The sequence below is a fragment of the Chionomys nivalis genome, chromosome 10 (assembly GCF_950005125.1).
Source record: "Chionomys nivalis chromosome 10, mChiNiv1.1, whole genome shotgun sequence".
NCBI lineage: Eukaryota > Metazoa > Chordata > Mammalia > Rodentia > Cricetidae > Chionomys > Chionomys nivalis.
The window spans coordinates 18,581,752-18,843,590 of record NC_080095.1 but is presented as its reverse complement, the minus strand read 5'-3'; the positions used below and the strand labels follow the sequence as shown (position 1 = coordinate 18,843,590).

General features: G+C 49.2%; 5 protein-coding genes and 1 non-coding gene across 16 annotated transcripts; 2 read left to right on the top strand and 4 right to left on the bottom strand.

Annotated features, from left to right (window-relative positions):
* Positions 1-10,121: 10,121 nt before the first annotated feature.
* On the bottom strand, positions 10,122-19,956 carry Slc25a29 (solute carrier family 25 member 29). 2 transcript variants are annotated; one of them, XM_057782875.1, is made up of 4 exons: positions 19,774-19,956; positions 15,719-15,762; positions 12,597-12,680; positions 10,122-12,318 (listed from the first exon to the last, which is right to left on the bottom strand). In XM_057782875.1, exons 1-4 carry the CDS (start codon positions 19,805-19,807, stop codon positions 11,560-11,562), a joined length of 921 nt encoding a protein of 306 aa, XP_057638858.1. In that variant the 5' UTR covers positions 19,808-19,956; the 3' UTR covers positions 10,122-11,559. The 2 variants fall into 2 exon arrangements, with proteins under 2 accessions (XP_057638858.1, XP_057638859.1); XM_057782876.1 differs by lacking the exon at positions 15,719-15,762.
* A 15,134-nt stretch (positions 19,957-35,090) lies between these two features.
* Slc25a47 (solute carrier family 25 member 47) lies at positions 35,091-40,619 on the top strand. The gene is made up of 6 exons (XM_057783115.1): positions 35,091-35,203; positions 37,249-37,292; positions 37,592-37,663; positions 38,154-38,336; positions 39,262-39,586; positions 39,855-40,619. The coding sequence occupies exons 1-6, from the start codon at positions 35,176-35,178 to the stop codon at positions 40,133-40,135; spliced, it is 933 nt and encodes a 310-aa protein (XP_057639098.1). The 5' UTR covers positions 35,091-35,175; the 3' UTR covers positions 40,136-40,619.
* Positions 40,620-43,825: 3,206 nt separating this feature from the next.
* On the bottom strand, positions 43,826-75,079 carry Wars1 (tryptophanyl-tRNA synthetase 1). 6 transcript variants are annotated; one of them, XM_057783301.1, is made up of 12 exons: positions 75,004-75,079; positions 74,526-74,592; positions 69,519-69,687; positions 62,765-62,978; positions 60,633-60,741; positions 55,580-55,699; positions 54,947-55,129; positions 52,467-52,567; positions 50,943-51,055; positions 50,545-50,718; positions 47,612-47,752; positions 43,826-45,253 (listed from the first exon to the last, which is right to left on the bottom strand). In XM_057783301.1, the coding sequence occupies exons 3-12, from the start codon at positions 69,627-69,629 to the stop codon at positions 45,092-45,094; spliced, it is 1,428 nt and encodes a 475-aa protein (XP_057639284.1). In that variant the 5' UTR covers positions 69,630-69,687; positions 74,526-74,592; positions 75,004-75,079; the 3' UTR covers positions 43,826-45,091. The 6 variants fall into 6 exon arrangements, with proteins under 6 accessions (XP_057639284.1, XP_057639286.1, XP_057639287.1 ...); XM_057783303.1 differs by having other exon boundaries at positions 74,561-74,592; positions 75,004-75,073; XM_057783304.1 differs by lacking the exon at positions 74,526-74,592 and having other exon boundaries at positions 75,004-75,073.
* On the bottom strand, positions 47,282-47,387 carry LOC130883273 (U6 spliceosomal RNA). Its single transcript, XR_009057957.1, has one exon. It is a non-coding gene; the product is annotated as a U6 spliceosomal RNA (small nuclear RNA).
* A 136-nt stretch (positions 75,080-75,215) lies between the features above and the next one.
* On the top strand, positions 75,216-211,957 carry Wdr25 (WD repeat domain 25). The gene is made up of 7 exons (XM_057782854.1): positions 75,216-75,253; positions 78,605-79,427; positions 155,450-155,597; positions 167,558-167,688; positions 208,018-208,188; positions 210,257-210,397; positions 211,111-211,957. The coding sequence occupies exons 2-7, from the start codon at positions 78,633-78,635 to the stop codon at positions 211,330-211,332; spliced, it is 1,608 nt and encodes a 535-aa protein (XP_057638837.1). The 5' UTR covers positions 75,216-75,253; positions 78,605-78,632; the 3' UTR covers positions 211,333-211,957.
* Positions 211,958-216,706: 4,749 nt separating this feature from the next.
* On the bottom strand, positions 216,707-250,599 carry Begain (brain enriched guanylate kinase associated). 5 transcript variants are annotated; one of them, XM_057782780.1, is made up of 7 exons: positions 250,473-250,599; positions 237,169-237,197; positions 223,216-223,377; positions 222,017-222,083; positions 221,386-221,493; positions 219,743-219,937; positions 216,707-218,838 (listed from the first exon to the last, which is right to left on the bottom strand). In XM_057782780.1, exons 1-7 carry the CDS (start codon positions 250,512-250,514, stop codon positions 217,474-217,476), a joined length of 1,968 nt encoding a protein of 655 aa, XP_057638763.1. In that variant the 5' UTR covers positions 250,515-250,599; the 3' UTR covers positions 216,707-217,473. The 5 variants fall into 5 exon arrangements, with proteins under 5 accessions (XP_057638763.1, XP_057638767.1, XP_057638766.1 ...); XM_057782784.1 differs by having other exon boundaries at positions 219,854-219,937; XM_057782783.1 differs by lacking the exon at positions 250,473-250,599 and adding an exon at positions 238,498-238,607.
* Between the last annotated feature and the right edge of the window lie 11,240 nt (positions 250,600-261,839).

Here is a 261,839-nt window from a genome sequence, read left to right as displayed (position 1 = left end):
GATTTACTTACCAGCCTGCTTCTCTGAGTGAATGACTGACAGATGAATATACCTTTTCATCTCCAAACCACTGGAGGAACTGGGAACATTCATATTACACTAAGAGTGAAAAAAACGGACCTTTTAGCTTTTTATTCTGTGGTCCCTTGGCCTATCTCTTCCAACCTCCTTTTAGAGAAGCCCTGGCTACCCTTTACAAATACAGTACATGGGGCTTTCTGTCTCAGCTGGGCCTTTCTAAGCCAGAATAGTAAGCTGCTGTGGACAGACGAGAAGGCTGTGCCAGCTGTCCCCACTTGAGCCTTGCTGGCCTTGCTAGACTGCACTGTCAGCAACCAGGGACTCAGCACCAGATCTGTAGTAGCTCCCCATTTCCTACTGGAAAATGTCCTATTCCCATGTAGCACTCAATTCAGCCTCAACCCAGGCCTATGCCTCAACCTCCAGAGGAATCACTGTACACTGACTTGCCTTGCTGGGATTGCCAGGTTTGTGTCTGTCTAATGTTTTCACATGCATATCCTGTTTAAGGAAATCATGGCCCTACGTCATTGGCACTTGTACCTTACCTAGTAGAAGGAGACAAACAGTAAATGTCATGCTATGAAAAGTGCAGTGTTAGCTGCGAGTAGTGATACATGCTTGTAACCCCAGCACTTTGTGAAGCGGAGACAGGTGGATCTTTTCATTTCCAGGACAGCCGGGGCTACACAGAACAAGAAGGAAGAAAGAAAAAGTATAGGTTTGGGGAGAATGAGTGAGGAGGCAGAACAGTAGGCACATACGAACTTGGGGATTTTCCAGTTCCTGCCACAGGTTATATACTAGGTAGGGGCCACTAGTACTTGTCCCCATTGTCCTTCACCTTTTGCACATGTTGGGCCTACCCTCCTGTACCAGGAAACATTCCCGGCTCTGGCCTTGGTCCACTCAGAATCTTAGACATTTCCTCTACTCCTTGCCATTCAGTTGCCCTCCCATCTTCAGCTGTAGGAGGACCCTGGGCCATCGTGCATTCAGCAACGGAAGAAGCTATAAATGAGCAAGGTGCAGGCCTGCCGGTTCAAGACTTGGGTATGTGTGGTACAGGGAGGCTAGTGGGAGGGGTAGGAGATTGGGCAAATGGGGACCTAGTTCCTCTCACCCCTAAGTGGGTGAGCCAGTCTCATCTAAGAAGCAGAAGCCAGGTGACCTGGGGTGGATTGGAACCATGTGCACCCCTAGAGCACAATTGAATGCTGTCCCTGTTGAGTTGGGAGAGCCTGCTGTCCTAGAGATAGGTTAAGAACTGGTGAGGGTGAGGAACGATCTGAGGGATGGGTCAAGTGATCTGGGTTCTGAGGCCCTCTGAACCAAGCTGACTTTCTTCCTCACTGCTGTGTCTCGAAGAAATGGGTTCCTTTAGGTCATGGGGATACTGCCCTTGGAAGAAAGGGTTGATCGTGTGGAATCCCAGTTCTGTCTACCATAGGTGAATATGAACTGAGCACCCTTCTGCCATGTCAGGAAGCCTAGGTGGGTACCGCGAGGTCTGAGGTCAGTAAGCAATAGGAAACAACTAAGCATGCAGTAGGTCTTGGCTTCTCACAAAGTCTACTGGTGGTTGAACCACCTACCACTCCAGGTTACTGTTACCTCTGGCCACAGCTTGGCCATGTATTTGAGAAGGTGGCAGAATCTTCCTTCTGTTAGCTTCGCATCTGTAAGTAGAATCCTGATCTGAAGCCGGGTGTAACGGCATGTGTATAAGCCCAGAGCTTGGAAGACTGAGGAAGGCCAGAAAGACCCAAGTTTCTGGGCAGTTTAGGCTACGTGGCAAGACCGCGTCTCAAAGTAACCACCACAGAGGCAGGTGGATTTCTGAGTTTGAGACTAGCCCTGTCTACATAGTGAGTTCCAGGCAAGCCAAGGCTACATAAATTCTGTCTCAGAACAACAAAGGGGTAGGGAGAGGAGCTAGAGAGATGGCTTAGTGGTTAGAAGCACTTTTTGCCCTTAAAGAGGATCCAGGTTTGATTCTTAGTACCCACATGGGGCTCACACCTGTCTGTAACCCCAGTCCCTCTTCTGGTCTCTTCAGGTACCAGGCATTGCACATAGTACACACACATACTTCCAGGCCAAATGTATGGACACGAAAATAACAAAAAGACTCATTGTGCCAGTTTCCCTGCAGCCCTGTGGACATGAGTCCCCAAGGTAGCCTAGTGGTGGACTGAAGTTAATGGCTGGGACATGAGGAAGCTTTGTCAGTCAGATGTGCACCCTGCATTTCATTTCTGGCCTCCAACCTTGCTCTTGACCTTGCAATTTGACAGAAACCCCAGAGAGCAGAGAGACTGGCCTGGTAGGCCTGTGAGAGAGCTGTCAGTCATCTCTTTGGCACTGCCCCTTGGTTTCTCTATTGCATGCTGCCAGATGCATCCAAGCTTCAAGGCAGAGCTAGGTGTTTATCTTGTCACATCTGGAAGCCACAGATGGGTTTTATCTAGGGAAGTGATAGGATCCTGGTCTATGCTTTAAAAACCAGAGTAGTGGGCCCAGTGAACGTAGGAGCAGATCAGGGTGCGGGCTGAGGCTTGGGGTATCTGAGCAGGCGTACATAAAGGCCTAGAATACTTCAGGGCAGACAGTGTTCCCAGCATCCAGGAATGAAATGCTCCAGGGCAGGAAAATGCTTCGAATGTTAAAGAAGCAGCAGCCCTGGAAGTGTTGGGTGCAGTCAAAGAAAGGAAGCAAAACTGGCAGAATCTGGAAACTTCTGTGCAGTTTTTTCCTTGGTCCTATGAGTTAAAGAGCCATGAAAGGGTAAGGCTGTAGCCCAGATCTCTTGGAGAAATGATTTGAGAGACAAAGTCTGGAGAGCAGAGAGCAAGACGGCTAGGCCAAGGAAAGACCGGAGCATCCTGCCCTATGTATCCCTGCCTTGGCTCAGGGAGCACTGGAGCCGCCTGCCATGTGCCTTGGCCCACAATGAGTAGTTTCTCATGAAAAGCAATCATAAACTCCTTGTGCCATGCAAGCAAGCTTTTCATAGGACCCCACACTAGCAAGTTCTGGATGGTAGCTTGGCATGTGACATTCTCTCAACAGCTTTACAAGGTCAGTGCCACAGTCTGGTTTTGCAGGAAGGTCCTATGTGTGTGTGTGGGGGGTTATCTGGGGCTCCCAGGCCTTACAGCAACCCACCATCCTTCACAGGACAGCAGAAAAACCCAACAGCCAGGAATAGCCCAGGCAGAAACATTAGAGGACACATTGTGTCTCCCCATGTCAGAATTTATTAAATTGCAATAAATTACTAGTTGGGCACACACCTCTGATCCCGGCATGGCATCAGCAAGGAGTTCAAAGGCAATCTTGACTATAGTGAGTTTCAAGCTAGCCAAGGCTACCTGAGACCGTGTTTGAAACAAAAGAAATTTACAAGTATTTGTCGAGTAAATCTCAACTTTGTTTGATAGCCACCAATCTTTTCAGTTTTTTTTAAGCTCTACTTATTTTAAGTATATGAGTGTTTTGCCTACATTTATGTCTTAAACCATGCACCTGATGCCTGCAGAGGTCAGAAGAAGGTGTCAGATCTGGAAGTGGAGTTACAGATGGTGGGAATTAAACCAAGTTCCTCTGCAAGAGCAGAAAATGCTCTTACTTAACCCGGACTGCCTCTCCAGCCCTTATTTCTGTTTTATATTAACTTGTGGAATATTATTTTAAGACGTGTTGCATTTGTTCATGCTGTGGAATATTTAATGATGCAAAGATGTGTTGCATTCTTTTATGTTTCATTTGTTTAACTCTGAGAAGCTGTGTTCTTGTGCTTGTCTGAAACACCTGATTGGTCTAATAAAGAGCTGAACAGTAAATAGCAAGGCAAGAGAGAGAAATAGGCAGGGCTGGTGGGCAGAGAAGATAAATAGGAGAAGGCTGGGAAGAAAAGGAAAGAGGAGCAGAAGAGGAGGAGGAGACATTGGGAGCCAGTCAGCTACACAGCTGGCCACGGAGAAAGAGCGAAAGTAAAATATGCAGAAATAGAGAAAAGTAAAAGCCCAGAGGCAAAGGTAAAAGTCAAGAGGCAAAAGGTAGAGGGGATAATTTAAGTTGCAGAAAGCTGGTAAGAAATAAGCCAAGCTAAGGCCGGGCATTTATAAGTAATAATAAGCATCTGTGTGTTTATTTGGGAGCTGGGTAGCGGGCCCCCAAAAGACAACAACAGAAAACAACCACCTACATTTCACTCTCATTACACTTCACACATCACACAACTATACATTTATGGCAGAACCCAAGAGGGCTAAAGAGGATTCTAGTTTAAGCAAGGCTGTACAGAAGGCAGAGAACTGACACAGGAAGAGGCTATTGGGGACCACGTGAATCTTAGGAACCACAAGTGCAGGCCTGTGCGGTGGCTTTTGAGGTGGCCTGTGAGTTGGGTGGGTTCGAGTGGAGGTCAGAGAAAAAGTTGAAGGAATTGACTCCTTCCTCTCTGTGGGTTCCAGGGTTTGAACTCAGGCTGATAGTTTGGCAACAAGCACCTTTCCTCACTGAGCCATCTCATTAGCCGAGTGCTCATTTTACAGTCCCAGGTAAGCTGGTTCCATCCAGTGTGATTCATGTCTGGTGCTTCTATTATGACTTGATATTGTACCCTTCTGATATGCTGGCCGATGGTGTTGACTTGTGGTACCAAAATGTGGAGTCATTCTCATCATTCTCAGCATGTACACTCAAAACTGAGTAATTTAGGTCAAGGCTGTGGTGTTTATAAGATGAAGTAGCTGAAAGACTGCAGACTGTGAGGCCAGCCCTCTGATGGTCCAGGCTGATCTCTAGGACACACTACCCTCCTCCTACTTTTTCCACCTCTAGGTGTGGACTGTATCTTCTCACTTAGCTGTTGGCTAATATACTCCTAGGTCCCCTTCAGCTACTGCTCTTCCTCCCTAACAGACGGTTCCTAATGACTCTGAGACCCAGGTAGGTGTATCAGTCTAAGAACATTCCAAACTAGTAGTGTGTGCTTTTAATCACAGCACCAGGGAGCATCTGTGGATAGCAGTCATCACCTTAAGTGGGAAGTCAAGGAACAGTGTCTTTCAGAGCTGTGGGCTGGAAGCCTCTAAGGGGAATCTGGGAATTGAGGGAAGAACCTTAGCCACAGCCTGAGGGACAAAAACAAAGAACAGAATGTGTGTGGGGTTGCTGGCACCAGCCTGTCCCTCCACCATCTCTGGAGGCTGAAGCAGGAGGATCACAAGCTCACAGCCTGCCTGGGATACAGACTAAGTTTGAAATAAAAGTATAAGAGGGGCAGAAGGTGTGGGTGCATGCAGAAGACCCCAGGTTCAACCCCTAGTACTAAAAATAACCAGAACAAAACAGTAAGTGTTTATGCCACACTTGACAGGGTGGAGCCGTGCAGAGACAGGACATGCCCTGAGACTGCAGGTGGCCCAGGAACTAGAGGATGATCTGAGTCAGGCCCAGCTTAAGGAAGCTGTTCCCTTCACACCCTCAGTCTGGGTTCTTCGCACACCACCTCCCTCCCCTCATAAAAGTTGGCTGTGGTGACACAGGAGTCTGACCCATTTGAGGCCTGCCTGGGCAGCATAACAAGACACCATCTCGAGCACAACAAATAACTCCCATATAGTACTTACTAGATTAAGTTCAAGTCAAGGAGAAAAGAATGTAAAACACGTTTGCGCTTGCAAGATTGGATCAGCAGGCCGGGCGGTGGTGGCGCACACCTTTTATCCCAGCACTTGGGAGGCAGAGGCGCGGATCTCTGTGAGTTCGAGACCAGCCTGGTCTACAAGAGCTAGTTCCAGGACAGGCTCCAAAACCACAGAGAAACCCTGTCTCGAAAAACCAAAAAAAAAATAAGGGTGCCTTCCTCCAAGCTTGGTGACCTGAGTTCAGTCCCTGGAACTCATATGGTTGAAGACAGCTCCCACAGTTGGCTTCTAACTCAGACCCGTGCACCATGGCACACGTGTGCTCCCAGCACTAACCACCACCACTCCTCCTAACCCAGATTTATTGTTGAGCTCATCAGTCAGCTCTCGTGGTGGAAGTGGGGACCGGGCTCCATGTGATCTTACCAGTTTCTACTGTCTTGAGTTACTATTGAGGTTACCAATTCAGAGGAAGCCACAGCGCAGCCTCGAGTGGGTGGCTCCTGTCCATCACTCAAGCAAGGGGATTATCTGTATCTGTATCTCTGTCTTGTGGCCCTAGCACTGAAGGGAGGCGGCTAACTTAGTACCAACAGACGTGCTTGGTCATGGTAGGACCTTTCTGGAAATGCAGGTGTGTGGAGTTGAGGATGAAAGGGACCTTGAGTGCCCTGTGGCCCAAGCCCTATCTAGATTGCCCTTGGGACGCACAGCCACTAGACTGAGAGAGGACCAGAGATAGTCTGCTGTACATCTGCCCAGAGAGTATAATTTGTTTTCTTTTACAGTAAAGAGAGGAGGAAGGGCAGGGCAACCAGACACCCCTTTCTTTCCTCCTGTCCTTAGAAGCTGAATAAGTTTGATTTCACATTATTGGAGTTAGGTACTAAGGAGACATGAGCAGAGCTGGGACGTAAGAATACTCTATACTGGGCTGGAGAGATAGCTCAGAGGTTAAGAGCATTGCCTGCTCTTCCAAAGGTCCTGAGTTTAATTCCCAGCAACCACATGGTGGCTCACAACCATCTGTAATGAGGTCTGGTGCCCTCTTCTGGCCTGCAGGCATACACACAGACAGAATATTGTATACATAATAAATAAATAAATATTTAAAAAAAAAGAATTACTCTATACTAAGGAGGCTTTGGGTCTCAGCCTGAGAAGAGCCTTAGGTGGCTATAGGAACTTCATGTGGCAGGCTAGGGAGGCCTCTTCCAGGAAGTTGTCCCTGTTGCTGAGCTGGGCACTGTAGTGAGATATTTGTCTACACTGTATAAAGATATGATTTTGTGATTTGTTTAATAAAATGCTAAATGTCCAATAGCTAGGCAGGAGGTGTGGACGGGACTTCTGGACAGAAGAAGAAAAGCAGCGTCACCAGCTGGAGGCGAAGGAAGCAGGACACGCAGGAGGAGAGGTAAAAGTCACGAGCCATGTAGCAACACATAGATTAATAGGAATGGGTTAGTTCAAGTTGTAAGAGCTAGTTAGAAACAAACCTAAGCTTGAGCCAAGCTTTCATAATTAATAAGTCTCTGTGCCATTATGCGGGTGCTGGCAGGATAGAGAAAGACTCATTACACTTGGCGCTTCAACACATGGCTCAACCATACCCGACAGAGAAGTCCCGCCAGCCTGTGCTGCTACAGTCACCACGTGGGCCTCTCTGCGAGCATTCAAGAGTCGACTGCCACTCGCAGAGACTTCGCAAAGGAGGCTCAGCAACTTCCAAGAACTGGGCAGCACCGGCATGAGGCTAGGTACTCAGGGAACCAAGGAGGGTGGAGTGGATAGAGCAGCTGCCGCCTAGTCCTTTAGGTTTTGGCTCACAGGGTCAGAGACTGCTGTGCGCACTTAGTAAAGCCAAGTCCGGGCCTAAAAAAAACCTCTATAGGGGGCTGGAGAGATGGCTCAGAGGTTAAGAGCATTGCCTGCTCTTCCAAAGGTCCTGAGTTCAATTCCCAGCCACATGGTGGCTCACAACCATCTGTATAGGGGTCTGGTGCCCTCTTCTGGCCTGCAGGCATACACAGACAGAATATTGTATACATAATAAATAAATATTAAAAAAACCTCTATAAATAGGTACAGAATGCTTTAAAATGTGCTCAAATGCTAAAGGGAGGGGGGAGAAAATGGGTATAGACAATCAGAGGGAAAAAAAACAGTTAAAAATAAAGTCTTTAAAGAAAGAGTAATTTAAAGAACACATAAGGATGGGAAATACACAAGGCATCTGGATCCTGTATGGTGCTTTGTTGACTTAACTTTTGAATGCTGATGAGTGAATGACAGCCGCTGAGAGACACTGGATTATGGGAGCGACTGCGGGAGTAAACCAGCCTAGTTACTTTTGACATGTCTTGGCTTCAGAATGAAAGTTGAAAAATGTGTTGTTGCATTGGGGGAGAGGTTGTGCTGTGGGTTCCTTCAAAGTTAATTGAGATGAGATTTGACTGGGGAAGTCCTCCTGATAATCTTGACTACAAACACACACAAAAAAAAGGAACAAAAGAAAAACTACAAGACAGTTGATGTATCGCTGATCCTTCAACCTGGAAACGGCTCTGAGACTGGAAGAGACTGATAAATCCTGTTGGCTACAGAGTCCTCATGACTCATTATTATATGCCATCCTTTCATAAGGCATAGATAGAGATTTATAATACAGTTTGGTTATATACACTAAACATAAAATTAACAAATGACTTTTACCTGCTCAAACAAAAAACCAACAACAACAAAATACCATCTTTAACTGACTTGTGCACACTGCACATTCCATATTGTATTAATGCAGATATACATGTTACCTTTAAAAGTTTGTGTATTTTCAAAAAATAAAAAAATAAAAGGACCAGGTATCAATAAAGACAAGTAGCCTGGGTGATCCAGCCTCTCAAAGTGCCTCTGATGTGGTTTCCTCAGAGTTCTGCATCCAGAACAGCTTCAAGGCTGCTGTCTGAGATGGTCCAACCTCACAGACTATTCTAGCCAGGACTGCAGATAAGCCTTGTGTCTGTCCATTCCATAGACTGGAGAACGAATGTTACAGCTAGTTTTCTGAGGAACTGACCATTATCTCAGTTTCCTCAGGTTCCCTGGATGTGATCTCTCACAGACAACAGGAAGCAGTCTAGAGAACACAATGCACACCGGGCGGTGATGGCACACGCCTTTAATCCCAGCACTTGGGAGGCAGATGCACGTGGATCTTAGTGAGTTTGAGGCCAGCTTGGTCTACAGAACAAGTTACAGGACAGCCAGGACCGTTACACAAAGAAACCCTGTTTCAAAAGAAAAAAATTACAGATTAGTCAGTCATCCATAATAAGCAAACCTGTAGTTACATTAGGTTTTCAAGGTTAAACAGATATATTTTAGATAGATAGCTAATCTTCAAACACTTCCAAAACCTACAGAATATGACATTTAAAATGTTTTAATAACATCAGGCTTTTCATGACAGTGAGACATATCTGCTCCTGGCAACACCAATTTACTTCAAAAGAAGATGGGCATCAAAGAACCTCCATCTGGACTTTGCTTTTATTATGGAAAAGTTAACCAATGAGTAAAGAAATTGCCCTTGCCTCAACTCTTGGCAGTACATTGTCCGAACTGGACAAGCATGACACAAAAGAAAGCAACTGCCTCACTTTGTCAAGACAAGGTAAGAAAGTTGTTCAAAATTCCTGCTTGACCAAAGAGTCTGCCAGATATTCTAGGACTGCAGGCCCCAGACGGATGCCCCAGTGTTGCAGAGGAAACCTAGGTGACTGTTCAGGCAGCTGGCTGTTTCTGCCATTTCTATAGTTTGGGAAGTTGTTTGCTGTGTACTTCCTGCTTACTCAGGTAATATTATGTCCTTCTTGGGTCTCTGATGGAGTTGAAGACCAGATAGTTGTAGTTTTCTTTGCCATCAAATTCAGAAAAGAAATTCACAAAAGTATAAAGCATATAAAATTGAAAGACATAAAAGCTTAAATTGTTTATCTAAGAAAATGTTTTGAGGTCTAAATAGATAGTTTTGGGTTGGTAATACAGGTTATGATAAAACATGGTTTAGGGGCTGGAGAGATGGCTCAGAGGTTAAGAGCATTGCCTGCTCTTCCAAAGGTCCTGAGTTCAATTCCCAGCAACCACATGGTGGTTCACAACCATCTGTAATGGGGTCTGGTGCCCTCTTCTGGCCTGCAGACGTACACACAGACAAAATATTGTATACATAATAAATAAATAAATATTTAAAAAAAAAACATGGTTTAGGTATAAAACTTTGAACTCACCAAGATAGATAATAGAGTAATTTATCCAAATTTGCCAAATACAAATGGACTGGATATTGTAAGTATAATTTTTATCTTATAATTATTCTTACTGTGTATAGTTTTACTGTTAGAGTTAAAACCCTTTCCTTTTTATTTAGACAAAAAAGGGGGAAATGGTACAAGATATTTGATTACACTGTGTAAAGATATGTCACTGTGATTGGTTTAATACAAAGCCAAATGGCCAATGGCTGTGCAGGATGTATAGGCGGGACTTCCAGACAGAGAGAGCTCCGGGAAAGAAGGGGGCATCACCAGCCAGATGCAGAGGAAGCAGGACATGCAGGAGGAGAGGTAAAGGCCATGAACAACATGGTAACGTTAATAGAAATGGGCTGAGTTAATGATTTAAGTTATAAGAGCTAGTTAGAAACAAGCCTAAGCTAAGGCTGAGCTTGCATAATTAATGTCTCCACATCAAAATTTGGGAGCTGGCAGGATAGAGAAAGACATGTTACAAGGCACATACTACTTGCCCAGGTCATCAGATAGCTCCCCTTATACCTTTCCTCTACCAGGGGACCTATGTCCCCACCACAGGCCTCCAGTTCCTGGAATGACAGCCAATACTTGCTAAAGGACATGCTTGTGATTTACTTAAGTAATCCTCGTGCCTCTATTCACCACCATGTGGACCAGGAACTCTTGGATGTGCCCTTGACCTGCCCAAGGCATGTGTTCAGATCCAAGTGCATGCATAGACCATAGATAGCCACTGAATCCAGGATATAAGGAATGAAATGAAGTCCCTGCACCATGCAGAGAGGAGCTTCACACACTTAGAAAACAAGGCTTTATTCCTTTAGAGGGTCCTGTCCAACAGTGACAGGCAGCTGGAGAGATACCCAAACTGGCTCTACTGTACCGCTGCCAAGACCAGGGACAGGGGCAACCCACACTGTGTTCTCCTGGGCCCTCTGCCTACCCATTCTTGGGAATCCTGGCTGGCAGTAGTGAGGCAGACATGGCTGACCCATGTCCCCATTTTGCAGACAGGTAACTAGAAGCCCAGGGATGAGAAGATCTCCTGCCACAGCTGCCACAGTTTCACTGTAGAGACACTGAGGCAGCAGCCTGCCTGCTCCCCATGCAGACCGTGCATGAGCAGGATCCTCAACAGGTTTGCTGCCAGAACCCCAGACCCCATCTGCAGTTCAAGGGCAGCAGCCGAGAAGCACGAGGAGCACTCTACACTGTCCTACCAGTGAGATCTGGCCAAGTATCTTCCTGGGACTTTGGATGGAGTCCAGGATCTGGGGAATGGGTGGGTCCTTGGCCAGCTTGTTATAGTCGGCTCAGGAGAGAGCCCAGGAGTGTAGGGTTTGAGAAATTCTCACTGGCAGTGCTGTCTGCAGTGTAGACTTAACCAGGCTTGACCTTCTCGAACGTACCATGTATGAAGAGTCCCCATTTTACAGCTAAGAAAATTGAAGGTCAGCTGGTATAGGCTGGCGATACTAGGAGCAAGGAGACTGACTGGCTGAGGAGCCACATTATCTGTGTCAGGTTTCAGCCAAGTGGCGCTGGGGAAGTTGGTAGGAGAGACAGCATCACAGTCTGGAAGGCTGGGCCACAGCAGACCCAGCAGGGGTGGCAGAGGTGCCCGAAACTGCCTCACTGTCTAGCTGGGCCTCCTCACCCCGGGTATATGTAAGCACCACAGTGACTGTGGCAAAGGTGGCAGCATTGACGGGGAAAGCACGTAACAGCGTGGAGGCCAGTCCTCGTGTGAAGACTCGCCAGCCCTCAGCCTGGTAGCTCTGCCGCATACAGTCCACGATGCCATGGTAGCGAGGGGCTCCTTGCAGCCCATCGGCTTGCAGTCGCGACTTAACCACGTCCATAGGATAGGTGGAGAGCCAGGAGGTAATGCCTGATGTGCCCCCTGCCAGCAGCAGCTTGGGCACCAGCAGGTGGTCATCTGGCTCGCAGCCCATGGCACGCGTCAGTACGTCGTAGGTGAGAAAGTAGACGCCAAAGCTAGGTGTCTCGCGCAGAAGTGTGGACACCATGCCTCGATTGATGCCACGCAGGCCCTCGTGCCGGTAAATCTGTACCAGGCAGTCCACGGAGCCCTTGTAGGTTCGAGCGGGGCCCACATCCTGCAGCTGCAGCCTTGTCTTGGCCAGTTCCATGGGGCAACAGATGACACACTGAATGGCGCCTGCTGCTGCACCAGCCAGGAACTGATTGAGTGGTGAGTCTTGGCCCAGGGCCCTAAGGGTGTTGCCTTGCACCCCAAACACCAGTGCATTGATAAAGGTGAGCCCCATTAGTGGTGAGCCCAGACCTTTATACAGGCCCAGCACCTGCAGAGACAGAAATGCCATCAGGATGAAGGGTGCCACCCTGCTTGCATTGCCCAGCCATTCTCCTCAGGCCCTCCATACACAAGTGGCAGCCCTAACCACCCGGCTGCACATAGGAAGCATGCAGAATTCTGTTAGATGCAAAGTCCTCAATCCAAGACGCCCCAGTAATCAACTCACACCCCCATGGGCCCTCGTGGGTACCCCGATGACCTTTCCTGGGCCTCTGACCCAGCCTTGCACCCCACCCCCACAGTTGCCCCGCCCCGGGCACTTACACTCTCCTGCTTGATGATGGACTGGAAGCAGTGCAGTGTCCCTCGATACTGAGGCTTCTCCGTGTTCTGTACCTGCAGCCGCACCTGCAGAGGCAGAGCCAGTGAGCAGGGACAGGCAGAGCCACTGCAGCAATTCCCCTGACCTGCAGTGCACAAGGCGGGCAGCCAAGTAACTTTTTGTGAATCTGGGATCCCAGGGCGCGCCCAGGTTGGGGTGTTTGAGAGATACCAGCTACAAGGATAGCCAGCTGCAGATGGGTTGGGAGTCCCCAAGACAAGTGGAGGGGAGGTCTGTCGTGTGCACTACCACCAGACCAGCTCTAAGGGCTGAGGCCGAAGGGGAATCCCAGCCTGTGTCACAATTCTAACCTCCATCAGGGTGGGATGCTGGGCCTCCATTCTGCTCCTGCTCAGTTCCTGCTAGCAGCCCTTTGACAACCATAGCCATGAGGCACGGGTGGTGGCAGACAGCTGACAGCTCCCCTACGTACCCATAGCAATAACTCCAGGAGCTGGGAACACTGCCAGGCCCAGTGGCCCAGAACCATGTCCACCTCAATGCACTCTTTGTTGCCTGAGAGCTTATCTGCTCTTGAAACACTGACGTCATGGCGGCATGGAGGGAGCATACTGAACTTGGAATCCATGTTTGTGCTGGGGGGGGAAGCTAGGTTACATCATGGTTTCAAGAGCTAGGAAGCTCCCTAGATCTGATTCAGAAAGGGTCAGCCGTGGGCTGGGTTGTAGCTCAGCGATAGAGCTACACTGGTTTACCTAGCACATGCAAGAGGCTGGAGAGAGAACTCAGTGGTTAAAAGCACTGGCTGCTCTATGAGAGGACCCAGGTTCAATTCTCAGCACCCACTCTGTGGCTCAACTGGAACTCCAGTTCCAGAGGATCCAATGTTGGCCTCCATGGGGATCAGGCACACGCCTGGTACACATAGACAGACAGATAAAATACCCATACACAACAAAAACGAACAAATAGCTTTCTTATGGCCAGTTTGCTTGAATGCCAATGGCCCAACCACAGTTGGGGGTTGGGGGAATATACCAGTTGATTTTCTGAAAGACCACTTTCCAGGTATCCACAAGCAGGGGAGTGACTCCTATGGCATCTCAGAGGAGTTGGGACTACCAGGACAAAAGTGTTCTCTCTTTTTTTTTTTTTTTAAATATTTATTTATTTATTATGTATACAATGTTCTGTCTGTGTGTATGCCTGCAGGCCAGAAGAGGGCACCAGACCTCATTACAGATGGTTGTGAGCCACCATGTGGTTGCTGGGAATTGAACTCAGGACCTTTGGAAGAGGAGGCAATGCTCTTAACCACTGAGCCATCTCTCCAGCCCCCAAAAGTGTTCTCTTGCCTGAGGGGCCTGCTTTAGGAGCGAGTACCTGTCAAGTCAGCAGCCTCTGCAATGGCGGGCTGAGGAAGTGGATCCTTGTTCTTACTAGCTGGACACAGCTGTGGGAGGTGTTTGAGACATTTGACCTCAAGGTAGAAACACGATGATATATGATTATGGCCAGCCTCATTGTGGGTGGAAGAAGGCATCCAGGCAGAATGTGGGCATGGTGGGTCGTCTTGTGGACAGGGTGTACCAGAGCATTGCTCTTGCAAGCCTATGAATGGAATTCATGGACCACTGCTTGCCAGGAGTGTGCTCTCCAGCCTTCTCCCCAGGGTTACCAGGTGATGGGGCAAGGCTGTCTAGAGCCTGCATTAACCCATTAACGTGGCACAGGTCATCCTGGTGCACAGTAAACAACGGACCTTAGTAAGCTTATCCACTCGCTCACCTCACAGATTCCTGGACCAAGGATAGCTTTGTAAGGTCAAAGCCAGTGCACAAGGCAGGCTCTTACATCCACACTGGAAGAAATCCCACCTCTGAATTAATGAGCTACTTTCTTTGCCAACAAACACCTGGTTCACTGAAGAAAAAAAAAGGAAGAACCAGGAAGTGAGGCTCAGCCCAATGCAGGATAGTGTGTTTGTGTTCTGCCTCCAGCTTTTTCTTCACACGAGTGGGAAAGGAGCCTGGCTTAGGGCCTGAACCAAATACAAGTCTGGTCTAGGGCCCTTCCGCTCACAGGCCACTGGGAGCCGGCAGAACAGCCGAGGCAGGGTCCTGATGTGACTAGCTTGAACACTTACAACTCCAGCCACAGGGGAAACTTCCACAGGAGTTTTCCACCACAGGATGTGGATCTGTCTCCTTGATTAACCTGGAGCTCCAGTTAATCAAGGTTATTCAGGATGTACCCACCCCAAGGAGTCCATGTCCAGAGCCCTGGTCATTTGAAAGTGGTGGTCCTTAGGACCTTGCTGGGTGACACTGCCTTGCAGGGACATGCCAGCACTCAAGACAGTCATGACAAGCACCGGGCCAGAAGGACCAGGAGAGAAATACCCTCAAGTTTATTTCAGGTGTGTGTTTGTGAGGCTGGCCTCAAACTTGTGGTCCTCCTGCCTTAGCCTCCCAATGCCACTACTTTAGTGTCTGCTACCACATCCAGCTGATGAGGTAGATTTTCCAAACACAAGCTGGTCCCAAATTCTCAGTTTTCCCCAGGGCTGGAATTCCAGGTGTGCTACCCACCACACCTGGCTCAGTAGGGTTTGGTTCCTTATATTTCTGTCTTTTCCCACCTCTTATTTTCTTTCAGGAAGATGTTAGGGGTGGGGCTAAAGAGATAGCATTACTCACGAGGCCCAACAACAGCAATTTACAGCACTGGCTGATTTCCCCCAGAAGATCTGGGTTTAATTCCCAGCACCTACACAGCTGCTCACAACCCACCTGAAACTCCTGTTCCACCAGGCACACACATGACACACAGACATACGTGCAGGCAAAACACAAAATACGATAATAATTAAAGAAGATGCCAGAGAAATTATACATCAGAACAGAGTAGGCTTTCTCTCTCTGACAGATAAGAAACCTGCTCATCAACACCTCAGCCTCCGCTGGCCAAGTAAGGCAGTTCAGCCTCTGTGGGAGATGCCCAGGAGGGAGGCACTGTCGCTTTGTTCTGTGAAAGCTGAGGTCCTGGGGCAGAAACCCTGCAGGCCTGACCCAACCTGTCTGTACCTCCACAGGAGACTTACCTTGACTGTGTCAAAAGGGTGTCCCACAAGCACACCTGCCACACCTGGAAGAAAAACGTGCCCATGACCAAGTGCCTCAGAACTTTGAGGAATCCTGTGTGTGTGTGTGTGTGTGTGTGTGTGTGTGTGTGTGTGTACCCTGGGCCTATCCCAGGAATCCTTGCAACCGTCCCTCTGGTAACAGGGGGCAATCAGCACCCCCTTAACTCAAAGCTGTGTCCCTTGCCTTCCCCTGCAGCTCCCTGAGGTGTTGTGTCCCCTGGGGAACTGCACTGCAGGGCACCACAGGAGGCTCAGGGAAGTTGAAGTTGGAAGTTGGCCTGCCACCATCAGGATTTGAATTTTCCTTTTGTTACTTCTTACCTTCAGGGACCGCTCACAAAAGGATTCATTGTCTTGACCCTACTCAGCTCACCTGAAAGGTACTTAGCATCCTCCTTGCCCTACCCCACCACAGTCCTGGATGGAGATTAGGAACTCCTAGGAAATACTGCCTGAGGACCTGCTGCCTGCTGGCAAGTACCTCCCAAATGCTGCTCTACTCTGAGTCACGCTGGGTATATTTATCACTTAAGGGCCTGCCAGAGACCCCACCCACAAGAGCAAGGTTCACCTCTCCCCTAAGAACATTCCTCAGAGTGGCCTGCGGGTAGTGAACAGCTGTGTGACTCCCCTGTACCCCCACCCACAGCCCAATGACCCCATTTTTTTCCAGAAGAAACAGAAGTCAGTGAGGTTTCCTTCTCTAGGAAGCATCTGCCGAAGAGCCTCTTTGGGGCTGGCCGGTGGCCAATGGTAGAGTGCTTGCTCACAGTGCTTTAGCAATGCAGAAAGAAAGAAGTCCCCTTTGGTTGCTAGTACTTTATGTGTAACTACAGTGGTTAATATTGGGCAATGAACAATAACATCACCAACTTCGGGTCACTGCCCTTGGTTCACACCGATCTTAATCCTCCCACCCCAGAGCCGATTAACTCATCCTACAGATGAGGAAACCAGAACCGAAATGTTCATAGCAGTACATCTGTGGTGTGTGGCCAGTTAAGTGTTACAATGGGAACTTTAGCCCTGCTCTGGTCCTAGCCAGACAGGACTGGTCACAGAACCTGCTGGGAGACACTAACGGGTGACGTCTGTGCCCAGACTATGCTTTGCACCCTTCAGTAATGTCCACCATGTTTCATGCTTCTGTTCTTAAGAAAAAAAAATGTTTTTCTTTTTGGGACAAGGTCTCACTATGTGACCCTGGGTGGCCTGGATGTCCCTATTTAGACCAGGCTGGTTTCAAATTCTCAGAGAGCCCGTCTCTGAAAGTGTGCTACCACATCTAGATTCCCTTAGATCTGCTCTCTCAGTGTTCAGCACTTTTAGTTCAGTAAAACACAGTCTAGTAACACTCCAATCTTTGCATAGGAGAAAAGGTGAGCAAGCCCTGAGCCCCATCCACCCCAGCCCCCATCACTGCCACTTTCCCACGAGTCCTCTCCCCTCGGAGTCTGCTAGCCACATCCAGTGCTGGGGCTGGGAAGCCTGCTAACCCTTTCCTCGTTGTTTTATGAGAACACCTTGGGGACTTCACGAGTGGATTTTAGGAATGTCGCCAGGGGATGCCAAGGGTGTGCCTGTTTCTTTAAAGCAACCGGTTTGGCACTCCACCAACCCTCGAGCTGCAGATTCATTCAGTTCCAAGCCGGGGAAATTTCCACTATAATCTCTTGCCCCTCGCCACCATTTCCAGGCAGGCTCTTTTCTCCTGGAGACCCTCACATCCTATTTCTAGGGGTGGGACCTTGTTTCCTCCCTTTGGACACCAGCTCTCACCTGCTTTTAACTTCCTGGTTAGTGGTTGCTGGGGCAAAACCAGGACTCACAGAGTCCAGTGGTCCACCGCCTGTTTACCATGCTTTGTATTTGCAAATCCTACTTCCGGACTTATTTTCTCAGGCTAATCTGAATCTCTTAGGGCTTCGGAAGGCCTAGCACTCACGGCTGGTATGCTGGGCATCTGGGATACCCTGTTAGCCTTCCTCCCTCTTCCTCCAAGGGTCCTCTGGTGCCAGCAGAAAGCCCAGCTGTGGGCAGCTGCTCACAGGTGCCAAAAACAGTCTTTGCCACTTCCAAGATATTGCAGAGACTATGAAGCCTCTTACCTACCCCTTCCGCTGGGAAGCCCCAGGAGAGTCCCAAGCTGGCAGGTCTTGGCACCCCCACTCCCTACCCATATCCTTTTGACCACACAGTTCCTTTGAGAGTCAGGGAGCCCTGCCTGACCACCTCCAAGAGGATACCCCAAATCCAAAGCCAGGGCAAATCTGATACCACGAGCTTCCGAGGACAGGATGGACACCTGGCAGCACAGTTCTGGCAGAGATGACAGGTCTCTTCCCGCCACACAGACACTGCCTGCTGACCTGGTACTTCTCTGTCACACTGGTCCATGCCCTATCCAGAACCCAGGGGCCACTGTGTCCTCAAGATTTGAGACCCATCCTTACACAGGAGGGAATGGGTAGAAGCCAACCATTAGTCAAGATATTTGCCCTGTCTCCCACAGAGACTGAAGGCAGGATAGGATTTGTGCTGGGTCACTCAGGCACACCCACATGCGGGTCTTCCTCGGGAAGAGAGGCCACATCATCACCCGTTCCAGGCAGGCACTTTAGAAGGTCAGATCCCCTGCTTTAGAAGGTCAGAGCCTCTACCAGAGCATCTATGCTGGGAATCTGGAAGGCACGCCTAGGACACAATCAGACCATTGTCTGCCCCCTCCTCCAGCAGCCTGAGGCTACAACCCCGACATTTCTTCCCTTACTGGATGGGTCCAGAAGAGGTTCTGCAGGTGACCTCCATCTCAGCCCTACCCTGTATTACTTCCCTTTAGTTGGGCACTCTCTATGCACCCTGGGTGGGAATGCAGACTGGGGCTGGACGTAGGGCACATGATACCCTTGAGATAGGCTGGGTGAAGATGGATGGGCATCACAGGTAAGAAAAGCCTTCTTGAGCCAAAGTCCAAGGGAAGGGGTGGCTGAATCACGGGGGTGGTCTGGGTCTCTAAGCAGGCCTGGCCAAGGGGTGACTAGATGCTCCCTGGGACAACTGTACTGACTAGGGTGCAACCACAGAGGGAACCCTGGCCCTGGGAAGACTGCAACAACATAAGGGGGCCTTGGCCATAAAAGGGGGTCTCCCCCCCACAGGTAGGGGCTAAGATGGGACCCCTTCTGGGCCTCTAATTCCTCACCAACTTTTAGAAATCCCTGGGCTTCATCCTCCTCCCACGGCTCACAAAGGAAAGACTGGGTAACACTCTCAAGCACTTTGTGGGCACATCACTGCCCTGGGAAGGTATCCTGACAGACCAGCCTTCTCCACCCAGGGAGGGAGACACAAGCACGGATTAAGCACCTAAGGCCAAGGGCAGTCAATCACTGTTCCAGGTGAGACCTTTCCGGGTAGGGCTGTGACGGTAGCTGATGAAGGCAGTAGGACAGGTGGGTGAGCCAGGCCCGGGCCTCAGGGCTGAACTCAGCCTTGACATAACCAGCCAGACCACTGCCATCTCGGAAATTTTACCTGGAATCCCAATGGATCCAGACTCTGTACTTAATACTTACTAAATAAACTACGCCTCTAGGTACAAGAAAAGGCACTAAGGGTTCAACAGGTTCGCACCATCGCGTCATGGGCAAACCTAATCTGCTCTCCGCCTCAAGCATTCCTGAGTCAGGCTGACCTGACCACCCAGTGGATGACCTCCTCCTCTTCTGCGCCCTCCAGCAGCTCAAAGCACCACCTGGGAAGAACTGGGCGCCTAGGGTCAGGCCAGCCCTCTAGGAGGTCGCTCGGTGTCACCACCGAGCTTGGACAGCTGCTAGGAGGGAAGAATCCTTAGGCTGCGTGCCCGCATCCTCCGATCTGTCCCTGCCTCTGGCCAAGTCGCGGTGTCACCGGGATACCTAGCACCCAGTGCACACCACACGGAGAGCCGAGAAGACACCTGTCCTCGCGCACCAGGCAGGCTGCGAAGCCTGGCATGCCTGGAGACTCCTTACCTCCAGCGCATCCAGCCAGGAAGTCGAGCGCCATGGCCCGGCCCCGCGAGCCGCCTGAGTCCTACTACTCTTATGGCCCCCGGGCCGTCGGGGCTCTGACTGTCTGGCAAGCCTGGTCCGGGTGGCGGCTGGGTGATCTGGGTGATGACTCTTAGGAAAGCTCTCCCCCAGCGTCCAGCACGCGGGGTATCACCTCTAGCCGTGCGCCCCGCCCTGCCGGCCGCAGCCCCCCCCACCTCCGTGCAGAACGCAACCAATGGGTACACCAGGCGCGGACAACACCCCGTGCTCTGGGTGTCGCCGCCAAATGTTATTGGTTGGGAGCTCCTGGAGGGTGTGGCCTCGGACACAGTGGGCGGGGGCATCATGGGGCACAGCAGACAAAGACTGTGCTTCTCGGGCCCGCCCGCGCGGCCCAGGGCAGGGGCATTGCAGTGGGTACACTGCGCCCTGGAGCAGGTAACCTTCCAACTGCACTCCGCGAGGAGCGGCACTCGCCTTGCTTCGGCCCTGGGGCCCCTCACGGTGTTTGGATGCGACTCAGCTGCTCAACCTCTTCGTCCTTGCCAATGTCATGGGGACACTGTGGCGAGCCCACGGGGAACGTCTTGACTCTCTAAGGCCTGCGGGATTGGACGCCGCTAGTTATGAAAGTTCGAGAATGGCTCCCCACCTGGAGAGGCCTCCAAGACCCCCGGGTCTCCTTAAGCGGACGAGCTGAGAGTCTGGAGTTCCGAGCATGCCCCGGTAGGGCCAGAGACTTGAATTTGGATGACGCCGAGACGAACTTTTCAAACACAAGGGACCCAAGGATGGAAGGGTGCCGCCAAGCCCTGAGGTGTTCCTGGGAGCCACTGAAGGTTGTGGAGAGAGGGATGCTGCCGGACAGGGCTGGGAGCCGGCAGCAGACTAGATGGGGGCAAACCCCATGCAGCGCTGGGCCTTGGGACAGGGTGAGCTTGCTGAAGAGCAAGGAGCGCGCAGGTGCCGCTGGCTTGGAGAGCACTAAGGGTAAGGTAGGGTAAGAACCCTACGTGTAGCTGCCCCTAATATTTACAACAGCAAGGAATCTTGAAGCAGGTCCCAGTGATGGACACAATTACAACTCCCAGGGCCTCTGTTAGTCGTGACTCTCCTGAGCCGAAAGCCCTGTAACAGCCTCCTGTGGTCACCAGCACACTGCTCTTACCTATACCCTCTCGGAACTGGGTAGGAGTTGATGGGTGGCAGGTCCAATGGAGTGACAGGTCTTAAAAAGTTCCAGTGAAGCCTGGAGCAGGGACCTTGGGGGGTGGTGTTTATCCTTGAATGGACCCTTCCTGAAGCCGACATCCAAGTCCAGGCCTGCTGACTCCTAGTCCAGTGCTTGTGGTGGCTACTGGGCCCTGAACTTAGGGGTCTGGAGGCCTGGGTTTGATTTCCACAGCCCCTGAGCCATCTGGGTGCCTTTGGGAGGCAGGCAGTGAGAGGGAGAAGGAAGTCCACACTGGAACTGGAGTGAATATAGGGCCCCTCCTGAGGCCCATGCTGTTAAACCCAACAGTCCTCATACAGGGACATAGTCCCAAGAATGCCCTGGGGGCCCAGGCGGTAAAGCTCATATGTCTATACCTTCACCTCTGACTTTGGGTTCTAGGAGACTAGAGGGCAGCCGATGAGACAAGAAGAGCCCATTCTGCTTGTGGCTTTTTTCTTTTTGAGACGGGATCTTGCTATGTAGCCCAGGTTGGTCTAGAACCTGCCCCCTTCCTGCCCCAGCCTCCTGAGCACCCAGGCTACTGATGTGCAATATGACATCTTGTTTCTTTTTCTTTCTCTGGAGGTGAAACTCAGGGCCTCACACATGCTTGACAGGCAGGTGTGCAACTTGCTGAGCCTCGTTTCTCTACCGCTGTTGTTTTGTTTTTAAGAGAACATGCATCAAAAAGCCAGAGGACAGGTAGGAACTCGGGAGAGCCTGCCTTTACATGGATGTCATTCCTGGCCTTGGTTGTGTGGTGCTCTGACCCTCTGAGAGTGCTGGGGAAGGGCCCAGAAGCCTGGTACACATCAGGTACTCCATAGTTGAGCTTCAGAACCATTGGAGGGAGAGTTCAGGGACAGCCCCTGTAGGAATCCAGTGGGACTCTGTGTGCTGTCCTCTAGGTACGTTGTAGGCAAAGCATGGGTAGGCCAGTTGAGGGGGGGGGGCTGGTATTATATCTGGAACTATTAGGCTTGGGGACAAAATGTGTGAGGGAATGGAAGGCTAAGCTGAGGTTTCATGCTGCCCTAGGTAGGTGAGGATCTGTCCTGTGGGGCCGAGTGTGTCCTCAAGGCCCACTGGTCTGTACCTTAAAGGGCAGGCACTGATAGGGGAGACAGCAATCTTGCTGAGAGCCCTTTGCATAGGCCTTTGGTGATCTGGGTCAGAAGACAAGATGGGTCCAAATACTTGACCTTGGTAGTTAGCTGGGAAGAGACCAGAAAGAGCACCAGGGCGCCCACATCTTGGGGCTGTATTGTTTTATTATTTTCTCACATTTTACCAGGGTAAAATGACAGCAGGGAGGTATCTACTTCTTCAAACTCTGCTCCAGAGGGACTGGGGTCCGTTTAGCTCTGAGGATTCCAGCCAAAGGGCACACAGTAGCAGAGAGGCAGTGTGGCGAAGGAACCGTCACTGCCCACAGTGACATGTTTTGTTTGGAAATGTCTTTCCTGAGTTTTACATAAGACAGGTCCAGTGTAGAAACAGAACAGACAGTGGACAAAAAGAAGCATCATGTCCTTTGATCTCCCTACACTGGAACCTGTACACCGAGTGACAAAAGGGGCTGTCTTACTTGATATGAAATCCACGTTCAATGCCAAGGACACAGGAGCACCATGATGACATGGCTGCACCCACTCAACTTCCAGCCTTCTGCTCAGCTCAGGTTTCACACGCCAAACTTGTTCCTGCCTCAGGGCCTTCGTGCAGGCTGCTCCTTCTGGGGAGTCCTTCCCCTAACCTAACTCTGCGACTTGGGCTCTCCCCAGTTCTCTCTTAAGGTGCTGATTGGCACACCACTGTGGTCTGAATGTCCTCTCTCTGCGGTTCCAGGTAGAAATCCTATCCCCCAGGTGATGACATTTGGAAGTAGGGCCTTACTGGCTAACAGTGTCTCCCTTCTCTAGGGACTCATGTCTTGTGAAAGGCAAGGGTGGCTCCCCTTGTTTGAAATGGACTTTTTAGAATTAAAAAAAAAAAATTCCCGGCCGGGCAGTGGTGGCGCACGCCTTTAATCCCAGCACTCGGGAGGCAGAGGCAGGCGGATCTCTGTGAGTTTGAGGCCAGCCTGGTCTACAAGAGCTAGTTCCAGGACAGGAACCAAAAAGCTACGGAGAAACCCTGTCTCGAAAATCAAAAAAAAAAAAAAAAAAAAAAAAAAAAAAAAAAAATTCCTAGGGGCAGAGAAATGGTTCAGCAGTTAAGAGTGCTCCCTACTCTTTCAGAAGACCCAAGTTTGGATCCCAGTACCCGTGTCTGGAAGCTCATGACCACCTGTATCTCCAGCTCCAGGATCCAGTGCCCTCTTCTATCTTACACACACACACACACACACACACACACACACACACACCACACACACACTCTAAAATGTTTTTAATCCTGTAAAGCTGGATGGGATATATCTTGCATCTTTAATTCCAGTACTCAGGAGGCAGAGGCAAACTGGTTTCTTACAAGTTCAAGTCCAACCTGGTCTACATAGTGAGTTCTAAACTAGCCAAGATTACTGTATCAGGATTCTCTAGATGAATAGAACTTATAGAATGAATGTCTTTCTATATAGAAAGGGGATCTATTAGAATGACTTACAGGCTGTGGTCCAGTTAATCCAACAATGGCTGTCTATGAAGGGAAGTCCAAGAATCCAGTAGTTGCTCAGTCCATGGGGCTGGATGTCTCAGCTGGTCACACTGTAAGCGGGAGTCCTGACGTTGTAGGCTCTAGTGCCAGTGAAAGAATGGATTTGCTAGCAAGGTTGACAGCAAGCTGGCAAAGAGTAAAAGCTTCCTTCTTCCATTTCTTTATATAGAGTGCCAGCGGAAGGTGTGACCCAGATTAGAGGTGGCTCTTCCCACATGAAAAGATCTGAATTGAAGTTGTGTGGGGTTTTTTTGTTTGTTTGTTTGTTTTGTTTGCTTGTTTGTTTGTTTTTTGAGATAGGGTTTCCTCTCTGTAGCTTTGGAGCCAGTCCTGGAACTAGCTCTTGTAGACCAGGCTAAACTCGAACTCACAGAGATCTGCCTGCCTCTGCCTCCCGAGTGCTGGAATTAAACGCGTGTGCCACCACCACCCGACTGAAGTTGTGTTTTTCTACCTCAAAGATCTGGATTAGAAGTAGACCTTCCTGGGGCTGGAGAGATGGCTCAGAGGTTAAGAGCACTGACTGTTCTTCCAGAGCTTCTGAGTTCAATTCCCAGCAACCACATGGTGGCTCCCAACCATCTGTAATGAGATCTGGCGCCCTCTTCTGCCCTGCGGGGACACATGCAGGCAGAATGCCGTATACATAATTAATAAATAAATCTTTTTTTTTTTTAAATAAGTAGACCTTCCCATGTCCAAATAAGCAAAAAGCCCTCATAGATGTGCCTCTTCATTTTTGGGTTTTAGTTAATTCCAGATATAGTCAACCAAGACCTTGACAGCCACCAACAGTCTGTACAGCTACGTAGTGAGAAAAACTCTCTGCAGCAACAGAATCCTGTATGGAGGGGCCAGTTAGATGCAGTAGAAAGTACCTGGTACCCGAGTCTGGTTCTTGGGACCCGTGTGGTAAAAAAAAAGAGAACCAGCTACCGCTCCCTGTCCTCTGACCTTCACACTTGTGCTGTGGCATGCAGGCCCCACCCACACAAAAGAAATAAAACATATATAAAAATAAAAAATCCAGTGAGAGGTTGAGGATATATATGGTTTAGTTGGTAAAGTGCAGGCACAAGGGGACCTGAGTTTGGGTCTCCAGCAGGGTCTTCCACTCAGGAGGCTGAAGCAAGAGGATCATCCATGGTTCAAGGCCAGCCTGTGTTACACAGTGAGATCTCTTCTCAGTTAGTCAGCAGGCCACCCTGAGGAGCCAGGGAAGTGCTGGAAGGGGCAGCTTTGCAGGAGTGGGAACAACTCGGAACCAAGAGTGGCTCCCTCAGCCTGGCAGGCAGCCACAAAGGAGGCTGGGACTGGTTTGTCTGGCTGGTGTGACTTGATGTGATGCCCCCTTCAGACTTCCCAGAGGGAGGTCAAGCATAGAGTTCCTGCAGAGATAAATCAGATTCCCAGCCCCTGAGCAGGAGAGGTTGACTGCCTCGAAGCCAGCCTCCTCAGCACACCCTCAGGGTTTTGGGGACTGTGTTTCAGAGTTCTCAGGTGCTTTGGCTGGTTTTGCTTGACTGTCCTGGCTGGCACCACATGGGCCTTTGTTTCAGATCACGTTCCTTCCAGGGCTGGGGCAGGAGCCAGGGAGCAGACAGTACCAACTCTGCTGTTGTCCTGCTCCCCACGATCCTCTGGTTCCAGGAAAAAGAAGATGAGGATTAATTTAATAATTTGCTTCCTAGCCCTGGGTGTGTGTGTGGGGGAGTCCTATATTTCCAGCGGTTCCCCTGGGGTCAGCTTTTGGTTGACTAGAGACTTCCTTGGCCTACTTCAGAACCCACTTGACCTTCAGGAGTCAGTGGATACCGGAAACTCAAGATGGGACTTGGTATAAATAGCTACATGGCAATGACTTGATATATACAAGTAGGCTGCAGGGGCCCTGCTGCTGGGGGTGCCCCAGAACTGGAAGGTCGTGGGGGTCCCTCATGGGTGTCTGGCCACATGTAGCCTAGTCTGCATGCCCTCTGGGCTCCCACTGGCACATTGGCAGTCTGTTCCCAGCCCACAGTAAGCATCCACGGGTCCTGGAGGGCAGTGTGCCCTGCACAGTGGTGATTTGAGATGTGGTAGAACTAGCTGGAGTTGGTACCATAGGATACAGCAGAGGGAGAAACAGCTGGCAGGGAGGATTCTGTGTCCTGAGCCCAGGCTGGTCATTGTCATAGCAGGCGTGTCACTCAGTGAATATCAGATGTGGCCAAAGGGTTGCTCCAGAGACTGAGGGAGAAGGCTGGAGAACAAGATTCAGTGCCTTGGAACCAGGAGGTCCATGAACTTTGCAGGGTTTTAGGCAGTTTCCACAGCTTCCCCAGCTTTCCTGCCCAGCCTTAGGGGCAGCGCTAGGCAGAGAGGTCAGCTTCTACCTATCCTCTGTACAAGCCCTTTTGTGTACAGCTCTGTTGGCGCCAATTTGTTGTAGGAGGTCACTTGTTCGTTCTCAGCTGCCCACACTGCTGAAATAATCACTCAGAAACCATATCATTTAAATCACTGCTTGGCCTATTAGCTCTAGCTTCTTATTGGCTAACTCTTACATCTTAAGTTAACCCATTTCTCTTAATCTGTGTTTCGTCACATGGCTGTGCATGGCTGTGGCTTATCGGCAAGGTTCCAGCGGCATCTGTCTCTGGAGGGGCTGCATGGCTTCTTCCTGTTTCCGCCTTATTTCCCCCAGCGTTCAGTTTAGTTTTCCCCACCTAGCTCTACTCTTCCCTATCACAGGCCAAGACAGCTTCTTTATTCATTAACCAATAAAAGCAACACACACACACACACACACACACACACACACACACACACACACACACACACACGGAAGGACTTCCCACACCAGGGTGCTGTCTGCTCCGCCAGGCTTTTGTGTCAGGCAGGGTAGAGAGAGAACAAAGGGTATGGTTCACCTCTGAGGCATGACCCCATTAAGGTCTTCCTGACCCCATGAGAGGAAGGATGTCTTGCAGCTAGCAGGTGGCCTGTAAGCCTGGATCATTACCTCCTTGTTGGCCTTTTGTCCCATTTTCCCTTCCCAAACTGCTGCCACCCCTCTGGTCATGCTTCTGTTCCTGGCCTGGCTGTGCCTGCACCTAGAAAAATGTATCCCAAACTACAGTGACCCTTCAGCTCACCCCAATGGTTCCCTGGAGCCCATGCTGGAACATACTTGTGCTTGCTGCCTGCGAAGAAGGCCCCTCCCAGATGGTTCCGCTAGCTCCTCTTGGGCCTCCAGGATAGCCCAGCAGGCAACAGCCTGTTGCACTTGCCAGCTTTGGTTCTTGGCTCTTCATGATTTGGAAGTGGGTCTCCACAGGGCTGGAGAGATGATTGAAAATGCTCGCTGTTCTTCCAGAGGACCTGCGTTTGTTTCCCAGAACTCGTGTTAGATGGTTCACGACTGCCTGTATTTCCAGTTTCAGGTGATCCAACACCTTCTCTGATCTCAATGTGACACACACACATTTTTAAAAAGTATGTCTACAAAATCTTGGGCACTCTGTCCTTAAAAGGTAGAGCCTAGGAACTAGGAACTGGTAGCTCAGCGGTATGGTGCTTGCCCAGCATGCATGAGGTTCCAGGTTCCATCCCCAGCACTGGAACTGGAGGGTGGGGAATTGAAACCTAACCTTGTTGTAGGAGCTGCGGCAGGCTGCGTTCCTGCATAGCTCCGCAGGGCTAGCTTTACCCAAAATAATTACACGGAAACTGTATTCTTTTAAACACTGCCTGGCCCAATATATCTAGCCTCTTCTTGGCTAATTCTCATGTATTAATTTAGCCCATTTCTAATAATCTGTGTAGCACCAGTCTTACCGGGAAAGATTCAGCATGTCTGACCTGGCGGCTTGCTTCATCGTGTCTGCCCTGGAGAAGAGCAGCATCGCGTCTGTCTGAGGCATCTTACCTCACTTCCTCTTCCTCCCAGCATTCTGTTCTGTTTACTCCACCCACCTATGTTCTAACCTATCAGGGCCAAGGAGTTTCTTTATTAATTAACCAATGACCTTCCTCCATCATAACCTCCTCCTACCCTTACTGAAGTTTCTACTTTCCTTCCTTCCTCCCTCCCTTCCTTCCTTCCTTCCTTCCTTCCTTCCTTCCTTCCTTCCTTCCTTCCTTCATTTCTTTCTCTTTTTCAAGAAAATGTTTCTCTGTAGTTTTAGTGCCTGTCCTGGAACTAACTCTTGTAGACCATTCTGGCCTCAAACTCAGAGATCCTCCTGCCTCTGCCTCCCAAGTGCTGGGATTAAAGCTGTGCACCACCACCGCCCAGCTCAGTTTCTACTTTCTAGGTAAGGAAAGTGAAGCCTGGATAGGCTGCAGGATTTGTCCAGGTCGTGCAGCAGAATAGGGCCGATGTATCCCAAGTTATCTGGCTCAGAGCCTCTGGCTCTGGGTCATTCTTCTGGATGCTATGGACATGTACCACACGTGCATCCCTAGGCACTTGAGTGAAGACACGTGGACAGGAAGGGGAAGGAAATAAGCTGGAACCCAGTGTTAGCAACATTTCAGACTGGGGAGATTGCTCAGCCATTATGAGCGCTTCCTGCTCTTGAAGAGGATCCAGGTTTTGGTTCCCAGCACCTGTGTCGGGTGGCACACAACCATCAGTAACTCCAGTTCAGGTGACCTCTGAAGGCACATGCATGTTGTGGTGCACACACATACACTCACACACATACACGTAAAATAAATTTAAAATCCTTTTAAAAAATCCAAAGCCCGTCGTGCTGGATGGGTGGCTCATGTCTGTGCTCCCAACACTGGAGAAGCTGAGGAAGAATTACTTTTGAGACAGTGTCCCAAGTAGCCTAGGCTGGCCTCAAATGTTCCCTGTAGCTGCGAGTTTCCCATCCTCCTGCCTCCAGCTTCCAAATGCTGGGGTTACAGGTATGTGTCAGCATGCCCAGCAGGAGAGAGTTTGCAGACTCCCTTTGGACAGCAGGTCCCTGAGGCCTGGGTTGTATGTCCTGCACTTACTATCTGTTGGGTACAACTCATTAAGTAAGAAGGTGAGTAGAATGTGCCCCATCCCCTGTGGTATGTCAGAAAGCTTGTGTCCTCCCAAGAGCCCTCTCTGGTAGCCCCAGGCATGGGTTGTGATAGCCAGTGAAGGAGGCCTAAAGCTGGCCTAGCCCGTGGCAGGATGTGGCCCCATCAGACACCCCTTGGGCTTTTTCTGTTGTCCATGAGATCCACTGCCTACTAGGAAAGTCAAGACTAGTGAGTTTACGTCACTGACCCAAGGTCCTCAGCTGGGAAAGGCAGCTCTCTACAACAAAATTAGGGCAAGGGTCCCCACACCTCCCCAGCACACATAGAGGGACACCCTGGCAGAGGCCTCTTCCTTCCTTGACATATCTATCAGTTCCAGAAAAGAGGGGGAGGTGACCCCAATATTTTGCAGTCCCTCTCATAACTACAGCCACTCCAGAAGGAGGCAAGGCCGGCACAGACAGCTCCATTCTTCTGTCCATTCTCCCGCTGCTTTATCGTGGACTGCAACAAACCTTCCATTCCCATGGCCTGAGCCAGCCTTTATCCACTAACCTCTTGCTCCTTCCCCCTATCATTACTTCCCTTGTTCCTCATCTGTCTCTTCATCTCTCCACACGCCATCTCTGCCTCCATCCATCTATCTCTTATGTATCTGTCCTCTATTTGTGTCTTTCCCTTGCTTATCTATTCATCCGTTTCCCCATCTTTGAGTCCACCCACCCACCTATCCACCCACCTACCTTTTTGTTGTTCCATCTATCCATCCACCCATCCATCTTCCCCTTGCTTACTTGTTCTGATATCTGTCTATCTTTCATCTATTTTTATCCATCCATCCACCCTCATATCCATCCATCTATCCATCCCTCCCTCCCTCTCTCATTCATCAATCCACTCACCCCTGTATCCATCTACCCATCCATCCAGTCATCCATCCATCCAGGCACGTCACACACCCACCTACCCCTCCATCCATCCATCTATCCCTCCCTCTGTCATCCATCCATCCTTTCATCATCCATCCAGTCACACACCCACCCACCCCTCCATTCATCTATATATCCCTCCCTCCCTCTGTCATCCATCAATCCACTCATCCATCCATCCATCCACCCACCCATCCATCATCCATTCATCTGTCTTTATCTATCCATCCATTATCTATAGATCCATCCATCATCCATTTATCTGTCATCCATCCATCCATCCATCCATCCATCATACATCCACCTATCCATCCAGTCACACACCCACCCACCCCTCCATTCATCTATATATCCCTCCCTCCCTCTGTCATCTATCAATCCACTCATCCATCCATCCATCCATCCATCCATCCATCCATCCATCCACCCACCCACCCATCCATCATCCATTCATCTGTCTTTATCTATCCATCCATTATCTATAGATCCATCCATCATCCATTTATCTGTCATCCATCCATCCATCCATCCATCCATCCATCCATCCATCATACATCCACCTATCCATCCAGTCACACATACACCCACCCACCCATCCACCCATCCATCCATCCATCCATCCATCCATCCATCCATCCACCTTCACCCACCCATTCACCCATCTATCCATCCATCCATCTATCCACCCACCCATCCATCATCCATCCATCCATCCCTCTTCACCCTGCCTGTTATTCGTCTGATCCATCCATCTGTCCCTTCATCTGCTCACTGATCTGTTTTCAGCTACCTTCACTTAATTACCCAAGCAGTAGCCCACCCTGAACTGTATACTGTGGGTGTAGAGGAAGGCCAGTGTAAACCATCCATGTCTGTGAGAAGTTTACAGCCAATGAGGAACCATTACAAGACACGGGGGGTAGTTGTAGTTTTGGTGAGTCAGAAGACAAAGGGCAGGAGAAATTAAGCTATGGTGACAGAGAACATCATTGTCCCAGTGTCGCCTTCCCTTTCATACTCTCTCACCTCAGCTCCCCTACCTCCTATTCTCCTCTCTCCCTGTTATTCTGGATGTCATGAAACTCTCCCCCAGGTAATATAAAGAATGCCCCCTCATTCCCAATAGAGACAGGCCCAACAGACCAAAGAAAGAATTCTACCCAGGTCCAGATTGGGGAACCAATGGATTTATTATTTGTAAGACAGTCAAAGGCATTTATGTTGCTGGGAAGTCTCACCCTATTCATCTGTATCTTTAAGAAAAATTATATCGGGCTGGAGAGATGGCTCAGTGGTTAAGAGCATTGCCTGCTCTTCCAAAGGTCCTGAGTTCAATTCCCGGCAACCACATGGTGGCTCACAACCATCTGTAATGAGGTCTGGTGCCCTCTTCTGGTCTGCAGACATACACACAGACAGAATATTGTATGCATAATAAATATAATTTAAAAAATAATTATATTTGGGGCTGGAGAGATAGCTCAGCAGGTAAGGGCACTAGCTGCTCTTCTGGAGGACCCAGGTTCAATAACTAGCACCCACATGGCAGCTTACATCTGTCTGTAACTCCAGTTTCAGGGGATCTGATACCCTCACACAGAGAATATACAGGCAAAACACTGGAATGTGGTGATATTTTGTTTGTGATCTAACAAAGCTTACCTGAAGATCAGAGTGTGGAGCTAAGCCACAAGTTAGCCATAGAGGCCAGGCAGTGGTGGCACACACCTCTAATCCCAACACTCAGGAGGCAGAGACAGATGGATCTCTGTGAGTTCAAGACACCCTGGGCTACACAGATTGAATCAGTCTAAAAGAGAAACAGAGCCAAGTGGTGGTGACTCACACCTTTAATCCCAGCACTAGGGATTAAACACAGACACAGGACACTCCACTTGTCAGAGGATTTCGTAGAGGTAAGAACTAGTGGCTGGCTGCTGTTTTTCTGATCTTTCAGCTTTTACCTCTTACTATCTGACTCTGGGTTTTTATTATTAAGACCAATTAGAATTTGTGCCACACCAGTGCACATTAAATAGTAAATAAATCTTTAAATAATTAATCTTTAATAATCTTTAAATAAATCTTTAAATAATCTTTAAATAAATAAATCTTTAAAAAACATTTATTTGGTGCATTTATTTATTTGTGTATGTGTGTGTGTGTGTGTGCGTGTGTGTGTAAGTGCACATGCATATGTGCATACAGTGCACATATGGAGGTTAGAGGACAACTTGAGGAGCAGCTTTTCCTTCCTCTAACATGTGGGTCCCTGGGATCGAACTCGGATTGTTAGGCTTGGTAGCAGGCAGGCATCTGTATCCATTGAGCCATCTATCAGGCCAGCTATTTTTCTCTTGAAGTAACTGTTATGAGCTACTCCATGTCTTAGTCACTGCTCTATTGCTGTGAAGACACACCAAGACCAAGGCAACTCTTTTTTTCTTTTTTCTTCGAGATTAGGTTTCTCTGTGTATAGCTTTGGAGTCTATCCTGGAACTCGCTCTGTAGACCTTATAAAAGAAAGCATTTAACTGGGAGCTTGCTTACAATTTCAGAGGTTTAGTCCGTTATCATCAATGGCAGGGAGCATGGAAGTACACAGACAGATGTGGTGATGGAAAAGTAGCTGAGAGCTTCATCATGAGCCATAGGCAGGCAGACAGACAGACAGACAGACACACACACACACAGACAGAGACAGAGAGACAGACTCTGGGCTTGTCATGGACTTTTGAAACCTCAGAGACCCCACTTCCCCCAGTGACACACTTCCTCTCTAAGGCTATCCATCCTAATTCTTCTAATCCTTTCAAATAGTGCCACTCCCTGGTGATCAAGCATTCAAATATATAAACCTATGGAGACCATTCTCATTCAAACCACCACATTCCATTTTGAGTGTAAGTGCCAAGAAAGAATGATTCTTACAGCATGTTTACACGGGTAAAACACCACCTGCCAGCACACCAGGAGGCACAAACAATTTCTTTGGGATGTTAAATAGTGACGCTTGTGAATACAACATCACTCCAGGAGCACCAGACTCATGAGTTTATCATTGAAGAAGATGGAACTCCTCCCCTGGATCTTGAAAAGAACCAGGGCAGGTGCACTGAGTGGCCTGTCAGTCACAGCCCTGTCCCGGCATTTTGCCACAGTGAAGACGGAACCTGTCCCTTGCTTCAGCTCAAGTGCAGTGTTCTCTGCCCATGACACAGCCCATTTCAGGCTGACTCTTCAGTGATTGCACCCGACATCCCTGTGCTTGCAGCTCCAAAGACCTGCCTGATCTCCACAGCCTTCCGCGTGTCCTGATCAGCTCTCCGCTGCTGATAACCTGGATGCCTCTTTATAACCTCTCCTTAGCACTTTTGTTTTCTGAGATGGTTTCTCTGTGTAGCCCTGGTTGCTTGCTCTGTACAACAGGCTGGCCTCAAAGGTACAGAGATCTATCTGCTTCTGCCTCCCGAGTGCTAGGATTAAAGGTGTGTGCCACCACCACCTGGTGAGTCCATTATTAATCAGTGTGCGTGTGTGTTACTGTGTAACATGTGACCTGAGAACTAATATTAATAACTAAGATTGGAATAGAAGAATCTGATTGCCGCTGGCCGCACCATCAGGTAAAATCTGGGTTACTTGGCAAGTCACAGTCACTGCTACTGAAATGTGTGTTGTGGAAACATGCCATCTGTGTTTCTTACACTGTGTGCTCACGGCTCTTTTTTTATTTTTTATTTATTTTGGTTTTTCGAGACAGGGCTTCTTTGTAGCTTTTGGTGCCTGTCCTGGAACTAGCTCTTGTAGACCAGGCTGGCCTCGAACTCCCAGAGACCCGCCTGCCTCTGCCTCCCAAGTGCTGGGATTAAAGGCGTGCGCCACCACCGCCCGGCATCACGGCTCTTTTTTAAGTAACCTTGCGGGTGGAGAGAGGCTTCAAGAGACCCAGGAGCCTCCTACATCACGAGAGACATCACTAGGCTCGCTCTCTTGAGAGTGTCCTGTGGGTTGTCACAGCCGCTCTGTTTCACAGTAAGGGTCGTGCCCAGCTGGAAGCTGCAGCTGACTCCATCAGCCCTCGCCATTGTCTCTGGACTTTCCCTGTCTGTCTAGGGCTCTCCGTGTCATTGCCAGCACATCAGGTGTCCAGGGCAGGGATGAGGTTATTGTGTTTACCAGGGTGTCTCACACTGTTTGACACCTGGCATGTGTTGGTTGCACGCACCAGGAGCCTGGACAGGTGGGCTGCTGTCCAGGGTTAATGACACAGTTAGGGCAGTGCAGGCAGACAGCGATAGTGGAGGAGAGACGGCAAGACTGTCTGGATGTGGGCCAGAGAGAGAAAGGTATCCAGACAACTGTGGGGCCTTGGAGTCCTACTCTGCTGGCAATGTGGGACTGAAGGGTCCCTGTCCTCTCAGGTGGAAAGTGTGTTTTAGGCTCCCTCGTTAGCCCAGGTCCTAGCGTCTTGAATGTAACATCTGGCCCAGCTGCCTCTCCAGAGCAGATGCATCCCTCCTTCTAGACCTTCTGCTTCTATTAATGAATTTGGCTGGCAGTTCTACAGGAACATAGCTGGAGTTTGCTCTGCGTGATCACAGATTTTGTGGGTGCAAAAGTGGGGGCAGAGGAAGGCCAAAGGCCTTGTCTCAAAGTCAGGCGGCAGAGTTGGGATCTGAAGGCAGGTAGGTCAACTTCTAAGCGGATGCTGAGCCACGGTCCCACTACAAGGAAGGACATCAAGATTGACCTTGGCCAGGCTACTTCCAGTCTCCCTCTGTCCCCCACTCTGCCCTCTGCCCTCTGCCTTCTGCCGTGGCAGCTAGCTAGCACCGCCTACTTGCCTAAAAGCAGACAAACTGTTGGGGTGAGGGGTCATCCCTAGTTTGAAACTAGCCTGTTCAAGGACAGTGTACAAATAATAGGAAAACAGGTGGACACGTGGCTTCCGGCTGCCCTACCCTGAGGGCCATCCAGATAGAGCTGCCTAACGTTCATCAACACGCCCCTTCTTGCCACTCTGCGACTCTCTGGCCCTGAGGGTGTCCTCCAGGTCACTCTGTAGGGCTGCAGCCTGGGTCACTGAGTCTCTGAAGGAAACTAGCTGTGCTGTTCAATACAGACAAGGTTGCATTCCCTTCAAGGGCTGGCTATCAGATAGGATGGCTCTAAGATAGTGACTGCCTCAGGCAAGTCCCCCTTGGGGTCTTGGTGGCCCCATGATTAGGCATTTACTTCCCTTCCAGGACTGGAGGTAAACTGTAAATTGGGGTACACACACGAGGGATCACTGTTTATACAGTCACTCTAAGCAGTCAGAAGTCAGGCATAGTCTGAATTCGGAAATAGAGGCAGGCCTGTGGGGTTGTTCACCTCCCATGACCTCTCACACGCTTTCCTGATGCTGAGGTCATTGACACCACGATCCTTGTGGGGGGTGTGAATGTGGCATCAAAATAGCCATGTCTCCGCCTCCACTCACAGGTATTTAAGATCTGCAGAATTGGTAGGAGCTGGCCATTGTGGCATTAGACCGAGAGACCAGAACTCTTCCCATTTTCCACGCTGTCCATGGATTTTGTTGCTGGGGCCATTGGAGGTACGAGCCAGGGATGGAGGGGTGCAGGGGTTGGGAATAGCTGGGGATGGTGCTTTTGTGTGTGTGGTAAGTGGGAGGGAGCCTTAGGCAGTTGGTATTCAAGCAGACCCCTGGCATGGACTATGGGTGCTGAAGCGGGAAGGCCTTGAAGCTCAGGCAGGATGCTGAGGCAGGCTAGGAATCCCTGGCTTGGGAACAGGAATGTCCCTGTGGGGTTAGGAGATGGCTGGGGTCCTTGGTGTGGGCGACTGAACCATGGGGGAGGGCTGAAGGCTCCAGGGAAGAGCAATGTACCCAGGAGTTCTGCTGCAGGCAGCGGGAACGAGGCATAGAGCAAGCCCGGTTGGATAGTTTCTCTGATCCCCTGGGGCCTACCAACGTCTAGCCCATCTGTGGATGAAACTGTTTCTTTCCTGGGGCGAGATGACAGAGGGGAGAGGTGGCTTCCCATGGGCCATTGATCCTCAGGCTGTGCAGCTATTTCGAGTGAGGCACTCTTGGCCCCGCAGCTCTTGTGAAATAGCCATGTTCTCACTGCTGGGAACAGCCTGGGGCCTGAGAGGATAGTCAGCACCAGCCTCGGGGAGGACTGAGTCCTGGCCCTGTCTGGGCTGCCTGGGGTCTTGACCTATGGCTCTACCAAGGCTGGCTGCTCCTCTGAACATTAGCATCACAGGTCATGCCCTCCTCATAGCCACAGGACAGGCCCTAGTGAGGGGTCCTTGCTCTGTGCTGGGTCCTGGGTCCCAGGAACTCAGACCCAAGCCCTTCCTTTAAGAACTCTAGATGTAGAGGTGGCCATGACATGTGAGGTATAGCAGCAAGGCCATGGGACACAGGTTCTGATCAACATGCTTCCAGGCAGAAGCAACCAAAAGCACAGTAGGAAGGTGTAAGAGAGGAGGGCTTTGAGGGATTGATAGGAGTTGGAGAGGGCTTTGAGAGACATAGAAGGCTATTCTGAGTGTCCTGGTAGGCAGTTGCTTTATACCTCCCTGCCCCCTCCCAGGCATCCATTCTTCATTCTAATGCACCCAGGACACAACCCCATGGACCTTGCCATCCTTCATGGTGTTCTTAGCATCCTTGCTTGGGGTTAGAAAGCCCAAGGCCCTGATTGGCTCCTCAACTTCTTTAAGGCTCTGCTGGCCTTCAAGGCTGTGGAGGCCCCAGAGCTGGAGTGGCAGGGCCAGGAGGGCAGTGTGGCTCTCTTGGTCCAAAGCCAGGGTGGGTACTACAGGCCCCTCTGCAAGGTGGGCTGGCAGCTGTCCGCTGTCTTCAGTTAATCCACTCAGGCAGAGGAGTGGTTCCTCAGTGGGCAGTTCCCAAAGCTGTGACCACCAGGTGGCCTCATTGCTTGGGCCTCCGTATGGGTGTTAGAGGACAATGGCAGGGAGTTCTCTTGGTCAGGAAGTCGAAAAGCAAGGGGTTACAATTTCATAGTCCCCTCCAAAACGTGACCACAGTGACTTAAAGACAACCTATGGGCTCTGCCACTCTCACACGTGGGCCTCTGGGGGAGTCTGTCCAGACCACAGCAGCGGTGCACATTCTGTCCCATGCACACCTGTGGTTCAGGGACCCGGGTGGGGGTCAGGGCTGCTCAGCCGGCCTTTTCTCAGAACGTGCCCCTCCCTCACCCCTGTAAAGTGTGGCTGTCCACCTGGCTCCCACACAAACCCTGCACAGGCAGAAGCTTGAGGGCAAAGTTTTTCTGGCTTAGAGACAGGGTCAGCCAGAGTGGAACCAGGCGTTCTCCTGAAAGGTGATGTCAGAGGGGAGGCTGAGGAATGTCCTTGGCCTGGGCAATGGGGATAGGCACTGTTGGGCCAGGAGAGGGATTGGGAGATATCTAGCAGGCTTGGCAGGTGCACACAGAGCCTCGGTTTCTCACCTGGCTGCGGAGAGGCAGAGCCCAGGTAGGGTCAGCTGGAGGTGGGAGAGGGGGACTTGAGGCCACCTTCTCCCATCCCCAGGGTGGGTGGGCTCTCACTGCTGACAGGGCATCTCCTACTGCCTCACTAGGTCCTCTGATTGCCTTGCAGGAGTCTGCGGTGTTGCTGTGGGCTACCCTCTGGATACAGTGAAGGTACAGCAGGCCCTACCTTGGTTTAGATTACTTAGTATCTCTGTACCTAGCTCGGGCCTGCAATTAGAATGCTAGCAGGACCTAGTCCTCTCCCACTCTAGTAGCCAGTGCTTCCCTAGGGCCCTTGGGACTGTCGGTCTCCCACCCTGTGCCCCAGAGGTCTCATTCTAAAAGGTGTTCACTGTCCCTACTCAGTCTACAGCAGCATGCCTGACAGACAAGGGGCTGAACCTAGTCTTCTACTGGCTTTGCCCCGGCCTAGAGCCAGCCCTTCCTGAAGCCTTCTCCCTTTCCCATAGGTCAGGATCCAGACTGAGGCCAAGTATACCAGCATTTGGCACTGCATCCGGGACACGTACTGTCAAGAGCGGGTAGGACTGGGGCCCGATGGTAGGGTGGTATCAGGGACTGGGACTTGCTAGTGATATCCTTCCCCTAACCCCTTGGCCCTCCAAACAGGTATGGCTGTGCCCAGCCCTGGGATCCCCTCTGAGTCCCAAAATCAAAGCACTGGGAACCCTATTTGGTACAGAACTAAGTCCCTTGTCTTTCAGGGAAGGGACACAGGGGAACCTGAGATTCTGAAGGTCAGGGAGGAGCCCATCCAGGGGAATGTCTTGCAGACACTTATGCAAGTGATGTGGGACTTGGTGCAGGCAGGGGTTAGCTAAGCATCATGTTGGTTCCACCATCATTGCCAGGCAGCTGTCTTCAACCCCTCAAAGATCAAGTCAAGTACTGAGATCCCAAGGGTGATGTCTGGAGGCATTGGTGGCAAGGGAGGTGGTGGTCAGTCCCAGATGTCCCAGTCCCAGGGCATTCTCTCTTGGGTCCTGTCCTTACTTGGTCCCTATCCACCAGGTGTGGGGCTTCTACCGGGGCCTCTCACTGCCCGTGTGCACCGTGTCCCTGGTGTCGTCTGTTTCTTTTGGCACTTACCACCACTGCCTGGCTCACATTTGCCGCTTCCGGTACGGCAGCATTGACGCCAAGCCCACCAAGGCTGATATCACACTCTCAGGAGGCGCCTCTGGCCTTGTCCGGGTGAGTAGAGGCAGTTGAGGGTGGAAGGGCACCAGAGATAACCAGGGCGTTTGAATCTTACCTCCTAGCAGGTGTCAAGACTGAGGCCCTGGGAAGTTAGAACCTACAGGGCATGGGGACTGTGGTGAGGAACTAGTATCCTGCCTGGGATGGGCTAGGCTCCTTTTGGTGTCTAGAATGTTCCAGTGGAGAGGAGGAAATGACCATAAGGAACCTCCCTGTCAGGGTGTGGGGAGCCACAGACATAGCACTCAGGTGCTTGTGACTTCCCAGCTGGGAGGGCTCCATCTTCAGGGTACCCAACAAATGCCTGAACACCATCTAGTGTTACCATGGACACCTGGCATCCTTCATCTTCAGTGGAGATGGAGCATCAGGCACCACGGATGGGAACAAGGGCTGCAAATGCAGCTGAGGTTCTTCATAGGTCAGGATGGAGCATGGGCAAACCACTCAATCCTTACTTAGAGTTTCCACAGGCTGAGGGGCTAAGTGTTGGCTCCAGTACGTAGTGCAGACACCAAAGGCCAATGAGCCTAGTCAGCCTCTGAGCTGCCATCTGATCTGCAAGAGGTGTGAGGAGAATTAGGGCAGACCAGAGGTATGAAGACCCCAGTCCATCTGAGTCCTGCAGCGGCCACCATGCCCTGCTTTTAGCAACATGACTACAGCACAAACAAGTGTGTCAACTGTGCTCTTGAACTAGTCACATTCACTTAGCACCAGATATGTGTCAAGCCAGGACTCTCCGATGCAGGAGACCTTGGTTTCAGCCTTCATCGGGCTGAGCTGGCTTTCAACTCAGCACTATCAAAACCCTGGGACCAGCTTGCAGCTTCTTTGGGATCTGGACTCTCAGCACTGGGTCTAAGAGCCAACGGTTAGGCTGTAGGCATGTCCTAACCTTGCTTCCTCTCTGTCCCAGGTGTTCTTGACATCACCCACAGAGGTGGCCAAGGTCCGCCTGCAGACACAGGCCCAAGCTCAGACACAGCAGCGGCGGCCCTCAGCCTCCTGGACATCAGTGGCTCCTGCTTTGTGTCCTGCACCCAATGCATGTCTGGAACCAAGGCCCAAGTACCGTGGGCCGCTGCACTGTTTAGTCACAGTGGCCCGCGACGAGGGGCTTCGGGGGCTCTACAAGGGCAGCTCAGCTCTGCTCCTTCGTGACGGTCACTCTTTTGCCACCTACTTCCTCTCTTATGCCATGCTCTGTGAGTGGCTCACCCCTGCTGGCCATAGCCAGCCAGGTGAGTGACAGGCAGAAACGGTAGAGTTGGGCCAGTGGGATGGGGGCTGGGAGAAGAATCTGCACAGTGCAGCAAGCTCACCAACACTGAATCAAGCTAAGCTTCTTTGCCTTATTTTTCAATGGTTTCTGAGGTGTGTGTCTGTCTAAGGCCACACAGTGACTTTGTGACAGAGGGGTGTATCCTGACTCAGTGTTAGTGAGCTGTCCTGGCTGGGTCCTGTCTCTGAGAAGCTTGCAATAAGGCATGTTCACGGTGTCTCTTGCAGATGTCCTAGGTGTGCTGGTGGCTGGAGGATGTGCTGGCGTCCTGGCCTGGGCCGTGGCCACCCCCATGGATGTGATCAAGTCACGCCTGCAGGCAGACGGGCAGGGCCAGCAGCGCTACCGGGGCCTCCTGCACTGTGTGGTGACCAGTGTGCGGGAGGAGGGCCCCAGGGTGCTCTTCAAAGGGCTGACGCTCAACTGCTGCCGTGCCTTTCCTGTCAATATGGTGGTCTTCGTGGCCTATGAGGCTGTGCTGCGGCTCACTCGGAGACTGTTCACATAGGGCCACCGGTCGGTAGCAGCCAGCTCACAGCCGCTGGAGGCCAAGGGGAGCATGGACAGGTTCAGGACCCCACAGGGCTGTCACTGGAACAGTAGAGGGCCTTCTGTGCAATGACTTAGGTGAGGCCTGAGCTTGGCCTGCCCAGCTGCTGCTCACCAAGTCAGGGGGTCGAACTGCTTGGGGGTCACGAGTCAAGGCTGTGTGGGTCTCCTTGATGAGGATGCGCCACTTGGAGTCATTTGTCACCGAGCAACTGTCCATTCCTGAGTGTCCTCCCTTGTCCACACCCATGACCTCAGAGCATTTTCTCACCAGCCCCAGTTCCACTCATCTTCCGATTCATACTCTTCCCTTAAGAGACAATTGAGGGACCAGACAGCAAGCTGAGCCATCTGGCTACAGGCTGGGCTTGTTCCCTGTCCCAGGCTGTCCAAGAGGGCCCAGAGTCCTCACTGGTCCACAAGCTGGTGTGGTGCTTCACTGAGTACGCATTTACACTGCTTGCCACATGAAGACCCTGGAGCCTGGGTCAATAAATGTTTCTGAGGTTGCTCAGTGGTGTTGCTGTGATCTGTGCGGTGCTGGCCCTCCAACCTTGTGTTCACCCGGGGTGCCGAGAAACCTGTCAGCTCATGGTGGGAGAGACTGTGTGAAGCCCTGGCTAAGATGGTCTAGAGTTCTTACGTGGGTAGCCAGGTGCCCATTAGGTAGGGGTCCCTGGGGAAACCTGCACAGTCTTTACTTTTGGGCTGTGTACTTTGTTATCTGTGTCATTACCAGGCCAAACTCCTGGAGCACTGTGACAGGGTGGGAAAGTCCGGGGCCCCTTACAAAGGTTTTATGGGCCAGTGTCTGGGAGGGGAGGGGAGGAGAGGCTAGTGTCTGCCTCTTAGGCACACGTGGGATTCGCTCGTGCTTCAGGCCTCCCTTTCCGGAGACCCTGTGGCTTCCGGTGTTAGGGGTCACTGGGAGTGGAGCTGGCAGCACAGTGTGACCCCACTGGGTCTTCACAGAACAGCCCTGTGGTAAAGCAGGCTGATACCCGCCTCAGCCGGGCAGGTTCAGATACCAAGCCTGGCCATGCATGCACCAAATGGTCTCCAGTTTTTCTCGTCCAATAAAACTTCAGTTTCTAGAAGGTATGGAATCTGTTTCTGGGTCTGCCCTTGTCACATAGGCCCTTCAGCACCAGATCTTACACCCAGGGCCCTTGCCTGCAAGACCTCCCACTGCCTGATGTCATCTCTTGGGCCTCCCCTCCTCCTGGAAGAAATACTCTGGGCTCCTCCCATGGAGCCTAGCCAGCTGGCTGGTTGCTTATCGGTCCCATCTTAAAACTGGGAGCTGCCCAGGACTTCTCAGCCTCTGACGAACAGGGGAACTAGCTTTGCAGTAAGGCCCTGGTTATGATGAAAGCCAGAGCGTCCAGGTGGGGCTGGGAGGCTTCTGGAGGGACAGGACTGCAGCATGTCTCCAGCTGCAGGGCGAGGGAGAGCTGGGCCAGACACACCCTGCAGGCAGCTAGGAGGGGCGTGAGCGCGCGCGCACACACACACACACTGCTGTGAACTTTTCAAATGTCCTCTTCCCCTCATTTGCAACACGTAGTCCTCCAGCCTTGGGGTTCTCTTCCACTTTCAGGTATAGATTCTTCAAACCATTTCAGTTACTTTGTGCAGATTTAGGAGCTGTTTGTGGGCTTGCTCCCACTCTGCTCCCATTCTTCAACACTGACTTATGTTGACTTATGCACTCCATATGCCTCTTCAATTGCAATCCTCAAGTCCTTTTTGTTTTAGTTCCTGAACTTGAAAGTTCACCTAGTTTAGAGAGGTCAAGATGCTGGGACATTCTGGGCCAGCGCCTGGAAAAGGACAACCAATGAAGGGGCCTAATAATTTACCAACTCTGTCAGGAGCCACCGGTACCTCTCTCTCTGTTTCTTTCTTTCTTTCTTTCTTTCTTTCTTTCTTTCTTTCTTTCTTTCTTTCTTTCTTTCTTTCTTTCTTTCTTCCTTCCTTCCTTCCTTCCTTCCTTCCTTCCTTCCTTCCTTCCTTCCTTCCTTCCTTCCTTCCTTCCTTTCTTCTCTCTCTCTCTCTCTCTCTCTCTCTCTCTCTCTCTCTCTCTCTCTCTCTCTCTCTAAAAGTTTTTTCGAGACAGGGTCTCACTATGTTGTCTTGACTGGCCTGGAACTTGCTATGTAGATCATGCTGGCCTCAAACTCTGCCTTCTTCTGCCTCCCAAAAGCTGGGGTTAAAGGTGTGAAGTTCCACGTTCACGTGGTTCAGGGCAGGTAGATGCTCTGGGTCCAAATGATCTGTTGTCCCAGCCCAGTGTCCAGGCTGCCATTGGTGAGGGAAGTGACTTAGCAGGAAGAGCTTGGAACTCATTACACAGCCCTGGCTGGCCTCAAATTCTCATTGTCTACCTGCTTGGCCTCCCCAGTGCAGGGAATCTAGGCAGAAGTCACCATCACTGGCCTCACTCCTGCTGCCAGAAGTAAAGATCAGAGGGACGGTGCTGGCTGCTCCCGATCTCACACTGGGGAAGAGCTGGTCTCCCACAGGACTACTTCCAGAAAATTCAAGGCTGTAGCTGAGCGTTTCAGGGAGAGCTAAAAGCTGCCCCTTGAAGCTCCCACAGATTGTGCTGGCTACAGACCCATGCGCCCAGAAGAAGGGCTAACAGTGCAGATCTGGAGAGTTTCACCAAGGCCTGCTCACCTCTGCACATGCTGCTCTAGATGGGAGCTGTCACCTGCATCTGTGTGCTGAGGACACCGTTCAGAGTGAAGGCTGTTCTTCCTGGGAAGGCTCTGGACCATTTGTATTGGACACCATCCCAGGCTGCCCCTTCTCTCAGGGAACTTCAAGAATGCCCTGGTTTTCAGCAAAAGTGGCAGCTATTCTACCCTCACCATGACTAGCAGCAGCCTTGGCTATCACTTCTGTGGGAGATGGAGTTCCCAAGAGGTCAAGTGACTCTCTCAAAGTTGTGGTCAGTGGGAGGGGGCTGGCCTGGGTGCTCACTCGTCTCTGGCACCAGGATCCTAGCTAAGCTGTCAGATGCTCTGGCTGGGTAGACAACGACAGCAACATCTCTCCCTCGTCTGCAGCTCTGTCCCGGGAGCAATGGCATCACAAGTGACACTAGTCACTGTGGATCAGAGAGCGCGCAAGGCAGTGCTCTGCATCTGCTTCACCAACTCTGGCCACAAAGTGTCCCGACAGGGCCTCGAGAGGAGCCGGCACGGACTTCATGCCATACTCTGACTCTCACATGGGCTGACACTAAAATGGCCCCTGGCCTTGGCCTCCCAGGGTATGAATCTTAGTGCTCTCAATACTAAGTCAGAACAGACTGCTCAGTAACAAATTCACTGTGTGGCCTTAGGCGAGTCACACTTCCCTCCTCAGTCCCCGCCTGAGCACCCAGGCCTCTGCAGACAGGACAGCAGAAACACATGCTCTCTTCAGGCTGTTAGAACGTCAAACAAGGTGGGAAAGCAGTCGCAGGGACAGGGTGGCTTCTCAGGACAAGTGGCTGACACAAAAACAGTCCCTGGGAGCCTGTCTCTAAGCACCATGGGCCCCTCTCCCTGCTCCCCCAACAAGGGGGATGACCCCAAGGGGCAGTAAGTGCAGGGACCTCTGAAGCCTGCTTGCACAGATGGTGACAAAGGCAGGAGCACAAACGAAGTTTATTTTTGCAAGGACAGAACATTCCAGAGAGGCCTTTGTGCCTTCAGAGAGGACAGACACGTCCAACCAGGGCTTTCCCTGAGATACGGCTTCGGCTTTGCCAAGACTCTGAGTGGTGGCTCAAACAGGGCCAGCCTGGAAGGAGAATGCCAGAGCCTAAGACGGCTGTTGTTCTTTCCTGTCTAGCTATGGTCCACCGGCCCAGGGCACAGCCAGCACTGTTCCGTGCTGCCCTCCACTTCAGTCAAGTGTCAAAACAAAAGCATCTGCAAAGGCAACAGACTGTCCTTAGAGTCTGATGGTCGGGAGAAGTCACCGCTGGGTTTTAAAAAGTAGAGGCTGGGCCATTTGTAGAAAAGTTAGTACACTAAGGGCAACAGGCATGATTCTGGAGTGGACAACACGTGTGATCTGGAGTTTAGTTACCTCAGCCTCAAGTTTCACCCAAAAGACTCAGGTTAATAGAAATGGTCCAGCCTGGTCCATAATCAGTGTTAAAAGCAGCTTTAGAGCTGAATGACGCCCCAGCCTCCACTGTGGTGTTGAAGACTGAACCTAGGGCATCATGCACGCTAGGTGAGTGCTCTACTACTGAGCTACATCTACAGGACAAAGGTGACCACTGCCTAGTCAGTACCAGCAAAGCTTATATATATTATATGCAAATGTATAAATATATCTATATAGTTGGTATGGGCTCAAGCACAGCATCTTTTGCCCACTAAAAGTCTCCTCATTGGTTTTTCACAGCAGTTTTTAGTTTTACAATAATGACATTCTGACTCCATAGACTCAGAATCAAACACAAATTATGACAGGCTCTTGCTGGGTAGCCCCAGCTGGCCCAGAACTTGTGCCTTTGCCTCCTGAATACAGAGATTATAAGGCGTGCACCACCATGCATAGCACATACACTTAAAAAGAAAATCAATAGATTTTGGGAATTTATCTGGAACCCTAGGGTGCTAGATGGACAGTCCTGTGGGGCACAGAGGTGCCACACCTGGGCTCTCTGTGGGGGAGATTCTCGGCTGGGTTTCTATGTGACCACACAACATTAGCAGCACCTGACCATCCTCAACAGACAACAGGCGGAGAGACATCACAGAAGAAACAGCATCCAGAATGCACAAGGGTGTAGAGACCCAGGTCCAGGAATTACCACGTGACAGAAACCTACTGGGAGTGTGACTTGATTGGAGGGGCTGGGATTATTGATAGATTTTTGTCTTTATGTGCACACAGAAGAGAAGCATTACTGAAAGTGGAAGGACAGCTGCCGGGGAGTCATGAACTCCTTCACCATTTCCTCGGTGACCGCCTTGCGTCGGGCCTGGTGCTCGGCCACCAGAGGCTGAAGGACGTCTATGAGTGTCTTCTTGAGCTCCCCAGTGAGCATGGCTCCGCTGGTGTAATCCTGCCAGGAATGGGATGCTGTGAGCAGTGGCTTAGTGTCCGAGCCCTCCCCACCTGAGCTCTAGTTCAGCTTATGTCCCTTTAGGAGCTATGCCTAAAGTGTCACAGTAACCTGGGTCTTACAGGACATTAAAATGTCTGTTTCTTGTGCCTTTTCCTTTGGTTGTTGTGCTAATTCTGATGTGTTACTTTTTATTTTACCTTATAATAGCTCATATTGTCTGAAGATGCCTGTTTGTTTCCTAATGAGACACAGAAAGGGAGTGGCTACAGGTGGGAGGAGCAGGAGTAGAGACCATACTCAGAATCTATTTTGTCACTCACAAGAGAAAAGAGAGCTGACTTGGCTCCCAGCGATGGCTCCACGCACCCTGACACCTTCCTTCCCGACTGTGCCACTTTTCAAGCAGACAAAACAGACCCATAACCTAGGTGGCGCAAGTAGGGGAAAAATCTCCTTCAGTTCCACACCACAGGCACCAGCCACTAACAGTGACTGGCATATTTCCTCCGAGAACTTTCTGGTGACTGTCATGTAGCTCTCTTCTCACTGCCCTCCTTTCACTGTCCTTGGCAGTGGTTCCGGTGTCACTGAAACCCTTTATTACCTATTTCTATAGCCCTGCACTCAGGTGGCTGAGGCAGGAGGATTGTCCTGAGTTTAGTGTAAGCCTGGTCTATATAGGGAGTTCCAGGGCTACATAGTGAGGTTCTGTCTTAAACAGTAACAACCAAAGACACCCACACAAAGTGAAGTGTGCCCTCAACAGTTCTCACCTGGCCTCCTGGCTGCATGTGCATACTTGTAACTTTTTATTTTTATTCTTTTTTAATTAAAATTTCCACCTGCTCCCCGTTTCCCATTTCCCTCCCCCTCCTCCCACATATTGCCCCCTCCCCTCCCCCTATCCCACTCCTTTTCTCCTCCCCCACTCCATTCCCCCTCCCTCTCGATACTGAAGAGCAGTCCAAATTCCCTGCCCTGCGGAAAGACCAAGGTCCTCCCACTTCTATCTAGGTCCAGGAAGGTGAGCATTCAAACAGGCTAAGCTCCCACAAAGCCAGTTCATGTATTAGGATCGAAACCTAGTGCCATTGTCCTTGGCTTCTCATCAGCCTTCATTGTCCGCCATGTTCAGAGAGTCCAGTTTTAACCCATGCTTATTCAGTCCCAGTCCAGCTGGCCTTGGTGGGATACTTGTAACTTTTTACTGCTAGTATTTTTGTTATTTTTATATGAAAAGCTGTTTCCTATTCTGCTGTGGGACAATGGTTTTGTCACTTGCTTGTATTAATTTAATAAAATGCTGATTGGCCAGTAGCCAGGCAGGAAGTACAGGTGGGACAACCAGAACAGGAGAATTCTGGGAAGAGGAAAGTCTCAGTCTGCAGTCTTTACCCAGGCACAGAGGACGCAAGATGAGAGTGCCTCACTGATAAAAGGTTCCAAGCCATGTGGCTGACACAGATAAGAATTATGGGTTAATGTAGGATGTAAGAGTTAATAAGGAGCCTGAGCTAATAGGCCAACCAGTTTATAACTAATGTAGGCCTCTGTGTGTTTTTTTGGGACTGAAGGCTGGGACCGGGTGTGACAAAAACCTCTGTCAACACTATTCTATAGTATTTCCTTGGAAAAGACTCCAAGGCCAAGGTTCTGCTTGTCCTTACCAGCTCACTGATGGGCTGTCCTGGAACCAGAGACACCTAAACAATCTACTGGCATGTGGTTCACCTACATTTCTCCCCTGACAAGAAAGACAAATCTTCTTTATGCTCTTACTTTTGTTTTTTGTTTTTTTTTTTTTTTTTGTTTTTTTTTCGAGACAGGGTTTCTCTGTGGTTTTGGAGCCTGTCCTGGAACTAGCTCTTGTAGACCAGGCTGGTCTCGAACTCACAGAGATCCGCCTGCCTCTGCCTCCCGAGTGCTGGGATTAAAGGCGTGCGCCATATGCTCTTACTTTTGTGAACTATTCAAGGATTTTTCCCATGTGGTTAAAAATCTGAGTGATCTTACCCAGTTTTTGTTTTACATATGGAATGTTTCATGGATTTTGTGCCATCCTTGAGTTGGGGCCATGCTCAACTTCTCTGTATTGTTCCTGTTTTGGTATATGTGCTGCTGAAGCAAGCACCTGTTCTGTTTTAAAATACAGCATCTTGTATAGCCCAGGCTGGCCTAGAATTTGTAATTTGCCTGCTTCAGTTTCCTGAGTAGTTAGGTCTAAGTACGTAGGAACTTACTTGTAAGAACTGAGCCTGGTTCAGCCTAGGCCACCAAGGATGCTCTAGCAACACACAAGGTCTGGCTGGGCTGTCAGGCTCATGAGGGTGGGTGGCAGGGCTGGGGTGGACTCACCTTTCTGATCTGTTCCAGCCTGTCATCATCTTCAAGGAAGAAGGTCAGGTACATGAAGGACACATCCACTTCACAGTTGCCCCCAAACTGCCTATGCTCCTCCACGGTGTCTCTTCCACCAGAAAATGCGTGCTTGTTGACCTGCACCAGCACAGAAGCCAGTCAGAGTGCTGCCCTCTCCCTGGACACAGGTCAGGGCCTATGGGGTAGCAGTCACACTAGTGACTCATGGCGAAGGGCAGGGAGGCTGGAGAGCAGGTCTTTGAAAACCTCACTGCTTGAGTTACAGAACAGTCTGGAAACCAAAGCAGGCTGGGCTTAAAACTGAGGGTGAGCCCAAGCCCTCTTCAGAGTAGGTGGCCAGCAGAAAGGATGACAGCAGTGCTGCCCCACCCCATGTACACATAAGCCATGAGGTCAGGGGAGCACAGCTGAAGGAAGCTCCACTTTCAGTATGTGGTGGCAGGAAAGGCCTGTAGGGAGGTTTCCACCCAGACAGGCGATGTGTCAGACGGACTAGAGTGATGGCTCAGTGACTGATCACTGGCTGCTCTTCCAGAGGACCAGAGTTCAATCCCCAGCACCCACATGGCACTTCAAAACTGTCTGTTACTCCGGATGCCCTTGTCTGGCCCCCCATAGATACCAGGCACTCATGTGAAGCACAGACATACACACAAGCAAAATACTAATACACATAAAAACAAGCAAACAAACCCCAGAAACTAACATAATGGAGCTCAGCTCAGTGGTGGACAGTTAGTATACAGGAGGCTGAGGCAGGAGGATTGCCTGTGTTCAAGAGTTCCAGGCCAGTCTCAGCAACACAGAGAAACACCATCTTTAAACAAACAAAAGAACAGTGTAAACCTTTAACCCAGCATATAGATCTGTGAGTGAGGTTAGTCTGGGGTACATAGTGAGCTCCAGGCCAGCCAGTGGTACACAGTAAGAGCCTGTCTCAGAAACGTAAGTAAGTAAATAAAAACAAGTGAAAGCTAGGGGTAAAGGTCACCAGGTCTTCGCACCTCACAAAAGCTGCCAGCCTGCAAAGATCCTCTTCATAGTTGATAGGGTCATGTTTGGTCAGAATATTTTGTCCTAGGACAAATCTCCCAAATCCTCTCAGGGAACTGCTCGGCTTCAGGCTGCTGACTCACAAGAACAAACGCGCCCAGACATGGGTGGCTGTTCCTGCTTTATAATAAAGAGATGGTGTTTTCCTGAGTTCTGTGAGCTGTTCCAGCAAATGAGTGAAGCCTTGGTAGGGGCTGTGGGACCCTGGCGCAGAACTGGTTAATCACAAGTCAGGATGCCTTGGGCTGGCAGAGCTGTGAGTGCTGCACTCTCCAGGGAGAAAGCATCAGGACTGATCTGACCATAGGACACCAGCCAGTTGGTGTCTGCTGGAAAACCACTTGGCAGGCACAGAGGTGGAGGGAAAAGTCCCCTTGCCTTGTTAACTTATAGGCCAAGCTAATCAGGCCCCAGACTGTTGGCAGCTGTGTGAATGAGCAGCGAGACTTCCTCATTGTAAGACTGACCCTGCTGCTGGCAGGGTCTCAGCCCAGCTCTGAGCTGTGGAGAGGACCTGACTATGACCCTGGCCTCTGTAGGCCCTTGTAGTTTGATCTTGTGCACAACACTCACCGAGGCCTTGGGTCTCTGCTGGCTTTTGCAAATGAAAAATACTCCAGAGTCATAAGCTGCTTCTAAAAACCGACTTCTCAAACTTGAGCAGAACATGCTTCCCCACACACCTCACTCCTCCCCTCCCCCTGCATTCTGGAAGTTTCAGATAAAAACAAAAGAGAAAGAAAGATTTCCCCCAAATCCCCAATCCTATTAGCTCTCATGTTAGCCAGGGTTGGCCAAAGCCATTTCTGGACGAAGGCCTGGATATGAAAAGTCCCCATTGTTAACCAGAACCTGTTTGGGACTTTCCGAGAGCTTGTGGACCTGGCAGGGACTCTGACTATTGTATAACCCCCCTGCCCCAGATATGTTCCTCTTCTCTTAGACCATCCAGGCCACAAACAGTCGGGTCCAAAGGAAACATCAGTGACTTCCTGTAACTATCAAGGGCTCACACTCACTGGCAGCTGAGTTCTGAGCAACAGCAGTGGGCTCTGAACCACGTGGATGCGCAAACTCCTTTCTAGTTCCAGTTTCCAACTAACTTGCAAATATTTCCCAAGCACCCACAGCCTGCCAGACAGGGCACAACTAGACATGGAATCCTACTGGAGGGTACTTCTCAATTCTTCCCAGGAGAGCATCCTAGAGAATAGCAGCCTACCATGCTACCTTCACTCTGGAGCAGTGTGTCAGGGAGGAGCTTTAACACTGAGTGATCATCCTCTCTGTCCCATGACTCTCAGCTCCAAACAGACAGAGTAACTGGGCATGGTGGCTGGGCAGAGTGGCGCACGCCTTTAATCCCAGCACCCTGGAGGCAGAGGCAGGCGGATCTCTGTGACAGCCTGGTCTACACTGACACTTTGTCCCAATTAACAAACTATTTATTGAGGGACTGGCAGAGACTGAGGGAGAAGGAAACTCAGAAAGCATCAGCATGGTAACTGGCCCAGCCCGGTCTGATTTTTCAGAACACAGGCCCATCTTTTCCACTATCTGACAACAGCTTCATTGATTATGCTTTAAAGCAAACCACCAAGATCCTGCTTCTGCACTGACATGCTGGTAATCAAGAAAAGAGGAAAATGGAAAAGTCCCCAGGATCTTACCTATACGAAGGGACTTAATAAATTCCCTAACACCAAAAACCAAAGTCCCAAACCCCCAGTCCACCCAAACCCAAGCTCCCCTGCTGTGGTTAGTGGGCTCCTATGGAATTCAGCACTGCTAAGAGTCTGAGTTGTAAGAAATGGTAGGTTAAGGGAACTCGTGTTTCCTGCTTCTCTCAGGCTCACCTTGCTCTTGATTTGCTTGGCTGTGTCAGTGAGGAAGATGGAAGAGTTGGGGTCACTGGCGCTCATCTTGGTCTGAGCACCCTGCAAGGCAGGGAAGAAGGTGGAATGCAGCAGGGCAGGTTTAGGGTGGCCGATCCTGGGGGCCACGTCCCTTGTCATTCTGAAGTATGGATCCTGGGTGGAGAAGGCTTGGGTGAAGACAACGGAACACACGTCTAGGCTCTCGCCAATGGGCCACCACAAAGGAGCCCCCCTCGTGGGAGGCTGTGAAGCCTGCAGTCAGTTTCAGACTGGCTTCTCTTCTCTAAACACGTATAGCCCACCTCCACCCTCCTCAGGAGAGTCCCAAAACCACAGGCAGTCCCATTTCACTTCCCACAGCCAGTTCTGTCTCCAACCTGGTCAATAGCACACGGGATGAGGCACTGGATGTCCGTCCGGTCTCGGAAGATCTTTGGGAAAGAGTTGCTGAATGATGGTGCAGCCTGGACAGCAGGAAAACTGATCTTCCCTGAAAGAAGGGAGACACTCCTGTGTGTGGGGCTGACCACTGCTCTGGGTAATCGATCCAGTTACAGGAATCAACAGTGGGTTTCTTCCCGACTGAAAACAAACTAAACACAGCCTAACAATGCAGAGAGGGAGCTAAATAAAAGTCGAGCCCCAGCCCAGGTGTCTCATCAGATGTTTCTTGTCTGCATTTCTCAGTGTGCTACTCTTCAAACCCCACGGCAAGGCACCTCCTGCCATCTTACAAACATGCAGGCTCAGGGTGTTTATGTGGTTGGCCACAGCTGCACATAGCAAGTGACTGGCTGAACAAGGACTGAACACGGGGTGTCAGGGAATGACGGGGCTGGATTTGTTTTAAGATGCTGCTCATCACTTCCACCGTGGAATTATCCTGGATGCTGTTACCCCAATGCCAAGTGCCTCTCAAAATCAAGAAGACTATGCTCCAATTGCTGGGAATGAATCTGACTGAACCATCAAAGAGGGGGGGTCAGGGGACTGGACACAGGGGACAGAAGGCGCAGACAAGTCTCAAGATGATGGCCTACAAAGGCCAGTACATTACAGAGACATGTGGAGGACATAACTATGTGTATACACTTGGCATATACAGTGTGTATCAGTGGAAAGTCACGGGGAGGAGAGTAAGGAGCCTGTAGCTAGTTAAACCCCTTTTCTTTATATGTATTTAATTATTTATTAAGGTTGCACTATGTGGCCCCTGACTAACCTGAAACTCACTATATAGATTAGGCTGGCCTCAAAATCTGAGATTTGCCTGCCTTGGCCTTTGAGTGCTGGGATTAAAGGAATGTGCCACTATATTCAGCTAAAACTTCTTATCTTGTAAGTGGGGAGACTGGGGCCCAGGGAAGGCTCCTATAAGAGAGCGGAAGATCCACCTGTCCTCTGTAACCCTCCTGGGTGCTACCAAGCTCTACAGTGATTGGGGTCACACCAGCACGTTGGAGAACTCCAGCCAGTCTTGTCTGTCTGCGTCTGGTGGAACACCCACCTCTGAATGTTTTAAATGAAGTACTAACATCTCAGGTCTCTAGGCAGATGCTTTGAAGACCAGATACTCAGGGTGGCGTGGGGCTCAGTGGTAGCATTTCTTACAAGTATGAATCTATCTCTTGGAACAGACACACACATCCCAGGTACGTTAGCTCAGGCTTTGGTGTTGCTGTTCTGTATTTTATTTATTTATTTTTTAATATTGGCTGATTGATTAATTTAGTTTTTTCAAGTGGGTCTGCCTCCTGAGTGCTGGAATTAAAGGCATGCACCACCACCACCCAGCACTGCTGCTCTGTGATTCTTATGAACACTGGCTAGTCTCCTTTGAGCTTGCCTGTCCCACAGAGAGAGTTAGAGGGGTCCCCAGGCAGCAACAGCCCCTTCCTTACCAATGCAGTCACTGTCTGTGAAGCCAAAAATGCCCTTCACTTGATTGAAAGTGACATGCTTCTGAATCTTCACCACGTTCTTGTAGAAGCCTGGGCTCTGCCTGCGGAGATGAGCAGAGTCACACTTGAGCTGGAGGGCAGCTTCCATGGGCAACAGAGTAGCAGTGCCTAATACCTGGTATCAGTAAGTGGCGTGCCAGACACACACTGGGTATCACATGTGTTTAGCTCATACGTAACAAGAATGTTTAGAGAAGTCATCTGCAGGTAGACAACTATAGCAGTCACATCTGTACCTAGCTCTGGGAGGAAGACTTGCTTTGGTTATGGCGTTTCATCGCAGTAATAGAAACCCTAACTAATACAGACACTGACATTTGAGTCTAGGCAGGACAGAGTGAGCCAAATCCCTGCTATGTTCAGAGGGCCAGAAAGGTACTTTCTCCCCCAGAGTGCAGATGAAGGAGCTATGTGTTTGATGCCCATCAAGGGTCTCCCTGTATCAGATCGGTAGTTGTGTAGCAGGGAGCAGAGAAGGGCATCTCCTCAGGAAAAGGGGTCTTGACATTCATTTGGAGGAAAAGTAAAAGAGTTAGCCACACAGGGATGAAGGTTTCAGAGGATAACATTTTGTTTGCAAAGAGGAGGAATATGAACTGTAAACTGTCCATCTGATTGGAAATGGCAGTGTTGCTGAAGAAAACATAGGGCCAAAACACAAGGGTCTGTGTGCTAAGAGCAAGGTGAGCTCTTGCTGTCCCATGCTGGGAACCAGGCAAGGCAGAAGCGTGGAAGACAAGAGCGGAGGAGTTGCAGTGGTTAAGGATGCTGCACAGAGCAGAAGCTGGATTGAGACTCCTGCCGCAGCTCCTGGAGAGGTAAGGAAGGAGTTCAAGGACAGCCTAAGAAACACACAGAGAGTGACTCACAAACAAAAGCCGCCAGTCACTGTGCCCCGTCAACAGCCTGGCCGTAAGAGGAGGAGCAGAATCCATGGCGTCTGTGCTGAGGCTATTTTAGGGAGTAAGGTGAAAACAACGGCACGGGTGTGACTAGTCTGATGACACCTATGTTACCACAAGACCACTGAAGACCCATTTAAATCCCTCTGTGCTCACATGGAATAATTGAAGAACAGTCTGACAGGTGAAACTCAAAAAATTAATCTGTTGGGGCAGGGCAGGCAAAAAGGCTCAGCTGTTAAAAGTGGAAGTAGAGAACTGTCCCATAAAATGTCCCCTTCAACCCCCACTCAATAAATTAAAATGTAATTAAAAAAATATGTTTTTTTGAGACAGAGTCTAATGTAGTCAGGTTGGCCTCAAACCTAGAGAGAGTCTTTTTGCCTTGTCTCCCTAGTGCTGGGATTAAAGGCATGTGCTATCACACCCAGCATAATAAAAATATTTTAAAATCTTAAGGATTTTCTCATTTGGTAAAAGGTCAGATTTCCTGTCAGGGTACTTGTGGTTCCTGGTAGACACACTCCCACTTGGCTCCAAGAACTTACAAAGGCAGCTGGGGAACAGCAACAGTCCCCGTGTGCTTCCTCACACTGCCTAGCCTAATCATCGGCTGGAACACTACACAAGAGGGCCAGCCCACCTGCTGAACTGACTCCCTGGAGTGAAGGTCCATACCTCCAGTGCTCAAGACTCGATGCCTCCAAGTCCTCCCATGGTGGGGAAACAGACCCAGCCTCACACACGCTAGGTACGTCACACTCCAGCCCTCAAAAATATTCGTGGCTAAACAGTATTCACCGTTTTATGTACTTTTGAGACAGGAAATAACTAAGTAGCCTATTCTATCAGCAGCTTGAGTGCTGGGATTAGAGGTATGTGCACAGGGCTTTAATGTCATTCTTATGGCTGACTAGGAGCCACCTCCACCCACTTTGTTTCTTCTGGTGGGGCCTTGTTCTGTAGCCCTGAGGTAGCCTTGAGGCCCCTGAGTAATGGGACTGATTGTAGGTGCAGGCCACAACATACCTGCTTCAAAGTTTGATTTTCCCACACTTTGTAATCATTGGGGATGAAGTTCAAGAATGAAGTGTGCTGACTTAAATAAGGGCAGTTTAAGAAATGGGATGGTATAGAACGTATCTAACAAGTGACACTTTTTTCTGAGGAAAAAGCCACATTGAAAGTGAGAAGGCTACCAAGCTCAGACCAGCTGTCCTTGGACGCTACAGTACAAAATACTTCACTGTGACAGCTGAGGGTGATACCATGACTATGCTGGGAAATGTTTATGACTTCTGTAGAGAAGACTATGAAGGCAATCTTATGAAGATTATGAAGAAGTAATTCTGATATTACTTCTTTTTACGCACAGTTTCCACCTTAAAAATTATGGCTAAATGACACCAACATTCCAGATCACAACAGAAGAAAGACCAGCCCATCACCCATCTCCAGTGTTTCAGCTTGGTCATCATGTCTGTACCCATTGCTCAGAAGGCAGCCAAATGTCCTTACCCCATAAACTCAAGGTCAGAGAAGATGAAAGTTTTGTTGATGTCAAAGCCACAGGCAATGATGTCCTTCGCATTTTCCACAGTGTAGCTGTAAGCCTGCTCCAGAGTCAGGTCCTTCCACAGGTACTTCTCATCATCAGACATCTGGATGACCAGAGGCACATTGAACACATCTTGCAGCCACCTACAAAACACGAAAGGTATTTGTAGGCATGAACATGCCCTGTAGCCGAGTCTAGGGACATGGAGGATGGAGATCCTGAGGAAGAATGCCACTTTTGCATGTGAACACAGTTCCTACCTCTTCTGTAACTGTAGACCTACACTATCAATGCCAAACATTTCACTAATGATTTCTTCCTATAAGAGAGAAATTCCTGTCCCTTGGTAGACATGGACATGAGGTTTGGACTAGAGTGGGCTTAGGTGGCAAGGACAAGGAGCAGGAAGAGGAGTGGAGCAGGCACGGTGGTGGTCTCCCATCACACCTGGCTCTTCTGGAGCGAGCCTAGGTGCAAAGGCAATGAAGAGGTAGCCTGTAGCTCAGCCAGCAGGAGCAGCCTTGTCTTTTAAGATGTTCTATAAATTCCACTCTTACCACTGGGGAGTGACAAGTCACATGAGCAATACTTACTTTGTGAAAATAAATGGAACGAGATGGCCCAGATGCATTGCTTCAGAGGAGGGGCCCCTGCCTGTGTATAGATAAAATGGCTTCTTATTTTCATAGGCATCAAGAACTTGATTCATATCTCTAAAGGAAGAGAGAAAAAAAAGAAATAGTGTCATTTTCTGGAAAAAGTACCAAAACACCAATGCTCATTTGGAAGAGAAAAGTAAAGACAGATCAATAACATAGGTGATAGTCAGAATGTGGTCTCTTTGGAGCTGGGAAACACGATGACGGGCAACTACCTCAGAGAGCACTCCCGTGAATAATTCTTTTGGAAGCCAAGACACGCGAGTTAGGAATAAAAGGTTTAAAATCTGGGCCAGATGTGACGGCCCACACCTTAAATCCCAGCATTCAGGGGGCGGAGGCAGGCAGATCTCTGTGAATTTGAGGACAGTCTGGTCTACAGGGTGAGACCCTGTCTCTGGACAACACTTTAAAGGAAGAGCATGAACATGCCACTGGTACTTCTTGGAATGCTCCAACGACCAAAGTGAATGCACTCAGTGCTTTCTACAACCTCTGAGGATGGGACACTGGGCCAGTACCACACACACTTCCCTTTAGAACCCACCAGTCCTGCAATCACAGAGACCGAGCCTAGGAAAACCTCAGGGTGCCTAGCTTGGGGAGGACAGAAAGGTAGGTCCTGGCAGTCCAGTGTGAAGTCCCCAGCTGAAGAGCTGACATAGTAACCCAGGCCAGCTTGGGGGCCTTGGGTCTTTCACTGGGATCCATTCCAGAGTCAGCCCTCCTTCCTTCCCCAGGATGGGGGCACCATCAGTGCTGTGGGGGCCCTCCTTGCTGGCTGTGATCAGCACCAGCTGGTAGTCCTCTTCTGCCTGTAAGTGCCTAAGATCTGAGCAGTATCTGGGACTTGTGTGGGTGTGGTGGGGAGGGAGTCAGGATAACTTCAGGTATGGTTTCTCAGGAACTACTTTTGAAACAAGGTCTCTCACAGGTATCTGGAGCTCACCAAGTAGGCTAGGCTGGGTGACAAGTGAGCCCCAGGAACCTGCCTCTCCCAAGCTCTGGTTTACAAGCATGTCGATATCATGCCTGGTTTGTGATGTGGCTCAGGAGACTGACCTCAGGTCCTTAAGCTTACACGGCAACATTTCCTTCCTTCTTCGCTTTCCTTCTTCCTTTCTTAAAGACAGGGTCTCACTATGTAACTCTGGCTGTCCTGGAACTCACTATGTAGACCAGGATGGCCTCAAACTCAGAGATCTTCCTACTTCCCAGAGCTGGGATTAAAGGTCTGTGCCACTATGCTCAGCCTCTTTCTTTTTTAAAATGTGTTTTGGTTTAAGTGTATGTGTTTGTTTCTGTGTCTGAAACCAGCTAAAGGCTAGGCATCCTGTTTCTGGGCAGAAGTGCTGCAGATAAAGAATAAGAACCCCCCTTCGCCAGGGGCCTGGACAGAAGAGTCTAGACAACAGTGTGCTATAGCCAGCAGCGGTAGCACAGGACTGCAATATTAGTACTTTGGAGGTAGAGGCAGGAGGGTCAGGAGCTCAGGGAGAGCCTCAGCTACATAATGAATTAGAGATCAGCCTGGGCTATTATTGGAGACCCCGCCTCGAAAAAGAAACAGTCAAAAAGAAACATTCTAGTGGCACTTTCTTTTATGATCTAAGGCAAGGCACAATGCTGGTTCCGGCTTGTGCACACTTATTTACACTCTGTATTTTGTACATAGTGGTTTTTGTTGCTGTTTTTAAATAGGGAGGGTCTCATTTAGCTCAGGTTGGCCTTAAATGCAATGTGTAGTGGAAGGTGACCTTGAACCCCTAATTTGCCTGGGTTCTACCTTTTAAGTGCCAGGATTAGAGGTGTGCACCACTACCTTGGTTCCCATTTCTCTGACACAGGTTCTTGCTATGTAGCCAAGAACAGCCTGGGAATCCCACCTGCCGCACACCACAGGGTTTGTGCTGCACTGATGAAGCTGCTTCCCTGTTCCTCTGTGAAGAGTTCTCTGCTTCTCTAACTTACCTGAGTAACTGATTTTTTGTTGCTGTTTGTTTTTGAGACTGGGTCTCACTGTGTAGCCCTGGCTGTCCTGGAACATGTTATGTAAACCAGGCTGGCCTCATCTGCCAGCCTTTGAGGACTCTTGAGTGCTTGAATTAGAGGCCACCATACCCTGCTTCACCCAAATGACTTTTAATGGGCACATGGAAGAGAGAAAACCCATCCCATGAGTTGCTCTTCATGTGGTCACAGCTCTTATCTGAGAGCTCACTAGGCCAGGCCCTGGCCAAGGCCCATCTACCTTATGCATACCCTTCCAAAAGGGCCTTGTTAGAGATGAGCTTATAGATGTCATTTCACCCTCAGGTTCATGGTATCATTAGGTAGTGCGTTCTGCCAAACTCCAGAATGTGTAAACGCCTTTCTGAGGGCAGTGAGGGCCGTAGGATGTTAGGAGCTTTAAGATCAACAACACGGTAAGATAGCTCAGTGGGCAAAGACGCTTGCTCCCAAGCTTCGTGACTAGAGTTCCGTTCTTGGGACCGTTCTTGGTAGAGGAGAGAACCGAATTCTTCCTGTGGGCTGTCCTATGACGTCCACGTGCAATGTCTACATTTTCACACACACCCACACAATAAAAAATTAAATAAAAAAACAAAGCAGAACATGTGAATGGGCTTTCACAACAATCTGAGCACTCCCACGAAGGAGAGTTTGGGAATCTGGGTACGATGGTATGTCCTGCACTCCTAGCCCTCGGAGCCCGATACAGGACTGTGAGCTCCAGGCCAGCCTAGGAAACTTAAGACTCTGCCTTAGAATAAACAACAGTTTCCAGACCTGCTAGGGCAAAACAGTGAGATCCTGTCTCAAAAAACAAACCAAACCCTAAACTTAAGACAGTATTTTAAGCTCACAGTGTTCCCCAAACTGATCTGGAATAGTGTGTACACTCAAGTCCCAGGAGAAAGCTCCACCTGTGCTCAAGACTCTGCGGGTAGACCAGGCACGGGGTGCACACGGGCGGACCAGAACATTATGGGGTTGCACCATGTTAGCTTTCCCAATAGCCAGTCACTGCTCACCTTAGTGTGTGACCGGACAGCCTAGTGACCATCAGGTAATGTTTTGGAATGTACTACAGTTGCCACCAACTCAAAAGCTAGGAATGTCACCAGATAGCACCTCAGGCCTACTGCACATACTGACCTGCTGTCTTCGTTAACGCATGTGAAGAGTGCCCCGATTGATTCATGCCTTTCTTTTGTTCTGAACAGAACTGTTCTGTTAAGCTGTTTCCACACTGGACATGGTATTTGGGGAATAATCTGTCCTGAGCTCTGGTCACACCCATATTTGGCTCGAGAATATACTACCCCTTATTCCCTGACGGGTGAGAGCTATGTTTCTGCATTGACAACCCTCTACTAAAATCCCAGATGCCTTTCCTGTAAAAAGAAAAGGCTGATTTTAAAACTCACAACGAAGTGAGCTAAGAATATAAAAGTATTCTTGAAAAAGAATGGAGTTGGAAGACTCATATTTTTAATTCAGAATTTGTTGGATTTGCTTTCTTTCTATTTTGGAGATAGAATCTTCAAGTTTCCCAGGCTAGCCTTGAATTGGCTATGCAGCCAAGGATGACCCTGAACGTCTCCTTCTCTTGCTTCCGCCTCCTTAGTGCTGCAACTACAGGTATGTCCCATCAGCCAGTTCTGGGAGTGACTGCTGACAGGGACGTTTCTCTGCTGGGTGGTAAAAAGCTCTGTAATTAGATTGTTGCAGGGCTTATGCAGCTAAACCACTGAATAGCACAGTTTAAAGAGCTGAACTCTACGATACGTCAATTAAATTTTCTCACAATAACTTTTAATTCTTTTTTTGTGTGTGTGTTGTATGTATGTGAACATGAATGTGTGTTCTTGTGTGTGTGGAGGTCAAAAACAACTTTTGGGAATTAATTCTTCCTTCATACCATATGGACCTGGGTACTGAACTCAAGTTAAGTTTAGAAGCAGGTGCCTTTCCCTGCTGAGCCATCTAACCAGCCCTCAATCCCCCTCCAACCCCTCGGCTCCCACAGGGTTTCTCTATGTAGCCCCAGCTATCCTGAAACTCTACATAGATCAGGCTGGCCTCAAACTCTGAGAGAACCCCTGCTTCTGCCTCCCAAGTGCTGTATTTAAGGGTGTGCGCCACCATACTTGGCCTCAACTGTTTAAATTATATTTTATTGACTTATTTGTGTCTTTCTGTGAGTGTACTCATGCTATGGAGTGTATGTGAAATGTCATAGCACACTCTGTGGAAATCTGTTCTTCTCTCCTTCCACCATATGGATCCTGGAAATGGAACTCAGGTTGTTGGGCTTGGCAGTGGGCACCTTTACCCACTGACCCATATCACTGGCCCAGAATCCAATTTCAATTAAGAAAAATACTGATTATATTTGCCCAGAATGTGGGCTGAGCAGGGCCCAGAGCTCTCTGTAGACATGATGTGAAATGTTAGGATAGAAATGTTCTTTCCTGGGTGTTCTTTCAAGTGTAAGTAGAACAGAACACCCTAACCCCAGGTCATTGGTTCCACGAAGAGGAAAAGCAATCTGGGGATGGGAGAGGCAAGAAGTCTTCTGGAGCTTGCCATTCTCGATGTTATCTACATGGAATTTATGGCCCGTGGCAGGGATACTCTGTACCATGGGTTCCGCTGTAAATGTCTCTTGATGTCATTCATGAGTGGGTGGAAGAGTGCAGGGAACTTCAGGAAGCCTACAGCTCACAGTGTGGGAAGGACTAAAGCTGGACCTGATATTCTCTTGCTTTCATGCTCTTTCATGATTTACAGCATGTAATATGGCTGGCTGTACTTCACCTGCAAAGAACTGACTTCCCCTTGTGAAGTGGGGAGTTTACAAAGAACAAGCTGAGGACTTGCAGCGGAAGGGATCAGGTAATTCCACAGTGACTTACCGTAGCACCAGGCCTCCCTAGTACCTCCCAACTCTATGAACCCAGAGCAGAGGAAGGGCCCTGACCTGTGGGAGAAGAAGATGCCTCTGCGCAGGAAGCGGTGTGGTCTCTGGCCAGTTGCCTTTTCTATTCGGTTTATCAGTTCTTTGTCAATTTTGCTGCTTCCAAACTGAACTGCAAAAAACACAGGAGATGACTTTCTTAGATGCCAGTGGACTTAGTGACCTGTCCCAATGACCCAAATCTCTTTAGGCTCTGGGCTGTGATCCTTTTCCTCACACAACGTGAAAAGACCTTTGTATCAAAACAGCTGAGACCCCAATCAGCAAAACAGGGACACACCATACGCTACAGTATGCCTGATGTAGACAGTGATGGGAACATACCCAGAACACAGCCAGTTCTGAGGCACACACACCCACCGACAACAACCACAATTTCCCCATTTCTCAAACTGCTGACCTAGGTTCACGCTGGTCCTGAAGAGACTCCCCCCAGCGAGTCTGTTTTAAGTCATAGAGTAGCTTTGATGTAGATGTAAACATATCGGGTGGGCAGGAAGTGCCTTAGAGGAGGGGTGTGATGGTGAGACCTCGCTAGCAAACATGCCTATTGCAATAGAACTTTCTAAAGTTCCAAAGTATCCCAAGACAGGTAAACCTACCAGGTCGATTGCTTTAGATCATAAATTTGACATGTCATTTCATATAAACTTTGGTCTCTTGAGGCACAATCTATGTGTCCCTGGCTGTTACTGAACTTACTGTGTGGCTGAGGATGACTTCAAATCTCTGATCCTTTTGTCTCCACTCCTAATTGCAGGGTAACAAGTATGAGCCACCATGCCTGGTTAATTATTATCTAATTTTAAAATAATCCTTTGGGACTATAATATACAACCAAAGGGTTTTAGGATATGCCTGTTTCTTGATATCAAACCTTTTTACTTAGGAATAATTCGAAACTTAAAAATATCATATATGTCCAAAGATACTGAAATCAGTATGTTTAAAGCATATTTGAATTTTTGTTGACTGCAGCACAATTCACAAGATGGAATCTCCCTTTGTGTTTATGAATGGACAAAAAAATGTGACATTCATACACACACACACAGACACAGACACACACACCCAGAGTACAACCCCACAGCTATGAAAGGAAACGGAATTCTGTTATTTACAACAATAGAGATGAGCTCTAAGGACAAGCCAGATCAGCAACGCATAGAAGATCAAATACTGCAGCATCTCATCCTATGTGAGATTAGAGGAGTAAGTTCTGGCGGACATCAACAGGGTGCTGTAATCAACAATAATGTATTGCATATTTCATAACAGCTACTAGAAAGGACTTTGAATGCTTCCGCCACAAAGAAAGAAAAATGCCGTTGGTTATAAACATGTTTTATATCCCAATTTTGTCATTACCCAGGGTATGCATGTATGGATGATGGAGGTGGGTCTTATATTAATCTGTTGCTTTCATTGGTTAATTAATAAAGAAACTGCCTAGGTCCATTTGATAGGCCAACCATTAGGTGGGTGGAGTAAACAGAACAGAATGCTGGGAGAAAGAAGCCGAGTCAGTGAGTCGCCATGATTCTCCCACTCCAGACTGACGCAGGTTAAGATCTTTCCTGGTAAGCCAGCTCATGGTACTACACAGAATATTAGAAATGGGTTAGATCAATATGTAAGAGCTAGCCAATAAGAGGCTGGAACTAATGGGCCAGGCAGTGATTAAAAGAATACAGTTTCCGTGTAATTATTTCGGGGCATAAAGCTAGCCATGCGGGCGGCCGGGTGCCTGAGACGCAGCCCCGCCGCTCCATATTACAACATATGGACAATCATTTTATCCTAAGAATATACATAGGGCCGGGCGGTGGTGGCGCACGCCTTTAATCCCAGCACTTGGGAGGCAGAGGCAGGCGGATCTCTGTGAGTTCGAGACCAGCCTGGTCTACAAGAGCTAGTTCCAGGACAGGCTCCAAAACCACAGAGAAACCCTGTCTCGAAAAAAAAAAAAAAAAAAAAAAAAAAAAAAAAAAAAAGAATATACACAATTACTGTGCAGATTAAAAATGTACAAAAGTGCTTGTACGAATACACACATTTAGAAACACCACAGGGATTGACACAGTGGTCACCACTGGGCAGTGTGGATGCTGTGAGGGAAGAAGCTGAGGACTCACCAATGAGCTTGTCATAGTCGATGCCTTTTGCACTGCTTGTCCGCACTGTCCATGGGTCCACGAAATCCTCACTGGCTTTTGTGGCATCTGAATCGCTCTTACTCCCAGCTGTTGAGTTCCCTGGAGGGCAGTCAGCCTTGTAATCCTCACCCATGGCAGTTTTATAGCTCATTTTTAACGATAACAGCATCTTTACTGCAGAATCTATCTCATCCTAAAGAGAAAAAGGTGAATGCTCAACATGCTGACAAAGCTAACGTCTGCAGAACACCAGTCAGGTGTTAGGCACTGTGCCAAGGACTTTCACACGTCACCTTGTATAGATCTACAGCCTTGACAAGTGGGCATTGCTGAAGTTGTCTAGGCCTGCTGAGGACTGCCAGAGCCAGGGATCTGTCCTGAACAGAAAAAAAGCTGGGCTCAGCCATATTTTACCTTTATTTGATACTCCAGTGCTACAGATATGGGCTAGTAGCACTGACACGGAATGCACTACTGTCTACTGTCTACGACGGTTAATACACTAACCGTCTTGAAACCCTGTCTCGAAAAATCAAAAAAAAAAAACCACCAGATGATGCAATCTTTCTTTCGTTTTTTTTTTTTTTTTTTGAAGATAGGATTTCTCTGTGTAACAGCTCTTGCTGTCCTGGAACTCGCTTTGTAGACCAGACTGGTCTTGAACTCATAGAGATCTGCCTGCCTCTGCATTCCAAGTGCTGGGATTAAAGGTGTGTGCGACCACCACCAGGCTCCTTTTTTTCTTTATTACTGCCAGATTAATTATTATTTTAATTATTTTTGATTGTGTAGGGAGGCCAGAGGCTTTGTATTCTCTGGAGTGGGCAGACATAACAAATAAATAAAAAAAGAATGATAGATAGATAGACTAAAGGTGTGTGCCACCACCATCTGCCTAGATGATGCAATCTTATGATGCTATTTCTTTTTTTATTTTCATTTGATGTGTATGATTATTTGCCTCTATATATGTATGCATACCCTACGTGCCTGGAGGTAAGAAGACGGCACTGCGTCTCCTAGCACTGGAGTTACCTTTCTGAGTTGCCATGTGGGTGTTGAGAACCAAACCCAGATAGCTCCTTTGCAAGAGCAGCAAATGCTCTTAATTGCTGAGCCATCTTTTTAGCCACTTACCAAGCTATTTCTAGTGTCTACATACCTATTATCTCTGCAATTCCAGCACTTGGAAGGTGAAGGCATAACAATTAAAAGTTCTAGGCCATTCCTGGCTATATAGAAAGTTGGAGGTCAGTTTCGGTACACAAGACTTTATTTTAAAAATAATAATAAAAAAAGATAAGGAAACAGCAGCAGCAGCAAATGCAAGCTGTACCCTTGTTTACTCTGAAAACTTATTGAAGACCCCCTTCTTCTAGTAGCTCACAATGGCCACCCCAGAAGCTTAAAAGAGCAGGCCTAATACGGTGATCAAATCATTCTTTGCCCCAAAGCTCTAGACTGGTAATTGGCACAGCTGGATTAGACCACAAAGGCTACACAGTCTAATTTGTTTGCCTAGGGAAACACAAATATTTTTACTCAGAATTTATGCAGCATGTACTGGGTTTCCTGGCAAAGAACTACCATGACCCAACCTCACTTAGGCAGCTGCTCAAAGGGCACAGCACCCTGGCCAAAGAGGACCAGGATTCTGCAGTGGTCAGTGCTTCAAACAAAATTATCTGGAATTTGTTATCAAAATGAGTTTGCCTCATGCAATGACTAACCCCATGTCTACAGCTCACAAAAGTGAGAACAATCCTTCCCTGGGTAGCTGCCTTGATGTCTCTGCAGCCCTAGGCTCAGCTCTGGAAATAAAAAGCAATGTTTAACAAGTGTAATCTGCAGAATTACCTGTGGGCAGACCTGCCTTGCCCTGAAGTGCCCTACAGTCAGCATCTTTCAATCACCGACTGGTGACAGTTTATACTCTATCTGGTCTGACTACCTGCTACTAGAAGGCTCTGCAAAGAGGAAACATTTAACTCTGTCCACTGCCAGGGAGCTTCTGTAGCCTGGAAAAACAGTGACGAATAGACCCTCCTGGCTTCCTACTTCTGTGTAGTATAGGCCAGACAGAGACTCAACTTACAAGCCAGTGTTCTGCTGGTGCCACACTCAGGAGACAGAGGCAGGTGACTGAGTTCCAGACTGGCCAGGGTTACATAGTGAGGCTATGAGGGCGGGGGAAAAAACAGTAATAATTAAAAACATTACTAAATGCGTTATTCAAATTTAAGGTAAAACTGACAAATATACCACCGCTAACCTTCCAAAGTAGGTTCACAGAAGAAATGATCAATACTTGGGTTTTTTTTAATTTATTTTAGGTTTTTGCCTCAAGACCAATTCATTGAGCCCACCTAGTGAGTAAATGTCTTTCTAGATAATCAGGTTTTTGGAAATTTGGAAATCATTTTCTTTCTATTACTCCCCCCCCCCCTTTTTTGGTTTTTCGAGACAGGGTTTCTCTGTAGTTTTGGAGGCTGTCCTGGAACTAGCTCTTGTAAACCAGGCTGGCCTTGAACTCACAGAGATCTGCCTGTATCTGCCTCTGGAGTGCTAGGATTAAAGCGTGCGCCACCACCACCACCTGGCTTTTTTTTTTTTTTGTACTGTAATGATTTACTTTTCATAGGATCAACAATCTACTAAGGCCACTGGGCTGAAAGTGTGGTGATGGCTGATGGCACCGTCTGGTGAAAGTGCGGTGATGGCACCGTCTGGTGAAAGTGCGGTGATGGCACCGTCTGGTGAAAGTGCGGTGATGGCACCGTCTGGTGAAAGTGCGGTGATGGGTGATGGCACCGTCTGGTGAAAGTGCGGTGATGGCACCGTCTGGTGAAAGTGCGGTGATGGCACCGTCTGGTGAAAGTGCGGTGATGGGTGATGGCACCGTCTGGCGACACAAACACAGGAGTTTGAGAAGAAGTCAGCTGAATGGAAAGTGGCAGAGGAGAAGAAAGTCATGGAGGCATCAAAGATCGTGAAATGCAAACTGACTACGCTCCTGAGACCTACACTATGCCATCAAGATCCTTAAAGAAAGCATAATTCCAAGGGACAAAGAAAACAGGAGGAGCGTGGCAGCAACAAGACCCAGAAGGTGCAATTTCAGGGGCAACTGACAGACTGAGCACATGAGAAAAGCAAATGCTGAGAACTGCTGGTGGACGGGTGGCCCCACTTCACACTGTGGACTACTAGAGAGACCCACGCATCGTGAAGGAGTGGGCAGTGGGCTAGGCCTGTTTAGGCAGCAGTTGTCCAGCTTATGCCCAGGGCCCCACTCTATCCAGGTTTCCATGGGAAGACAGCGGCATACAGATTAGAGACTGCTGTATACAGCAGTGGCCAGTGAAACACACCAGGAACAGCCCAAGACAACCACACAGAGACTTGTGTTCCACTTAGGGGAGGATGTGGCAGTCACTCACACTCCCCAGACAGCAGATCAGAGAATCTGGTTTCTAAGGAAAGAGGTTAAGACCCTGAGCCCAAAGATTCCTTAACCAAACCAAGCCTGATGCTATCCAGGAAAAGGGCCATGCACAGATGTCTCCTCACATTGTGACCGACCGACAGTTGTCCTCAAGGCCTTGAGTGGACGGGCAAGAGATAGCTCATATCTGAGATGCGTGTGATATAAAAGGAAGGGGGAGAAACTCACATGGGGATACCGGGATCCTAAGGAGAGCAGAGAACACTGTGAAAACTACCACAAGCAGCTTAGTGAACTAAGGAACATGACTACAGGGGTGCCTGGGAGTTTAACAGGACAGGAGAAATGGAAGACAGCAGGAGCTGAGGTGAGGAAATAGCCAGGAAAGAACAGAAAGAAATGGAAAGCAGGGTGGTGGCAGCGTACTCCTTAAATCTCAGCACTCAGGAGGCAGAAAGGCAGGCCAATCTCTGTGAGTTGGAGGCCAGCCAGGCTACAAAGCTCCACAGAAAAACCCTGTCTCAAAAAAAGAAAAAAAGAAAAAAGGAAATGGAAAGTAGCAGGCAAAAATTAAGAAAACAAGATGAGAGTTTTCTGACTTAAAATCAGAAAAGACTGAGCACCAAAGAGATCAAAGAAATGATAGGACATCTGAGAATTAAAGCTTGCAAAGAGCATTCATTGGTCCTGTCCCAGGAATGTCAAAGCATTGGAACAAAAAGGGTCCTGATGCCCACTGAGCCCAGACAAAAGGCACTGACAAACAATGGTGACTTAGGCACAGTGAAAGCATTCCAAGGGAGGCTGGGTATGATTCCCATCCCATCCCTGTCAGCAACCAGGAGGCAGAGGCAGGAAGATGAGAAGTCCAAGGTTATCCTTGCCTATAGCAGGCTGAGGCCAGGCTGGGCTACAGGAGACAGTGGTCAGACAAAATGAAACAAATAACAGAATTCTAAGGAAAAATTGCTTCCATCTCAGAACTCCATACCCAGCTTAGCTATCAATCAAACGTTAGGGAAGGTAAATATATTTTCAGGCACACACAGCTTAAGGCTGTTTCCTCTGCAGGACTTTTAATGAGAAGATTATTCTACCCAAAGAGAGTAAAGCAGAGAAGGAAGCTAACAACAGATGAAGAACCACCAATCCAAAGGGAACTTGGCAGAGGTCTTGCAAAATGCCCAAGAAATTACCTTTATATAGCTGCTGCTGTGTGTTGAATTCAACAACCAGGGCAGAGACATGATAGCCCTATACTGCTTGATGGTGGGGATAGAGTCTGGGGAATGTGTCATTAAATATCAACACCGTTAGTGCACTAACCTAGATGGTACAGGACCACTACTCGATGTGATCTGGAGTAAACATGCAGTATAGGGAGTTTCCGCCAAGATAATATGGCACAAATCCTGCTGTTATTTAGTAATTAGGCATAAAAGTTTAAGGATAAAGTGTATATGAAATGCATAAACCAGGCCTGGACGTCTGGTCTTGAGGTTGTGATGGTTAATCCTCATCATCACATGGACTGGATTTGGAATCAACCAGATGACACCTCTGAGTGTGTTTGGGAAGATGTTTTCACAGTGGTTTAACGGATGAGAGAAGACCCATCTAGAATGCAGGCAGGTATCATCCCATGGGCTGGAGTCTCAGATAGAAGAAAGAGGATAATGTAAGTAGAGACTCAGCCTTCATCTCTCTCTGCTCCCTGACTGTAGTATTACATGACCAGCTGCCAGGCACATCTGCTGCAGTGTCTTCCCCACGAGAGAATGAACCCTCAAACAGTAAGCTAAAATAACTCTTCCTTTTTGATGTGGATGTTGTGGGTCAGCTATTTGGCTACAGCAATGAAAAAAGCAGCTAAGACGGTGGGAGCATGCTTCCTTAGCACGTGCCATGTCCCACTGTCCAAAAACAAACAAAGTCCCCAAACAGGAAACGAAAGCAACAACTATACAAAATTAATTCACCATAAATAGACTGTTGTCTTTGACTGGACGGTATTATGTGGCACCCAACTGCATTATGAACAGCACAGAAAAGGCCAGGCAAACAGAAATTAAGGCAATCATTAACTCCAGAGAAAACAGATGGTGGGAAGGAAAGGAGAAGTACTCATGCTATACTTGATGGTTCAGCTGTCTATGTGTTTACGTAGTGTAATAACGCCTGTACTAATAATGACCTAACTAGAACTTCAACACATCCTGGGAGACTGGGAAGTATGTGTGAAAGCAGGAATCTTTTCTAGCCACAGCCAAAGCCCTAGTTTGGAATTAAAAAGGAAGGAGATAGTAGGCAAGTCGCTTAGAGGTGCAGAGGTACAAACCTGTACAAGAACTGAAATCACCTATCTGTGTATGAGCAGAACTGGGGAGAACAGGCTGGAAGGCATGGGGGCTGTTGGGATTCAATTAACACAGGACAGAAAACACAAGCACACAAAACAATTCTTCACCTGTACTGAGTGTGTGCAGATTTTCATTCTGTCACCTTATTCACTGTCAACCTGACAGGACCTAGAAGTGCCCAGGAAAAGCACCTCCGGGTATGTCTGTGAGGAGTTTCTAGGTAGGGCTGATTAAGGTGGGAAAATACACCCTAAATGCAGGTGGCATCGTTCCACGGAGAAAGAGAGCTGAGCACAGAAATTCACCTCCATTTCCTGACAGTGCTTCAGGGTAACCAGCTGCTTCACATTCCTGATGACTTTCCTGCCATGATGAACTATAACATCAAACTGTGAGCCAAAAACAAGCTCTCTTCCTTAAATTGCCTTTGTTCCACATTTTGTCATAGCAGCAGACAAAAATGTAACTAACACATCCTCTAAAGAGAACAGTGTAAGCAGCCGGGTGGTGGTGGTGAATGTCTTTAATCCTAGCCCTTGGGAGGCACTGACAGGCAGATCTTGTGAGTTTGAGACCAGCCTGGTCTACAGAGCAAGTTCCAGGATAGTCAGGGCAACACAGAGAAACTGTCTCAAAAAAACCAAAAAAATACAGTATAGCAAAAGAAAAGAAAGAAAAAATACATAGAATATAACAACTATTTACACAGAACCCATACAATACTAAGATGAAAGTGTATGACAGATTATATGTGAATCCTGTGCTGCTGTATGTGAGAGTCTTGGGCATCATGGATGTCTGAGGATCTGGGACCAATTCCCTACAATACAAAGGGTCTTAAAGCACAGGTACAACAAGGGCACTGAATGTAACAGATGTTATAACCAGACAATGGTGCAGGTATCGGCGAGCCCAACAAATCACCTACTTTTGGTGCATTTCCTGCTTTGAGGGACCTCACGAGCTCCCCTTGAGCTGCTATGCTGTTGAACAGCTCCAGTGGAGAGGTACAGGACTCGCCACTGGGCATGTCCGCCATCTTCTAGGACCTAGGCCTGTGGTAGTGAGCAGATGTGTTCAGCAGTTCAGACAAGACTCTGTGAAGAAAAAAATGAAATGGGTTTGAGGGTGGAGAGCCATGAACAGATTACTGCAGCTGTATTTCCTTCCCAGAACTGTCTTTCTTCCAGAAAAATGTGGAAACTGTTAACTGTAACAGAAACTGGGTAACAGAATATTAATGTAAAGAGACAAATAGAAATTTGGGCTCATGAAAAGAAGCATCAATGCTGACATTAAGAACTAAATGCATTACTGGAGGTGACAACTTGAGGTCAGCAAAGGGCCCCCTTGGTAAACAGTAAGTTGGCCCATAGTGATATCTGATCACACTGAGTGCCCAGGAGAGGAAGTAGTGTTTGCTCAGAATACTAATGCACTTTAGTAAGGCTGTGTTCACCAGAGAGAAAGACATGTTGTAAAGTATCGTTTGTTCTTTATCTTTACTGCCTTGAGAACAAACTTGCAGGCCTTTGTAGACATAAACATAGTCATGTTCCACAAGGCTTTTGGTGGACCCGCTGCTGTGTTCTCACAGCAAGGTCCAGGTGAGGACAAGAGCTCTAGACCAGCAAGGATCCTGACCCTAGCCATCCCAGCTGTCTTACTGAAGGCTGGAAAGGTGTGCCTGTGACATCTTGCTAGCAGTCATTACTTTTATTGACACTGGAAAGGGTGGAGATTGGGCCATTTGGAGCCCCTTTTGGGTTTCTATAGATAAGAAAGATAGTCACTTTCTTATCTATAAAATGGTAACTCTATGAACTTTTAACTTATCGATAGGGCTTTTATAGAAATTAAAGTTTAAAAAAAAACTGATGCAGGAACACACTGTAAATTGTAAGCAAGATATCTGGTCTTGGTATTCCTGGGTTTGGGAGTGAGGGCTCTGGAGATCTACCCAACTCAGGTTTACCTGGCTTACCTTAACCTTAGAGGAGCCGCGGGCTGTGCTGGACCACTAATCCAAGTGCCTGACTGTCACGATACCCTGGTTTAAGTTCTTCTATGTACCAAGTCACCTGAACCTCACCAGAGTCTTGTGACAGATCTATCCTCCCAGCTCATGGATACAGAAGTTCATGACTACTGAGGAGTGCCCTGTGTGACAACATTATTGAGGACACACAAACAAATGTCTCTTCATCTCTGAGAAGGGACCTGAGTAAGGACACTACTAAAGTGGTGAACCAGTGAGTTCCCCTGGGTGATGACTCAACTACAGCTATATCACCAAGACCCACCCAGTGCAGCATGGGGGATGGCTCGAAGAAACCAGTCACTTGGTGTGCTCTGAACAGCCAGCAGGCAGCCCCGGTGCTCAGAGCCTCTTCTAGGCCACAGAGCTCCTCCCAGAGCCTCTCAGCAGTCCTTACTTGAATGATTGAGGGAGGGGAGGGTCCTAGGGAATCTGGTTCGAGTCAGGGATTTCCTGAAGCTATTAAGTTGTTTACTGTGCTTCCCTTAACCTTAAACTGCAGGACAGGACCTTCCCCGCTCTTAGAACACACTGTTGTTTCATCACCCTGTCAACATCCAGTGTTACAACAAGCTTCCCTGCAGGATGAAGATTTCTTCTGGAGGAAACAGCTACAGAAGGTACGTGTCTGAGACAAGCTAGGGTGGTCTCAGCCATTGTCCTCCACCTACTCACCTCTCAGAGTCAGATTACAGTGGAGATGTTTGTATTTGTCTACTTGTTATCTTCATACAAGTTCATCAACTCATAATACCAAAGCCATGATGGGACAAGGACCATTGAGAATCATCTCACCTGATTCCTAAGGGAAGTTTGGTCAGAGACTGACTTGGATAGCAAGGTCCGGTAGCCCAGGGAGGAGAGGCATGTAGAAGCCAGGGAATAAGAAGAAACTCCTCGACCCTGCTTTTCTCTGGGTATATTTGCCTGGGTCAGATAATAATGAATGCAATAAAAATAACTTCTAGACACAAAGGGTCAAGTGATATCCCGTTTGCAATTTCCCAGTGTACTAGAAGAGCAAGCTGTAACTGTACATCCTGTTAGCTTAGGGAAGCCACAAGAATCCGCCTGAGGTTCAAATCCAGAGCCCATCCCGGTCATAGGCCCTGAGTCCCCACCGCTCCCCCAGTCTAGGATGTCTCTTCCTCCCTGGTTTGGTCTCTGCTATCTTTGAGACTCAACCTCAGTTTTTCATAGCCTTTCCCAACTCCTGAAGCCTTGGGCCGTTCTCACCCCATGTCCCTGGAACATTCTCTCGTTCTACCTTTATTATATCACTTCCTCTGCTGTTGAGTTGCTGAATCTTCAGTACAGTGAGGGTGTGCACCAGCTTCATGATCATATATTTCTAGTATCTGCTATGAATGACCCTCCAAAACGGGTAAGTTCAACCTTTTCCTCTAGACTCTTCTTTTACATCATCTTTGTTAAGTGTGGCTTCTAGCTGGGCATGGGAGTATATACCTCCAATTCTAGCTGAGTAGGGGGACTGTGATAAATTTTAGACTAGCCTGGGTTATATAAATAACACCCTGTTGCAACCCATCCCCCAAATCCTCCAAAACCAGCAAACAAAGATATCAGTGTTCGTTCTCGTTGATGGCTGAGTTAGTCAGAAACTAACACTAGTTTAGTGTTCTGGCACTGAGCCCTGTCTTCTGAGCTCCGGGGAGAGCCAGGCAGACCACCTGGGGTCTCCTCCAGGTCTTAGGCTTGTAGAAGCCTCTCTGCCCACTGTAAAATCTGCCCTGTCCTGGTTATCCCTGGACTTCTCTCTGCTTAGCCTGCTCCTCCACAAAATGAGGGGCTCTGCAAAGACTACAGTCAATCATAGTCACAACTCCATTCAAGCCCTAGAAAAAAGAGAACGAGTGAGTGAGCCTGGGACAGCTAGCCTCCTCCCACTAGTGCAATCAGTTAGGGGAACTAGACCTGCATTCAGGCTCCATGTTGTATGGGACACCTAAATATTAGAATTCTGACCTGGAAGAGGCACATAAACTAAATCTGATGGAGGGAATAACAGGTAAGATCTCTGCTCCCCTGACCACAGGCATTCGCTCATGCATGGTCACTTTTAAATCTTGTGTGTAAGTACATGTGGGAAAGAGTGAGGGAGAGATCAAGAGGCAATTTCTTGAGTGACTGCTCTAGGACAAAGGAAACAGCTACCCTTTTCCTTACTACACACAGTTACGCACTCTCCTGTGTATTGTGTGAAGAGCTCTTGCCATCCCTTATTTCTATTTTTATCAACTTTTAGAATCAAGCTTAACTTTTTAGCCTGGAGTTCTCGAACCTTGAAGTATATCAACATTTGCATATTCATTGATGTACACAGGTTTAAGCAGTGTTCAACACTTTATGAAGTTGAACACAGGTTCAATGACTTTATGAAGGAGTCGAGATACCCCAAAGGCTAATGATCACTGCTTCGAGGGCTTACCATATCAACTGCAGATGAGAAGTTGTGTCTCTCTTAAGGATATGCTCTTTTATCTAACTACTAACCCAATATGGAAGAAAGAAAAGGCGTTACAATCAGGAAGTGATCTATTATCCCCTGTAAAAAAGTACCAGGATTGTAAAAGGTCCAACTGCCCAACCCAGAGGAACCTCAAGCAAGCCTTTGATGAGAAACCCACAAAGGCTCCTCCACCCTGACTTCCCCCTTTTAGGAATTAAATCTACCGCTCATTTGGAAAGATGTCATTGTTCTGCATGAATGCTGTGGGCTCTTAAAGAAAGTGGGCACGGTATAGTGTAAGCATACAGAATGAGAAGAACTTGGACAGTCGCAAAACCCACACAGGTAGGATCCACAGAATCTGCAGCCTGGGGGAAGAGGGCAGCAAGATTTTAGGGGCAGCTTGTAAAAGGGGATAGCCTATGAACGTTTCTAGATAGCTTAGGACTGTGACCTCAAACAGTAGGTAACAATAGCTTCCGATTGACACGATCCCAGAGGACTCTTTAGAGCAAGCAGTTTTTTACACTCTTAAACTTGAGGTAGATGATGGTCTAGTCAATGAAAGGTTATTTCCCCATACAAAGGCACTAGGGATAGATCCCAGAGCCAGGAACATGCCAAGCAGCCTCCTAACAACCGAAATACATGCCTAGCCCCATGAATACTCCTTTGAAAGAAAAAGACCCTTATTTACAAAGGCTTGCCACAATGAGACTGCCAATGTATTCCGACACTGACCACTGAAGAAGGCCAAATCAGACAAAAGCTCTGAAGTTGCTGAAGGGCAAGCTCTGACTGCAAAGAGGCCACTGGGTACCCACTGCATCAATTCCTCAAAAACAGGGAGTCACCTGAAATAAACATGCAACATCCCAATCAATCCTGACACGGGCCCTTCTCAAGTCTTTAGTGCTTTCATATAAAGCAGGCGGAAAACAAAACAAAACCCCATTAGAACAGAAAAGAAGCTCCAAGCCTAGCCAAGATGGTAATACATACCCTGGCTGTGGAGTCAGTGGCCCCTGGACACAAGGGACAGCGGAGCAGATGAGAACTAGCAGGCAGGGTGGACGTCTTTAATACTCTCCCTCTCTTTCCTTTCAGTTTCTGTTTTTAGAAGGGTCTATTGTCTTTCTTTCCTGCTTGCCCCACCCTTTCAGTTTCACTTACTTAGGGGTTTCTCAGAAATCACTCAGGTTCTCAGAACATTTTAGCCATTCGATCACCTTTCTTAATGAGCAAGTCCAGCCAGTGGCTGGTTGGGCTGGGGAAGGAGGAGGTGGGGACCAATCAAACTCTCAATAACCCCGAGTTACTTGCAATTGCATCAGCTGTCCCGTCTTCAAGTTGACCGCCATGTGACCTCCCCACCCCTCTTTCTCCCCGCCCCCCCACGCCTACAGCATCATTGTTATTGTGTGTACCGTAGAGACAATGGGGAGGGCAGGTCAGCCTGTACCTTCTGAGGCAGTCCTGTTCTGAAGTGGTGCGCTGCAGCGGAAAGATAGGAAGGAAAGATAGGTCAGAGAGAGCAGGCTTTTGATGTTGAGCATAAGATTGTTTTCAAACCGTGGGCAAGTAGTGTTACTTCTCTGCTTCTCCCTTGGGTTCTTGGTCTGTGAAATGCGTACCAGGAACCTTCCTAATACTTTGTGGAGGGGACTGATGGCGACCCTACAGGGCAAAGCCCCAGGCGGTGGAAAACGATGACAGCATGCACCCGTGGTGGGCGGCGCCGCCGCAGACTCCCCGCCCCTCGCGGTGCCGGTGCCCAGAGAACAGTGTGCCCGATTCGGAGCTGGGTCCTCAGGGCTCAGTGCTCGGGCGGTAGCCCGAGACCCCGGCGCCACCTCGGCGTCCCTCCCTCACTCCCAAAGCGGCGGCTGCCCTCTTCTCACTTACCGGCCCCTATTGGGACCCACCAGTCAGCGCCGCTGGTTCAGCCACCGGTACATTCAGGGCGTCCGTGGAAACCCCATCCGGCCGGAACAACTTCCGGTCCTGGCATGCCACCATTGGCTGTCCATCCAGGGGCGGGGCAGGACCCATCTCTGATTGGCTGAGGTCCCTGGCGTCGTGGTGGAACGCGACTGGGCGGCCCGAGTGCAGGCCGGACCGCTGTAGAGGTGGACCGAGTGCTTCCGTGTGTGTGGTGAGCCGCGGGCCCGGGCGGGAGGGGACCGGGACCTGGTGGCCGCGTGCTTCCTGCCTCATAGTGCCAGGTCCAGAGTGCCGCACGCTTTCCTTTTCTTCCCATTTCTTTCTAGAATGCTCTGAACTCTACCCTTTCCTGTTGACAGCTTGGCTAACTTCTCTTCATCCTTCAAAACCCGTATCTGGGTATCTTTTTGTTTCCCCTCTGGATCTGTGGCCACCGGGGCAAGATCCGAGCTTAATTTCCGTCCACATCAAATCCAGCGTAGAGCTAAACACAGAGTAGGTAACAAGGAAGTGCTTATTGAGCGGGAAAATCCCGCCTGTCTTTAACTTCTTCAGCACCCTGGCCCACCGGCTTTCAGTCTACAAATCCATCTAGGTCGAGGTTTCTTGGACAGTGAACAAAACTCACAGGACACCCTGCCCCACATGTCTGTGCTCCCTTTAGCTTTTAAATTTTTTTTCCGTCCTCATTATCCCCGCCCCCCGCATTTATCCTTTTCCTCTTGGTTTTCAACAACCCTCCTTTCCCATGACATCCTTTGAACTTGGGTACAAAATAGCAGCCATCACCTTCTAAACTGTGCATTTCCCTCAGCTTTCAGCCTTCTCCCTTCACGCGTGTTTTCTTGACCCACCCTTGACTCCTCTAGATCGTTATTGGTTCTGTTGTTTAGACTCAAGTACTGTGATCCCTGGTTCTCAGCTTCTCCAGAGTGTCACCGCACAGGTGTACTCTCTCTGAGGTTCGTCTAGGGTCCATAAGAACATGCAGTCCTGGGCCCAGCTGCTCTGCTCTTCTCTTCCGTTTCTCCTTTTGAGTTCACATACCATGGCCTCTGGCTCCCACATGGAGTGGGGGATGTGCTTGTCTCTCTTCCTCTGGCTTGTGGGTGTGCTGAGTGAAGGTCATGTACTGTTTTGCCTATTGTTGCAGCTGTTGAATGAGTGAGAGAGATCTACCTGTGATGAAAGGGCCTCGGGAGTCCAGCCTCTTGCCATTCAGACATTTTCCATGCCCTGTGGAGCTGATGGGCTACTCTGTCCTCTGATCTGCCATATGCCTCTCTGTGAGTCAACTCTGCAAATAACTGTGTGGCTCGAAATCCAGGCTTGTGACTGAGCTCTATTTAGTCTGGTGGTAGGAATCTGATGGGTTTCATTTGACAGGTAGGGACAAGGAGCTTGGCCTCAGATCCCTGCTGAATATGTAGAAATTAAATTATTTGCAGAGCATGGTTTCATCTGTGTGTAATTAGTCCCCAGTGTGTTCTTGGTTCAGTTGGGGACTGGCTGACTGCTTTTAGAAGTCCTTTTTAGAAGACGACTTTAAATGTGGACATTGCTACTGGCCTGGATTCAGCTACTGGTGGGAACAATAACCACAGGAGTTAGCCGATGAACAGACTTGTGTGGCAGTGGAGTTCTTGGATAAATAATGCCATTAGAGGGATAGATGTGGAAGGGTTTGAGTGGGGTATTGAAACCTAGTGTATGACCTGACATTGTGATGTATGCCTGTTATTCCATCACTCAGAAGGCTGAGGCAGGAGGATTATGAGACTAAGACCAGACTGGCTTATGTAGTGAAAGTGTGTCTTAACAGTTTGGGGTTAGAGAGGCTCAGCTGTTAAGAGCATTTACTTTGAAATCATGAGGACCAAAGTTTGGATCCCAGCACCCATGTTAACAAGCTAGGCATTACACACTTGCCTGTAACCCAACCTCTAAGAGGTCAGAGACAGGAGGACCATGCCTCAGAAGAATAGATGGAAAGCAATAGAGGGGACACGGATGCCTTGTTCTGGCCTTCTCGTGTGCAGAAGCACAGGTTTGCACACTTCCATAGTTATGCACAAATGCACAGATGCACAAACATGAGGCTAGCTGGGTTTTCTTTCATCAGGGAAGTTGGTCCACGGCCCAGGCTTGCACCCTGTTCCACCATGCCCTCTGCTGGCTATGATATGTTTAGCACCCTTATTTTCTTACTGTCTGTTCTTGCTGTTCTCTTCATGATATTGAAGTATTGAATTAAAATACCAAACCACCTCTTACTGAGAACTAGCCAATAACAATTTGTGATGGCTCAGAATTCCATGAAGAATTTTTAAAAGGAAATTCATTATTGTATGAATCTATGCATTTGGAGTGAGACACAGTTTTGAATGCCATGACCACTTGGGGAGGTAGCCTGGTGCCTTAGGATCCAGCCCTTGGCTTTGGCATGCCAGGTAGGTGCTCTTCCTATTGCTCTGCATCTCCAAAAGCTTATTTTCTCTCATTTTTTCCTTTGATTGTTTTTAAAAGACAGGGTCTTGCTATATATTCTAGGATAGCCTTGAAATTATAATCCCCCTGCCTCAGCTTCATGAGTGCTGGGCTCACCATACCAAGATCATTGTTGTTGTCTTCTTCTTTCTTTACTTTCTTCTCCTCTTCTGCTTTGCAGTGCTAAGAGGCAAACCCAGAACCTTGCATGTGTTAGCAAGTATTCTGTTAGCAAGCTTCATCCCCAGCCCTACATAGGTTCCCATTAAAAAATTGTGTGTTCTAAGTATGTCTATTGGAGACTGGAAATCCATTTATTTTTAAAAATTACTTAGGTTTTTAAAAATGTGTTATGTTTAAATTAGGGCGAACATACCATCTCCCCATGCCATCTCCCTAACATCCATCCATATTTCCTCCCTCCCTCCCTCCTTCCCTCCCTCCCTCCCTCCCTCCCTCCCTCCCTCCCTCCTCCCTCCCTCCTTTTCTTCTTGCCTTCCTTCTTTTTTACATTAATTTAGTTATAAGGTTCGGCAATGACATGCACATCAAGGCACACATGTTGAGGTCAGAGGACAACTTTCATGAGTTGATTTTTCTCTTTCTGCCATGTAGGTTCCAGGAATCAAACTCAGGTCTTTAAGCTTGGCAGCAAGCACATTTAACCCACTTTAGTCATCTTGCTGGCCCAAAGCATCACTTATTTTTAATTTTTCCTTTTTTTAAAAAAAGGTATGCTTTCTATTTTTAATTGTGTGTATGTTTGCATATATGTTGGTGTGTGAGTATGTACATGAGTGTGGGTAGTCGTGGAGATCAGAGCAGGGTGTTGGGTCCTTAGGAACTGGGGCTTCCCGTGGAACTGTGTTTGATCCTCTGGAAGAGCCTCAGAATCATGTCTTTATGTTGGAGTATCTGAAATCCTTTCTTTTAGCTCTTTTGAAAGTGCAGCCTTTGTTTTTTTATGTGTTCGTGTTAGTGGAGTTTGAAGTCTTAGGTTTTCAAAGTGACATTCCTGCTCTGAAGTACAGAACTGTTTTCCCGTTCACAGTTGCTGACTCTTGACCTTTTTTAGTTCTAGGAAGTCACCTTTGTGTGTCTACATGGCCTCGCTGGTGGCATATGATGATTCTGACTCAGAGACTGAGACCGAGCCTGCTAGAACTGTGAACCCTGAAGGTCAGATGGATGATGCCTCTGATGTGACCAGACCTTCTGGAACTGGTTTTGTCTCTGGTACAGTGGATGTGACAAAAGAGGGGGTACAACCCACAGGGCACAGTCCTTATAAAGACCCGGGGGACCAACGTCTGCCACTGGCTCGGATCTGGAGAAGTCACCCAGGATCTTGTCCCAGCCAGAGGCTACAGTGGCCCTCAAAGGACCCTGATACCACCTTCCCCACCAGTGAGCCTCCTCGTCCTTTGTGGATGAGCCGAGCTCCAGCCAGCCATGTGCCCTTGGCAGCTGCCTGCTTAAAGCCAGTAAAACCTGCTTGGGATGCCCTCCATTCACCTTCTCAGACTCAAAGCAAAGTTGAAAGCACCGCTAAAAATGCCATCTCTTTTCAGAGGAAAAGGGGTGAGGACTGTGTGGTTCCCTATACTCCCAAGAGACTGAGGCAGCTGCAGGCACTGAATCCAGAAGCTGGTGGGGGCAAAGATCTAGAGCCTCCAGGACCCCCTGCAGGATATGCCCCAGCCCCCCTCTGTGTGGCTCCCACTGTGTCTGAGTTCATCCAGCCATATTTGAACAGTCAGTACAGAGAGACTAAGGTCCCCAAGAAAATGCTTTTCCACCTACGAGGCCACAGGGGCCCTGTCAACAGTATTCAGTGGTGTCCAGTCTTTTGTAAAAGCCACATGCTTCTCTCTACTTCCATGGATAAAACCTTCAAGGTAAGGTGAGGGAAAATAGCCCACAGTGGCTCTCTTCCTGGGACGTTGTTGTGATTAGAGCCAGGTGGTGGTTGGGACAGTGGCTTTGGAAATTTCTGTAGTTCACTCTGGTGTATTTGAGAGAGGGTTCTCTGTGCTTTGCCTCAGATCTTTGGTTTTTCCTGCCCCAGTCTTTTCCTTTCCAAGGTTGCTTTGCCATAGCACCACAGTGTTAAATAAATTACAATATGCTCAGATGATAAATATCTTACTTCATTTTATAATAACCCATTATTTTAGCCCAAGTATGCCATAGTTTATTCCTTTTCTGTTTGGGTCATTCCCATGGACCATGCTGCTGTAAGCATGCTGCTGCTTACGTACCCCCCTGCCAGACCCTGGCCTGCATAGCAGCAGGCCAGGCTCAACCTGAAGACAGGCAACCCCTACTCAGGAGTAGCTGAAGTAGAAGGAGCACATTTTCCGATGTGCTCACAGCCCTGGATATTGTTCCTTTTAATCTTTCACTCATAAACTGTGATGCTTCGTTTTGTTTCACCTTGAACCCTGGTACGGAATTATCAGCACTTGAGTTTTGATAATCTAACTTTGGAGACTTATTTATTCTCCTGCCTCTGTCTCCTAAGAGCTGGGATTTATGGCATGTGCCTCCCCCCGCCCCCCAGCTTATTATTGATACAGGGTCTCTCTAGTAGCTCTGGCCGTCTTGGAACTAGCTATACAGACAAGGCTGGCCTTGAGCTCACAGAGGTGTCTGCTTCTGCCTCCCCCGCCCCCACCATCATGCTGTGTTTAAAAGGCATGCATCACCACACCCAGCTAGCTTTGGAGATCTTTAAATCAAACAGCAACTAACAAGTCTGGGAAAATGGCTTGGTCAGTAAAATGCTTGCCTTGTAAGTATGAAGATTTGAGTTTGAATCCCCAGAATCCAAGTAAAAAGTTTGGCAGGGTGACATGGACCAGGTGGAGCCTTGGAAGTTAAGGGGCTAGAGAGTCTGGTCTATATGGCAAAGTTCCAGGTCAGTCGAGAGACCCTATCTGAAACACAAGGTGGAAGACACCTGAGGATTGACAGGTAAGGGGCTGTCCTCTTACCTTCACATGTGTGCTGAGCATGTACACACACACACACACAGAGAGAGAGAGAGGCATAAACCCAGATACACTCACATAGACACACAGACAGACACACAGATACACACACACACACACACAGAAACACAGGTAGAAAAGAAGATAGATGGTCTATTGTTTGTGATGTCAGAGAAATTAGACATCTGTTTTCAGGGGATGCAGGGTGTACCGTGTAAGTTTTTTGTTTTTTTTTTTTTTTTTTTTTTTTTTTTTTTTTTTTTTTTTTTTTTTTTTTGAGACAGGTTCTCACTGTGTGGCTAGCTCTGGCTGGCCTGGGATGTTCTATGTAGACCAGATTGGCCTCAAAGGCAAAGAGATATGCCTGCCTCTACTTTCCAAGTACTGGAATGAAAAGCCTGTGCCACCATGCCAACCATGAGATATATTTAACTCCAGCCTATAATTCCAATTTCTGGCCAGCAGAACAAATAAGCTATAGGGGCCAAATACTGATGTTTACTGAGAGACCCCGGTGACCCCCTAGCTAGCTGAACTACAAGCTTCCTGGGAAGAACATGACTTCCAACAGCTCGCAAAGAGTAGCTGGTTTCTGGGCCAAGTGGGTCTCCCTCAGAGTCTGCACAAGAGAGACACTTATACCTCTGTTATGTGATCGCTTGAGAAATGTGTTTTAAAAAGCACATCATGTAGGCTGGGGGAGTGGCTTAATTAGTAAAGTGCTCGCAAATACAAGAGCCTGAACTTGATTCCCAGAATTCACATAAAAAAGTGAGTGCATACTTATCATCCCAGTGCGAGGTAGGTAAAGACAGGTGGGTCTGTGGGGTTCTCTGGCCAGCCAGCTTAGTTTATATAGTGAGTTCCAGACTGGCGAGAGACCCAATCTTAATAAACAAGGGTGGTGCATGTCCTGGTCTAGGTCGCTATTACTGTGAGGAAACATCATGACCAAAAGCAAGTTGGGGAGGAAAGGGTTTATCTGGCTTACACTTCCACATTGTAGCCCATCACTGAAGGCAGTCAGGACAGGAACTCAACAGGGCGGGAACCTGGAGGCAGGACCTAATTCAGAGGCCATGAAGGGATACTACTTACTGGCATGCTCATCGTGACTTGCTCAGTCTGCTTTTTTATAGAACCCAGGACCACCAGGCCAGAGATGGCCTTACCCACAATGGACTGGGCCCTCCCCCATCAATCACTAATTAAGAAAATTCCCTACAAGCTTGTGTTAAGTTGACATAAAACTAGCCAGCACAGTCCCTGAAGAGCAACAGCTGAAGTTATCCTCTGACCTTTATATGTTTGCCCACACAAATATATGTGCACCTGCATCTACACGTACACACACCTTCATACACACACAACTATGAAGAAAATAAGCATTTATTGCAGAGCTAGATTCCACAGAAGCTCAGTAAATGCGGCCTTAGCCCACTCTGTCCTCAGCATTCTCAAAACCACTTCTCTGAGTCCTTTTGTCTGAGATTTTGATTTGAGCCCAACCCACCAACCCAGGATGCATTTTCTCAAGTGAAGAGAGGGGGACCCAAGTGTTTAGAAGTGAGCTATGTCTGTGTGTGGTAGTTTTAGGTAGACATGTACAGGTCATGCTGAAACTCTTGTAGCTGGCTCTGGCAAGGCTGATGTCTTCAGTCCAGTCTTCAGCTGGAGTCCTGGCGTCTTTGAGTCAGGTTTTAGTGCTTCTGCAGCGTTTGCCTATGTAATCTGTGTGAGGGGTGTTCAGTGTTCCTGGAGTGGCTCATGACATCTTGGACCCACCCAGAGTCCTGGCCTCTCAGTTCTCCATCCTGATGCACAGAGGCCAGCAGGGCCTGGGACCTATCTAAGGATTTCAGTGTCTGGCTGGCTCTGGAGCACACGGGACACTCCTTGACTTTGAGCTCACCTGATGGCTGAACTTTTTTCCTCTTTTGTCCTTCTTTCTCTAGGGTTCTTCTGCTTTGCTTTTTGCTTGGCCAGTTTCTACTGAACAGTCAAGACCCAGCTCAGAAAGGGACCAATGAACAGTGTTCTTGGGTTGGGCGGTGTGCCAGGAGCAGGAGCTGCATCAAGCCAGATGGGTCATGCTCTTCCTGTTGGGACCAGACAGTCGGCAAGCTGTTTTTGTATCTAGCCTTCTGTCTTCTTACACTTAACTGGGCACTGTCCACTGTTTGAATGTAGAGGTCCTTCCCTTAGATGAGCCTGGAAGCAGGCTGGGCTCCTTCCCCAATCCCTCAGTACTAAGGGTGAGGTAGCACTCATAGGGTGGAGGAGGTTGCATTACAGTGGACTGGCTCACCTGCTGCTTTATGCCCTTGGCAAGGCTTGAGGGTTCTCTAGTGGCATAAATACCTACATGTGCTGTGTCCACAGTATCTAGTGTGCTCTTAGCTTCTGGTGGGAACTTACCTGTGGTTCTAAAGTGGTTGCTATAGTCATATCTGTCTCCAGGCCACTAGAGGGAGGAGAGTACAGTTTGGTAGATGTGGGGAGCTCAAGCCAGCAAGAAGGTGGAGAGGGTTACCATGACTGTCGCGCCTTGAACCTATGATGCTGCTTCATGGAGAGGTCAGGTGTGTCCTCATGGATGCCCACCTGCCAACTACCTGTGCACTGATGGGAAGAGGAAGACCTGAGCCCTGTGGAGTTGGTCTTTACCTGAAGCCCCCACTGAACATTTGACTACCCTGGGTTATTACTGACAATAAATTTTAGTTTTCTGAACAGACACTGTAGGTATCCCTGTTTTTGTTTGTTTGTTTGCTTTCTTTTGAGGTTTTGGGTGCTGGGGGCTTGAGGCTAGGACCTTGCGCATGCAGGCAAATACTCTGAGCTATACTCCCACTCCCCATGATTATTTTGTGTATGTGTGTCTGTGTGGGCATGTGTAGGACAGGGTAACCTTGGATGTTGTTCTTCAGGTGCCCTTTTTGAGATAGGGGTTTTCCTTGGCTTGGAACTTGCTGTGGAGGCTAGGTTGGCCAGCTGGTATATCCCAGGGATCTGCCTGTTTCCCTAAAGCTGGGATTGCAAGACTGTATGACTGTGCCTGGCTTTTTGTTGTTGTTGTTAATATAAGTTCTGGAGCTTGAACTCCAGTTCTTTTGCTTGTAAAGCAAGCACTTTACAGGTTTAGGCATCTCTACTCCCTACCTCCTGACTATGAAGACTTTAGTTTTTAAATTGTTTGCTTATTTATTATATGTGTGTTTGTGTGTGTGGCCACATGCATGCTATGGTACATGTGTAAAGGTCAGAGGATAACTTTGGGGAGCCAGTTCTCCTTTTACTGTGCCATTTCTGGGGATTGGGCTTCTGCCTTGTAACTCATTGTATAGGCCAGTCTGGCCACAAACTCATAAAGATCTTCCTGTCTCAGCCTCCAGAGTGCTAGGACTAAAGGCATGTTTCACCATGCTCCATGGTGGTTTTTAAAGGAGTCTATGTGTTGGAGCCTTGACTCTGGGCTTGGTGAAGATGTATGTGCCAGGATTGGTCCAGGAGAAGTCACAGTTGCCTTGTTTGGAATGACAAGAAGCCTGAGTTTAGGGCCGTGTTTAGGATGCTGTTCTGTGGCCTGTTCCCAGGAGGCAAGTGGGCTGGAATTGATGATGCTAGCTTGAGGCTCCTTGGCTGGTAGGAAGCTTCAGGGGGTGCCCCACCCTCCTGTCTAGTCCTCCAAATACATCCCAGGGATGACCTTTGAGGCAAAGCACTTGCCATAGTTGATTTGGGTCGATACTGACTGTGGCTGCTAGGATCAGTGTCTCCTGTTCTCACTGAGAGGTCTTGAAAACGAGGCTTTTAGAAGCTGGAGGTGAATGTTGAATTGGAACCTGAGTGAGCAGAGACTTTCATAAGATGTTGGACAGTTTAGTGATTGAGGTTGTATAAGTGGGACTTTGAGTAAGTTTAGGATGCAGAATGGGGAGTAGAAACCAGGGAGCTGTGATGGGCAGAAGGATTAGGGCATGGAGGAGGGTTCAGGTGGGCACGTGGGGATGGAAGTCCTGCCCTAGATGAGGTTGGTATGTGGTCTGCCTAGCAGTAACTGCTCCTTCTTCGTGTCAGAGATGTTGTCCACAGCTGTAAACCAAGCTCAGCTGAGTGTGAAGTGCACGCGATTATCTGCGTTTGCGTGCTCTTTCTGAACAGTAGATGAAGTTGGATGTGAGCACCTGGGCTGGGACCTGGCATGCACTGCTGGCACTCAGAATGCTGGGGTCTTGCTATCTAAGGGATTTACCCGCTTCCCTGCCAGGTGGTGGTACCTCTCTGGGATCTGAGCTGATAGAAAGGATGTAAGCTTTGCGGGGGCATCAGCCACGCCAGACCCACTTTTATATTCTCTGTAGCATCTGGCATGAAATTTGGTACATGTTAAGTGATCAATGAAGATTTAAAGACATTTTCTGGAATTTACTGCCTTGCTTTAGGAAGATTTTTTTTTTGTGAGTGCAGAAATCCTACTCGCCTCTAGGGGGCACAGTAAGACTTACTAAATCTTTGGCCCAGCTAAGCTTCTAGAATGTGGTAGAATCTTTGACTCACCAGAACATTTGCTTGAAAGGATTTTTCTCTGATCCGGAGCAGAACAACGCCGCCCATCTGACTGGCGTAGAGTGCCGCATGCCAGTCTTTCATAGCCTTAGAGCCCAGCGTTGCAGTCAGACCTTTCAACTAGGCACACTGCAGTGGAAAGATGTATTTTAATATGTTCTAAATGTTCTGTGAGCTGTAAAATATGCTTATATTAGTTTTGAAAAATTTACAGCCAGAGCAATTAAGTAAAATAAAACAATGAGTCACAGTCTCTGCACCGCTGCTCTGTTGTCACAAGCAGTGATCCTTCCTGCCTTCTGCCCTGAGCTTCAGGCTTTCATGGCTATAATCCCAGCACAGAGACCCTTTTAGACTCTCTCTCATTTCCCGGTAAACTCGCTCGGCTCTACATGTTTGAACACCCACTGCACGTCAAGATAGAATTCAGCCTTTGATGGCTTTTCTGAGGGAAAAAACCAAACACAGCTAGCCCTGTCTTTCTGTCCATACAGGGGCTGTACCAGCCCTCTCCCCAAGGGGACTCCCTGCTGCTTCAGCGAGCTTCCCGCTGTGGGGGGGGCTTCCCACTGTGGGGGGACCTGAGTTCTTACACAGGCAGATCCACACATAAAGCATCCGAGTTAGGTGCTATTTACTTGCTTTATTTGTTTTAGATTTTTTTCAATAACAAATTTCCTTAATATGTTAATAAAAAAGCAACATTGATGCTTATTTGGAAAACTTTGCAGATGAAGATAAAGGGGGTACAAAGGTGAAACTACTCCAGCCCGCACTCATCAGTGGTCCATCCTGGCCTGCCCGCAGCATCCCACGTGTTGACACAATCCAGCTGGTTGTGTGCTATCTCGTCTGCCACCATACTGTCTTCTGTATTGTTGTGGGGCTCGGGTATAGCTCAGAGGTGGAATGCTGTCTAGCAGGCACTAGGCCTGGGTTCTGCCCTCTTTCCCCCAACCAAAACCCCCGCTGAAAAACTGTCCTCAAACATCTTGTGATGGTATCATTCCTCACACTTGCCCTTGTCTCTGTGTTGTTCCCTGTAGCGTCTGGAGTCCATTTGAAAGCAAGGAGTCCCGCAGCGATCACACTGTGCATAAATGCCATCTTTTCTGCTGCTTAATGTAGTGAAGATGGGCTTTGCACTATCGGGCTTCAGCAGAAGGCCTGTGTGTGGTAAATGGAACCTGAACGTTGGCGGGCTTTCAGCGCTGCGCTCTACCGCTGCTCAGTACCAGTGTGACTTTTCTTAAGGTCACTTAGTCTCTATGGTCCGTGGGTATCACTGGTAAAGTAGAGAGAATGCCTATTGACGGGGACTGTTGCTGTAAATATGAAAAGAAATGATCTAGCCCAGTGCCTGGCATAAGCAAGAATTTCCCCCCTGGACCTGTATTGATTGGTTAGAACGTAACGTGCAGAAAAACACCTCACCTAGGGTCTTCTGACTTAATATAGCTTCTGCCTTTGTGAATCTCTTCATAGTTTGTTTTTGTGCATATGGATTTTAGAGAGTTTCATTCTCTGTGTTCCTGAGATAAATACCTTTAAAATTTATGGGGCTTCTGTGATCGTCGACACCAAGCCACTTATGCAGTCTTTTGCAGTGCTGTGCACCTGCCAGGCCCTGCTGAGAGCTGGTCCACTTGCCAGGTGCTCACTCTGACCACCAGGTGATAGATAGTTGCTTGACTCCAAAAGTTGAGCCTCAGGCAGTACTGGGGAGGCAACCTCACACTTTAGGAAACCTGGGAGGGAGCTGTGTTGTCTCCCTCAGGCAAACTGCATTTAGGAATAGCTGAAAGCTCTGTGTTGGAAGTTGGTGACCCCAGCTGGAGCCTTCTCATGTAGATCACCAGCTCTATGTTGACCAGGAACACATGAGAGAACGGGGAGTCAGCAACTGCACTGGGCCTGTCACATGCTGCTAGGCACAGTTTGTAGCACACTTTACCACAGGGGTTGAGGGACTTATTCTTAGCTACACAGCAAGCATATAGTAGAGGCAATATGGGGAGCTGGTAGGTTATAGAGACTGAGCAAAGACAGCGAGCTGTTGCTTCCTTCCTCTTTCACCTCTGGAAGTGCCCAGTTGAAGAGCAAGCCCCTCTACCAGATGGAGCCAGAATCTCTTGGGCTTCACTCCTTGGGTTCTGTTAAGGGGCAGGAGGAGCATAGATGATTTCTATGGTGGCTTAGATTTGCATTTTTATATATTACAGGATCTTGCTGATTTATCATTGTTAGTGGATCTGGTTATATTAGGGTATCTTGGATGTGCTTTGTAAAAAGTGATATATTTCACATTCAAAGACAAGGAATTTATGGATCCAAGTGCCAGAGCGAGGGTTTAGTTCAGTTTTGAAAGAATTATTCTTGATGGATTTTTACGAAATGAGATTGAGAAGTGATTTGATGCGTGGAGTAAGGAGTCGTGGAGCATTATGCAGATGATTGGCAATTTATTCCGAGCACGAGGCAAATCTGTTGGAAATGAGAGGCGCAGCTGGGGAGGAGGTGCGGGTTGTGGTGGTGGGCGTTTGGTATTTGGGGAGTGAATGATTAACAGTGCATTGAGGGTAATTAGGTGAAGGCAAGGAGAGAATGTGTGTGTGTGTTAGCACGCACACACACCAGCACTCGCAGAGATCATCTGGTCCTTCTTTATTTGACAGAGACCAAGGGACGGGTAGGCAGACACCCCGGGCTGTACATTTCTGGGCCCTGATTCCTCCTCTCTTTTCCTTCCCACCTTCCCGAGAAGGTTGACTATCCTCCGGGCTGCCCCGAGGTGGCTCCGGTGGTTGACAGCCAGGCTGTAGCGCCTCTAGAAAGTTGTAAGCTTCTGGGCTGGAATTTTCTTTTCGTGGGAGGCGAAATGTTTCTGACACTCTCTTTCCTCAAGTGAAAACCGCGATGAATTTGAGGCCAATACATGAGAACTTCCCGTTCCCTTTGCTTTCTGAGCATGTGGCTCTCGGAACAAACTGAGCTGACTGAGAGCAGCGCTGTGCTGACCCTGTGCTTTCTGCTCTCTGGGAACCTTTGTTGTTGAACTTGACTCGTTCCATGCACCAAGAGCAGCCCATGTGCAAGTGCTGCCGGAGAAACCAGGGTGCACGGAGGTGCTGGCTCTTCCTCGGGGAGCAAGTCTCATCCAATCTCATCCTGTGTCATCAAGGGGAGAATAGAGCAATTTGGAAAAATGGTTTTAATGTAATTGAAAAATGCAGATTGCAAAATTGGCACACTTAGGAGTTGAGACAGTCTAGTGAATTATTTCTTGTTGCTTTTAAAAACTTGGACACGGAAGACCGTTAAAGGAGCCCGTCTAGTGCTCAGTGAGAGCAAGGTCTTTTTACTTCTTAAAAATGGGAGTTGCTTTATATTTGATTTAGCTTTATTGTGAAAATGGTCAAACTCTGAGAAGAAAATGGCAGAAATGAAAAAAAAAAGCCTTAGTGCCCCTACTTGTGCATGCTGGCCACAAGCATCTCGTGACCAGCGTCCCCTCTGCTGTCTCTTTCTGCAAGCACCATCAGGTTCTCATCACACCACTGGCAGTTTTTGTAACCCACACTACAAAATATTTAGATGATTTTTTTTGATAGCTAGGTGTGTTGGTATATGCGTATAATCTCAGCATTTGAATGCCTGGGGCAGGGAAGAGTTTGAGGCTAGCCTGGGTTACATCTCCCGCAAAGCAAAACTCCCCCACAAAAATAGCTTTTCAAAGTAGTGATTTCTTGTCAGTATTACCAGGACTTTCCCAGTAAGAGAGGAGATTAGGGCAGCGTCACTCTTCACTGTCTTCCGCTGCTGCCTTTTGTCTGTTTAGTTTTGCGTCAGGGTCTCACTCTGTAGACTGGTCTGGAACTCATCCAGTGGCCCAAGTTGACCAGGTTGGCATCGAACTTATGGCATTCATGTCACAGCTTACTGAGTGCTGGGGTTTACAGATGTGTGTCACCTTGCACAGCTGCCGTATCTCTCTCTTGTCCTTTTCCCTTAATGGACAGACATCAAGCAGGTGCAGGTGTCTCCGATGTTGCCTTCCTATGTGGACTGAGAACATCAAGGTGTGGTGGCAATGTGGGGATACCCTGCTGTCAGCCAGGATCCCCACACTCCCCTCTAGCAAGCTTCCTGAAGTGTGCATAGGTCAGTTGGACGTGGAAGAACTTGTCTACGGTGAGCTTGCCTGAGGGTTATGAGGTGGTATGCTGAGTCCCCTGAGTGTGTGTGTGTGTGTGAGAGAGAGCTCCTTTTCGTGTGGGCAGTTTCTCTCAGACTGGTGTCTCTTATGTCCTGGGTGGACTCTCTGCTTGCTGTAGCCTCTTGTCATGAGTGCTCTGGAGAAGGAAGGGTCTCCGTGGTTTGTCATTGCCCCCCCCCCCCTTGTCAGTCACCAGTGCATCACTTCTGGGCAGGCAGACTCACAGCAATCATTTCTGTGGTGGTTCATACCAATGCCTGTGTGCATAGTGACCATGTCTCCTTGTCCTTTGTAGAGACAGAAATATCACCCCCCCCCCACACACACATCTGCTAACTTAATGGCATCTTGTTTGAGGACAAGATGAGTTCATTTATGGACAGGACAGCATGGTTAGACTCAGGTCTGGCACCTTGTGAATGCTAAATAAGTGGTTTGTCATTGGGGTTCCTGTCCATTAATCTCCTGTGGTCTTAGTGTTCCCCTTCTCCAGGTAATTTACATGCTAACAATATTGACTCTCATCATATCCTACTTCTCCTTCCCCCAGGTGATATTTGAGTTCTGGTATTTCATTATCAATTTTTTTTAAGCAAGGAAAACCTAACATCTTTTGTAGTCAAGTGTGTGGACTTCCCCCTTTGTACGTGTCCAGCAGCTTTAGGCAGTGGCATGTCCGCTCATACCCTGATAGCTGATATATAGTCACCTATATTTGACCTTCATCTAGCAGTGATTAGCTTGAGCCAGTTTCAATTCTCGTCATTGGGTCCCAGGCAGGCCACATGGCATCATGATGAATGTGTGCTGGGTGCCAGGGATCGATCAGCATATTAAGGAGCAACGCTGCCATCCCCACCAGCCCTGCTTCGTGACGCTCCCTCCCCCACACCAACACTGGCTACTAATGATTTCAAATGACCTTCCCATCCAGTTCATTCTGCAGGGCGTGAGTACACCATGACTTTCCAACCTTGCCTCAAAAAATGTTTTTTGACCCTAAAACAAATATACACCCACTATAGAGAAGCCTGAAAGGTTAAAGGAGTAAAAAGGCCACTATTGCCTCTGGAGGCCATAAGTGTAGACTTTTGGATATATTTCCATCTAGTGTTAGAAATAATTCAGTGTGGTTGCACTCCAACTATGAACTACCCCACTGCCCTGTAGCTGTAGCTCGGTATGCTGTAATTTATTGCAGTGGTTTTCAGTGTGATCTGAAAACCCCAGGGGTCCTCAAGACCCTTCCAGAGGGTCAAAACTATTTTCATAATCATACCTAGAAGTTATTTGCCTTTTCTACTCTCATTCTCTCAGGAGTGTAAATGGACTTTTCCAGAGGCTGCATGATGGGCGCTGTTGCCATAGATTAAATATCGAAGCAGATATGAAAGCCCAGCTGTCTTGTATTAAGCCAGGCAATAATGAGACCCATAAAATGTAAACAATGCCTTCTCACTAATTTTCTTTATGTTGTGAAGAATCTAGTTATTTTTATAAGATATACATTATTTATATTAACAAGTGATGGGTTTACTATTGCTAATTCTACACGAGTTAATAAATATTTTCCAATGTCCTGTTTTCAGCGGATGTGCTAACCAGCAGTAGCTGTCATGTACATAATCAACAGCTCTCTGGGGCCCATAGTCATTCTAGACAGTGTGGGAGAGACCAAGAGGTTTGACAAGTGTAGTTTTAAGTAACTTGCAATCTCATTTGGAGATGTAACTGACTTAGTAGAAATGACATCTTGTCCCAGCTCTGGGGTAAGTGTGTTCTGTTCTAGCTGTGTCCCTGTTTTTTACTTGAATAGATTCCAGACTGAGTGACAGGACCATGATGGGGGTGGTCCCGAGCCACCATTTGCTCTCAGGTGCTGAGCAGTATTACAAGGGTAACTCCTCCATCTTTAGTGAGTGCCAAAGCCCTGCTTACCCTGGTGCCACCCCCCTGTCCCATTCTGATCCACACAGGCTTGGGCTTTTCTCAGCGTGCACACACAGTTCTAACAGCCTGCATTTGCCACTTAACATTCTCCCAGAGCCCTGCCTGCCACTGCACCACCAGCCGCTCTGTGTCTTTGGAGGGCCGTCAATTTTCACTGGTTCTGCGACGCTCTATCGAGTTGATTAACTGTAATTTACTTAGCCGCCCTTGGACACCGAGGTGGTTTCTAATTTTTGCTGTTACAGATAATACTGAAGTGGTTATCTTCATGCATGAAACCCTTTTCTGTTGGATTATTTCTTTCAGATTGATTCCCAGAAGTGGGACTGCTGGGTCAAAGGGCTGTACATTTCCATGGGTCCAGATTCGTCTCCTGTCAGATTGCTTTCCAGGAGGATTATACCAATTTGCACTGCCACCGCAAAGCCTCCATAATAACCAACTATTTTGCTTGACTATCATGCCTAGAATTTTCCCTGGAGCCCCGAGGGGGCAAAGGCCCTTATCTAAGTGAGCACCATCTATAATTATTTAGACTAACACCAAAATTACTTTCAGAATGGTTTTAACCTGCTGGATTTGGAATTCTGACTCTCATACATGCTAGTATTAAAAGTTTCACAAGCAGTTATTTCTCCCCTCCTCCTCTAAGTGTGTTTACACGGCCCAACCACTGTAGGGAAATGTGAGAGCTTTTTATAAACACAAGTGATCTCTTCCTACACTTGTTGAAGTGTTATTCCAAAAGGTTCAAAACCACAAATTAAATCACATTTTCATTGTAACCTTTGGCTAGGAAAGTTGTTTGCTTTCATCTGTGCCTTTTTTCCCATTCCTTCACTCTAAATGTGTTCTGAAACGTGTTGGCACCTTGTGATGACCTTTCTGTGTCATCACTTCTCTGGGGGCATGACACCTGTCATCAGGCTAGGGCTATTAGAAAGGGGAACTTGTATGCATTCACGTTGGTCCTGAGCGCAGCAGTTCCCATGTGGAAGATGCACTGAGAATTTTCCAGCACTCTGACTTGGGGAGTGGACTGTTGGAAAGGGAGCTAGAACACCAGTCTGGCAGGGCTCTGTTCCATTGTTGGCAGAAGAAGATGCTTTTGCTGGGTGGGGTTGGGGGCTTAGGTGGCTTTTGAGGCCTCTTTGGGAGTTGTATGACCCTGCATTCTGTGCTGGTCCGTCAGCAGTGGGCAGTTCTGGAGAGAGCTTGAGTGTGGCCCTGAAGCACTGGCCAGCCTGGCTCAGCCTAGTGCAGAGATTCATGCTGTGCATATGCCACCGACAGTTGGGCCCACTGTGCTCTCATCGCTCTGAGTTTCAGCCTGCGTTTCTGTGAACTAATTACCTCCTAGGGCTGGAAGGATCGGGAGGTTAGATGTGTGAAGCAACTTTGTAAACTATGAAGCCCTTACAAATGGAAGGTATTATCCGGTGCTCCAAATGGGGTTATTCTGTAATTGCCTCCTAAGCCTCACTGCTGAGCAGGTGAGGCTTGCCATCTAATTTGCCTGCACTTGTAGGCCTGGCTGATTAGCGTGCTCCATTGTACATACCGACTCCAGGAGGTCTCTCCGGGGCCTTGGCTCCTCCTGGCATGGCTGACTGTTTTCTAGCTTTGTAACATGGTGTCAGCCGTGGTGGGGAGGGAGCAGGGGTGGAGATGGCTCAGGTCATGGGTTTCTGAAAGTGTCTGCCAGCCAGAGTTCTGGGATGTTGCTGCATGGCCTGTGAGTTCCTCTAGCTTTGCCTGGGACGGTGTGTCTGTCTGTCTGTCTGTCTGTCTGAAATATAGGCAACAAGGGCCCCAGCAACTGACTGGGAGATGGCCCTTGATTGCAGTATCAGAAGGTATGTCTTTTCCATTTCCTCCTTCATGTGGTCATCTGTCTGTTCATCCAGTAATGGAGGAAATTCTGGATCGACACAGGACTCTAGGTTTGAGGGAAGTAGGCATACACTGGCCATCAAGAAGGCTGGCTGGGGACGGACGTCAGCATGAAAATGTGTGTCAGCTCTGAGGGACCGCCAGTATTGGGACAGTGTGTGTCAGCTCTGTAGGACCGCCAGTATTGGGACAGTGTGTGTCAGCTCTGAGGGACCGCCAGTATTGGGACAGCGCAGTCTAAACGAGAGCTGCATGGATCTGTTAGCTTTAGAGGAAGGGAAGGTGAGATTGAGCTGGACTGGATAACAGAGAAGAGCAGGTTAGGGAGGGTGGCGCTGTGAGTGGGTCAGATGCGGAGCTGGCCTGGTTATTGACCTTGGGCCTGAATGGTCATCACAACAGCTTCCTGTGTGTCTGGAGGACTGGGTTTCTTCAGGGCTTCCAGGCTATTTTTCCACAACGGGGGCACAGGGAAGTCAACGAACTCACAAATCTTATCTTGGGGTTCTACCTTACATCCCATTCTTCCTAACTGGGTTCAACTCTTGGTTTTAGTTTGCCTGTTAGTAAGCAAAGGAGTGTGACGACATCCACCCGAGCCTCCCGAGGCTGCAACAAGAGAATACTGGAAGGACTCTTAGGTGAGTTCCAGGCCCGTGATGGACACTCCTTAATGCCAACTGTCTTTGGCGACTTCCTTCTGCCCATTTGACAGGAGAACACTAAGGACCAGAGGGGCCTCTGAAGGCTCTGTGAGCGCAGAGCTGGCTTCTGCACTAGCCCTTCCTTTTCTATTTTGGCGCTGTTTTAGACACTCCCTCCTTAGAGTGGCGAAGGCAGTCGTGTGTCTCTGCTGAGGCCCTCCATCCTTTTGAGCCTTGTTGAGCTAAGTCATCTGTCGTGAATGGGCTCTACTGTAGGTTCCATGATCACAGGACTCTGTTCTTTTTCATGTAGTTCCAGTCCTAGAGGAGGGCAGGACATGTAGTCAGTGCTAGGAAGACATTTGTGATGAAGCCCTTGAGCCACAGCATCTGGGAGACCCCCCAGAGTCGCCGCTGCCCTCCCTCACTGGTCCTGTACTGTGCTCCAGAGCATGCAGGAAGCGTCCCTGCAGAGGGTGATGTGTTAGCTGTGTTCAGGTTTCTTCAATGGCCTTCGAAGCTGCTGGGAGCTAAATCAAAATGATGATTGGGCCACATCTGCTGAGATGTTTGTATTCATGCTCCCAGGTAATAGTCTTGGGCCGCCGCTTGCAGCTTGTGTGTTTATTTATTACTTATTTATAAATCATAAATCCAGAGGGGATTTGAGGAAGCTTACAATAAAAGACACGAACACAGTAAAGCTGTTAAAACAAATAGAACATTAGAGCCATCTGAAAAAAGAGGGTGCACATAGATCAGGGACAGGGCCAACCTAACTTCGTGGCTTTGTGTGCCCTTGCTCTGTAGGAGGCACATGGTTCCCCAGGTCCTGCCATGTGAAGCAGCCAGCATGAATGTCTCTCCATGGGGATCAGAGTGCAGAGGACAGGAAGTGAGTCCCTTCTAGGGGTGGCCATCTCTGAAGTCAGCCTGAGGAGAGGCTGTATATAGGTCCCTGGCCATACAGCCTGAGTTGTTCTTTTTTCTGTCCCTCAGTTTCTTTCCAACGCATGATGTTAATGAGAGTTAGTTCAAGGAACTGACTTTCTGTGTCTGCCTGGAATTTGGTCCTTGGGAAGTATTGTTCTTAATCTGACTTAGAATTCTTGTGGTCACTGTTGTACTGGGCTAATGAATCTGGTCCTTTTCTCAGGCCCCTACGTGCAGAGGAAGTGTGGAGGGGATAGGGGATGACAGGATGGGGTATTCCCGTGTGCCCTTGGCTCTGTCCACACTGATCTCACCCAGAATGGCCTGTTTCTTGTTGCTTAAACACTTAGGGCGTTTGGAGCAAAGGGAACATACTTTTTAATTATTTCCCTGCTTGTCTACAGCAATGCTGTTGTCAAGGAAACCAAAGCCTCTGAAAAGCTTTTCAGCTTCCCTATCAGAAGAGGACTCTTGTGCCACACTCACATTGTCTGTGGGAATGGACCTGTCATTCTGTAGCAAAATCTGTTTCTTCTGGGGGTCTTGTTTCCTTTCCTCTAGCAGATAGAATCTTCCCGACCTTTTCACAGAAGGGGGCCAGGTTGTTACTGCTATCTTCTTTGAAAGAGTTGGGAAGAATTGCCTGCATTCCTCACTCTGTCATTCATCCCACATCTGTTGCAAGAGTTGGGTGGTTGGACAGAGTGGGGGACAGATGAATGCATGGCATGGTCTTCCCTGAGAGGAAGCCACACAGGGGGTTAGGGTGTTGAGGAGGATGTGTAGACACACAGCAAAGCTGTGGAAGGGCATTGTGAGCAGACTGCAAAGGTCTAGCCATGTGGCAGAGTGTCCCGCCATCAGCAAACTGTGGTAACCCAAGGAAAATGGCTCTTTGGATACCTGAGGCCCAGGATGGAGATGGTCCAGAGTGACCTGTGCAGTCAGAGCTGAGGAGCAGGGAGGGCAAAGAGATTCTAACAGTCTTCAAAGTGTGTCTACTTTTCATGGTCTGAGTTGCAACTCCTTGATGCATGGAGGCATGTCACTTCTGTGTTCCAGCTTCAGAGAGAAGGACGCTGCCAGAACACTCAGGGTTTAATAATTCACTCTGGCTGTGGGAGTGCAGCTTTGCGGTAATGCTTCAGCCAGCACGCCAATAAAACTTTATGGCGGTTAAGCCTGTCAAGGGTGCTGGTTTATATGAAAGAGATGAATCACTGTGAGAAAAACGGGACTCTTAGTTTCTAGCAGCCCTTCTTATTTTCCTTGTAAAACTTTAAAAAATACTTTAGATTTATAGACAAGTTGTAAAACAGCACAGAGCACCCAACCCTTCCCAACCTTCCTAGGGCTGACCCTTTACCTAGCCCCAGTGCATCAGACCCACTAAGAAGGCAGCATCAGACAGCTCTGGTAACTGTGGACTGAACTGAAGTTTATTAATTTTCTGTTAATGACTTTTTCTGTTTCAGGATCCAATTCAGGGCACCATGCTGCATTTAGATGGCTTTTGAAACTTGGCAGGTGATGTCTTTTGGGGTATCAGAAGAATGGCTGGGACTTGTCCTGACCACTTACTCTGAGTTTCCTGTACTGCAGCAGCTCCTACCTGCCCTTCACCAGGGGCCGAGCGTGATGATGCTTAGCTGAGTCTAGATTTTCATGCCTTGTTAAATCATGAGCGTGAGTGAGGGCTTGCTCCTCGGCGAGGCCGCCTGTAAGGGCAGCTGTTTCCCACTACAGGTGCCTCATGCCCTCGCCTCCTTCTCCTCTCCTCCTTCTAGGTTTGACCCAGCCAGCCTTTTGTGCTCGTGCTGACATTAGCGAGAGTTTGTGTTTAGGCATTTCCACCACATCGATGTTTTCACAGTTTTCCTGTGGTTTATCGGATAATTGAGTGTGTCTTGAGGCAGCTACTGAGAGTTGAAATACGTTGCCTTTAATGAGTGAGACAAGCTGTCTTTGCATACAGATAGCCGCACATCTGTGGGCACTCCCATCTCGTCCTGCTCCTCCCTGTCCCTTCCATCCTTCTTCTCATGTCTTGTTTTTACTTTCCCCTTCTGCTTGGCCCTAGTCCTCCATCATCTCTGTCCGCCTCCGCTTGCCTTTCTCCACTCCCTCTCCAATTCCCTTCTTGCATTCCTTTCCCAGCAACAGGCCAGTGAAGCTGTTGCCACGGTAACAGAAGCCTAGCAGAGGCTCTGCTCTGCTTTCCCTATGCGTCTAACAGGATGACGCAGATTGTGTTGACTTCTAGAAGCGTCTGAGCTCTGGCCTGTGGCCTCTGGAGGCCCTTCATCTTCCAAAGGCCAAATCAGCGCCACAGCTCATAGTTCTGTTTAGCTGATGCTCATTTTTCATTTGGAAACTTCAAAATTTGAGAAATCTGCTTTTCTGCCACTCCAAAATCCTGGTTGCACCTGTGTGGCAGAGCGTCCCCTGAACTCACCTACATAGAGATGTCAGGGAGAGAGAGGGCTTTAGGAACAAGTCACACGCAGTCTTTGCTGAACTGCTGGGATAAACGAATGGTTGCTTTAGGAGGGGGACTTCAGGTCTAGTTGGAGTTTTAAAACTTTGGATCTTAGTTCTGTTCAGCAGGTGTTTGAGAAAAGCTTGCTGGTTCTAAGACTGATGCCTTGGGTCAGGAGTGTGCAGAGCCCTGTGCCACCTCAGGAGCTGTCCTGTAGTAGCAGGGCTGCTGTACTGATGGTACATGGGGGTTTGTCACAGAAGTTCAGTGAGTCCAGCTGCTGCCTGTTTTGCCTGCACATTAACTGGGCTTTGTGGTCCCCTTGAAGGAACCACAAAGCACTTGGCTCCTGGTCCGCCATGGAGCTGGTTGACAGCGGTGGCAGCCACACTCCATCTGGGTTTGACTCAGGCCCAGCTTGTTGGTATTAGTGAGGATTTGGAATCCTGCCATTCAGCCAACACCAGCTAATAGCCCAGCAGGGAAGAGTTAGTCCATGGATTATATTTAAGTTAGTCCTTATTCCCAAAGGTAACTTTGTTTAATAAAAACCTTAAGCCTCTATTACTGTGCTTATGGGTATCCTGGCTCCAGGGTGTACAAATACGACTTACAAAACTCAAATATTATTTGTGGCGGTGCACAAACATGTTCATTAGTAGAGGGTGTGCTAGCAGCACAGGCGAGCTCCGTGTGCCTGAACGGGCCCTCTGCACTTGGGTCTTTTATTTTCATAATCACTTGGAGCTTAGTTAAATACTGCCCTTTCATTAGTGAATTTTCAAGGGAGGGCGCTGTGTTGCGTGGGTAACTTCACGGCTACCCACAGCATTGCCAGTCGGTTGCTGTGACTTAAATTGATAATGGACCACACACAGCAGTTGCTAATGGGTGATGATCTGGGAGTGTTTTGTTATTGTTTTTATTTTAGAAGAAAGGTTTGAAATTAGCATAGTAAATCTCTGTGGGATCTTTGCAAATAAAAGAATATCCACGTTAAAAACAACTTTCAGGAAAGATGTATGGTAATGAATAAAACATCAGTGAGTGAAAATAAGCGTGTTTAATTATTCAAGTAGAAGTAGTAATTTAAACTAATTATTGCTTGCGGATTTCATAATTCAGTTTTTGTCTTGCAATAATATTTCCTCTGAGCCTCTGGGGCGCGTCAGTGGCTGCCCCCCCCCAATTCCTGGGGCAGAGAGGCCTCCTGCCTCCCTTGAGACTCAGCGATTGAGTGTGGGGTTGCTCAGGTTCCTGCTTCTGCCCTGCTCCTTCTGCCTTCAGTCCACAGCAGTCCCCTGTGCATTGCCTAATTAAGCACTTCCTTATTAATCACCTCTGGGTTGGCTCAGGGACTTAGAACAGTCCTGCACATTGATTTCCAAGTATTGTGGGAGCTGGCATCTCCACTCAGGGTCATAGGCTTCCCTGGCATGCATGACCCTGAGTGTTCTGCCTATGCCCCCACCAGGTAGGTTCCTGCCCTATGGCTGCTTCAAGTTGGGTCTCTTCTTGGAGGCATCCCTTCACTCCATGAGAATCCATACTCTTCCTATAGCTTTGTGCTATCAGATTGTGGTCTTTTTGTTTGTTTAAAATTTTCATATTGGGCTTCTTTATACTTTGCTTCTGTTTCTGGGGGAAACATGATCACCCAGAGGAATGGAAAAATACTGGAGGAAACAGGAAGCAGGCTGATCTATCATTACCTGCAGCTTGCAGCTATGGCCTTCTCTGGCCCCTGGGCTTCTGCTAGCAGTCTTGGTGGGTATTCTCTGTAGTTGAGCTTCTGTTGGCCTCCCCAGGCTCCATGGCTTAGGCGTCTTTTGTACTATAAGTGTTAGGAGGGGCTGGATCGCACTCTCCTCAGCTCACTTCCTGAGGTGTTACTGCCATCAGTTGGTACTGATGAAGGAGGAGTAAGTGCTTGAAAGTACTTTTGCTCAATCGCAAGAGGCTTTTAAAACCCAGTTATTACTGTGCTCCTATGAATGCCCATAATGGCATGGGAGCATTTCTGAACCTCTCTTTATTGCGCAAATGCTGCCTGGATCAGATCCCGACAATTCAGGTGAATTATTATTCTGCCCCTCAGAAGGGAAAGGGAAAGCTTTCTATTTGTGACTTCTTCTTCCCAAGTGCCCTCTGTCAAAAGGTAGTGACATGTGACAGCCGTTATTACTTTGGTGTAATCATGTGCCATTCCATCTCGTGCCCGAAAGCTTTCCATCTGTCGTGTAGGAAGGACAACCTTTATTTAAGACACTTCCCCCTTCCTTTGTTATTACCTTCTCTGGAAAAGAAAAAGAAAAAAGAAAAAAAAAAAAAACCACACACACAACCTCCTGACTTTACAGGCATGATCTGTAGGAGGAGTGACTCATTTCTTTATGAGGTTATTGCCATGGACAGGGGTGAGACAGGTGGGACACAAGGGATGGATGGAGTGATGAAGCTGGTTGCCAGGGGCCAGAGGTTCATACTGAGTCACCAGCTGAGGCCCCGGGCAGGTCAGGCAACCTCTGGGTGTTGGCTTCCTCATTTGGGAGAACAGGGAGGTGTGACGGATCTCTGATGCCCTTTCTCGCAGTAGTCCTGTGGTCTCCAGAATAGTGGCAGATAGCGCGGTAATGAAAGGCTTGCAGGTGGCAACTCTTCCTGCAGAGCCATTGCAGTGAGCATTTGCTATTCTCCATTGATTTTCTCTCCATGTGGCCTCCAGAGGAGGTCATTAAGCAAAGAGAGACGTTCCTAACAGTTTCTAGCCACTCGGGTAGAGCCATAAGCCTGCCATATGTCATGTGGGTTGGGGAAAAAGAACATGGTGCTGGAGGCTTTACTGTGGCCAGGCCATCCAGGACCTGTCAGTGTCCTTACCTCCCTTAAATGCCAACTATGCAACTGCGTTTGTTCATCTGTGCAAATTTGCTTTCACCATTTATTTTTATACCATTTGATTCTTTGTGTATGTGTGCTCACATGCATGTGGGGGCTGGATGTCAGCATCGAGAGTCGTCTTCTATCGCTCTCCACTCTCACTGAATCTGGAACTTGATATTTCAGCCAGGCTGCCTGGCCAGCAAGCCCCTGGGGTTTGCCTGTCTACTACTAATGCAATGCTGAGATTACAGAATGTGCTGCTGGACCTGACTTTGCTGTGGCTGCCAGGGATCGGAATTTAAGGCCTCATGCTTGCGCAGTGTGCTGGGTAGTTTTATGTCAGCTTGACACAAGCTGGGCCATCTGAGAGGAGGGAGCCTCAGTTACGAAAATGCCTCTATGAGATCAGGTTATGGGCAGCCCTTGTAAATCATTTTCTTAATTAATGATTGACAGAGGAGGGCCCACTCCACTTCAGGTGGTACCATCCCTGGACCTGTGTTCCTGGGTTCTGTAGGAAAGCAGACTGAGCAAGTTATGGGGAACAAGCCAGTAGGCATTACTCCATCCATGGCCTCTGCATCAGCTCCTGCCTCCAGGTTCCTACTTCTTTGAGTTCCTGCCCTGATGTCCTTCAGTGATTAACTGTGGTATGGAAGCGTAAGCCAAATAAACCTTTTCCTCCTCAACTTGCTTTGGTCATGGTATTTCATCGCATCGATAGAAACCCCTATCTAAGACATGCAGTAAGCACTTTACCCACCGAGCAGTCTCCCTAAGCACCTTTCGATCCTTTAAACACCTGCTCTAACATTGATGTCATGAATAATATTTATTGTAAAAACTTTATTTATTTAGTTATTTATTTGTGTGTGTGTGTAGGGGAGGGTTGCTTGTGCCTCAGCACTCTTTTGGAGGTCAGAGGATAATTTTTGGGAGTCGGTTCTCTTTTTCTACTATGTAGATCCAAGGAATCAAACACAAGTTGTCAGATTTGTTGACAACCAAACTATCTGCTGAGCCATCTGTCTGGCCCATGAATAATTTTTGTTGCTTTTGTTTTTTATAAAAGGTCTCTCTATGAGCTCTGGCTGTCCTGGAACTCACTATGTAGGCCGGACTGGCCTCGAACTCAGAGATTCTCCTACCTTTGCCTCCCTAGTGCTGGGATTAAAGGTGTACACCATTATGCCTGGCCTCCCATGAATATATTTATTTTTAAAAGTTTTGTTAATTTTTTGTTTTATGTGTATAAGTGTTTTGCCTGTGTGTGTGTGTGTGTGTGTGTGTGATGTGTGTGCCTGGTGTCTGTGGAGGCCATTAAGAGGGTGCTAGATTCCTGGAAGTAGAGTTACATATAGATGGTTGTGAGCTGCCATGAAGTACTGGGAGCTTAAGCCAGGTCCTCTGCAAGAGCAGTCAGTGCTCCTAACCACTCAACCATCTCAGCCTCCAGTATCACATGAGCCTGTGTGTTTTGTTTTCCTGGATGATTGACCAGTTCTTGCTAGTCCTGTCTCTTATACGTTTGTATAAGAAATGCCACTTGGGTGAGAATAGCACAGACAGCCGGCATTCTAGAGGCTTGCTAAGTGGATGCTGCTCAGGTTGCTCTCTGAGGAACTGGCAGCTGCGTCTCATTACATTTGTGACCCTGTCTTGCCTTTCTTCTGTATCAGAGGTGCCCAATAAATTGTTGTCGGGATGAATTAAAGTTTCTTGTATAGATTGCACCTGAGTCCTTGTTGTAAGCTTCTGCAGGGGTGAGAAAATATTCTTATTTCTTTTAAGAATAGGAATACATGAATTCAGTACAAAATTCAAAAGAGATAGAAAAGATGTAGAGAGAAAAATGCCTTCTTCCCTTTCCTGCCTGGTTCTCGGAGAGTCCACATTCACCTCATCTCCATACCTAGGGGCACTCTGCTTACTGTGGGATGCAGGGCTGACTTGGGCCATGTTGCCTGGCTACCTTTCCTACCAAAGCATGTCTGGTCATGTGACAGGGAACAGACTAGAGGTGAAGGACTTCTGGAAGGAATGTGGCCTTGGATTGGAGGTATGGCTATAGTCTAGGCCTGGGAGACCCCTGCCTCATGCACAGTCAGGTTGGTGTGTTCAGCTTGCAGGACCACGTGCATGGTCAGCTAGGTGACTGCGCTGAGCGACTCCCAGAGCTTGGCATAGGCACTGTAGCTGCTGCTCCTTTTCTCTTCTTAAAATTGAGGATGGAAATGAATATGTATCATTTTGAAATGATAATATAAAATCAATGCAGAGGTGTGATTCCATTAATAGATGGCTGATTAACTGAATTTTTTAGGAGCCCATTTGTTGCCCAGAATGAAGCTGGCTGGAATGAAGCAGAATTCAGATGGCAAACCTTCTTTTCTAATTGAAACACACATAAAGTGCTCGGTCCTCAGACTTCCATTGAGATGATTGCAGCGATCAATATTCCGGTTTGCTTGGCTGGCAGCTTGCAGGGAGTCGGGATGGATGATGGACCCAGAAAGGCACTACCAAGCAGAGCATTAAGTTATTCCCATTTGCCGGTTTCTGGCTTGCCTGATGGAGTGCCTAGACTAGAGCTAGGCCATGCTGGCGCAAGCTCTATCAGGGTCTCTGTCTGGTGTCGTAAGAACCCCACATGGCCAGTTCCCTGAGGTTCACTTTTGTTAACATTGGAAACTCCACGTTTTCCAAACTTCCATCATGCACTTAGCATAGAGTATCACAGGCAAATGATTCATCATTCTAGAACCTCTGAGTTGTCTGTCATACACATAAGGTTTAGGGACATGGTGGCAGGACTAGAACTAGAGTCTTGGATAGCTGGTTTCCAAAACCTGTGTCCTCTCTGTCCATGCTTCCTAGGAATATACCAGAAGTTTGAAGCCTAGGTTCTTGTTTTCCTGGGGAAGCTGTGGACAGTGAGTGCTGGTCTACAGAAGCCAAGTGTTTCACCTCTGTTTCCTCCTTGAGATTTTCATGCGAGGCAGCTACTGCTCGGGTAAGCCAAGCTTAGATGTACCTTGACTTTGGACACTTTTTCTGAAGGACTGATGGCAGTGCTCAAGAGAAGCTGCCAACGAGGGAATTCACCTGGATGTGGCACCCTGGAAGTAGGGCCTGGCCATATGTAGGCTTCTGGGTTTCTTAGGTGCTTAGATGGGGCCCAAAGAGATTATGCAGTGCTTCCTGACTGGTTAGCCAAGGACAGCTAGTTCATGACTATGTGCTTGCTGAGTAGATAGCAATGGACTTGCCTTTAGAGAGGATGCAAGGGAAGGATTCGTGGGCCAGCCTCTTCCAGGACATAGATGCTTCAGCCCATACGTGATAGGTGGGGCCCATGTCCATAGCATAGGCTAGAGAAAGAGGCTTGAACTCCGCCCCCCCATCAAAACAAGTGCTCCAGTGCCGACTTAGAGTGAGTGACCTTGGAGGTCAGGTGGACTGTTGGCATCAAGGATGTGGGCTTGATTCAGGACCACAAGCAAGTGTATTTTCTCTTCTTGGCACACTCTGAGTGTATGTGTGCAGCAGCTGGAAAGTGGAGGAAGAGCAATCGCAGCAGCTGCTCTTCACTGAGCATCTGCTACGTGCAGGATCTCTCCGTGCATTGCCACAGCCGCATAGGAGTCCCTTCCAGGCATCCTCGCGTCATTCTGTAATTGAAGAAATCGGAGACTTAAGCTCGTGATGCCTGTGTTTCATGTGAAGAGCTGAAGTCTAATGGGAATATCCTGGTGGGAGTGGGTGACCCATGCCCCTCACAGGTGGCTTACAAGGATCAGAGTGCAAGCTCACACCACCTAGTGACACAGTCGAGTGCATCCTTTGGAGTCTTAGAGCTGTGCCTGTCCTACCTGGCTCATCAAGGTCAGAGCAGGTCCTGTACCTGTGCTGCCTGTCTTCCACAGAGCAAGTGCTGGATAGACACCTAGGCTGTGAAGGGATGAGAACGAGGGATACTCTAGCTGGCTAGAGAAAGAAGGAACATGGGAAGAGAGGTGTGGGGGTGGGGATCCACCAGCTAAATCAACCTCTTACCTTGGCCAGCATGACATAATGGTGTGGAGTGGAGGAGGGTGAGCAGGGATAAGCAGAGTCAATATGCTTCTTGGGGATGATGGATGCTTCACTGAGCCCTGTAGTAAACATCTTAGTAGTAATCAGGAAGTTTCTGAAAGATCAACTGATAGCTTATATTCAGTGCTCAGTCATTTGTTTGTATGGTTTTCAGGTTCTTACTGTTGTGCATACATACAATTTGGGGCAGTTGTCCCGTGGCATTAGTAACCCTTTTCACTCCTAGGTTTATCACCTCTGAGAGTCCGGGAGGCAGTATGGAAAGGCTCTTAACTTAGCTTGCCCATGTCCTTGGCTCAGGTCAGGGGGATCTGAAGGGGCCTGATGAGATGATTGAAGCCGGCACTCTGGGCAGTGGTGATCTGGCCCTAGATGGAGCTGGAGTGGTGGACAGGGCAGGCTTTAGGTTCTCATGTCCTTGTTGGAAGCTGGTTAATTCCCAGGGCAGTTGCTGCTGGTGGCTGCATCTTGCATACAAATTGAAGAAAACTTTTGGACCATAAATACCCCAAGAATGGTGGTGTATTCTTTCTGCAGACTTTGGAGATAGTTCTTCCAGAAACTAAAACTTTTTAAGATCAGGTACCAAAGCTTCACACATTGGTGCCTCAGTAGGACCCTACTTCCAGTTTTGCTAATCTGGATCTGGGGAAGAGAGATGGCAGTTTCTCTGTGGGAGCTTGTGGTACCAAGTGTGAGGGGCAGTCTCAACAGATAAGCAAAGATGGAACACGGGAAGGACCCTGGGTGCAGTTGCTGACCAGTAGGAAAGGGCATTAAGCTAGCTCTGGGCATAAGGGGCCTATGGGCAGGCTGTGCGATGATCAGGGTAGAGATCGGTGAGTGTCTGCCATGAGGATGGAGCTTTTTTGAGGCATGAGGTGAATGTGGAGGTTTGACTGTATAGCTGGGAGCTATCAACAGTTTGTGAAGTAGGATTCCTAGGGAGACCTGCTACGAGCTTCCTTTGGTGCTCTGGGCCTGAGGACAGTGGGGTTGTATTGATCCTGACTTCAGGTAGCTCTGCCATGATTCCCCTTCTTTCTCATGGAGCCTCAGGATATGAGGGTAATGTGATTAAATTTTCAGTGCTTAGGAACTCCTTTGTTTATAGAAAACCTATGTGTTTTGCATAAGAATATTGAATTTCTCAGCCCTGAGTGCCTATGTGGAAGAAAGTTGAGATTTGAAAAGGTCACATTCTTATGGAAAGATCCCTGGCACGTTAGGTCTGGACTGGAGCCCCCACCCTGCGGTGCTGTCTTTTGCCTGCAGTTCCCCCGTGCCACCCCCGCACCTGTCTCTGAAGCCCGAGGTGAACTGGAGGGTTATGAATATTTACGCAGGCAGCACAGGACTCAGTGACGCAGCTGAGCGCTGCAGCGTTCGGCAGCTCATCAGACCTTTTCCAAACACTTGTGATATTTTCCTCGTCTGGAGGGATGAAAGTAATTACCAGTACGGTAGCAGATGACGCCAACAGTACGCAGACCTGCCCAGCTGCTCTTTTTTTGGGCCTAGGGTATTTTGTTTTCTTCTCAAAATCTATGTGAATGATTTTCTTTTTAATAATGTTTGTTTTCTTCTGATTATTGAACTAATGTATGCTCATTGTGGAAAACACATGAATGCATTAACTAGGAAATAAAATGCATGAATTATTTTTCCATTACAGTCTTATTAAGGATGTTTTGCTTATGCAAAGAAAATTTGGAGCACCAGACTTATTTGAGGGATTTGTTGAGGTAATGAGATAAGCAGTTTTCAGGCCATGCTTCAGGGTCTCCACAGGCTCCATGAAAGTCTTTAGGGGTTCCTCAGGAAAGGAACCTAGTTGTATTGACTTCATCCTCGGAGTTCTCAAACAGTCTTGTCTGGCTGACCTTTCTATGGCTGCCTTTGAATGATGGTTGTGGGTTTATCAAGTTGAAAACCTTGGGATCTAGCCTAGCCTCTCATTTGACAAGTGAGAAAGTCCAGGCCACTAAAATATGGCTGGCCCCAGGTGACTTGGTGGCTTGGGCTATTCTTCATGGCTTCTGACTCACTGTTGCCTTTTAGAAAGAGTCAGCTAAGAAATATTGGCACTTTAGCTTGAGTCATTGTCATAGGCTATGGCACTGTGTGGAGACCCTCCCCCTGGGAAGCTGATAGAGGGTCCCCAAAGGGCTTGCTTTTTAAGGCAGGGAGACCCCAGAGCAGCTGGTACTTGAAAAGATAGAAAGTAAAAGCCCATCATTGTTGTTAGGTGTATAAAGGAGGAGAAATTGCTCTGGGTGATCCTTGGTTGTATGAATAATGAGAAGAAATTAAGTAAAGACCATGTTTCCTGACACTGATGTATTAGAACACGGAGTAACTTTCTACAGGAAATTGGAACAGGGATTCCTTGAAATTGAATTTGTGGCTGTGAATAGCAAACCTGCATCGGCCCTGTGTGTCCTAATGCAAGTCAGGTAAGCAGCTTCCTGGGTAAGAGTTAAGTACGTGAGGGGGACAGGTTAATGTTGAGGCCGATGTGGCGCAAGTTAATAAATTGCCTCTCCCACATATTGTCTGTAAAGATGCCGGAGAGTAATTTGCTTCCTGTGGAGCTGCTGCAGAATCTGCATACTTATTTTATTAGATTTTGGCCCAATACATTTGTTCCTTCTCATTGGTTTTGCCGGTAATAATTACCCTCCCCCTTCCATCTCTCCATGGCTCTCTCTCAATTTTAATTGTTTGCAGTAGCCGCAAAAGCTTACCATTTTAGAAAACAAGTATTTTAAAAGTAAGAACACTCTGGGCCAGAGCCCATCTGAATTTCAGGAGGGGAGATAATCAAGCGGTGTTAGGACCAGCAGCCGCAGAGGCTAGGGCAAGGCAAGGGTGCCCTTCATCGTGTATGCTAGTGGGTGCCTGCCTCTGGGGCCTTGGGAACATCCATTCTGGGGTTTGGCCATACCCACAGAGCTGGAGTGAGGGTATGTACCATGCTTTGTGGTGAAGTTAGAGAGGCCAACGAGAAGAGAGAACACAGATAAGGCAGCCACTTCTTAATGATGCCCTGCCATTGGCCAGGCACTACTAGAGGGGTAGGCATAACCTGATAAATTCGTTCCTCATTTAGGTGATTTTTAATTGTGAAGTTGCTTTTATTGGGAAACATGAAATGACTGGGCAGGTTGGGGAGAACTGTGGAATCTCACAGAAACCTATAATGGACTGGAAGAGATTTGGGGGAGCAGGGAACTCCTCTAGAAGGAACAGCATAGCTTCATAGTCCTGACCACCAAAGACAACCAACGTGTGTGATAATCATGACCCTGCTATCTTCTATCTATGGGTTCAAGGCTACCTCTCTTCCTGTTTCCAGCTATTCTCACCCGATAGCCAGAGCCCAGCTTTGCAGAGAAGTGATGTCCTCCAAAGAGGCAATATCCAAGGAGATGGAGAGAGATTAGATGTCAAAATCAAGGTTGCAGCCTTGACACACCATTGAGCAGATGTTGCTGTGTTTCTCTTAAACAATTAAAATAGCCCACTGGGCACCCCTGGGAATTGCTGTGACAGTGCGCAGGTAACTTATTTTTATTTATTTATTTTTAATGATTCAGTGAAAAGATCCTTGCTAGGATCTGGGCAGTGCTTGGAATGAGATGCACAGTGATGGCTGCCCCCCAGCCCTGGGGTGCCTTTTGCTGGTCTAAACACCATCTCCTAGAAATAACAACTACTGCTCTTGATGCCTTGGGAGAGGAGCACACCTAGCGTGAGATGGCCTTGAAATATTCAGTGGTTCTGGCAATGGGTGACTTAATATATTTGTGTTTGTTGGTTACTAGGTTAGATGTAAGCACAGACCTTCAGTTATTTCTTCCACGTCTCTACAAGTGTAACCATCTGAGTTAGGAGTCAGGAGATGACATGAGCGCATGTTGGGACCCATGTGTCCTAACTTCTTAGATGTGGTTATTATCTTCTCGGGAAAACTGGGTCTCTGTGTTTGCCTCATACTGAAATACCCAAGTGGGGCGCTCCCAAAGGGTTGAACCTTAGAAAATTAACTCTGTAAGGATTTGTTTACATACAGAAAAATATATCCACTCTCAGAATACTCTGGGCTGAGTTTGACAGTCTATACATTGTGTAACTGTCATCCCCATCTGTTCTGGTCCAGAGTGTTGCTGGGGCTCTTTGTCAGTCAGTCTCCCTTTCAGCCCCAGCCCCAGGAAACACATAGCTGTTGTGTATGTTCCATAAATGGAATCACACAACATGCAGTTCCTCCCTCCCTCCCTCTCTCCCTCCCTCCCTCCCTCCCTCCCTCCCTCCCTCCCTCCCTCCCTCTCCTTTTTTTCCCTTCTCCCATTTTATGCCCTTCTTCTAGACAGAATATAGCTGTTAGCCCACACTGGTGTGGAATGCACAGGTAGCCTTGAGTTCATGGCAGTCTTCCTGATGCATCTCTCTGGTCCTGGGATTATGCGCATAAGCCACCATGCCCAGCTCAGGTTTCTTTCATATAACAAAATATTTCTGATATTTATCTATAATGTTCATCATATATTCCTTTAATTTTTAATTTCATTTTGTTTACTCATCTGTTTATTTATTCACCCATACATGTGTGGTGTGTTTTGCACATGCATGTGATTGTGGTCATAGGACAGCTTTCAGCTTTCTACAGTTGGCTCTCTTCTTCTACCGTGTGGGTTCTAGGTGTCAACTTGGGCTGTAAGGTCTATAAGGCAGCAGGCACCCTTATCTGTTGAGCCATCACACTGGCCCGAAATTCCTTTTTATTGCTGAGTAGTGTTCCATTGCATGAAAATATTGTGATTTGCCCTCCATTCTTTTGTTGGTAGGCATCTTCTTTGTTTCCAGTTTGGGTAGTCAAAAGGTCATACTTTTTTTTGTTGTTTGTTTTGTTTTTAGAGACAGGGTTTCTCTGTAGCTTAAGAGCATGTTCTAGAACTTGCTGTGTAGCCCAGGCTGGCCACAAACTCACAGAGATCTGCCTGTCTCTGCCTCCCAAGTGTTGGGATTAAAGGCGTGCTCTACCCCCACCTGGCCAGAGATCATACTTTAATGACCATTTATATGGACAAATTCCATTTTTCTCAGGCGCACATCTAGGAGTGGAGCCACAGGTTGTGCGGTGGTTATCTGCTCTACTTTATAGATGAGGGGCTCCAGTGATGGATCGGGGGATAATGTTCTGGCTCCAGTAACTGGATAGGGTATGATGTGTCAAGATTCATATCCCACCCATAGTACATGGCATATCCTTCTCAGTTACTAGAGCCAGATCATTCTCCTCCAAACCATCACCAACTACCTGCAATCCTGTGCCCAAACCACCCTTTGAAGTAAGCCCCTTTCACCATTTCCTGGTCAAAGGCAAGAACAGCCAGTTTGCTCAGGCATGCTTTCAAGAATGTTTGTATAGCAAGCAGCTTAGACAATGAAGACAGCGTGGAGCCTCTTTATTTACATCCTAGGTTAATAAAAGATGGTGACTTCTCCAGATCAGAGGTTGTACAACCTCTCCTTCCCAGTGTTAGAACCCTTCTCTGGGGTGCATCCTAAGGTGTTTTTAGGTACTGCTTGGCCTTCATCCCATCACCCGTGTACTCTGGAGGTGTTCTCTGACTGCTGGCCTTGCTTTTCTCTCAGTCTCAAGAGCCTTGTTTTTTCTGCAGTGTTTGAGACTCTCTGGCAGTCTAGTCTGTCAGTTTGCTAGCAGGGTTAGTTCAGATGTCGCATGGTTCTTGACAGTGCCTGTGAGCTACCATGCACAGCTGGCTGTGTTACCTCCTCCCCACTACCCTGCTGCTCTGGATGAGCATTCTACCAGATGGCAGGCCCAGGGGCAGGAGATGGAGAAGTGGGGGTTGTGTTCCAGCCCTCATAGAGCAGGCACATGCTGTGTAGCCTTTGCTGTCGTCACCACTAGGCTGCGACTCATTGACTTGCACAGTCTTCCTGAGTGTGTCCCGTTTCCCACTACGGTTTGTTTCCCTGTGTAGGAAGTACATTTTCAGATGGTCAGAGTGAGCACTCTGAAGTGCTTTGTGTGCCCCAGGCAAGCAGCAGGTGCCACATGGTGATTGTGTGGCCACTATTTCCCATTATCAGTCATGGTAAGTCCTGGTTGTCTCCTGTGCCGAGTCTTGTGCCCACACCAGCTTAGGGTGGAAGTAGGAGTCAGTAGCTGAACCCGACGTGTGTCTTGGTGGGCTGTTATTGTGTGCATGTGTGCACAGATGACTTGCTAGTCATCTGTCAGATTGGTGATAAGTGTTTCAGCCTGCAGAAGTCTGGTAATGCCCAGTTGTAGGGCCAGGTGATTTCCCATGATCCAGGGAACCTCTTTGAAGGTCCTGAACTGTTGGCTGACCCTCCTGGTTGACTCCCCATTGGTGAGCCGGCTCAGCTAAGCCTCCCTCATCTCCTTTGTGGACAACTGCTGGAGTGATTCCTCCTCTCATGGATAGGTGCTAGAGACTGAACTCTTTGGTAGCTGTGGCTGGGAGAGCCAGGAGCAGGCCTGTGCAGATGAGTTTGCCTTCACCCTCTTGCTGCTTCATGGGGCTGAGGCATGCGCAGAGGCAAGAGTATGGCTTGTGCTGACTTTTGACTCTTGTTTGTCCTTCTGCCATCTACCTTCCACCATCTCTTCATGGACAGGCTTGCCATGGGACTCAGCCCTGTCCTGCTCCTAGCATGAACCTATAGATTTACTCGAAGGTCACTTTGGTTTCTTGTTTCTTTCTTTTTGTTGCCTGAAGCTTTGTGCCTCACACATTGGTATCCTAGAGATGTCTTTGCAACTATTAAAAGTGAAAAATTTGAGTGATGTCTCAACTGCCAGAGCAATAGGCATACACAGTCAGTGCTAAGGTGAGTTTGTGGGGCAGCCTGGGAGGTGGAAGTCACACTCAGCTGTACTTGTTCCAAGATGGACCTAGCACTGGGCCCGTGGTCCTGGGCCCTCATACCCACGACTCATGGGAGTTTCATTGCTTCCCCCTCTGTTTTCTCTCTTAGGATCCTGCCTTGAGATGCTGACCCTAAGAGCATCCTGTTTCCTCTCCTTCATGCCTCACTCCCTTCTGTTACTGCCTGCCCTGTAATGTGATAGCCTTCTTGGGGAGTCTTCAAATGAAGCTTTTAGAATTGTTGAGGCCTCTGTTGGAAAACAAAAAGGCTATTTCATGGGAAGATGATGACCTTATTAACTATAATTAGGCAATTCACAGAGGTTTCCAATATAGTTCAGCATCTCTCCATGTTTAAAAGGGTGGGGGCTATGGTAATGTCTTTGGAGATGTAATAGTCTTTACCACATTAACAATCTTGTATCTGCTGGAAGGTTTGGCAGCCTGGTGTTTTCATTTAGAGGCGAGGTATAGTTCTGTAGTCATTCGCATTAATGTAATAACTTTGATAAGTACCTTCAGACAACAATGTCAAGAGCTGTCTGTAGCTGGAAGAAGATTGTGGATAGGGGCATGAACATGTTAACATCTCACAAGTGGGCCTGTGCTGTGTCCCTCGGCAGCCCATGTCCCCTGGTTTAGGCTTAGTGCTGAAAGCCAGGGCACTAGACGCTTAGCCGTTCTTTTTGTGCTAATTACCTAGGGATGTGCATATTTGAAACACTGGGAAGCTGAAGGTCTTAGCATACATCAGCCCATGCTCTGGAGTCTCTTCTGGGATCTGTCTTTCCTCCTGGATTGTGGGATGGGACCTAGGAACAAACTGTGCCACAGGGTCTGCCTGATATCAGTCTCTAACCGTGCCTATAACAGCACCTGGAAGAACCTTCCAATCCTAGACCTGCCAAGAGGCACCCAGGGGCCTGAAGCTGCTGCTTCCATAGCCGTGTTTGTATATGGCACTGGCCCCAGCTGCCTACCTCCTCACCTCCCTCTGCTGGCTGGGCCATCCAAGCCCACAGCAAATAACTTCTGTTTTGTGTCTTTCACTTGTGAACATATTGTTTAGTTCTGTAGGGATTTTTTTCATGTGTCATTTGGGTTGTGTTTTCAAAACTAATTAGTAAATTGGCTCATGTTTATAAGCTCTGACAGTCACCCTCCGTGCTGTGGCTGCACCAGGGTTAGTAGAATTGTACCTCTTGTGCTGAGTGCTGGAGCTTTTGTTCCACTCGTTTTTACCATGGTTTTGTAACTAGTGCTGCAACAATCTCCTTAGGTATGTAATATTTAGCTTCCATGCAGTGACTTTCCTAGGCTTGATTCCATGTCTGGAACTAACCAGCCAAGACTAAGAACAGCTTTTCTTTTTTAATTAAAAATTTTTTATAGTTTTGGAAAATAGAAATAAAGATGATCCATGGGCTACCAGAAGTGTGCCAGCCAGGATCTCAAAGGGCTGTAAACGGCAGGAACCGTAGGAGCCAGGGAGGACTGGGCTGGTCTCAGTGATCATGGCCACGCCACTGGAGAGCCTGGCCACAGGGCGCCTCCTGTCCTGTGCCCTTCCCTCTTCAGCGTGGTTGTTCCTCTGCTGATGTTGCTCCCTTGACAGCTCCTGGCTGCCTTTAATGGGCCTCTCCCGCTTCAGCTGAGTCATTTCTGTTCATCTTTGATACTCAGAGCTGTACTGCATGTGGGCCATTGCAGGATACTTACTTTTCCTGTGTTCCTTCACTCTTCAGCTGCCTGTCTGATGGCATTTCATCTGGCCAGAGCAGAAACTTGCCTGAGTCCTGATGGAGCAGTGAAGAGCCCGCCTTGGGCCCAGGAAGAGCTCTTTCTTTTTAATAGGACTGCCTTTCTTTTCTCATTTCAAGTTAGAAAACGCCTTTTGCTCCCCACGTGGTGGAGTCAGGAAGAGAACAGAGGCTTCCAGCCTCAGTCGTGCCCCCCCCCCCAGACTGGAGGGTAAGTTTGTTGAGCTCCCACTGGGGTGGTGGGTAGTTGGGAGCTGCAGTCACAGCCCTTGGGGAGCTCGCAGAAGAGGGGAGGAAACTGGAGCTTTCGAAACTGCCACATTGCTGCTGTGCAAACCAAACCGAGGTGGCCGAGTAGGTGAAAAGCAGCCCTCTCACATGACCACCGCAGGCTTTACAGTTGTGAGCATTTGCCATATTTATCTTGGACCCTCTTTTTGTTTTGTAAGGAATAAGATAGGGATAAGGTAGCTGAAGTTCTTCCTCCTCCTCTCTCCGGATACAACACTATCCTTCCTTTGGTGGGTATGTGAATGTTTCCTGTATGTGTCTATCCATAAGCAACGTACGATATTGTTTTTGTATTTTTTAATTAAAAAATTGTATTATTTTATTATTTATTTTATTTTTATTATATGTTTGTTTGTTTGTATCTGTGGAGTCGTCTCTGCGTCTACAGTGCAGGTCCCAGAGCTGGCCCTCGAGCCGTCAGGTTGGCAGCTGCCGCCTTCACCTGCTGAGTCATCCTGCTGGCCATGTTTTTGCATTTAAAAATTTTTAAGATTTACTTTTATCCCATGCTTTTTCAGTCACAGTCCAGCTGGCCTTGGTGAGCTCCCAATAGATCAGACCCACTGTCTCAGTGGGTGGGTGCACCCCTCGTGGTCCTGACTTCTTTGCTCATGTTCTCCCTCCTTCTGCTCCTCGTTAGGACCTTGGGAGCTCAGTCCGGTGCTCCAGTGTGGGTCTCTGTCTCTATCTCCATCCATCGCTAGATGAAGGTTCTATGGTGATATGCAAGATATTCATCACTATGGCTATAGGATAGGGTCATTTCAGGTTCCCTATCCTCAGCTGCCCAAGGAACTAACTGGGGACATTGCCCTGGGCACCTGGTAGCCACTCCAGGTTCAAGTTTCTTGCCAACCCTTAGGTGGCTCCCTTAACTAAGATATGAGTTTCCCTGCTCCCCTATCCAACCTTCTTTTATCCCCAATCATCCCATTTCCCCAAGTTCCCCCCATCCTCTCCTTCACACTTTTCTCTCCCCATCTCCCCTTACCCCCATCCCACCCCACCCCCAAGATTCCAATTTTTTGCCCGGCAATCTTGTCTACTTCCCATAGCCAGGAGGATAACTATGAGAGCTGATGAGAGACCAAGGACAATGGCACGGGGTTTTGATCCTACTTCATGTTCTGGCTTTGTGGGAGCCTAGACAGTTTGGATGTTCACCTTCCTAGACCTGGATGGAGGGGGGAGGACCTTGGACTTTCCACAGGGCAGGGAACCCTGACTTCTCTTCGGACTGGAGAGGGAGGAGAAGAGGAGTGGGGGGAGGGGGAGAGGGGCAGGAGGAGGGGGAGGGAAATGGGAGGCGGGGAGGAGGCGGAAAATTTTTTTTTCAATAAAAAAAAGATTTACTTTTAATCTCTTCCTTCCTTCCTTCCTTCCTTCCTTCCTTCCTTCCTTCCTTCCTTCCTTCCTTCCTTTTTCCGCGACAGGGTTTCTCTTCATAGCTTTAGAGGCTGTCCTGGAACTCGCTCTGTAGACCAGGCTGGCCTTGAACTCACTGAGATCTGCTTGCCTCTGCCTCCCGAGTGCTGGGATTAAAGGTGTGCACCACCACCTAGCATTACATTTAAAATTTTAAGAGTCATAGCAATGCTATTACACTCTGTGTCCTTTTTAATTCATAAAGCACTAAGATTTTTTTATTATTATTTTTATTTATTTTTTTGCTATTTAGCCATCCACAAACAATCCAACCACCACCATCAATCCATCCATCCATCCATCCATCCATCCATCCATCCATCCATCCATCCATCCATCCATCTATCCATCCATCCATCCATCCATCCATGGGGCTGGAGAGATGGCTCAGCTGTTAAGAACACTTTCAAAGGTCCTGAGTTCAATTCCCAACAACCACATGGTAGCTCACAACCATCTCTAATGAGATCTGGTGCCCTCTTCTGGCCTGTAGTTGTACATGCAGACAAAACACTGTATATATAATAAAATAAATAAATAAATCTTAAAAAAAGAAAAAGAAAGAAAACCATCCATCCATCCACCTACCCTACCTATCAATCCATTCATCTACTTTATTTTTAAAATATTTTTTTAAAAGTTATTTTTACTTATGTGGAGTTGAGTGGCTCTATGTGCTTGAGTTAAATGCCTGCAGAGGCCCAAGGCATCTGATCCCCTGGAGCAACCTGAGGTGGGTACTGGGAACTGAACTTGAAAGAGCAGTATGTGCTTTTAACCACTAAGCCATCTCTCTATCCCCTACTTCATCCATTTTTAATATCTGTGTATCTATCCTGTGTATGAATTAATGAGAGTTAAGTATTTTATTTCTTTTTTGTTTGTTTATTTTTGAGACAGGGTTTCTCTGTAGCTTTGGAGGCCTGTCCTGAAACTCACTTTTGTAGACCAGTCTGTCCTCGAACTTATAGAGATTCACCTGCCTCTGAGGCCTCACGAGTGCTGGGATTAAAGACGTATGCCACCACTGCCTGGTGTATTTACTTCTTTACTTACTTTATCTCTTGCCAATAAAATCGTGGTGAACATGTGTTCTGGCTATCTGTTTCTGTATAGTAACCTCTGAACTTAGCACATTAGAATGGTGGTGTTTGTTATACGTGTAAAGCTGTCTGTCTGGCTAGGTATTGTGTAGGGGAGTTTAAAGGCTGGCTCTGGTCTCATCTGCAGGCTTGTTTACCTGGTGTCCGATGAGTTGATACTGTCTATCAGCTGGGAGCCAAGCAGTGTTGCCATTCATGGCCTATACTGTTTATGTGGTCTGGGCTTCCTGTAGTAGCTGGGCTCTAGGGCTCAATGTCTTGAAATAATCAGTGATCCAGTCTGGAAGTTAGGACTTCACCATCAGTTGTGTTCTTTTCTCTGGGTTAAGCAAGTCCATAAGGCCAGGTTCCATCCAGGGCAAAAGCAGTCAGTTTCATCTTGCGTGGGGTGAGTGTCACTGGTCTGGCAGGCCTATTTTAAGATCAGCACCCTCAGGTCTGTCTCCTTGTATATAGCAGGAGGGTTTCTGTGGCCTGGGTCTTGGCGTGGGCCCCTTTTGGACCCACTGGGTGTTGCTGACTTGTTCTCCCACGTGTTTGTTCCCTGACACCCACCCGTGTACTGACAGCTCTGTGCCTTCACACCCCCTCCAATTCTTGCCGTTTAGATTTTGAGTTTTACCCCTCTGGTGGGTGTGAGATCAGATCTTGCTATTTCATTTGCCTGCCCACTGGTGAGGCTGAACCCTGGGGGCCTTGTGGGGATGGCTTTGTGTTCCCTTCCCAGCTGGCTGCCTTGAAGAGACAGAAACGTCAAAGTGCTATTTTTTGGCTTATGATGTCAATCTTTCAAGAGGGAAGTGGTGAGTTTCCCACAGAGTTTATTGTGAACTACTGTGAAGATCTTGGAGTTACTATTGGCATGACTCACTTATGAAAAAAAGGATCCCAGTAACTGCAGGCTGCATTTGTAATGCCATAGATTTCCATTTAATCTCTCACCTCTCTGTAATTTGCCCAATTTAAAAATGCCCCGAGGCTTGCTTTTTCTTCGTCTGGGAGCCCTGTTCTTAGTATGTTGAACTGCAATAATAGAAGTAAGAAATGGTGCCAATATGTGTTTCCTGGTTCTCACTCCTTGTGGACTTTGATTTTTTTGTATTTTTAATTTTTATTTTGTGTGTGTATATGTGCATGTGCACCACAGGTCAATGTTGGGCATCTTCTGTTGTTGCTTTTTACCTTATTTTTCACCTAGAGCTTCCCATTTTGGCTAGATGTGCAGGCCAGTGAGCCCCTGGAGTTGACCTGTCTCTCCCTCCCTCCAGCACGGGGATTGCAATCGCGCGCTGCCACACCCTGCCTTTACATGGGTGTTGGGATCAGAACTCAGGTCTCCATGTTTGTGCAGCAAGCTCTTTGCTCAGCAGGCCATCTCCCAGTTCTTCTGTGGACATTTGCTTACTCTGGACCTATTCCCTTCCTGTGGTCTCTGTTGCGATGATCTGTGTAAAACCGTAGGGGAAACTGCAGGCCCAGGTCTCCACTTGACTTCATTATGGACTGCTGCACCTAGCTATTCAGGCACACCTTTCAAAGTGGCACTGTGAGGCCACAGGGGAGGCCCGTCCCCTGTAGATACTGGTGTGAATCCTGGCATGGGGTGCTATTCAGGAAGTATACTTTTGACTAAGTAATAGTAAGTGCTTGGTTCTTATAGTCATCAGCTTGCTCTACTCACTTCTCTCAGAAGCGTCTGGACAATGCTGGGTTTGACCAGGGGTTTCTCCTTTTTTTTTTTTTTTTTTTTTTTTTTTTTTGGTTTTTCGAGACAGGGTTTCTCTGTGGCTTTGGAGCCTGTCCTGGAACTAGCTTTTGTAGACCAGGCTGGTCTCGAACTCACAGAGATCCGCCTGCCTCTGCCTCCCGAGTGCTGGGATTAAAGGCGTGCGCCACCACCGCCCGGCTATTTTTTATTTTTTTATTTTTTTGAGACAGGGTTTCTCTGTGTTGCTTTAGAGCCAGTCCTGGAACTAGCTCATGTGTAGACCAGGCTGGTCTTGAACTCACAGAGATTCTCCTGCCTCTTCCTCCAAGTGCTGGGAATAAAGGCATGTGTCATCACCGCCCGGCGACCAGGGGTTCTTTGATAAGTTTCTTAACAATCTTTGAAAAGTGAAGTTTGGGTTACTTTTTAAGTTAAGATAGTTCTGCCTGAACACTCAGAACTCCACCTGTTGCTCACTGGAGAGCGTTACCTGCTCTGCTTTCCTCCTAAGGGCTGCTGCTATCGTACAGTGTAGGCCCTAGAGCCTGCTTGCAGATATGGAGGTACACAGAAGCAGAACTGCTGCTTTGTAGTGCCCAGGGCTAGTGAGAAGACACAGGCCTTTTGCAGGACTTGTAGGGGGAGCAACTTTATGGAGAGGCTCCATGGTGGTCCCTGGGAGGCGGGTGAACAGTGCCTGCTGCCATGGGATGGGAAAAGCCAGGTGTGTCAGCAGCCATCTCATGGGCTCTTCCTATACCAACTGAATGAGTAGAAACATGGAGTTGATTTCCTGTTGTGTCTGTGCGTGTGTGTGTGTGTGTGTTGATGGTTGTTTTGAGATATAGCTCTGACTGTCCTGGAACTTGCTGTATAAATCAGGCTGACCTCAAACTCACAGGATCTGCCTGCCTCTGCCTCCCGAGCACTGGGATTAAATGTATGTGCCACCACACCTGGCCTCATTTCCTTTTGTCTTAGGGAAGACATCTTTGGAGGATCTGAGCATCCCTCCCTGGATCCACCAGGGTATCCTGAACAGGCCAGGCCAGTCTCCCAAGTTGGCATGGTTACTGCTCCTTAGTTCATGCACTTACACTCTTTCATCTCTCCGGGCAGCCAAGTTGCAGAGCCTTGGAGTTTTCAAACAGCATTCTTGGTACCAGTAAGCCAAACAAAGGGCTGGGTTTTGTTTCCGTTTCTGAGAGACCACTCACAGCCTAGCAGTTCCAAATGCAGGCCTCTTTTGCCTGTTGCTCTCATTAAGTTCCAGGGCCTGGCCATGCTGTTGGAAATTTGCCCACTGACCACTGGTGAGATGAGGAACCACATGGCACCTTGATGGGGCCTTGAATAAAGTGTAATCTGCTCCTAACCATCCAAGGATCCCACCTTGCTTGGGAATGCCTAGGGCCAGTACACTGCCATCTTCTTAGTGCTCTGGGCCTGAGCATCTGGCCCTGGATTCTGGGACCAGCCCTTCCTGGCCTAATGTCTTGGTTTTCTGGTTAGTGGAATTCAGGCTTGAGCTACTAGGAGTCCTTGTAGTAATAACAGCTGTTACCACCTAGGTGATCCTGCTCTGGACCTGGCTTTGCCACACCCCTACTATCCCAAAGCATAAGAGCTGACAGGGAAACTGAGGCTTGGTAAGGCTACACCTTCCCAACACTCTTAGCACGTGACCTTATCACCTGCTCAGTGACTGGGTCTGTCAAGTCATGTGGCTGTGTGCTCTCTGAAGAGCCTCGTCTGTCTTCAGTCTGTAGTCCAGACCATACGCTTTCAGGCAGGCCAGGTGAGGGCAGCAGCCCTAGGCAGGTGTCTCACTTGCTTCCACCTTGTCTAGGCAGCCAGCATTTCTGTAATTCTATGGGGGTCTGGCTCACAGGGCTTGGGTGGTCCGGTCTCCTGCCTGCCTCCTTTGGTATGCATGTCCTGTCTCTTCCTCATAGGTCTGAGCAGCAGCTATAGCACCTAGTGTGGGGAGGCATGTAGCAGGTGTTTGGGTGCAGCTGCAGGGTGAATACATACAGAGAAAGCGGCAAGCCCTACATCTGTTAGTTTCCAGGGCCTTCCACCTCTTCCCATTGATTACAAAGGAAGTTTGACAAGGGCAGGTAGTCAGGCCAGAGCCTGCTTGTGTATTTCACGTAAATGTCCATGGCAGCTCAACTCTCCCACGCACAAAACCCATTAGGCAGTGCTGTCACCGGCGGATGATGGCGGGCAAGGTCTCATGTTGATGCAGACTCAGCCGGCTGATTTTGAAGGCCCTGTCACGATTTTGTTTTGAAGGAGTTCTCGAAAATGACAGGCTTCATTTCAAGGGTCTTTGTTAATCTAATAGTGTCCCTGGCTGGAATTTGTGAGCTTATTTTTTCAAAGCTCTTGTGTGCTAGGGACAGAATTAAGACAATTTCAGCCTCATTTCAGGCATAGAGTATGCAGACAGAGAAATGATCTGGGGAAGCCGACTGTCTGTGTGAGCCGCGGGGTATGCGAGGGGGCAGGGTTAGACCCCAGGCCCTCTGAGGGCTCTTGCAGACATTTCCAACATAGATTAGATTTATAAATCAGACTTATGCAAGCACAGAATGAGCGCAAGGCTGTTCTCTACACAGTGCCGTGGTGAATGTGCACCCAGAGCCCCCAGTGGGGAACTTAAAATATTAATAGATATCGCTTAGTTTTTTTCTGTGAATCTAAGCTAGAATTAATTTTTTTGACTCATTAACTTGTGATTAAAAGTACAAATTAAGCTTTTAGAAAGAACCCATAGCCAATCTGTTAGTTGTGCAGAGAAGATAATGGAGTCCACGTTGGGTTGTGTTCACAGGGCTGCTGTTTTATACAATTACGCTTTGTTTTCTCTTCTACAGTGTTTTGGGAAATCAACCTGAGAATGGGCCCCCAACTCAGAAGAGTTATTGGTTATTTTTCCAGAGTGGCATTGTCCTTCCAGAGAGCAGTGGGCATTTATTTGACAAGAAGTTATAAAGCTGTGGTCCAGATTCTCTGAAGAAAGCGAGAATCTCACACAGTGGCACCAGACCTTGTATATCAGGTGGGCACGCCGAACTGTAAGAAGTCAATCAAGTCCTTAGCGGAGGCTTGCCACTCCAGCTGGCATCTGTCGAATGCTCGCTCTCCTGCCCTTTATTCAGCACTGGAGGGAGGGTTTGAACTCTGCTGCTCCTCTGGTCCCACGGTTGGCCTGGGGTAGGGTCTTTCAGAACCAGGGCCCAGTCTGACTTACCTTGTTGTTCATGTATCCCTCATTTACTGAGGCCCTGCTGTGGACCAGGTATTATGCCAAGCATTGGGGCACAGGAAGGAAAGACATCCCATGCCCTGGCTATGCTGCTTGGTTGGGTGCTGATGGTGCTGCTATAATTTACTCAAACCCTAGGAGACTCTGTGCCTATCACCTACCCTGCTGACTTCTCTAGGACAGCTACTGATGGCCTTGAGGCTTGCAGAAGCCCTCACAGCCTCCTCCTCAGCCTCCAGAACAGAGCCACGAGTCCTCAGTATGTCTTCCCAGCCTCCAGGAGCTTCCCTCACCCTTCCTGGCTCTCTTCTCCTGCCTTTCTACCCTTGCCTGGACTGAGCCTTTTCTTTTACACACACACACACACACACACACACACACACACACACACACACACAGCAAGATAAATCTCTCTATTTCCAATAGAATTTGCTATCTAGATCAGGCTGGCCTCTGCCTTCCAGGTGCTGGGATTAAAGGCTTGTGTCACCCACCACACACGGCACTTATTTATTTATTTATTTATTTATTTATTTATTTATTTATTTATTTATTTGTTTATTTCAGAAGACAGATTTTCATATAGCTGTGGCTGGTCTCAAATTTACCGTGTTGCCCAGGTTGGCCTGGCCCTAATCCTTCTGCCGCCGCTTCCACGGCCACCAGGGATTACAAGTGTGTGCGATCGTGCCTGGCTCCGTGTGTCTTTCCCTGTCCTTACCCGGCTTCCTCTTTTGTCTTCCCGACTGCATCTGAATAATTCCTGTCTGTCCTTCCAGGGAGTCATCCCTGACCCCCCCAAGGCCACCCCGAATATCTCTCTGCTGCTCTGCTACGTTTCCCCTGCCCTGAAGTTCCTCCTTCATAGCACTCAGTCGCCAACTGGACCAATTCCCAGTGACCGCGAGGAAAGAACCCGTGTGTCCTGTTTGCTGTTGGGCCCTGGTGTGATTACAGCAGGTGGCACATGGCTGGAGCATTGTGAACACTGCAGGAAGGAGCTGTCCTGTGCAGCCAGGTTAGCAGCAGCAGTGTGGGCCGGGGCTTGAGTCCATGGGGAAGAGAATGTACTCTGTGGTTCCAGGCCTCACTCTCTTGAGTAGACAGATCCTGTCACTTAGCATCCTTCCTGAACCCTGGAGAACAAGCCTGGGTCAAAGTGCAAGATAAGGGTGTCTGGACCAATGCTGCTGTAGAGAGCTGACTGGAATGCTGGGCTGGGCGAGGCTGGTATTTGCCGTGTTCATGGACACCCTGACTTCCTTCCTTCCAGGTATGCAGGAACCCTGTGGCAGGTTCCTGCACCTTTGTCTGTTTAGGCCTGAGGTGCTAGGATGAGTTTTTCTGTCGAGAATGCAGCTGATAGATAGCTCTCTTTGAGTTTGCCATTCTGATCCCGATGCATCTTTGATGGGGGGTTCCCTTCAGAAGATCCAGAATTCTTCCCTTCATCCCCTGCCTTGCCTGGTTCCCCCACAGCCAGGGATGCATCATTGTTACCTATGGGAAACTCCTCAACCTCACTTTCCTTTCAGGAAACATCTGTCACGTGCTCTTAGGTGTTAAAGCCACTGGTGCATGTGAGTAAAGTATTGAGGACTCAGAGCGCAGAGGTCAAGACAGGAAGTCAGTAGGCTGTGTTGCTTGTCCTGGGATCTCCCACCTCTGAGTAGTGAGGGAGGCACAAAGATGAGTGACTCAGCTTAGCGTGCAGATCAGAGAATGGGTCAGGAGTTAGGTGGCCTGGGTACCAGTTCTGGCTCTGCCACTGATAGAGTGCAGGTAGGCAGCTCGGGCTCTCTGGACCTCAGTTTCCTCCTGCCTGAACTGGTCACGCACGGTCTCAGTGGCAGTGTCACCGCAGCAGTTCACCCTCAGTACACCCCTGTGCTACTCCCAGGGGCTCCTTGGGGCTCACTGGCTGAGGCCATCCATAAGAGGCGTCCTCCCCACAGCTGCCCCTGTGAGGAGCCATTGCACTCCTCCTCTGTCAGGTAGAGATGTTTTAAACATTTGAGACGTTTCTTTCCAAAGTACTGTACCTTCACTTTTATTCTTCGAATAGAACTTTAATTCAGCTGCACATTCATATTTAAAATCTCATAGGAATTAATTTCATGAAACCGGGTTGTTTTCCTTCCTACCTCTCACAAAGCGGTATTGCTGAGCTTCCTCTGGTGTCTTTGGCGTCGGTGTCATCATTATCCCCCGAGCCACTCTGACTCATCTAATGCAGTTTTCTCCAGCAAGCGTGTCAGCCTCGCTTCCCGTCAGCCTTCTCAGATCCTGCCCTCGGTGAATCACAGTATGCTGCCGCCACCGGGAACTTTTCCACCTCGCCTCAGGCACTCATTTGAGAAACTTTGAGGCAGCTTGCCCCCTGAGTTTCAGTCAGGGCTGTGGGCAGGACTTGCCACCCCTCTCAATGACCCTTTGCTACATAGCGGGCACATTATACCCTTCTCCAGGGCATACTTGTCTTGTCGCTGGCTCCTCCATTCTTGGGGATGAGAAATAGCACAGCAGAGGCCATATGCCATGGATGGAGAGCCTCCTGTGCTTCCACCCCATGAAGTGAATAGACTTCTCTAAGATATGCAGACTGAAGTAAAAGACAGGAAAAGGAGCAGTTTCTCAGGTCTTAGAGGCATCAGAAGGCTTTAGAAACCCACTTGTCCCTCTTACCTAGCTCTTCGGGAGGCTCCAGTGGCTTGAAAGAGGCCTGAGCAACCCTTCATGCACTCAGCTTGTGAGTATCAGACAGCCAAGGACTCGCCATGCGCAACTGCATGCAGTAGACTGGCTGGCACATGCTGCAAGTGATTGCTTCCCATGATGCTGGAGACCAGTAGTCCTCAGGTCCAGGTGCTGGCAGGGTTGGAGTCAGGAGGGGGCCTCCTCTTGTGTTGTAGAAAACTGCTCGATCACTGTGCTCACAAGGCCTTTGCAGTGGGTGTACATATGCACATGTGTGCAACAATGGGCAGGGGAATGACACTTCACACTATCAAATGGCTGTTTTCAGAAGGCTAAGAATCCTGTAGGCCCCTGCCTTAGGATACCAGTTACTTCCTTAGAAGCCTCCCTCTAAATGCAGTTATACAGGAGGTTTAGGATTCCATTGTATGACATGACCCTAAACATACCCAGGTATTGCCTGGTCCTTAGCAGATGCTCAGCGAGTTTGTGTTGTGACTGAATCTGAAGATTTCAAACAGTGAGACAGAACTGGTTTCTGAAGCTCTACCTAGATCTCAAAGGGGCCCCTTAGGGCAGATGGCCTCCTACCCTGAGCCTGTCAAACTCTGCCTGTTGACTCTGGTGAGTATATCGCATGAAAGCTTGGGGCCTCCACATCCTCCACCCTTGCCCCTTCTGCAACAGAGAAATCGTGACCTTGACTGAGAAGAGGGGGTGACACTTTTGTCTCAGATCTTCAGTGTTTCTGTTCAAGGCTTGTGTTGCCCCTTTCCCTAGTCAGTGCAGCAGTGTCTAGAGCTAGATGGCTGTATTCCCAGTACTCAGCAGGCTGAGGCAGGAGGATTACTGCAAATGTGAGCACAGCCTTGGCTGCATAGTAAGTTCTAGGCTGGCTTGAGCTATAGAGCGAGACCCTGCACAATGGCAGAGTGTCTGCACAGAATATGCAAGGTCCTGGCTCTAGCTCCAGCACTGCAAACACACTGTCAGGCACAAAGTGCTACTGACCGCTGTGTGCTAACTGAACCAGAGTGGATGCCATGCAGAGCCTCACGGCTTACACACGGAGGACACGGAAGCACAGAAGGGAAGGGTAGCTTCCTGTGGGTAACTCAGGGAGGGAGCCTGCGTCCTGGTGGGTAGGTGGGGGATTGGATGCTGAGTAACCCAGGAAGTAGGCTATGCTGGGGTGAGCCTGCACAGAACAAGCTTGCCCTTTGCTCCCCAACTTGATGGTGCACCTTCTGGACTGGCTAGGTAGGGCCCCAAGGGGTGCTTACTCCCCTCTTTTGTGGGTCATTTTAGCCACTAATTATTATTTTTTTTTTTTTTTTTAATTTTCGAGACAGGGTTTCTCCGTAGCTTTTTGGTTCCTGTCCTGGAACTAGCTCTTGTAGACCACCAGGCTGGCCTCGAACTCACAGAGATCCACCTGCCTCTGCCTCCCGAGTGCTGGGATTAAAGGCGTGCGCCACCACTGCCCGGCGCCACTAATTCTTGAAATGCCCAAGATGCCCCTGACCTCAGCCTGTGGGACATACCTCTGGAAAAGGGCTTCCCTCTGGTATTAGGTTTCCATGTGACCAGTCTTCTGTAAGTATTCACTGAGCAAATCAATGAAAGAACACATTAACCATACTTCTAGGTTTCAGTCGATGCCATTTCTGCTCAGCCAGTTAACCGGTTACTCTGGTTGGCCCCGACATGTGATTAGGTGCATAGTGATTTTATTAGCGTGGCTTAATTAACGCATGACATTAAAACATTGACATGGATTGATTTGAGTATCTTTACCATTGGCACTTCAGTTAATAAGTTTTGATATGACCAGTGGTTTTAGAGCATTTAGACTTAATTACATTTTCTAGAGGAGTTTTTAGACTCATGTAACTAACATTCCAGGCAAGGTACTTTAATTCACTAGTTAACAAAAAGAAATAGTTTTTTTTTGTTTGTTTTTTTTCTTAATTCAAATTAAAAGTAATATACATTTGATAAAGGCAGTTAAAGGATTATTTATTAACATTTCCCTCTTAGTATATTGGGGAAGTCCATAAGAGCTGAGTTAATTTTAAGGCTCATGTTAAGCAGACACGGCTGTTGGAGCGATTTGCTCTAGAGACATAGGACTGCATTTCTGCTGACTCCTGTTCTGTCCAGAGACCAGCACCTTGCTTCTCCATGCTCTTCTGAGTGCCGTCGATGCTGTATACTGAGCATCCCAAGCTCAGTGTCAGCAAACTGTATCTCATGACAGTGGCTGAGATGGCAACCCAAGGCAAATCCAGGAGCTTCGTTCTCTTCTCTCTTGAGTTAGGAAGTCTGCCAAAGCTGGCTGTTTGAGAAGAAAGAACTGAAACAGTGGAGCAAAGGGAAGGAGCCCATAGACGCCTGGGCTGCGAAGTGTAGCAAGCGCCCAGCTATTATCCCCCTTGAAGAGTCAACTCTTCTCATTATTATTTTTTGGAAGCTCACTGTCATAACGTCTGCATCTTTCAAAAGTGTAGCCTGTAGAAGGAGACCTTACAAATAAGTCTAGCGAATTTACTAGCTTACACAAACCCGTCTTCTGTCCTTTCTTCCTCCTCTTAAAAATGTTGACATATTTCAGACTTACAGAAGCATCCCAAGAATAGTACAGAGAGTTCCTAGACACTTGTACTGAATTCTCTAAGTGTCAGCATCATTTCACACCCTGTGTACATGTATTATTGATATATATTCACACATTTCTGAACCACTATGCTTATTCCTAAATACTCCAATGTAGGTCTCTTAAAGTAAGAGAGCTTCTTCCAAACCCATGGAGCAGTTTTCAACACTGAAGCACTAACACCTCATCAGCTGTCTGTGCACCTTCCTGAGGTTTTTGTCAATTGTCTTTTTTTTTTTTTTTTTTTTTTTTTTGAGGCAGGGTTTTGCATAGCCCATGCTGACTTGAAATTTGCTAATACTGTGATGAAGTATCATGATCAAAGGCAGCTTGGGGAGGAAAGGGTTTACTTTACTCACAGTTCCATATAACAGTTCATCATCAAAAGCAGTGAGGCAGGAACTGATGGAGAGGCTGCTTACTGTCTTGCTCCTCCTGGCTTGCTTAGCCTACCTTCTTATAGAATCCCAGACCACCAGCCCAGGGATGGGACTGTCCTCGATGGGCAATACCTTCTCACATCAATCACTAATTAAGAAATATCTTAAGTTGGATCTTATGGAGGCAGTTTCTCAGTTGAGGTTTCCTACTTTCAGATAACTCTAACTTGTGTCAAGTGGACATAAAATCAGCCAGCACAGTAGTCAAAGCAGTGCTGGAATTACAGATCTCCTTGCTGGCTCCATTTCTGTGGTGACGGGGATGGAACCCAAGCCTCGCGGCATGCTAGACAAAGCACTCTACCACCCGAGGCATCTCCAGCCCAGGAATGTCCTGTGTGGTCTAAGTGAGTTTAGGGCCTGGTGTGGCTTGCATTGTCACTCTCTTTGTCTCCTTTAGAAGGATAATTTCTGTGTCTTATGACACCCACTTACTTAGAGAGCACAGGACAGCTACCTTTGTGGCTCTGCCTTGTGCTTCCTTGTGATCAGGTTCCAATTCTACTCTTGGGGCAGGAATGTTTTGTGATCTGTGTGTACTTTCAGAGCATTCTGTCAGGAGGTGGCTGCTGTAGCCACCAGTTAGTCCTACTGATGGCATTTCCACATTAAAGATTATGTAGGGCATACTTTGGGTCTATATAAAAGCCCTACTATTTCCCAAACTTTCATTTATTGGCCTTGGTGCTGTTTTTCTTCTTACGGGAACCAGACTTCTGATAATGGTTGTCAAAAGGTGGTTTCTAATTCTCAGATTGCTTGCTGGCTGCAAAGAGTTGTTTCTTTTCCCAGCAGTCTATTTACTTAATTTGTATCTCTGTGGACTCCCTGTACTCTTAGCTTAATGATACACTGTATCCAGTTTTGGTTAATGAAGCCCCTTCTTGCCAGCTCACTGTCTAGTTGAGATGAATCCATCATTTGAGTGTGTGTGTGTGTGTGTGTGTGTACGTGTACGTGTACAGCAGTTTGCTCCAGGCTCTCTTGCTCTTTCTCTGCCTGGCTTCTGAAATCAACCATGTCCAAGGAGCACTGGTTCCTCTGACTGGAGAAAGGCATTTGGAAACCAGAGTTTGGGTATTAGCTGTGCTCACCACTGCTGTGCTGCAGTTCTCAGCAATCCGGTCTGGACAACCTACAAGCTCACACACGTGTGTGTAGAAACCCAGGACTGCACACTGGTGTCTCTAGTTCCATTTGAGCATAGCAAAGCTTCTGCTTTCTACCATTTGCAGCTCCTATTTTTTAAATTATTATTATTTTATGTCATTGGCATTTTGCCTGCAGGTATGTCCATGTAATGGAGCCAGATCTTCTAGAACTGGAGTTACAGATACTCGTGAGCTTCCATGTGGTTGCTGGGAATCGAACCCAGGTCCTCTGGAAGAGTAGCCAGTGCTCTTAGCATCTAAGCCATCTTTCCAGTCCTTGCAGCTCCCATTTCCATAGGCCATTTGTTGTTCAATCCCAGCATCTGAAGAAGAGGTCAGGGTTGCTGAAGAAGTCTACTGATATCTACTGGTGTGTTTTGGCTTTGGTGTGAGAGTGTGCAGCTCAACTTTCAGATGTTCCTTGGGTTCTTTTTTATGCCCCCCCCTTTCGCCTTTCACTGTGGTCCTTTTACTCATTGGGAAGACACTTTGGCTCATTTATTTCTCTTTGTATTGTCTAGGATTTCTCCCTCTCTCCCTTTCCATGATACCTCTCAAATTCAGACCAGTACAAAAAGTTCTGTTCTGGCAGGAGTCCTCCAACCCTGCCCAATTCTCTTGATCCTGTCTATCTACTCGCTGCCCCTGCTAGGCAGATGACTGGCCTTCTTACTCTTGGGCTTTTGCACCTCTGCTCTCACCCCTACCCCAACAAATGGCTATTCTCATTTTCCTTTCTTTCTTCATAAATAGTAGAACATTATAGAACTTCTTTTGCAGTTTGCTTTTTCATTTAACAATACATCCAATCAGGCCACACTAGTCTTTCTCAAAGCTGCTTAGATTCTTTCTGTGGCTGTAGAGTGTTGTCCATTGTTCACCATCATTTAAGCCATTTGGGCTGTTATTTAGGTGCACAGGGACTGTGCGGTGTCTCTAAGAGCTGGTAATAGCACAGACAATAGAGGCCCTAACTGGGCCTCATGGATCCTGTCTGATTTCAAGAGAGAGGGTCTAGGGTGGCCACTGCTACACAGATACCTGCTGTCCTGGAGTCCAGGTCAGCTGTCTGGTGTCTGAGCTTAGACCCAGACACGAGGATGCACATAGACCCTCCTGTGGGATCTATTACACACCTGAGATGTCAAGAACAGCACACATACCATCCTGGGGGCTGTGCAAAAAGACCTCAGGGATAGAGGGGCTCCCTAGGAGAGATCTTGAGACACTCTTCTCCTCCTTAATTTTCAGCTCATCTTTTGAAACTTTATTTGCATATGTGCTACAGAACAGTATATATTTTATACATAAAGTTTTGAAAAGTAGCAGTGATCTCTTACAGTAGTTGGGATACCACTGAAAGAGGCAGTCTCTCAGCTCTTTGGAGGGTGAGCAACCCTGGCTGGCCTGGTATCCACAGAAGAAGGCTTGTGGTCTGTATAAGGAGGCATGCAGACATGCATTCATGGAGTAGAGCCCATGCAATGAGCAGGACAGCTGGGCAGAGGGTTAGGAATGTGTGTGTATGTATCTCTCTCTGTGTGTATCTGTGTCTGTGTGTATCTCTATGTATGTATGTGTCTGTGTGTATGTCTTTGTATGTCTGTGTGAATATCTCTGTGTATGTGTGTGTTTGTGTGTCTATGTGTGTCTATGGTGTATCTCTTTGTATGTGTGTGTCTGTGTGTGTGTATCTGTATGTCTGTGTATCTGTGTATAGAGCAGGCAGGCCTAGGAAGGGGAAGAAGTTCAGTTCTGGTGCTGAGTCACCTAGGAGGGAGTCTCTTTGGCCTCAGTTGCTCTCCCTAGAAAGGGAAAAGGAGGTGCTGCCTCTGAAAGTGCTTCTTGTCTGCTCAGAGGCCACACCCAGACACTACAGTTAATAGCTGTCCTTGGGACCTTTTCTGCCTGGGCCCGCTGTGCCACATTCTCACTCTCGACTTCTCTTTCTAGGCTTTCAGGACAGGGTGTGTTCTGGAGTTCAGAGAGGAGAGGCCCTGTTCAGGATCCTCAGTGGAGGCTGAGGGTGACTGCCCAGCTTGACTTTTTGCTGCAGCTGCAAACCTGTCCTAGTCTGAGTTTTCCTGCACTTGAGAACAGCTCAGTTTTCCTTCTGGATGCTTCAGTGCTTTCAGAACCTCCCTTCTGTTTATTTTACAGCAGTGTTGAATGACTTTACCAGGGGCTCAGATGTTCTGACGGGGTTGTGATACCATTTTCATGGTGTCTCTGTGAATCTGCAGCCAGTTGCTTTGGTCACCCGAATGTTCCCGTATGATGCCACCATGGAGCGGCATGGCTATGCACTCTCCTGAACCACATGTGCAGAATCCCTTGGTTTGAAGGCTTTATGTTGTCTGTCCTCTGCAGCTTTCCCATCCCATGTCACCAGATCCCTTAGTATTTGTTTTGTACCTCACTGTCTGGCTGGGCCTCCAGAACAGAATGCTCTAGTCTCTTCCTTCTATCCAGTCTTTGTGGTAGAGGAAGTGACAAGCCTACTTGGTAGCCTCTAGAGGGCCATGATGTAAATGCCACTGTTTTCAACTGTTCCTGTGCTGTGCCATATACCGAGATATCCATCCCACCTTCTTGTTTTGGAGACTGTGACCCAACAAAGTCTTGTCTAGTTGGCCCTGGAGGACTTACAGCATGGACTGGACCAGAGCTACATGGGGCCTCCCAGTTCATTGTGATTGGTTAAGCTGGAGCCAGGACTCATGGTATGTGTTGACTGTTGAATGTGTCTCAGACTGGAGAGCATGGTAAGAGGGTAGAGACAGGCAGCACAGGGGCTTTCTTCAGGAACTGGCCCACGCACAGCCAGTCTGGAGGAGTACCTGGCTGCATCAGGATCCATCCTCAGCATCGTGCAGCTTCTGCCCCAGTGTCTGCTTCAGTCCCATAGCAGACATCAGCAAGGCCCACCATTGAGGTGTCAACTGGTGCCCTTCCAAGGGTTGAACCTCATTACAGTGTGTTTTTTAGCATCCAAGAAGTGGTGCTAGCAAGGCAGAAGATGCTACTGGACATCACTCCGGCCATGGCCCTCTCTAGCCATGTGGCTGGGCATAGTGATCCCTTGGTTCTGGTTCCCTCCCTGTAAAGTGAGGGTCAGAATCTCCATTTGCCCAGAGCAGTTGTGGAGATTTAAAGCAGCAGGCACCTGGCACCTCATGTAGGACACAAGCTGCTTCTATTGTTGCTCCTACTGGACTCCACCTCCACCCCCGTGTCCCCCCATTTCTCCCACCTCCACGGAACCAAGTCCTGTAGGAAGCTGAGGATACACACCCTTCCCTTCTTGCTCCTTTATGGTGTCCTCTCCCGACATACCATTGTTTTCTGAGAAGAAAGGAAATGGTTTAAGTTGGGGGAGGCAATCCCCAAGGCCCCATTTCACATGATTGTCCCATTTCTAAACTTGAGTTAATAAGAATAAACAAAGTGGTAGGTCGATTTGCACAGGAGACGAATATCATTCTGACGATTATGTAAATATTTATGTGTTCTGGCGTTCTCATTTTGTTACTGGTGTCTAATTTCCGAGTCTCATAATGAAGTGTAATTTGGAGGAGCTGTGCAAAGGCAGGCACAGCCACAGCACCATTTGATGTGTTCGGCAGACCTGGTTTCAGTTGTTCCTTTTCATCAGTTGTCTTTAGATCCCCTTCAAGTTCTTTGTGACTTGACAGCAGCTTTCAGCCCGATGAAGACAGGGCTCTTAAACATCGCTAGGAATTTAGAAGAGCTTTATAATATTGTCACTTAATAAGAAAATGCATCCATTGGCAGGGCATGGGATTTATAGCTTCAAATGGATTTCAGCTTGGAGTTTTAGCCCTCTGTGTTCCTGCCCTTCCCGGGGCTATGAGTAAGGTTTTTTAATTAAGTCAAATTGAATTGAATGAGCTTTTATTGAACACCCACTCTGTGCCAGACACCAGCTCCTTAACCCTTGGACTGCCTCATGGCTATGGGGAGCTAAGCCAGGCGAGGGCTTGCAGGGTTAGCGCTCACGTCCACCCCCCCCCCCCCAGTCGGCTGGTCTGGAGGGTGGGATTGGAGGTGGGTCTGGCTCAAGCTCTTTCTGAAGCTGGTTTTCATCACAGTTGACTAAGAAGCTGAGGTCAGTGGCCATGCATCTTGCTTAGCCTGTTTTAGTCTCCACAGACACCCCTTAAAGTTCCTTATGTCTCCCTCTCCTACATCCGAGGACAAGACTCAGAGAGGTGTAGTATGAGGCTCAGGTCACACAGCCGGCGAGAGGCAGAGTTGAGATTTGAGTTCAGTATAGTCAATCTTCCAGACTGTAGTTCCTTCTAGAACCTCTCTAGGGCCTGGACGCTTCCTGGCTCACGAGAGACGGCCTGGCAGTGTGGTGTGAAAGTGGGCCCGAGCCAAGGGCTTCCCTTGGGTGCTCTCTTGCTGTGTCCTGGGCAGGTGGCATTTCTCCTCCTGACCTTTCCTGTACTTGTGGGTGAATGAATGGCACTATGCCATCGTAGGTAGTTGCCGGTCACAGGCCGTACATGGATGTCATGCCTTGGATCCAGGCAGGCCCTCCGAACATCCCTGGCTGGTCAGGTCTGCCCACTGCTCCCACTGTGCATCACATGGCTGACTGCCCATAGGGATGGGTGATGGCATTTGGCACAGTATACTCCACTCATAGTAGTCATTCAAGAGATCTTAATGTTTAGGAAGGAGATAAAACTGCCAACAGTTGAGGGAAGCTGTCAGAATGGAGGTTTGCCTGCCTCATGAAAGTGAACTCTCAAACCTAATGACTGTTGGGCTGTGGAAGCAGTGTGTCATCTGGGCTTCTCACTAGCAACAGAATTCTCTGGAAGGACAGTTGGCATCTCCCAATTGCCGTGTGGGGGTGGACACTTTTTATGTGACAGCAAGGCAGGGAAGCTAACAGTGATCTCCGAGGAGTTATGCTCAGCTTAACCCTTTGAATTGCTGCAGCTTTAACACCGACTCCAGAAATAGCTGCGTATTTCTCATGCTGTTCGTGTTCTCTCTGAAAATACAAATGACTCAAATATTTGAGGGTTTGGTAAAGCATCTGTACTAATTGGGACAGAGCCAGAGTGTTCTCAGGTGCCGAGAGGAAGGTGGCAAGTTTGCCCCAGGGCTCTGACCCACTTGTCAGGGAAAGAGGACTCCTTCTGAAGAAGGAGTGGAAAGCTCTCCCGTGAAAGGCCCTGAAGCTGCATGCTCATGTCAAGCTGTTTATTGATAGAGTATTTCACTGAGGCAGGTTTTCATTGAGGCAGTGTTTGACATATCTAGGGGGTAGAAGGTAGTGTTTCCCTCCTGGACTCCATTTCCCGCTGCACGTTGAGGGCAGTTGTTTTAGGTGGTGTTCTCCTGGTGCTTTTGCTCCTGCCAGAGCAAGCCTTCAAGGATTCTTTGGTTGCAAACACCTCCTCCAATGTCGACAAGCAGCTGCTCAGCCAGCCCTGTGGCTGCGGGCAGCAGGGTGGCGCTAGACACCTGGCTTTGAGTCCCCGAGAGGCTTGCCTCTCTCTCCAGGCTGTTGTGAGCTTCTGTTTATGCTGACTGTAGAATGGAGCCCATAATGAGGTTGGGGGTGGGAGCAGGGAGAGCCCAATGAGCCTGATGCAGAGAACAGCCCTGTGAGGCCTGTACTGAACTCCAAGGGAGAGAGGCACCACTACAAAAACGGGAGTCATGCCCCTGTCCCCTGTCCGGGGGAAGCCTGCCTGCCCCGATCGCCTCGCTCACGGCCCTCCTCAAGCCGGCATCACATCTTCGGGTGGACTTAGAGCCCTGTCTCTAATTTTTATTCCCTTTTCTTATTTAGGGATGGTCAGATCAACAATCTGCAGGTCAGTCTTATTTGGGAGATCCATATTACTTCTGATTATTTATGAACGGACAGGCCAGGGGGAGGCAACCAACTCGATTAATTCATCAGTGAGGCAGCTGGAGGGATGTGTGACAAACAGACCAGGCTGTCATTTGGCCAGAGATTGCCTGTGCTGGGATCGTTCCCCCAGGATAACCATGATGACAAACATAATTGACATTTTTTATTAACCCTGAAATGATTAAAGATGCTGTTGCTGAGTTTGTGTCAAAGTACTGGGTCCCTGGCATTTCAAGAGGCCTCGGTGTGGGGCCAATAAACAGCCTGTGTTTACTTCCTGTTCATCACTTTAATCAGCCAAGGCAGACAGAGCCCTGCCTGATTTGGTCTTGAAACTGGGCCAGAGACAAGACTCTGCTTTCCAGCTTGCTTTCCAGAACATTCTGGCATCACCATCATGGACACATAGGAGGCTCTCTGTTCAGTGACCCATTTAGTCATCACTTAGCAGAGCTCCTACTGTGTGCTACATTCCGAGGTGTGGGGTTGGGGGGCCTTTCCATAGGATCAGTAATGGCAGAGTGGGGCCCAGGAAGATTTGGATGAGAGTGGTCACATACTCTTATTGGGGCAGGATAGGCCTGCAGACTGAATGGGAGAGGGAGCCAGTTCAGGAGGCAAGTGTGAAGAATCATTTTTGGTTAACGTATAAAAGAATAGATTTCATTATATTTTGTATATGTATATCATTGTATGCAGCTCATATCTGATCCCTCTCTTGTTTACCTAACTTTATTTCCTTCTCTCTGGGTCCTCCCCCTCCCCCCAGTTGCTCCCCTTCTACCCAGCTCCTCCACATTTCAAGGGAGGTGAGATGTAGTGGTGTGCTCTTTTAATCCCAGCACTCAGGAGGCAGAAACAGGTGTATTTTCCAAGCTAGCCTGGTCTGTATAGGAGGTTCCAGGCCAGCCAGGACTATATAGTGAGACCCTGTCTCAAAAAAAGCCGAAACCAAAAATGCAAAACTGAAGCAAACCAAACAACTAGAAAGTTGTTTCCACGGGAGAGGATACTGTGGCTCCATCCTCTCGCCCTCCACGCTCACTTGTGTGCCGCTCTCCATCCCTCTAGAGTTCTCCCTTACCCCGCAGGGGCCGCTTTCTAATTTCCCATTTTAACCTACATTTTCTATGTGAGAAAACATGCAAGGTCTGCCTTTCTGATTTTGGCTAATTTTGCTTAATGTGATGAATCCCCAGTTCCATCCATTCATTTTCCTTTCGAGACAGGGTCTCACTATGTAGTCATGGCTGTCCTGGAACTCGCTCTGTTGATCAGGCTGACCTCATCAGAGATCTACCTGCCTCTGCCTCCCAAGTGCTGGGATAAAAGGTGAACACTTGTACACCTGGCTATCTCATTCTTCTTTACAGTTGGATAAAACTTCATTGTGTGTGCATATGTGCACACACGCAAGTCTAGTTGGCACAGAAAATCCTGGGATTCTTCTGTATCCACCTCCTGTTTCAGCATACGTGCTGCTGGATATGATTCTGGGATCTGAACTCAGGACCCTCTGTTTATGTACACATGCCTCATTTGCTGATCATTTCCCCAGCCCTCTAGCGGTCTCTTTATCCATTCATCTATTGATGGCAGAGGGGCTGGTTTCCTGTCTTTCTGTTGTGAACAGTTCTTCCATGAACATGGATATGCAGGTGTCTCTGTGGTGCTCTGATGTAGACTCCTGTGGCGATAGGCCCAGGTGTGGTTAGCTGAGTCACACGGAAGTTCTAGTCTTATGTCTGAGTGACTTTCATACTGATTCCATAGGGAACATGCTGGTTCACATCCTCACCAGCAGTGAGTAATCCCCTCACATCTTTGCCAATATTTATCTGTTTGCTTGATTTTAGCCACTCTTACGGAGGGAATTGCAGAGCTGTTGAGGTGTTTTAATTTGCATTTTCCTCATGGATAAGGATGCTGAGTAGTTTTTAAAATGTATTTACCAGTTTCTTTTTCAGCATGTTTGCTGTAGATGTATGGAAAACCACTGATTACTGTGCATTAATTTTGTATCCTATTACTTTGCTGAGTGAGGTCTATCAGATCTAAAGTTCTTGATGGCATCTTCAGGGACGTTTTAAGTATAGGATAATGTCTGCAAGCTGGCATCCTTTGACTTGTTCTTTTACGGTTTGTATCCCTTTTGTTTCTTCCTCACGCCTTCTTGCTTGACTCTAAGCACCGTAGTGAAAGAAAATGGTGGTGTGGACACTCTTACCTTATTCCCAACTGTTAGAGGAAGTTCAGCTTTTCTCCATTTAGCATACGGTTGGCTTTAGGTTTGTGGTATATAATTCCTGCTATGTTGAGGTATGCTTCTCAATTTCCTTTTTTTTTTTTCCTTTCTTTTCTTTTTTCTTTTTTTGATAAAAAGTCCCTCTTTGCTCTAGGAGCAGACTCTGGGGCTTCCTGTTGCCTGTTCAGGGGCAGGAGGAGGAAATTCCCTTGTTGTGCAGCCTGAACTCTCTTGACAACTCAGGATCCTTGAGTCAGGATGCTTCCTGGCAGGTGACAGTGGGTCCTCACACTGCCTCTAGATGGACCCTGAGTCAAATACTTCATTCACTCAGCCACTAAGCCAGGATCCAGTAAGCATTTACTGAATGCCTGACAGTCTAATAGTAATGGGTGTGTGACTGTAAGCCAGAGGTTGGGGCTTCCAGGCTGGTAGGGGGAAACTGCCACATTTTGCAGTGTGAATCAGAACCCTTTCAGTACTTTGAGAGTGAGTTCATGTGCCAGACGGCCTGCATTGACTGACCTAGCTCTGCTTCCCTAACAGCATGGCCTTGAAGTTAGATCCATCCCTGCCTTCAACCTGTTTCTCAGAGCCTTTCCCGTCAGCTGAATTTCTTTTGCTTTTTAATCCCATGGCTGGCAGGATGCTGCAGGGGCAGTAATTAGATAGAAGTGTGCAGTTTGTAAAGCAGCCGCTTTTATGTGTACTAAATACACTGCCAGTCTTTTTCAGCGAAACTTCCAAACTGTTCTTGGAACTTCAAGATAGAGCAGGGGAAACAAAAGTCCCATTTAATAATGTTTCATCCTTCGGGTTCTGTGGCTAATAGAAACATAAATGGAGGCTGTGTCTGAACGCCATTTCTTTATGTGATTCAGAGAATCAGGACACAGCAATTATACTGTGGATGGGATTTATGAAAACATTAATGCTTGACAAGAAGAAAACACCCCAGTAAGTTATTTAATTTGGAGTTGCAGGCCTGGGTGCTGGCTACCAATTCAGGCCTTCTACACTGTGTACCAGGGCACAGGCATGCCCCCAGTGCAGCCTGTCTCCTTGAGTCCTGGTCCCAGGAAGGTATGGGGCTTGGAGGCTGGGTCTGCTCAGTAGAGTGTCTTTTTGCCTAGGGCATGGTGCCCCGAGCTGGGTTTGAATCCTTTCCAGCTGGTCTCTCTCCCCAGCTGCATGTAACAGCCTCATTAGGTTTGTAGCATGTGGCAGCTGAGTGATCTGCTGGATGAGGGACACACATTTAAAAAAAATTTACGTGACACATGCGTTCCCCCCCCCTTTTTTTTAACTTCTCTTTCCCCTGAACTGACATCAAAAGGAGAGTCACAAGAAGCAGATGTCAGAATGACTGCCGTGCTTTGCCTCGTCAACTGGAAAAGCCACCGATTGAATTACTCCCAACGCCATTCCTATTTATGGCAGATGCGCCGAGGGGAGGGGCCACACGTTCCCCTGCTTTCCTGATAGCTGAAGCCTTAATTCAAAAACAAATTGAGTCCTTCAGCTGTCGCTAGGTTGTTCTCCCCTATGTTTGGGGATAAACATCATTGCTCACACCTCATCTCTTTGCTTTCTCCCTTTCCCCAAAGCTTCCTCCCTTCTTTTATTTTCCCTCTGCCCAGAACTCCACATTCCTCTGACAAAAGCATGCATTATTTAGAGCCTGTCGCCTCTTGAAGTTCTTTAATTACAGAATTAAACTAAAGTAATGACAGTTTAATTTGTTCTCTCATTAATTGGGAGTGCTGCAGGCTGATGTGGAACGAGGGCCTGTGGAAGGCATGAGGAATATCTGCTGACTGAATGGCGCTGGGCACAGCTCTGTGTGCATACTCTCGTCCTCCTGGCCACCTTCCTGTCCTGCTTCCCGGGAACTCAGGCTCCTCCGAGGGGTGAACCTCCAGAGCAAAGACCTGGGCCTACCTTGTCCAGGGTTCCCTTGGCCCACTGGGCACCACAAAGATGCTGTCCGCAGGAGGAAGACACCCTGCCTCCACCCCAGCTGGAGTTGCCTGAGAATCACATGATAGTGTGTCTTGATAAATTTTGAGCACAAGGAAAGAGAACCTCAGGGGTCTCCCAGTGGCTGGTGGCAGCACTTATCTTTGAAAGTAGTGGTTCCCTTCTGGTTGGCTTGGGAGTGTGCCTGGGATGAGCTCTTCAGGAGAGCTGCCTCAGGGAAGGGCAGGACAAATGTCTTTTAAGCCGTGGTAAGAGCTCATGATGCCCATCCCAGGCTAGGCCTGTGTAGTGGCCGCCTTCCCTGTATGTGGTAAAAGCACACGATGCCCATCCCAGGCTAGGCCTGTGCAGTGGCTGCCTTCCCTGTACGTGGCTGTGTGTCTGCCACGTCTAACTAATGAGTGCTTACCAGGGCCTTGTGTTGGGGCTTTAGTGTTGGGTCTCTGGGTCATGCCATAAAGTAAGGACATACGCACATTCCCACATGCTGGTGGCCCTGCTTTAAAGGAAGCAAGAGACACCCTATCTCCCCCTCCCTGCCATGCTTTTTGGCCCGTAGCCCTGTGTATACCAACACAGATTTTGGCAGCAGGCAGGGAAGGCTGGGAAAGAGCCAAGAGCTAATTATGGCTTCTGTGGTGCCTTTGCTGTCGTTGCTTTAATGTGCTCAAGTGCCCCTGGCCCTGGGAACAGATAACCTTAGCTATGGGAATGGAGGTTCAGAGGCGTGGTCATTCACCCAGGCCTGATGGGTCAGGGGGTCAAAGCAGGCTGTCAGACCATGAGGCATCCTGGAGTCAGGCTTCTGTGTCCTCTTTGCTGTCCTCCTGTGTCACCCAGGGCCCTCTGGCACTGTTCATGTCTTCTAGCTGTCTCCAAGTTCTGCCCTACAAGTTCTCCTAGAAACTTGGAAGTCTATTATCAGTGTGTTTCGCTGCAGCAAAGGCTGACGCATTCAGGATTAGAGGATTCGGTTACACTTTATTACTGTTTGCCATTAAAAGTCATGCAAATAAGCAGAGAATAAAGCAACTTAGACTGTTTTGAATGCCAGATTTGCATGTTTATGGCAAGAAAAATGATATGGAGCTCCTTCAAGGTGCTAATAAAATTGTGCCTCAGAGACTCAGCTTTGTTCTTTTGTCTGTAATGTATGCCACAGCAGCTTCAAGAGGGTTAAATATCTGCACAAGAGGGTTTAAACACATGCACACACACACACAGGTACACACACACACAGTACTGCAAGCATACCAAGCAGTATATCCCCAGCCTCTTTTATTTATTTACTTTAAAAAGGCCTTTTAATTTTAAGACAGGGTAAGGTTCTAAGGGTGAGGCAAACTGAAGGTTTAACTGAGTATTAGCACTCTGGAGAGCTGCTTTCCACCGTGGATAACTGAGTATTAGCACTCTGGAGAGCTGCTTTCCACCGTGGATAACTGAGTATTACTCTGGAGAGCTGCTTTCCACCGTGGATAACTGAGTATTACTCTGGAGAGCTGCTTTCCACCGTGGAAGGTTGAAGCAGCTCAGTAGCTATACCCTACGTAGCCAGGGAGTCTTCCAAGATTGTTTCTAGTCAGGTAGCAGCTGCCCCTGTGGAAGAGGTACAATATCACGGTGTGTGGACAGCAGCATATGGGTAGTAGCATGTGGGTCATCACATGTGAGTAGATTGAGGTGGACAGCACATGTGGGAGGTGGGGGTCCCAGGCAGGAAGGGAGCTACTTTTCAAGACTCATCAGCTATCACGTCTCTGGTTGGCTGCTTCTAGGGAAGCTGTGGACATCTTGTTGCCTTCCCTGAGGGTCCAGACTGGGGGTGATCCCAGGCCAGAGCCTCAGCCTGCTACAGGCTTTAGCACTCTGAATTTGGTGGCACCTGAAGCGATGACTGGGTGGCACTGAGCGGGTGGGGAAGGCAGCAGTGCGGGCTTGCAGAGGACGTTTCTGTAGCCTAATGATTTTCAGAAACCATTTGTGAGATTGAGGTAATGTATTTCGCAGACTCAAGCAATTTACTGCTTCCCACCATGCCAAATCAGGCCATTACATCCTCTTGCTGTGTGCATGTAGTTGTTGGCACCAGGGGAAAATGGTCAAGTTCAAGCCCCCGCCATATCTGTGCTCTCCGGTTCTGGGATTGATGAGGAACAACACCTTTGAAAACGGGGTTTTATGAGCACTGGAAGCCGTTAAGCAGTGGAAACAGGATGACAATTTTACATTCAGGGAGTCCCCGGAAAGAGCAGCAGGCACAGAAGCGTGCCGAGAGGAAACTGCTGGCTGGCTCGCAGCTCTTGTCTGTGTTGGACTGTGAGGGTCAGACCCAGCGTCACCCTCCGTCTCCTTTCTACACTTTCTCAGCTGCCCAGCTGTGGTCACAGTGGAGACCTCTTGGGTGAGAAGCACGCGTACTCTGTCCGCATGCCCTGGTCTTTGCCTAGCTCACTGTACGACAAGTACCTTCTACTGAGAATCTCTGCCCCGTCATCTGTAAAGTGGCCCAGTCACAGCCATGGCAGAGGGTGAAAGGGACCATTAGCTGGCGAAGCGCCTGACAGTGTGGAGTCTAAACCACAGTCTGTGAGGTGCATGCGTTTCTTCTGGATTCAAAAACAGTACAGGTGACATGGTGGAGAAGTGGCACAGGAGACAGAGTGTAGAGTGGGCTACCTGTACGCTCCTATCTCAGCCTTGAAAGCCTTAGGTGCCATGGAAACATCTGTTGGGGCTTCACCTGGTTTGGAGAGATTAGGAGGGCTTTCTGGAGGAAGGGGTTGGGATCAGTCGGCCAGAGCAGGAGAGTTGTACTTCAAGTGAGGAACAGGAGGGTTCAGAGAACATGGCTGGAGAAGGTAGCGTTGGTGTGGAAGTCATTATAGGAGGCGGGGCTGAGTGGGGTGGCGACTCCTATGTCAGGGCACCTGATAGGGATTTTTGGCAAGTGATGAGACCCTCTCAAGAGTTTTCAGCAGGGAGAGATGGAATGGGCCTCAGCTCAGGACTGCTTGTTGCTTGCTGTGGGCCATGAGGTGAAGGTATGCACCCAAACTGTTGCATTTCACAAGATTTTAGTTTTAGTTGCAGGAAAAGAAAGTATTTCCTGTTTTAACCTTTCTTGTTCACCGTGCTACCTTCCTGTATAGACTAGCCCAGTTTTGAACTCTTAGTTCTCAGCTCCCTGCTGCTAGGATTACAAATGTGAACCTCCACGCCCAGTTCCTTCTCAACCATCCTTAAATAGATATAGTTCTGTGGTATTAGACACATTCCTAATTATGTTCGGCCAGCACCATCTCCTGTCTCTGCCCATGTCTTCCACGAGGTTCTGGTGAAGTCCTCAAAGGCATTCTAAGCACACCTGCTCAAGACATCATTGTCACTGCGAGGTGGTAACCGCAACAATAGATTTTTTATTTTTTATTTGTCTCAGAAGAAGGTTCAAGGTGCAAAGCTTTAGGAAAGGGGACTAGTTACTCCCAGTCTCCCAATACTACTGCATGCCCCACTGTCACCTGCTGGGAACCCTGCAGGCCACTCTCAGGCAGGTGTCCCTGGTGATCTTCCCATACCCCGCCTCCCTCTCTGGAGTATTCAGTGATATCTTGCTCTTAATCCATTTGTCTCGCTCTCTCTCCTTTGTCCTTTACGTTTTCTGTTGACATTTAAAGCTCTGTCCTTTGTTCTGATGGTGTTGAATAGAGAGACTAAGTGCCTGGAATTCTCTGTGTACTTCCAGATTCTGCTCATTTCTCTCAGCCCATACTCTGGGAGACCCTGTATCCTGTGGCATCCGGGACATTTTAGGAAATGGGTGGGAGGCTAGTGTAAGAAGACACTGATCTTGGTCTTGCTGTGTGAGCAGATGTGAGAGACCCTTGTCACCCAGGTAGCTGCTGGGGTACTCTGCCCGTAGGAATTCACATGAGATTGCCCAAGTAGGCTAGAAGCTCTGTAGCCTTCTCACGCTGTGGGGGTAGTGAGTATGCATCCTCAATGTCTTCATTTGCACAGTGGAGATGGGACCCACTGCAGTCTAGTCCCACCCTGTGATGTAGCGGTGTGCCCCAGGGAATAATTCCTTTATTCCTCAGTTATCCTGAATATTCTTTGGGTGTGGAGAAGATGTTTCCTTAAGCGATGAGATGCTGGAGTATGTGTGGAGCGAGTGTGAGAGCCAGCGACATGGATGAAGTGCTCTCCACTGTTGTGAAACAGGAGTTTAAAACTGGAATTTGGGCGTGACTTTGGGCAGTGAACAGGGTACCCCCTGAACTGTCCCTCTCATCACTACTTGTCAACAAGCGCAGTAGTGATGTCCCCTGAACGTACTGTAGGGATACAGAAGCAGGCAGAAAGTAGGCGGAAGATGGCACCTGTGTTGGTGTGCTTTCACCTGCAGGCAGGCCCAGTGCTGAAGAGATGAATGAAAGAACTGCAATGTTGCTGGCGTGGCAGAGGGCAGAGTTGGGGACAACCACAGCAACTGCAGAGGGAGGATTGAGATTCCAGAAGCAGTCTTATTCCAGATATTGAAACTAGCCAACGAGTATTTTCAAGTAGCCATCATGGATATGCTCAGGGACATAAACACCTCCAACAAATAAATATAGGAACTCTTCTCAAGGAAATCAGAACTACAAGTAAGCCAGCAGAAATACCAGCACTGAAAGTAGTGTCTGAAGACAGGACTGCACCATGTGGCCATGCAGTAGAGTGGAGACAACAGGAGGCTGGGCCCTGGAACCTTTGCAGCTTCACAGCCAAGGGGAAAATGGAGGAGAGAAAGAGCAGATGCCCAGGGCCTGGTGCACGGTGTCGTCAGATCGATTACACGAGCAATGGAAGTTTCAGATGATGAGGAAGAAAAAAATACCTCAAGTACCAAGTCCCTTTAAAGAGCAGAAAACAGGGGGCTGGAGAGATGGCTCGGCGGTTAAGAGCACTGACTGCTCTTCCAGAGGTCCTGAGTTCAATTCCCAGCAACCACATGGTGGCTCACAACCATTTGTAATGAGGTCTGGTGCCCTCCTCTGGCCTGCAGGCATACACACAGACAAAATATTGTATACGTAAATAAATAAATAATAAAAAAATAAAACAAATAAGTAAATAAATTTTTAGCCGGGCGGTGGTGGTGCACGCCTTTAATCCCAGCACTTGGGAGGCAGAGGCAGGCGGATCTCTGTGAGTTCGAGACCAGCCTGGTCTACAAGAGCTAGTTCCAGGACAGGCTCCAAAACCACAGAGAAACCCTGTCTCAAAAAACCAAAAAAAAAAAAAAAAAAAAAAAAAAGAGCAGAAAACAATACAGTGCAGATCCCGCAGGACAGGCACAAGGAGAACCTCCTGACGGGACATCACACTCGAGTTTCTGGAGGTTAAAGTGAAAATCTGTCTCAATCAGAGAAAATGACTCTCACCCAAGGAGAGTTGTGGTAGGGAATCCACCGACCCCTCACTAGAAACAGTGGTGTCCAGAGACTGGGATAGTACCTCCAGAGTGCCAATGAGCCCCCAAACTGCCTCGCTGTGGTTCAGTGTCCTTCAGGAACGAAGGTGAGATTAATGTGTTTGGGGAAATGAGAATTAACTGCCTTCAGTGTTAGGAGCTCTTTGGGATGCAGGGAGGTGATAGGAGTTAGGATGTGGTGATGGCTGTAAGACACAGGAGCGTGTGGTTGTCTGAAAGGCAATTTCACCTTAGATTAAAAACACATAACTGGCGAAGGCAGACAGTGCTGCATGGTGTGGTTTATGACACACATCATTGCAGTACCTGATGCTACAGGGTGAACAGTGGGCTTAGTAGAAGAGCATTTATAGTTCTGCGCCATATGTGGGAACTGGTTCAATCTTATTTGCAAGAAGGTGACAAGATATTAAGGATGTATATTATAATTCCTAGAGCAACCACTAAAGAGATAATGTAAAGAGATAGCTGAAAGGCCAGGAGCTAAGTAAAATGGAATTATGAAATATTGAGTTATTTTTAAAAAGTTAGTAGAGGAGAAAGATAAGAATAAAAAGAGAGGTAAAAAAACCAAATATCTAATAGAAATCTGATTCCATCAATGACTACATTAAATGAAGTAAATGAGACAGCGGAAAAGAGATACTAAGACTAGATAAAAAAGTTAGACCAGGTGTGGCTCAGCAGTTAAGAGCACTTTTGTAGATGACCTGGGTTCGATTCCCAGCACCCAAATGGCATCTCACAGCTGTCTGTAACTCTAGCTTCAGGTGATCTGTCATCCTCTTCTGGCCTCTGTGTTCCACAGACATCCATGTACGGAAAACACCCACACATGTTTTAAAAATCTTTTAAAAAGTGCATTAAGAAAAAGAGCAAACTGTGCTGTTGAGACGTGGTGTGGCTTTGGCAGGAGAGGGTATGCAGGTAAGAAGACTGAATAAAGAGGCAGTTTCCAGACAGTGAGTATGAAGGGGAAGGCGAGGCTGACCAGGAAGAGACTGTTACCAGAGAAAAGCCAGGTGTTGCGGTGGTAAAAGGGTAGATTCCCTAGGAAGGTAGCATCAGGCATGCATGTGCAGCAGACAGCAGTGTGTCCGGGTACTTGAGAGTCAAAGCAAATCCACAGTTGCCACTGGAGTCCTACTGCCCTTCTCCAAGCAGCTGGCTGTAGGGAACCAGACAAGCCAACAAAAGTAGGCCAGAGAGATCTGACACATACTGACCACTCTACGTAAGTGCAGGGCACATGCACTTCCCAGTTTCAATCCTGCTTCCTTGAGGTAAGCATGCATCGAAGGCTTTCTGATTACCATGGGGTTAGGTCAGTAAGGATTCATGATTCATCAAGCTAAAGGGGAAGCCGAACATTGGCAGTGATGGAGGAAGGTCATTGGTTAATTAATAAAGAAACTGCTTGGCCTCATAGGTTAGAACATAGGTGGGTGGGGGTAAACAGAACAGAATGCTGGGAGGAAGAGGAAGTGATCTCAGATGTAGGGCAGCTCCTCTCAGAGCCAGACACGATACAGCCAGCTGCCCAGGTCAGACATGCTGAATCTTTGCCGGTAAGCTCACCTAGTGGTGCTATGCAGATTATTAGAAATGGGCTAAATTAATTCGTGAGAATTAGCCATTAAGAGGCTAGAACTAATGGGCCAAGCAGTGTTTAAAAGAATACAGTTTGTGTGTCGTTATTTTGGGGCATAAGCTAGCCAGGCGGCCGGGAGCTGGGTGGCAGGAACGCAGCCTGCAGCTCCTTCAACATGGCAGTAGTTTCCAAGTATCTCAAAACTTTTATAAATTTGCATTTAGTGTGTGTGTATGAATGTGTGAGTGCGTGTGTTCATGCATGTGTGTGTATGTACGCATATGCTCACTCATATTGTGTTGTACATGTGGAGATCAGAGGACAGCTTGAGGGAGTCAGTGCTCTCCTCCCACCATGTGAGTTCTGGGGATCAAACTTGAATCAACCAGGCTTGGCAGCAAGCACCTTTACCTGCTGAGCCATCTTGTTGGCCCAGTTTCTAAGAGGAGTAGAGACTGGGTTTATAGCCCAGTCTTCAACAAGTAAGAAACTGGGCAAAGTGTACAGTGCAGTGGTTTTTGGGAGCATGGGCAGTGCAGGCAAATGTCGCTGAGGGGTAGCAAATGAGACAAGTGCTCAATTGTCTCTGCTGCTGCCTTGGGAGCTTTTCAGGTTCCCAAGAGGAGAAACCCTGGTCCTGTGATGTCCCCAAGTGGCTGAGGTGGCTTAGCAGTCAAGTTCATTGTGGGGGAGTGCTGGATTAGAGAATTGTACTGGTGCAGAGCCTGCTGTCTGCATGAATTGAAGTATGTTCCAGAACAAACTTTCAAGCTCTTTTTAGGAAGACAGAAATAGGAGACATTTGTAAAGTAAAGCTCATTCTGTCTAGTACCCAAGTAAGGAGCGCAAGGCATCCGGAGTAGGAAATCAAGAGGGAAGCTCCGCAGAGGTCCAGATGCGGGACTGTTATAAAATAGTATTTTAAGGTGTGTTACTTTTGCTTGTGCTCTGGAACATTTGTTTAATGATGCATAGATGTGTTTGAGTAAATAAAATTCACCTGCGATCAGGAGGTTGCATTAGCAAGTAGCTGACCGGAAGTTGTAGGGCGGAGCCAGGTGGAGAAGGGTATTAAGGAAGAGGAACTTCATGAGAACTTCTTGGGAGACGCAAGGAGGTGAGCTGCTTGCTATTCAGCTTCTCCAGGGAGCAGAATTCTACCTCAACCTTTGAATATTGAGTTCTTTAGAGGGACAGAGATTTAGATAAGTTCCTTTTGTAGCTTTGAAAGAGTTGGTGCCCGGCCCGAGGGAACAGAATTTCCTCAGGCTGCGGCTCTTGAACCCCTGCTGGCTGTGGTGGAGTTGCGGTTGCTGACTAGGATAGCTGTAGCTTAAAAGGCAGCAACACTTAAAAAAGAAAATGGCATGGAAGTGGTGCAGAGGAGGAATAGCAACAGTCAGTAAACCAAGGGAATCTACCCCTCTGTGCCAGAAGAGGAGGAATGGGCATGCTAGACAGAGAGTCATGCATGACCACACCCAGGACCAGCAAGGTGGCTTAGCGGGTTAGTGCTTATCACCAAGCCTGACAACTTGGGACCCACACGGTAGACAACTCCTGTCCTTGGACTGTACATGGTTAATGATAAATATAATAATAAAAAAACTTGAACTTTTAGAGATGGAAACCATTTTAAACAAAAAATATACATTGTGTGAGATTACTAGATTGGGAATTACAGATGGGAATGTTTACGGACTTAAGGATGGTAATGTTACCTGGAGTAACATGCGGTGTGGACGCATGAGCATCAGTGAGCCCTGGGACAACCTCAGACTCCTAGCACGCATGAAATGAATGTTCTCAGAGGGGAAAAAAAAAACATTTAAAAATAAGGGCCCGCCAAATGTAGAAAATGAGACAGGGTCTCACGTGTAGCCCAGGTTGGCCTGGACCTGGAGCTCCTCCTACCTCAGCTTCCCAAGTACTGGGATTGCAGGTGTCCATCACCACACTTGGCTGGAAAAATCTTTTTATTTAAAAAAAAGTTGTTTTTTTTTAAGCACTCAGGAGGCAGAGGCAGGCAGACCTCAGTGAGTTTAAGGCTAGGTTGTTACAAAGTATATTCCAGGACAGCCCTTATCACTGCCCTCCCCTATAAAAAACTCTGTGTGTGTGTGTGTGTATGTATGTGCGTGTGCATGTGCATGCACGTGCTTTGGTACACATATGCAAGTCAGAGCATAATCTCAGGTGTCAACTCTTGCCTTCCCTCTTGTTTGAGATAGTTGAAACAGGCTCTCTGGTTCACTGTCGTGTGTGCCTGCCTAGCTGCCTGGCCAGGAGCACTGGGATTGTACACACTGCTGCACCCAGCTTTACATTAGTTCTAGGGGTTCAGACTCAGGCCTTCATGCATGCTTGACTTAGAAGTATGAAAAGGAGAAAAAGACACAAGGTATACAGAGGAACAAAGATTAATGGCAGAAGAAATTCAGTTATAAGACAGCAAGAAGAGAAACCCAAGGCACTGCAAGTGAAAATTTGATACGGTCAACATAAAAGCACAACTCATAGACTAGAGCCATGGCTCAGCAGTTAAGAGCACTGGATGTTCTTGTAGGGGACCTAAGTTCAGTTCCCAGTGCCCACATGGTGGCTCATAACCATCTAACTCCAGTTCCAGGAGGATTGATGCCTCTCTAGCCTCCTCAGGCACCAGATATACATGGTGCACAGACTCATGTGCAGGCAAACCCTCATCCACATAATCAAAATAAAGAAATGCGAATAGAACCCCCACCCCTCCCGAAAACACTAGTTAAGAAACAAAACAGAAAAGCAAACCCAATTCTCACCTTAGTGGGAATAAGAGGTAGTTGATCATTGAGCCAAAGATGAGCCTGTCCATGGCCTGGGAACACAGATACAGGGTGCTTCGGATTCATGTTCCCACATGACTGGATTTTTATAGTAACAAGACAAAGTCATAAGTCAAGACACTTTTCAGATGCCTCGGTAGAACATCATGTAGGTGGGTTAAGCCAAGGGGAGTCTCTGCTCGAGGCCTCAGATGGTTTCTTAGTCTTTAGGCTAGTGAAAGCTAGTGGTAAGTAAATGCATTTCAAAAGCTTGCACCTTTTTCTTACTCACAAGGATGTTAGGCCACACACAAAAGTGGGAAAGGTAGCCCGAGATAAATTGTGATTAGGCTCTGGATCATTAACAATCCAACCTTTCCCCAATTACTGAAGTTTAATCAGTGAGCCAACCTTGCAGAAGGCTCATTGGGAGGTGAAGGTCATTGCAGGAACCTTTGCTCACAATCCCAAGCAAAAGGTCTTGAAAAGACAAAGGCACATTTCTGTCTCAGACACATAAAAGCCGAAATGATGCATCACCAGCAAGTCTGCATTACAGGAAATTTCCTTTAGGAAAGGGGGTTCTTGAGGCAGAGGAAACTGATGCTGGGTGAGATTCTCCATCTGTTCTAGGAATGACGAGTATACAATGGTGAGTGTACAGTGTACATTGGAGGCAATGGAAACTCTGTTCTTATTTAAGAATTCTTTCAATGACAATTGACCATTTGGAATAGAATCGTGGTGCTGATGCATTAACATATAGAGATGTAACGTACGTGATGAAAGATGGGGAAACTGGATGCATTATTTTCTGGTTTTTATATCATAAGGGAAGTGGTGTTGTGACTCGAGAGTAGGTCAGGATAAATTAAAGATGTGTGCTGCAAACCTTAAAGTGACTAATAATAGAGAAACAGAAAGATTTATGGTTATGGGTCCTAACAATGGGAAGTATAATGACATAACAAAAGATCACAAAGAGGCACAGAGAATGAGGGAAAAAAACAACAGGCTGGGTAAACAAAACAAGCTTAAACCTTATCAGAAGCAGGTGAAAAGGTCTAAGCACTCCATTTAAAAGACAAGGGTTGTTTGGTTGGCTCGAGAGGCAGCACACAATTATACGGTGCCTGCAGGAAGCCCACCTTAAATATAAAAACAAAAAGGTTAAGTTGAAAGGATGGAGGAAGATAAGCAATACTAACAGTAATAACAGAAAGCTTGTGTGGCTATATAAATATCAGGCAAAGCAGATTTCAGAGCAGAAATATTACAGGGATAAAGAGAGTCATCTCATAATAACAGGAGGGATCAGTTCATCACAGCACATCCCCCAAGGTGCATAGCACCAGACACACAGATATTTATATACACACAGAATAAGAGCGCCCTAAAACACACGAAGCAAAGCTGCCAGGACGGGATATATGAACAGTAAAACCCACCAATGGCTTGAGAATTTCTAGCCCTTTCTCAATAATCAGTAGATCACACAGACAGAAAGATAGTTTAGATGTGGAGGACTGGGATAAACTGTCACCCGCTGGCCTGATTGACATCCATGCGACTCTCCACATCACGCACCAGAATGTTCATTCCTTTCCAGGGCACATGGAATATCCATGGATAACCATGTGTGGCCGTGAACAAATTAATCAGGAAATTCAGAAATACTGAAATCATTCACAGCTGATTTCCTAGGATAGGATTAGGAAAAAAAACAATAATGAATATAACTGGAAAATTCCCTAATATTTGGAAAGTAGACACATTTCTAATGGCTAAAGGGTCAGTTTGGGTGTGGTGGTAGAATCTCTGTCTAGCTTGTGAGAGTCCCTGGGTTTCAGCCCCAACTGTACCCCAGACAACAAAGCAATGCTGGCCGTTTACGAACACCTAAACTCAACTTCCACTAAAACACCGGGAAGGTCCAAATAAATAAAGGAGGACAGAGCAGAAGGCTCTAATAGAGGGAAAGGAAGTGACAAAGAACCAGCTATTAAAAGAACAAAATTTTAAAAATCTGTTTAGTGTGTGTTGCGTGTATAGCACACATGGGAGTGTGTGTGCCATGGTGCACATGTGGAGGTCAGAGGGCAGTTTCTAGGGGTCATATTCTCCTTCCACCATGAATTCTGGGGGTCGAACTCTGGTCATCAGGCTTGCATGATGAGCACTTTTGCCTGCTGAGCCATCTCTCTGGCCCAACTTTATTTTATTCTTATTTTCTCTGCAGCCCAGGCTGACCTTGACCTCCCAGGGACACTCTGTTTCAGTCTCCTGAGTGTGGAATTGTGGGAGCCAACCACCACGCCCAGCTCAGGAGGTGGTTCTTTGAGATGAATGAGTGTTAAACTGTTAGCTAGAGTCAAGAATATAGAGGAAAGACACAAATTACCAATATGAGAGATGATTAGAGTGTGCTAATTATAGACGCTACGGATATTAAAAGGATCTAGAGGTAATGCATGATCAGCGTGTGCTAATGAATGCCACAACTTAGGTGACACGAACAATCCCCCAGAAGACCCTAATAATAAAAGCTTACCCAAGAAGAAACATATCTCATATCTATGGAAATAATTGAATTTTTAGTTCAAACTGTTCCCACAAGGAAAACTCTAGGCCCTAATGGCTTCACTAATGAGTTCTAACAAACATCTAAGGGAAAGAGTATCCATTTGCTGTGGGTTGAATTACATGTACCCTTGTCACCCTCAATTTCTTTCTCAAAGTCCCAATCCTTAGTGTTTTACAACATAACCATATTCGGAGATTGAATCTGTACAGAGGTAACTGTTGGAAATTGAGGCTGTAGGGTGGGCTCCAGTGCTATGTAACTCGCGTTCATAGACGGGAGATCAGGAAACAGGCATTTATGGAAGAAGACTGGCATGCAGACATGAAGGCAGCGCTTAGGCATAAGAGAAAGGAGCCAGCCCATACTCAGAGGGACCTAGCTCCTGGAACTATATTTTGGGGGGATGTTGTTACACTGGCTACTGTTATCCTGGGATGTCAAAGAGTAGGGACACCTCCTCTGACTAGTTCTCCTGACAATCAAGACAAGAAAAAGACATAATAGAAGCAAGCATCCATCCAATAGCTCTGATGAACTGGCAAACATTTTGAGACAAAAACTTTAGCAAATCCGTCCAAGCATCCACTTAAAATATCATGACTAAGCAGGGTCAGTCCCAGGAATGGGAGCTGAGCGTAGGTTTTGAAGATCAATCAGTGCAGTGGTTGATGATGGAACTGTAATATCAGTGATTAACTATAAAGAGAAAGCTATAAGTAGATGGATTTTGGCAATACCTAACATCCATTCCTGATTATATATGTAGAAAACCAAAAGCAACTTCTCAATGCCAGCACAGTGACTCGCATAGGTGAAAATGCTTGCCAAGCAAACCTGATAATTTGAGTTTGATCCCCGGAATTCACAGTGGAAGGAGAGAATCAACTACCTCAAATTGTCCTCTGAACTCTCATGGCATACATGCTCCTGTACTCATACATACAGATCACTGTTTCACACACACACACACACACACACACACACACGCACAACACTTTTTTTTTTTTAAGGCAATGTTGAGCAAATAGTAGGGAACCTCTCAACTGATAAGGGCTTTCCACTAAGATGGCTCTGGCAACATAAACTGTGTGAAAGACTGACTGGAAGAGCTGATGAAGCAGGAGGAGCTACTGTGGACCACACAGCAAGCACAGCTACCCCAGAAATGTGACAGTGATGGTCTCAGATGTGGAGATATGGGCAACTCTTAGGTGATTTTTTTTCTGTCTTTGATAAATACATTTTTGTGGAACATGCTTATTTCCCATGTCACCTGAGAAACAACCATCCCATAGGGGTCCCTATAGGGCTTTCCTTTTTTGCATTTTGTAAAGTGTGAGTGTTTTGTAAGAAGATTGCACTTCTCTTAAAATATGGATAGAGCCTATGAGATGGCTCGGCGGTAAAGGTGCTTGCTGCACAAACCCGGCCACTTGAGTTTGATCCCTGGAACCCATGGTGGAGCAAGAGAATTGAATCCTCAAGGGTTGTCCTCTGCCTCCCAATAATGATGATAAGTTAAATAAACGAAAGCAAAACCCAAACCAACAGGCAATCAAGAGTGTGGCCTGAGACTGAAGTAACAGGCTGGATGGTCTTTGAAGACCCAGAAAGGCTGTTGTGGGAGCAGCGGTAACCAGGGCGCTGATACCCAGTCCTACTCCATTTTACTCATCATGTTCTTGTCAAATCTGTGCTTTGGCTGGACACACAAACCGTGTTAATAATTGTAGTTAATACATGGAGCCGTCTCAGAACATTCGACAGTAGACTGAGCTCCTTAATCCTGTGAAGGCAGTTTGGGATCTCTAATTACTTGGTTGAAAAAAGGCAGACACTCGGGGCTGCAGCAGTGTTTGGGAATTAATCTTTAAAGCCTGACAGTGAACATTCAGTTCAATTAGGGAGAGCAATTGGCGAAGATTCCTCTCGCCTTCGCCCCTGGTAGCAAGCCCGGACTGACTGGTCCTCATCTATTCTGCTGCCGTCATCAGCAGAGCGCCTTAGCAGACAGGTGTGCAACTTCACCTAGCGGGGACTGTCACACCTTTACCAGCTCTGTCTCCTTGGACACCACTGCCCAAGAATCCTAGTGCACTGTGCTGCCCTCAGGCATCTTGGGGTCTAAGCTTTCTTCTGCTTTCTTCCCAGTTCCCTTCATCTGCTCCATGTCCCTCCCTGCCTTTTCTCTTTCATCTCTTTGTCCTGCTCCTTTTTCTTCTTCCTCCTCTCTAACTTAACACCTTACTGCACATCACAAAAAGTTTATATGTAAGTGCGTTGTACTTGGAAGTATAGGGCAGGGACTTCCCCACTCTTCCTTCTCATGGCTTCCCTCACTCAGTGCTGTGCTCTGGCCTTGCTTCCATCTTGGTTCTCTTAGAGCTGGCCATTCTCCTTGCTGCTCAGACCCCAGACCCAAGGTGGTCCTGTTCTCTCTGACTTCTCTACTGCCTTCCCTCTAAGGGGTTCTTGTTGCTTCTGACTCCCATATGGAACCCTGTTCCCACTGCTGCTACCTCTGTCCCAAATTCCTACATAAGCCCCTGTATCTTCTTCCTGCCGGGCAGCTAAAAGGGTCGTGTGGGCTGGAGCCGGCTACCTCCTCCCCCAGGAGACCCCAAATGCTCTACTGCCATAGAGACACTCTCACCATGCCCCTTCTTGTCACATCCTGTTCACCTCTCTGGCCAGACTGGCCTTTGTGATGTCGCATACTCAGGCAGAACTCTTTTCTCACCCCTTCGTGTGGTCTACCATGGCCACCCTCCTAGCCCCTTCTCTTGGCTTTAGAGCCCCCTTTCTTGCTGACCTTGGACCATCAGTCTTAGTGCCTGATACACTCCTTCTGCTGGTTTGTGTGGGCCCTGTCGTCCCGACAGTAACGTCAGTTCTTGGAAGGCAAGCGTTTGATTTTGGTTGTTCCCTGTGAGCAGGGCCTGGCTCGCTAATGAGCACCCAGGAGTGTTTGTTGAATGAGTGAGTGGAAGAGCTTCACAGAGGCAAACATTGGACACCATTGTTTCAGAGCCGCCTTCTTCCTCCCTGTTCCCCTCCATGCCACTCTCTTTCTCAGAGGAAAGACTGAGCAGTGTTCATAGCTCCTGCCAGCCCTAGGAGCAACAACCATCCTGAGCTTGGTTTAGGGTCTTACTGAAAATGCATGAGTAAACAATGTGTGTGTGTGTGTCTGTGTGTCTGTGTGTCTGTGTGTGTTTAAAAACCACGGTGAAATATAACAAACTCTACCGCTCTAGCTGGGTTTAGGGCTGCAGCTCATGCTGTTGGCCGGCTTGGCCACACCCATCCCCAGGACGCCTCCTACTCTGCCCACTCCACCCACACTCCAGTCTTCCAGCTCCTGGCAGCAGCCTTTCCGTTTCCTGTCTGTGATTCTGGCTACTCAGGAAGCAGCAGGAAGGGAAACCGTCCAGCATCCATCCTTGTGGGGCTGGCCTGCCCCACCGAGTACAGTGTGATCAAGGTTCCTGCACGTTGTGGCTGCTATCAGGGAGCACTGCCTAGAGGCACTCCACTGTGTGGGCCGATTCCACTGTGTTTACCCTCTCATCTGTCTGCGGACAAGTGGGCTCCTTCCACCCTCTACCCATATAAATAAGGGCAAAACTTCCTTGAGACCCCAGTACCAGATGTTTGGATTTCTTCTCAGAAGTGGAATTGCTAGGTTTCATGGTAACCCTACAGGTTTCTGGCAATCATTGAGTTGCTGTCCATCATGACTCCACTATCTTGCCTTTCTGCCAGCATTGTAGGGGGTTCTGATTTCTCCACAACCATGCCAAAGCCTGTTATTTTTGTTTCTGTTTTTTATACCAGCCGGCCTAATTAGTATGATGTTGTAGTTCATGTGTCTTAGGAAATGCCGTCACACTTTGTAAATGCGGCTTGTCCTGTGTGCCTGGTGTTGGCCTCTTCCTGCCTGACTGTGTGAGCCCGCAGAGCCTCACTTGCTCACTTAGTTTTTCTATTAGCGTCATACTTGTGCATAATTCCGAAGAAGCAGCCACGTTCTGCGCTCTGCTGCCCTGCTGCCAATCCCCCCTACACTCCCCAGCCTTCTGGCTGCTCCTATTAGTTCCGTGTTTTTAAACATGACTACCGCTGCCTCTTGGTCTTAGTCTTTTTAGTTTGAGACCTAGCTGTTGACCCCTGGCATGGAAGGGGAGAATAGAAGGGCCCTCCCCACATTCTGCGGGACCTTTTCCTCATGACCTCTTGTTCGGGTGAGCGTAGACATGTACATATTCCCAGAAACCTTTTGGAGCTCAGCAATTTGAGAGCCTCCAGGACTTGGCAGGTAGAGTTAGCTCATCTCTAGTGGAAGTTGTCCTAGGAGCAGGTTTGTGGAAGTGCGTGGGTGTACTTGTTTGGGCTTTTCTAGAACTTACTCAGGAAAATCTGGTGCCACTGATACTCAGGGAATCTTCCTGTTTCGGAACTCTAATCCCCACACACCCTGCCCAAGTCTACTGTTGCTCCTGCTGCAGAACTGCCCCTGCTCCGGTCTCACTCCTGTCTGGGGGCAATGCCTTTGTTTCCACTTCATGGAGTGAAAGACTTAGGCTCAGTGAGGTGGAGCCCCTGGATCACAGGACCGCATGACCAGCAAGATGCAGTGTCAAGGGGAGTGTCTACAGTGTGTGCCCTTCACCCTGTAGTGACAGTGAGGAGAGCTAGCTCCAAACACCTCTGTGACCAGGCCTTCCAGCTGTGGTACTGTAGCGCTCCTGCCTGGGCTTGTACGCCACTTGGAGTCAGCTGTGTACTGGACAGTCTCCTGGGAGCCTCATTCCCCGATGGGGAGGCAGGATGAAGGTGAGGGGCAAGGACCCCTCTCCTAAGAAGACACAATCGCTCCGAATCTGTTTCTTATACTTTATGACTGGCCCCTGTCTGGGTCTCAGTCTTCAAGACATCCTTTGACTGTGGCCTGGCCACGTGCTCTGTCTGCTCCAGAACAAGTAGCCGGCCAATGGAGGCTGGGGCAGGACTGTGACATGTTGGAGCCAGCAGGTAGGAGAAATCTGAAGGTCGAGTGGAGATAGGGAATGCTGTTTTCTTAGCCCCAGAAAAAGGAAGTCTGCACATTTCTGTGAGGAGTGGGAAAGCGACTACAGCTTTTGTTTTGATGTGGAATAATAGGTACCCCGTTTCCCGGGAGCCCCTTGCTGACCTGGAGCTCAGCACTCACCACAGTGTCTGGCGCTGCCTCTCTGTTTCCCTTGCAGGTATGGAATGCTGTGGACTCGGGGCACTGCCTACAGACCTACTCTGTGCACAGTGAGGCGGTACGGGCTGCGCGGTGGTCTCCCTGTGGCCGGCGGATTCTCAGTGGTGGTTTCGACTTTGCCCTGCACCTAACAGACCTCGAAACAGGTGTGTCCTGATATCTCACAACCCCAGGTTAGCCCTCTCACTGGGAAAGCCTCTCCAGAGGTCCTGCTTGCAAACCCCCCATAGTCGTGGTGTGGTGAGGGCCTCAGGACAGACTCATTTCCCTGACAGGTGTGCAGACTATCTGCACTGGTACTGCGCTGTCTACAAAGTCCTAGGACCAGTCCTCTGCCAGTCAGCAAAGGACAGCCACTGTTGTCTCAGCCCCAAGCTACAGGGCTGGATAAAGAGGCAGCTTTTTAATCAACTTCTGCTGTGTAATTTGGACCAAAATATCACGGTGTCCTGTGGTTGGCATCAGTTTAGAATTCCTCTCAGTCCATGGGGTGGACCTAAGTTCCATAGGGAACTCTTCAGAGGGGCTCTTCCTAGTATTTATAGTGAGAGGCCCCCAGGCAAGGGGGTTTCATGTAGGAAAATCCTCTGGAAGCCTCCTTTAGTTAGGGAAGGAGGGAGCAGCCAGCAAAAGGAGCTTTCCCAAGCAGGGTCGATACAGCAGTCCTGGGTTGGGCCACTCAGTGATGGCAAGGGAGACTGGGGACTGTTGAATATGGAGTCTAACCTATAGTCTCCAACTCAGCCCTGGCTTCCTGGACAGAATTCTCATTCTGGCTGTCAGCAGCAATGGGCCCCGAGGCCTGACAAGTTAGGGACTCGTGACTGTGGGTGACTGATGATGAGTCTGGGGCAGCCGTGGGATGTGGTCCTGTTTGTGTTCCAGCTAGGAGGACCTGGAACTGCAGCTGCTATCATGTGACATGTGGCCCAATGAAGGGGTGGGAGAGGAGGCGCTTGTCCCGTCAGGTGCGCTGAGTCATGGAGGGTGGCGTGCTGCCAGGGCTCCCAGGGGCTCTTGTGTGCAGAGTTGGTATAGAGAGGCAGGGCCCCACTTCTAAGTGCTGCTGTCCAGTGGGGAGCGATGGAAGGCCTTCTTCATCTTCCTTTGCCAGGAATGGTGTCTGCATGGGGCTCATCTACTGCAGAATTGTTTTCATTCCTTTAATTTGCTACGTATTATACACATACCGTGTGCATAGCCTGTGCTGGATGTGGTGTTCCCGCAGAGGGCAGAGTTGATGGGTTTGGATCTCAGCCTCCAGGAAGGCCTCTGGACCCCAGATGAGGCCTCTCCTGTGAGGATAACTGGCATTTCTGTCTGTGTCCTGGCAAGTGTGTGTCCCCAAGGATGGACCCATCCTGGTGGTCTCTTTGTCATTGCTTGGACGAGGCTGGCTCGCAGCTGCATAATTGGAAAGCTGAGGCTGGCCTCTGCCGCATCCTCCTATCCTTAGTAATGAAGCTCCCAGGGCTGCTGGGGTGGGAAACAGCAGACGCTTGCACACCTCTCCCTGGCCCTGGGTCTTAGCACTTGTGAACCCTGTGGCCTTTGTCCGGCTCTAACTAGTCTTGTCCTTTCTCTTCCTGAAGTCTGATCTTCCATTTTCTTCTTCTGCTTCTCCCGCCCATGGTGATTTGGCTTTTTCATTTCAATCTAATTAGAGCGCCCTGCCAGGAGAAGGCAGCGCAGGGCGTTCTCTCTGCAGTGCTTTGGGAATTAGTCACTCGGTGCCCATTGTCATTAATGGGAATTTGGCGCCAAGGCCATTTATCCTGGTGTCCTCAATCAATACAGTTAAAAATCTGTGGATTCTAAAATGTCAATACCCGGCCTGAAATATGGAGGGCCAGTACCATTTTATCTCGTTAATTTATAGTTCTGACGGGCTGTTGGCTTACGGAACAGCCATGAATCAACACTTAATCAAATCTGCTCACAGATTAATTATTTTTGGCGCTCTTGTTTCCGTCTACAATCTTCCTAACAAACGTCTCTGCTACATTAGGCACACAGGCAGCCTCAGGGAACACTGGCAGACACCACCCAGGCCCTGAGTGACACTGACTTTGTACGTGACCTGTCCTGCAAACCAGGACTGATTGTCTCCTTCGAGTCCCTCTGGAGCTTGCTCAGCTCTGAGGGTCACTCTTGCCGATTTCAGCTCCTTAGGGTTGTCCTTCTCCTTCATGGTGGGTGGCAGCTCCTCCTGACAGTGGGGTGCCTTCTATTTGGGGTCTGAGGTGGGTGTGTAAATTAAACCCCACAGTTTAGCTTTCTGCAGAACTCTAGGCAGTCATGGCCAGGGACATCAGCCCTTCTCTCTAGGATGCTCACTGTCCTGATCTCCTCCTCTTATCTCGATGCCACTGTGTCTTTTGTTGGGGTCATGGTGGGTGGGAGGAATTGGCCAGGTGGAATTGCACCCTGCACGACTATTCCTTTTCTAAGAATTGTCTTCGGTCCCATCATATGACTAGGGATGATGCCATAGAGAAAGAGTGGTCTGCTGTCCAAGTTCTCGCTGTAGCCCTGGTGTCCCACATGCCACTAGGTCTATATTGAGCAGATACAGATAAATGGAGGAGGCCCTTTGCTTGGGCATCATGGTTAGACCCCCACTAGCCTGTGAGAACCCCATCTGTATCCCCATTTCTTTGATGTAGAACTGAGGCTTTGAGTGTTGGGTGACTTCTTGAGGTCACCCAATCAGTGGTGAAGCTGATATAGTTTGGGCTTATGGGGCTGGCAAAGGTGTTCTGCCAACACGTGAACTGGTATAGCCTCCCCTAACCTCTCCCTGCCCTGGACAAACTGTCTTGGCAGGGTTCTCGGCTGCCTCCAGGTAGTGGCTCAACATCTGTAGAAAACAGGCTTTGGAAGAATGGAGTGACCGAACGGTCTTGACTAACCCCTCTGATTAAGTGGTGGGCTGAAGGATGCTTCTTGAGCTGTGGACAGCTATGTTCCAGTATGAGCAGTGTTCGCCTTGACAGCTTCAGAGCACTTGGCATAGGAAGAGTGAATAGTGTCCAAATGAAGACCACAGCGACGAGCGCTGTCGGCTCCTGAGGTTTTGGAGGAGAGGCCATGAAAGAAGGCTCTGTGTCAGGTTAAGCCTCTGAAGTGGCACTAGCTCCCACTGGTGCTTGAAGCAAGTGCCGCACTGAAGCCAGAGCCTCTGTAGGTTTTCAAGCTCTGTGGCACACTCCAGGAGAACCTGCTTAGGGCCCTCAGTGCCCCTGAAGACCAGGGAGAAAACTGTGTGCTGGCTGTGTCCCAGGTCTCAGTGGGTAGGGCCTGTTCAGACTGGCATTCTTTTCTATTTACCACTTTATGCCTAGTGAGGTTGCATCTAGGTCTAGCAGGGGCTGCGCTGATGATAGTCCCTGGCCACTGTCCTTTAGGTACCCTCTTGGCCAGTGAACAGCTACCCTCCCACCACCTTTGTTTGCCGTGTCACAAGCCCCTCCCTAACCCCCTTCTGTATGTGTCTGTCATCTGTGACCCCCTGTCCTGCAAGCTCTCCAAGCAGCTTTTCATTGGCTCCTCTCTGGAGAGGGTTTCTGCACCTCCATAGACCAATCTCATCTCATCCTTAGCTGGGAAGCTCATGCCAGCCCTCCTTATGAAGAAGGCAGTACCCAGGCCCCGGCGTGATTTTATTAATTGGCACGGGCTCCCAGGAGCCGTGTTCCTCCTGTGTGTAGGCAGCAGTCATCAACGAGCAACTGGCCCTTCTTAGGTTAGGCTGCTTTTGTCGTCTGACCCTGGAGCTGAACGCGGCCGAGGCATGTTTGATTTCAGCATGGTTGGTTCTGTGTTTCAACAAAGCTGCTTATAGCTAAACACAGCTGGTTTGCAAGCTAACTCCCCACCCCCTAATTTTAAGAATTTCAGTTTAGTCCAGACAATTGAAAGTAGCTGGGCTCGGAAAAAGAGTGAGAGCAACCGCCAGCCTCCTACAGCCGCCTTTCATTACTCTGGGGCTTGCTCCTGCCTTTGCCGCGTCTTTTCTCACAGCTACTCCTGAAGGACAGTTTTGAGCCCAGTTTTGAGCCCAGTTTTACGGTAAAGATGCCAGGCTCTGAGCTACACTGCTGGTGAGTTCCAGAACCCTGCTAGTGGGCATGCCGACGAGGCCTACCTGGCCCTCTGCTGGCATCCTGCCAGTCCTCTGCCCACTTGCCAACATGGGCCCTGCTCCTGATACATGGAGGTTGATTTGAAAGTTAGCAAGCTTCTTTTCTCGTTAACTTTGAGTCAGGATGGTTAAATTTACAGCTGGCTGAATATTTCCCAGAGGATGAGTGTAACGATATTGATTTTAGCGAAATGAGTCATATGCCTGCTGCCTGGGAACACAGGCTCAATTACCACGAGCCAACAACATAAGCTTTCCCTTGTCAACATTTTTCCTACATGTTCATGAGTCTATGGCTAGCAACAAAGAGCTACAGAGAAGGAAAGGTCATGAGTAGCTGGCAGGTCTGGAGGTGGGGTGCAGGCAGAGGGACTTTAGGGTCACACAAGTTCAGTCACTGTCTGCATGGCTGGCCAGTAGGGCCAGATGTCCTTTCCCTTCCCAAACTCCCTTTCTTCAGCTCTGAGATGCAGGCTAATTCCTGCCATTGCCCACGATTGTGGTGTGCTAAGTGCAAGGTCCAGAGAGGCCTGAAGGACAGACTTATGGAACATATTGGTTCCCGTCCCACTTGTGACCACACAATAACTTAGTTAAGGTGAGCTCTTACAGAGGAACAGATGGTCCCTCTCTTTCCTAGGGATCAGTGCTTGGCTTTTATTAAACCTGAAATTCCATTGGTGTGGCAGGAATGGTTGGGAACCAGACACACTGAATGGAAATGAAGGTCCTTTGGGAGCCCCGGAGCCTGCCTAACCGTAGTGTCCCCTCGTGCAGACGTTAGGCTGACAGATGATGTTACCTTGGTTACATGGGTGGCTACCTTTAGGGAAGCCTAAAGGCTCTACCTAAGGAAGGAAGAGGCACAGCTCAAAGGAGTTGCCTGTCCAGGGTCACCCAGCGTCGCCTCAGTGATACTGGGTGGTGAAGCTATGGGAATGATGGTGTCGAGAGAGCAGAATCTTGAACATGGTTTTGCTTTGAGGATGATTTATTCTAGGACTGGGGATTGCATTTGGAACCTCATACTCTTAAGCAAGTACTCTGCACCAAGCCACACCTCGCCAGTCCAGAAACATATTTTCTATTTGTATCATTATTGATCCAAAAAGGAAAAGAAGTAATTTTTCTTAACTCCAAGAAGATCCAAACAGTTTTTATACTGGTTGAGCTCATTATAACCAGATCAATACAGCCAAGTGCCAATGGATTACATATTTTAAAGCTCAATTTCCTATAAGCCTACAGTGAATAAACAGAATTTCCTATAACAAGCAGACAAGCAAGATAGTCCCAAGGTAAAGGTCTGTTATAGCTAGCCCAAGTGCTGAAGAAGAGAACTGATGGACAGGCCACCATCTGGGAGAGGGGAGAGAGTGGCCACGGATTCCAGGAGAAAGGTCTTCTCCTCGAGAGGAGCTAGTGCCCCTGGTCAAGGCTGCTCCCTGATGAATGTCCCCTAACCTTTCTGCCTTTCTGTTCAGCAAAGGCAGAAGCCAGCCCAGGCTGCTGTATTCTCCAGGCCTCATGCAAAAGCTTCAACAGTCATTAGTCTCTTAAGGTTCCTGCTGTTAGAACCCAGCATCCCTTGGCTTTAGCTTTTAATTTAACCACAGATGAATTCAATAAGTTGGGGTTTAATTTTTCAAGCAATAATGGTTCACTTTGGTTGCTTACTTCACAGAGTGCTGTGTACGGCACTTGGTTTTCTGTACTCCTGCTTGCACGAGACTGAGCAGCGGAGGGACCATCAAGAGACAGCTGGTCTGGGAGTTGGGTCTCTCTGGCTCTCAGCCTTATCACCCTACCTGCCTCAGTTTGTCCAGCCATGATGGTGCCTGTGATGCTGATCTCTCAACTAAAGTCTTAGCAGAATTTTTCCTTAGTATTTTCCACTAAGTACCTGTTGGCTTATTAAAAATCTCTTAGCTTTAGACTCCTTAACAAAGAAAAATAGTAAAGCCCTACCTCTTAGAAGTAGAAAATACTTATGACAGCCTCTTTCTAGGTGGAAAATTTTAGTCCTTTCAAAGACAGATTTTCAGTGTCTTTGGGAATTGAGGGGAATAACATTCAGAATTTTTTTCTTTTTAGCAGGAAAACATGAGCCACCACCTTTTAGCAGCCCAGCGTTCCCCCCTTTCTTCCCTGTCGTCTGCAAGGTTGTGCCACCCACCTTTTAGCAAGCATCTGGTGACTTGCGGCTATTTCAAAATGACAACATGGCTGGTCTCATGCTGTGCTCCAAGGACCCAGGAAAGCACCTGCCTCCCACCCCCAGGGAGAGTTTTCCTTTGCTGTGGGTCTGAGGGTGGACAGTAGTTTCCAGATTTGGGGGTGCAGAGGGGAAGAGACTCTCTCCTCGTTCTATTCAGTGGGACACTTGCTACCCAGTATATCAACTAAGTGTCTAATCTCTAACTGCGGCTTAATGGGTATGAAGAGGGTCTGGAGAGATGGATAGAGCACCTACCTGCCTCTTAGGTACGAGGACCTGAGTTGGGGTCTCAAGCATTCACATAAAAGCCAAGTGAGGCAGCTCCTGCCTATAATTCGAGCCCCGGGGAGGCAGAGACAGATGCCTGGGGCTTGCAGTCCAGGAAGATTGAAGAGCTCTAGCTTCAGTGAGAGACTTTCTCAAAAAGTAAGTTGAGGAAGGCGTCCAGCATCAACCTTTAGCCTCTCCACCTCCCTTCACGCCTACATGCAAGCTTACACTCACAAAAAAGGTCAAGAAAAGCTTGGGCTGTAGAAAAAAAACGAGTAAACTGGAGAAAAAGCATATTCCCAGTTAGATTAGCTTTCCGTACGGTGATTGTTTATGAGGGTGGTTTGAGGGTGTGAAGTCCTAATGTGGCACCCACAGCCTGCTGAGTTCCCTGAGCAACAACATAGCACAACATAAAAACAGTGCTGTAGTTTTAAAAGGCCATCCTCCACTCTCTAGAACCCAGTTTTGAAAACTGTGATCACAGCTCCACAGGGTTGTAGAATTGAGCGTGGGGTTGTGAAGACTCAGCAACTGTTAAAGGTTTCTGAGTGTGCGGTGACCAAAAATGAATTCAAGTTCAAAAGCGTAACGGATCCAAGATGCTTCCAGCCGTACTCACCCATGTTGCATTTCAAGACTTTACTGCAGCCTCGGCCTGAGCATGCACTATGGGCATTCTGTACTGTGAGTGCCATCAGGTAGGACAATGCCAGTGAGACCCACTCCAAAGCCTCAGCTCAGATTCAAGACTCCTGTGTGATGAGTGCAGTGCTAGTCCTGTTTATAAAGTTTTCTGCTCTTGCAGAAATGTAACAGTTCCATTCTGGGACAGAAGGACTTTTAATATTTTACACTACTCAGCATGTAGGCGTCAGGTTAGACATCCTTGGATTGTATTGTGTCAGAGTGCTGGCTTTAAATTGCTCTTCAAATCAGCTTCATTTTAAGCATGGTGAATGAAGTTTGGCCTGGGATAGAATTTCCAGCAGTTTCTGGAATGACTCTAGACATAATTCTGTGATTTTTTAAAAATGGATTTATGCAAAGTGGAGTTCTCAGCATCTCTGAATATCAATCAATTTTGAAAAGCTTTGAAAGTATGATATACTCTGTTGTATTAAATAGAATTCTTGTTTCTTTTTGTTGTTTATATTTTGAATTAGGGTCTTACTCTGTAGGCTGGGCTGGTCTGAAACTTATTGTGTAGCTCAGGCTGTCCTCCTGCCTTCTTCCTGAGTCCTGGAAGTACAGGACCTGCCACACATACTCAGGATTTAATTCTCGATGTAAAAATAAACAAGTAATCCATCTCATTAGTATGCAAATTTGATTTAATCTTTAGTAAATAGTAAAATTATATGTATGCCAAAGAATTGCTTTTAAATATTTTTTATGATTATTATCAGCAAATATTTGTTGTTTGCGCCTACTGCATATGCTTATGTACCCGAGGGTGCATGAAGTATCTTGGATGAAAAGGAGCAGTGAATGACAAAGGCTGCTAAGCCCTCCTTTCTAGGGTTTGCCTTGTGTCAGTGTCTCCTCCTGTAATTCTTGGGGTGTTGGGGGCCAGGTGGTCAGCATTGCTGCATAGCTGAGGGCCTTGAGCACTTGTGCAGCTTATAGGCACTCCTTGATAAAAAACCAAGTATTTCCAGAATCTCCTATGGTGACAAGTGACTGCCAATCCTTGACTCCAGAGGAGAGGAGAAGAAAAAAAAAATGAACGCTCTTAGTCATCCTTTGAGGGAAAGGGCAGGTGCAGGCGCAGGTGGAAGCGCAGGTGCAGCGTGGGGGTGACTGTGCTCGGGGAAGTGTGTGCCAGCTGGGTGTGGTGGCTCATGCCTTGGATTCTAGCACTTGAGAAGCTGAAGCATAAGGCTCACCAGGAGAGGTCAGCCTGGGCTACGCAGTGAGTTCTATCCCAGCCTGAGCTACAGATGAGACCCAACAAAACAAAACAAAAAAACAATGCAAGGTTTGTCCAGGGATGACCTGTCTGTGCAAAGGAGACTGAGCCAGGAGCATTAGCAGTTCAGTAGGGGCCTTTGTGGGTTACACAGCAAGAGTCTGTTGCCCTTGTGTGTGTGTGTGTGTGTGTGTGTGTGTGTATGTGTACGTGTACATGTGTGCACGCATGCACAAGTGCATGTACATCTATGTGTGTACATGTGTTGAGGTCAGAGGGTGACTGAGGTCTTTCTCATTTGCTCTTTACCTTATTTTTCTGAAACAGGGTCTCTCTCTGAACCTGGGGCTCACTGATTCAACTAGGATGACTGGCCAGTAAACCCCAGGGGACCCCCCTCCCCCAGCACCAGGATTATATGAATGTGCCACCATGCCAAGCTTTTTATGTGGGTATTGGAGATCTGAACTCAAATCCTCGTGCTTATATGGCAGGCACTTTATGTACCTAGACATCTCCCTGCCCTCCCAGAATTTAAAATTAATAATTACTGTTTTCACTTTGGAGAGAATGCTTTGAAACAGATGACTTTTTTTTTTTTTTTGTTCTGTTCTGGCATTTGAACCAAGGACCTTGTACATACTAAGCACAAATTTTACTATAGAGCTATACCATGGTGCCTGTAAATGGGTCTATTTATTTATTTATTTATTTATTTATTTATTTATTTATTTTTCCGATGAATGACATCACAAGCACACACACAACACACACACGGCCGGGACTCGAACCGGCGACCTCCGGCTCCGCGGGCGGTGGGTGGCGCTCCCATCCTCTCAGCCAGCCCTCAGACCGTTGCTGGGTCTATTTATTTATTCTTTAAATGTCATCCATTGGAGACTTTACTTGGTGTATGGGAAGTGTAGCTCAGTGGTAGAACACTTGTCTAGTATGCTCACGGTTCTGAGTTCAGTTCCTAGCACCAAATGAAAAGAACCCAACAAAAACAAAACAGCTGGTGTCTGCACCCTGACCATTTTCTATCCATTTTAAAACCCTTTAAATGAACATTTCATCTGACTTTGAACCAAGTTGTTGAAAACATAGGAATATAGTGATAGCACCGTCTGGTTAGGTGTAGGGTTGTTATTTGCCAGGGAAAATGGGCTCTCAGTCTTTTGTGGTCCCTGGAGGCTGTGGCTAACACCCTGCATCCTGGCGCATCTCTGTGAGGAGTCTCTGTCAGCCTCACTGAGTTCGCTGGGTAAACAGAAGCTACAGGTGGATGGGTTTCAAGCCCTGGGTCACAGGTCGCCATCTGGGTTTAGATAAGAGAAAGCATGTTTGGTTCTGTTGCTGCCACTAAAAGTGCCATAGCTCTAACTCTGGAGCTCACATGGCTTTCATGATTTCTAGGAAGTCGTGATGCCCTTGGGCTGGCAGGACGGCTCAGCAGGTAAAGGCATCTGCCACCAAGCCTGTAGAACTATGTTTAATACCCTGAACTCACATGGTTGAAGGAGAGACCCAACCCCTTCAGGTTGTCCACTGACCTCTGCATACCACAGCACGTGCCTGCATACCGTAGCACGTAGTCAAATATTAAAAACATAGGTTGCTTGATACTCTTAAAATATGGCATATTAAGATATGTTTTAAATTGGCTATTTTTATTTTTGTCTCACTGTGTAAGAGATCCTAATTTTGGTGTTTAAAAAGTGTGATCATGCCACTGGAGAGGTGGCTCAGTGGTTTGATCACTTCTTTCTCTCAGAGGAGCAGCACCTATGTCAGGCAGCTGCCTTTAACTGCAGCTCCAGGGAACCCGATTCCCTCTTCTGGCCTATGCTGCCACCTGCACTCACATGGCATATACTCTAAACAAATACACACACACACAAACAATACAAAAAGGTCTTTAAAAACCGTGTCTATGCTATACTGGCACACAGGTGCATTTTGTCACTCGTAAACAAATCACTGCCTGGCAGGGATGTCTGTTTAGGTCTGTCCTGAATGGGTGTAGGCAGACAGGCCTGGAGACAGTGGCTCCGGCCATTGGATCTGTGCTGTCCCTCTGTGACTCTCCTAAGCTGTGATTGATGAGTGTCATTTCCTTACCGGATGAACTGGAGCTGGTCGAGTTCTTCCTCAGTGTATTGGGTCAGCAGACAGAGGCAGCCACCAGGGAGTGCTTTCTGCCTGGAATGAACAAACACAGTCTTCTAAGGCTTAGAAGGGGACCCATTCGTCTTGACATCTCATCACTGTCTTTGCCGCCAGCTGTGTGCATGCAGGTGCTGGCATATGTACATGTGTGTGGAAGCCGGTGGTCAGCTTTGGGTCCCCTTCCCTGGGAGCCTTACCTTCTCACTGGGACCTAGGGCTTGCTGATGAGGTGAGGCTGTCCAGCTAGCAAGCCATGGGGATCTGGTTGGTATTGGGGTTGTAAGTATGCACCACCAGGCCCAGCTTTTTAATGTGGGTTTTGGGGTCACAGTCAGCTCCCTATGCTTCTGTGGCATGCATTTTACAGACAGCCACCTTCCCAGCTCCTTGGCTGTCAGCCTCTGTGTTCCACTCTGCCACTGCGCTGGTTCAGTGGAGGAGTCCTCGTAGCCAAAGTCAGTCAAGAGTTCCCTATCTGACTGAGGAAGTCAGCCTCCTCTGCTATTGGAAGGTGTCAGGTGCTGTCTCTGGTATATGAGCCTGGCCCCTAGTAATGTGTCAGGAGCCAAACCCAGGTGCTTCCCTGTGTGGTGTCTCTTAAAGCTGGTCTGATTTCTTGGTGCAGATTTGGACAAATTAAGTGTGACAGATAAGAATCCCATCCATGCTGTGGGATGCACAAGTCACACTGAGCAGTGGAGGGAGTGCTGGCTTTACCCGGCTCTGAATGATGGACACTTCTGATGTTTATATTGCTCACCTCTAGGAAACCATAGCGACAGCTGTTTCCACACCATATGTACCTGTATGTGTCAGATACTTACCACAGTGCACACAGGGACTCCATACCCATTTATGATGATGTGAAAAGTGGCAGGGCTGTCTCGAGTCCTGTAGAGCTAGTGAGACCCCAGTGAGCCACACCTGATGTCCATTCTGTAGCTGTACTGCTGTGTGGGTCACTGTCATTTGTGGCCCAGCATGTCAGGTCACCTGCACCTGCTGTACTCTGTAACAAACCCATCTTCATTTTTATCAGGATTGGAAGATGTATCCTGAAATAAATTCCAACCAACTCTGCTTTTAGATTTTAGATAAACAATCTCCTGTATTGCCCATGCAGCGTGAGAAATTTTCCGAGCCTCCCTGAGCCCATTTTCAGCTGTCCTGTGGTTCCATGAGATGACACCCATGACTCTCGAGTCCTGGGATCAGCTGCCTGGCCGGGGAGGGGATTGACAGGGAGTGGAAACGAGCTGCCTGCCACCTTGCTCTGTTTCCAGAATGTCCACACTGGGCCACAGAGGCCCTGGTGAGCTGTGTGAACATCTCCACTTTGAAATACGTGTGATCTGAGTATTTTCTCACTCTTTCTTGTCTGTCTATGTTGCAGGGACCCAAGTATTTAGTGGTCGGAGTGACTTCAGAATCACCACCTTGAAATTTCATCCAAAAGATCACAACGTCTTTTTATGTGGCGGCTTCAGCTCTGAAATCAAAGCTTGGGACATGAGGACTGGCAAGGTGACACCTTTTTTCTGAGGCTGGCCTTTCATGTGTGGGGAATGTGTGTGTGTGTGTGTGTGGCTGTGCATGCGTCTGTGTGTGTAGGACAGAGATCCACCTTGGGTGTTTCAGGAGCTGTCACCTGTGTTTTGAGATGCTGGGACCTGGGCGTTTCTGATCGGGTAGACTGGCTAACCAGAGTGCTCCAGGGCTGCCCTGCTCCCCAGTGCCGGGAGCGCTGTCTCACACCGCTGCACCTGACCTTCTGCGTGACTCTGGAAACTGAATTAAGGGACTCAACGCTTACAAGACAAGCACTTTACTGACTAAGCCATCTGCTTAGTGCCTGCTGGGCCATCCTTTCTATGGGAGAACTGTCCTTCATAATTCGAATAAGTAGGGACAGAGCTGCACCTGTCTATTTGAGGCAGAATAGTTTTGGCTTCATATTTAATGAGGTCTGAGCATCATTTTTAGAGGTTTTAGAGGATAGTTTGGATATTAAAACATCACAGGTACAAGCTTATGCAGGGTATCACTGTGAAGATTTGTTGAGTACCTACTGTGTGTGGGAAGTAAGTCAGCCTGCAGTTCTCCAGCAGATAGACAACTCCAGTGCAGAGAACGTCCTGCAGTGTGTACATGTGCATGGACGGAGAAGCACAATGCTTGCCAGCTTGTCTTGAGGGGCCTTCCTGGAGGAGGTGTTGTCCTCAGGGGCCTTAAAAGCTGGGGGTCTTCCACTCCTACCCTGCTGCAGCCTGAAGCTCCAGTTGTCCTTGTCTCTTAACACATGATGACTCAAAGTTGGGTCCCGAACACCAGCCCCGTCTCTGCTCTTCCCATTGAACCCCCATTGTAATCGCCAGCAAACCATGTTCCTCCCTTCATAGCATCAGCCCTTCTGCCCATGTCCACTGCTTTGTGGCTGGCTGCAGCACCACTGTCTTGAGTTAGGAGGGCTTGGGGTTCCTGTTTGCTTACCCTTGCTGCTGGCCTTATAGCAGCCGAGTGATCTAAATCAGATGGTTCCATCCTGGGGCAGCATCTCCAGGTTCCTGTCTTAATTGCAGCGAAAGCCCATGATCCACAAGGCTTAAATGATCTCCCCAAAGCCCCTGATTATGAGCCCCGCCCTTCCACGCTCTGCCTTTCCCAGAACCTGCCGCACATTTTCTGCCCGTGTACGGATGCTCCTCCAGTTTTCTATGTAGAGCATGTTCCCAGAGGGAACATCACTCAAATGCCACTTTCCCTGCCTGCCACCCTCCTCGAGTGCACTGGTCCCCTCTACTCCTTTATTCCTCTGCATGGTTTTTACCATCACTTGGCACAGCTTGGATTTTTCATGTTCTTGTATTTGCCTGTCTCTCTCCCGTCAAATGTGAGTTTTTGTGGGGCAGAGATTCTGTGGTTTGCTGGAATGCCTGGCTCAGGCAGGCACTTGGCAAGCCACGACTGACTGAGTAAGTTAAGGAAGATGGCCATGTGAACTGTGCATATATGGGAGGTAGGAGTGTGAGCTCTAAGAGAGGTATATAGACTTGACTGGCGAGGGCACTGGGCAGCAGGATGGGCTTGGAAGAGACCGTCAGTGCTGTGTCTTGGCCAGGGACAGAGGAGGGTTGTCCAGTCAGAACTATTGCTGTGGCCCTGTGGAGGTTGGTGGGCTGGGCTGAGGAAGGGCTCTGTGTTGGTAGCAATGGCTGTGGAGTAGGTGGAGTGGCAGAGGTGTGTGAGAGGCTTGTCAGGACTGTGACTGAGGGACTCAGTGACTCCAGGTTGTTCTCAGTTTATCCTAGGAAGATAGAGGCATAGCCTGTGCCATTCCTACACCCTGTTCCACCTGTGTGAAAGCTCATAGGGAAGAAAGAGGTACAGGGCAGCAGGAGGTGTCCTCTTCCATTTCATCATGAAGAGAACCAGTGTCATAGGGTCTGCAGCACTAGGGGGACCTACCCGAAGGCATCCATGTCACCCAGGGATACCCCATCCTGGTGACACTGGATGTGGAGTTGATGTGGGACAGTGCAGCAAAGCCTCCAAAGCCCAGAGTCTCTATCCATATCCACACTGTGTACCAGACTAGCTTCCCAGGAAAGTGGTACCCTGCAGGCTATGGAAGGTCTGTGGGCTTCTGCACAGAACCTACAAACAGAGATCCTTGCTTCAGAGTACTTTGTGGGTCTCTTCCTTGAGACACTTCTTAAATGGCAACATAGATCCATACACTTTCAAAATACTACTTTTCTATTGTAAAAGAAATGTTTTACAAAAATAAGAGGAATATTACCCATCAACTAGTGGGCACAGTGGAATTTTTGAAAACATTATAGCACCTCCCTTTTTTAGGACACAGATATATAATAAATAGAAGGAAACATTTGAGCATGGTATGCAAATCAAAAATTTGTAGTCAGGTGATGGTTAGCACACACCTTTAATCCTAGCACTTGGGAAACAGAGGCAGACGGATCTCCTAGTTTGAGGCCATCTTGGTCTACAGAGCGAGTTCCAGGATAGCCAGGGCTACACAGAGAAACCCTGTGTTGAACAGCCCACAAAAGAAACCTTGTAAGCAGACCCTTGGTGTGGGACCACTGTATGGCCCAGCTCTCCTGTAAAGGTGCGTTCTGTGTTTTTGGCCTCAAAGACCAAACGCATAAGAAATTACTCACTCTGGATGCCATCTGATTAAAGAGTTTGTTGCAAATACCAGCTTTTCTCCTGGGGCAAACGCCAGCTGACGAGTTCTGGGGAGAAGCAATCAGAAGCAGATGTTGCTGTTGCTGCTATCGGCACGTTTGTGAGTCTCTCCCAAGCTAATAACGTGGGTGAAGGGATCTGTGCAGTGTTTGTTTTTACTTCCTCTTCGCCAACAGTCCTCCCACATAGGGTCACAGAGCATGGGGTGCAGTGGCTCTGTTTGCATCAGCTGGGCTCTGGGGACAGCACACTTCCCTGCTTTGACACTGCTGGTGCTGGTCAGCGAATGGAGCCTGCAGGGGCTCTGTCCCTGGTGCTGAAGTCTGCAGAGAGCAATGTGGCCCTTTTCTCTCCTTTTGTTTTAGAGGTAGTCTTGGCTCATCTGGAACTCCTGTGTAGACCAGGCTGAACTCAGACTCACAGAGATCTGACTGCCTCTGCTTCTACATGCAGCAGTGGCTTTTCTCACCATCCTGTCGGGGCTGCAGTAGGCAAGTGGGTAGAAGCAGGAGGGACACAGACCTTGGCTCACAGTCAAACTAAGCTTTCTTGTGTCACCACCCAGGAAAGGAGTGCTTATGGGATAGCAGTGTGCAGTCTTATGACTGGCAGTTCAGGGGGAGAGGCCAGAGAGCCCACCAGGTGCAGAGACATGGTGATGCTTGGCTGTTTTCTTTCCACTGCTCCCAGTACCTTCTGGTCTATTTTAAAATATAGAGCTGTAGAGCCAGTTTAGTCTCCCCTCTCCCCTCGCCTACTGTCAACTCTTGTAAGGGTTTTGCTTGAGATCTAGTTCCCATGATAGCTTTAGGCTTCGTGTGTCTTCCTCACTTGCTCCCGTCTTAGTTTCTCTGCCCAGCACAGCATCTGATAGGCACCTGGTAGACTTCTATGTAGAAGGAATCAGAAAAAGGGTTTCTTCAACTCTCCTTTTAGTTATTTTTTTATAAATAAAGTTTTATTTGAACACAGCCACATGAATTCATTTATGTCCGCTCTGTGGCTATTTTCATACCACAGTAGCGGAGCCTGCAGAGCCCCAGATCTGACACTGAGCACAGAGGGACCTGGATCTGATAACTGTTTGGGACTAATCTTTGTGAGCTGCTGATGAAGTGGGACCCGTCATACCTGGCCCCTTTCCATGCATTTTCACAGATACCGTGTGCTCAGAGAATTTTTTTTTCCTTGATGGTTCTCCAGCCAGTGGTGTTTGGGTCATTTTCCTCGTTTCCTCTCAGTGGACTTAGGTTGAGTGTGTCATGCAGTCCACCGCAGAGGTATCTTTGTTCCAGGAGCTCTTCCACATCAGGGATGAGACTCTTAAGCTCAGGTGCAAGAACTCTAATTCTGGGTCAACATAAGCCGACATTTTGCAGGCAAGGAGCAGGCTTCTGCCATCAAGACCAAGGGTCCCAAGCCCATCACTGTGGGACCACTTCAGGCCAGCAGCCTCACCCGAAGACTTCAGGCACAAGCTCTGATGAATAGTCGAAGTGTAACTTTTAAGCCAATAGATTTTTTTCTGAATCTTGAAACTCAGCAAAATGTCAAACGTTGGGATTCTGGCTCCATCCAGCCCAGCCTAGTTCATTATGGGAAATGGGCTGCTTGGCTCTCTTCCTCCTTTCTTGGCTGCTGTCTTTGCCATGGCCTGATGACTGGAGTCCCATCTCATCACGACACAGTGCCAGGCTTCACTTCCAGCATCTGCAGGATGTACTCAGCCACATTAAGCTGGCCGGATGCTGTTGGGCCACATTCTGTAACTACTTCCAGCATCTTCTCTGGGAGGGCTGTTGTCTGGTATGCAGGGTGTCCTTAGTCTGGCTTCCATGGTGCTGTGGGTGCCCCTCTCTCCAGAACCAGGGCCTTGAGCTGCAGGAGACTGAGGTTCAAATACTCCCTTTGCTACTCACTTACCTGAGTGATCCAAGGCAAAATAGGCAAACCCGCTGTGGTGCACAGTCCCCCATCAGTGTGGCAGAAGGAAATAGGGAGGATGTCCGCAGAGCAGGGTTCTCATGTTGGCCACATGGAGGAGAACTCCAGCCCTCATTAGGTATAGATTTTGCCTCCATAGTCCCCTATGGCGGAGCAAGTTCTGCATGTTAGCAGACTCCAGGGGTTGCAGAAGGAGCTGAGAGTGAAAACCTTTGGGAAGCCAATCTGGAACCTCTGAACTCAGTGGTACTCAGCTTCCCTCATGTGAACAATCTGAGCCTTTGACTCAGCTGTGATCCTTTTCCATGACTGTGGCAGCTTCTGGTCTCCTTGGGCACCTATGGCTTCTTCATCCCCAGGTGCCTCTCAGTGGCTGCCCGGTCACATCTGTTTCTTCTAATGAACCTGAACCAGAGCAGCACCGGGACCATGGGGACTGACCAGTGGTTGCTCTGGGTTCTGTGTAAGAGAGGCCTCTGTGACAATGGATGTGAAAGCATTTGCAGTTCAGAATGATGGCTGCAGGGAGTTCCCAGGAGATCCTGTGTGAGGTAAGGTACTGTGTGAGCTGGGCTCTGTGGTTTTTGGCCAAGGCTGGCCTCTCCAGCCCCTAGGTTCTGGTGGAATAACAACTATAACATAAGTAAAATAACAACAGGAACACTAGCCTCCTGGTTTCTAGTCTGCTGATACCCTGGCTCTCAGCCTTGCATGGTGTGGGAGCCATGGATCTGCCAGAACACCGAGACATAAGACCCACCAGCACTGTGCCTCATGACAGTCACCTCCAAGTTCATTGTGCTTCAAGTCAAAGTTAAGTCCTCAAAGTGGCTCCTCCCTCTTATATCAGTTTGTTAAGGAAGCCCCACAGAACCTGAGATGCTGGATCCCGTGCCTAGGAATTGTCTTTTCGCAAGGCCGGATGATGGGACTCCAGCCTCAGCAAGTCACTGCCTGAAGAAGGCAGGCCTAGACTGGGAACTGGAGCAAGCCTCGGAGAATCTAGGACGAGAGTCTCCCGGAAGTAGGGAGGCTGGACTCTGGCCCAGTTCCTCCCTGTGTGGCGGGTAGACACCGGGCAGGCAGGGGGTTAAGAGCATTTGGTTGCCTCCTGCTCTACCCCTGAGAAGGACAGCTGTGTTGCCTTGAGACTCGCTGTGTTTCTGCTGCAGGCCCCCGCTGCTCCTCTAAACCCCCTACTTCCACCCTCTCCGGGACTCTCCCGATAATATCAGCTCTGACAGGCTAGCTCACTTTTGCTCAGCACACCCTGGTGTTGCTTTGACACGGATCATCAATATTTTATGCTTGTTCTACATCCTTCTTTCCTTCCTTAAGTGTTTAAAGGGACATTTTGACTTCTTGAATTGGCTTCTTGACCCCCTTCTGGAGTCACGTGCTAGGTTCCCTGTGGCATGTGTCCTAATGTGAGGTGACAGCAGGGTCCTGGCTGGCCCTTGGCCTTGTGGACTCCCAGCCTGGCTTTTTGTCATCACAGCTATTTGCATTTAAGCTGGAGTGTCACAGGAGGAGGGAGCCTCCTCTGAGGCAGGAATTGGGCCTCTTTGCTGCTGTGTCCTAGCGTCTACCATTGTGCTGAGCACATAGTAGGCTCTGGGAGAGAAAACATTACAAGAGAGACTAATAGCGCTAATCAAGACTGATGCAAAGATCCTAAGCAATTAACCAGCCCATTGGCATGCAAGCAGAGGCACAATCCACTGATCTCATTGTCGGCCCTTGCTGTGGGCGGCTTTCCCTAGGTGGTCTGAGCTGAGAAGATCTGTCCTTACCCGCCTGGTCCAATGGGTGGACGCATCTGGGAGCTGCCTGCCTTCCTGTCCCATCTGGGTGGCCCTGCATTAGGGTGTTTGAAAACTCCTGGTGACCACTCCTGAGGCTTTAGTGTGGGTGCCAGGCCAGTGCCCCAAGTGGGATTGTCAGGGTTTCATGTGCCGTCATCTCCCCGATGGCAGCTGTTGGAGACCCAGCTTCGCCCACGCTGTGCTCCATGTCATCAGTTTTGGTGACACTGTAGGCAGGTTGCTTATTTGCCCTAATGAGGTTTTGATTACTTTCCATCCGTCTCTTTCATCTGTTTCATATTAAAACGCCTTTCTATCTGGACTCTTTGTCCTCTCTGCAGTTCTAAGCTTTGCTGCAAACTTTTCAATGCACACGAGACTAGGAGACCCCCAGAGCTGGGGATGTGGGACAGGGAGACATGCGGCAGGACTCAGGGTTGTGGTGCTTTTCCCAGGACTCTATTTCTGCCTCTCTCAGGTGGAGGTGGGTGAGGCTCCGGGCCACCCCCAAACCTCTGTTATCAGACTGTGGGTGCTGCCATCTTCCCTATTTTATAGCTCTTTCTGTCCTAGTAGGCCTGGGAGGGAGAGCTGGCATTATCTCCAGTGTACCCTAACCCCCTGCGAGGGTAAGCCCACTACCTACAGTCTAGAGAGGAAGCTGATCCCGATAGGGTCAGCTCTCAAGGCAGGGGCAGGCAGCCATGGAGGGTGGACCTGAAGCTAGGTGTTATTTTCTCTTTCTCCAGTGCAGGAAGAGGAAACCTGTTATTTGTGAATGGCACAGAAGCTTTCTGAGCCGATACCAGATACCAGGTGTCCTCCCAGGGCATGATGTAACACAGCCCAGGTGGACCAAGCATTCCTTCAAGGGATTCAGTCTCCAGAGCAAAGCCCACTGCGGAAGACAGGCGTCTGTGTCTTAGGATGTTTGGTTCATTTGTCAGCTCCACTGGTTGCCTTCACAAATGGCTGTGGTCCCCAACCCTAGGCAGAAGAGGGCAGTTGGTTTGTTCCTAAAGTGCAGAACCTCCGAGATTGGCCCTCTAACTTTTTCTCCTGGGTCTGTTTCCTTGGGCGAGTTGCTGATGAGCTGGGAGCCTAGAGGCCAGTAGCCTAGGGCTGTCCTTAGCACCCACCCTCTAGGAAACTTGAGTATGAAGAGCTGAGACTGGAGGCCTGCTCTGCAGACATGTGATGGTTCTGTAATAAATGCAGTGTATATAGACTTCCGATTCGTGGTGTTCTCTACCAAACACGTTGCCACTGAGGAAAGCTCTCACCCTGAGGTGCTTAAAATTATTTTAATTTGTATGTCGATTCTTTTTCTTTACCTGACTTCCTTTCCATGGCTAGCAGTGTCCATAACTCACCAACTTGATGTCCAAGTTATTTTTATTTTGTCTGAATTTACTTTAAATATCTGATAATCTTTTGGTGACAGCTTTTATTCAGATGCCGTGCAGCTGACTTGTTTGTAGTGTCAGTACAGCAGTTTTTGGTATGTTTCCAGCACACGGAAGCCAACATCTCAGTCAGTTGTGAACATTTACATCATTTGTAAAGGAGCCCTGTGCCTGTAGCAGCCTGGCCTCTGTCCCTAGGCCCTGCAACAACAGACCTATTCCCATCTCTAGCTGTCAGTTATGAGTCTTGTTGAGCTTACTGGTGTCCTTATTGATTTTCTCCCTGCTAGACATTTTTATTTTTCATTTTTAAAGAGACAGGATCTTCCTCTGTAGCCCAGGCTGGGCTTGAACTTATAGCAATCCTCCTTCCCCTACTTTCAGTGTGCTGGGGTTGTAACAGTGCTCCTCTTCATGGGTCTGTCCTTTTCTTTTTCTTTCTTTTTTTTTTTGATTTTTTTAAATTTTTAATTAATTTATTTGTTTATTTATTAAAGATTTCTGCCTCCTCCCCGCCACCACCTCCCATTTCCTCCCCTTCCCCCAACCAAGTCCCCCTCCCTTGTCAGCCCGAAGAGCAATCAGGGTTCCCTGCCCTGTGGGAAGTCCAAGGACCACCCACCTCCATCCCGGTCTAGTAAGGTGAGCATCCAAACTGCCTAGGCTCCCACAAAGCCAGTACGTGCAGTAGGATCAAAAACCCATTGCCATTGTTCTTGACTTCTCCGTAGTCCTCATTGTCCGCTATGTTCAGCAAGTCCGGTTTTATCCCATGCATTTTCAGACCCAGGCCAGCTGGCCTTGGTGAATTCCCGATAGAACATCCCCATTGTCTCAGTGTGTGGGTGCACCCCTCGCGGTCCTGAGTTCCTTGCTGCTCCTGATTTGGACCTTGAGATTTCAGTCCAGTGCTCCAATGTGGGTCTCTGTCTCTGTCTCCTTTCATCGCCTGATGAAGTTTAATATTCAGGAGGATGCCTATATGTTTTTCTTTGGGTTCACCTTCTTATTTAGCTTCTCTAGGATCACGAATTATAGGCTCAATGTCTTTTATTTATGGCTAGAAACCAAATATGAGTGAGTACATCCCATGTTCCTCTTTTTGGGTCTGGCTTACCTCACTCAGGATAGTGTTTTCTATTTCCGTCCATTTGCATGCAAAATTCAAGAAGTCATTGCTTTTTACTGCTGAGTAGTACTCTAATATGTATATATTCCATAGTTTCTTCATCCATTCTTCCATTGAAGGGCATCTATGTTGTTTCCAGGTTCTGGCTATTACAAACAATGCTGCTGTGAACATAGTTGAGCATATACTTTTGTTGTATAATAGGGCATCTCTTGGGTATATTCCCAAGAGTGGTATTGCTGGGTCCAGAGGTAGGTTGATCCCGAATTTCCTGAGAAACCGCCACACTTCTTTCCAAAGTGGTTGCACAAGACAACTTTAAGATACCATCTTACACCTGTCAGAATGGCTAAAATAAAAAACACCAATGATAGCCTTTGCTGGAGAGGTTGTGGAGAAAGGGGTACACTCATCCATTGCTGGTGGATCTGTCCTTTTCTGAAGGCAGAGTTGGCAGCCCCAACTGTGATGTGGCTTCATTTGTCTCACGGTACAAGCCTGCCAGGCTTTCCTCATGCATTTTGATAGCTTGTTACTGGCTGCTTATACTGTAAGGCTCGGAGAACTGGCCCCTCCAGGTTCCTAATAACTTAGCTTTCCCTGCTCATATGTTATCCTAGGGTTTCTGTCCTCTTGTGATATTGTGAGGTAATCTTGCTTTTTGTATGCAGCGTGGCCTCTGCTGCTTGCGTTCACTCTGTAGCTACTCTTGAATTCCTGATACTCCTGCCTCTGTGTTGTCAGTTGTGGGATTACAGGCCCAGGCCACCAAACCTGCCCCCTTCTCTGGTTGTAGTTGAGCATTTGTACAGTTGTGGTCTTTGCTGCTTTCTTAGCACACTGGTGTTACTTTTCTAACTTTCTGAGGGTTGCTATGGAATTTGCTACATTAAAGCTAATTCACATCTACTTCCCATTGATATTGTAGGATTCCAAAGACATGGTGAGCAGTTTAGTGTTTTAATTTTGTTTTTAAATATTTGTGTGTGTGAACAGGTGGACACAGAGGAAGATGTAAGGTGCCCCCTCTGTCACTTTCCACTTTGTCCCAAGAGAGGGTTTTACATTGAACTGGAGTTAAGCCAGCAGCCCTCGCCATCTTTCTGTCCCTCTACTCCCAGCCCAGTTCTGGGGTTATAATAGGTATGCAACCACACTGGAAGGTTTTTTCATGGGGGTTGGGGATTTGAACTCAGGTCTTCAAGCTTGCTCAGCAAGTACTGTTAACCTACTCTTGAGCCATCTCAGAATATGCTGAGTGCTTTTTAAGAGGCCTTCTTCAACTTTTCCATTTGCAACCCCTTTTGCTCAAGTTTTTATGCAATTCCAGGTATGTAGTTATATAAAATCCATCTATAATTCAAGCACTTACTGGTACTAAGTCATAGGAAATTTATTTTAACAGTTCTTTGATATGCACATGATTTATGTACATACCATTATTAAAGATGAACACAAATTCGTATACTAATGAGACAGGTAGGTGCACTTGTGTGTTTTTACACAAAGCATTAAGTGTTGACAGATCATTTGATACTGAAGGACATGAGCATCTTCATCATTTTTCATAGTTGAAGAATATTTGGATTTTATAATTGTTAATGCTGAGAACTCTGCTTTGCATAAACATGAATTATGAAACTACAGAAGTATGTTTGGGATCACTTCAGAAATTATTAGAAATTCTGCCCTAAACTCAAGCCAAAACCCATTTAATGGTTTTGTGTGTGTGTGTGTGTGTGCGTGTGTGTTTATTTGCATGCTTATACATGTGTCTGTGCATGTGTGTGTGTGGAAACCAGAGGACAGTTGTAGGTATCATTCCCCAAGTGTCATTCACCTTTTCTCTTTTCTTCTCTCTCTGTCTTTTTCTGTCTCTCTCTCTCTCTCAACAAGGTTTTTTTCTTTTTTCTTTTTATTGACCTAGAACTTGCCAATAGGCTAGCTCTGTCTGACCAACAAGCCCCAGGGGTCTGCCTGCCTGCGATGGGATTACAGATATACACCATCATACTTGACTCTTTAAAATGTAGGTCCTGGGAATGGAACGCAGGTTCTTATGTTTGCTGAGGCAAGCACTTTCCCAATAGGCTATCTAGTGTCTCACTTAATGATTTAAATTTTTTTTTTTTTAATGGAACTCAAGTTAGCAATTCTGGCAGTGGTTAACTTTTAAGTCAGACATTCTAATACTATCCCACGTTGTGCAGCTTTAATACTGATATGCTGAAGAGTGACCACAGGTAGATAGTCAAAGCTTTTGTTTTTTGTTAATTTAACCATTGCATTTATATAAGTGTAGAAACATCTTATATTCAGTAAAACCCCACGATTCATAATGTGATATTCTGGAATTGGAACCGAGGTGTTGCAGGCAGTGCTGTTTGGTGACTTTTGGTGTTATGGCACTCGTGTGTTCAGGGGCCAAGGTGCAGGAAACTAGGGTACAGGGCGAGTGCTGCCAGAAATGGTTGGAGTTGAACACGTTAGAGTTCGAATGACTTTTTAGTGGCTGTGAACTTAGAAACTCTTTACTTTGGTCTGTTACTGTGACCCTCACATTGAGTCACACGACCCCATCCTGTGTAAGGAGCTGCACCTTAGAGTAGCAAAGTAATCCTGAGCCCTCTGCCCTCGTCATAACCGCCATTCCTGCGTATATTGCTATGGTGGTTATTTTGAACAAAGTCATTATTTGCTGTGTTAAGAAAAATGAGTTTCATTTTATATACATCTTGTATGTTTCTTCTTCTTCTTCTTCTTCTTCTTCTTCTTCTTCTTCTTCTTCTTCTTCTTCTTCTTCTTCTTCTTCTTCTTCTTCTTCTTCCTCTTCCTCTTCCTCTTCCTCTTCTTCTTCTTCTTTTTTTTTTTTTTTTTGGAGATAGGATCTCACTATATAGATAGCCCTGGCTGTCCTGAAACTCACTCTTTGAACCAGGCTGTGCATCACCACACCCAGACCTCTTTTTTTTCTTAAAGCTTGTTTTTATTTAAGTGTATGTGTGTGTAAGTTTCTTTGTCAGTGTGTGTGTGTATGTGTGTGTGTGTGTGTGTGTGTGTGTGAGAGAGAGAGAGAGAGAGAGAGAGAGAGAGAGAGAGAGAGAGAGAGAGAGAGAGAGAAAGGTCAAAGAATAACTTTCACAAGATAGTAGGTCTCAGGGACTGAACTCAGATTTCCAGGTTTGGCAGCAAGTACTTTTACCTTCTGAGCCATCTCGCTGGCCCCTCTTCCTTTTTTCAAATGTACCTCTAAGCTCCTCACCTTAATCATTTTTTTTTCCCTAAAGAACATCTTTTAACATTTTTGTAAGATGGGCCTGTGGGAAACAAATTTATTCAAGTTTTTGAATATTTTCTTTTGTGAGAAGCCTTTATTTTCCCTCCATATTATTATGATTATTGCTGCTAGAGCTACTATTATTATTAATTATTGTTATCAGTATTATTGTGTGTACATACACAGGCATGCATGTGTGCCATGATGTGCTTTGGACGTCAGAAGACAACTTTATTGACTTGTTTTTTTTTTCCTTTTACTGTGCATTCTGGGGATTGAACTCAGGTTGTCAGGCTTGTGCAGCAAGTTCTTCTACCCACTGAGCCCTCTCACTGGCCCCTTATCTATTTTTCAAAGCAATATTTGCAAGGTAAAGACTTCTCAGCTGCTGGTCTCTCCCACCCCACTTCTTGGCTCCCTGGCTGCACTGCTTTGTTCTCTGTGTGACTCCAGAGGAGCCTGAGTGTGGTTCTTAGCTTTGCTTCTCTGCAAACATGGTTTTCTGCTACCCGGCTGCTGGCATGGTGTTTCCTTCGTCTCCAGTTTTCTGCAGCTTAAAATTCTATGTCTAGATATAGCTGTGTTATATTATATTTTTGTCTATTCCCCCTTTATCCACTTTGTGTTCCCTAGAGCTTCTGGACCTACCTACCATGTGCTGCCTGTCATTAATCTGGGAAAATTCTCACATATTACCATCCTAACTCTTGTTCTCTGCTCCATCATTCCTTATAGCTGTGTGTGTGTGTGTGTGTGTGGGGGTGCTCATGGAGGCCAGAAGTTGATGTTGGAGGTCTTCTTTAATTCCTGCCCATTGTGTTTGTGGAGGCAGGTTCTCTCACTGAACCCAGATCTCACTGATTTGACTATTCTAGCTGGCTGGCTTGCCCAGGAGATCACCTGCCTCTGCCTCCTGAGTGCTGGGATTACAGGTGAGAGGTCATGTCTGTCCAGCTTTCCATTCTGTGTGGATGCTGGGCATCCCGACTCGCAGAGCCACCCTTCCCTGGTATTATACCCCTGCACATTTGTCTCATAACCCCTACAGTTGTCTCATGATCTCTTCTGGGCTTTCCTTCCAGTCTTTCTTCTCTTTGCTTTTATAAATTCTGGAGGTTTCTATTGAAATGGCTTCAGCCATCTCCAGTGTACTGACAGGCCCATCCAGAAGAACCCTTTATTTCTGTTTTGGCAATCCTTTCTGGGAGTCTCCCCTCTGCCTGTAGTGTCCTGTTTTGCCCGCACCACACACTTCACCAGAGCCCATAGTATGGAGACCACAGCTATTTCTCTTTAGCAGTCAGTTCAGCATCTCTCAAGTCTCATATTGCTCTGATCCTTCTGGTCCTTCCTTGCCTTTTGGCATGCACCTTGTTATGTTTACCTGCCTGCCAGGAGGGTGTGCTAGGTGAGCACATCTGAGGTAGAACTCTCCATATGGTACAAGTTATTTGTGCTGGGGAGGTGTTACTCTTTAGTCCTGGCCAGGCCAAGCCTCTAGTGAGCTGTGCCTCTCCTGAACCTCATGTATGTCTCAGTGCCCATGCCCTACCCTCGAGATGGAACAGGCCAGAATGGGCTAGGGTGGGTATTTTTTTTTTTTTCCACAAGTAGAAGCCAGCATGGCAAGAACTGTGTGTTCTCCTGCCACACAGAGGGTGTGAGCCAGCTGGGGTTGACGGTGTCCTTTCTGCACATCAGTTAGGCTGTGAAAAGCTACCATATCTTGAACTCTGCTAAACAGTCCTCCTGAGGAGTCCTTAACAGAATGCTCAGGACATTTCAATGTACACTTATCCCAAATGCTTGAGACCAGAAGTGGTTTGGGATTTCTGATTCTTTTAGATTTTAGAATGTTTGTATATGCATGATGATATAACTTGGGGTCAGTACTGAAGACTAAACGTAAGATTCTTTTATGTTTTATTTACATCTTGTATCCATGGCTTGAAGTTCATTTGATATACTATTTTTAGTGTGCTTGGAGTGCCTCACGTGTGGCCAGGTTTGGAATCTCAGCTGTGGCATCTCATTGAAACGCAAAGGTTTCAGACTTTGAAGTGCTTTTCAGAATTTAGGGTTGGAGACCCTTTAAGATTTAAGCAGGAGTGGGGCTCCTGGTCTTCACTGTGACCCAAGAGAGCTCCTGGAGGTAACACAGAACATTGTGGTGCCCTCTGCACTCCACCCTCCTGGGAGCAGTGTGCGTCAAGTGGCCTCTTGGAGGTCACAGAGAAGGCTAACCAGAGCATGTGTTTCTTCATGAGTGAGCTCAGGCACTTTCCGAGTCTCATCTCATGGAAGCTGTGACAAGCGCATGCAAGAACTCGTTGCTCGTGCCCCTCAGGGTTCACGGTGTCTAGTTTGTCGATGCCCCCTTCTCATTTCTCACTATGACGTTCATGTTATCCCCTTCCCACTCTGTGGTTAGAAGTTTGTCAGTCTTGTTGGTCACCTCAATGAAGTACTGGTATTTGCATTGCTTTTCTGTTTCCAGCCTCATTGGTTTCTGCTCTAATTTCCATTTTTTATCTCTTGCTTTGTCTTCACATGTCTGTTTTTTAGTAATCAAACAAGTTAGGCCATTAGTTTTTTTCTTTTTAACGGTAACAGCTACATGCTACCCATGTTCTTTTTCTGCCAGCTACCAATAAAAAATAAAATTTGTTTTAATTCAATCTAAAAGTTTTCTAATTTTATTGTGACGTCCTCTTTGACATATGGGTTTAGAATTATATTATTTAATTTTCAAACATGAAGAGATTCTCCAGATATCCTTCTGTTGTTAATGCTGAACCTAATTCTGCTGCGGTTGGAAACAGGTTGTATGACTCTCTGTCAGGGCTGTTCTCCTCACCCAGAGTAGGGCGAACCTACTGACTGACTTGCTGGCACATGCTCGGATGCCACATTGGCCTTTGTGGGGAAGATGATCCAGCAGTGCAGTGGGTCAGGCTGGCGGCTGGGGGTCAACAGTGCAGTGGTCAGGCCGGCGGCTGGGGGCCTCTGCTCTGCACTTCTGTACTTGCTATTTCCGATACTGGGAGAAGTGCATGGATGTGAGCCTGGAGGTCTCCGGCTGTAGCTGTGGATTCATCTCTTCTTTGGTTCTGTCTCCCTTTGCTTCACAGTCTCAGAATTTGCCAGTACAGCTCCACTGAGGTCCTGCTGTTAGGGTTAAAGCTTCTAGAGAAAGAAAAAGGAAAGAAGGAAGCAAGAGAGCAGGACAGAGGAAAGAAGAGGAGGGGTGGAGGAAGGAAGTGAGGAGGAAGGAAGTAAAGAAAGGAAGAAGGAGAAAGGAAGAAGGAGAAGGGAGGGCAGAGGGAAAGAAAGAGGAGGAAGGCCTCTGTGTGCGTCTCCCACTCCCACTCGCTTTCCTTCCTCAGCTAGTGCCTGTGTCTTTTCTCTAGAACTCTGGCTGGGGTCAGTGGCGTTGGGCTGTCGTTGACTTGTTCCCACAGCTCTGGGTCTTTTCTTACTCATTTCTTCCATTTGGCCTCTTTTGGTTAGATGCCAGCTGTCTTGTGTGTCCCCATGGATGTCCCTTTAGACACTTTCCACAGCACCTCACCCTCACCAAATCACTGACTATTCCTTCCACAACCTGGGGGATAGCTGACCTGAGTCTTGCTGCCTGTTCCTGAACAGGATCACTGGGAACCTTGCTTATGTGCTGGCTTGGGGACTGGACTTCGGTGACCGATGGCTCTCACCTCCGTGAATCTGGAACTCTGAGATTGTGACTTGAGGAGGCTTCCGCAGTTGGGAACTCTGTTCCGTGCCAGTTGATGCTTGTGTGACTTCACGTGTGGGTGTTGCTGTATCTGTCGGTAGACATGCTGTCTCATTCAGCCTCTTCTCACCCACAGACGGCTGATGGCCACTTCCCAGCGGGTCCTGCGGGAGACTGAGCATATGCTGGCCATGCTAAGAGGAAGGTCTAGGCTGTAGTCGTGTAGAGCCTATACTCTGTATACATTCAGAGAAAATGAGGGCTGGGCCTCGGCTCATACCTCCATCAAGCACACTGCTTGACTCTTAACCAGAATACTGGAGTTTTTAAAAATAAGGTATTATCTGCTTTACCCCATCCACCTGCTCACTGAGCATGCTCTGAGCTCCTGTTGTATGCATGAGCTCTCTCTGGTTTACAAGGCCCAGATGTCTTTGGGTATTGCAGCACCCTCTGTGCAGGTGCTGGCCCAGACCTTCTGTGGCAGCTTCAGGGTTGTAGTCTCGTAGCCCACCCAGTCCTCATGCTCCCTCCTTCAGTTGTCCACTGCACACAGACATCTGGCCAGAGGATGGCAGGGCACCAGTATCCAAGCAAGGCCCATATGCTGGTGAGCTCCACTGAAGGGTGCTATGTGGAATACACACACACACGTCATATAGTATACAGATCATTGATTTCATTATGACATTTTATACATGTATATAATGAACTTGGATCATATTCAACCCATTATGCTCTCTTGTCCCCCCTTCTCCTCCAGAAGATGCCTTATTGGCCGCGGTGACTCTGTCTCTTCTGCTGCTGCCCCTTACTTGGTATGAAAGAAACCACGAACTTTACAGAGGATGTGGTGAGGTCCCCTGTCACTTAGAGTGATTTAGAATGAGAGGAACTAGAGACCCATGCGTGGCCTAGGACCAGGAAAGATGTAGGTGGGCTGGAGAGTTATGACCGCTAGGTCACATGATGACCCAAGTGGTATGAAGAGGAAGATGCCTACCAGTGCTCAGCGTAGCCAGCTGGCACCCTCCACCAGCAGCTGGCACCCTCCACCAGTGGCTGGCACCCTCCGCTGCAGCTCTTTGGGCACATGCATTTGCATTTTAATGTGATTTTCCCAGCTTAATATCGCATCATTAGCATTTCCCATATTGTTAAAGGACTTTTGGACGCTATAATTTTTAACAATTATCCAGTATGCCATGATGCATTTAACCAGTCCTTTGTTGTGGGTATTTATAATATTTCTGTGTTTTCTTTATTACCACACTGAAGCGAGTGTCTAACTTCCTAGGTGGGGTGCTGCTAAGACGTGTGCGTGCTTGTTAAGTCTGGGTAACCCACCTCCTTCCGGAAGACAGCTGCCTGCCTAAGCTTCACACTATTCATCACTTTGCTTGTTTGGGTCACGGTGAGGCTTTTGTAGGCCCAGTTCTGTCTGGAGAGGAGCTGGTGCAGAGAGAAGGGATAGGTAGGGTGACCAAGGAGGGATCTGGGGCCAGGGTCCTAGGAGGAAGCAGGAAGAAACTAAGGTAGATAGATAGGCCAGGGGAGGCTGTCTTCCTTCCCCTTGGGTGTCCTGGGTCAGGAGCAGATGCAGGGTATGAAGTTCCTGATGTCCCTGCTCCTCCTGCTCTTTGCTCGTTAGTCCCATAGAATTCTTGGAATTCAGACAGCATGTCAGACAGAGTCAGATAGGATATATTGAAAATAAGCATTGGATGAGAAGACAGAGGGGGCCCTAAGGTGACAGGGGACTTGCTCCCTATGTGGTCAGTATTGGGAAGTGGGTCTTGCAGCCTGTCTAGCCCTACAAAGAATCCTATGCCATTGCTGCTGTCCTCTGTGTGGGCCATGCAACCAGTCACCCTGATGTACACTGTGTGTACTCAGGCATGTGGACACAGGAGGGCTTCATTCTTCCTGCTGTCCCTTTGCAGTTTGTGTTGCCCAGGTCTGCTTGCCTCTAGAGGAGGCCCTGTCCCAGTTCACTGGCCTGTTAGTTAGGCCAGTTCAGCCCAAGCTCTCCTTCCCAGGTACCCTAGCACTGGAGGGTACAGAAGTGTAGGGGTGATTGTTATTGGAGAACAGAAACACCCCAGCATCCCAGGCAAGGGCACCCTGGCCTTATCTGAGAGAGACCCCTCCTCTTGGAGCCCTAAGGAGTTCCAGGAATGGCAGGCCTGGGTTGGTGATGACTGGAGCAGGTGAGTCCCTGTCGTCCACCCTCCTATACAGCCTGAGAGTCTCTATGTCTCCCATCATGTTGCTTCCCAGGACTGGGAATGCCTGAGGGACTGATGGACATCTGCAGCATCCAGCGTGGGTCCTCCAGTGCTGGGGGACCGGGGAGCTGCACCCTTGGAAGCCACTCCTAATTCATGACTCCCACTGTGAGCGAAAGCAGCGTTTCTCCTATGAGGCCCTACTCATAGGAGGGACGCATGTGCCATTGGCTCTTTCTGCTTTCCTGCCTTTTCCTCATGTTCTGCATCCACAATTTGAAATTTCACAGTGGTTGCTGTTCTCCTTTTTTCTGGGAGGCTGCTGTGGTCTCAGTCCCACCCAGGTAGCACTAACTGAGGAGCTGCTGTTGTGGAGTATAGCATGGCAGGGCCAGGTAGCACTAACTGAGGAGCTGCTGTTGTGGAGTATAGCATGGCAGGGCCAGGTAGCACTAACTGAGGAGCTGCTGTTGTGGAGTATAGCATGGCAGGGTCAGGCACGAGTGTCGGGCTACGGATTTGTCATGACTGAAGTAAGGTCTCCAGCTGGCTGTGTGATCCCGGGCAGGATACAGTCCCCATGGGCACTCTAGGAGGTCAAGGTTAGCACCCTCACTGTGCAGATGAGGACTCTGATTCAGAGAGAGGGTGTGTCCTGCCCAGGATCACACAGGTTACGGCAGACCCAGCCCTGTATGGGCTCATGATAGTCGAGCTGTCCTCAGTTTGCTAACAGTGGGGTGGATCTGTTCCAGCACCTGTGTGAACCCAGACCAAAATGCCAAGTATCTGTGCCATCAGCGCAAGATGATCACCCAGGGCAATGGTGTGGCCAGTGCAGGGGATCACAGGCTCCAGCAAACGTTCTTCTCCATCTTTGATTAATTTTTAAAAGGCAAAAGTAAATTAATCATTGCCAAGTAAGTGTGGGCACTCAGACTGCGTGGAGAAGCCGAGGTGGAGTCTTCTGTGTCAGCCATGGAGGGTGTAGCCCAGGGTGGCCCAGGAGATGTAGGTCAACCATGGAGGGTATAGCCCCTGGTTGGCCCAAGAACTGTGACTCTACATGTAAGTTTGGCCACTGACACCCTCATACTAGGAAAGGTGGATGGCCCACAGGGGTGGCCATGGCCGGAGTAGGGCCAGACTTCTCTTTGCATCTGTTCCACTCTCCTTGGGATGCCCTGTGCAGCTCACCCCAAGAAGATCATGTGTTCAGGCCTTTGTTCTCCCTCTCACACTGAGCGAACGGTACTGGAAGCCAGTGTCATCATGTCGCCTGGGTTAGTGGACTGAAATTCTTTGTCAACTGACTTTCTCAGTCCCTCACTCTCAGGAAGAAACTTAGCCCCATGGTGTGGTCCCTGGGAATCAGAAGACTCAGCTGAGACCTTCACACTGCCGTAGTGAGCTCCTGCCTCAGAGCTGTGGGGACTCATGCGGCTGCACTCCACTGCTGACTGCTCTTCTGCCAGAGCCCTGTCAGTTTAGAGTCCTCATTATGGGAGTCTACGGCCAAACAAGGAAAAGGCCAAGAAGCCACGAAATGGAAGAGGATGGGGGTTCATCTCCACCAGGCCCTGATGTCACCATAGAAGAGGAAACTGGTTCCATTGTTTGGTCTGTGGTGGCCATACAGTGGAGTTGACAGATCTCAAAGGAATGAGCTGGTGAGTTCATATAGGCACATTTAGGAGTTTTAAAGTGTGCATAGGAGTTTTCCAGGTAACACGTCACGTTGGGGTATTTTAGGCCCGGCAGTAGTGTTGGGCAAGGATAGCATATGTAAGAGAATGCATCCTTTAGTTAGAGGCTGCATCGCTTCCATATGTGCATGAGTACATGCATGCGTGTGTGCATACATGCTCACTCAGAGAAAGGTTAAGAAAGAAAGTCAGGTGGTGTTTTGAGCTGGTCAGGGCAGGGTCTCCACCCCAGCTTTTTGTGGATTGTGTCCCAGAGTCAAACACTCCAAAAGGAGTCTTTGGCTATGGGGACCTCCTCAGATATCCTAGACTACGCTCAACTTGTCCCAGGGGAGCCAGGCAGCTCATCAGTCACACCTAGGTGTGAAGGGGAAGGTGCCCTCCCAGCATATGGTTATTAAAGTACGCCATCTTTAAGCCTCATTAGGGAGTGTTAAATGCTAATGAATTTAGAGAGGGGTGTCTTGGGGCCTCTGTTTCCTTGGAAACATTTGAGAGCAGGTGCTTTATAATGAGCTGTACCTATTTTAAAAGTGAGCGGCGAGGGCTCTTTGATAGGCCAGCTCTCAGATGCGGATGGGCAAGTGTGCACAGAGCGGTGAGGCCAGTGGAGATGCGCTGTGCTCTCTGGAATAGCATCTCTCTGGTGGTTTCTATAGAAACGGCCGGCACCTAGGTAGAACAGCCACGCTCCAGGTTTGCTTACGCAACCCTGGGCACACCCAACCTCCGAAGACTGGATCCTGTGGGACAGATGCGTGTTGCCACAGCTGTAACATGTGATAGCCATTGTGTCTTTTCTCCACCTACTGCTGGATTTCAGCTGTCCCTGCCTATTATTCAGGCCCAGATGATGAGAGGTAGAATGAACGTTTGTGGAGCTAACTCCTCCCCGCGGAGCACTTTAAAGAAACTTTTCATTACTGAAAAATTTAAATATCCACCAAAGTAGAGGAGTTACTTAATGGCCCTGCGCAGGCGCTCCTCCTCTCAGCGGTTATGAGCTGGTGACCAGCCTCGTCCTCTCCTAACCCCACCCTTTCCCCAGTGGCCTCCACTCCCCTCCCCTTCCACCTAATTAGAAGCAAGTCCCAGACATTCATTTCATTTGTTAATACTTTTTTTTTTAAAAGATAAGGACTTCAAAATTAGTATAATACCATTATCCCTTCTAAGACTTCAGCAGTAATTCCTTAATACCGTCAAATATCCAGCCTGTGTTCAGATTTCCCTGTAGCCTCATAATTTGCCTTAAATAGTTGCCCTGTTCAGATCAGGGCCTAAACATTTGGTTGATAAGTCTCTGCCGTCTTGTTTACTCTGCAGGTTTTCCTGTAACGTATTTATTGGGTAATAAACTGGTTGCTTGTCCTTTGGTATCACTCACATATGGCTGTGGTCTCCGTGTGTCTCATGAGCCACTCTGTCCTGCAGCTTCCGACCCTGGCCTGTGCACCACATATGATGTGGATGTCGTCCATCCACATGTGATGCAAGGGTCTCCCCAGCCAGGGTTTTCTTCCAGGTCTCACTTACCAGTGCTCAGCCCCCAGACTATGCTACGGACATCTCCAAAATCCATAGTCTATGAGTTTGAAGGTGTTGACGGCTCGTGCCGTCCCACACTGTATTTGCCACCTGCCTGCCAGTCACCCTGCCGCAGTCTCAGTTTTCAGACAGTCATTTGTGACGTCCCCGTGGTTGTGCTCACCTAACCATTGTTTACTTAATAACGACCCCCGAACCCACTCACAGTGATGTCAGCTGCTGCATGTGTGGAAGGGGAGATATGAGGTGCCTCCTTCAGAGGAAAGAAGAGTCACGTGGAGCCCTGCCAAGAGCTACAATCTCTATTTTATTTCTTGTCTAGTTTTCGTGTGAGAAAAGTAAACAGAGGCTCCTCTCCTATTTTCTAACTATTCATGTGGCATTGGCTCTAGTTCTTCCTTAATCCTTGACAGAGCACACCAGCGAGGCCGTCTGGAGCTGAGTTTTCTAGTAGGGAGGTGATGATGATGATGTTGATGATAATATAATTCCATAAATAACAAAATACAGTAGTTATGATAATATAATACCACATATAACAACATATAATAACATAGCACCATACATAACATATATAATAGTATAATAGCACACATAATGATATATAATAATACCACACATAATAATAATATTATGTATAATAATGTAACACATAATATATATAACAATGTAATATCATACATAATAATGTGGAATTGATGTACTAAAGAGCTCTTTGGCTATTCTGCTTCTCCCTTGATTATCTTTGGGTTCTTTGCCTCACAAGGAAGTTCGGATGTCATTTAAAATCATCTGCGACCTCACATGTGCCCTCACCCTTCAGTGCTGAAGCAGCTCCTGCTCCTGAAAGTGTCACTTCTGTCATAGGACCTTCCTTTGGCATTTCTCATACTCTAGTTGGATGCCGGCGAGTTCTCTCAGTCACGATAAACGTCTTTAGTTGCTATGGCTCTTCTCATGTCCTTAGCTCCCTCTTTATGCTGTAGTAGAGGCTTGGTTGACGTATTATAAACAGCATGTGCTTGAAGTATGAAGGACGCTTCATGAACTCTGACATATATAGACATACATACATGCTTTTTATTTTAGATTTTCTGAGTCAGGGTTTCTCTGTGTAACAGTCCTGGCTGTCCTGGAACTCACTCTGTAGACCAGGCTCGCCTCAAACTCACAGAGATTCACCTGCCTCTGTCTCCCAAGTGCTGGGATTAAAGGCGTGCACCACCATCGCCTGGCTACATACGTATTTTTATGTGTATAAAAAAGGGCCTTGCCCTCTAGCCCTGACTGGCCTGGCTTTGAAATTACAGCAGTTCTCCTGCCTCTGCCTCCCAAATGCTGGGACTAGAGGCGTGCAACCACCATACTCAGCTACTTATAGTATAGATGTATAGAATATGTATATATTTAATATGTATTTCTACAAAACCACACCATATCGAAGTAATTAATATTTCCATCACTTTCAGAAAGTTTTGCAGTCCTGTATTCACTTCTAGAAGTTCTATAGTTTGGGGCTTTATATTACAGTTGAATCGATTTAGAATTAATATTGCATATGGCCAAGATTGGATGGAGTTTTGTGTGTCCAACTATGGGTGTTCCGTATTCCTGTATGTTGTGCCTTTCTACCCTGTGTGGTGTTAGCAGTTGAGCCTGTGTGGGTCTGTCTTCCTGCTCTGAGCTCCTCATCTCTCTAAGTCTTGAATTGGTTTTGTACCCTTATAAGGAATCTTGGATCTGTCTGGCACACACTTTGTTCTTTCTCAGTTGTTTTAACTACTTCAAGTTTATCGCATCTACATTTTGATTTTACAATCACTTTGCCAAATTCTAACAAGATGAGACAAGTCGACTTGAGCTTTGGTATCGTGTCTGCAGGTGGGAGAGAACTGAGCTCCGAATGAGGGTGAGGTTTTTGATTCAGGAGCACAGTCTTGGAGACCTGTCAGGAATGTCTGTGCTTCTCCTAGTTCCTGGTCAGGCTTATTCCTGAGTACACATTTGATGTCAAAGTTGTAACTCAGAGCCATGAACTAGCTTTGTAACTAGTTTTTAAAATTTCAATTTATGATTATTTATTGTTAGAGAAACAATAAGCATTTGAATAGTCACCTTGAATCCTGCAGTTCTGTTACACTCCTTAGTTCTGGCGTGTTCTTTGTAGACACTAGCAGGTATTTAAAAATAGGTAATCATGTCACTGGTAAGAAAAGTCAATTTTAGTTGTTCTTTGCCATCTTAGATGCCATTCATATCTATCAATTACCAATTTTTACCTGTTTATTATTTCTTGCTGTGGGTCCTGCCTCGGACATGCATAGCAGCATTGTCTGGATGTGGTAAGAGTGGACAGCCTTGCACGGCTCCTGCTGCTAGAGGAGTATTCTCCCACTTACAGGTCGTGTTGACTGTGGCATCTGGTCAAGGAGCAGTTCAGTTTTAGGACTTCTTTTTTTTCTGATTTTCTAAGATTTTTCAGTTAGGAGTTGTTGGATTTTATCAGATGCTTTTCTGCTTTGAGGCACGTTTCTATGAGGTTTTGTTGTTTTTGTTCTGTCAAGGTGAGTTTTGTGAGTTGATTTTCGAACATTAGAACACGCTTGTGTTCATGGGATGAGCCTCACATCATCATGTCTTCCCTGTATGATTTGTGCATCCACTGTGAGGGTGTGGACCTCAGGATTCCTGTATCCACCGTGAGGGTGTGAATCTCAGGGTCCCTGCATCCATCGTGAGGGTGTGGATCTCAGGGTCCCTGCATCCATCGTGAGGGTGTGGATCTCAGGATATCTGCATCCATCGTGAGGGTGTGGATCTCAGGATTCCTGCATCCATCGTTAGGGTGTGGATCTCATGGTTCCTGCATCCACCGTGAGGGTGTGGATCTCAGGATTCCTGCATCCACCGTGAGGGTGTGGATCTCAGGATTCCTGCATCCACCGTGAGGGTGTGGATCTCAGGATTCCTGCATCCATCGTGAGGGTGTGGATCTCAGGGTTCCTGCATCCATCGTGAGGGTGTGGATCTCAGGGTTCCTGTATCCATCGTGAGGGTGTGGATCTCATGGTTCCTGCATCCATCGTGAGGGTGTGGATCTCATGGTTCCTGCATCCATCGTGAGGGTGTGGATCTCATGGTTCCTGCATCCATCGTGAGGGTGTGGATCTCAGGGTTCCAGGAAGTTGTGTGTGGGTTTGATGTCATGGTGAGCTCTGGAGATTCTCATCAGTTTTCTGAAGTTGTTAAAATTTATTTATTATTTCATCCATAAATACTTTCTGGAATTAACCAGTGAAGCAGTTTTGCACAAAAATTTCTCAAAGGTTTGAAACTTTAAGTAAAATATATTTAATAAACCTGTGCTTGATCCAGTTCTGTATTTCTCTTTGAGTTACTCTCGGTGTCTTTTCTCTTTCCAGATAGCTACCCATTTCATCAAAGTTACGATTTGGATATAATGTTTGTCTTGATTGTATTTTATATTTGAATAATCCCCAGTGGTGTCTCCCTATCGCACACATCCCTGGTGTTGGTAAGTCATCCCCACCCCATCATTCCAGTTAAAGATTTACAAATATTGTTTTTCAAAGCAGCACCTTTTGATTTCACTTGTTTTTATATATATATATTTGTTTTGCCTTTTGAAGAAACAGGAATTTCTTTCCTGTCTTGTTTACCCCTTTCTTCTGCCAACTGTGGAATTTCATTTTCTCTTCTGTTTCTAGTTCCTTTCAGTGGGAGTTGAGGTCATTGCTTGAGACTTTTATTCTTTTACTCCATCAGCACTGTCAATTTCCCTGTAGGCATCACATCGCGGCTGAACAATGTTGATGCATTGTGTTTTTATTTTCATTCAGTTTGAAACACTTTCTCATTTCCTTTTTGATTTATTCTTGACCTGTGGATTATTTAAAAGTTCATATTTAGATTCCAAACACATGGGAGTTTTCCAAATGCCTTTGTTATTCATTTCTAACTTAACTCCATGGTGGGTATAGGATGTACATTGTATATTTGAGTCCTTTTAAATGGAGGCTTATCTGATGTTCTAGCACAGTCTGTTTCATTCTGCCTGTATGCTGTATATTCTGCTGTGATTGGGCAGGGTGGATATCAAGTATCAGTTATATCAGCTTGGTTGGCAGTATTGTGCAGGTCTTCTAAATCATTTTTGTTTCTCTGTCTTTTGTATGGGAACAGCTGTGCTGTGATTGGAATGTTTTATAGTTTTCCAACATTCGTGTGCTAGAACATGAACCCTTAAGTGATTGCAATGCTCGCTTTTCTTGTTGCTGTGACTTGAGAAGACACTGTTTAAGGGGAGGGAGGCTTTGGTCTGCCCTGGAGTTCAAGTTGGGTAATCCCTCATAGCAGGGAACACATGGTGGCCCATGGGATGCATCTGTGGTCAGAAAGCAGAGAGCAGACAGGAAGTAGAACAGGCTGTGGTCTCCCAAGGCTCATCTCCCAGTGACTCACTCCTCCAGCAGGGCTCCACTTCATGAAGGTCCACAACCTTCCCAAATAGCTCCACCAGCTGAGGACCAAGTGTCCACACGCAGCCCGTGGGGGACTTCTCACATTCAGACAAGGGCGATGTGTATAGAGATTGGTCCAGCGTTAGTGGGATGGCTCAGCGGGAAAGGTGCTTGCCACACAAGTCTACCAACCTGAGTTTGGTCCCTGGGACCTACGTGAAGGTGGGAGGAAAGAACTAACCCCACAAAGTTGTCCTATGGCCTCCATATGCGGGTGGTGGCACATGTGCCGACACACATAATATAAGTCATATTAATAAATTTAAAAGCAGTGTAAAACTTTTAAACAAGCCATGCGTGCTCTGGGAGGCTGCATGTTAGGAGACGAGTGCTTTGGGGGTCGTGAAGCTCTGTTCTCTCAAGTGCATCGACATCCTCATCAAAGGGCTGGAGGGGATATCAGGTCCCCTCTGCCCGGTGAGATACAGCAGGAAGGCACAGAACCTCATGAGACACTGGATCCACTGAAGCCTTGGTCTTGAGCGTTCCGAAGTATAGAACTGTGAGAGATGACATTCTCATCCCACGGTGATCCCACTGAACCCCAGCCAGCTGGCTGGTGCTCGTGACTAAGATTCAGATCTGATCCTTCTCAGTTCTCTTGGTTTCAAGTTCACTGCTTCTATTTGAAGTTCTGTACCAGTTGCCTAAGGGCCAGGATTCTTATTTTCTGCTGTGAACAAAAGCTCCCCCAAAAAAGAAGCTCCAACTGAAGCTTACCAGAGCTTCCTTCAGTGATGGTGGGTGGAGAGGTTGAGATGTTGTGGGTCCACAGACTAATTACAATTTAGCTTGGGTGATCTTTATTCTCCCACATAACCATTCCCTGCCTATTTCTGTGTCAGACCTAATGTCCTGTGACTAACAGAAACCTTTTGGAATGTATTAAGGTAACAAAACTCTAGTTTCTGTCGACTGAAAGCCGGCAAGTCATCAGGCAGCCCAATGTCTCTAGCTAGGATTCTCTGCTTCGTTCTGTTTCAACAAAAACTTCATGAAACTGCTTCCCATGGGAAGATGGAATTCAGGGTCCCCTAAATCTGTGTTGTGGATTTAAAGTGTTTTACATTTATCTTTACTTGCTCTGTGTGTACAAATGTGTACCACAGTGGAGGTCAAAGGACAGCTTTTGGAAGTCAGTTTTCTTCCCCCACTACATAGGTCCCAGCACTCGAGTTCAGTTCATCCAGCTTGGTAGCAGGCACCATTACCTTGTGAACTGTGTTACCAGCCTTCGGTTGTAGAGTTCTTAATGGTTGGCCTCCTTAGTTATGTTGTTTCTTTTCTGTAAGACTGTCACCATTTAGATACTTTCAGCTTCATCACTGTATGACATATTGCTATTGTTTTTTTTTTTTTTTGGCAGAGATAGCTATTTTTAAAAATTGTCAATGAAACATGTACGTTTTACTAATATGCCACGTTCTCTCAGGTTTGTCTAGTGGAACCAGGAGAGTTGTCCATGCAACTCCCTTCGCCTTGTCGACTTGTGTCCTGGTTAGTTTTGTGTCTCCATGATCAAAGCCCATAATGAGAAACAGTTCTAGAGTGAGCGGGTTGATTTTGGCTCAGCTTCTGAATTTCAGGGCCTGACTCGAACCTCAAAGGCCCACCCCTAGTGACCCACTCCAGGGTTCTGTGGGTTCCCTGAATAGCACCACTGGCAGGGAGATAAGAACTTAAGACACGAGCCTATGGGGACATTGAGCGCTAGCAGGAAACTACCTGAAGCATTGTGTACTGTGAGCTTTTCACCCTCAGGCCAGTGGGCGCGTGCACAGTTGTGTCCTGTAGGAAGCCTTTAGCGTACTTGGCCTGTTCCCATCTTGTAGTTTATGTCATGGGTCTGTGTCGTTTCCACACATGAAGAATGGCCTGGTCATGGTTTGTCTTACCTGCCAGGAAGATCCCCAGGTATAACTGGACTCCTCCCTGCCTGGCCTCCCTGGCCATCTTTGCTCTGTGCACTAAATTGGTCTGTAGGTGTGTATTTGCTGGATAAGCTGATGCTGCCATCTCTGCTAATGTCCTTTTTATTCACAGTGGCTTTTCCCTATATTAACGCAGCCACTCTGGCTTTCATTTGATTAGCTGTAATATGGTGTGGTTTTCAACCATTCACTTACAGTCTATCTGTTTCATTTTATGTAAAGTGCCTTTCTGGTGATGATCCCACTGAGTCTTTTTTAATTTTTATTTATTTATTTTTGAAACAGGGCCTGGCCTTAGACTTCTAGATCCAAACAACCCTCCTTCCTCGGCCTCCTAAGCAGGTTGGCCTGCAGGTGGGTGGCACTACATCTTGCTTTGCTGGGTCTTCAAAAACAATTAAATCCAGTTTGATGGTTTTTAGTTGGTGATTTAAATAGTTTACATGCAAAGTGCTTATTGATGTGGTTTAATTGGCTCTACCACTTACTGTTTTCCATTTGTCTTGTTTATCTCTATTCCGCCTCTCCTGTCTTTGGATTATATGAGCATCTTCTCTGATGTCAGGGGCTGTACTTGGGCTGTGTTCCCGTGGCTCACCTATAGCACTCTCCTCCTTCCCCTCCCCTTCAGGAAGTCCATTGACAAGGTAGTTAAGGCTCAGTTCGTTTTTACTTTGGAATAGTAATTTGATCAGACTTTTGCCAGTAGTGCCCACTCTATGGTTTATAACTTAGTCTTTGCTTTCCACGCTCATCTTTCTGTAGTTATTCATTGGACTTCCTGGCCCACCCACTGCTGCTTGCTTTTCTTCAGGTAGGTGCCTTTTGAGTTTAATTCAGAGCTTTTATTGCGATGTGTAGATGGTAGGTAAGGAGAAGGACCCTTGTGGGCTTGGTTTGCTCCATCTTGTGTTAACATCATTTTATTCCTTTAAGATCCAGTGATGTTTTCTCATGGCGCACACGGAGATGTTTCCACCCACCGTGCTTTGTGCAGATTTCCTCTGCAGTGCCGACTCTGCCGTCAGTGCTGCCTGACATATTCACCTTGGTCCTTCTCCACCAAAGGTGTGCTACAGAGTTATAACCGTTCTTAAAGTCCTGGCCTGTCACTCAGGCTGCTCTGGCCAGCCTTGCTGAGCTTAGGGGCCACAGTCTGCTCTCTGGTAGTGTTCACTTCTCTGCCCTCTCTGTGAACAGATGGGGCAGTATTGTTTGTTTGTTTTGGTTGGTTTTTTGGACAGGGTTTCTTGTGTAGCTGTAGCTGTCCTGGGCTTAGCTCTGCACGTCAGGCTGGTCTTGAACTCAGAGATCCTTCTGCCTCCACACCCAGCAGCATTTTTGTTGTTAAGACAAAATATGTAATCTCTACTGACTTCTAGTGCAGCTGTAAGATTACAGGCTTTTTCTTTCCGTGTTTATTTTAAACTTTTTTTATGGGAAATTTTTTACTTCAATTCACCTCAACACTTTTAGGTATTAGCAGTGGTTGCTGGGAATTGCTCTCACCTTCTTGTAGGTTTTTGTTGTTGTTGTTGTTTTCTTTTTGGTTCACAATGTACATCATTGTGATGTACATTGGACCTCCCATCAGGTTGCTGATTTTCCATTAATAATGTGTATTCAGCTAAGGAGCTGCATTAAATGGTCGTGCTTTAAACCCTTTTAAAAGCAATCCTGTTTGTGTGGCTAACCTACCAAATCAATACTTGGTTAATGTGATTTGCTTAATTATGCCTTCACATTTTAAAAATTGCTTTTTAAGTTAATTTTGTAGTATAATTTAATTTAATAAAATATGTCCATGAATCTAGAGAAAAGGTTGGCAACCAGATCATACAGGCCCCATCTGGCCTGTGATCAGTTTTTATATGGCCCCTGGGCTAAAAGTGGGTTTTATGCCTGTAATCAACTCTAATATGTGTACATACACACACACGCACACATACACTGCAACAATGACTATACATGGTTCATAAAACCTAAACTATTTATTATCTGGCCCTTCGAACAAAAAAAAATCAGTGATCCTTATTTATGGATAAAATCTGCAAAATAAGATCTTTTTAAAAAAGGTTTTTTATTTTTTAAATTTGTGTGTATGTACATATACATGTATCTGTGTATCTGTATGTATCTATGTATGTATACCACATGTGTGTAGGTGCCCAGGGAGGCCAGGTGAGGGTATTGGAGCTCCTGGAGCTGGAGTTACAGAAGGCTGTGAGCTGATGTGGGTGCTGAGAACGGCACCCAGGTCCTCAGGAAGAACTGTAGTGCTCTTCCTGCTATCTCAGCTCTCACTGAGCTGTTTCTCCAGCCCCTAGAGAAATTCTCACATTCTACTGGTAACCCCATCTCCCGCATGCTGTCCTCCCTTTCTCTACAGCTAACGCATACTGAGGACGGCTTTGAGCTGCAGATCCCAGATCTTGTCTGGACCTCTGGAGTGCTGACACTGCAGATCTGTTCCTGATGACGCCAACTCTAGCGCACATACCTGCCTGTCACTCTGTGCACATTCTTGCTCTGAACACGGAGCCCTGGAGATGACTTCAGCAAGGCAGGCTCCCTGCTGTTGTGATGGGCGCGGCAGTGCCCAGGTCCTCACTGTGCTTCTTGTGGTGTGTGCCGGGCTATATTTCTGGTTCTTCACGGTCTTTGACATAGTGCTGACATCTTGGCACTTTGCCGGTGCAGCTCTATGGCCAGCTCTTAGACGGTGGGTGGAGGTGGGTGGGCTGGGCTGTGGGCTGCGGAATACCAGCCCATCTGTAGTATTGCTCGGCTCCTCCTCGCCCAGTTTGTGCATTTCTGCAAGCAGCTTACAGCTGTCCAGCACCTTGACACCACCCAACAAAAGTACTGTCAAACTCTGGGAGTTGGCTCATTTAATAAGCAAGGGATGACATTTAAGTTTGCTTAAATTGTTCTTGTTAGGAGCAAGGTCAAAGCCATTTCCCTGTTGATGAGATGCATCCTCTCACCGTCTCCTGTGGAACTCAGACTCTCTCGTCTTGTCGCAGCCGCTTCTGATGCTGCACTGGTGACCTTCGCACCTCACACACTGAGAATGCCTCTCCGCTTGGCTCTCCTTTACTCGTTTATTATTTATCTGCTGCTTTCTGCCTGTGAGTGAGGTGTGTGAGGTACTCTTCCACTTGGTCGGTATCGCTGGCTTCTCTCTCACCTCTCCAGCTCCAGATCTGTAGCTGGGAAGTCCCCGAGGGCTGGTTTATAGATGGAATCTAGCCATGTTGTCTTCTCATATTTATATAGTTCCCTTTCTTTTCTCAGTGTAAAATTTTAGTTGCTTCTTTAAAGTCTGCAGACACTTTGGTCATGTGACTGTCTCCTTTTACCCATGTTACCTTAAATCTTAGAGGCAAGTGCACACATGCTCTGGAGCTGGCATGTATAGACTATCACATTCTTGCACTTGAAGAAGCCCATATGCCTGTGATCGGGGAAATAAAACAGTCTGGGAGAAGAGACCTGGGCCAGGGCCAGACCCTTGCTATAGCAGCTCACACAGTCTGAGAGAGCCAGGGCCCCAAAGAGGCAGACTGTGCCTTTGTCAGCATTGACAGTACAGTGGAGCCCAGGCTGAGTGGCCACAGCGGGTGCAGATATGGCATGAGCTGTCCTCTACTTTCCCCAAGGCCAGGCTTTCTCAGTGGGCCTGCGGTTGCCGGGGGGGGGGGGTCTCCTCCTTGACTCCATGCCTGGGCTAGGGTGTGCCAGCTGCCAGGGCAATAATCAAGGTTGCTGTAAAACTCCCCAGCCAGTTGCACAAATGATGACACGCTACAGCAGGAAGGAGAGTCTGTCACGTTCGGTGATGAGCACGCCAAAGGCCAGCCTCCTGCCCACAGCTGTGCTTCATTGGCAGGGTTTGTCCATACCACAGCGTGTTTCCCATTCATTGACTCTTATGACGCGCTAATGAACTGGGCTATGTCTGGCCATTCTGAGAAGACGTAGGTAGGCCTTTTGTTCTGGTAAAGTTTCCCTGGGAGGTACAGGTGCGGATAGTTCAGTCATGGGTGGCTGGTGGCCCCTGGGTATGTCTTCCTGAGAGAAGGCACTTTTGGGATGTTGTCCTGACTCAGCAAACCCAAGGAGACTGCAGAGTGCATGATGTTAAGGCCACGTGTATTCCAAGGCACACATGGTCCCTCCTCACTGCTGTTCTCTGTGAACTGGAGGGCTCTGACATGTATTTGCCAGGGATAAGTATGTGGGCCTCTTCCAGAGGTATGTCCGAGACCAGCGTTCGGCTAGACCTGTTTCTCACTGTGCATTTAATCTCCATCCTGTCGACTGCCTGGCAGCCTGGGCTGCAGCTGATGGAGAGAGGCAGAAGGGGGAGCGGAACGGCCAAGTGACACATGAGAAGGGCTTTAGGGTGTGGGATTGAACTACTTAGGGCAGCGGTTTTCAACCTGTGCATTGCAACCTCTTTGGGGGTTAAACAACCCTTTCACAGGGGACACCTGAGACCATGGGAAAACACAGATATTTTACATTACAATCCATAACGCTCACAACATTACAGTTATGAAGTAGCAACAAAAATAATTTTATGATTGGAGACCACCAGAACATGAGGAAATATATTAAAGGGTTGCAGCACTAGGAATGGTGAGAAGCTCTGGCTTAGGGGATGAGCAGAGCCAGGGAAGAGACTTCCAGAGTCAAGGTGAGCCCTCTGCTCTAGACCCCTCTGCCCACCAGCAAACCGCAACAGCTGCAGTGGCCAGGACTGCCCTTGAACACTGGATGTTGTGTAACCTTGTCTGAGAAGGTGCTGGGGACTGTGATATGTTCTGTATTCTCCCCAGTCCTAGGTACTGTTCCAGCTTCTGACCTGTCTGTGGTGTATCTCAGAAGTGTGGACCCTGTCTGCCTGTAGTTCTTCCCTGCTACCCTATGAAGCTGTGTCTTTGAATCCTGGGCATGGGGGATGGCATGCAAGACAGCAGGCAACTCCTGCTGTCTGAGGAGCTGCTGCAAGCACCTCTTAGCCTTCATGGGTCTGCAGGGCTGGCCTCTCTCTTAGTAAAATGCTGCTTGTAAAAAGGCCAAGTCATTTGTTGCCCATGTCTGTCCCTAGGAACTTACAGAAGCAGGAACAGGCCAGCGGGTTACACAGTCGTGAGCCCCAGGGGAGTGGCCGCGATGGGAGAAGCTTGACCTCACCTGCTTGTGTGATTACTGCTCATTTGGTAGCCAGTGGAGCAGATGGCCTGAGAACTGTGATTCTGCTGTAGCCAAACGGCAGTGCTCAGGGAGCTAATATCTCCCGTGGCCAGTCCTAGGGGCAGCTGGAGTCCTGTCTGTGCTTCCCTTCCAGACAGCAGTGGGTGGTCTTCTCAGTATTGTACTTGGCACCATGCCATCTGAGAGCCCATTCAGTATAGGTGCTTTGTTTGAGTATTTATTTATTTATTTATTGATGATTTCTGCCTCCTCCCTGCCACCACCTCCCACTTCCCCCCCATCCCCCAATCAAGACCTCCTCCCTCATCAGCCCGAAGAGCAGTCAGGGTTCCCTGCCCTGTGGGAAGTCCAAGGACCTCCCACTTCCTTCCAGGTCTAGTAAGGTGAGCATCCAAACTGCCTAGGCTCCCACAAAGCCAGTACGTGCAGTAGGATCAAAACCCATTGCCATTGTTCTTGACTTCTCAGCAGCCCTCATTGTCCACTATGTTCAGCGAGTCCTGTTTTATCCCATGCTTTTTCAGACCCAGTTCAGCTGGCCTTGGTGAGTTCCCGATAGAACATCCCCATTGTCTCAGTATGTGGGTGCACCCCTCGCGATCCTGAGTTCCTTGCTCGTGTTCTCTCTCCTTCCGCTCCTGATTTGGACGTTGGGATTTCAATCCGGTGTGGGTCTCTGTCTCCTTTCATCGCCTGATGAAGTTTAATATCCAGGAGGATGACTATATGTTTTTCTTTGGGTTAACCTTCTTATTTAGCTTCTCTAGGATCACAAATTATAGGCTCAATGTCCTTTATTTATGGCTAGAAACCAAATATGACTGAGTACATCCCATGTTCCTCTTTTTGGGTCTGGCTTACCTCACTCAGGATAGTGTTTTCTATTTCCATCCATTTGCATGCAAAATTCAAGAAGTCATTGTTTTTTTACTGCTGAGTAGTACTCTAATATGTATATATTCCATAGTTTCTTCATCCATTCTTCCATTGAAGGGCATCTATGTTGTTTCCAGGTTCTGGCTATTACAAACAATGCTGCTATGAACATAGTTGAGCATATACTTTTGTTGTATGATAGGGCATCTCTTGGGTATGTTCCCAAGAGTGGTATTGCTGGGTCCAGGGGTAGGTTGATCCTGAATTTTTTGAGAAACCCTCACACTGCTTTCCAAAGTGGTTGCACAAGTTTGTATTCCCACCAGCAATGGGTGAGTGTACACCTTACTCCACAACCTCTCCAGCAAAGGCTATCATTGGTGTTTTTGATTTTAGCCATTGACAGGTGTAAGATGGTATCTTAAAGTTGTCTTGATTTGCATTTCCCTGATCGCTAAGGAAGTTGAGCACGATCTTAAGTGTCTTTTGGCCATTTGAACTTCTTCTGTTGAGAATTCTCTGTTCAGCTCAGTGCCCCAAATTATAATTGGGTTGATTAGCATTTCACAGTCTAGTTTCTTGAGTTCTTTATATATTTTGGAGATCAGACCTTTGTCAGTTGCAGGGTTGGTGAAGATTTTCTCCCAGTCAGTGGGTTGCCTTTTTGTCTTAGTGACAGTGTCCTTTGCTTTACAGAAGCTTCTCAGTTTCAGGAGGTCCCATTTATTCAATGTTGCCCTTAATGTCTGTGCTGCTGGGGTTATACGTAGGAAGTGGTCTCCTGTGCCCATGTGTTGTAGAGTACTTCCCACTTTCTCTTCTATCAGGTTCAGTGTGTTCAGACTGATATTGAGGTCTTTAATCCATTTGGACTTGAGTTTTGTGCATGGTGATAGATATGGATCTATTTTCATTCTTCTACAGATTGACATCCAGTTATGCCAGCACAATTTGTTGAAGATGCTCTCTTTTTTCCATTGTATACTTTTAGCTCCTTTATCGAAAATCAGGTATTCATAGGTTTGTGGGTTAAAGTCTGGGTCTTCTATTCGATTCCATTGGTCAAATTCTCTGTTTTTATGCCAATACCAAGTTGTTTTCAATACAGTAGCTCTGTAATAGAGTTTGAAGTCAGGGATGGTAATGCCTCCAGACGATCCTTTATTGTATGAGATTGTTTTGGCTATCCTGGGTTTTTTGTTTTTCCATATAAAGTTGATTATTGTCTTCTCCAGGTCTGTGAAGAATTTTGATGGGATTTTGATGGGGATTGCATTGAATCTATAGATTGCTTTTGGTAGAATTGCCATTTTTACTATGTTGATCCTCCCAATCCAAGAGCAAGGGAGATCCTTCCATTTTCTGGTGTCCTTTTCAATTTCTTTCTTCAAATACTTAAAGTTCTTCTCAAATAGATCTTTCACTTCCTTGTTCAGAGTTACCCCAAGATATTTTATGCTATTTGTGGCTATCGTGAAAGGTGATGCCTCTCTGATTTCCCTCTCTGCTTCCTTATCCTTAGTGTATAGGAAGGCAACTGATTTTTTTGGAGTTGATCTTGTATCCTGCCACATTACTAAAGGTGTTTATCAGCTGTAGGAGTTCTTTGGTAGAGTTTTTGGGGTCACTTATGTATACTATCATATCATCTGCAAATAATGATAGCTTAACTTCTTCCTTTCCAATACGAATCCCCTTGATCCCCTTATGTTGTCTTATTGCTATTACTAGAACTTCAAGCACTATATTGAAGAGGTATGGAGAGAGTGGACAGCCTTGTAGTGTTCCTGATTTTAGTGGGATGGCTTTGAGTTTTTGTTTGTTTAATTTAATGTTAGCTGTCAGTTTGCTGTAAATAGCTTTTGTTATATTTAGGTATGACCCTTGTATCCCAAATCTGTCTAAGACCTTTAGCATAAAGGGGTGTTGAATTTTGTCGAATGCTTTTTCAGCATCTAATGAAATGATCATATGGTTTTTTCTTTCAGTTTATTTATATGGTGGATTACATTGATAGATTTGCGTATGTTGAACCAACCCTGCATCTCTGGGATGAAGCCTACTTGATTATAATGGATAATTTTTCTAATGTGTTCTTGCATTCGGTTTGCCAGTATTTTATTGAGAATTTTTGTGTCAATGTTCATGAGTGAGATAGGCCTGTAATTCTCTTGGTTGGGTCTTTGTGTGGTTTTCTATCAGAGTAACTGTAGCTTCATAAAAGGAATTTGGCAATGACTCTTCTGATTCTATATTGTGAAATACATTAAGGAGTATAGGTATTAGCTCTTCTTGGAAGTTCTGGTAGAATTCTGCATTGAAACCATCTGGTCCTGGGCTTTTTTTGGAAGGGAGATTTTTGATAACAGCTTCTAATTCTTCGCGACTAACAGGTCTATTTAGATTGTTCACCTGGTCTTGGTTTAACTTTGGTATATGGTACTTATCTAAAAAAATGTCCATTTCTTTTGCATTTTCCAGTTTTGTGGCATACAGGCTTTTTTAGTAAGATCTAATGATTCTCTGAATTTCTTCTGTGTCTGTGCTTATGTCCCCCTTTTCATTTCTGATCTTATTTATTTGCGTGTTCTCTCTCTCTGTCATTTAATTAGTTTGGATAGGGGTTTGTCGATCTTGTTGATTTTCTCCAAGAACCAACTTTTTGTTTCATTGATTCTTTGGACTGTTTTCTGTGTTTCTATTTTGTTGATTTCAGCCCTCAGTTTGATTATTTCCAGTCTTCTACTCCTCCTGGGCGTGTCTGCTTTTTTTTTTTCTAGAGCTTTCAGGTGTGCTGTTAAGTCCCCAATGTATGCTTTCTCCATTTTCTTTAAGTGGGCACTTAGTGCTATGAACTTTCCTCTTAGCACTGCTTTCATTGTGTCCCATAGGTTTGAGTATGTTGTCTCTTTATTTTCATTAAATTCAAGGAAGACTTTAATTTCTTTCTTAATTTCTTCCTTGACCCAGGTGTGGTTCAGTAGTTGACTATTCAGTTTCCATGAGTGTGTCAGCTTTCTGGGGGTATCATTGTTGTTGCCTTCTAACTTCTAACTTAAATCCGTGGTGATCTGATAAGACACAGGTGGACACTGATATTTTTTGTGTCTGTGGAGGTTTCCTTTATTACCGAGTATGTGGTCAATTTTCGAGAAGGTTCCATGAGCTGCAGAGAAGAAGGTATATTCTTTCCTATTTGGGTGGAGTGTTCTATAGATGTCTGTTAAGTCCATTTGCTTCATTACCTCCAATAGTTCTCTTAATTCTCTATTAGGTTTCTGGTCTGATTGACCTGTCCATTGGTAAAAGAGGTGTGTTGAAATCTCCTACTACTAGTGTGTGTGGTTTGATGTCTGCCTTGAGTTCTAGTAATATTTCTTTTACATAAGTGGGTGCTTTTATATTGGGGGCATAGATATTCAGGATTGAGACTTCATCCTGATGAATTGTTCCTGTTATGAGTATAAAGTGTCCATCTCGATCTCTTCTGATTGATTTTAGTTTGAAGTCAGTTTTGTTAGAAATTAGTATGGCCACACCTGCTTTTTTCTTAGGACCATTTGCTTGAAAAACCTTTTCCCAACCCTTTACTCTGAGTAGATGCCTGTCTTTGTGGTTGAGATGTGTTTCTTGTAAACAGCAGAATGTTGAATTCTGTTTTCGTATCCAATCTCTTAGCCTGTGCCTTTTTATAGGTGAATTGAGACCATTAATATTAAGTGATATTAATGACCAGTGATTGTTTACTCCGGTTATTCTTATTGTTTTTGTTAGTAGAGTTTGTGTGTCTCCCTTCTTTGAGTTGTGCTGATGAAGGGTTGCTAGATGCCTGAGTTATTGTAGGCAGTGTTGGCAGTGTTGGATTCCTTGGGTTGTGATTTTCCTTCTATTACTTTCTGTAAGGCTGGATTTGTGGCTACGTATTGTTTAAATTTGTTCTTATCCTGGAATGTTTTGTTTTCTCCAAACAAAACGATAGTGAACGATAGCTTGGATGGGTATAGTAGTTTGGGCTTGCATCCATGGTCTCTTAGTTTGTGCAGTACCTCTATCCAGGACCTTCTGGCTTTCATGGTTTCCATAGAGAAGTCAGGTGTAAGTCTGATCGGTTTACCTTTATAAGTTACTTGACCTTTTTCATTTGCAGCTCTTAATATTCTTTCTTTAATCTGTATATTTTGTGTTTTGATTATTATATGGCGAGGGGATTTTTTTGATCCAGTCTGTTTGGTGTTCTGTATGCTTCTTGAATATTCAAAGGAATATCTTTCTTTATGTTGGGAAAGTTTTCTTCCATAATTTTGTTAAAAATATTTTCTGGGCCTTTGAGCTGTGACTCTTTTCCTTCTATCCCTATTATTCTTAGGTTTGGTCTTTTTATTGTGTCCCATATTTCCTGAATGTTTTGTGATGAGAATTTGTTGGCTTTGCTGTTTTCTTTGATCAGTGCTGTGTTTATTTTCTCTATGGTGTCCTCAGAATCTGAGATTCTTTCTTCTATCTCTTGTATTCTATTGATTATGCTTGTTTCTATAGTTTCTGCTCGTTGACCTAGATTTTCCATATCCAGCTGGTCCTCAGTTGGTGTTTTCTTCCTTGCTTCCATTTCAGTTTTCAATTCTTGAACTGTTTCCATTACCTGTTTGATCGTTTTTTCTTGGCTTCCCAGGGTATCATTTACGTATTTACTCATTTCTTCAAACTTTTTGTTAAACTTCTCATCCATTTCTATGAGGGCCTTTTTTACATGTTGTTTAAGGGACTCTATTGCTTTCATAAAGTCATTTTTTTCCCACTTCTTCTGTGTTAAGGTGTTCAAGTCTTTCTGTTGTAAGATCATTGGGTTCTGGTGTTTTCATGTTGTTTTTCAGATTGTTTGATGAATTCTTGCCTTGCGCCTGCCCATGTCCTCCTTTCATGCTATCTAATGGGTCTTCTAAAACAGGATTAGGTTTCCCTGCTGGCCGGGGGCCCCGCTTCCAAAATGCCCCCGCTCCGTTTCCTGGCTCTCGCCGCGGGCCAAGATCCCTCTCACCACTCAGAAGGGTCTTCAGGAACAGGACCAGTCTCCCCATTCGCCAGGGACCTCGCCAACGAAAGGCCTACCACTCTGCAGGCCAGCCACCAAAACAAAAACTCCCGCTGCCCTCTGCCGGAGCACCTGACCCAGCGCCCAAACAGGCTGAACTGGGTGATCCTGCGGCCCCGCGGATGGGAGGGAGAAGGAAGGAAGCCCCTGGGCGCCAGCTGGGATGGGCCAGGGAGAGAGAGGTCACAGCAGAGGAGGAGCAGCCCCAGCAGAGGGGAGCAGCCCTCGCAGACTGACCGGGGAGTCAAGGGGGTCGGAGAATGCCCCCCCCTCCGTTTCCTGGGTCCCGCTGTGGGCCAAGAACACTCTCACCACTCAGAAGGATCTTCAGGGACAGGACCAGGCTCCCCATTCGCCAGGGACCTCGCCAATAAAAGGCCTACCACTCTGCAGGCCTGCCCCCAAAAAACCTACTTGATTTAATTGTAGTGGGATGATCTGCTCTCAGTGTGGGCTTCACTGTTTCATGCTTGGACCATCCTGCGTCCCCCGCATCTGCGTCACCCGTCTGCCTTGTTTGAGTCTTTGTACTGGGTCCCAGAACATAAAGCATGTCTATAAAAGTAAAATAAATTCTGCCCGGCAGTGGTGGCATGTATCTTTAATCCCAACACTCAGGAGGCAGAGACAGGCAGATCTCTGAGTTTGAGGCCAGCCTGGTCTACAGAGTGAGTTCCAGGAAACAAACAAACAAAAAGTAAAATGCATTCTGAGACTTGAGATGCTGATGTAATTTTCTGTCTCTAAGAATGCTTGCTCCGTGTGTCATCCTTACTCATCCAGGGACAGTAGGTAGTCCAGGCTTTGTAGCTGTCTGTGAACTGTATGACACCCTCAGGCCCTTTCAGAAATATAACACCATTATTACTGGATGTCACTCTTCCCTTCTGCACCTAGGGCAAGGTGGGAGCCCTGTACCTAATGTGCCTTCATTGTATACAGCTGCTGCTGAGGGACCCTGCCATCCCAGGACGCACCTGTGTACTGATAGAGGCGGGGTGTGCATCACCAGCGGTCAGCTTGCATCTGGGAGGCCAGTCGCTCCAAAGAGCAATAGGCATTGTCCTGGTGAAGTTGGAAAACCCTGTGAAACCACATGTGTGCATGGCCTAGTGTATTTTTATTGACTCTGCCCTTGTCCGGTACTTGGTAACTCTGTTTGACTCTTCCAGGCCCACCATGGTGACTAGTGCTCATTCTTGTAGGTGGTGAAAGGCTATAAGGCAACCATCCAGCAGACCCTGGACATCCTCTTCCTCCAAGAAGGCTCTGAGTTCCTGAGCAGCACTGACGCATCCACTCGAGACTCAGCTGACCGAACCATTATTGCCTGGGATTTCCGGACTGCTGCCAAAATATCTAACCAAATTTTCCATGTGAGAAGCCCTGTGTAAAATTGTTCTTGGTGTTGACAGTGGGGGATATTCCTGTAGCCCTGGGCTGGGGTCCTGGGCCCCTCTCTGTCTGGGGGAGGAGGAGATCAGCTATTTGAAATATCTAGGACAGAGGTAGGCATAGGTCAAGGCCCAGGTCTGCACAGTGATAGCCCCTGTAGACTGCCCTTTCTGGTTCAGCACCCTAATACTCACATCATAGAGTACCAAGAACTACAGGAAGAAAATGCTTATAAAGATCTAACAGTGTCGGGCACAGAGAGTCCTCCATAATAGTTGTGACCAACCCAACACCATCATTACTGCCAACATCACCATTACTGTGGTCACCACTGCCACCACCACCACCACCTTTATCACCAATATTACCATTACTGTGATCACCATCACCATCATTATCGTGTCTGTGGTCACTGCCATCCCCACATTGTCATGATCAGCATCACCTTCTCTGCCACCACCACCACCATTACCGTCACTATAATCATTACCTCCACAACCATCGCTACTACCACCACCATTCCTGATTGCCACAACCACCATCTCCACCACCATCACTATCACGATCACCACCACCATCTCCACCACCATCACCATCACTGATTTCCACCACCATCTCCTCCACCATTACTATCACTGATCACCACCACCATCTCCACCACCATCACCATCTCCACCATCATCTCCATCACTGATCACCACCACCATCTCCATCACCATCACTGATCACCACCACCATCTCCATCACCATCACTGATCACCACCACCATCTCCATCACCATCACTGATCACCATCTCCACCACCACCACCACCACCATCACCATCACTGATCACCACCACCATCTCCACCACCATCACATCTTCACCATCATCTCCATCACTGATCACCACCACCATCTCTATCACCATCACTGATCACCATCTCCACCACCATCACCATCACTGATCACCACCACCATCTCTACCACCATCACCATTTCCACCACCACCACCACCATCATCATCTCCACCACAACCACCATCTCTACCACCATCACCATTTCTACCACCACCACCATCACCATCTCCACCACAACCACCATCTCCTCCACCATCACCATTACTGATCATTACCACCATCACCATCACTGATCACCACCACCGCCACCACCACCGCCACCGCCACCGCCACCACCAATCATCACCACCACCACCGCCACCATCTCCATCACCGTTGTGGTGGTCACTACTGTCACCACCTGTGCTCACATTACCGTCTTTTGGTGATGGTAAACTGTTCCTGATCTTTTGTGTGCCCTGCCCCTGGTCTTAGGTGTGACCATGAGTTCATGTAGACCTTCTCCTCTCTGCCTTGTCCTTCCACTCAGTGGGTTCTGAGCGAACCTGAGAAAGCTGACTTTGAGACTGCCCCCATGAGCCTGGCAGAGATGAGGTGCCAGGCAGGTGAGTGTGCTGCTGGCCACCCTCTGCCTCTACTCCACCTCCACGTGCTCGGGGCCGAGTGAGTGATTTGCTGAAGTACCTCACAGGACGCCAGCCTATCGCCTGCCGTTCCAGTGGGCATCAAGACCCAGCTGCTCCCAGAGAGCTGCTTGCTCTGTTGGGATACTTTCAAGATGGTGGCTTAAGGACAGTCTTAGAGCTGGTTATGGTAGTACAAGCCTTTAATCTCAGCCCACAGGAGGCAAAGGCAGGCCAATCTTCTTGAGTTTGGGACTGGCCTGGTCTAGACATTAAGTTCCAGGCCAGCCAGGGCTACAAAGTGAGACCTTCTTCAGCACCCTGCAGAAGGGGCAGCGTGTTAACACTGGGTTAGCCCACTGAGCTCCACTTTAGACTGCAGAGCAGCAGGATAGGGCAGTTGCATTGTTTTCAAGCTCTGAGTGCATATAACTTGATACAGCAACAGCAACCCATACAGATTCCCAAGCCAAGGCCCAGGAGAAAGGGACAAAACCCCAAGAGCAGAGTGCAGGCTGGGTGTCGATCTGTGGGAGGCAGAAACCCCACCATGGTAGCCTTCATCTCTCTGTGGTCCTGCTTTCTCAGGAAAGGTACACCTGCCCCAGCCTCGCCTTGCATCCGAGGGAACCGGTCTTCCTGGCACAAACCAATGGCAACTACCTGGCTCTCTTCTCCTCTGTGTGGCCCTATCGGATGAGCAGACGGCGGCGCTATGAAGGGCACAAGGTACCCCCATCTTTGTTACCTAGATCAAATACTGACCATTGTCCCCAAAACTTCCAGCCAGGTATCCCCAGTACTCCAGGGCATGTAGACCCTCTGGGCTCTCTGCTGCTGAAGTGGCTGTGTGAATGAGGGTCCACTCAGGGCCCAGCCACAGGCAGGAGAACATGTCAATTCACCTATGATGGGGTGGGGACAAGAAAAGGGTAGGACAGACTTGGGAGCCATTTCTCTGTGTATCCCTTTCCTGCCTGAGGCCCACTTTGCTGACCTGGAAGAGGCTGGGGATTCACTTAGTACTTGGTGTTAAACCCCAGCTCTGTAGAAGCTGCTGTATCTGGGTTCCATTACCAGGACATTGTTAGATGTCATCTATGAAGTTCACACTTGAATGCTGTGCAGTTGAGCTACAATAAAACAAAATGCACATACTGTTTTAAGTAAGTTTGCAGTTTGTGTTGGGCATTCATGTACTGGAGACCTGCAGCCCATGAGCCACAGGCTTGACATGACTGCTGGGGCTAGTGAGCCTGGGATACAGGTCACCTTACCAACCCATAGGCTTATAGCAGGAGCTCAGCCTTCGGCCTCAAGATCACTAGGTGTAAAGTCAACCCTGAACGCTGTGCTGGCAGCTTCTTGGCCTCAGCTCTCCCTTTGTAGTGTGGGATCAGAGCTGCCACCTCACAGGTTGCCTTCTCTGTCTTTCTCCACAGGTGGAAGGCTACGCTGTGGGCTGCGAGTGCTCCCCATGTGGTGACCTGCTGGTAACAGGCAGCGCGGATGGCCGGATTCTGATGTTCAGCTTCCGCACTGCCAGCCGGGCGTGTACGCTACAAGGGCATGCTCAGGCCTGCCTTGGCACCACCTACCACCCCGTGCTGCCTTCTGTCCTTGGCACCTGCTCCTGGGGAGGAGACATCAAGATCTGGCACTAACTGGCAACTGAGACCCTGCTCCTGGGTTGGTGACTCTGAAGTTGGCTGCAGGGGCTGCTCCCACACTGGGCCTCAGTGACTTGTCTGTAAAGGGGGGTGAGAAGTATCTCAGGATGTAAGGGCTGCTTAGTAAAAGCATTTGCCAAATGGCTGATGGTGCCCAACCAATCAGTGTGTACTCTGTAGTTTTTCTTAATATGATTTGGAAATAAACACATAGCCGCTTCCTGTTGCCTTCCTACGGCAGGTAGGGGAGCTTGAGGTGGGACTGTCACCTCTGGTCCTGAGAGTGTTATCCTCAGAACAAGTGGGTCTCTGGGTCTTCGAGCTGCTCAGGAACTCTGTGCAGGAGCGCCACAGGGCCCTGCCACTCACCTGCTCTTACTAGACACCAAAGCTGTGTTTCTGGTCACCTCTCTGGCCCTCTACCCTGCTGCTTGCGTATGCCAAGGTGAGTGGTCTGTGCTGGCCACAGCCATGTGTCTGTCCTGGAAGGGGTGATGAGGAGAAGCAGGGTCCTAGAAGCCACTTCAGGGATTGACTGGACTGGGTTAGGAAATGTGGTGGTTTGTGTAAGAAACTCCCAAGGGCTCATGTACTTAGTCACCAGGGAGTGAAACTGCTTGAAGGGATTAGAAGGATTAGGAGGTGTGGCCTTGTTGGAGGAAGGGTGTCACTGGGGTGGGCTTTGAGATTTCAAAAGTCCATGCTAGAACCAGTCTCTCTCCTCTCCTCTCCTCTCCTCTCCTCTCCTCTCCTCTCCTCTCCTCTCCTCTCCTCCCCTCCCCTCCCCTCCCCTCCCCTCCCCTCCCCTCCCCTCCCCTCCCCTCTCCCCTCCCCTCCCCTCCCCCCTCTCTCTCTCTGTCTCTCTCTGCCTTCAGATCAGGATATAGAACTCTCAGCTACTGTTCCAGAACCATGTCTGCTTGCATGCTTCCATGCTTTCTGCCCTGATGACAATGGACTAAATAAATCTCTGAAACTGTAAGCAAGCCCCAATTAAATGCTTTCTTTTGTAAGAATTGCCATGGTCATGGTATCTCTTTATAGCAATAGAACAGTGACTAAGACAGGAAGCCTAGATCCTTAGGGTCCTGGGCAGGCCCATGAATCTCAGACACTGCTAGAGTTGTAACTAAGACACTGCCTGATGGCCCGGGGACTCACTTACAGGATGGGATGAGGGAGGACGGGAGAGGGCCTGGGACTTGACAGAGTGCATACGGCTTCACACCTTACTCCATTCTACAGTCTAGTCCCAGGCAAGACCTGCCTCCTTCCCTCTGTGCCCCAGTTCCTCATCTGTGAGGCCAGAAGTCAGGAGAGCTGGCCCGCAGATGTGCTGGGGAGCTGGAAGAATGTTGGGCATAGTGAGCCCGAGTCTAAGCCAGCCTGGCTCAGGGATGCTCTGTAAGGACATTTATTCTAGTGTCCAAGGCATTGGGGAGCCATTCCCACCAGGGTAAAGCAAGTCAGAGCCCTGTGCTGGGGCTTGTCCTGAAGCCCCTGTGTCCTTGCTGCCTCAATAGGTCAGCTCAGTTTCCTCTCCTCAAGCTGATGGCTACTGCCTCTGTGCTTGGGTGCCTCAGGGCCGTTGTACCACCATCTTGGCCTAGGTACTGTCCTTCCCACATAAGCAGGGAAACAACAGAACTGCCTCCCTCGAGCACTGGGTTCCACCCTGTGCTGTCCTGTGACTGACATCAGGTATGGAGTAAGCTCCCTGGGCAGAGCTTCGTGTCCTGCTGTGTCCCTGGCATATAAGCACGCAGTAACTGCTACGTAGCCTGTCAGGCCCAGATTTGAAGTTTGCCCTGTGTTTCCTTCATTACTGTGGGACCTTAGGGAATCTGTGTGGTCATTCAGTGCCTCAGTTTCCCCTCCTGTGTGCAGTGGGCACTCAGGATACTTGAGTCTGTCGTGTGGAACCGAGTCTGTTCAGGTGATACCAGGGCCAGGTCCCATTCTAAGGCTCTGCTGTGGTGGGCTAAGGGCTGGTGGCACCCTCTCCCTCTTGCTTTCAGGGCCTTAGCAAGGTCCGGATTCAATCCTGTCGGAGGATACTGGCAGGAGGCTGCTTCCTTCCTTCCCACGTGATGAACTCCTGGGAGCTTTAGATCAGCTGGCTTCTGTCTCGAGCCCTGCTGGACTAGGACTCCTTGCCAAGGCGGATGGGGTGCTGTGATCAGTAGCTCCCAGCTTGAGCCAGAGGACTGGTGTGCTCCACGAAGAACTCAGGGCCCCTAAGGGTGTCTTCATGAGTGTCTCCCTGAATGAACTAGAATGTAGTAGGCCCAGCCTCCCCCAGAGGCCTCTCCCAGTGCTGCTCCCAGCCTCCCCCAGCCTCCTCCAGCCTCTCCCAGTGCTCTCCCCAGCCTCTCCCAGTGCTCCCCCAGCCTCCTCCAGCCTCTCTCAGTCTCCCTTCAGCCTCTCCCAGTGCTCCCCAGCTTCCTCCAGCCTCTCCCAGTGCTCTCTCCAGCCTTCCCCAGCCTCCCCCAGCCTCCCCCAGTGCTCCCTCAGCCTCCGCAGCTCTCCCAGTGCTCCCCAGCCTCTCCCAGTGATCTCCCAGCCTCTCCCAGTGCTCCCCAGCCTCCTCCAGCCTCTCCCAGTGCTCCCCCAGCCTCTCCCAGTGTTCTCCCTCAGCCTCCAGCCTCTCCCAGTGCTCCCCAGCCTCCCCAGCCTCTCCCAGTGCTCTCCCCAGCCTCTCCCAGTGCTCTCCCCAGCCTCCACCTCTCCCAGTGCTCCCCAGCCTCCTCCAGCCTCTCCCAGTGCTCCCCAGCCTCCTCCAGCCTCTCCCAGTGCTCTCCCCAGCCTCCTCCACCTCTCCCAGTGCTCCCCAGCCTCCTCCAGCCTCTCCCAGTGTTCTCCCCAGTCTCCCCCAGCCTCCAGCCTCTCCCAGTGCTCCCCAGCCTCCTCAGCCCCTCCCAGTACTCTCTTCAGCCTCCCCCTGCCTCCCCCTGCCTCTCCCTGCCTCTCCCAGCCTCCTCCAGCCTCTCAGTGCTCTCCGTCTGGGCAGCTGTCATCCCAAAGCTTCTTTCTACCCCAGGGTTATCTTCTGATCACTTTCCCCACTGCAGTGTTGGCGTCATCACTGATTGGCTCTGGTCATCAGGCTTTTCCAGGAGGGATAGCAGGTGGTTATAGAGAGCTTCCTTGTCTACCTCAGTGCCCAGCCCCCTCCTGCCCATGGTGCCTTGATCAGACTCTGGGCCCGCCCCCTAATGCTGTGGGATTTGCTTCTGTGACCCTCTGCTTTCTCAGGCACACAGTGGGCCTGCCGGGACAGAGGTAGAGGAAAGAGTTCTGTAGACTGTCCCCTGTTGGTGTCACGAGGACAGACAGACAGCATCTGAATCCTCCATGCTCTGACTCAGGTCCAGGGGACCAGTGAGGGTCTGGGCAGGAGGGCAGGTGTGTTCCCCGCTTCCCCTTCTTTCTTCAAATGTATTCTTCCAAAGAACATTCAGAAAGATTGACTTTGATCCCAGCTGAGGTGTCGGGAGTTCACCATTTGCAATTTAAAAATAGGAAAACTAAATTTGGAAAGCACAGAGCAGGATGAACCTGGAGTGTGGGTTCTCCCTCCACCTACCCTCCTGGGCCAAACTCACCTCATTCCACTTTTGCATCTGCAACCTGCAACCTGAGATCAGAGGTGCCCAGGGAGGAAAGCGGCCCTGTCTAGAGAGGCCTCCACAGGCTGTATCTGCTGCTGGCTTGTCCACCGAGTCAGGTTGTGGATGTCACCTGAGTGTCATTAGCATGCAGCCCCCCACAGCATGGCCATGACCCCTGGCGTCCTGCTGAGGAAGCCTCTGTTCCAAGGACATAAAGACATGCTGGAACCACCCGTCCCTGAAGCCTGTACCCTTGACTCATTTTACTGCCTCCCCAAATGGTTCTCTCTATTCTCCCAACCCAGCTGGACTCCATAGTGTGCCAACTGTCTCGAAGGCCCCCCGGAAAGGACCAGTGTCCTCAGGCTGCAGAAGGGGAAAGTGAGACCTACCTCTGGTGATAGCCAACCAGTGGGAGCATAGTCACGTACTGACTGCCCTTGGGGTTCAAGGAGGTGGGGCATGGAAAGTTTGCAGGGGTTGAGCACACAGATGGGCATCACTGAAGACTAGGCAGGTCTGAGTGGACTCCAGAGAGGATGGCCTGTGGGTGAGGGGGCCCCTATCAGGACTCACCTGGCAACCTGGGTGTATGAGTACTGCCAGGAGCAACTGTTCTCTATGGTATAGGCACAGAGCATCTAGAACTACTAGTTCCAGGGCTGCACCTGTCAGGGAGACACCTGGGAACTGCAGGGGATAGGTGGGATGAAATAGCTCTCAACAGGAAAGGCCTGAGTGTCGACAGGAAGCAGATGAAAAGACCGTCTCTTCTTCAGGATGGAGTCACCGTCCTAGGCTTTGTAGAAAACCCCACAATGCATTTCCAAGAGTTAAATGAATATGTGTCAAATAACCAGGCACACAAAGAAACAGGGCAACATGGACAGGAAGCAAAGACAGACCCACAGAGTCTATGTAGTAGAAGTGCCAGACCCCGACTTTGGAATGGCCACTGGCTTTACAGAAATAGGGGTGAGCTTGAAAGGAACTCTGGGAAACAGGAAACTGGATGAGAGCACAGAGCCTCCATACCAACCGAACGGTACCTGGACATGGCAGTGATTGGCAGCTAGAATGGGAACGCAGCGCCTCTGTTTGGCAGCTGAGTGGACACAGGAGTGCACTGTGTAGACCCCTGCAGCGTGAGTGAAAGGAGGGACACACAGTGTGACCAGGGGACAGAGTTGGAGGCTCTGCCATAAAGAGGGGGGGGATGGGCAGAAGGTTTTTTTAAAGAATGATCTGGGGTTTTCCAGAACTGATGAACCCTGAGAGTTCTAAGGAGGAACCCCACACAGTCACACCCTAGGGAAACCACAGCCAAGTCAAAGAGAAGGCTGTGTTCAGCTAGAGCGAGCGAGAGACATAACCAAAACAGGAGCTCCACATTTTCCCAAGAAGCCAGGAGCTGAGGGAAGCAGAGATCGCTAGCATCAGGGCGGCTGTCAAGACATTTCAGAACAGAAGAGTGGACCTTGCCTCCAGGAGAGCCACAGCAGGTGAAGGCAACCCTCGAGAGGCTGCCTCAGAAGGGGGCCATCTGGGGGAGCAGGAAGGAGCTGACAGTGCTGGGGACAACACCAGGGGACATGGAAATACTGAGCTGGCCAGTGGACAGGGCAGGCTTGGATGCTGAGCCAGGGAGGGCTGGCTGCAAGGTGGGGAACAGGCGAGGGACACTAGGTCCCTGCTTCTGGTTAACTGGTCGACGCCAAGGAGAAAAAAAAACCACGAAGCTGGATTCTTTTCACTGCTGTGCTTTATTGAGGAGTTTGAACTACAGCACTAGTAGACGGCATGCATCACACTACAGGGTCACTGGGGCGGGGGTGGGGTGGGAGAAACCTCATGTCGGAGGTAGAGTCGGGTGGTATTGGGAGGGGAAGGGGAGGACCAAGCACCGGCTATTCTAGGGGTATCTCTGGCCTCTCTTGGGCCTACAGGCCAGGCCATGGGACGAGCTCAGGGTAGATCAGGGCAGAGTTGGTTGCACTGTGAGATGGGTGCTTAAGATGATTTCTGCGCCCAAAGTGGCTGTTTCCCCTCCTTAGTGGACAGAATATCAGCATTCCCTTGTTGCTGGCTTGCTAGCTTCTCCCCACATGTGGAGACTGGTCTCCCTAGGGCCCCAGCCTCCCCTTCCCTGGGGCAGGCCCCACACACCCTCACTGGAAATGAAGGAGCTTCATGCGGGGACCGCCAAGGCTGCCATCCAGAAACTGGAGGCAAGCACACGAAGAAACATCCTTTTCCCTATAAAAATAGCTTCACTTACAAAACGGGGGATGCTCACTTCAGGGAAGGGCGCACTGCGTAAATGTTCTGGGTGGAGTCTGTAGCAGAGGCTAGGGGTGAACACCACGATGGCAGAGAGGGTTGTCTTCTTGGGTTTTACTGGGTTGTCGGTAAGAGGGTCAGAGGAACTAGAGTTCCTCGGTTGGGTTTGGTCACGTGGGGGCTGACTACTCTCTATATGGGGCAGGTCTGGTGGGGGCCCCTGACTGCAGTTTACTGGTGGCAGTCAGTTGAGCAGGGTTCCGTAGAGCTGGGCCTTAGTGAGACTGTCCTTACGACTAAGCCCAGAACCTCCAGTCCTGGGGTACGCCCGCTGGGGGCTGAGACGACTGCCAGGGTGCATTTCAGGAGAGGCTTCCATGGAGCTTGGCTCCAAGGAATCCCGGGAACCATGCTCAGGCTCGGGGCTGCTGACAGCCCCACACAGCTGCACCCCGAGCCTATCCCCATCCCCCTCACTGGCTGCATAGCCAGCGTCAACTGAACGGCTAGGGCTCAGGCTCAGATCGCCACCTGCACGGAGGAAGCAGGGCTCTGCCAGATGACCCTGGGAGAGGTCATCACCCTCCGAGAAACTATCAGCCTTGTAGGAGGCATAGAGGGGGCTGGCACGGCCCTCAGCATGGTTGCTGTGGCTCCTACCAGGGCCGCGGCGGCCGTGGCCACGGCCAGCGCCATAGAAACGTTCTCCGAAGTTGCAGGGCGAGGCGCGGCCTGCGTTGCCAGCCTGGTAGTTGTAGGCGCCGACATCCTCCACGCTCAGGGGGCGCCAATGGCCTCGAATGTCTCCTCCGGCAAACCGATTACCGGTTGGCTTGGCCCTCAGGTTCCACAGGTTTGGAGGCATAACAGTCTGCGGGCTATCTGCGGAGGGCGAGTAGCGGTAGGACTCGGCCTGGTACGGAGACACTGTCCGAGCAAAGCCTGGGGCCACCTGGGCCTCGAGCGGGGAGGCCAGGGTGGCCGCGGCCTTGCCGAAGCGAGGGCTGCTCCCATAGGTGGCAGAGGGCGGCTTGCGGTTGAAGAGCTCGTCGCGGCTATTCAGGTAGATGGCCTGCTGCGAGGCGGTCAGCGTGCTGGCCTGCGCGTGCTCCTTCTCCTCGGACGTGGCGCTGAAGCTGGAGTAGGAGCTGGAGGTGGGCAGCGAGGCCGCGTAGCCCAGGAAGGCATCGTGGCGGTAGGCCTCGGGAAAGGCCGCCGCCTCGGCTTCCTCCTCCTCTGCGGCGCTGTCGGTGGAATTTTGCGCACGCAGGAAGCCCACGTCGGTCACGGGCGTGTCGACGCTGGGACGCCGGTCACGCTGGCGCTCATGCTCATCGGGGCAGTAGAGAGCTGTGTCGCTGCAGTAGATGTCTTCCTTGTACTGGGGTCGTGAGCCAGACTTCTCCATTCCATCGCGGTAGCCCAGGTCGCGAGCAGAGGCTTCAGACAGGTGCGAGGACAGACTACCAGGGTCTGGCTTCTCCAGCACCTTGGCGATGACGCAGGTGGGCACGCTGTCAGCGTAGGCCGAATGGCAGAGTGAGGAAGGCAGGCTGCAGTCATGCTTCTCCATGTGCAGGCTCACACGCTGCTGGAAGTCCGAGGGCAGCTGGAACGGGCATGGAGGAGAGGAGAATGGAAAAAGGTCATAGTCAGCAAAACAGCTCAGCCCTGGCTCGAGGCCAGGGCCACACCAGCATCACCGACAGACAGAGACACAGACAGACAGCAGACAGTCCCCCACCCCCAGGTGTCTTACATCACATCAGTGGGAGCCAGCTTAACACCCAAGGACAAGGATGTCCTCAACACCTGAGGTTCCCCATCACCTCTACCCATCCACCCTACTCCAATGGGCCGAGCAGAGTTGGCTAGGCTACTATCTGGCACCCTTTCTGGGTCCTGCCTCGTGAGGTGTGACTTGTTCTTGCTGGCCCACAGTGTCTGTGTCGTGTCCTGTCTCTCCCCTGCCGCCCCATCCCGTGGACTGCTGAATGAGACAGACTCAGAACACAGATGCAACAAACATTGGAGGGGCCAGTGCCAGGCACCAAAGGTTTCCATGGAGTGTCTGGTGGCAGGTGCATGGATATGTGTGTGTGTGTGTGGGGGGGGTACTGTTTGATCTATTTTGTGAGTGTTGCAGGTTTGGCCATGCCTGGGGAAAGGGGACATGGGCAGGAGCCTGGGTAGGAGATTTCTTGTGCATGATGGCTGGGAGGGATAGGCTGGCCAGGATGGTTGGTACCAGGCAACCTAGGACTAACGGGCTCTGCTGCCAGCTCACTCTGTGTGCCTTCAATGTGTGCCCTGTCCTTGATGCCTGTTTTTTTTCTTTTTTTCTTTTTTCTTTATCTCTGGTATGGGCCTGTCTCTAATTGTGCAGCCCCCGAAGGAAACAGGTGTGTAGCCCAAGTGGTTTAGGGTGGCCCTGGGAAGTACAGTGTGGGGGGCACCTTTCACCATCAGGAAGCCAGGACCCAGGTGCACGAGGGACGAGGGTTCAGGCTCACCCGGCAGCTTCTTCTTGGAGGGTGGGGAGAGGCTTCGGGGTGGGGTGGCCCAAAAGGAGCCGGGTGGTCCTGGGACGGGGCGGGCCTGGCAGTGGGGCGGGGCCACGTTACCTCGGACACCTTATGGACCCTGCCGTAGGTCTGGCTGCACTGCAGCAGCTGGGCCGCTAGATTGCAGTCCTTCCTATAGAGCTCCTGGAAGACAAGAGAAGGTGTTTGGCCCAACCGCCCTGGTCAGTGCCCGGTGCCAGCAGGGCGATGGGAGGGGAGAGCAGAGCTGGCAGGGCGGTTAGTTCTGGCTAGTCCCTGTCCAGGTCCCATATTCTTGCTGGAGTTGCCGGTGTGTGAAGGATTCCCTGTCAGCATGGGCCCTCCACAGGCTGGGGCAGCAACAGGTGGCCCCACTAGTTCTGAGCTCCCAGAGGTTGGGTTTCCTGTTCCTCTAGCTCCTGGAATCCCTCCAAAGATGACTTTGTGGGAGTGCTGGGCACAAGTCAGGGACAGGGATGAACCCCATGCTGGTCTCCCACTTGTGCTCAACCCACTTCACGGTATTGCCAGGCCTTGGGGCTGATTGCCCAGTCTGGGCCAGGGTCAGCGTAAGTGTGTGACCCCAGGTGCAGGAGGGACCCTGCTCAGACTCCTGAGCTGAAAACAGATGCAAACAGTAGGAATTTCGCCTTTGGAAATAAACCTCTGTTGCATGTACCTGTGTTGGGCTGTTCCTTCCTGCTCTTCAGAAATCACAGCTGCCCTAGGACCCACCCGCATTGCCCAGGGGATCCAGGACGACTGCCACAGCCTTGCTCAACCAGGACCAGTGTCCTGGGCAACCCTCTCCCATCCCACCTGTGCACCAGATCTTCACAGGGGAGGGAAGTGGGTCTCACAGTCCCTCTCAACTCCCCCCTGAACTTCCTAGGAACAGAGTTGAAAGTCATCCCCCAGGAGACCCCCACAGCAGTTGCCATGGGAACCGGAAGGCTGTGGGCATTGCCCAGCCAGCCCAGGTCAGCCACAGTGAGTAGGGGACGCCTCTTGGAGAAACAGGTGACCTTGCACATTACAGCTAGGCTCCTTGTTTGAGCTGTGTGTGCGTGGGATCTCCCTGCCCTACTCTGGGAAAGGGCCCAGGCTACCTGGCCACTGAGTGCTTAGTCTTCAAATCCTTCCTAAGGGACACGATCTAGTAGAACTAAAAGAAACTGCCACCATCACACTTAGCTGGGCACGTGACCCTTCTAACAGGCTACTCAAGCTGTTGACTGCCCAATTTTCTGTCTGCTTGCCCTATATGAACTTAAAATCCACAAGGGCAGCCATTGGTCAGATCATCATCTTAGAACTCCATTCGATCTTGTGGCAGAGGAGCAGAGGCTAATTAGTGTGCCCACGGTCAGCCCATGGGGAACAGTGGGAGGCAGCTGGCTAGCTCATGGGGCTCCTTTGGATAACCACACAGCTGCAGTGTGATACTGCGCCTGGCTGAAGTCAAAAGTCTGTGCGGATGGGACGGACGGCCTCTCTGTATCCCATCTTCAGTCTCTCTGTCAAGGGAGTCTATCCTTTCTCAGGTGCCCTGGGCACTTCTCCAAGCCCTCACTGCCCCATCCCCCCAGGGGTCAAATGCACACAGCACTTACGTTGTCCTCTGACAGCTTGTCAATGGTCACCTTGGCCTCCAGCAGGTGGCTGTTGAGGGCGACAATCTCATGGCTCATCGCACGTTTCTCTTCCTCATAGTGCTGGCCCTGGGTCACGGGGACAGAGGGAGGAGGGGCCAGTGGTTAGTGCTAAAGCCCAGCTGTTGGGCCAAGGCTTTTGTGAGCCCAACAGCTGTTGACGAAAGGAGCTTGAAACGCTAACGATGGTGTGAAGACAACAGACTCTGCCAGGCTTAACCCCATCCCACTAATGTTAAGCTGGATTAGCCTAGGCCAGCCCTTCCCCGAGCCTCAGTAACTTGCTCCTAATGCCCTGCTCTTGGGGTGGGAGTATGGCTTGCTTTGCCCATCTCACTCAATGACCAGGGAGAATGATGCTCAGCATGACCCAGCCCCTACCTGTCCTCCCCCTTTTGATCTCGGCTTGGAGACAGGCAGGAACTAAACACCTTTCACTGAACAAGAACAAGTGTAGGGGAGGTGCCAGAACCCCATGGCCATACTCTGTGCTGCCTGCACAGGCTTCCCTAGACCCCACCTCAGTTTTATCCTGACAGCACCTCCCATAAGGGGATACTGAGTGAGGGGACAGTGTGCGTTGGGGCCTCACCATCCGGTACAGCTTATCCTCCAGCTCTTGGTTGATCCGCTGCAGTGCCATGTAGTTGCTCTGGATCCTGCAGCGGGAGGCAACAGAGTCATGACAGGCAAAGCCTGATCTTCTACAACCCCAGTAACCTCACGGCCATCACGCCCTGCTTAACATGGCTGTCAGCTCACCTAAGCTTGTCCCACCAGCTCTACCCAATTCACTGTCTGCTCTGAAGATCCGATTAAAGCTAACTTTTGTCAGGGTTTCTCCTAGACCATTGCCAAAGCCATACTGTTGTTCCCCGACACAGTGGGCCTCCTTGGAAGGAACACAGGAAGGCCTATGTGCAAGAGAGCCTGTCAGAGCTGTGCTCAGGTCCTAGACGCTGGCAGGGCAGCTTACAGGTCAACTGCACAATAGGAGACACATGTGTGGCCTTGGGATGAGTGCTGGGGCCAAGCAGGTAGAGATGGAGTGCTTTCGGCTTCTATTGCTGGTGGCTGGGGGACTGGGCGTGGTGGCCGCGTGTCCTCTAGACAACCTTTGCGGTACCATTGCTGTCTTGCCAATGGGAAAGGGACACAAAAAGATGCTGAATGCAGTTAAGTGGCAGAGCTGGGACTTTAACCAAGGTCTGGCTGCACTGTGCAGGTTTGGCTTCCACACGACTTGGTAGTGATGTTCAAAAGCTCAGAAGAATGGGCCATTTGAAGAGGGACAAGCTGCCCTCGCGACAATGCCAGCTGCTTCTCTAAGGTCTTAAAACAAACTCAGCCAACAGCAGCAGCCTGCATCCTGTTTGTATTTCTAAGCTGGGGATACCCACAATAGGGTTTAGAAAAATAAATGCCAGAAGGAAAATATCCTAAGAATCTGGTCCTCTTCTCAATGCATCTCGACCACCCCCCCAAGCCACTCAAGATGCAGTTTCTACATTCAGGTTCATCCCATGAGCTTTTATGGCCAGTGGGGTGGGGTCTGGAAGTGGCCCCTCCTGTGCTGCTGTTGGCTAGTTCAGTGTCAGAGCGGTACAGGTATGAGGCGGTGAGAAACCAGGTCTGGAAGAGGGCACTGAAAGAGTCTGCCAATGGCATCGTCAGTGGGCTGCAGGTTCAAGCCCTAGGTAGGCTGCTCTGCTCTCTGTTCGCTAAACATCCCCAGAGCTGACACTGCAATGAGCTAGCTCCTTCCCACTCCCATTGCAGCCCTGTCCTTACTTGCGCAGCTTCTCCGTGACTTTGTCCAGCTCCTCCTGAGCCCGCCGCAGCTCAATCTCCAGGTAGTGACGAGTGGAGCCAAACTCCGTCTCCAGCTTCTCCAGCTTATGCGTGGTGTAGGACAGCCGCTTGCGCAGCTCGCCCTTCTGCTCCTGCAGGGCGCTGCAAGACACCAGGCAGCTGTGGCACTGAGCATGGGGAAACTGATGCCACATTGGCCAGCCAGGCATGCGTGGGCATGTGCTGTGCACTCACCCCACTAGTACTGAGTGTGTGCACTCAGGTTACCTCCCTCCCGTGGTGACTGTGCCAGCACTCATGCCCCTTCAGGGGGCAGGAACCTGTGTTGCCCCCTGGATGTTCACACTCCATCCCATCTGAGCCCCAACACCCAAGAGTATAAGTTGTAGTAGACTTGCTGTAGGTAGAGGGTGGGAGAGGAGTTGAGGTGCCATGTTGGAAACCTGGGGGCAGGAGGTGGAAGGTGCTGGGAGCCCCAACAATGTCCAGATGTGCTGTGGGACTTACTTTCTAGGGACCCCCTGACTTAAAACCCAGTGTGGGGTGTGGAAGGCAGGCCGGCATCATCAGAAGAGCCCTCATCTCTGAGTAAGCCACACATGCCACAGGCACGCTACCAGCCACCTCCATTAAGAATCCCTGGATTCCTGCCCAGGCCTAAGGAAAGGGGGCGGGTCCTCCTGAGACTCAGTCCCCAAAAGAGAATCCGAAGTAGAGAGGGAAACCCAAAGGCAAGGCCTCGCTGCCCATGCAGGCCCAGCTGCCTGGTGTTCTGCTGTCCCTCCCAGCTGTCTCTATGCCGCTCTCCTCCAGGCAGCCCTCTGCACCAGCCCACTCCATGCAGCTGCTACTCAGGCCCCTCTTCCCTCGTGGGGTGGCAAGCTTCCTTGAGTGCCCACTTCGTCCAAAGCAGAATTGCAGTGGGCGACAACTCTTGACATTAGGAGTTCCTTGCCAGGGGCTCCTGTGCCCATCTGCTGGAGTGGGCCCCTCAGCGTGACTCCTCACCCCCTCCAGCCTCCAGGCAGAGTTCTGGGAAGTTGTACCTGTAGCATGCTAGACCTTTGCACTCGGCCTTGTCCTTCTCTAGGGTCTGTGAGGCAGCCGGCCCCACATGCCTACAGCCACCTGGACCTTGCCCACACTGGCAAGCCCAAGTCAGACTTGCTTCTGTATCCCTCTGCGCTGCCTTGGGAACCCACAGGAATAGGACAGGAGCTCCATGACACATTCGGTGCAGGGCTGGCACCCACCAAGGCGCATTGCTCCACAGAGCCTTCATTTACCTGGCCATCGGGTGGTCTTCCAGACAAAGGGTGACTCGCTGGTCTGCCAGCCCTTCCTGCCCATGCTCCTCTCAGCCATCACAGCCACCTACCTTTCCAGGACAGTTGTTGGTCAACAGAGCCCCAGCTTCTGGATCTCCACCCAGCCTGCTTGCTCGAGGAATTACAGCTCCCAGACACACGTGCTCAGTCCCTAGTCTTTGCTGGGGGTGTCCCCTTTGTGTCTCCCTTGTGTCTGGAGCTGTCCTACCTGCAGGACTTTGCCTGGCCTGGCATGCCACTGCACCTTGGGTCAGGGTTGAGTCTCATCCCCACACCAGCCACCTTCGTGGGCCCCACCTGCCAGTCTGTGTCCCATTGCTTCCAGCCTGCCCCTGAACCCTACAACCTAGAGAGGGCCATGGCAGCCCCTCCCTCACACCTGGTCATAGCTTGGGGTCAGAAGCTCTGGAGATAGGACCCTGGTGGTTACTTGGGTGTTGCCAACATCTCTGTCCAGTCTCCTTTTCTCCAACACAGTAACTGGATTCCTACCAGAGCCCCAGTTCCACACCCATACAGTAGAACAGCATATCCACATACAAGGAGCACAGCTGTTGTTTACACCTATGCTGGGTATAAGAGCCACCTGACACAATGGGATGGCGTGGGAGGTGTGGCTGTGTGGGAGCTGCTAGGGTCAGCTGTAGGCTCCTGGACTTCCAAGGGGTAAGGAGATAGCTAGATAGGTGAACAGCCTGGTCAGTGTATCCTGGCACCCAGACACAGCAACAGCCTCTTCTCTTCTGAGGGGAGGTGTTATTTCAGTCCACAGGCTATACTCCGTGAAGGCGTCAAGAGGAGATATGGAAACAGCCCCTTAACATTGCACAGGGGAGGGGTGCCGAGGAACTGAGCAGCCAGAGCACCACCTGCCCCAGCAGTGAGGCTGAGGACCCTGGTGAGTGAGGCACAGCTGCAGAGCGCTGTCTTGAGTCCTGTCTTCCACTGGAAGCCTAGGTAGGCATTAGAGAGCCGACCCCATGGCTCAAAGAGGGGCCTGAAAGGGCCTCTATCCTTCCAGAAGGCTTCTCTGCCACTCACAGGAGTTTAGAATGCAGCTGGGCTATAGGAACAATGTATTGTGAGCCAAGAGACCCAGAGTCAGTCTGTCCCAGGATGCAGACATGGGACATCAATCCTGGGACAGGCAAAGAGGCACCAAGGAGCAAGGGTGCAGAGGAGGGGACGACAGATGCCCTACCTGTCCCAGAGTGAGGGTGAGGACTTAGAGAGGCTGCCCTGCTGGACTCGGGGCTGCTCGAGGCACAAGGGCACCCAGGGGGTGTGCAGCCTGTGAGTGAAGAGAACATATGGGGGCTCAGGGTAGGGCTGCAGCCCCCGGCTGAGGCCAGGAGGGGAAGATTGTTGAGGAGCAGCTGTGCATCTGAGAGCCCTTGTTGGTAGCGCCAGAGGCTCTGAGCTCTTTGGTGGCGCTCAGTCCCACTATAGTAGGGTTCCTTGGTCACTGGTTGGGTTTATTTTGGGGGTTCCATTCCCACCCACAGGCCTGTATGTTCTACCTTAGCCTTAGGTATGCTGTAGGGAGACACCCCCCCCCCAACTGTGGATCTGTCAAGTGCATGTCCTGACCTGGGGCTGCATTTCTGGCAGACCCTGCCCTTGGTGTACATGGATTTCTGGTCAGAGGAGCAAGGAGGTGGCTCCTCTCTGCAGGGAGGTGACATTAGTTAATGTACAGAGAGCTACATGACTGTTCCATAGGCTGTGAGGCCTGCGATGCTAAGAGTCTCTTCATGCTCTGCCGGGACCCTGCTCATCCACCTCTGCCTGTGGCTGAGGTGGGCTGGACAGTGTGTGGTATAATAAAGGACACAGGCCTGCCTTAGCCTTGCTCTGGTGCCGCCCTGCGGGAGGACAGTACACATGTGTGCCTGCCATAGAGCCATGGCCTCCCTGGAGCCCTTGTGGTCAGGTCTGATACATGGACTCGGGAGGACACATGTGCAGGCATGCTCAGAGCTGAGGTACTGTCAAGCAGTCACTGAGGTGGGCCAGTAACACCCGCAAGAGCTCCTGGCTGGCCTGGAAACCAGGCGGGTTTCAGGATGAGGCAGATGTGCTGAGAGCTGTGCAATCCCATTTAAAAGACTCGCTGCACAGACCATCACAGAAGAAGAGAAATGTTCATTTGTTACGCCTGGGTGGTGGAATGCTGGGTAATTGAAAAAATGTGTACTTTTCTGGATTTGTCATCTTTTCTACAGATAAAATATCAGAAGGAAAAAATTTACTTAGGATTAAATTTTGTCAGTGGGAAAAAGTTCCCGTAAGCATCAATGATGGGTTGGGGGGTGGGGTTTGGGAGTTGGGGGTGGAGGGTGGGAGTTCTCAGCCCTCCACATGGTAGCTATCCCAAGGCTGTAGAGGGTGGAACAGGCTGGGCTGTCTCTCTCCCTGCTTTGGACAAGGCCAGCAGTGGCCCCATTGTCCTCAAAGCTCTTGCCAACAAGTCTCCATTTAACAGCTTGGGGACCTCAGCCCTAGATGAAGTCTGGAACCCAAAGGGAGACTGGGTCTGGGGGACGGCTGGATGTACCTGAGGTTTGATTCCGGTCACTGACAGGGCATTTATCAAGCACCACTGAATGTCTGATTTTGTTCTAAGCCAGGTAACACATGGAGACTGTCAGTGAGGCATCTGGTATAGGAACATCTCCCAGACATGAGGGAGGTGGGCTCCAGAGAGGGTGTACCAGACCCCAAATCTGAGGCAAATCTCAGAGCTGAGATGTGGACTAGTGGATTACTCCCTTCTCGCGTCCATTCAAGAGAGAAGATGGGCCCACCACCAGCAGAGCAAATGACTACCCTACTCTGATCAATGAGCCCCGGGGCCTGGCACTGGGTGCCTCTCAGGAAGAGACAGAGTGGTGCCCTGTCATGCGCTACTTCCCAGCTTGCCTGGAGCCCATTTCCTTCTTCCAAGGCATGGAAGCAACTCCTTCTCCTATGGAGGGAATCTGTTGATGCATGTGTCTGTCTTCCTCTCCCAGAAAATGCCACCAAACAAGCTCTGAGGACCCTGGGGACCAGCAAGAGTCCTTGAAGGTAGAGAAAGCACAGGATACTGAGGGAACAGCAGACATAGACCACAGCCTTCCTCTCACAGCAAACAAGCAGGGGTGCCGTCACTACTCATCTTAACAGACAACCATTGCCACCTGTGGAGCCTGCAGGCTGCCTGTGCTTGCTCCAGCATGCCTGGGCAAGAAAGAAGGTTCCAGGCCCACCTGCTGACTCTATGCATGCACAGCTGAGGGCTCTTGAGCTAGCCAGGCCATCCCTTCCCTCTGCCTGCCTTCCTCAGTCTCATCAGCCACTGCCCTCGCTCCTCTCTGCCATGCTGTCCCTCACACTGACCCCCTTTCTTGGGAAGCTCAGCTTGACACCTCTCCTGCCTCTGGGGCCACCTGTCTGCATGGGACTCATACTCATGTTTGCCTGGTGACTGCCTGCCAGCCCACATGGTGACTGGCTCAGTGTCACTGGCACTCCACGGGGCCTTGCAGAATGCCTGGGCTCAGCCTGGCTTGCTCTCCAGCACAGCTCAGCTTGGCCCCAGCAGCCATGCTCCAACAACGCCAAATTGCTTGTCATTCTTCACCTGCTGCAAGCACTTTCTCATCTTGGTGACTTTGTCCCCATGTCCCCTCTGCCAGGATCTTGCTCTGCCTGCCCCAGGTTAACCCTTCCCCACCTGAAGGCCCAGCGGGCTCTGTCTCCATGCAGGGCAACAACTGCTCCCCTGAATGACTAAGTTGCCAATCTATCTACTTTTGATTGCAAGGGTGCACAGGTCTCCTACATGGCCACCCTGGCATCCCAACTCCAAGCTCTTCCGGCAACTGGATGGCTCACTTCTAACCCTTAGCAGACTACACCCTGCCCTGGCCCCTGTACCCAGCCTAAATGCCCAGATTCGCACCTCTTGGGCCACCATTTTCCCCAGATTCTGCCTGTGTTAGCCTGGGAGCTCCTGATGGTTCTCCTGCCTCCTCAGGGCCTGGGATATTCTCTCAGGAGGGCCTCCCCTTACACACCACCTCCTCTGGCAACCCGCTTAGTCTTAGTACTGAGTGGACGGGTGTGGTGACTTGGCTAGTCCCCTGCCCACTAAGCCTATGGGGCTATCTCAGATATCAGCAGCACCCAGCCAGGCTGGGGGGTACATGGCAGTCTGATGCTGCAGGAGCAAGGTCAGGGATGAGAGTTCATCTTCTCAACTAGCCTAGCATGCTCATCTTCAAAGCTGTTGCCAACGCTACCTCTATCTACTAACACTGTCCTCTCCTGAGCCTTGAACTAGCTCCCTGAGAACCATGTAGCCAGTGGTAGAAACAGCCCTATCTTGTGCAGGATCTCCCCAGTCTCCCTGTGAAGGCTGCAGGGCCGCCACTCCTTCCATGGACCAGCCGGAGCAACCTACCTCCTCAGGCTTCTGGGCAGAGCATCTCCTGCTGGTGACACCCTCAGGGGCTGCATTATGCCTGGTAGCTATATTTCTGTGCATCTTTAGAGTCTGTTGCGCCTTGGTCACGCCTGGACAGTTCTACCCTTCATGCCTGTGGCTGCCTTCCCCCAAGGGCAGGTGAGCCATGAACAGCGAACTCAACACTCCTGCTTGCCAAGTGCCCCCATCCATCTTTTTCATCATCTTCTCAGATCTTTCCCCACCCCCACTTTCCAGTTGGGAGAAAACAGGTGCAACATGGGTAAAGTCAGGCCTGTCTAGGTCACAGGACTTGGCTGGGCTCAGCTCTGCTGTCTTTCTTCCCTCAGAGTGGAGAGACTAGATGCTAACATAAGTCTCAGCATTATGCTGCCATCATGGTCACTAAGGTGTCACAAAACAGCCCCTGCAGAAAGGTCGTGCATGCCGCTGTGACTTCCCATTGACTAGAGAACAGGACCATACATGTGGTTCTGTGGCCACAGAAGGGGTCTTTCTGGAAGGAGGTTGCTACTAGGGAACACAGGTATCCACACTGGGCACCTGCCCTGATTCTACCTCCAGAGCCCATGGCTAAGCAGTTCAGGCTGACAACGTCCCTCTGTCACTCCTTTTTCTTGGGGCAGCAGCCAGGAGCTACAGCAGGAAAAATCGGCTCCTCACCTCATCTTATCAGGCAGCAGCAGCTCTGCCCCACCACCCTCCTCTGCCAAGAGAGCTATGTGCAGGGAGCCGGGCACCGTGTCCTGGAGAGCCCTTGGGATGGGTAGAGCTAGATGCCCAGGGCAGCTACAGAGTCATAGGGTCTGGGGTACACAAAACCCCACCCCCAGGGATATACCCCCTTTCTGTTCCTGTACTCCCCTTCCAGGCTTTCCAGATGCCCCCTCCCCCTCCCTCACCCTAAGGACAGGAGTTCCCACCGGGACTCAGTCCCTAAAGATGAAGTCCTGTTACCACCACCCCATGTCTCTACCCTACCCTTCTCATCCTGTTCCCACCACCTACAGCATGGAGCACGGGAAGCTGTCCAAGGGAACCTCCACAGATGTCACCCTCACTTGCCACCCACATCTGCCTGACACCTGTCCTCTGTGCCTGGGACAACCCTCTGGGCTCTTGCCTGCTCTCTGTCAGCTCCAGCAAATCCCTTCTTTCTGAATCAGTGAGCCCCCCTCCTTCTAGATCATTCCCTTCAGCAGTCCAGTAGGTGGCTTCTTTTCACACTTCAGTAACCACCTTCTCTGATCTCCAGGCACTGCGCGTTCTGCTGCCGGAAATGCAGAAACGCAGTCTGTCCCTGCTGTCTGTCTCTATGTTCCCACCCTTGAATGGCGCCTGCCATTCCCGTCTTGTCCCTCACCTGGCATCTGGCTGACTGGCTACCCCTTCCCAGCATCCTTTGAGGGTGCTCCCTTTCAGCAGCCGCTTTCCTCCCCTGGGTGCACACGCTCACAACAATCCCCAGTAGCAAATATTGTGGGCTGCACAGTACCCAGTGCATCTGATTCCAGGTGTCTCCATCACACTGCCTCACCTGTCTGCAGGGCTCATGGGATGCTCTGGACAGACAGCCTTTCTCATGTCTGAAGATTCCTAGACATTTCCCACCCTCCCACAGGCCCTGCCTACAGGATGAGCCCCCTTCTTCCTGTGCCCCTCAATCCTGCCCTCCCTGCCTCGGACTGTAGTCTTGAATCAGTCCCACTGTGTTAGAGAAGCCACCAAGCTATGCTAGAGTTGGGGCAAAGGAAGGAAGGAGTTACATCTTGGGATGGGCTGTAACTGTGCTGGGGTCTGGAAGGGGTGTGGGGCCTCAATCAGTGAGGAAAAGGCACAGGTTTCAGGGGTGCCCCTCATTGGCAAGCTGGAAGTGTTGTGTTTGGGGCCATCCTGGGGAATGGGAGCCTGGCAGAGGAGCTACACAGGCCTCAGGAGCATCTACAGCCCCCTGCTTCATTGGGTTCCTGTCTCTCCTCCCTGACCCTCTTATCCCTCCCCTGCCTCACAGGCTGTCTCCCCCAACAGGCTGTCCCCCACCCTAAGGCAGGGTCAGCATTCAGGATAGGACAGTGGATGGATGGCCTCAAGGTGAGCCTCAATGTCAACAGTATCTCCTCAGAGGCTCCCAAATGTCCCCTGGGTGGCACATCCCTCAAAGCCCAGGTGAGGGAGCTGCAAAGCCACCTGGGCACCAACCTGGCTTGAGGACCTTCAGGCCTCTCACAACTATCAACAGACATGGCTGTCTCTGGTGTGCCTTAGTTTCCCCATCTGCAACAAAAGCCCACGGAGCCACTTGTGACTACCATGGCTTCCCTCTAGAAGTTTGCTCTATGGGCCTTCCTCCACCCCTGTAGCAGGCTCATGAGGCCTCCTGACACCTGGTGTCCTGGGTAGGGTTGTGGATAGAATGTCTGAGTGGGTGGAGGGCTACCTGGACCACCGTGGGGTGTGCATGGAGCAGGTGACCCCTGCTCAGCTTGGAAAGGCCTGTACTCATGGCTGTTTTCTTTTTCAAGGTTTAAAGATTTACTTTCTGAGTATTTTTGTTGCATGTATGTCTGTGCATCATATGTGTACCTGGTACCCTTAGAGGTCAGAGAGGGTGCTGGGGCCCTTAGAATTAGAATTATGGACAATTCTGAGCTACTGTGTATGTGCTGGGAATTGAACCTGGGTCCTTTGCAAGAACAAGTACTCTTACCTGCTCTAGTTCTGTGTAAGTTTTTCCGTCCAGGGTTGACAGGGTTGACACTGCACCGCACCCCTGCCCCAAATCCTAGACTGTCTCCACCCTGCCTCCATTCTCCTCCTCACTACGGGAATAATGTCACTTGCCCAGTGGGTGGAGCATCACGGCCTCTGTGGGGCAATAATGGACCCTTTGAGAGAGGTAGGTAATTACCAGCATGAGTTAAGTCTCTACAGCAGCGGCTGAATGCCAAGTTCATACAAATGCATTCAGTCTATCTAAAGTAAGCACCATTATCATAGGATCAGAGAGGGTCAGAAGTTTACTCATCGTCACACAGCCACTCAGTAGAGACCTGGCATTCGAGCTAGAGAGCGGATCCCACGTTCATAAAATGACATACTCCATAAAGGAGGCTTTTCAGAGCAGGGTCTCAGATGGGCTGTGGGGACAGGAGATTTTTGAAAAGAAATACAAGTGAGAAAGAATACTTCATATGACAGGTCCCTTTACAATGGTCTGACCCCTAAAGAAAGAATTCAATAGGTAGTCACTCACACCTTAGTGAGAATTAGGCTGCCTCTAGTAACATCAGATTTAAGAGTAGTGGTGGGAGCCTTGAAGAACCTCATTTAGTGAGAGGCTTGGCCAGCTGGCACAGTGGATAGGTGGGCCGGAGGGAAAAGAAGAGTAGGGGGTCTGATGTGGGGGGATACCCCATGAGCAAGGAGACCCAAGTCTAGGTACCCTGAAAGCATGAGCTTCTCCACAGCGGTCCCCATCATGTCTGCCAGGAGCGCAGGCTCAGCACTTACCGTGCCATAGCTCTCTCATTAGCAGGTCTGGCTCCATGGACCCTCTCTACACCCAGAACCCACTTCTGGGTCCACCTTCAGAACCTGTCCCCTCCATCTCACCCCATTGTTCTTACCAGGCGCTTGCACGGGCTATCTCCCATCTGCCTGGAGCTCGGGCCTCTTGTTCTCAGGCTTGCAAAACTTCCCTGGCCCACAGATGATGGCAGCTCTCACCATTTCTGTCCCCAAAGCACTTGTGCATTTTACTTGTTTAGAAAAGGTCTCTGTCACCATTAACCGCAATGTTTTTTTCTATATCCTCCTTTGACTACAATACCCTTGGTAAACAGTGGTGCTTAATAAATGTGTTTGGCTTGTGATCAATGGGCAAACAAAAGTCCAAGTGACAAGTGAGAGAGCCAAGGCCAAACCTTCAGGGCAGGGAGATCCAATGCATGGGAGCAGATGTGCCATGTCAGGGGTGCAGTGGGGGCAGAGCTGGGGGCTGCACAAGGAACCTGGGGAGTGGGGATCTGGAGGCTTGAAATGCACCTCCAGCCTTGACTTTAGGAAAGGCACATGTGGCCCTGGGTGGGATGCTCAGGCAGGTGTAAGGATGTCTGATAGCCACTTGTTTCTATGGAGCCAGTGTGGTGCTTCCCCCTTCCCCACTGCCCCAGCATGGAGGACAGCCTTCCTGGTCTGTGCAAGGCTGGATGAGAAGCAGGTAGGTGAACAGATCAAGCTGTGGGTCAAATGCATGAGTATCTGTGTGAAAATAATACCGACCTTGGGACACAGGGATCAAGTTCAAGGAGAGGAAGGCCTTTGAGGGCACCTGAAAATCCATTAGCAGCACACAAAAGACTTCAATAGGGAGAAAAAGGAGCAGGCTGGGCTCTGCTCAGTGCTGGAGTATCTGCTAGCACTGTGAATACAATGTAACCCCAGCACCCCAGCCTGAGACAGGCAACAGTGCCAACGCCACCAAGTCCCATTGACCCAAGGACCACTGTGAGCATCATATATTAGCAGGAGGCGCTGGTCTGCTGGAACCAGCTGTATAAAGAGTTCTCACAATCCAAAGTCACACTGGATCCCTTGGATGCCTGCAGATGGCACCCAAGAGGGCTATCGAATGATGGGAATCAGCTAGGAAAGATCCCCATTCCTGCACCTGATGGGAGAAGTTGGTGAGGATTTGGGCAGGGTCACTGGGTGCCTCTGGGCCTGTTGTCCCAAGATGATCACGTGGTGCCCCGGCACACAAAGGACACTCGTCCATGGATGTCCACAGCAGCTCTGCTTACCTTGATTCAATCACTAAGGAATGCCTGTGGCTCAGTGGGATGGCCAATCACTGGGCGACTCCCACAGCCATGACACAGATGAACTCCAGAGGCACAGATGGGGACCCAAGCGAGACACAGTTGAAGCTGTTCATGAATTCAAAAGCCAGGAGCCTGTATCACAAAGCCAGGGTCCTGGTAACTTTGAGGTGGGGGCTGTATTTGAGGAAGGGTCTTGGAGATTTGGGGTGGCTGGCAGTGGTCCCCAGCTTGCTCTAACTTCACAGCTAGTCCCTAGTCCTGCAGTTGATCACTGGCTCTGGGTTGCTTTCCTGGAGATGGTCACACTCTGTCACTTTAAGGACTTGCTTTGGTAAGAAGGTGTGGTCCCCAGTGAGGGAATCTTTGGGCTTGCTAACCTCCTGCACCTCTGGACAGAGAAGAAACTGCAGCTCAGAGTGGGAGGGGGAATGCCTAAGATGGCAGCAGAGAGAGGCCCATGGCCATCACACATCAGGCAGCTGAGATACAGGGATGTCTCAGTGCTGCAGTGCCACAGACAGCTGGAATGGAGGAGCTGAGCAGGGATGTGCAGGATTCAGGAGTGGGGAGATGCTAGGCTATAGCCAGGTGGCCAGGTCAGCAATAGATGTGCACCTACTATGTGTCAATGGGCCCAAGGAGTCCTACTGTGTGCAAGTCCCTACCAGGTACTGAGGCTAGTAAAAGAGAGGTCAGAGTCAAGTCTTGTTCTCATGGTGCTCACACGTGGCAAAAGGAAGATGAGGGACTTCATTCCAGGTGTCTGGGACAGCCCCCTGACCTCTTCTCCCCATTCTTCTTCTGTCCCATATTGCTTCCAGAACCAGGAGGTCTCTGCATTCTTGGAGGGTGTCTTGTATAGCTTGTCATCTTGAGCCCTAGTTGAGGCATTTTGGGGATCATCCTCCAATACCTCAGGAGGCTAATGTCTCTAATCTGGTACCCAGAGCATCTTGGGCAGACTTCACTGTCCCCTATCCCTAGCCTGGGTGCCTGCTTTGGATGGCTGGGTTGGGTTTCAGCATCCCATAGAGGGCCAGGTGCTTGGATGGAGTAAGAACCCTAGTGAAGAGGGTCCTTAGAGTCTCCAAGTTTTCTGTGCAGCTAAAAGAGTAGGGAAAAGGCTTCCTGGGCAGGGAGGACCATAGGGAGGTCAGTAATTTGCTGTGAGCTCCATGGCGGATCATGCTATGGGGGTGAGAGTTTGGCAGAGGGGTGAAGGCAGTGAGGGTCCAGCTGCTTATCTGCTCACAAAAGGCTGCCACCAGAGTCATTCTGCAAGTTAGCTACCCAGGCTCAAGCCTGGGGTGGGTGGGTAGAGGAGTGGGTGGAGCCAAGGCTAGGCTTCCCCCAACTCAAGGTAGGTCCAAATCACAGGCTATAGCATAGAGAAATCCACATTCTCTGCCCCCAGGAAGCAGAACCAAGCTCATACCTACCACCTCTATCTGGATAACCAAGACTCCCTCACTTAACCACAAATACCATTCTTCTTGCCTGGGACTGGGGAGTTACCCCCTCTCCTCACCCAGGACATTCTATCTGGGCACCTGGTGTGCTCCTGGCCCCAGACTAGCACCTCCCCCCACCTCCCAATATCCCTTGGCAGAGATATTCATTCTGCAGCTGAGGAAATTCAAGATCCATAGGCGGAGTTTTAGCTAGATCTGTGGGACCACAAATCCTGTGACCACCCTGCAGGAGGTCATGTGACTGGATTTCCTTAGCCTCTGGTTCTTTTGGTCCTCAGGACCAAGCCTCATCGCCAGACAGAAACCCATTGCGGCTCTTGGTGCCCATACTATCAGCGAAGGAAGGTTCTGGAGGAAGCTGTGTGATTTAGAGGACCAGCTGCTGACAACAACAGCCCCCCCCCCAGTCCCAGGGGGTAGCACCCTTCCCACTCCAATTCCAGGAGGCATTGTGAGTTCCCTCTTCAAGATCCCACCAAGTCTAGAAGGTCATGTGATCCAATTCAGTCCAGGGGCCCAAGCCCTAACCACTGCTCCCAGCCCTCCCTTTTCAGGCCAGGACAGGTCATCTGCCTATGTATGTCCCCAGTCAGGTTGATCAGACCCCAAGCCCAACACACAGACCACATTCAAGACCCTTGGCTAAGCATGAGGAGAAGGGGAGAGGAAGGAAGCTCAGGGAGTCTTTTTGGCTCCTGGAAATCTCTGAATTTTTTTTTTCAGTCCCAGTTGGGTTGGGCAGTGTCCCATCGGGGCCTCAGTGTGGGGGTGATGATGAATAATAGCCAATGAGGGGCACCAGTGAGGGTCCTCGCCTGAGGAGGGAAGCCTGGGTTTGGGACTGAAGTCATTGCAATGACCATATAAATATGGCTCCCTAGGCCTGGATGACTCCATTTTGGCTTGGATCATGCAAGGTGGGCCTTGGCCCACTGACATCATCAGCTTTTGTTCTGAGGTCCCAAAAGACTGGACCCCTCCCAGCTCAGGATATGCCTATTCCAGACCTGTGGTCCTCTGTTCTTGTGTCCAGATACCTGGATATCTGAGACCACTGACCAGTATTGAAGGTCAGCTGGGAAGGCCCAGCCCCTCCCCTGGAGCCAGGCCCTACCTTGGGCCAGGCCTGAGCTTAGTCAGGCCCTACCCCTCAGGGACTGATGGCCTGCTACCCAGTTTTTTCCATACTGACAATTTTGTCTTGGACAAAAGGGCCAAAAGACCCTCCAGGTCAGGGGCGAGGGCCCCGAACCCAGCACCAAATGGCTGGGCCTGCTGACCACACAGACTGGGCCCTAGCTCCGGAGGAAAATGCTGGGGTAGGGTGGGGGGAAGGGGGGTTGTCCGAAGAAAAGGGCGACATCGCAGAAGCTGCGAATATTCAAATGGGCTGGTCCCCGGTCTGCCGCGCTCCGGGCCCCTTGGAGCCCGGGCCCCCGCTCTAAGTTGGGGTGCGCGGGAGGCCTTGGGGGTGCTCCGGGCCGCGGCCGCGGGGTTCCCCCAATATGGCTCCAAGATGTGGGGCCTGGGCAGTCGCGCGGGCTCCATCCCCGCCCGTAGCCATCGGCGCAAACTTCGCCACCCTGGCCGTGACAACTGTCGGCTCAACGGCGGGGACGCGACACTGGGGTCCTGGGGTCCCAGGGGGGCGAGTGCGCAATGGCCTCGGGGACCTGCCCGTGATGACGCCCCTGCAGCAGCCGCCCCGAGCCCCGTGCGCTGCCCCGCGCCCAGCTGCGCACCCCGATCTGTCACCCGCGCCCACCCTGCGCCTATCTGGCCCCGCTGAACCCCCAACCCGCCCTCCCCCTCACCCCCGGCCCACCCGCGGCACTCACCTGAGTTTCTCCATGTCTGCGGCAGAGGCCTGCGGAGAGCAAAGGAGAGGGTCAGCGCGCGGCAGGGCGCCCCGCCGGCCCGTTCCGTGGGCAGCCCCGCTCGCGCCCCAGCCCGTACCCCCGTGCCTCAGTGGGCGCGCCGGGCCACGGCCGTGTAACAGGTGAGCCTGCCCGGGCCGCCACCGAGTTACGCCCCCCGGACCGAGCCGGGGACCGGTCGGGGACGCAAGGTGCAGCGGCCCGGGCGGCTAGCGGCCTCGCTGTCAAAGGGGCCCCTCCGTGTCCGTCGACTCTCGGGCGGCCACGGACCCCGCCGCTCCCCAACCCTCCGTTAACCCCTGCTGCCCCGTTCCCCCCATCCGTCCCTCCCGAGCCCCGCAGCGCAGGAGCGCTGAGTCGCTAGAGTGTTAGAACCGCGTACCCGGTCGGCGCTCACGCAGCCCGAGGGGAACGGCATCGGAAGCAGGCACTCTCGTCTCCGCTCGGGACCCTTCTGTCTCTGATCCTGGGGTTCGGGGTCTGCCCCCCTTCTGGGCCCGAGGGATTAACCCCGGCAAGCCCAGTTCTCCGGCGGGGTTCCGAGCCGCTGGCGCAGACCCGCCCGGGCGCGGTGTGAAGACCCTCTGGGCGGGACGGCACCTCCGCACCTCCGGGACCCACTAGCCCCTGTTAACCCTGCGGATTTTGGCGAACCCCGGGGACGGCGAGCGGCCCGAGCGGGATCGTACTTCCTGCGCACAACGGGCTCTTCTGCGCTCGGCCGAGGCCGTCCCCGGGGCTGCCCCTGCCCTCCCGCTAAAGGCTGCGCTGGAGACTGAACCCTGGGACGACGCCACAGACCTGAGTAGACTGATGGCTGCCCATCCCGGACCCTCGCGCAGGGCGCCCGCGTCCGCGTCCGCCGGGAGCGCGCTCCGCTCGGTCCGGGCCCCACGCCGCCTCCCCCACCGCCCCGCCGAGCGAGGGCGCAGCCCGGCCTCGGAGCCTCGGCCAGACTCGGCCAGCAACTTCCCGAGCGCCCGAGCAGGCCTCCCCCTGCGTCCCCCAGCCTCAGTTTCCTCTCCTGAAATCTGGAGGAGGGAAGGCGGGAGGAGCTCGGACAGGCGCTCTGCTGCACTCAAGCTCTGGCGGGCAGCAGAGGGGCTGGGTTAGGGAAAGGACCCCTGGGGCGCCCGGTGGGCTTCCCTTCCCGAACACTTTAATAAAAGTTTACAAAAAGCACAAGCCCCAACCCCCCTTCTACAAGTCCTCCTTCAGGATCAGAGTTCTATAGTTAAGAGTTCGGCGCATACCAGCACGACCCCCAGCGCCCCTCTTCCCCAGGCCCACCTTTCCGAGTTCCCATCACAGTACTCATCTCCTTTACTGGGTCCCAGCATATAGCAGGCGTTCAATAAACACGGACATCGCATGCCTGGGTCCTATGGCACCGAAGTAAGGCTTATCCAGCCTTCCCCTGGCTGACTGCGAGTTACTACGCAGGAGCCCGGGATCTTCCCAGGACACCCAACACCCTGCAGTCTTGGCCTCCTGGAGCCAGCGCAGGGTGGGAGGAGCTGTCCACTCGCAGGGTCAGAGCCAGCCAGGATGAAACCAACCCCCCCAATCCAAGAGCTCATCTACCCATCTATCCACCAATGGCTCCCCACTCATTCAGTGGCTGGCGGGGATTCCACCACCAGGGAGGAGCGCGAGGGAGGGCAGCAGGCTCTCCAGGGGCTAATCTGGAGGTACATCTCCTCCCCAAGTCTGGGGTTCATTTTAAGGAAAGACACCTGCCCTCAGCCCAGGGTGGTAGCTCAATCCAGCCACCAGGGCCCTACATCTATCTACAAGAAGCCGGGCCCTCAAGCTGACAGGGCTTGTTCGGGTCTGGACGCCATTCATAAGAGGCCTCTTCCACCCAAAGGCAGGGGCCATCCCTCATCTGTCTTCGGCCTCCTCAATCACTCAAGTCAATGACCTGCTGGGGCATTTGTCTGGAATTAATAAGAATGTATTAAAATTTAATTTTAAAAAGCTAGCATAAATTATTTACATTGACTATTTCAGCTCTTCTAGAAGGCCCGTCTGGGAACCCCCCACCTCCCAAGGGACTGGGAAAGAGGCAAGGGAGGTGGTGGGTAGCTTTGTGGCTAGGGTGGGGGCTGGGCGGGGCAGGAGACAATGGAAATGCAGCCCCTGCTCTTTCCTTAGCTGTTTCTGATTCTGACTCCCGGCTTTGATCCTCCTCTGACCCCTAAGACCAGTGGGTCACCATAGGTCCTGACCTTTCTAGCCCACCTCCATAAGCAACTCTGCATATGAGGTAGCTACTGTGTTTAGTTCCAGCCAGATAGAAGCCCATGTCTTTGCCAGTGCTCTCCGGATGAGAGCAGCCTGATCTGGTGGAGGAGGGGCCGTCAAACCTGGAGTTTGAAGGAAGTGGGGAACTGAGGCTGGGCCCTCCTGGGCCTTGTGCAGTTCAAGACTTGTTCTTGCCTTCACTAACCTCAGACCTGGGGAGGTGTGGCCCAGGGGACCCTTGCTTTCCAGCCTCTTCACCTGATCATTTTTGAGGACACACCTCTCTCTCAGGCACTTGCCACCTCCTGCAGGACCCACTGGAGTGCCCTGAGCGCCCCCATCATAAGCCCTGAGCCCCAAGCAGGGTGGGCCATCTTCTTCCTGCCACCTGTGTCTTTATTCCCTGTAAAATCCTCATGAGACAAGTACCAAATGCCAGAGGCCCAGAGGCTTGCCTTGACTTGGCACTATCTCCGTGTCACCTTGGCATGATGACTTGCATACCCCATGCACTCCCTTGAGGAGGTAGGTGGCTGTGCCTTGTTGAGGAATGGAACACTGGGTCCTGCCTAGCAGAGACCCCATCCTTCTGCACACAGACCACACAGTTCCCTGTCTCAAGAATCTTTGTATTTTGAGGATGCTATGCTCAGACTACTGCCCAGTGAATGCCTTCTCCAACTACCCCGGCAGCACAGAACCCTCCACACTGGTTACTATGTCACTACGGCCAGAGCAGGTGGCATTCCAATGCACAAGTAAGGGACAGTCTTTGTGAACGAAGGTGCTTTAAATGCAGTCCTGTTGTCAGAGTCTCATTCTCCACAGGCCCTCCCTGAAGCCTGCGACTGTCAGCTGGAGGCCTGGGCCCCTGGGTACCCAGCCAATAGCTCTGTCCATTGAAGAGATGGGGATGTCTTCACACCACCTGCTCCACACACATCTGAGGTGCATACTAAAAACACTTCAAAGAGAAAGTCAGATAGGGGGAGAACCTACATTAAGCCCGGGCTCTGGACTTACTGAGACCTGAGCTCATCCTTACTTCTCTTTCCTTAGCTATGACTCTTTTCACTTCCATACTAACAGGAACTGAGGAAACAGCCTAAACACGTGGGTGAGAGGCAGGCCCAACGCCTCATTAACTGCAGTGGGGGAAATGCCCTGAGTAGCTGTGTGGCCTCGGGCAAGGCTCTCTCCCTGTCTGAGCCTCAGTGTTTCATCTAGTAAGGAAGGATGGGACACCCTCTGGGGATGCTTATGCGACAAGTGGGCCTGTGAAAGGGGCTGTCCTGAGGACTCGGCTGCAAAGGGTGTCTGCTCCAGAGAGTCAGTCTTTACATGGCTATTTGGAGGAAGAGTTCTCCCAAGGGGTCTTACTTTGCTTCTGGCATATCTTCATTCATTCAACAAACACGGGTTGGGCGCTGAGATCCCGCATTGGGGAAGGGCAGTGTCTACTCCAGCTGGGAACACTCAGTACCCCAGGAGTCTAGCAGAAGCTCGGGCACCAGGTCAGGAGAGGACAAGGTAGAGGCAGAAAGGTTGTCGGACACAGACAGGCTAGCGAGTGACGAGAGGAGATTGGGACTCTGCTCCAGAGGGTCTGAAGTTGCCTGCCCACTCAGCAGAGGCACTGATGGAGACAAAGACACCTGGAATTGGGGAACAGGGTCAGGAAATGCAGATGTGGGAGAGGCCAGGGCAGAGGTGACACTTAAGACCTCCATACTGGTCAGGGTAGCCAACAGAGATCACAGGAGCCAGGATGGTACCTGCAGGCTCCATGGGGAGTCTCTAGGAGTAGGGAAGGTCACCTTTCTGTCATGGCTGGGTCATAGAAGAGTTAAGAAAAGGATCTAGCATCCCTAGGCAATCCTTAGGGCTTTGTCTGTGCTGTGGGGTCCCCATGGCAACTTCAGCTGATGGGGGCAAGGAGGATGCCCACCTAAGGCTTCCCAGAAAGTTAGCCTGGCTTGGTGCTGTCCAAGAAGGCAGCAAGCCATCCTTGGGTACAGTAGACCCTGCCTCCTTGGGCTTTTTTGGGCTCTGTGAGGGCTCACAGGGATCCCCCTCCAACCCCAGTACATTCATCTCCCAGGCCTGTGCCTGCAAACTGGCCTCCCAGGCTAAATCTGGCCTGCTAGCATGTTGTATTTGGCCTGTTTGAGGTTTCTTTCTTTCGTTATCTCTCTCTCTCTCTTTTTAAATGTTTGAGCCAACATTTAAAAATTGGAAGAGTTTACATTTTAAAATCCATATTTTTGGCTTCTACTGAAAAATTTGGAAGATCTAGCAACTCCGTCCCACATTCCCACATGGTAGGAGACAGGGAGCATGAAGCAGCTGCCCTTTGGAGGTTCCTAGGGCTCCGTGAGGGAGGCACTTTCCAAACCCAGAGGCGACCACTTGCTCAAGGTCACTCAACGCCACCCAGCACATCGTCACAACTCTACCGTATCACACCATTGGCTTGCTGCCTCTTGATCTCTCTTAAACACTTTGATTCTCAGAAAACAACAACAACCACTTGCAGTGGGGTATGAGGGATCCTCAGTCCCGAGTCTGTAGCAGTTGAAGTTTCCCGAGACCTTCCACACTGACTTCTCACTCATCTAGCCATGCCAGACAGCCAGACAGGACAGAGGCAGGATTCCAACCCGGCACCACGTGTTTCGGCAGCTACTCCTTCCCCAGAGGAGCTGCTGAAGGCCAGGCACGAGGCTGGTTCCGCCCCACTGTGAACCTCTGGCCCAACAAGTCCCCAAGACTTTTGACTTCAAGGCACCCTTCCAAGGTTCTAACCAGAGCCTTGGGACAGAGCTTTCCAGAAGCCTGGGTGTCAGCAACTCCTCTGGGGCCATGGTCTTCATAAAGAGAGGGGTGAGGGGGAGAGAGAGAGAGGGAGAGAGAGAGATGTAACATATACAGAGCCCAAAGCTGCAGACAGTCGAGGTCACAGACGATTAGTAGTGCCTCATTGGGGAGATGGGGACAGCAGGAAGAGTCATGTACTTCTGGGGAAACTGAGGCCCAGGGAGGCAGGAAGATTCATCCAGTCACACAGCAGGTAGCTGGCTCTGGTGGACTCTGGAAGAGGCTTTGGGGACCTCTGAGAAGCAGAACTCCACGTCCCCCTCCTAGGAATGGCCCTGGAGATGGCCATGAGGGAAGACTGAAAGTTCACTGTAGCTGGGTTCTGCAGTGTCCTTCCCTGAATACTGAGGGATACAGAACGAGACAGTCAGGAGCTTAGAGCAGGATGAGCCAATAGGAACGTGAACCTCTCTAGACCACTAACTATCCTGGTAGCTATAGTGCTTTGCTAATTGAGTAGGCAGAGACAGAATCACAACTATAAAATGAGCGCTGTCCTCGGTACACAGGGTATCTTTAGCAGCCTAGAGCCTGTGGTGAACCGGGAAGGCTCTGTTGACCCAGCAATGATTTTAATATTATTACTAGCATTGTTTACTCAGAGCCCAGACCCCACCCAGTTTGCTGCTCTGAAGCCAGAACATTCACTCTCTTAGTGACTCATGCTTTGGGTGCTTACAGCCTGACACAATCATATAATACAGTATGATGAGGGGGTCAGACAGGACCTGTGGGGAACAGACTCACGCTCGTGGTGGGGGTGGGGTAAGATGAGGACTCACCCGGTACATGCTGGGGGAACCAGCTGGATCTCCCTGCTTGCTGCTGCCCATGCCAAGGTCTCTGGTGCCTTTGGCCTCCAAGGAATGCGGGGGGTCCTGAGCCAGGTCCTTTTCCTCTGAGGCTTTGGCCTTGGGTTCCTGGGCTGGTACCACGCTGTGCTCACCTGGAGAGGGCTCCTGGCTGTGGCCTTGAGGGCCCCTGAAGCCCTCCAGGGTCACTGGGTCCAGCACACGCACAGTGACCTCATCCAGGAACTTGGAGAAAGGCAGCCTGGCCTCCCGCCGACGGCTCAAGCGGGCAAGGGATCCCCCAGCAACCTTGCAGCCTGAGCTTGGGGGTTCTTCAGGGGAAGGAGAGCCAGGAGATGTCAATGCCCTGGCCTGGCAGAGGCCTGCTGTCCAAGTAGGGTGGGAAACAACGCTCTCTAGGCCTCTGTCGGGGCTCTGCTTGTGGCCATGTATCTCCCTCATGTGAGCTTCTGCCCTGGATGGCAGGAGAGAGCTGGAATCTTCCCACTCAGGGCCAGCAGGGCCAGGGCTTTGGGCCTGGGAGCTGACCCCTGTAAGCATCCTTCTCAGGCCGTCCAGCGTCACACTTTCCTTCATCTGTTTCCACAGGCTGGGCACTCATGCCCTCCAGGGCAAGGCCATGAAGACCAGCCAATGCCCTGCTACCCATCGACCCAGTGCCAGCACGTGGCGGTCCCACCCCCAAAATTGACTGTCACTAAATGTAAGCTTTGGGGCTGGATGCCAGAGAGAGAAGGTCATGTCCTCATCTCTCCCTGGTGGGCAGACAGGGACTGCCATGGTTGGAGCTAGGTACAGGGGACAAAAGGACAGACAACAGTCACAGCCACCACTCAGTACAGGCACAGGGAAGGCATAACTGCAACAATGGGACCAGATTACAGTCTGGTGCCCATCGTACTTCCATTCTTCCTGATCAAGAGCTGACATTCAGGGCCAGGAGATGACTCGGGGGTAAAGTGCAAACATCAGGACTTGCGTTCAGATCCTAAGCACTCAAACGAAAGTGGGGGATGACAGTGCATATCTTGTTACTTCAGCACTGCATGGATGGAGGCAGGAGGATGCCCTGGAGCTCTCTGGCTAGCCACCCTAGCTGAATTGGTGAGCTCCAGGTCTAGTGAAGAAAGTCTGTCTCAGAAAATAAGATCAATGCAATAGAGGAAGAGAACTAGCATTACCTCTGGCCTTCACATGTACACACACACACACACACACACACACACACACACACACACACTCCCCAAAAGAACCTGCATTTTCATCTAAGATGTAAGATAGCCAACTAAAATCCCACACTTCCCAGGCTCCCTTGCAGCCAGGGAGATATACGCCGGGTGTATCAGTTAGGGAGCACTTTAACACACACCAGGCGGCTTTCCCGTGTCCTGCAGGCTCCAGCTCTAATACCCTCTTGCATCATGCTCTGGAGCTGGAGCTGTGGCAGTCACATTGCACCATGAAGCGTACTTGTGGCAAAGGCCATATGCAAAGGCAAGGGGAACACAAAGACAAAGCAAAACTGGATCCTTGCTGACTACTGCATCCTCACAGTAGCCCCATGCCTCTTGCCTGTGATGTCACTGTAGCCTGAGAAAGACGGCCCTGTACTGCTTAAGTCACACTTACTTCTAGTCTTGGCTGCTAGCAGATACATACAATTGAGATACACAGGGATGAGGTGGGAGGTGGTGGCTGCCAAGTCTGGAGCAGGGACCTGTAGTACTGGCCCAGGTGCAGTGACAGGGGGAGGGGGAGGGAGGAAAGCTGGGTATCGGTGCCACCTTCAGCTTCAAAGGAAACTAAAGCTTGTGGCAGGTCCAGGCCCTCAGCCAGCTGGCAGCCTCCACTACTACCTTGGCATTGCCTGCCCATACTGTGCATCTGGAAGCCTGCTGATATACTGCAGGGCAAGCCCCCAGGGTCCCAGATTTTTGGGTGCTGCTAGTACCTCTTTGAAGCCCATAATAGCCAGCCAAGTGGCTGCAGGGATCAGCTGTCCAATGCAGGCAAACTACCCCAGCTCTGCTCCACCCTGACCACCTCCCTGCCATCTCTATCATCGATCGCTTCTCAGGCCCCAGGTGAGACCAAGTCTCCCTCCCATCCCTGTGGTCACCAGTTTCTTACATGTGGCAGCACCAGCTTTGTAAATCCCCAGTCTAGGTGACTTGACAATGCCACATGTCTACACAGCTTGCAGAATTCTGAAGACCCAGAGCCGTCCCTCCATTGTACCCAGAGGGATGTGTCAAGTCCTTGAATGTATCAAATTCTGTGTGGCTCAGGATCCTTTGCAACTGTCTTTGCCCCTCAATCTCCTCACCATCTAACTCCTGACTAACCTTAGAGATCCAATTCAATAGTTTGCCCCCTGCTGACCCCACAACTAGATCATATATACCAGCCACAGTCGCTTTCATACACATGGCTCCCTGTACTCCTCTGTTTACTCTCTGTGGCTCTCATTTGAATGCCAGTTTTCTGATTGCAACTGGCACATAGTACAGACTTAACAAGGAGACTGTGGATAGATATGTGAGTGGATGGATGGATGGATGGATAGGTGGATAGATAAAGAAATGGTTGAATAGGTGAATGAATGAATGGGAGGAAAGGAGGGTAGATGGGTGGATGGATAGAAAAATGGATGAATAGGTGAATGAATGAATGAATGAATGAATAGGTGGATGGGAGGGTAGATGGGTGGTAGATGGATGGGTAGGTGGATGGGTGTGTAAAGGAGTTAGTCGATGGATGGATGGATGATCTGTAGGTGGATGACGGAGCAGTATGTGGAAAGATGGATGGGTATGTGGGGAGTGGGAGGACTGACGAATGGATGGATGCAGGAATGGGCGAATGGATAGATGAATACATGGAGGGGTGTGTAGGGGAAAGGATGAATGGATATGTCAAGGGGTGGGTGGGTAGAGTGAAAGATTTACAGGTTCAGATGCTGGCTCACAAGTATCATCCCAAACTCATGGGAACCTACTGTGGGCTGGAATTTGGATGAAGACACCAGGAGGAATCTCCAGTCCCTGGAAGAACCAGTGTCCCCTCCCACAACCCACAACAGCTTCCCCCGTATTCCCAACATCCCATTATCCCCTATCCCATCACCTGCTAGAACAATGGTCCATCAGACCTTAGGGTGCTACCACATGTAACTGCACCCAGGCTGGCAGGGTAGACAGGGCAATAGGGAGTGTGGTAGACAGGGGTCCCAGTAGGACTTGGAGCTTGCTGGCAGGGGCTCACATTGTCTGTGGTATTAGTATGCATGGTCCCTGGAGGGCCCCAGGGCCCTGGCCAGCAGGTCCTTTGAGCCTATTCCTGAGTTACAATCACATCCTGAGGATGACACTGGCCATCACAACTGGCAGTCTAGGCCTGCCGGCCTCTTGGTAGTCTGAGTTACTATCTCTGAAGGGGTTTCCTGCTTCTGAACTGCACACACTGCCTGAGCTCATCACGGCACCACAATCCCACTGGCAAGGTTTGCATGGCAGGTCTAGTCTCCCCTGTGGTGGCATAGGGCACTTGGTCTTTCAGGTGAAATGTCAAAGACCCCGGAGACAGCAAGAAGAGGTAGACATTGTCTGCTGCTCCAGGAGTCCCACCTACAGGCAGGTGGTAAGCCCTGGAAATCCAAGTCATCTTGTTCTCATAATTCTCCAAGCTACGGAAGCCACTCTGTATCTAGAGGGAGAACCGGGGTGAGCAGGGTTACTGGGAAGACACACGGCCCACCATAGACCACGTATGGAGCAAATGGGAGAGAGAGCACAGCCTCACACGTCTCACCATAGACCATGTATGAACCAAGCACCACAGAGACCCTGGCCTCTTTCTTACATTCTCCTCCAAGAGCCAAATTTGTACCATACTCCCCTTCACAGAGAGAACTCTGAAAAGTCCCCTGGGACACAGCTTCCTATGGATAACCCAAGATTCCTTCAGGGCAGCCACAGCTCTTGGGTATCTGGGTCCCTGGCAGTTCATATCTGCTTTGTGGCTTGTGTCCACCCAGAATTCCCCCTCATTCCCCAGAAAGGAAGTACGCTCAGACCCCAGATCCCCCCCCCCAATCCAGGAGAGAAGTCCCTGTGCGGCTGTCAGGCTGGTTGCTCATCTTTGGATGGGACATCATGGATGCCATGTGGTTCCCTAAATTCATTCACAGATGGGCGCATTCCTTGGTGCTATGAGCACAGTGGCTGCCGATCTGGTCTTCACCCCACCCTGAAACCCACGAGGAGGAGTCACCATGAGGGTATGATCCTCCTTCAGGCCTGCTCAGTTGTCTTTCTCTGGAGCAGAGGGACCGAGGGACATATGAGCAGCCAGCAGTGGCCAGAGGTCATGGCCTGATGCTCCACCTTCTCACTATACCAACCGCCTTCCGCCCACAGGTCCTGAACTCTGCACCCACCATCCGCTGACAGGCACTTATCCATCCATTACTCGCAGACTCTCTCCTGAGTCCACTGTCTACCCGCTCAACCGTGCACCATTCCCGACTTGTCTTCATGGGTCGATATGTGCACATCTCTGCACAGACCCGGGGCCACATCTTATCCACCGTCACTGCTCTTCTCGAATCCCTCTGCCCATCCAATCCTACCATCATCTTACAGGCACTCAAGGTCCTCCCTACCCCAGCACTCTCTCATTAACCCGTCTACCTACACATCCATTCTCTCATGTCCACAGTCACACATTCGGATGCTACCTCTGCATTCACCCAGCTCTTCACCCCTCTATCCCCTGGCCTCTATACATCCACGCACCCATTCACCCATGGGCCTTGCCCTGGGGCCTTCAGTCATGGACATTGTCTTCTGCCTATTGAGTCCTCTCTCTAGACCAATTCTGCATCTCCTTCCACCCATCCTTTTTCCCCCCTATAACCATCAAGCTTTCCTCCCATCACCCACCTCTCCAGCTTTCTATTCGCTTATGCACGGTCTGTCCCATTACAAACTCCCATCAATACATCACCACCACCCATCTCTATCACTGTCCCCAGGCCTGACGTCTCCTCTCCGTTCCTTCCCAGCATGCACCACCAGTGGCATGACTTAGAACCTCTTCACCGGTCTCCCTACTCCACCTTGGTTCAGAGACGGTTGGTCTGACACCACTGCAGCCCCCTAGGGCTGGGTAGCTGCTGCTTTCCCCCAGAGGATGCCCTTAGAGGCACCATCCTGACCTCCAGGCTCAACTAGTGAGACACAGAAACACCTCTGCTACACTGGCCAGGGTCCACATCTCTCATTAGACTGTGAACTCCTGAAGGTCAGTTTACCTAATGTGTCCGAGGAAACTATGCAAGGTGAACAGAGAATGTCTCAGCTCATTCACCCGTCTTTCCACATTCCCATGACTGCCCCAGCAGCTGCGGCCACTAGTCATCTGCTGGGGTCTGCGCTGGGCCACTCTCTAGGCTGTGTCAGGTGCATGGCCTCTGCTGGTCTCCATCGAGGTCTGGGGCCTTGCCTGACAAATCACTGGCAGAACAGAGAGTAGGACCCAGGGCTTCAGACCGAGTCCAGAGTCCTCCATCAGTGTCATGCCCACCTCCAAGGCAGGGTGGGAGTAGAGAAAGGACCGTGGGGCAACTATGGACCAACACAGCAAGCTTAGGTGCTCTGAACATCAGACCCATGCTGGAAGGACCCTGGCCTTTGGCAGCCACATTTCATCAAGATGCTTTTCTCAGGCTTTCTGACTCTTCCCTGCAAGCCCTGTTTCTCTGCCCCAATGCCAACTTCACCTCCTCTAACTTAGCCTGTGAGCTGTGGGGAAATCTTGTAGACTGTCTCCAAGCCATGGATTGGTGGAATGCTGTCACTTCCTCCTATCCGCTTGTCCATCCATTTATCCATCCATTCATTCTTCGAGGTGCTGCTGTAGGGGGAGGGTGCTGGTGACACTACCCTATACACACTTGATATTCTATAAATGGAAGCCGCTGCAGGCCAACCGGGTGCTCAAGGCCTTTGAGAGAGAGTAACTGGAAAGTTCCTGTCCAGACTGCTTCAGACTGAGTTACGCTCTTGGGTCCCTGAGGGTTCCCCACTCAACTTCTAACCTATGGGAAGCTCCTACAGGCCATGGCCCCAAGCAGCTCTGCTTCCCCACAGGTCCCAACAGCTCCAGGTTTTGTCACAGGAATGTACACACGTGAGACAGTAACTCGGGAGGGTCCTTGGTACCGTGCAGCAGCCCCTCGCCCTGCGCCTGCATCTGCCACTGCTCACTTTTCAGAGCCGCCCTGATTATAGTGAGATGCGAGGAAATTAAGGGTTTGCAGGAGGCTGCCAGGTCTTGCTGCCGCCTCCCCGCCCTCCTTGTCACAGATGCCAGGCAGTGCCGCCCCCAACGGCCACTTGCCCTAGTGGGCTGCCCAGACACATCACAGTGGTTAAGGGGCTTTCTCCTAGAGACCTTCTCATAGCCGGGGCTTGCTCCTGACCAGGGGAGGAACTGAGGTCCAAAGAACTGAAGAGACCATTCCATGGTCTCCAGGGTCCCGGGGTATTGGGACCTCGGGATAAGGCAGTCCATGAACACTATGCCCCCATCTGCACCCAAGGCACTAGGTCAGGGACTGCACTGGTGGGTACCCCTGGCCACCAGGGCTGGCTGCACACTTGCATGTCTCACTTTTCCTGCAGTCAGCCCTTGCTCCAGGGGACCTTCCCGGCTCCCATCCTGCTCACTCAGGAGATTCTGGGATGTCGCCTACACAGCTCCTGCCCCAAAGGAACCTCGCTATGATGGGGTGGGCACATACGAAGAAGGAAACACCTCTAAACCGGGCAGGAAGCAGAAATGCTAGGGGCAGAGATTCCCAGCCAACGTGCTGAGGCTCTGTGAACTGGTCAGAGTCTGCGGGGCGGCCCTGGCCGAGGCCCTGCCTCCCCAGCCTCAGTTTCCTCCCCTGTCAGTAGAAGGGCTGCTGGCGGCCTGCTAAGGCGGCCTGAGTGGAAGGTGCCCGAGGCTTGCGCGTGCCCATTTGCGGCCCACGCTCGGGAACCAGCCCCTGTCCAGTCTCCTTCCGGCTCTGCGGCCTCTCTGCGGCCGCCCCCCCTTCTCGAGCGGGGTGGGCTCAGCCGGGCTCCCCGCACCCGCCTTCCGCACGTCCTCAGGCCGCACGCGCACAGCAGCCGCGGAGGCCCAGCCGCCCCGCCCCGCGCGAGGGCCCCGGGCCCCGGCGCCACCCAGGGCCGCGGCGGGCGCGCGCAGGGACCGCCCCGGCGTGGTGCCCGGCGCCCCGCCCCGCCCCGCGCCCTGCCCGCTCAGCACTCGGGTACTCACCGCCCGGCGAAGCCGGCCCGGCCGCCGGCTGCCCGTCCACATGGCCCCGGCTCTGCGCGCCCGAGCCCGCGGCCGGGGCTCCCCAGCGCCCCGCTTCCCGCAGGGAGCGCCCGCCCCCCGCCCCCGGCCCGGCTCCCCGCCAGCCCCGGCCCCGCGCAGCCGCGGCTGCTCCGGCGCTTCTCCGCGCCGCGCCCGGCCTGGGCGCACGTGGTGGGCGCGGGGCGCACAGGGCGCGGAATGGCGGCGCACGGGGTGAATGAGTCCCGCGCGCATGAATGGCGGCGGGCATGAATGAAGGAGTGCGGGGCACAACGCCTCGGGTCCCAGGCAGTGCCTGGGTTGACATGCAGGGGGGCTTCAGTATTTAGTAGGCACCTGCTGTATACCAGCTAGCCCCTCTCAGGTCCCCCAGGACTAACTTTGCATCAAGAGACAGGTGCCTGCCTTCAGGGAACTCGGAGTTTACAGTTTACAGTAGAGAAAAGTAGCTTCCAAGGGTGTGACCTGCTCTCCAGGCTTCTGCCAGTGCCTGGCCCCCATCCCAGTCAGGGACTCCTTAAACTGCTACAGCCTTCTGGCCCCTTTCCTAGCCTGACCTGTAAATCTGTTTTTGTTTATTTTGGGGTGGGGTGAGGGCATCTTCCTTCTTTCCAAGAAGTAATCAGAAAGGGAGAGTGACTTTAGGAGGACCACTGTGACTGGGGTGGAGCATTTCTCTCCTTTGCCCCAGTAGCATTCAGGACTTGCCCAATCCTGGCCCTGGGTGAGACACCCTGGCATAGAGGGTCTGATGTCCCCAACTAGACTGGAGCATATGTGGAATTCAGCATAAGTCCTGAGAACTCCAGGGTCTCTCTGGGACATGTCTCATATGCCAGCAGCAGCCAGCATATGAATGCATGGGACCAGGAAGGATCTAGGGTGAGACAGACAGCAGGGCCTGCCTTTGGCCTCCCTCAGGGCCTGCTGGCTCAATGGTTCATGCTTGTTAATAGTTTCCAAACACAAGGCAGATAAGAGGGTATTGCCAGTGAATATGGCATGTATGTTGATTTTGTACTGTGGTAAAATATGCATGTAAGAGTTACCATTTTAATCACCTTTAAATGTACAGTCCAGGGGCAGCTGTCACGGGGCTGTCATCCACCTCTCGGTCTTGTGTGCTGTGTATGTTGCGGCTTCTTCTTTTCTCCTTTAATTAGGGGAGTAGCTGGTGTATTCAGGCACAGTGACAGTGCAGAGAGAAGGTGCTGATGGCAAAGAGAGAGAGAGAGAAGGCAATGCAACCGAGTCTCTAGGAGGAGCCGGCAGCTGAGGAGGCTGAAGCTAAGCACTGCCCCCCTCCACAGGTACCAGGGACATTCTTGGGTAACAGGTACAGAAGGGGAGGTGCAAGTGAGCCTCAAGATGCCCTTCTTGACTCTAGAGGCATGAACCACAGTTGGGACAGGAACAAGAAGGCAGCTACAGTTCATGGTGGCCAGCTCAGGCTAACCCCTGACTCTCTAGTGATATGTCCTTTGCTCTGGGGACCTGGGTTGCCCCATCCTGAGTAGAGAGGTATGGACCACTCCTGATCTTTGAGGTTCTGACCTCACTCAGGTCTCTAACAGAGGCAGAAGGGCCCAGCCAGCCCTAAGGTCCTATCCCCCCCCCCCCCCCCACACACACACTCCCAAAGTCCTGAAGGGAAAAACACAGAATGCAGATGCAGTCCATGGATCAGGGTTCTGTCTGCATTTTTTGCCCTGGGCTGTAGCCTTTCCCTAGAGATGGGTCCTGCTCAGATGAAGCCAGAACGTTCTCCTCCACCCTGCCTCCTCCGCTGCCAACGCACAGATGGCTGGGGAGGAGGGGGAGGAGCTGGTGGCTCCTGCCTGCCATACCCAGAAAGCCTGCAGACTCAGGCCAGGCTTGCCTTCAACTAGCCCTTGCTTCAAGTAGCCCGGCTCCCCAGTTGTTCCCACGGTCTTATTCCATCCCTCCCCCTGCAAACCCCCTCCCTTTTCCACCCATGGTGGAGAGGCAGGAAGAAAGCTGGCCCTGGCTGTGGGTCTCTGTCCCTGCCATATTCCATATAGGAGATGGTCTTGGTTCTCTGTGCAAAGGGTGCAGCTGGAGTTTACTGTCCGCCCCTTCCCAAAGGCTGCTTACTAGCAAGGAGAAAGCTGATCAAGGATTTGAGCGCTCGGTTGATTCTGGCCCAATGCTTCCCACCCACATCTAACCTTCCACAGGACCCTCCCCAAGGTGGAGGAAAGCCTGGGAGTACCACCCGAAGTCCCCCAACAGTGGCAGAGCCCAGCACCTTTGTGTGTAGGGCAGCAGAGCACAGTAACCCAGCAGGCTTCCCAGAGGGCGGAAGGTGGGTGGGCTGGGGGAACACTGCCCTGTGTGGCAGGGGCCTTTGTCCTCAGCTCCTGGCCCTATTTAGCTCCTGTTGGCTGAGACAGTAGAAAACACTAGGTGCTTGCAGAGCACTGGCACTGGAACCCTCATCGTCACCTTCCCAGATGTCTGGACCCTAGGATTCCTTATCTGTCCCTTTCTGCCATCTAGGAAGCAGGGTGGGGGCTTCTCCCTCAGCCGTGTCCTGGTTTGTTTGTTTGTTTGTTTGTTTGTGAGACAGGGGTTCTCTATAGCTTTGGAGCCTGCCCTGGAACTCACTCTGTAGACCAGGCTGGCCTCGAACTCACAGAGATCCGCCTGCCTCTGCCTCCCGAGTATTGGAATTAAAGGCATGTGCCACCACCACCCAGCTCAGCAGTGTCCTTGCTGGGCTGGGACAGTCACAAGATGGTCCCCAAAGAGCATTTGTCTCAGTGAGACCTCTGTTCTTCCAAGGTCTTTCCTCTCCTCCCTGACCGCTCACTGTTGTGTCTCTTCATACCGGAGACTTTCACAGGGTGCAGCTCTTGCCGCACTGTGAGTCTGGCAGGCAAGGTTCTTGCTGTCTCCCCAGCTCTACAGCGAGGAGCCTGGTTCCCAGGGCAGCCCAGCTCAGGCTCTCCAGCCACAGGCTCACAGGGCTTTTCTGTCTCGTAGCCCTTCCAGGCCTGTCCAACCCCAAGACACCTACAGACATGTGTACTGTATCCTGATCAAACAATGAAGAAAGCGCCAGTGGCCCCTGGAATAGTGCAGTAGGGTGGGGCTACCTGGCCTCATCTCTGTCCAGATCCCTAACTTCTGGACCTAAGGAGATGCTTGATTTTCCCATTCCAACTTTCACGTACTCTTCTTCCAGCAAGAATGTGGCACCCTCGTGGGAGGGTTGTTTTCCTAATGTCTCTCTCCCTTCCATTCCCATGCAGGATGGCTAGTCAAGGACCTGAGTCACCCCCATAGTCACTGGCCAGACGTCTGGCCTGGGCCCTGGGAGACCATGGCCATTCCTCTGTCCTCTCTGAGTGTCCTCATGTCACCTTTGGAATGGGCATCCACCTTTGTCTGTGCCCTTTCCTATATACTATTCAGAAGACACACTGAATGAATAGGTCCGGGGCAAGATTCACCCTGAAGGAAGAGTCTGCATTCTCAGGCAGGGTCACACTTCCAGGAGACTCCGATGCCGGGCAGAGCCAGTGTGCCAGGCACGGACTCCCCACCGGGACGCAAGGTGGCAGCAGGGCCACAGCCGCCGGGACATGTGCGGGCTGCCCTTGTTGAAAGAGGAGCTCAGAGGCGGCCACCAATTTTCTTCACTCCACTGGGCAGGAAAATTATTTCTACCGGTTTTGTGTGTCCCAGCCAGTATGCGTGCCTGTGAGAGATCTAGCCTGTCAGTCCTAGGAGTTTTGGAGTTGTGCTGGGGACAGGCTTGGTCTACTCCAGTGGGACTGGATGGCAGGAGGCAGGAAAAAGCCTTGGCTGAGCTGGTGGGCAGAGTTCGGCCACCAGCCTCCTCTGGTGCCTGCAGGTTGGCAGGGCTATTCCCAGCCTTACTGTCTCTTTCTCTGGACACTATACTAGTGACCCCCCAACCAGAATGTTGGCTTCATTCCCAGATTCACACACTGGGAGAAAGGGCCCTAAAGGAACTCCCTAGAAGGACTCCCAGGCACACAGCTCATGGAGACACCCACAGCCCCCAGGACTACCTTAAAGGGGTATTGGGATGGGAATCAGCAGTGATCTGACTGCTCCATATCCAAGCTCTGGAATAGCCACTGGGCTCAACAGACTCAAAACAGTAGGCTGTCTGTAGCAAGGCGGGGGGCTGATGGAGTGTTTATCTCAGGACAGTTTTATCTGGGGATGGGGACACAAATAGGTGCTGCACCTTCAACATTCTGTGGCCAGAGGTGAGGCTTAGAGGCCTAGAGTGCTGTTCTTGTATGGCCAGAGGTTGGAGCAGGGTGGGAAACACAAACCTAGAACATGAAACTTTCTCTTTAAAAATGGGACAGTTATGGAAGGAAGGAAGAAAGGAAGGAAGGAAGGAAGGAAGGAAGGAAGGAAGGAAGGAAGGAAGGAAGGAAGGAAGGAAGGTTGGAAGGTTGACAGACCTTAGGCATAGAATTAAGAACTTTTGATGACTCAAGACAAAGAGTTTGACTGCAAGCAGTGAGGGCTCCAGCACTCGAGGAAACCAAGCATTCAGCTATGAAGGCAACCTCTGCTAAGCTTTTACCAAGCTCCTTGGGCACTCCCAAGAGGTAGGCTGCTTTGGCACGGGTATCTGCCTGTTCCAAAGTCAGCCTTGCCCGCTGCCCCCTCTTACAATTGATCTCCTTATACCAGGGCCGTAGGGTTACCTAGATTTCTGCCTCTCCTTGGCACCCTCATTCTTGCTTTTCTCCGGCTGGTCATGCACCTCAAAGGACAGGGGAACCTGATCTTGGCGTTTACCAGGCCTGACCTAAATTCTGAGTTCAACTGGCTCATCCTTGCTCTGGGGTAGGTCATGGCCTTAAGGTTTCATGAGTGTTGGAAAAAAATGGCCAGAATAAAAATGGGATTTCTTGGCTCAATTCCAACTTAAATAAATAAGGCGATTAGGGAGAAAATTCGAATGGTAAAGTGCTTGCCCCACAAGCATGAATAAGAACACGAGTTTAGATCCCCTGCACATGGGCACCGTGGTACACACGTGTTAATCCCAGCATCAGGGAGGCAGACATGGGCGGATCACTCAGATTCACAGGCCAGCCAGTTTAGCTGAATCTGAGAGCTCCAGATGCAGTGAGAGACCCTGTCTCAGCAAAATAAAAGAGGAGAGTGACTGATGGAGACACTCAACATTAACCCCTGACCTTCTGTGCATATGAACACATGTATAGCACACACACACACACACACACACACACACACAGCTCCTTAACTGTGCCCATGATTCACTGTGCACACACACTCTGGCTATGTACTATGCTACCCATAGGTATGGTCACCTATCCTCGAGATGTTCATGCTATTTCAGCTATCTGTGTGAAGATAGGAAACTGAGACTTGTAATAGCCCTCCTGAGTCCCAGTGTGCCTAGGAGGCTGCATCGCTGGCAAGGCTGGAAGACAATGGCTCAGAAATAGGCGGAACCCATTGGAAGTCTTTCTGCTGTGCGCGTTACAGCTTTATTGAGGCGTAAAGTACACAGCTCATAGTTACAGTGTAACATGATAAGTTTTGACATATGCAGATGCCGAGAAACCATCATCACAATCAAGAGAACGTGGATTTCTGTCAATTGCAAGCATTTCCTGGTGCTTGTAGTAAGCCCCATCCCTCCGCCCTAGAAATATTACTGATCTGCCTCCCTCATTGCAGATTATCTTGGATGCTTTAGACTCTTCTGTGCCCTTCTTTTGCATGGTGTGGTAGTGTGTGTGTGTGTGTGTGTGTGTGCGTGTGCATGCGCATGCATGATCCTGAGATTCACCCAAGCGTGGGTCTCAATAGTTCATCATTTTAAAATGGTGAGTAGTATTCCATTGGATATTGCTATTGTTTCTAAAATGTATTCCAATATAAATTGATTCCTGGCTTTTTCCAGTTCTACTTTGGCTACTGTAAACACAGTCGCCGTGACCATCCATACACAAATCACTATGTGTAGACACAGTTCTTTGATTTCTTTTGGGTAAGAACCTTGGAGCAGAGCTGGACCATACAGTAGGTGCTATGTCCAGCAACTACCATGCCGTTTCCAAATGCTGGAATCATCTTCCATTCCTGCTAACAGAGCTTGAGCGCAGTAGTTGCTCCATATCCTTGTCAACTCTTGGCATGTTCTTTTTAGCCACCTGCTTTCAGTTCCCATTTTCCACAGGACAGCAGACACAAGGGGGAATCTACTTCACAAGTCTTTTGCCTATGGTTTAATTGGGTCGGTTGTGTTTCCGTTAGTTGTAACGCTCTTTCTGTATTCTAGACCTTATAAAGTCTTTGGTTTGATTTTTCACTTTCTTAAGTGTCGTTTGAGAGGAAGGCTTTCATTGTGATAAAGTTCGCACTTACCAGTTTCTAATAATTTGTGTTAATACGGTTTTTCTAAACAATGATATCAGGAAATTTGATGGAAGTAGAAAAAAATCATCTTGAGTGAGGTAAACCAGACCCAGAAAGACAAACATGGTATGTAGTCACTCAGGAGTGGATATTAGGATAAAGGATAACCAGGCTACAATCCACAGTCCCAGGGAGGCTGGGAAACAAGGAGGGACCAAAGAGGGACACATGGATTTCTCTGGGGAAATAGCAGAGGTCTCCTGGGTGGTCTGGAGGCGGACGGGGATGGGACCATGAGGGGTTGGATTGGCAGTGATGAAGAGGGAGAGTAATAAAAGAGATGACTGGGAAGGGCGGGCATTTCAGGGTCAGGTAGAGGCCTGATGCAGGGGTGACTCTCACGAATTTACAGGGATGACCCCAGCTAGGACTACGAGCAATGACGAACGGGTAGCCTGGACTGGTCATCTCCTGTGATCAGATGTCATCAGAGAGCCTTCATCCAGCGACTGATGGAAACAGATGTGGCGATCTACGGCCAAGCACTGGGCCAAGCTTGGGGAATCCACTTGAGGAGAGGGAGGAAGGATTTTACAAGTTGTGGGGGGAGAGTGTCAAGGTCATCACAAGCGAACCCACAGAATCAACTAACCTGGGCCCATAGGAGCTTACAGATTCTGGACCAGCAGCTAGGGAGCCTGCATGGGACCAACCTAAGTCCTCTGCATGTGTGTGACAGTTCTGTAGCTTTGTCTACTGTGGGATTGGGACTCCTGACAGTGGGAACAAGGCCTTTTCCTAACTCTTTGGCTGGGTTTTGGGAACCTAATTCTCATGCTGGGTTGCATTGTCCAGTCTTGGTACAAAGGGAGGCGCTTGGTCCTGCCTCAATTTGAAATGTCATGTTTTACTGACATCCATGGGAGGCTGGCCCTTTTCTGAGCAGAAACAGAGGAGAAGTGATGGGGGAGGAAAGGTGGGAGGGAGGGGAGGGAGAAAATTTTGGTCAGGATGTAAAATAAATTAATAGATTTAATTAATAAAAAAAATGAGAAAAAAGAGAGGGGAAAAACCGAAGACAGCATTTCTAAGCAGTTGTTGCTGATACCATGTCTGCCTATCAGTCCATTTCATGCCTACAACCTTGCTGATGTAGCAGGATCTCTTTGTGAAGCTCTTAGAGACATTTATATAGGTGACTGTCTCAGTCTGCGTTCTGTTGCTGCAACAATAAAATGGTTTCAGGTGATGAATAAGGAAAGAACTTTATCTGGCTCATGGTTTTGGAGGTTTCTAGGTAGCAGGGTGCTGGCAGGCCTCTCACATGGGGAAGGGAGAAGAGAAAGAACCCAAGGATCCCTGGTCCAGGCCACCTGGTACTCTAGAAACTAATCCAGTCCCCAAAGCAAGAGTTCGCTCTGGTAGGAATTAACTCAGTCCCTTAATAGAGGACTGGCCTGAGGGTGTAGCTCAGTGGTAAAGGAATTACCTGGCATGCATGAGGCCTGAAGGTCCATCCCCAGCACCAACCCCCTGATGGCAAAGCTGCTTTCAAAGTCTTTCCTCCTAACTGTCAGGGTAATGCCATTGCAACATGGGGACAAATAGATCACCCCCATCACCACAGAATGCCATCAGCATACAAGGGCAGCCTAATTTCTATTCTGCAGTTTATGACTTTTCTCAATTCCTTGCTTTCCTGCCCTGTCTAGGGCTCTGATATAATGCCTGGGAGAAGTGGTGGGAGTGGCCAGCCTTGCCTGGGACAAGGTTACAATTGTCCTGATAAAGACCACAACCAAAAGCAGTCTGGGGGCGGGTGTCTTACAGCTTGCAGTCTGTCGTTGAGGGAAGTCAGGGCAGGAACTCAAGGCAGGAACCTGGGTGTAGGAACTGAAGCAGAGGCCACAGAGGAATGCTGCTTCCTGGATTGCTTCCCATGGCTTTCTCAGCTTGCTTTCTACTATAACCCAGGAACCACCTCCCCAGGGATGGCACTGCCCACAGTGAGCTGGACTCTCTCATATCAATCATTGTCCAGGAAAATGCCTGTCAGAATTGCCCTACAGGTCAATCTGATGGAGGTGTTTACTCAACCTAGGTTCCTTCTTCTACAAAGATGCTAGCTAGTGTCAAGTTGACACAAAACTTGCCAGAGCAGGGCTCTTCTAGGATGCCATTTCTGAGCCTTACTGAATCTTTAGGAATGGACTGGGAAGCTTCTTGAAAAGTTACTTTGTATCTCTCAAGACAATCATTGGTATTTAGTTTGTTAACACATTGGATTCCATGAATATTCAGATGTTGAACCATCCTTGTATTGCTGAGATAATCTCCATCTTCAACAGGATTGATGGATGTCATTCTTTTTGTATTCCTGAATTCAGTTTGAAGACATTTGTGTGTATGCACACAAGTGTGTGTGTGTGTGTGTGTGGCACAGGTGTAGGAGTGTATGCGCATGCATGTGTGCACAGAGAGGTCAGAGGACAATCTTGGGTGCTGTTCCTCAGAAACTGTCCACCTTGTCTTTTGAGACCAGGTCTCTCACTGGGCCCCGGGACTCATTCATTTGTCTAAGCTGGTTGGCTAGCAGTCCTCAGGGATCCCCCTGCCTCCACCTCCCCAGCTCTAGGATTATAAGGGGTTAGGGGTCCAAACCTGTTCCTGAAGCAAGCACTCTACTGACTCTTGTACCTGCCAGCCTGGCCCCCAATATGCAAATATTTTCTTGACATTTTCTGTGTCTGTTCTGTAGCCTTCTTCTCTTTAATGTTGTTGTCTTGCTTTGGTACTGAGATAACGTTAGCCTCAAAAAACCAGTTGAAAACTTTTCCTCTTGGAGTTTTTGAAAGCGTTCCAATAGAATAACTTCCATGTCTTCATTAAGACTTTGGTGGTTTTGCCAGAAAAGTCATCTGCATCTGGAAATTTCTTTTTTCTCTCATATCTTGAAGTTCACTCCCTCAGGTCTTGAGGAGCTTTGCGTTCTTTTAAAAAAGAAGTTTTTAATTAAAATATAATTACATGTCTTCCCCTTCCCATTCCTTCCTCCAACCCTTCCCCCTACTTCCTCTCAAATTGATAGCCTCTGGAAATTTCTTTGTAGACAATTTTTAGACTAAAATGCCATTTCTTTAATGAATGTGGGTTGGCTATAAATTCCTTTTGATTTTTTTTTTCTGGTTCACCTAAGGTATCAAATTCACCAGCATGAAGTTATTTAAAATATTCCCTTGTTATCTTTCCACATCGGCAGGATCCTCAGTGTCTCAGTTCTCCCCAGTACTGATACTGGCAATTTGTTCTCTCCCTCCCTCCCTCCCTCCCCCCCTCCCTCCCTCCCCCCCTCCCTCCCTCCCCCCCTCCCCCCCTCCCTCCCTCCCTCCCTCCCTTCCCCCTTCTCCCTCTTCCTATCAGCAATGACAGCAGTTGTCTTTATTGATGAGTTCTTCTCTTCCCTCTCCTCCCTTCTCTTTCCTCTCCTCACCATCCCTGTGGTGCTGGGAATAGACCCTAGGGTTCTAGCATCCTAGTCAAGCATTTTGCTGTTGAACTACACCCTCCGCTTCTTGCTCCTTCAAGAACCAGTTTGATTTAACTGATTTTCTTGTTGTTTTGAGTTTTCCAAATTACCAACTTCTGCTCTTGCCACTTTTTTTTTTTAAATAAATCTACTTACTTAGGATTTTTTTTTTTAATTTGGATGGGGTGTGGAGCAGTTGAGGCTTAGTTTCATGTAGCCCAGCCTGTCCTCTAACTCACTAAGTAACCAAGGATGGCCCTAAATACCTGATCCTTTTGCCTCCAGCTTTCAAACACTGCGAATGCACATGCGCCACACCGGGCTCTCTTTCTTCGTTATCATATAAGCACTTTTGTGCGAGAATGCTCCCTAAAATCATCCTTGCAGCTTCATTTTTTATGTGCCACGTTTTTACTATTTTCATGCAAGAAAACATTGCCTTTAAATGTGTTTATTTTTATTATTTAATTTATTAGATTAAAAAAATATCAATCCAAATTCCCACTCCCTCCCCTCCTCCCATTCCCTCCACACACCCTCCCACTCCATCCCCAACTTAACCCAAGAGAGGGTAAGGCACTTTGCTTTGTGGAAGGTTCAAGGCCCTCCCTACTACATCTATGCTGAGCAAGGTATAGTTCCAAAGAGAATAGAATCCCAAAAAGCCAGTACATGCAGTAGAGATAAATCCCAGTGCCACTGCCAGTGGCCCCTCAGTCTGCTCCAGCCATACAACTGTCAACCACATTCAGGGTGACTAGTTTGGTCCTATGCTTGTTCATTCCCAGTCTGGCTGGAGTTGGTGAGCTCCCATTAGCTCAGGTAAGCTGTTTCAGTAGATAAATCCTTCATGGTCTTGACCTCTTTGCTCATATTCTCATTCCTTACACTCTTCAACTGGACCTTGGAAGCTCGGTCCAGTGCTCCTATGTGGGTCTCTGCTTCTGTTTCCATCAGTTTCTGGATGAAGGTTCTTGGTGATATTTAAGATATTCATCAGTCTGACTGCAGGGCAAGGCCAGTTCAGGCACCTCTCCTCTATTGCTTAGGGTCTTAGCTGGGGTCATTCTGTGGATTCCTGGGAATTTTTCCAGAGCCAGGTTTCTTGCTAACCCCATAATGGCTCCCTCAATCAAGATATCTCATCCCTTGCTCTCATCTCTGTCTTTCCTCCATCTCGACTATCCCTTTCACTCAAGTTTTTCTCAACCTTCCCCTTCTCCCCTCCTCCCCTTCCTTCTATTTTTAAATACAGTATTTTATTAATTTTTTAAAAATTTCATACAGTGTACTTTGATCATATTCATCCTCAAAGACTCTGTTTCTTCCCACATCACCTCTCTACCCACACCAACTTCGAGCCTTAGATTAAAAAAAAAATTACTCACTGAGTTCAA

Coding starts and splice junctions, on each gene's coding strand:
- Wdr25 (XM_057782854.1), top strand. CDS start 78,633: ATGGCCTCGCTGGTGGCATATGATGATTCTGACTCAGAGACTGAGACC. Junction 167,689..208,017: donor GGGACATGAGGACTGGCAAG/GTGACACCTTTT, acceptor TCATTCTTGTAG/GTGGTGAAAGGCTATAAGGC. Junction 210,398..211,110: donor GGCGCTATGAAGGGCACAAG/GTACCCCCATCT, acceptor CTTTCTCCACAG/GTGGAAGGCTACGCTGTGGG.
- Slc25a29 (XM_057782875.1), bottom strand. CDS start 19,807: ATGGCGCTCGACTTCCTGGCTGGATGCGCTGGAG. Junction 15,763..19,773: donor CCTGGCTGGATGCGCTGGAG/GTAAGGAGTCTC, acceptor TTTTTCTTCCAG/GTGTGGCAGGTGTGCTTGTG. Junction 12,319..12,596: donor CCATCATCAAGCAGGAGAGT/GTAAGTGCCCGG, acceptor CTGTCTCTGCAG/GTGCTGGGCCTGTATAAAGG.
- Wars1 (XM_057783301.1), bottom strand. CDS start 69,629: ATGGCGGACATGCCCAGTGGCGAGTCCTGTACCTCTCCACTGGAGCTG. Junction 51,056..52,466: donor CACAGACAGTGACTGCATTG/GTAAGGAAGGGG, acceptor CCCTTCTTTCAG/GGAAGATCAGTTTTCCTGCT. Junction 50,719..50,942: donor TCCCGTGTGCTATTGACCAG/GTTGGAGACAGA, acceptor TTCTCCACCCAG/GATCCATACTTCAGAATGAC.
- Slc25a47 (XM_057783115.1), top strand. CDS start 35,176: ATGGATTTTGTTGCTGGGGCCATTGGAG. Junction 35,204..37,248: donor TGTTGCTGGGGCCATTGGAG/GTACGAGCCAGG, acceptor ATTGCCTTGCAG/GAGTCTGCGGTGTTGCTGTG. Junction 38,337..39,261: donor GCGCCTCTGGCCTTGTCCGG/GTGAGTAGAGGC, acceptor TCTCTGTCCCAG/GTGTTCTTGACATCACCCAC.
- Begain (XM_057782780.1), bottom strand. CDS start 250,514: ATGTGGACGGGCAGCCGGCGGCCGGGCCGGCTTCGCCGGGCG. Junction 237,198..250,472: donor CGGGCCGGCTTCGCCGGGCG/GTGAGTACCCGA, acceptor TGCTCTCCGCAG/GCCTCTGCCGCAGACATGGA. Junction 222,084..223,215: donor GTCACGGAGAAGCTGCGCAA/GTAAGGACAGGG, acceptor CTCCCGCTGCAG/GATCCAGAGCAACTACATGG.